The sequence below is a fragment of the Megascapheus bottae genome, chromosome 18, assembly GCF_031878675.1.
Source record: "Megascapheus bottae isolate mThoBot1 chromosome 18, mThoBot2.hap1, whole genome shotgun sequence".
In the NCBI taxonomy this organism is placed as follows: Eukaryota; Metazoa; Chordata; class Mammalia; order Rodentia; family Geomyidae; genus Megascapheus; species Megascapheus bottae.
In genome coordinates this window covers 9744179-10032536 of record NC_143526.1, presented here as the reverse complement: position 1 = coordinate 10032536, position 288358 = coordinate 9744179, and the positions used below count along the sequence as shown (strand labels likewise).

General features: G+C 40.9%; 2 protein-coding genes, 1 non-coding gene and 1 pseudogene across 3 annotated transcripts; 1 reads left to right on the top strand and 3 right to left on the bottom strand.

Annotated features, from left to right (window-relative positions):
• The first annotated feature begins 48266 nt into the window (after positions 1 to 48266).
• Dclk3 (doublecortin like kinase 3) lies at positions 48267 to 61191 on the top strand. The gene is made up of 4 exons (XM_090352755.1): positions 48267 to 50126; positions 57850 to 57982; positions 60302 to 60469; positions 60830 to 61191. Exons 1-4 carry the CDS (start codon positions 48687 to 48689, stop codon positions 61021 to 61023), a joined length of 1935 nt encoding a protein of 644 aa, XP_090208881.1. The 5' UTR covers positions 48267 to 48686; the 3' UTR covers positions 61024 to 61191.
• Positions 61192 to 99942: 38751 nt separating this feature from the next.
• LOC150050071 (thymosin beta-15A pseudogene) lies at positions 99943 to 100080 on the bottom strand (annotated as a pseudogene).
• A 44378-nt stretch (positions 100081 to 144458) lies between these two features.
• Positions 144459 to 279230, bottom strand: Stac (SH3 and cysteine rich domain). The gene is made up of 11 exons (XM_090352754.1): positions 278995 to 279230; positions 229904 to 230180; positions 191247 to 191347; positions 189523 to 189604; positions 189205 to 189320; positions 185843 to 185921; positions 179229 to 179362; positions 177954 to 178042; positions 158066 to 158117; positions 157466 to 157603; positions 144459 to 146294 (listed from the first exon to the last, which is right to left on the bottom strand). The coding sequence occupies exons 1-11, from the start codon at positions 279103 to 279105 to the stop codon at positions 146172 to 146174; spliced, it is 1302 nt and encodes a 433-aa protein (XP_090208880.1). The 5' UTR covers positions 279106 to 279230; the 3' UTR covers positions 144459 to 146171.
• LOC150050070 (U2 spliceosomal RNA) lies at positions 205677 to 205860 on the bottom strand. The gene has a single exon (XR_016538793.1). It is a non-coding gene; the product is annotated as a U2 spliceosomal RNA (small nuclear RNA).
• Positions 279231 to 288358: the final 9128 nt, after the last annotated feature.

Sequence of the window (288358 nt, the reverse complement as noted above, 5' to 3'; positions counted from 1 at the left end):
TAGCCCCACGGCTCTCTTTGCCTCATATTGCATGCAGGCTGAGCAGAAGGAATTTTCCCTGGGAAGATCATTAGCTGTTCCTTGGAATGTCACTGGGTCATGGTGACTGCTCCATGAGTTAGCACCTATGAGAGTTGCTGGAGTCTACTAATACAGAAGCATTACTCTGTCTGTGGGACACATTTTTTTCCCAGAGAGCTGATTTCTTGTGAACAATTCCCGCGATGCTCTGACATCTGTCTCTAATGCTTTTAATGGTGGAACTTTTCATGGGGAATAGAGAAGTTTGTAATGAACTCTCATAGTTAGACTCTTGGGTTTTTCTTGAATTTCCTATCTGACCCAGATATTTTCCTCTTGTAATTTCCCAGATGTAAAGAGAGCCAACCTGTGATGTTATCTACTTGGAAACTAATCAGTTTCCTCCAGTATCCTTCAGCTGAGGACTGAGAATGTGTCTTTCAGGGCCTCAAGTTTCTGTGGAGCTTTTCATGGCCATTATGACTCTCCATGATGATCCTTCTGAGTATAAGTTCTAGAAAATCAAGGGAGAATATGCACTTCAAAGTTGGGTAAAGTTGGCCAAAATGAGTAGCTGTCTGATAGTTGCTAAGTTATCTAGACAATGCGTTTAATATATAAGATAGAGCTTATTGCATCTACTTCATACACTAATAGCTCTTTAAGGTATGAAGTGTTTCACATAAGGTCAACAGTGAACATTCAGTTATCAGGGTATTTTTCCAGGACAGATACTCTTTTGGGGTTTTTTTTTGCCAGTCTTGGGCTTAAGCTCAGGGCCTGAGCACTGTCCTTGGGTTTTCTCAAGGCTAGAACTCTACCACTTGAGCCTCAGCACCACTTCCAGCTTTTTTCTATGTATGTGGTACCGAGGAATTGAACTTGGGTCTTCAGGCATGGTAGGTAAGCATTTTACCACTTGGCCAAACTCCCAGCCCTTTACAGACTCTTAAAGCTAATTACTTTTAAAAAATTGTGACCTTATGAAACAATGTGGGTTGTGTCTATCTCGTCCCATTTGCCAGTATGGGTGACTGTGAGAAAAAGAAAATCTCATCACTGTTACTGTCTTATTCTCACAGTATTAAATGGCTCTGAAGGGTAATGCAGTTGTTTTCTTCCCCCCTCTCTCCCTTCATTCTTTTCTTCTTCTCTTTCCCTCCTCCTCTCCCCTTGCCTCTCCTCCCCTCCTCTCCCTCCTCTCTCCCTCCCCTGTCTGTCTGTCTATCTTTCAATGGTATTGAACTCAGACTTGCTAAGAGAACGTGCTCTACTACTTGAACCACAAATCCAGTCCTATTTTTATTTTTATTAAAAGATTTTATTAACACTGATTTTTCATCATATTTCAAATGTCATGTTTAACAAACAAGTAACCAAGAAGGGAATTTCTATATGCAATCACTGGCACATAAATCTTAGAACATAATTAAAATTAAGCTGAGAGTTTGTAGGTCATAGATGCATATCGATCTATATAATATAACATTATGTCTATAGAGTATATCTCCTATCATAGATTTTTATGAAGTCCTATTTTTCTACATCTTCTAAATACTTGCTAGAGCTAGGCACCAATGGTTCATACCTGTAATCCTATTGACTCAAGAAGCTGAGGTCTGAGAATGATGATTCAAAGTCAGCCTGGGCAGAAAAGTCCATGGGATTCTTTTCCAATTAACCACCAAAAGCCAGAAGTGGATCTATGGCTCAAGTAGTAGAGCTTAGGGGCAGTGCCTAGGTCCTAAGTTCAACTGCTCGACTTCTGGCTTTTCTTGCCCTTTGGATATTGGGGCTTGTACAACACTGTTTGCTATCAGCTCTTACTTTAAAATTTGGCGTTACTCAAATAGTCTCATTGTACTTATTTAACTTTAGCATAAATACATTGTAACTTTGAACATATAAGAATTAATGTTTACTCAGAAAATCCTGCATTGTTGTTGTTCTGATTTATTAAGGTTTTGTGTAACACCTTACATGAAAGAGATCCTGCTGAATCTCTTACCCTTGCAAAACAGATCATGCTTTAAAACAACCCAAAACATTAGTTTGACAATTGCTATCATATGTAAAAGGTCTTTCCACCTCTTCTGCACTAGCCTATCAAAACATTTCATCTTCCAAGAGCCAGTGAGAAGGTTCTGATGTTGGCTGTACAGTCCAAAGTAGGCAGGGCCTTTGAATTCATAGCTCAGACACCTAAGCATCATGGGCTGTTTGAGATGGAGAAGATCAGACTTCATCCCAGACTTCAGGAGTCAGGAGCTACACTTTAAAGAGTCTGGGGATCACTGCAGTAGAGGAAACACTGTCTTAGCAGGCAAAAGACCTTGAACAGTTTTTGGCCCACCCTTGATTTTGTTGAGTAGTCTTGGGTAAGTCACTTAACTTCTTGGAGTGTCTGATTCTTCTGAAACATTTAAAAGGAGGATAACATCATCTCTGACTTATAGGCTGTATTCTGGGAATGGAATGAGCTAAGATCTGGAAGCAAGGAGTCAGGAGGGAAAATCAGGGAGAAAATGAGGTATAAGGTAACAGTGTTCAAAAAGAAATGTACTTATTATCTGACTAATGTAACTGTAACCCCTCTGTATATCAATTTTACAATATTTTTTTTAAAAAAAGAGCATGTGGATAAAGGAGAAATATGGCCAAAACACTTGTGTGCAAATGGGACAGTGAAAGTTGTTGAGATTGGTTTGGAAAAGGATGGGGGGAAGAGAGGGAGAGTTGATGGGATAAGGAGTGAATTGACAGGAAGGTACATTATATGTTTCTATGAACATGTCAAAATGAAATCCCCTTGTACTATAAATTGATGCAAATAAAAATGTGTGGAAAATAAGCATTACATGCTCATACGTTCAAAACAAAAAATACAAACAGTAGATCTAATCCATACTCATCAAAACTAATCACCGAAGCAGGTTAAGTATGTACATACTTCCTAATATTTTTATTCTCTTTGGTGATTAGTGTTTCAAGTCTGCATTTTAGATGCAATGCCTTGGTTTGGTTTGGATATTCTCCAACAGTGTTTTTATTGCAATTTTGTTGTTATCCTGTAGCTTCTCTGAGAAGTACTTAGGCATACTCTTGCATAATTGTGTACTTCCTGTACACACAAATTTATTTGGACTGAACATCACCAAATATTCATATCTTCATTCTCTGAATACTTTAGAAGCTTTGTTTGACTCTCTCCAGTGGGAAAGGCTTAGAAGCCTTTCTCCCTGGCTTATATTTATTATTATGAATCGTTTAATCTCGCCATGTGTCTATTTTGTCTTTACATTTGAAGTTCAATAACTTTGCAAGAAATGGCTCAGTGAGGATCATGCTGAGCTGTTAAAAACTCACATGTATTTTTAAAATCTAGGACAGTTCTCTTCTATTATATACTATTTTCTCATTTTCTCCTTTCATGTCCTCCTTGTATTTCATTTTCTCTTTTTTAATATATTTTATTTATTTATATATTTTGCCAGTCCTGGGGCTTGAACTCAAGGTCTGAGCACTGTCCTTGGACTTTCTCAAGGCTAGAGCTCTAACACTTAAGCCATAACACCATTTCTGGCTTTTTCTATGTATATGGTACCATAAAATATATTTTTATTGTAATTAAAAGCAGGGTTACATTATATTCACCAGATAGAAGGTACATTACTTCACAAACATTGCTACCCTTTGTCATGTTTTCCCCCATTTTCCTCTCCCCAACCCCTCCCCTCATCTTATTTCCCCCCTTCCCTATCATATTTCAAATAAACAAAAAAACATATATACAATATATCAGATAACAAGGTCAGATACTGTAATAATATGAGATAACTAAGGGACAACAAAAGAGATGAGAAATAACAGCACATTAAGAAGAACAATCATTTTCTTGATGTATTTCCTATACTTGACTTCCATTCTTAAAATTTTTTATTATCATTAAATAGTTATATAAAGGAGGTATCATATAACAAAGCAATTTCTGAATGCAATGTATCTTGAGTATTCTCACCCCCTTCAGTATTCTCACTTCTGCTTTGACTTGCTGCTTCCCTTACTTTTCTTAATTTTGTGGTCTATACAATGAATTCGTGTTGACTTTTATTCTTAATAGTTTTTTCAATAATGTCTAAACAATTTCGGTTCAACTTTCTGATACCTATCAGAATTCTACATGCATTAAGTAGAATTAAGATTCTACTTCTCATGATGCCTATTCTTGTATTTTCTAAATTAGTTTGACTCTTAGTTTTGTTTAAAAGAATAATGTCTACTTCCACTTGTTTTCTGAGCTCTACCACCTTCCCTTTCTACCTTCTTCTGTTAGGTCATCATGGTTTCTCTGAGCTCTTGTTTTAGCCCAGAGTTTACAAAGGCAAGAGGGTCCCAAAGCCCATTCCAAGAAGAACACAGATGAGAGATTATCCCAGTCTCTTCTGTTCTCATCCAATATCCTTCCTTCCTCTTTTTGGTTCAAATTTGATTGTACTTGACAGCTGATTTTTCTAGACCAAGGAGTTAAATGTTTGTTATTTCTTAGTCTCATCAATGGCAGTTATTTTACCCTGTCTTGTTTTAGCATCAGAGAAGAGAGCTTTGCTTTGCAAAATTTAACTGCAAGTCAACAATTACATCTTTTTTTTTTCTTTCTAAAGAGACTCAGTTTTGTATATAAATGCCCCGTGGGAAAGAACATGGTGGAGTGAATCATGTCCACTAGCATCACCTCTGGCCTTGGGTGTACTGATGAAGACCACCACGCTGACTGCAGCAGTGCTGAACTCTGTGGGGTCTGCCTAGTCCAAACAAATACATCAATGTCAAGAATAATGCTGAGTAAATCATGAATCACATAGGCCATACCATGACTTCAAGACAGCATCAGCTGAAAGGAAGTGGTCAGTGTTTAAGCAAGAGGGTAGGTTATTGATTAAACTGAGGCTGAAAAAGAAAATGCATGCATGTCCAAGTTACAAAAGTAACTTAAAAGTGTTAAAGTTTAAACTTTAAACAAGTTAGAAAGAAGAACGGAGAAATAAGACAAAGAGGCAAAAAAGCCAACAGTCTGAATAAGGCAAGAAAGAATGAGAAAATAAACTCAAAACTGAATATATAAGAAACATACAAGGAAAAATATAGGTGAATTATAAAATAATCACCCCAATGTAGATATCATAAGCTATGGTTTAAACATTTTTCAGACCAGATAAAAATTCTGGGTCTGATATTTAAACTCAACTAAAATGTAAGGAGAAAGATTTAAATTCAAAGGTAAAAAATATGACTCCTGGGCCTGGGAGCATGGCCTAGTGGTAGAATGCTCACCTAGCCAAGCATGAAGTCCTACATTCAATTCCACAGTACTACAATACATAGAAAAAGCCAGAAGTGGTGCTATGGCTCAAGTGGCAGAGCACTAGCCTTGAGCAAAATGTGTTCAAGGACAGTGCTCAGGCCCTAAGTTCAAGCCCCAGGACTGGCAAAAAAAAATATGACCCAAAGAAAGCTTCAGTAGTTGTATCAATCTTAGTTAAAAATATAACTAAAGGTGCTATTATAGCTCGACATGGTTGTCATATCTGAAATCTTTGCTACTCAGGAGACTGAAATCTGAGGATTGTGATTTGTATCTAGACTGGGTAGGAAAGTTTGTGAGACTCTTATTCCCAGTGAACCACTAAAAAGCCATTGTGGAGCTGTGGTTCAAGTGGTAGAGTGCTAGGCTTGAGAAAATGAGTAGTGCTCAGTCCCTGAGTTCAAACCTTGGGACCAGCACACATACACACACAAAACAGATGTGTTACTATAGATAAAGGGAATCACTAGCTCAATAAGACATAAAGAAATCTATCATAGTGAGACATTAAAAAATAAAACTCATCCCAACGATTAATAGGTGAACAGTAAAAAGTTATTAAGGATAGAAATTTAGAAAACCCAACTCAGATTAATCTAAGGACCTGTATAGCACATGGCCTTTAAGAGTTGGCAAATGCCCATTCTCTTCAAGAACATGAAAATATAAAATAACATTGCTCATGAGGTATCTTTAATTTTTTCTAGTTATTGTATTATATAGACATATAATTTAGAAACTGATTGCAAAAATATAACCAGGAAAACATTACATTTGTTTTATCTAAAAAAACAACTTACATTCTGAGAAAACATCTCTATCACCCTAAAAGTGGAACCATAATCGACATGAGAGAATCCTTAAACCAGAAGAGAACTTGTGAATATTACTTAAAAGAAAAACTCAGAAAGAAAGCTCTCAAATGAGTGAAATAAATATCTGTCTTAAACAAGATAAGACAATCTAACTCCAAGGAAAGGAGAAATGCATAAAGAAAAAAATGAGAAATTAACAAAACATAAGGGAGCATAAAATAGGTACAAAGTTTAAAATGTCTTTAATAATATATACAAAATGCAGAGTACCATATAAGTCATACTCAATAACATGAACATAATTAGTGTTGCAGACTTTAAACAGAAATTAAGATTATGAATTAATCTTGTGCCAATTAATAAAAAGCATAGATTAATGAGAAAATTCTTAGAGAAAGATGACTGACACAGACCAATTACAGAAGAAACAGAATCTGGAAAAACAATTTGAGCATAAAATAAATTGAATGAGTGTTTTCAATATTTCCACAAAGAAAATTCTGGATTCACATGGCCTTTTAGGATGGAACATAGAATGCACTGCTTTAAACAATGTAAGAAATTAGAATATTTTGTTCATTTGAGACTGGCTGCTATATCCTCAGTATAAAAAGAAAAAGCCCACAGAGGGAGAATAAATAAGGTAAATGATATTGCAGTCCTACTCATTAAAAGAGATGGAGACATTCTCAAGAAATATTATTACTAAAAATTCAACTCAAAATGCATGGCATGCTGGTCCCACTAGGGTATTTTGAGAACATAAGATGATTTGAACTCTAGGAAACCAATTATATAAATTATGGATGTGTGAATTATTAAGGTACCAAAAGATGAAAAGTATACAATTGTTCTAGTGAATACAGAAAGAAAGATGTACACACATCTTTGGCATGCATTCATTGTGCAAAGCTCTTAGAATAGACATGAATTTCTTCAACCTAAGTAAGTGTCATCAACTAAAATTTCAACAAGCACCAAGCTTAATAATGTAGTGAGAAAAACATGCCTGTTAAGGTTAGAGCTATGGAAGGTGACTTCATAACTACCCAAACGAATACTCCTTACAACAGGCTTTGAATTTTATCAGTCTCTCTCTCAATCTGTTTCAGGATCCTGTTTAGAACTTTGTGTTGAATTTAGTATTCCTCTCTGGGTCTCCTTGAACCTGTAACCCTTCCTTGACTTTAGATTTCCTTGGTCCTCTCTCATGGTTGGAGGGAGTCATGGCTTTCGGGAAGGAAATCTCAGGAGTGAGGTAGCTCTTCTGTTCAAGTGGTGAGGTGGGTGCCTTTCCTTCTTATGATGAGATGGACTTGAGACTTGGTATAGACAATGGAATATAATGGAAAGGATGATGTGAGTTCAGAACCTGCATTCTCAAGGTCTCACATACTCTTATTTGTTCTCTTAGGACACTGGTCAATTCCCACATGTACAAGTCAAGGGACACCTGCTAAATGATGAGAGGCTACCTAAATTAGAGATGAGCTTGCCTGCCGAGTCACACTGGACCAGACATCACCTAGCCAATCTATCAGCTGACTGCGGAGGCATGACAGAGCCCCATCAGGACAATGTGACCTACCCAATCAAGTCCAGTCTAAATCATCAACTCACCAAATCATGCACTGAATAAGTACGTGGATTTGAAGTCATTAAACTTTGGCGTTTGTTACCCAGCCTACACTAGGTAATACATTTACCTCCAAGTCTACTGTAATATGATAAAATGAGTTAACCTAAACTTTGATGTCAGTCAAACCTGGGCTCAAGTGAGATGGTTTTCATCTGATCACTTGATTTTTTTTTGCAATGAACAAGAGAATTTTCTACCTATAGGTTCCCCATACAGAACCAACAATCCAGCCTAGGACACTGAAGACTCTACCACTGACATTGTCTAAGAATACTTTCTTAAAGTTCAAGGGTAGGAGGTACCATTATTCTGGAATCAAGTCTTTTGCTACTGAATGCTCTTTGATTTCATTTGTCAGAGAAACATTCTATAAACCATGGTTCAGTGATTCTGTTACCACCAATTTCCAGTGTATTTTTCAAGCTTTTGAAGACTAAGATAAAATGCCTGCTTGTGTAGGATAATTGGTAGACAATAACCTTCTTGTGTGCTAGGGATCTCTAGAGATTGAGGAACAAAGTGCAGATATAAAGGCGTAGAATGAATCTCACCCATTCCTTTAAACAAAAGTTACACTGCCAAATGCTGCAGAATAATATAATTACTCGTTTGCCTTGTTAGATAATTGTACTTCTTAAATGCTTTCCTGGAAATAGCTTTCGCCCCTCCCTTTCAAGTCTACATTTGCTACTTTCTCTAACTTAAGAATAATTTGAGGGGATTTTGTGTGATTGTCTTATTGTTGAAAAGATGTAAGCAATGACATTATTAAAGTTGAATTGGCATTTCTTCCATCCTTATTCTGTGCTCTGGAGCAGAAGAGGCGCTTGTGTTTGTCTGGGTCATTGTTTTCCACCCACCCTCAGTGGAAGTAGGTTGGTGTGTGGATTCAAGTAGCAGTTCCAAGATTCTTGAAATTTTAAACCATGAAGTTTTATGCAAATGTGAAAACCAAAGACAGACTGGCACAAAACACAATTGCCTTTGACCTCTAGGGTTGACTGGACTCCTGTGGTTTTGTAACAAAGAGCTGAGCATGGCTGTTTTCTTTCTAACTTGTGAATTTAATAATTCACTGTGTTTTTAAATTTAGACGTGCAGGAGTTTGGACCATGAAATTTCTTTGAACTTTAGGTTAGAAGAATTATTACACTTAGAAAATAACACAGTGCATACTTGGCATTACAAAAAAAAATCAAGACTCATAGTTTTAGATTATTAGAAGGGAGAAACATGTCTGGTTTTACTATAATGGTATTTGTAGCTGTGGCATGAGTAACAGGATGGGCTTTCTCTCTTTGTTTTTTTGTCGTCATGGGGCTTGAACTCTGGGCCTGGGGGCTGTCCCTGAGCTCTTCAGCTCAAGGCTACTGCCTGACCCCTTGAGCATCAGCCCCATTTCCTGTGATTAATTGGAGATAAGAGTTTCATGTTCTTTAGTGTCTGTGCTGGCTCTGAACTGCCATCCTCAGATCTCAGCCTCCTGAGTAGCTAGGATTATAGGTGTGAGCCACTGCGCCCAGCAGGCTTTCTCTTTCTTAAGCTGTTTCTTTCTCTTACTCTTTCTATTAAAAAATCACATTTTTAAATTTTATTTTTGGGGTGATGTACAGAGGAGTTACAGTTACATTCATCAGGTAGTGGGTACATTACTTTTTGAACATTTTCCATGTTTTTCTCCCACATTTCCTCCACCCACCCCCTCCCGCTCATCTTGTTTTTCCTATTACCTTCTCTTTTTTAAATAAACAAAGATAAATGCAATATATGAGGTTCCACATTCAGATATAGTAACAACATGAGATAGACCATAGGGGAAGAGAAGATAAAAGAAATATCTTCACATAGTACATTAAGAACAACAATCACAAAGATAAACCTCTTGTTTCCTTCCATATTCTGGAGTTCATGTCGCTTAGCCTCATCCTATATGGACATGTGTACATAGCTTTTGACCTATTGTGATCCTCTGTGAGGAGAATCCTAGACTTATTCTAATTGTTACAAATGAGGGAAACCATGGAGCCTGTGTTTCTTTGGGTCTGGCTTATTTCACTTAATATGATAAATCACAATTTTTAAACCACTTCAGATTCCAGTAGGTGTTTCACAGCCATGCTACTTGGTTTTGGATATTGGAATTGTATAGCTACATAGAAATGAGGGAGCAATTTCTCACTGAAGACCACACAGAGAGAATGTTTTGACAGTTACACTGCACTGTCTTTACTCCAAACGGTGAATGAGATTAGAGGATGCACTCTTTGAATTCCTATTCGGTATTTGATTGTTGTGTCCTGGGAAAGAGTTCCTTCATGGTCTGTGCAGTGTTTGAATGTGGCTTTTAATCATGATTATTACTTTTTTTCTTTCAGAGTTACTGGGGCTTGATCTCAGAGATTCACGTCTGCCAGACATGCATTCTACTATGGAACCAATGCCTGCAACCCCTATTTGCACTGGTTATTTTGAGAGAGAGTCTGGACTTATAAACCACCTATTTGAACCTTCTGAAGTAGGTAGGGTAATTTATATTGAGATAATCTCAGACTTTTCTGTCTGCATAGGCCTGGAACTTGCGTCTTCTGAATAGCAACCACCCACACAGCTGGGGTGACAGATGTGTGCCACTGCACTCAGCTATTGCCTGGGAAATCTTGCATGGATGCCTCAAACAATGATCCCCTTTTACCTCAGCCTCCCAGGTAGCTAGGATTACAGGTGTAAGTATTGGTGCCTGACTTTGTAGCTTTAAAATATGATATAACTTTTTTTGTAATGAATGAGAAATGAAGTGCCAGGGAATAATTATCAGCAAGAGTCAGTTGTATTACAGCTCAACCTCCTCATGAGATTGTGATATCTTTCTGATCTCTTTGATGTTCAGAGTTTTGCGATTTTACGCCCTCCCCATCTTGAGTTTACAAGTGCAAACTCTCCGTGTATTGAGTATACATACTACTGATACTTCATGTTTGAATTCATGATTTTTTTTGCCAGTCCTGGGCCTTGAACTCAGGGCCTGGGCATTGTCCTTGGGCTCTTGGGTTTTCTCAAGGCTAGAGCTCTACCACTTGAGCCACAGCATCATTTCTGGCTTTTTTCTATGTATGTGGTACTGAAGAATTGAACCCAGGTCGTTGTGCATGGTAGGCAAACACTCTACCACTAGGCCAAACCATCAGAGATACACACAGAATGTTTGTCTATGCTCATCTCTTCCCTAATCTACGGAAGCCCACTTCTTGACAATAATCACAGTGGAGTAGGGGAAAAGCAGATGTGTTCTTGGGGTCTGTTTCTTCTTGCAGAATGCAGAAAGTATCAGACACTCGGTTGCTGTGATTTGATCAGCCATATGACTTTCCCCAGCTCCTTTGACACGGTACAGTGATGGTAGGACATGCAGCCATTGACCTCTGACTATTCTCTAGTGATGCATCAAGCTGTGCCTGGAATGGCTGTGGAAGCAGGCACCTCACTGTGAAGGAATGTTCTATTCTGCTCCGTCTGGACTGATGTATAGAACTTCCCGAAATGATCTTTTCCACAGGGGCACAGCAGTCAAAGAGTACCTCCATTTATGCAACTTGAAGATCAAGAGCTAGGATGATGATGACCTCATCCTTGACCTCATCCTTTCTGACAACACATATTCTAACTTCCTGGTGCTTATTACTACATTGTAAATTTGTTATTCAACAGAGTTACACCATTGCAATCCTCCCCTGAATATACCATGACATGTTTATATAAATATACAGAAGCCCCCATAGAATATGGTTACATATTATATGTATAACTAAGTCCTAACTTCCTCACATAAGACTGCATTTGCAAAATTCTTACTCCTGTTTTCCATGCATGCCATGTGAAGCAACGTGCTCATGTCACGTGCCTGTAGATTAGGGGCTTGTCACCAGTCATCAGTGATTAACATATCAATTTCACACTGGAATGCATGACATTTCTTGGGGCAGGAAAACAACTCATTTATCTCTGACTGTGTGGCCACTCACAGTCTGCCTGGCTTCGAGCCAACACAGCCCCATGATTACAACTAGAATGCTGGCTAGTAGAGACTTAAAGACAGGAGGAAACTGAACTGGGTTGAGAATGTGCCTCGACTGTCATAAGTCAAGCAATGTCTCTGACATCATGGTGACATTCCATACGTCCATGCCTAGACTATGACTGTAGGGTCATAGTCTGAAACACACCATGGTTTTAGATAAATTAATCAAGGAGGCAACTCTTCTAATAGGAATAATGACAACTTTGATTTTTGTTTATGAGGGTGGGGACTAAGGGCTTCTCAGGTGGGAGTCACATCAATCTTATTTGAAATGGATTTTTACCCCTATCAGTCCTTCCTTCCCTTCCTTCCTTCCCTCCCTCCCTCCTTCCTTCCTTCCTTCCTTCCTTCTTTCCTTCCTTTCTTCCTACCTTCTTCCTCCTCCTTATCATTACTGAAGCTTGAACTCAGGATCTCATGCTCTGTTTCCTTGCTCAAGGTTGGTACCACTTGAGCCACATCTCCATTTCTGGCTTTTTGCTGGTTATTTAGCGATAAATGGCCCTTTCTGCTCAGGATGGATTCAAACCACAATCCTTAAATCTCAGCCTCTAGCATAGCTAGGATTACAAGTGTGCACTGCCATTACTCAGCTTCTTTACATTTGTTGTTGATGGTGGTGGTGGTCATGGGACTTGAACTCTGGGCCTGGGTGTTGTTCCTGAGCTCTTCAGCTCAAGGCTACCCCTTGAGCCACAGCCCCACTTCCAGTTTTCTAGTGATTAATTGGAGATAAAAGTCTCATGGACTTTTTAGTGTCTGGGCTGGCTTTGAACCACGATCCTCAGATCTCAACTTCCTGAGTAGCTAGGATTACAGGTGTGAGCCACCATACCTGGCTCTTCTGCACATTTTTTCCATATATTTTTATTGTTACTAATAGAAGGGTTACATTATATTCACCAGATAGAAGGTGCATTGCTTCACAAACATTGATACCCTTTCTCATGTCTTGGTCCCCATTTTCCTCCCCTCTCCCCTCATCTTGTTTTCCCCCTTTCCTATCCTATTTCAAATAACCAAATAAACATATATACAATATATCAGATAACAAGGTGAAATACTGTAACAATATGAGATAACCAAAGGACAGCAAAGAGATGAGAGATAACAGTACATTAAGGAAAACAATCACTCATTATATGGCATTTGTTTCTATATCATGGAGGTCCTTTCATTTAGCGTCATACTATATGGCCTTATGTATCTAGGTTTTGCTCTATTGTAACTCTCTGCTAGGAGAGCAAAAGGTTTCTACTGATTATGACAAATGAGGGATACCATTGAGCCTATGTTCCTTTGAGTCTGGCTTACTTTGCTTAATATGATTTTTTTTCTAAGTCTTTCCATTTCCTTACAAATGGGGCAATGTCATTCTTTCTGACAGCAGCATAGAATTCCATTGTGTATAAATACCACATCTTGTTGATCCACTCATCAACTGAGGGACATCTGGGTTGGTTCCATATCTTTGCTATGGTAAATAGTGCTACAATGAACATCGTTATGCTAGTGGATTTAGTATGTCCTTGTTTCTGGACAATTGGGTAAATGCCAAGTAGTGGAATTGCTGGGTCATAGGGGAGCTCTATGTTTAGTCTTTTGAGGAACTGCCATACTGCTTTCCATAGTGGTTGAAAGAGTTTGCACTCCCACCAACAGTGTAGTAGTGATCCCTCCTGGCCACATTCCTGCCAGCATCTGTTGTTAGTATATTTCTTGATCCTGGCCATTCTAACTGGAGTGAGGTGGAATCTTAGAGTTGTTTTGATTTGTATTTCTTTTATGGCCAGAGATGTTGAGCATTTTTTCATGTGTCTATAGGCCATTCTTATTTCTTCTTCAGAGAAGACTCTCTTCAAGTCTTTGGCCCATCTTTTAATGGGATGGTTGTTTCTTTGGAGATTAGTTTTGGAGTGATTCAATTTTTTGAGCTGTTGATGTATTTTAGATATGAGGCCTTTGTCCGTTGTGTGCTTAGTGAAGATCTTCTACTCTGTAGCTTTCTAGTTAGTTTGCTAGCTATGTCCTTTGCCATACAGAAGCTCTGAAGTTTAATGCAGTCCCACTTATCCACACTTTCTCTGATTTGTTGTGTTTCTGGGTCCCTATTAAGAAAGTTTCAACCTGTGCCAAGGAGACCTATTGTATCTCCTATTTCTTCTTGTAAAGTTTTCAGTGTATCTGCTTTTACCTCCATGTCTTTGATCCATGGGGAGTTAATCCTGGTACAGGGTGACAAAGAAGGATCCAACTTTAGTTTTCTGCAGGTGCTTAACCAGTTCTGCCAGCACCACTTGTTGAAGAGGCTGTCTTTCTTCCATTCTGGTTTTTTTTTGGCTCCCTTATCAAAGATTAGGTGGCCATAGGTCTGTGGGTTAATATCTGGGTCCTCAGTTCTATTCCATTGGTCTTCAGGCCTGTTCTTGTGCCAGTACCAAGCAGTTTTGGTCACTATAGCTCTGCAATAGAGTCTAAAGTTTGGTATTGAAATTCCTCCTGTGCTGTTCTTTCTGCTAAGAAGTGTTTTTGCTATATGGGTCTTTTATTATTCCATATGAAATTTTGGATTGCCTCTTCTATTTCTTTAAAGAACGACATTGGGATATTGATGGGTACTGCATTGAATTTGCAGATAGCCCTTGGCAAGATTGTCATTTTCACGATGTAAATCTGCCAATCCAGGAGCATGGGATGTTTTTCCATTTCCTCAGTTCTGCTTTAATTTCCTTTTTCAGGGTTTTAAAGTTTTTATCATAAATGTCCTTTACATTCTTAGTTAATTCCTAGGTACTTTATTTTCTTTGAGGCTATTGCAAAAGGAGTTGCTTTCCTGATTGTTGCCTCATTCCTCTCATTGTTGGCATATAGCTGGCAGCATAGTCAACTGTGATGGTACATACTTGTGCCATAACAGTACTTGTGAGGCTGAGGCAGGAGAATAATGAATTCAAGGCCAGCCTGGGGTACATAGTCAGACTCCATCCCATTCAAACAAAAACAAAGACAAACGAGATTATGGTGGTTTAAGCCTATAATCCTAGCTGTTTGAGGAGTAAAGATCAGGGTTCAAGACCAGTTCAAGGACAGTTTAGGCAAACTCAAGTTTTTGACACTGTAAAAGTCCCTTAGAATAAAAAGTCCCTAGATGAAGTTGGGAAACAGCCAGGAATTTGACCCTTACTGGGAAACTAAGGAATGCTATAAAACTGCAGTTTTTCTTTTCTTTTTTTATTGTAATGTATAGAGGGGTGACAGTTACGTTTGCCAGATAGTACGTGTATTACTTCTCACACATTGATACCCCTTCTCATATTTTTTTTTTTTGCCAATCCTGGGCTTGGACTTTCTTAAGGCTAGAGCTCTACCACTTGAGCCTCAGCACCACTTCCGGCTTTTTTTCTATGTATGTGGTAGTGAGGAATCGAACCCGGGTCTTCATGCATGCTAGGCAAGCACTTTAACCACTAGGCCAAACTCCCGGCCCCCTTCTCATATTTTTGTCCTCTTTCCCTACCCCCCCAATCATCTTGTTTCCCCCTTCCCTTTCCTATTTCAAATATATATATATACAATTATATATATATATATATATACAATATGCCAGGTAACAAAGTCAGATACAGTAACAATATGAGATTAACCAAAGGGCAACAAAAGAGAAGAGAAATAATATAGTTCTTTAATGCAACCGTAGACTAGACCCCGTTTTCAGAAGGGTGTCCCCTGACCTCCTGTAGAGTACAAAAGCTGAGTAATGTCTAATTACCATTGTAAAAGCCTTTGGTTCAAAGGAGTCTATGTTTTCCTTATATTGGAACCTTGTAATTCGCCCCTCCTTGTCAATTCACACCTCTTTGCAATGTTTTGTCTTATAAGGCCAAGTTGTGCCCCTATTTGGGGGTCACAGTGTTAGCTCCCCACTATGCACTGTGTCCCTGGCCTGCACCACAATAATAAACTTCTTCAAACCCTAACTTCACGTTGGTGGGCTCATTCTTGGACCCATCACCACACCTCATCTCAACAAATGGATGGCTGGGTGCAGTGGTGAGTATAAACACCATTTTTTTTTTTGTGGACACAGGTCACAAAAAAAGAAAGCAAGATTTAATGTCCAAAGGGGACAGGCTGATCTCCCCGAGATAGAGGAAGGTGAATTGCTTTCAGGCTGGGGAGGTAATTATAGGGTGTGGGGGGTTGAAGACCAGAGAAGCAGCTGAGAACAGGAAATCTTTTTAATTGCACTCCACACTGGACACTGGAGATATCAGTGGGCCAGGGCTAAACATCCTATAGCTGGCTTATTGCCAGGAAAACATCCTATATCTGTCACATAACTGAGACAATACGTCCTATAGCTAGCCCATAGCTAGGGAAAACATTCTATATTGGGGCACCTTGAGTTTGGACACTAGAAATGTGACTGGGAATGGGCACGTGAACTATGGCGACACAATGTCCCTGATGCAGTTGGGGCTGGGGTTATGTGCAGTTACAGGTGGGAATGAGCAACTGTGCCCCAGCCTGGCCTGCAAGTGTCCCAGGATGAAGGTTGTCAACCTGATATGGGGCAAATTTGCCTACAGTGAGTGCCTGTCATTCCTAGTGACACAAGGAAAATCACAGAGAACAGGTCAACCCAGGCATACAGTGAGAAAAACAACACAACACAACTGAAATAACCAACACAAAAAGAGACTGAAGTCATAGCTTAGGTGATAGAGTACCTGCCTAGAAAGTGTAAGGCTCTGAGCTCATCCCCCATCTCCCCCCTCCCCCCCAAAAAATAGAAAGATTGAAAACCTGGAAGTGAATCAACTTTGACTGCAAGTTCCATGCCATTTCCAAAGATCCTTGACCTAGAGCAGCGAGTCCCTCAGCTACGTAAAAGCAGAAAAGATCTTACTACTCCATCTTATCAGTTTATTTCAGATCCCCCCCCCAATATCCACCCCATAGGACTTTGAACTAAAGGCCTTGCTCTTGCTACTGCAGCTAGTGCCATAGCCTCGGCTCTTTTATTGCTTTAGTTATTTTCCACAGAGAATCTTGCATTTTTGTTCAGGCTTGGATGGACCTTGATTCTCATATTTATGCCACCCACATAGCATACCTGGCTTGTCCTGTGGAGATGAGGTTTGTGATCACTTTTTGCCTGAGGTTGCAGTGAGCTTCCACCTTTTTGATCTCTATTTCCTAAGTAGCTGGGATCGCAGCCACAACCCTCCTTCTCTTTATCTGTGAGGGCAGCACTCATATCTGAGGTAACCTTCTATGTTTCACTAGTTAGAAGCATAGAAAGAATTTATTAAAGTTCAACTGAATCATGGATAAGCTTATTTTGAATTTTTGTATAAGAGAATCTGGGCTCATATTTAGCAATGCCTTGATGGCATTTTCATTTCTGGTGTATCCCATACTTAAACATGAACCACACATATGCCTATTATAAATACATATGTGCATACACTCTCTATTTCAAAATCCCAGGGCTGGCTGTCAGGTCTCTCTCTTCCCCACCCCCCCCCTCTTTTGTGCCAGTACTGGGCTTGAACTCAGGCTCAAATTGTCCCTTAGCTTTTTCACTCATAACTAGCACTCCAAGCCTTGAGCCACAGCTCTATTTCTGGCCTTTTTAGATTTTTGGTAGTTAATTGGAAATACAAGTCCCATGAACTTTCCTGTCTGGTTTTGAACTATGATCTTCAGATCTCAGCCTTCCAAGTAGCAGACTTACAGGCATGAGCTACTGATACCTAGCCTTTTCTTATTTTTGATGACAGGACTGATAATTCAATGGAGTCACATATATTATGGTACCAAAGGCTAGCTTTTAGAGATTTAAAACTTGTTCAGCCTTTTAGCAATGATGCCTTAATAGAGGCAGTGTTTTGGGAGATGATGATGATGATGATGATGATGATGATGATGATGATGATAATGATGATGATGATGTGTCAGTTCTGAGCTTGAACTCAGAGACTGGGTGCTGTCCCTGAGTTTCTCCCCCCGCCCCCGCCCAGGTTATTGCTGTGCCACTTGAGCCACAGTTCTACTTCTAGCTTTTTTTTTCTGGTTTATTGGAGGTAAGATTCTCATGGACTTTCTCCAGGGCTGGCTTCAAATTTCCATCTTTGGATCTCAGCCTCCTGAGAGCTCAGCTAGGATTACAGCTGTAAGCCATTGGTGCCTGGCTTTCTGATTATGCTCTAAGAATATCAAAGTACTTGAAATTTTGCCCCAAATCTATTCTTATACTATAAGTACTTGAGAATATTTTGGATTTTCCTTTTACTAATGACTGTGTTAATATTGCTATAAAACAGAACCAATGATCTATATCCTGCTTGTTTAACATCGGGGCTGTGTTTGTGAGTATCGAGGAAGCAGATGGCAACTTTACTAAGACACTGGAAACATTCTCTACTTAAAAGCAGAAGTTGTGTCACTTAGAAGAAGATAGGGAAGAATGTGGTTCAAGGACAACCTGGTCAAAAAGTTTATGAGACTTCTTCTCAACCAATTCCGTTTTGCCATCACAACCTCTCAGGAAGTATAAATAGAGAATTGTGGAATAAACTTGACCAGGGAATAACTAAGACCCTATCTGAAATAATAGGGCTTGAAGCCTTGTGTTAAAATCCCAGTTAGAACACACACATACACACACACACACATACACACACACACACACACACACACACACACACACACACAGGAATCCAGGTGCTGGTGGCTCATACCTGTAATTCTAGTTACTTGAGAGGCAGAGATCTGAGGATCGTAGTTTGAAGCCAGCCTTGGCAAAAAAAAAATGTCAGTGAGACTCTTATCTCTAATAAACTACTCAGAAAAGGCCAGAAGTGATGCTGTGGCTCAAGTAGTAGAATGATAGCCTTGAGCACAGAGGCTCAGGGGTAGTGCCCAGGCACTGAGTTTAAAACCCAGGACTGGCAGGAAGGAAATGAACAAACAAACAAAAAACCAGGACTTTTATCCCATGATAAACATATTTTGGATGTATTCTGAAATGATGACATATTTTAGATGCATTCCTTAAACCATGACCATGCACACAGCTAACAGTTATCTCCACAGAACGAGAAGAGGGGTTGTCCTATAATGGAGCCCGTGGGAAAACTCATGTTTTATCATATGCAGTGGTTTCGCTGTCTTTATCTTTGAACCCTCTCACTAGAGTTAGACTTGGATCAAGTACGCTGAGTTTATAAACCAGGCAGGCATGTTGGCTGATGTCAAAGTAAGCAGCCGTTGCTGACTGGCTAAATATGCTACACTGAGCAGGTCAGTTGTCAGCCCAGGAGAGCTCAATTGAAATGCAATCATTTCCATTCCTCGCTTTCCTTTCCCATCATTCTGCTGGACATTGGAGACCAAACAGCAGCAGGGGCTTGAATCGCAGTTTGGTAGCAGAGCCATGTCTGAGAATGGGCTGCCTGGGAGCAGGTGTCACTGTACATGGGAAGAAATGGAGGTCAAGGTGGAGCAATGAATTTGCCAGCTAGAGTCCAGACTATACATGGGGAATGGCAGGAGATGAAGGCTGAGTATAAGTCAGGACCTGGGATTGTAGAGCCTTGAAGGCCATCCTAAAGGGTTTAAATTCGAGCTCTTCCAACACATAGAGCCACCAGATTTTCAGTGGAGACATGATGTACTCATGTGGATCAATATGGAGAAAGGCTTTTTGGATTCCAGGGAGCTGATGTTCTGGGACAAGGTGATCTGCAAGAGATGGAGCAATGTAAGGGAGAGTTGGGTTTAGCCGTCTTGCTGGAATCTCGAGAGAGTTTGAGCAAAGCAGTGGTAAAACAGAAAAGAAGAGAGAATGGGAGAATGGGATGACTGAATGTGAACTTGACGCTAATGATTGGGCTAGGGCTTGGAAGAGTAAGATCAACAATCCAGCAGAAGGAGGAGAAGGTTTGGGGGAGAAGATGAAAACGATTTGAAAAACTGGTCTGTCTGAAGAATCGTGTAATGGGCCACTTAACCAGACCTTTGGAGAAATGAGATGAGATTGATCTATCTAAAAACAAGATCACCTGTGTCCAGTGTAGGTGACTCATGCCTATAATCCCAGAGGTAGAGTTCTGAGGCTTTGGTTTTTATGAAGCCATCCCAGGCAGGAAAGTTCTATAAGAATCCAATCTACAAAAAAGGCCAGAGGTGGAGCTGTGGCACTAGTTTCCAATGGAAAAGCTAAGAGATAGCTTCCAGGTCCTGTGTTCAAGCCCTGGTACTTGCACAGTAAATGAATAAATATATATAAACAAGTACACAAATAAATGCATAAATAAAGTAGGATTCATACCTGTTAACCCAGCCACTCAGGAGGTGCTGATCAGGAGAACTATTCTTTGAAACCAGACCAAGAAAGAAGTTCTTGAACTATCTCAACTAATATCTGGGCATAGTGATACATACCTGTCCTCAGAAGGGATGACATGAAAGCCAAGGGACTGATACAATCATCCAAGAAGAGTTCCCCAAGGCAAGAAGAAATCCCTGAGGAATATTAGTATTTAATAATGGCAGAAGCGAGGTCTATAAAGCAGCACAGACGTGTGTGATTTGAGTAGGAGTGTGTCAAAACTAACAGATACAAGGCAGTCAGGGACAAGAAAGATCATTAAGAAGGAGGGAGTTTGGAGACTGGCCAGGGCTGCAGTAAGGTGGAAATAAACCAGGAACTGAATATGTTCATCATAATGCAGAAAGACAAAGGGGCAAGGCAGGGGGCTGCAGAGCTGAGGAGCATGTAGTGAGTGGAATTGGTGAGGACTTGAAGAAATCACTCACAAATCTGACCTGGGAAGCAGAGAGGGAGAGAGGGAGAAAGGGAGGAAGTGAGAGAGAAAGGAAGGAAAGAAGAAAGAGAGGTAAAGTGAGAGAGGAAGGAGAGGAGGAGAGAAGGAGGAGGAAGAGGAGAAGAAGGAGGAGAGGGAAAGCGAAGGAAGGGGAGCGGGAGGAGGAGGAGGAGGAAGGAGGAAAATGGAGAAGATGAGGAGAAGAGGAGAAGGAGAGGAGGAAGAAGATGAAGAGGAGGGAGGAACATAGAAAGAATAAGAATAAGACATGGGCCAGGAACATGGTCTGGTGGTAGAGTGCTTGCCTAGCATGCACAAAGCCCTGGGTTCAATTCTTCAGGAACACAGACACAGAAAAAGCCAGGCATGGTGCTATGGCTCAGTGGTAGAGCTCTATCCTTGAGACAGGACAGTGCTCAGGCCCTGAATTCAAGCCCAAGGACTGGCAAAAACAGAATAAGACAGAGAGGGGTGAGGGAGCGGAAGAGGGGGAAAGAGAGGGTGCTGGTGGTAGCTGGGGGCAGGGAGACATATGGAAACTTGTCAGTATGCTGAAGATTTGTTAGGGTTGTGAACTCTCCTATGGAAAGTTTAAAATATTTTCCCTCTTTTGAAATCTGCATCTGAGTCACCTTGGGTGATTTAGGGAAGAGGAAAATCTCTTGGAAGTTCCATGAGCTCTTTTTCCATATATCTCCCCCAGGTTTCTCCTAAACAAACAGGGATGTGCCATCCAGGCAGGACAACCAGGTCTTCCTTCAACAGAGCCTTTCCAGTGCGCTGGCTGTGTCAATCAGTTTGCTTGCCTAAAGAAGGGCTTAATGTTCCTTGCACCCTTCAGAGGTGTTGTCATCCCTTCTTCCTCCACTTTGTTTTTCCACCACGACAAAGCTGTTTGGATCAGAAAGATTCCTATCCCAAAGCAGCTGACCCAGAGGCCAGTCTGTTAGAATCAATAAATGGAGCTAGGAATAATCTTCCTCTTGAGAAAGGGGGCTCTGAGATGTAAGGGCATTTGAGTGTGAGGTTGGGAGATGGTGCCTGGCAAATTTCTTCAGATTGCCTTAAAGTGCCCGTACCTTCTGCCACTTACCTTGCATGTTGCTCACTTGTCCTGATACTAGCCCCTGGGGCTAGTGTTCTGTTCCATTCAGCTAAGTGAAATGAACTCCTAGTTAAGTGACTCCCTGCAAGCGAGGTGTTTCTTTTCTGTCTTCCATTTTCCATTTAAATGATTGCAAACGTTTTTGGTCAATATTTTTCTTAGTATGAAAAGGTTTTTTTTTTTTTTGCCAGTCCTGGGCTTGAGCTCAGGGCCTGAACACTGGCCTTGGACTTTCTCAAGGCTAGAGCTCTACCACTTGAGCCTCAGCACCACTTCCAGCTTTTTTCTATGTATGTGGTACCGAGGAATCGAACCAGGGTCTTCATGCATGCTAGGCAAGCACTTTAACCACTAGGCCAAACTCCCGGCCCGGGTTTGTTTTTTTTTTTTTAAGAACTGATACAAACAATCAATTTACAGGTAATAATAAGAGATTCTGGCTATAGTGCTCTAAATCTAAAATTGATGGTTCAAAAACAGTGTGGTAGCTTCAGATCGTAGGATACACGGACATTTTCTTTTTGTCCTGTAATTTTTATGCCTTGGTTTCCACCTCCAAGGTCACCACATGACCCAAGAAGGTTGCTTGAGCTCCAGCCACCACCAGCTATCTCTTAGCTAGCTTTTGCTGCAGGAATCCTGAGGAACAAACCAGCCCCACATGCAATAGCTTACAATAATGGATACTTCTCTGTCTCACTCTTGAGTTCATTGGTCTATTTTGAGTGGTCCTGCTTCAGACTGCAGGTCTGCTGAATTTAACTGTGAGTTGTTTAGACTTACTCTCCACATTTTCCTTAAACAGTACCTAGCTATCTCAATGACTGGCAGAAATGTACCAGAAGAAGCTAATATTCATGTTATGTTCAACAATAGCATCCCATCACTTAAGTAAGATGGCCAGGACAGAAATAAAGATGCATCAAAGTGTCCTGTGCTTCAGAACTGCTGTCCTTCCTTCCTTCTTGCTCTTTTTTATCCCACTGAGTCATAGCAGAGAGATGCTGAGGGCTTAGGGCTTATAGAGGGTGACTCTCAAAGGCCAGGCATTAGAGGCTTGGTTTCTAGCTTGTGGTGGTGTTGGGAGGTGGTAGAACCTTTAGCGGGAGTGGCCTAGTGGGAGGAACATTCTTGCAGGGAATGTTAAGACTAAATCTCTCTCTCTCTCTCTCTCTCTCTCTCTCTCTCTCTCTCTCTCTCTCTCTCTCTCTCTCTCTCTCTCTCTCTCTTTCTCCCTCCCTCCCTCCCTCCCTCCCTCCCTCCCTGCCAGTCCCAGGCTTGGGTTCAGGGCCTGAGCACTGTCCTTGGGCTTTCTCAAGACTAGAACTCTACCACTTGAGCCACAGTACCACTTCCGGCTTTTTCTATGTATGTGGTACAGAGGAATCAAATGCAGGTCTTCGTGCATGCTAGGCAAAGCACTCTACCACTAGGCCACACTCCTGGTCTCTCCTGTCTTTTTTGTTGCTTCCTATGCCTTGGGCTTCCACCAGGATGTGTGTCATCTCAGACCTGAAGACAACAGAGCCAAGTTATTATAGACTAAAGCCTCTGAAACTGTGAGCCAAAGCAGATTTTTTTCAAGTTCATCCCCTCAGGTATTTTATCACTGACTAACATGAGTGAAAGCTGTCTACCATCGACTAGTTGTCTAAATTCTAGCAAGGGAGGGAAGTGAAGAGTTGTGGTAATAATCTAACATACTCCAGACATTGTATCTCAATGTCAGAATGAGAATATGGGTCGAGAGGGACAACTAGCTTTATCAGCACCTTGAAGGAATCCATCTGAAAGCATTCCCTCCCCCTCCTCCAATCTTCTAGAAATTTTTATATAGCCAAGGGTTTGAATTTAGGGCCTCGGCATATGCTCAACGGGTGTTCTACCATTTGAGCTATGTCTCCAGCCCTACTTTTCTGGTGGTTCTTTATTTTAAAGATAATCTTGCGCTTTCCTGCTTTCCATGTAGAAGCCTCTGGATCTCAACCTCCTGAGTACCTGCCAACGTCCGAGATAAAATATATTCTGTAGTGTGGGCGGCAGTGGGCTCAGCTGAAAGCCAGGGCTCTATTAGCAAGTCAGAAGCAAACAAAACAGACTGAGAGTGGGCAAGCAGCGGCTTCTTCCTGGAGTGCAGAGGTGTGCTCTGTGTTGGTCCCTGGCCCTGGCGAAGTCGGCTTGGATTGATGTGCTCCCTGTGATTGCTCTGTTTGCACACCTAAATGATGTGGAAGGGATGATTTCTGCCACACCGCAAAGAAGAACGCATGCTAAACCTTTCCTTGAACTCTGTTTCTTTCATATCTATGTCCCCCTAAAGTATAAATGACAGGACCAAGACACTTTTAGGCCTTTAACAAGACAATGTTTGAATATCTCAGGGGCATTCTCCTCCAAGAGAAATGTCCAGACAAGCTCTTCCTGCAGGTGTTGCTCCAAATTTTCTTCCTTAAATTACTCCCCCTGAAACAATGCATTTCTTTTGCTCGCTTCTTTTTTCCCTTTTATTACTCTGTATCACTGTAGTTGATGGTTTAATTCCCCGTCTCTCTCCTCAAGAAAGAGCATTGCTTGAAGTCAGGGCATCTGTCATTTTCTTCACTGTTGGTGACCAGGACTGCTGAAAACCACCTGGATGGATGATGAATGTGACTAATGAATTAGCTGGAACCCAGAGTTCCTGTTCTCCCAGTTGCTTCATGGCACTGCTGAGGCCATTTTGTGACCCGCGGCAACAGGTCTGAAGAGAGGAAAGGTACTATGTTGAAAGGAACCACGGGGAAGTCTGGGAAGAGGGTAAGCCCACAGTTCATCTCTTGAGTACCTGGACAAATACAGAGGGGCTTCTTCTAGACAGGCTTCTCCTAGGTGTGATAAAGGCAGCCTCTGACAGCTGGGGAGACCAGACGCCTGGTCTCCATGTTCTGCTGACAAGGTTATACCACAGGACCAGCAGGCAGGGGTCCTGGGTGACTTGACTGATGAATGCACAGGTGACTTTTGAGAAGCAAGGCCAGGGGCACGTTGAGAGTTCGTGGGGTTTTCCATGCACGCATCCACCGGTCCGGAAGGGGTCCAGCTGTCCACCTCCGAGGATAACTGCCGGTGTCCAGGCTGAGACCTGGGAAGATGGCCCTGGAGCAGGCAGGCAGCTCTCTGAGGGTCAGATGCGCAAAGCTGAGAGGGGCCCTTGCACATGGGCTGGAGGAACGATCTGTGGTGGATCTTGAGCCCTCGGGGACTTGTGTCTGCACCTTTGACTTGGGTACCCGAAGTGCAGTTTAGCCGGGCGTGGAGTGGGGATGGGATAGTGCCGGGGGAGAGGGGGGACGAGCCAGAGCGGAGAGGGCTTCAGGGAGGGAGGGTGGAGGATGGCTGGGATTCCAGGTCACCTGTGACTAAGCCGAGTGGGGAAATGGAGGAGGAGGGGCGCGATCCCGTGTAGGGTCCGGAGGCGCTGGGGGACGGAGGGGGGGGGGGAAGCACCCCGGCTGGCACGCACAAGTTCCCCCGCCACCTCTGCCACACCCCCCCTTCCCCCTGCCCGGCTCGAGAGGAGAGGGAACCGGAGAGGAGGGGGTGGGCGAGGCGGGGCGGGACTGGAGGGAGGGCAGGGCGGGGCGGGAGGGAGGGCGGCGCACGGTTGCCAAGCCCGCGCCCCAGAGACGTCCCCGGGGTTGTCGTCGGTCGTGGCGCTGTCGCTGTGGCGGCAGGGCGAGGTGGGGAGGAGATCTGGCCGGTTGCTCCCCGCGGCCCGGCTCCCCCGTCTCCACTTGAGCCACGCCAGCCGCCACCCCGCAGCCCGGCGCGACATGCCCGCCGCGCCCACCCCGCACCCACCGCCCGCGGCCCCGCCGGCCCCGCCGGCCCCGCGCCACCCCGCGCCTCCCGTCTCCGGTAAGTGCCGGCGCCGGCCGGCTGTCTGGGCCCCCTGGATGGCCGATGGGGAGGCTCCGGTCCTGGGCGGGACCCAGGTCAGCCGGTTCAGCCGGACCCCGCAGCCGTGCCAGTGTGGTGTGCGCGCGCGCGCGCGTGTGTCTACACCGGCTTGGACTCGCTTGATGGTGGTGGGTCACCCTTTCGAAGCTGCCTTCCTGTCTGGGCAGCCAGAGGAACCACCGTAGGCAAACGCCCAGGGCATCTGGACTTCAGGAGGGGGAGGCTCCGGCTGCTGTGGAGTCTCTCCAAGCGCCACTTTGCCCACTGCTCACCTCACAAACCCGCCGACCCCAGGGCAGGAGGCTCCCCCTTTCCTCACACCGGCAAACCCGACCCCAGAGCTGCAGCTGCACCCGACCTCACAGCCCTCGCTAGCAGCAGAGTTGCAAATTGAACCCTGGTCTCCAGAGCGCTCTGACCCATCTAGCAGAGGAAGGGAACTCTCCTTAGAATTCGATGAAACAGGGAGCGAAAGGCAATTAGGAAAAAAGACCACAGGCAGAGCATTTCGAAATTAGCTCTCGAAATACTCCATCAAGTAATTTCAGATCTAGGTTGACGTTGGTGCTCCCTTCCACGTCTAGCTCTGGGGGCGAGGTGTGGCTAGAGCTACCCTGGGGCTGGGCAGAGGCTTCTGGGGACAGCTTCCCACAGTGTCTCCCTGCTGGGAGTCCAGGGAGACAGAGAGAAGCTGTGGAGGGAAACTGGGCTGTTACTTGCTCACAGCACTGACTGCCTCATCTCTCCACCTCACCCTCTTCCTCCAAGCCCACTCCACTCCATTCCTTTTGGTTTCCTTCAAGTGGAAGCTGGTGACACCTTGATCCCAAACTCCATCCAAGAGTGTTGGCTTTAGGAACCAGTTGCTAGTGGCTCACTCAGGGAATCTCAGCTTCTCAGGAGATTGAGATTTGAAAAGCACTATTCAGAGCCACCCTTAGCAGGAAAGTCCGTAAGACTCTGATATCTAATTAACTACTAAAAAGCCAGATGTGGTGCAGTGGCTCAAAGGGCGAAGTGGCAGCCTTGATCGAAAACATTAAGGGGCAGCAACTTGACCCTGAGTTTAAGCCCAGTACCACACACACACACACACACACACACACACACACACACACACACACGTGTTGGCAACTAAATGGCCCTGCACTTCCACAATTGCAGTAGGAGCAGTAAGGAAACTGCTTACAGAGGTTAAATTGCGTGAACCACTGTAGAGTTAATGATCTCTCAGAAAGAAGTCTCTAGAGCAGTAGGCAACCCCTGTATGCATCTCTTGGGTCTGGGAGCAAAAAGAAGGGACTCAAGGGGGTGGAGAAGGATGGGAGGTTTGCCTGAAGCCCAACTTCAGAAAGCATGGGGGATTCACTGGAGAAAGAATGGATGCAGCTTATTTTTAATTCTTTTCTTGTACAATATTTTCTTTCTTATTAAGTAATTGTGCAAAGAGGGTACTAAGTCAGGACATGAATACAATGCATATTTATCATTGTCATCCCTTCTGTGGTCCACCCACTTTCCTCCCATCTCTACTTTCAAGTTACATTGTTAAATTTATCATAATGTACATTGAATATAATGACTATATTTACTCACCTTTTCTCCTTTTGTGTATTCCTTCTCAGTTCCCTCCCCCAACACCACATTCTCCCCCTTCCTCCCTCCCTCCCTTTCTCTCTTTCTTTTCTCTCCCTCCTTCCTTCCTCACTCCCTCCCTTCCCCCATCCCTTCCTCTCCCCTTCCTTCCTTTCCTTTCTCCTCTTGTGCTGGTACTGGTACTCAAAGTCTGGGAGCTGTCACTTAGCTTTGCTCAAGGCTGGCACTTTATGGCTTGAGCCATAGCTCCACTTCTGGCTTTTTTTTTGCTAGTGAATTGGAGATATGAGACTTTTGGAATTGTCTGTGCTGGCTGGTGTCTAACCTTGATCCTTAGATCTCAGTCTCCTGAGTAGCTAGGATTTTAGTAGGCCTCTGGTGGCCTACTCCACTTCTTATTCCAGCTTGAAAGGTTTTGGATCCCGGTCATTTTATGATTTACTGTAGCATGTTCACACATTAATTTTCTGGCCGCTTTTGTTCCCTACTGCATGCCCCATCTCTGTTCTGGAGGCTGATTCTGGGGCTGTGGGAGCAGAGAACAAGGATTATCTGGAATTTTCCATCTTCCCTGGCCCTGGATCAGCTTCTAGCCAGAATGTATGAGTGCTGGAAAGAACAGACCTTGCTGGTCCATCACTGGAACATTTAGAAGCAATGGCATCTTTTTTTTTTTTTATCTTTTTTGGGTCTTTGCCTGTCTGACTTCCCCCTTCCTCGCCTCATTTCTTCATCCTCCCCTGCCACTTTTTGCGTGGAAATACTTCCTAATACATTATCAGGAATTCTTACTCAAGGGCTTGGCTCCAAGGAACCCAGGTGAAAGCATGGATCTGTCTCACAAGGTGTTTTCCTCCTCTGCAATTCCATTCAGATTCTTTCATCAGCCATGGATAGCCTACACTTGTCTATCCCGTGCCTTAGCATGAATTCACAGGAAATTCCCCATTCATAGGCTGATGGGTCCCCATGCCCCAGCACAGACCAGCAAGCAAGGGAAGTGCACTCATGTTCCCATCAGTGTGCCTTTGGCAGGATAAGTGATGCTGGGGGTTCTGGGTGGCACAGTACTTGAGTGTGGTGCTCAGCGGAACAACAAAAAGTGGGAAGTGTTAGCTGTCCTGAGCTCTCATTTCTTGGTTTCTTCTATTCTTTATCTCAGTCAAGGGGAATATCCCTTTAGTATTTTTTCTGGATATTTGAGTATTTCAGGCAGTTATTTTGCTTCTGAAGGAGTCAGATAAAGGTCTCAGTATCTCCCCAGTAAAGGGACAGGGAAAGGGTTGTCTTGGCTAGTGGTTCCACAGACTGTTGTGGGTGATGGGGTTTTGTCTTGAAGGGCAAGCAGATCTCTACCGGCCTGAACTTTCAGGAGCTCCCAGGGTACCCCGTCTTCACAGTGGTTCAACAGCTGTGAGGGGTTGGGTTGCTTTCTTTGGAGACTTTTACTTAATGACAGTCTCTTTTCCTTTGTGGTCAGAAGTCTTGTATTTGGTAACCAGATTTATTCCACCTTTGCTTATGGTCTCCACTTACAAATATTGAAATCTAGCCTCTCTGGAAGAAAAGCAGATACCACCCTCTTTTTTTTTTCCTGAGTCCCTTGAAATAATGTCTATGTGTGGGGGAGTTCTTTGAAAAGGATGTTTTGTTGTTAACTGCCTGGAATATAGGTCAGAAGAGGGGAATCCAGGAAGAGTGGGAAGAAGACCTGTGTCCTGGGAATCAGGGAGGGGTGTTGGGTTTCATTCCCAGAGGTTGAAGGCTCCTGGTGACCTGAGGCAAGACCTTGAACTTCTCTGGGAATTTCAATGCCTTCACCTGTCCTAATAACCATAGTTCCCCTGAGCTCAGAGCGTTGTTTGATGATCAAAGGGGGAAATCTTTTCCTTGAGTCATTAAGTGTTTATCAAGCACGCTTATAAAATCCTTATTGGAGACAACTGGCAGTCTCTTGGGGGTGTGTATGTGGTGTTATGTAGAGGCATTATGATTTGGGAGAATGGAGAGAAACCCCAAGTCAGTAGCCACATAATGGGGCAGAGAGGTCCCTGGAGCTTCAGCCACATAATGGGGCAGAGAGGTCCCTGGAGCTTCTCTGGCTGGTCATGGATGCCAAGTGGCCACAGAGATTAGCCCAACAGAAAGGTGCCCATGTCATGTGTGGCCGTGGGGTTAGGAATCTGGGGTCTTTCAGAACTGCCTTGGTAATCCTGGCTCTTGATCCCTCAAAGCCATGTGATCCCTCAACCCAAGCACTTCGTACTTCAGTTTCCTTTTGGAAAAGTGGACCTGTGTTCAAGGCTTTCTGATACAGTGATGTGAAACATATAGCAGACATGACAGAAGAATAAATAAGGTTCTTGAAATATTGAGGTGGAGACGATTCAGTGGCTTCTTTGAGCCAGTGCTCTTCAGATGGTGCTGTTTGAATTATCTGGGGATCTTATTAAAATGAAGGCTCTGATTCAGAAGGTCTGAAAGTCTGGGATTCAGCTTTTCTCACTAGCTCCTTCTCATGCAGCTGTTGCTTTTGAGTGGGCCACATTTTGAGTACAGGGTCAAACCAGAATTTTTGTTGGGGCTGAGCAATGTTTGGGAGACAAAGAAGGGGAAGTTTGGGTCTCATGGACAGGTCCAACTCTTGGTCTGGGTGGAGACAGTTAAGAATCGCTGTTACTGTGTAAAATGGTATCCCTGAGATAAAGGATCTAATTCAACTTCCTCCAGATGTTCTAGTGACCAGCCTCTCTCCAACATCCCTTTCCAATTTCCTCTTGGATAAGTGGCCAAATATTGCCTATTTTTGCATGTTTTTCCTAAAGATACAGGTCATCAGTCCTGTCACAATGTGATGGATATATTGGGCTCTGTCAGTCATTGAAATGAGTGATGATGTCATGGCAAAGTAAACATTCTGAGAATACCAAGAGGGTATTCTGAGATTCCATTGCACCCCAATTTGAATATTAAGCATCAAGAAAATAAGCAAGGTAGGCCTAGCTATTCAGGAGGCTGAGATTTGAGCTTGTGGTTTGAAGCCAGCCTGGGTAGGAAAGTCCATGAGACTCTTATCTCCAATTAGTCACGCTAAGTGGAGCTGTGGTTCAATGTGGTAGAGCACCAGTCTTGAGTGGAAAAAGCTAAGGGGTAGCACCCAGGCCCTGAGTTCAAGCGCTACAACTGACAAAAAGGAAAAAAGAAAACAAGTAAGACTGATGCTGGCAAGGATGGGAGGAGATGAAGAGAATGAAACTCTCATACATTGTTGCTGGGAATGTAAATTATTGAAGCCACTGTGGAAACCAGCATGGAGGTTCATCAATAAAAACAGAACTACTACATATAATCAAGCTATTGCCCCTCAAAAAATGAATGCATAAAGAAAACGTCATGTGTGTATATATACAATGTGGAATTATTTAGCCAAAGGAGGAACAAAATCATGCTATTTATAAGAAAACATAGGGAACTGGAGATTATCATGTTAAATGAAAATAAATCAGACTCAGAAAGAAAGATATAGCATTTTTCTTTTTCTTCCCATATGTTTTCATATAAATTTAAAAACCCATGAATGTAGAAAGAGGACTATTTGGGATGAGAAAAGGGACCACCAGAAGGAGGTTACTGGGGAGGGGTATGTATGAATATGGCCAAAGTACATTATATACATATATGAACACGCCATAATGAAACTCATTATTTTGTACAATTAACGTATATTAATAGGAAAGGAAAAGGGTATTGAGAAAGGAAAGCAAACTTCTTGCTGAATTTTGTTTTGAAAGATGATTATTATGGCTGAGTGTTAGAGGAGGGCAGAAGTATATGAGGAATGCATTCTGGGATTAAGGAATTTACATATGCAGAAGTCATGTGCTCATGTCATTGAAATAAGAATTTGATGGAACTTGGAGCATGTTAGGATTTATCGGGGCAGAGTTCAGTTCAGGAAATTGGGTTAGTAAAGATGGAAGTTCTGCTATCGTGACAAATCAGCTCTATCATCTTTGTAGCCTCACTCAAGAAAGGTTGCTGTCCACTCACACACTGTGCCTCTCACAGCCTAGTAAAAGGTCATGTTGACAGAGTTTTCCCAGCTTAAGGGTCTCACCACCAGGAAAATGTGGCCTATGGAGTCACCAGTGCCAGGAAAGAGTGGGAGAGTTGCTCCCTTACTCCTCTGGAATGTGTCATTGTTGCTTATGTCTATAGCCTATGGGCCTCCCCTAAATTAGTGAGACCCAAAGAAGTTGGGGGTAAAGGTTAGATGGAAAGTTGAGAGAATCTCAATCTCCTTCACATTTGCTGGACAGGAGTAATCCATATATTCCTTCAAAGGAAAACCAGCAACACACTTGTGGAGTCTGAGAGTTGACTTAACTTATTTCTATTACCGTGCTACTTAAATACGTAGTGGCAGTAAATAAAACTTGAAGCTGTGATATTTAGAGTTCTGTTTGGGCCATCAACATAAAGAAACATAAATAAAATAACAACACATGACAAGCTGAGTGTATTCAGACTAATATCCTGAACTTAACATGATAGATGATGCTATTATTGCTAAAACTGAATCACTGTTGCCATCTCTGCAAAATCTTGTTGAGGTTTTTATGAGTTTTGTGTGCTATGTGTGATGGCACATGCTATGTATAGTAGCTCAGCTCTCCTATCACTCTGTATACTAAATCTGATTTGTTATTTTCCTCTTAGTTTATGAGAGTTAAAAATAGCATTTTAGTACTGAGGTTTAAACTCAGGACTTCTCACATACTAGGTAGGGTCTCTACTATTTGAGCCATACCTTTAGCCTTTTTATCAATGTTTATTTTTGAGACAGAGTCTCAATTTTTGCCAAGGCTGGCCTTGAGACATAATCTTTTTTATTTTTTTTTAAATCTCTGCTCTCTAAGTAGCTAGGATTTCAGTTGTGAGGCACCAGATCCCAACTTAAAATAATACTTTTTTTGATTGCCAATTACATTGATATTGCAAGACTTTATATGAGAAAATATATGATAAACTATGTATGTGGTAAAACTTGGTCATAACATAGTCATTTGGATGGTCCAGAATATTAAAAAAAAGCTTAACTTGAATATATAGCTGATCAAGGTGACTGAGGTAGGGTGTATGCAGGAGGGGTTCCCACAGTAGAACACCTCGCAACAATTAACAGACCACTGTTAATTAACAATGAACAGTTTAACCAAATGAATCCTAGGACACCCAAACATGGTCTTATCATGAGAGACCTTTAGGAACCAGCCTCCCCAGGACTCCCAGAGGACTCCCAGATGGCCTTATACATGGGAGATGATGGAAGGGAGGAGGTGTGGGTGGTGGTTGGGGCTTCTGACTCTGATAAAGTATACAGGTGGCCGCAATGAAACTGGACTGGCTCAAGGTTAGTCGGAGGACCACGGAACATAACAGCTTAAGTTACCCTTCCGTGCTCAGTGTCCCATCTGTGCCTGACATGAGATTTTCTGAACTATCACATGGTACAGTGTCTGACTTTTCCTTTACATAACATTTAATCAATGAGTGGTTATTAGGATGGATTCAGTGGCCTTATTAGTCTTTCTTTTTGTGCCTGCTGTTTTCTGACCTATTGGAGCAGATTCTGGAACATTTTACCCAATTAAATACTCTCCTTCCATCCTTTCCCTCCTTGCCCTTCCTCCTCCTCCTCCTCCTCCTCCTCCTCCTCCTCCTCCTCCTCCTCCTCCTCCTCCTCCTCCTCTTCCCTCCTCCTCCCTCCTCCTCCTCCTCTTTCTTCCTCCTCTTCTTCTTCTTCTTCTTCTTCTTCTTCTTCTTCTTCTTCTTCTTCTTCTTCTTCTTCTTCTTCTTCTTTCTTCTTCCTTCAACATGTTTAAGGAAAGTGAAAAAACAAACCTTACATAATTGTAATGTGAGATTTTTTATCAGCATTTTCTTTTTGGTATTTAATTTAGAGGTTAAGTGATCATATGCCAAGCAGAATAGAAGCTGAGATGGAAGGGCAGAGAACAGGAAGCCACATATACACATGAATGTGTCAGAAAAGCTGGGCACCAGTGGCAGACCCCTGTAATCCTAGCTATTCCTGAGGCTGAGATCTGAGGATTATGGTGTAAAGTTAGCCTGTGCAGGTATGTCCATGAGACTTCAGTTACCTGCCCAAAGGCTAGAAGTGAAGTTGTGGCTCAAGTATGAGAGTACCACCTTTGAGGTAAAAAATGAATGGGCAGCTCCCAGGCCCTGAGTTTAAGCCCCAGCAATATAGCGCTCTCTCTCTCTCTCTCTCTCTCTCTCTCTCTCTCTCTCTCTCTCTCTCTCTCTCTCTCTCTCTCCTCTCTCTCTCTCTCTCTCTCTCTCTCTCTCTCTCTCTCCCTTCCCTTCCTCCCTCCCTTCTTGCAGCACCATGGTTGGCATATTTTTGGTCCAGGCAAGAAGGACTGGTTAGTTAGTATGCTTTGGGGTACCCTCTCATAGAGGGACATGGGCTGGTAAAAATCAGTGTCTTTGCCCTTTGCCAGGACAGCCAGGCATATGGAGACAGGTTCTACCAAGTCTCTATAGACCAGAGAACTGAGTCCTGAGCAACTCTGCTCCTGGCCTCAGGGTCTGTTTTGGAGAAGGTTTAACCCCAGCCTCTGGGCTGTGGGTGCAGATGCAGCAAGGAGGACTGCTATCCTGCAGCTGTGGCAGCTGAGCAGTGCATATTTCAGGTGGAGAACTTGGCTCAGAGAGAGTGTTTTGTCCTCAGTGTGACTGATGCATTATGCAAGACAAAGTACCACTGTGGCAGGCTCCTACCTACTCAACACAAAGCCGGGGTACCCTGACTCGAGTCAGTTCATCTACTGCTCCATCCTCTGCTGATCCACAAAGCTTTGCATGTTTACCATGATCTGTTTCAATGTGCCCCTTCCAGATTCTTCCCTTCTTTGGTACTTGAATTAATAGAAAAATAGAATTTCTGCTTTTCTGCGATTTTTTATAACTGACCTAGAAGTTATTTTGGTGTGATTAATGAAGCACAAAACCCCAATTCATTTTACTTTTGAAGTATTAAAATGATTGTTCCAATATTGAATAAAAATATTCTGGCCTTGTAGCATGGTTTGTAATCATCTTTATTATAGATTATTATGGAGGGGCAGCATGGTGGAATGACATTGAAACTTAGCTAGCATGGGAGCCTGAGTTCTAACACTCAGTACCAACAAACAACAACACTCATGAGACTGAGATCTGAAGGTGTCAGTTCGAGATCAGCCTGGGAAGAAAAGTCCATGTAACTCTATCTCCAATTAGCCATCAAAAAAGATAGACTAACAAGATGTGGGGTGGGGGAGGGAGGAAGGGAAATGGGGACCATGACATGTGAAAGGGTATCAATGTGTGGGAATTAAGGCACCATTTATCTGGCAAATATCATGTAACCCTTCTATTAATTACAATAAAAAATATATTTTAAAAAAAAGATAGACTGGACGAAATTTGGTTCAAGTGGTAGAGTGCCAACCATAAGTGAAAGTACAAGGAGAGCAAGAATACAAGGCCCCAATTTAAGCAGTGGTACCACTGTACCTCTCTTTAAGCACTGATACCAGTGAACATGTCTTTAAGGCACACACACACACACACACACACACACACCATAGTTTCCATGTCCTTGAATTCTCCCAAAGACCCCATTGTAATTATAGTCCTAATGTATTTTACAGTGTTTTTACTCTGTACATATCCTCTTGTTCTTCCTTAAAAAATACATTTGTTCTTAAATTTCATCAAGCTTACAAATTATATGTGGGAAGAAATACAAGGTGTTTAGACAAGTGGACTTTATATTCTGACATGGCTCATCAGTTACATGGCTCTTTTGATCTTTTTCACAGTTTTAAAATTTTCCTTATGTCAATCATTCATATTTCTTGTTAAACTTTCTAGAGGTAGACATGAATGTTATTACCTTTTCATGGCTTTTTCCAGCTTTCATCATATAACCAATCACAGGTTTGTAGGTGAGCTTTCCAAAATATACGCAAAATTATTATATAAGTAAAGTCAATATATAAAAAATAAATAAGATTTTTTTGCCTTTTAAAGCTGACTCCTTTTTATAGTTTGAAGAAAACACTTTTAGAAGTATCTCATGTTATTCCATGAGCTCTCATTGCCTTTCCAGGTGGCTCAGAGTAATCTAGGATATATGTGTTAAAATTGAAATAAACTCAAGGAAGGGAAGGCAGGACACAGAAAGGCACAAGGAGGAGATGGCCACATAGGAATGGAAGGATTTTGTTCCACTGACCAAGTGATGAACACAGTGCCAGGAAAACAAGCAGCATGGTTCCTCTGTGTGTTCTCTTTGAGAGGTGCTCTCCTCCATTTAAAACTAGCCTGTAAGAAACCACGAGCCCACACATCAAAGACTCCTCCTACACAATTGGTACCTGTCAGTAATAACATACACATACATATATATTCTGAGCCTGGGTAATAAGAGATGATGTCAGAAGTAGCCACCTCTTTATAGAAATACAAGACTGGCCTGCAGGCTAGACTGGTTAGTATGAAACTCAGTGAAAGGCTTCCTATCTCTTGGCAGGGTCTCACTGTGTGTGCGTTATGAACACAAAAATCACTGGACTTAGATGGGAAAAAGAAACAAAGAAATCAAGTGTACTAAGAGCTCTCTCTCTCTCTCTCTCTCTCTCTCTCTCTCTCTCTCTCTCTCTCTCTCTCTCTCTCTCTCTCGTTGGTCCTGCGACTCTACAGAGCACCTGAGCCACAGCACCACTTCTGGAATTTTCTGAGTAGTTTATTGGAGATAAGAGTCTTACAGATTTTCCTGCTGTGACTGGCTTCAAATTGTGGTCCTCAGATCTCAGCCTCCTGAGTAGCTAGGATTTAAGGTGTAACCACTGGTGCCTGGCTACTTAAAAAAATGTCATTTTAATTAAGTTAGAACTATAATGACTGGATTATTGTCTATAAGGACTAAGTAACTGAAGATTCTTTGCTGTTTTTGAAGGTTATGTTGTCCAAAATACATTTTTTGCCGTTTTTGAAGGTTATGTTGTCCAAAATGCGTTCAGCAGTGAAAAAAAAAGCAAAATAGATGTCCACATCTCCAATAAGGGGAAAGGGGGACAAATGAAGATAATGAGAATCTGCTGACAGTCCCCAGGGTTCCAGCAAAAGCTATTTGCCTTTTTTTATTTTCCTGGAATCCTTTGTCTGTGTTACAAAGCAAGCTAGCAGAGATGCCTGGTTCTATGTTTCTTTGTTGCAAGCAGCAAGTAGGCATCTTTGCTAAACTCTTCAGCAAGGAGAGTGGAGGCTCCACTGGAGGTTGGATGTATGGGAGGCAGACTGGTATCCCCTTGCCTGTCCTCAGGATATGCGTGTGCCCACAGGCACGGTGTGGGGCTTTTAGGGAACATTAACAATCAGTAAGAAATACATGTTGTCATTAAAAAAGAGAGAGAGAGACATGTTGGTAGCTCACACCTATAATTCTAGTTACTCAGGAGGCTGAGATCTAAAGATCATGGTTTGAAGCCAGCCCAGATAGGAAAGCCGGTGAGACTCTTACTTTTAATTAATTACTCCAAATCAGAAGTAGAGCTGTGGCTTGAGTGATGGAGTACCAGTCTTTAGCAAAAAGGCCCTGGGTTCTGCAGTCAAGACCTAGTACTGACTACAGAAAAAAATAACAAAAAGCTGTTTGTTTTAGTGTGAGATTGGATTAGAGTTTTACATGTCTACCATCTCAGGGGTGCAAAAAAAAAAGGAAAGTTTTCTGTTTTCCATACTGCTGTCTTAAGTAACTGTCAAAAACTAGTTTTTGGCTAGCTAGCAAGCCTCCATCTGGAGGTTGGCGTGTGTGTGTGTGTGTGTGTGTGTGTGTGTGTTTGTGTGTATCTGTGCGTGTGTGTGCGGAGCACGCGTGTATGTGTACCCACAATTAGCTACCATCTGTGGAAAATGTAGCCAGTAATAGTCATATCCTTTAATAGCTTAAGAATTTTTCTTAGATGTTTTTCTAGTTCCTTTCCTACCCTTGAAAATACTGGTTCTTGGTGTAAAAGCTACAAAATTTAAGTCCCGGGGGAATCACTGATAATTACCAGGAACGATTCATTCATTCCTTCACATGTATTTACTGAGTGTCTACTGAGCAACTGGCATAAAATTTGCAGCAGGGCTGTGGTGTTACTCAGTGCTGGGTGGATGAAGATAGCACGGGGTCCAGACTCTATGCGAATTCTGTGGCATCTGTAGTTCAGGTCTAGTTTGAAGGCTAGGAGGCTACATTTCTCAGGGAAAACTGGAATGTCATCTACTTATGAATTCTAAAACCACCACAAAAATACCTCATTTATTCTCACCTAATTGTGTATCTTAAGAAAATGTGTGGGATACTGATTGAACCCAGAGCTTTGCGCTTTCTAGGCATGTACCCCACTATTTGAGCTATACCTCCAGCCCTGTTGTTTATTTCTTTTGTTTTTGAGGTAGGGTCTCATTCACTGTACTTAGGCTGGTCTTTAAAATGCAGGCTCCTCTTCTCATGCCTCCCAAATGTCCAGACTGCCAGGTGTGCGCCACCATAGCAAGCTCTTATGTTAAAATGTAAAGACTTAAACCATAACTAGGGATAATGGTGTGGGTTTAGAGCCAGAAGTTGGGATGGGAGATTTTTGTACAGGGGTTTGTGGGGTGACCTCTCCTAAGAAGGGCCTTGGAGAAAATGTGGGCAGGGGGAGGAACTGAATAATAAGTTCAATGGAATTATGCTCCAGGGAAAATTCAGTGACAGATGGGCACTATCCAATCTGGGGGTGAAGGTCTTTCTCTTGTACCCCTTTCTGCCCTCATCTATCAGTGATGCCAGCCTGCTCTTAGGGAAGCCTGAACTGGATGGGTTTCCATGTGGGTGAAGTAAGCGCTGTCAGTAGAAGGAGACTCCTGGGAGGAGTGACCTTGAGTCACCAAGGCCAATAAGAACTGAGGTGGGCAACTGCTACCTAGATCTGGACAGGCGACAGAAATCACACCGACAGCATGGTAGATCTTTGGAAACTAGATGACCCAATAACTGTAGATAAACTTGAGGGCAGGAATCCTGATCACATGGTTGCTTCTTCAATCAGCCAGTGGAGCTTTTCAACCATTATGGAATCAACTTATAGGCCTTATTCATGAATGTCACTGTGGATTTCCTGGGTCATTTATCTAACGTCCATTTGCTGCCAGCCTACCATCTAAGTAGCTCTATGTGTTTAGGATCTCATCAAATAAGACTCCGTTTCCTTCAAACAAGACACCAGTCTCTTCAAACAAGACCCCTTCCCTGGGGTCTTAGTGTGGCCTAGTGGTAGAGTGCTTGCCTAGCATGCATTGATTCCTGGGTTCGATTCCTTGGTACCACATGCACAGAAAAAGCAAGTGATGCTGTGGCTCAAGTGGTAGAGTGCTAGCCTTGAAGATGACCAAGGACAGTGCTCAGGCCCTGAGAGTTCAAGCCCCAGGACTGGCAAAGAAAAAAATAAAGATCCATTCTCTCAGTAGACTGTCCTCATAGATTTTATAAATAAATAAGTATATGCATGTATATATGTGTATATATGAAAATATGAATAAAGAATCTTGCCAGGGACCCTGAAGGAGCTTAGCCACTGCTCTTGGAAAGGCTGGAAGCTTCCAGGGCTGGTTCAAATTGAGTCTCTGAAGCCACAGTTAAAACTCCAGTGTGTGATTCTCCTAAGTGTTGGGGGAAGGGAGCCTTTGTGGGAACTGTGCCCATTTCTCTCCATAGAGTGTGACTTAGCAGAGAAGCCTTGCCTTGGTGGCCCTGTTGTCAGCTTGACTGACAGCAGGATCTATTAACTACTTGCTGTGTATCAGAGACTAATGCCCCATGGGCCAGACTGAACAAGCTTCCCAGAGGCCCATAGCTCATCCACTCAGGTTGGGCAAGGGAGCCATGACTGCTTGGTGGATGCTTTGTGCCTTCAGGATGTTGATATCATGCCTCTTTTACGTTATTATCATGACTGCTTATTATTGTTGCTGTTTTGGCAGTTCTGAGGTTTGAACTCGGGGCCTTGCACTTGTTAAGAAAGTACTTGCCCTTTGCCCTCCACTCTTTCCCTATTTTGAATAAGAAAACCAAACTGAGTCTTGATTCCCAGATGGAAGGACCGTTTGCACCCTCTTCTACTTTATGCCAACATCATTCTTTGTTTGGAATCTTAATAGGCTTTGGGGAGTTACCTTTTTAGATCACTCTCTCTGTGGGGTTTGGCAGGGGAAAGCACACCTGTTTACAGCCAGGTGCAAGAACATTCTCTGACTGTATTTTGCCCAGTTGAGATGCTGGCTCGCTTCATAACTAGGGCAGAGCTCACTAGAAACTGTTTTCCTAAGGTGTTGAAGCCACGGATGAGTCTGAGGCCAGCTCCATTTCCTCCGGATTGCTTTTCTCCATGGTTACAAATAACACTCTAAACTTGTCAGAGCCATTGTGCAAAACAATTCAGGATCTGTGGATGAATGGCTTTAGTCCTTGCTAAACTAGCACTTGGCTAGCTGCTTATTTTCTCTGTTCTATAGATCTGTCATTTGGGGGTGTTGAGCTAATGACAATGCCAAGGTTTGTGTCCATATAACCTCTGCACCCAACATACATTTTTCATTTTAGACCGGATTTGTGATATTCCTTTTGTTTACATGGCGCTTGCATTTCGACCTAAGCAATTAGTGAGAATTTTCTTTTTAAATCTAGGTCCATTGGATCAGCACATGGATTATATGATTCAACTGCATGCAACCCTTTTAAGAGCAGGGAGGGGAAATGGAGACAGGAAGGGTGGGTGAATAATTTGAAAATGAACCACATAACCTTAAGGGAATGATAAGGTTGGGAGATATGGAGAAGTATGGAAAGGTGACATTGACCAAGATATATTGTACTACTTAAGTAACACGTTGAATTGAAACTCCTTTATACAATTACCTAAAGAGCATTTGAAAAACCCCTTTTAAAGGAAGCTGCAGCTGCTAGTCTCCTGTGCTTTGTATCTTAATGACAGATAGTGGGGGCATCTCCTATTTGCCCTTCAGATACATCTGATAAAGGATGGCAAAGTCTTCCCAGGCTGGCTCTAAAGATGGTTCAAAATACTACAAGTGTCTTTCCATCTGCCTAAGATGCATTCATACCAGAGACTGAAGATGTAGTTGAGAAAAGGAGGTGGAATTTGCCCTTGTTTCCCCTTTTCCTCCTTCTCCTCTGCTGCTGCTGCTGCTGCTTCCTCTTCTTCCTCCTCCTCCTCCTCCTCCTCCTCTTTCTTGCTCTGCTGGGGGATAAATTTATGGCCTTGGGCTCACCAGGCCAGTGGACTCTACATTGAGCCAAACATCCCAGGCTTGGGAGATTTTTTTTCCAGCACTCCCTGTGGCCTTATGTAGAAGGAGGGAATGTGGTGAAGCTCTGTGAAGCCTAGCGTGACTCCAGCCCTTGAGGTGATATAGCATAGAGAACAAACAAGCCAATCATGAAGCCTTATGAGCATCTGGGTGGCTGGAGAGAAAGTGTTCTGTGTAGGGAGAACTTTAGTGCCCTCTTCCTAATAAACACAGCGGAAGACTCCCTGCACAGCACAGGGAAAAGCCACATGGCCCAAACCAAAGCTCCTGGAGATTTCTTCATTGCAGCAGTGTGGGGATTAAAAAGCCAGATCATTAGTCGAGTGCCAGTGGCTCACACCTGTAATCTTGCTACTCAGGAGGCTGAGAGCTGAGGATTCAGCCCAGCTTGAGCAGGAATTTCCAATTAAACACCCAAAAGCCAGAAGCAAGTAGAGAGCTATGGCTCAAGTGGTAGAGCACCATTCTTAAGTGAAAAAGTGCTCAAGGCCTGAGGTTTAAGCCCCAGTAGTAGCACATGCACACACACACACACACACACACACACACACACACACACACACACACACACATACACACACCACACATCTAGGTCATAGGAAGTTGCAGGTAGGCCAGCCAGGAAGCTGAGTCCTCTCATAGTTCCACAGAGTAGGTGGTGGAGCCTCAGAGCTGAAATCATTGGCAAGCTGGGAGGAAACATTATACCCCAGGATGGGGCAGAAAGACCAGCTGTCCCTGGAGGAACGCCATTGAAAGCAGGCCAGCATCTAGTGTCTTCAGAGAAGAAATATGTAGGGGACAGGACAGACTGACATGAAGAGGCCTTTGTCAGAGATGGAGAGTGAGGCTGACCCCCTTCAGGGTCTATAAGAGAAAAGAGGAGCCTGAGACCATAGGTGATGAGCAACTGGCAGGTAAAGAAGGACCAGGTAGAGAAGAAGCGATTGGAGTGGAAAGATGCTGTCACAGGCTACCTGCGTGTCTGCAGCCTTCCCGGCCCTGGGGGCAAATGAGGCCATGTTAATATTAATGACCAACTTGCCGAGTCCCAGAAGCCCCAGGTGCTCTCACAGGCCCTCTGGCAGCACCCTCAGTCCCCAGAGCAGGATGTCATCTGTACTCAAGTACACCACGGCCTCCTGTTCTTCCCTTAGTTGCCGTGCGACTCCCATACACCACGGCCTCCTGTTCTTCCCTTAGTTGCTGTGCGACTCCCATCCATGGCTTCATTGTGCTGAGGTGGCACAGGGCCCTAGCCTGTACTAAGGAAGGCAAACTGGCCCATCTTATCTGTTGTGCCCAGCTGTGTGGGGCCCAGAGAAACACAGGCCTTGGAAACAGTTCTTTTTCTTCTCCTCACCTCCCTGCTCTCCAGAGGTGCCTGTCTCAGCTCTTCTGGGCCTGGTGTTCTTCTGCTTGCTCTTCAGCCATTGCTCCAGTGCCTGTTACCTTCTCCCAGGGGCTCAGGGGATCTGTGCCACAAACACCTTCCTTCCTTTTCCCCCTTCCTACTTCTGGTTTGCCTGCTTGGTGACTTGGGCAAATAGATCCTGGAGAAGGACATCCAGCACTGCCCCTGGGTCTTAGTTTGAATCCTAGTTTGGGTTTTGTTGTGTCTATAGAATGTGGCAATTCTCAAATGGGAACAGCTGGCTCAGCAACTCCCACAGGGTGCTTGAAGGAGGCAGTCTGGTTGCCTGTATCTTGGTCCTGGAGTGTTTTTTAAGGTGTTGCATGAAGTTCTGAAAAGAGATCTCTATGGAGATGGCATGGAGACTGTGATTTGATGATGAAGTGTATAGAAAATGGTTCAACAGTCAAGGCAGAGTAGAAAAAACCTAGGGGAGGTCAGGCATTTTAAGAGGGCCAAAGATCAGTTTTCAAAATTAGGCCATAAACAACAGACTCAAAATCAGCCGAGTGGTCAGTCTCATCTTAAACCAGTGAGTAGCTTAGGAAAAAATATTGAGCCTCTGTTAGGTGTGATAGGAAAGGAAACATTCAATAGGTGTCACTCAGAGACCAGATCTGGATTAGCCTATGCCCATAGGCTGAGAGGTATGCAGGAGATTGGCTTGGATCAGTCAGCAGATTAAACCTTCAAAGAGAGTTACTTCTGAGATAAGAGCACATTCTTTTTAATTACTGTTTCTGGTGTCTCTGCTGATGTTGTGTTGGTAATAAAGGGGAGAGAAGGTGATGACATTAATTAGAGCCTTCAGTGCCATTAGTGAAGGTAGCCAGCAGTAAGATGCACAGTGGCTTTATTTTCTGACTGTCCTTATTCATTCTTCCAGCTCATATTCCTACAGACCAGGCCAGGCTTCCATCTCACCAAACACTAGTGCTTTGCCAGCTTAGCATGAAGCCATATTCTGATTTTTAAATTTCCTTAGAAAATTCTTTTTAGGATGTTAGCATCATCAAATGTAAGTTCACAAATATGTCTTTATCTGGATATGAGCAAAGGGCGTTTGTTCCCAAACAGGCCCTGGAAAACACCCAGGACACATGATTACTCCATAAAAAGGAAACTCCTTTCTGCTGTTCTGCTTCCATCTCCTTCTGGCTCTCAGTACCACATATGGAAGCTGCAAAGGGATTCATCTCCTGAAACCACCAAAAAAGAAAAAGCAGAAAAAAAGAACGTGCCAGGGGCACTTCCTTGCTAGGAATAATGCATTACCTTTTCTTTTTTTATTGAGGGGGAGGGGTTGATCATGGGCCTTGAACTCTGGGGCTTGGGCCCTGTCCAGAGCTCTTCAGGTCAAGGCCACCATACCACCCCTTCAGCCACTGTGCCACTTCCGATTTTCTAGAGGCTAATTGGAGATAAGAGTGTCATGGACTTTAATGTCTGGGTTGGCTTTGAACTGCAATTTTCAGATCTCGCCCCCTGAGTAGCTAGGATTACATGCATGAGCCACTGTGCCTAGCTTACCTTTGCTTTTCCAGTATTATTTCTTCTTCTTCTTCTTCTTCTTCTTCTTCTTCTTCTTCTTCTTCTTCTTCTTCTTCTTCTTCTTCTTCTTCTTCTTTTTTGGATTGGCTAATAGTAGATTATCTAAAAATGCCACTTTTTTTTTTTTGCCAGCCCTGGGCTTGAGCTCAGGGCCTGAGCACTGTCCTTGGGCTTTCTCAAGGCTAGAAACCTACCTCTTGAGCCACAGCACCACTTCCAGCTTTTTCTATGTATGTGCTACTGAGGAATCGAACCTGGTTCTTTGTGCATGTTAGGCAAGTACTCTACCACTAGGCCAAACTCCTGCCCCTCTTTTTATTTTTATTTTTATTATTATTTTTTGCCAGTCCTGGGGCTTGAACTCAGGGCCTGGGCACTGTCCCTTGGATACTTTTTGCTCAAGGCTAGTGCTCTGCCACTTGAGCCAAAGGCACATTTCCAGTTTTTTCTGTGTGTTACCAAGGAATGGAATGCTGGGCTTTGTGCATACTAGGTCAGCACTCTACCATTAGGCCACAGTCCGTGTCCCCCACTCCCATACCAATTTCTATACTGAATTTATATTTAATTTTTTTCTGGGGTTTGAACTCAGGTTGTGAACGCTGGGACTCTACCACTTGAGCCAGACCTTCATTTCTGGCCTTTTTGCTGGCTTATTGGGAATAAAAGTCTCATGGGCTTTTCTGCCTGGCCTAGTTTTGACCCTTGATCCCTAGGATTATAGGGGCGAGTCACTAAAACTCAACTTTGAATTTGTAAATGTTAATGAGCAAGGAGGTATTCAAATCTTCCAGCACTTCGAGTGAAATCTCCTGTTTCTGTTCTAATGTGTTCCGGTAGATGTTGGGGAGCCAGAACAATTTAGAAGTTCATATTGATAGTTTTTCTTTGTGTTTTATTAGGTCCAAGGGTTGTGGTTTTATTTTTTTAAATGAATAGGAAAGTGTAAACTCCGTTGGAAGTTAAAATAAGCAATAGAAAGCATGAATCTTTTATTATTTTTTATTAACCCAAAACTTGATGATTCGCAGGGAATCATCTAAATAAAAGAAAACCATAAACTGGTTGTTGGTAGCTCATACCTGTAATCCTAGCTATTCAGGAGGCTGAGATCTGAGGATTGAGGTTCAAAGCCAGCCTAGACAGAAAAATCTGTGAGACCTCTTATCTCCAGTGAACCATAAAAATCTGGAAGTGTGTTCAAGGGATGGAGGACTAGCTTTGAGTACAAAAGCTCAGGGATAGCACTCAGGCAGAGAGTTCAGACTCCAGGAACAGAAATAACAAACAAACAAACAAACAAAAAAGAAAAAAAAAGAAAAAAGAAAAAAGCCTTAATAAATGATTGGACAGGAAAGCAGATTTCTTGACTTCTAGCCTCTGGCAGACATTCTATCCTGACAAGTTGTGGGGTTGTTTTGTGAATCATCTGAGCTGGTGTACCATTTTTTTTTTTTAAACCAGACCTATACCAGGCAATAAGGACATGCCATGCTGGTTCAGTGACTTATTGGCTTTCACCAGAGTCAGAACATCTTGGGATCAGTAAGCAGGAGGCTAGTTAATATTTCCCAAAACACTGTTTCAGTTTGCCACAGGGTGCCTTTTATTGTCCCATCTCTACTGGCTTTCCATTGCAAACCACTGCGTGAATGATAAATTTATTTTGCTAAGTCAAATTAGTATGCTAGCCTCTTTAGCCTCAAGGATGTACATGTATTTGGGGAAAGGTGACAAAGTTTATTTTCTTTTCAAAAAGAGAAAAAAGAAAAACCCACAGTTGAAGTCCCCATCAAGCAGGGTACTGAGCAGCCAGGGTGTGGGCAAGATATAAATGCTGTTTGGCTGGTGGGGCAACTGAGGTTCAGAGGTATTGGAGTGCAGGAAAGGCAAAATAGTATTATTGCTACAGATCTCAGAACAAACAAACAAACAAAAACAAAAAACAGTTACAGCTTTCTCAGATAAAAATGGGAGCAAATGGATTGGAGGGATTATGAGAAGAAAAGAGATAACAGATTGTTCAGAAGTGAATCCCTCACTGTGACTGGTAAGCTCACAGATCTGTGATGTGTGGGAAGAGAAGTCCCAGCTACCACCTTGTCATCAGATCTGACACCTGGAATCATCTCAGAACAGATTGTATGTTATAATTAAAAAAAACACCAGAAAACATTCTGTGAAGATTTTCTGGACCATACTGCCTGTCCTGTTACAATTGGAGCTTCTGTCACAGTTGATTCAAACACACCACAAATAATGACTTTTGACTTCTTTTTTTAAGGCATCATGAGTGGCTGAATGCTATATGCAGTGTAGGAAATATGGACCCTCTGTGGGTAATGTTAACAGTTCTCAGCCAAATCCTCTTGGCTTAATTGTTACGAGTTTGTGGTTTTCATATTGAATTTTCTGCTCTAGATAGACGCTCAGGGAAATTGAACTACTCGTGTGTGTGTGTGTGTGTGTGTGTGTGTGTGTGTGTGTGTGTGTGTGTGTGTGTTTGTGCACGTGCTCTGACACTGGGGCTTGAACTCAGGGCCTTACATTCTTTCCTATCTTTTTCTTTCAAAGATCTCAAAGATAGTGTTCTATTTGAGCCACACATGTACTTCTGGGATTTGGTAGAGAAGTAGAGTCTCTTGGATTTGTCTGTCCTGGCTAGCTTCAAACCTTAATCTTCAGACCTCAGTCTCCTAAGTAACTAGAAGTACAGGCATGAGCTAGTGCCTGGCAAAATTAAACTTCTTAAGTGCTGACTGGGTATGAGGAAGCAGAACATACAGAAAAGTCTCATTTCATTCATGCACATTCTCATTAACTAATCTTTGAATGTTAATGTGACTCTGGTTGCTTTCCTTTCTGTTGATTCTTTTTTTTTTTGCCAGTCCTGGGCTTGAACTCGGGGCCTGAGCACTGTCCTTGGACTTTCTCAAGGTTAGAGCTCTACCACTTGAGTCTCAGCACCACTTCCGGCTTTTTTCTATATGTGGTACCGAGGAATCGAACCTGGGTCTTCATGCATGCTAGGCAAGCACTTTAATCACTAGGCCAAACTCCTGGCCCCTCCTTTCTGTTTTTAGTGCTAGGGACTGAACATACTAACCACATGCTATACCACTCCGTGACACCCCAGAGTTTTCCTTATTTTAAGAAGAGAAGTAAAACAAACAAACAAACAAACAAACTGTAGAAGAAACTTCATGCCTAGATCAAAATGTACTTTATTGTGCCAATCTGGAGTGCACGAGAACCTCCAATAGAGCTTTCATAAGTACCTTGCTGTGCCAGATTGATCCAGCCTTTCTCCTGATGTCAAGAGGAGCTGTGCACGACCGACTTCTACAAGAATAGATTGCTAACTGAATAGCCCTGTAATACAAACTTCATGTTAAGATGATAAGGATCTCAGTGGGGGATTAATACTTCTCAGCCTGTCCTCAGTGCTTAATTGAAAACTGTGTTGATACCTTTCAATTCTGTGTTGTTCCTATATGCCACCCATTTGGTTATGTGAACTGTAATTTATTTTTCATTTCCTCTTCACAAGACCCTGGGAGGTCAAGAAGAAAGAAAAGGATAGATGGAGAGAAAAAGGATAGAAAAAGACAGTTATAATATTCAATGCATGCATGAGTACATGGAAGCAGGGTAACTGGAGGGGAGAGATGGGGTTGGGAGAGATGGGGAAGAATGATGATAGGGTGACGTGGATCAAGATGCACTGTTCTCATAAATTAATATATTGAATTGAAACCTGTTCATACAATAACTTAAATATTAAAAAAAGTCTTTAGGAGAAAGTGTTCAGATTCCCATCTTATAGATGAACAAGCAAAAATCAAGTAATTTGCCCAAGTCCATGTGAATCGTTAATAGCCAGTCCAGGATTAAAATCCCGAAACTGTCTGAAACCCTGTGATTGTTTCTTCTTTATACATTTCCTTCCTCCAGGGAGCTCGAAGTTTAGCTGTATAAACAGTTCTTGGCAAAGCTGTTGGTAAGATGAGACCTTTAAAGCTCTAGAATGTCCTGGGCTACAAACCTTATGCCTTATGTCTCATTCTTACACCCTTAATTCCTCTTTTGGGCAAAATCCAGGCTCTGACTCTAGAGGGTTCCTAAAATGTGGCAGGCTTTGCAGATCTACTGGGGGCAGGGTGTGGAGTGGTGGTGGCAGTGGTGTATGTGTCCCTTACTCTACTTCTAGTCTCATAAAGGAGTCTGGGAATCAGACTGAAAGTATAACACCCCATCATGTCAAGTAGTCCCTGACAGACTGGACTTATGCATGGTAACAGTTGAATAGAGAGTTTTAGTCTTTCCCCAGTGGCCCGTCTACCATCAAGTCCAGAACCCCACTGTGCGTGAACTGGGTGCTCAGTTAGAATTGTTACACCCCACTCCTCATCATTTGTACAGTCTGACGAAACCCCATCTTGACTCATTCATCCTCTTGTCTTTTTCTTGTTATAGGACAAAGAGGCCCACCTGACCATTCCCTAAAATATTTAAGCTCAAAGATCACAGAGAGAAAGCTGCAGGGCACCTGGCTGCCTGCCGGCCAGGGGAATGTGGAGAAACCATTGGTGGGCCGCCGGGGCTCTGTCCTGCCCGTGTCCAGCCCTCAGAATGGCCTTCATTTGAGCCCTGCTGAGCACAGCCCACTGAGGCCCCGGCTGGTGACCGTGGTGAAGCTGGGCGGGCAGCCCCTCCGCAAGGTCACTCTGCTCCTCAATCGACGGTCGGTGCAGACATTTGAGCAGCTCTTAGCTGACATCTCAGAAGCCCTGGGCTTCCCAAGATGGAAGAATGACCGTGTGAGGAAACTGTGTAACCTGAAGGGCAGGGAAATCAGGAGTGTCTCAGATTTCTTCCGGGAGGGAGATGCTTTCATAGCGATGGGCAAAGAACCACTGACGTTGAAGAGTATTCAGATGGCCATCGAGGAGCTGTATCCTCACAAACACCGGGCCTTGACATTGACTCAGCACAGTCGGCTGCCTTCTCCAAGGCTGAGGAGCAGACTTCACAGCAAGCTAGTGAAAGGAGGCCACCAGGGTGCAGAACCAGCCAGAGGCAGTGAGGCTGTTGTGGGCAAGGTGACCACCAGGCTCTCAGGGAGGACACCTGCAGAGCCAGTGCTAGAGGACAAAGCCAGGGCCCAGAAGAGATGGGTGAGGGGGAAGCAGGAACCTCAGACGGGAGGCAAGCCACCCAGGGAAACCCCTCTGGAGGAGAGGCATGCCAGTGGAGAGAAGCACCTGGGGGTGGAGATTGAAAAGACCTCTGGGGAGATTGTCAGGTGTGAGAAGTGCCAGAGGGAGAGGGAACTGCAGAAGGACCTACAGCGGGAGAGGCGCTCGCTGGGGACTGGTGAGCTGGAGTTGGGGAAGGGCCACAGGCATGTCTTGGACAAGCTGGTGAGGACCAGAAGCTGCAAGAGGTCTTCAGAAGTCAACTCAATTGATGGGGAGGATGGATGGAGGGGTGACAGTCATGGAAATGGTGCCAAGAACCCTATACAAGAGTCAAGGGGAGCCAGCAAACACACAGACAAGAAAGAAGACAGAGATCCAGAAGGCCAGGAAAACCAGGGAACAGTCAAAGCCAAGAAGGACCTCGTGCAAGTTCCACCAGTCACAGAGGCAGGGGCAAGGGACCAGAAGAAAGACACGGGGCATTCTTGCAGGAACAAGCAAGATGATATCTGGCTCCTGAGAGAGCAACAGGCTAAGCCCGAGCAGCTCTCCAAGACCCGAGGGGAAGAAAAGGAAGCAGAGAAGGAAAAGAAGCCAGGCATATCAGGAGGGAAAAAGATGGTGCTCAGAGATAACCCACCTGCCAAAGTGGAGAAAGAGCCCAAGACAAGGCCAGAAGACAGCAAGCCAGAGCGGCCCAATGGTCGGAAGCCCAGGCCTATGGGCATCATTGCAGCCGATGTGGATAAATTTTATGACACCGGCAGGGTCATTGGGGATGGGAACTTTGCCATCGTGAAAGAGTGCAGGCACCGCGAGACCAGGCAGGCCTACGCTATGAAGATCATCGACAAGGCCAAGCTCAAGGGCAAGGAGGACATAGTGGACAGCGAGATCTTAATTGTCCAGAGCCTCTCTCACCCCAATATCGTGAAGCTGCATGAAGTCTATGAAACACAAACTGATATCTACCTGATCATGGAGTATGTGCAGGGAGGGGACCTTTTTGATGCCATCATCGAGAGTGTGAAGTTCCCAGAGCCCGAGGCTGCCCTCATGTTCAAAGACTTGTGCAAAGCCCTGGTCCACATGCATGACAAGAGTATTGTCCATCGGGACCTCAAGCCAGAAAATCTTTTGGTAAGCCCTGATTTATCCTGGATGTTTAAAATTGGGAGATGACACAAGTAGCAATTGCTTCATACACTTGAACTTTACATGCTAGCATATTGTGTGTGTGTGTGTGTGTGTGTGTGTGTGTGTGTGTGTGGTGTGATGTGCCCATACTTGAAATCAGAAGGCCTGAGCTTTGTCCCTTAGCTTTTTTTTGCCCAAGGCTGGTGTTTTATCTCTTGAGCCACAACTTCACTTCCAACTTTTTTTTGCTGGTTCATGAGGAGACAAGACTGTCATGGAATTTCCTGCCTGGGCTGGCTTCAAACTATGATACTCAAATCTCAGCCTCCCTCTGTAATAATGTCAGAATGCAGATAACAACCAGAATTAAGATGCCCCAACTCAGAACTCGTCCTGCTTCCCAACATGATCACCCCATAGCACACCCCGCTTTTTTGGATTCTCCCAGTACTTAACATACCTCTCTCCACTTGGTGCCCTGTTTTGTGGTGCTGGGGATGGAATCTTGTGCATGCTAGGCAAATGCTCTACCCATAAGTTACATCCCAGCTCCAGCCCAAATCTTACAGGGTCCTTTGGGCACTATTTTCCTCAGATGCTGTCTTCTAAAAGGGTGCATCCTCTTGTATGAAAGGAGACCATGAACCTGATTTGGTTGAATACGAGAGCGCCACCTGGTGGTGTTTGTCAGCAGTGCTTCCTTATCCCAAGGGTGGTTGTTTTCTCACTTGTTGCAGTCTATGAACCTGATCACCACCTGGTGGTCTTTGTCAGCACAGCATCTCCCCGGCTGTCAACATCTGTCTCCTTTGTCCTTTCTTCTTCATCCGCCCACCATTTTAATATTTTGCTTCTATGTTCTGCATTTCCTTTCCTGTCTGCTTTCAGTTAGTAGAAAGACCTCTGTGAAACCAAGGATTGTCCTATTTGGATTATTCCCTGAAGTTTAGAACGTTGTTGTTGTTTTTTTTTTAATAGACATTTTATGAACAATATTAATCGAAGAAAGAGACTATAGTAGGTTGCCTGGGCAATAGCTACCATCATTGTTCTCACACTCAAATGATTCTGAGAATGCAGTGGTCCATGCATGCAAAGTCATATTGCTACAGACAAAGCAAAGCAATGATTTCTACGTTCTGGGAGGCTTTCATTTGTTCTCTATCATTTGCATGAATGCACACCCGGCATGTAAACTCCAGCCAATGCAGTCACCTGTCTGAAAGCTGCTGCCACTGGCAGAGGAAAACATGGAGCAAATCAAACAAGATTATCTAGCAAAATGAAGTCTGTATGACCACTGACTCAAGCAACCTTGTTTTTGCCAAATTTTATAGGATCACAGAAATCATTTGGTTGACTGCTTGAGGGGTCTAAATTATCTTGACACAATTCTGTCTTTGTGAAATTTAATTTCTGCACTAGCTGATATCCTTGGGCTTTCTCCACTCAGCGTTTCCTAGTTTCTTCTCCTTTGGGGTGTGAGCTCCAGCATCTCTCACAGATGGCATACTGCGTGCTGTTGATTATAGACACACTGAAATGCCCACAGATCAGTGTTGCTTTAATGACTCTCTGGGGGTATTTTTTTTGAATTGTTTTGTGTGTGTGTGTGTGTGTGTGTGTGTGTGTGTGTGTGTGTGTGTGTGAGGTTAGAGTATATTTTCCTGGAACGTATCTGTTGCTCAGCTCATTTCTTGGGCAAGAGAAGCTCTCAGTCAGGTGAAAGGATTTACTTGTCAATGATTTTTTTTCTCCCTTGCCCGTCCTGGGCTTGAGCTCAGGGCCTGAGCACTGTCCTTGGACTTTCTCAAGGCTAGAGCTCTACCACCAGAGCCTCAGCACCACTTCTGGCTTTTTTCTATGTGTGTGGTACTGAGGAATCGAACCCGGGTCTTCGTGCATGCTAGGCAAGCACTCAACCACTAGGCCAAATTCCCGGCCCTGTCAATGAATTTTTTAAAATGGAGGCTCAACACTTGTTTGAATGCTGAGAATCAGTGGTGTTTTCCCAAGAAAGGAGAAGGAATAGTTGATGGTCTCTGAACAGCTGGCTGTTCATGGATGCTAATGTCAGTATACACTTGTTTTTAGTGTAAGTGAAGGACGCATGTGTGTATGTGTTGCTTTGGAGCAGTGAAATATGTGTCTATGGGAGAGAGAAAGGAGAGTGAGAAAACAGTACTTATAGTTTTCCAGCTCAAATACATGAGTTATTATTTATTGGTATGAATTTTACATAGTAATTAGACCTTTTTCTCTTTTCTGATTTTGAAGAAAGTCCCCTCTATGTGTTTAGTTTTTTCAGAATCTGCAGAAAGCTACTGATGTGAGCCATTTTGGTGGAACAGGTTAATGGGTTGCTGTTCTGTGGGTAGTTTCTCAGCTTGCATTTATTGAAGTGGACAGGTGTGTGACGTTCATAACACATATAACCTTTTTCTGGGCAAGTATAATTTATCATGTGGTTGTGTCAGAAGTCTAAATGTTATTTAATGCCAGCACCTTTTGGTTTTTCAGGCAGAGATGAAAGATAATGTTGGTTCTGACAACCGGCTAATGACTAGGCTTTGAAAGATGTCTGCTAAAACTTGCTGATATAATGAGCTCATTGCAATTTTTTGTCCTCTAAGATATAATATTACAAAAGGAAGACATGGTGACTGTTCATCAATAAATGTTCTTCAGTTGTCTTAAGCTCTGGCAGAAGAATGTGTCCTTCCTTTCACGGATGGCTGCTAGGATATTTATTTATTTATTTTTGGTACCAACATAGGGGCTGGAACTCAGGGCCAAGGGTGCTGTGCTTAGCTTTATAGCTCAAAGCTGCCACTTTACCATTTGAGCCACAGCTCCACTTCTGGCTTTTTGGTGGTTAATAGGAGATAAGAGTCTTGTCGACTTTCCTTCCTGGGCTGGCTTTGAACCATGATCCTCAAATCTCAATTTCTTGAGTAGCTAGGATTTTCCAGTGTGAGCCACGAGCTTCTGGCAGCTGCTAGGTTATTAAAACCTATCTTTTCCAGGCACAGGGAAGCGATTACGTTAGAATTAATTTGTGTTTCCATGGTTGATTGTAATTTGCTGCATTTGGAGACTTTCCAAACATGGCAAGAACACTTGATGAATATAGCTCACTTATCATGTTGTTTTAATCAACAGAAATATTTCTATCTGATCATTAGGCCCTAGAGTTAAAATTTCAGGCTTACATTACCGGTTTCCAGGTTCATGTGTTTCTTCTGATCACAGATCCTGCTAAGATGCTAGTGTTGGTTGGTCTTCCCTCAGGGCTGTGTGGACTCCCGAGATCTTGCCAAAGAAGTTTTAATTATGAGATTTTTCCAGCTTGCAGAAATATCCATGTTAATTACTTCTTCTGGCAGCATGTGGTTCCCTGGAGGAGTTGGAATATGCTTGATGGTATAGGCTGGGTCCTGGGGAGGGAGAGGAGGAAGCAAGAGAAGAGATTACAAGGATGGGGGACGGGGACGGGAGGGGTGGAGGAAAGGAAGGGGGTAGAAAGAGAATATGTAGGAGGTGATAGAAATGCAGCAGTGGCTAGCTGAAAGGTGGATATAGAGAAAATGACGGCTGTGCTTTTCTATGGGCCGGGAACTCTGGGAGAAGAGCAGGGTTAGAGCGAGAGGTGAGTTTTCAGTATCTAGAGTTTGAGATTCGAATCCCCTCAGTGATGGCAGATGTCAGTGCTGTGAGATACGAAGTTATCAGACCTGGCCAGGAAACTCTTATGGCTCAATGTACATTTGGAACCCGAGATGAGTTAAAAAGAGACCTCAGCAGAAGGACATACTTGTATCCTCACAACTGCCAGTGACTTCCTGCCACGTTCAGAATAAAAGCCAAGATCATTTCCATTTCCTAAGAGCACCTATGTAGCTGGATTCTCGTAATCCTGAGGAGGCCAAGAGCTGAGGATCAAGATTCAAAGTTAGCTTTGGCAAAAAGCACAACAGTTTCCCCCACCCCCCCCCGCCCCAGTCTTGGGGCTTGAACTCAGGCAGAGCCTAGGCACTGTCCCCGAGCCTCTTTGTGCTCAAAGCTAGCGCTCTACCACCTGAGCCACCGTGCCACTTCTGGCCTCCTCTGAGTAGTTCATTGCAGATAAGAGTCTGGGATGGCTTCCAATTGCGATCCTCAGATCTCAGCCTCCTGAGTAGCTAGGATGACAGGCGTGAGCCATTGACACCAGGCTCTCTGGGCTCTATGTAACTCTTACCTCCAGTTAATCAACAAAAAACTGGAAGTAGAGCTCTGGCTCAAATGGTAGAGCATCAGCCTTGAGCAACAAAAGCCAAGAGAGGGCTCGAGGCCTTGAGTTGAATCTCCAGTGTAGTACAATAAATTTAAATAAACTAACAAAATAAACATATAAAGATAAAGCTCCTATATGTTGTCCTTTTTGTCTTCCTCTCAAAGCTTCTCTTGAACTACTTACCATCTTATTCTGTTCCTGTGCCTGCTTACTGCTCCTATATTATACCACACAGGCTATATTTATTGTTGCTATGGGCCTTGAACCCATAGGGTCTGGGTGCTGTTCCTGAGCTCTTTTGTTCAAGGTTATCATTCTACTACTTTGGGCCACAGCTCCACTCGCAGTTTTTGAGTAATTATTTGGAGATAAGTGTCTCACGGGAGCTTTTCTGCCTGCCATCCTTAGATCTCAGCCTCTTGAATATCTAAGATTACAGGTGCGAAATGCAGGCACCCAGTCATTTTTTACATGTCTTTATTGTTGGGGTCTAATTTTGAGTTTAGGACAACGACATTTGTAGACAGTTGGAATTCTAAGATCTTTTTCGTCTTTATGATCAGTTGGAAATGAATCTTGGAGCAAAAAGGTCTAAAGAAGTATGAAGGAACATATCAGAACATATCAGAAGTTAGCAAAGGTTTTACCTTTGTCTTACGGATTCTCAGCTAGTCAGTCTGTGTTCTGCTGCCATCTTCTGTTTCCATGAGAACATTGCACGCAAGCTCTTTAAATTTTTGTTGTTTGTTTTTTGTCTTGCTTTGTAAATTCAGGCTGACCTAGCACTTTCATTCCTCCTGCTTCAGCTTCTCAAGTGCTTGGTCCATAGGTGTGTGCGGCCACACAGCTACAAGGTCACTTCTGAGTCCATATAGTCTTGCAGCACAGACTGAGGGCTGGCTGAGGCTTTGTGTGTGTCCAGGTAGCATCTGGCTGCTTACAAACATAATGCAAATGTTCAGAGCAGGACACTTGAGTGTGGCTGACAAGAAGGAGAGCGGTGTGGACAGAGAAGTCATTGTGTAGCTGTGTAAAACAATCTCAACACCTATTCCATCAGAGGGACAGGAAATAGCCAGTTCAGACTACGATAGAGACTTGGAGATGGATGTGAGGTGACAGTTAGGTGACAGGCGTGTCATGGATTCTGGGCCACATCACTAACAAGCCCAGGAAAGCCCAAAGGTTTTCTGAGGTGGTGACATTCAACAAGGACATTTGATGGGTCTTTGACTGCCTCGATAGCCACCCAATACTGGTCAGATGAGAGCCCCAAGGGCCACAACCTTGACCAAATCACCCAGAGCCACGTGGCCTTCCCATCTGGCATTTGTGGACAACCTGGGAACCATCCAGAATGTCACTGGAGAGTTGTTTCCGTGGTGCTCAGGCAGCTGAGATCTCTAGTGAGTGGAAAGAGGGCAGACTGGGCTCAGAAGGGTCAACTAGGTGGAGGTTTGAATTTGATGGTTTTCTGAAGTGTTACAGAGTCTAGGAGGAAGAATCATCTTCCCCCGACCTCAGATGACTTTAGATTAAGACAGGAAGTGTTCTCAGGTATAGGTTCAAACACTGAACCCCCAAACTCTCCAGGACTTGCCAATCCTGAGGCTTGCACTCAGAGCCTGGGTACTGTCCTTGAGTTTTCTCAATGCTATCACATTACTACTTGAGCCACAGCACCACTTCCAGGTTTTTCTGTGTATGTAGTACTGGGGGAATCTAACCCAGGGCTTCATGCATGCTAGGCGAATACTCTACCACTAGGCCATGGTCTCAGCCCTGGTTATATATTTTTTTGAGCTGAGGAAATACCACTGGTCATGTCCTGTAAATCTCAATAATTAGAGTTATCCCAGTTACCCAAAATATGACTAAGAGAAATTGTTAAAAACAAAAACAAAAACACAACAACCTTGGGCCAGGAGTTTGGCCTAGTGGTAGAGTGCTTTCCTAGCACAAAGACCTGGGTTGAACTCCTCAGTACCATATACACACAAAAAAGCTGGAAGTGGTGCTGTGGCTCAAGTGGTAGAGCCCTAGCCTTGAGAAAACCTAAGGACAGTGCTCAGGCCCTAAGTTCAAGGCCAAGGATTGACAAAAAAAATACATACAAAACACACACACAAAAACCACTCACAATAAGCAAAAAGAACACAAAAACCTCTCAAACAAAATCCTCTCATACAAATAAGAAGATATAATCTATGCCAACCAACTCAGGACTGATTTCTATTTGTTTCAAGATTTCCATTTGTCAGATATGCCCTCCAATTTTCTGTCATTCTGTAATTTAAAGAGGGTATAGCTTCTGAAGATTTAAAGAAGAAGAAAGGCCCATACCAGGACTTATGCAAGGATTCTTTGCTCTCAGCCATTTTTACTCACAGCTGGCAATGCGTCCAATCCAGCATTTTGCTGATTAGTTGGAGAGTCTCATTAACTTTCCTGCCTGAAGTTGACTTCGAACTTCAACCGTTCAGTTCTCTGCCTCCTGAGTAGCTAGGATTTCGGGTGTGAGCCAAAGCTTCTCCCTCTTCTTATAACTTGACATCTGAAAGGACAAGGTGTCAGCTGCTGGTGGCTCACACCTGCAATCCTAACTATTTAGGAGGCTGAGATCTGAGGATTGTGGTTCAAAGCCAGCCCAGGCAGCAAAGTGTATGAAGTCCCTGAGCCTCTTGTGCTCAAGGCTAGTGCTCTATCACTTGAGCCTAGAGCCACTTTCTGTTTTTGAATGGTTAATTGGGGAAAAGAGGCCCAAGTACATTTCTGCCCTGGTTGACTTTGAACCAAATTACAGGTGTGCAGTATTGGCACCCACCTTGAATCTGTTATCCTTAATTAATCACCAAAAAGGTGGAAGTGTAGTTGTGGCTAAAGTGGTAGAGCACCATACTGTGGGAAAAAGCAAAAGGACAGCACCCAGGCTCTGATTTTAAGCCCAGTAAGAGAGAGAGAGAGAGAGAGAGAGGAGAGAGAGAGAGAGAGAGAGAGAGAGAGAGAGAGAGAGAGAGAGAGAGAGAGAGAGAGAGAGAGAGAGAAAGAGAGAGAGAGAGAGAGAGAAAGAGAGAGAGAGAGAGAGAGAGAGAGAAAGAGAGAGAGAGAGAGAGAGAAAGAGAGAGAGAGAGAACCCGAAAGAGAGACTCTGAGAGAGAATCCGAGAGAGACCAAGAGAGAGATACAGACACAGAGACACAGAGAGACAGACAGAGACAGACAGAGACAGACACAGAGACAAAGTCATAGAGAGAAAGTTATATGGAATCTTCTTTTTCTTTTCTTCAGTTTTTACTTTCTGATTCTCTTCTAGTTTCCAAATCTGAACATCTTTCTTACTATTTCTTGATTTCGTTTGTCTATTGCTTTATGCATTGAATCTGTCTTAACTATTCCTTCTTTTTTCTCATTATGATTTTGATGGCTTGGACACTGTTGGTTCCTTTACAGGTTCAGCGGAATGAGGACAAATCTACCACCCTGAAACTGGCTGATTTTGGCCTTGCGAAGCACGTGGTGAGACCCATATTTACCGTGTGCGGGACTCCAACTTATGTGGCTCCTGAGATTCTTTCTGAGAAAGGTAAGTGTTTCATGATACCTGCTAACAGTTGTCCTGGCTTTCCTGCTTGGTATTTTCCCAAGATAGAACAGTCAGAAATCTCAAGGAGTTTGAATTGGGGACTGAATTTGTATTTTAATGGATATCTGGGGCAGGCTTTCTTGATCACAGCTTGAGAATCTTAATGAGTAGGGGCAGATAGGGGCAGCTAAGCCCAAACTGCAGGAGGCCAGGAGTCCTACCTGAGAGAGAGAGAGAAGGCTGTCCAGCAGAGCGCTGGGCCCCTGGAGGTGGAAAAGGGATCTGGAACATTCAAGTCCAGAGGCCAGGCACATCCAGGGAATCAGGCAGCAACCAGTGTCTTGTGGTTATAATCTTAGCTACTCAGGAGGCTGAAATCTGAGGAGCAAGACTTGACATTGTCTTCAACAGAAAAATCGGAGAGACTTTTATCTTCAGTTACCTAACAAAAAGCCAGAACTGGAGGCATGGCTCAAGTAGTAGAGAGCCAGCCTTAAGTGAAGAAGCTGAGCTAGAACTTAAAGCCTTGAATTTAAAGCCCTAGTACTTAAGCATATGCATATATGCACATGCATGCACACATACATGTACACACACACACACACACACACACACACACACACACACAACTTAATAAAAAAGGGCCAGCAGATGAGGTCTCCAAGAGTAAATTATTATTTAAACTGGGCACATGCTATTAACATTGTCTTAAAGAAGTCATTAATAACTTACCCCTAATGTATTCTTGCTGATTTGTGTCTGGAAAAGTTGCCCTGAAGCTTAGTAAGAACTTTTAACTTTCATGGAAAACCTGTCAGTTTCCCTTTTCAAAACACGTAAATTCAGAAAGTATTTTGGGAAGATGATTGGGTGATATGTATCACAAACCTCCACTGTCCATTGTTCTGTGACGTTCATTTCTAGACTTTTGTGATATAGTCACAGCTGGATTATAGGCTCATGCCTGTAATCCTAGTTACTCTAGAGACGAAGTCCTGAGGACCAGCATTTGATGCAGCCCCAAGTCCAGGAGACACTTATATCCAATAAAAGACCAAAAAGCCAGAAGTGGAGCTGTGGCTTAAGTGAAGGAACACCAGCCTTGAGCAAAAATGCTAAGGGACTGCTCCCAGGTCCCGAGTTCAAGATCCAGGAATGGCACACACACACACACACAGACACACACACACACACACACACACACACACAATGGCGTGGGCACAAATGTTTAATACATAATCACCAGAAAATTCCTTATGGTTGTAAGAAAATTAGGGGAAAAACACCCAATGTAGGGAGTTTATCATGAAAAGGGCATGCTGACGACTGTTAGAAATTATGTTTGTGAAGAGTACTTTTATTTTCTTCAGTTGCAATTCATTTTAGAAGTTTTCTTATTTAGTTACTTGTTCATTTATTATTGTTATTATAAAGGTGATATACAGAGGAGTTATAGCTATATAAGTTAGGTAATGAGTACATTTCTTTTTCCTTTTTGCCAGTCCTGGGACTTGAACTCAGGGCTTGGGCATTGTCCTTGAGCTTTCTCAAGGCTAGTGTTCTACCACTTGGGCCATAACACCATTTCTACTTTTTCTGTATGTGGTACCAAGGAATCTAACCCAGGGCTTTGTACATGCAAGGCAAGCACTCTGCCACTAGGCTACACTCCTGGCCCCATGAGTACATTCTTTTGGTACAATGTAATTGTTTTGAAGGAAATACCATAGTACAATATGAAGTAAACAAAATAAAGGGTGAAATATACACATGATCCTAATCTTGTCTTCACAAGTATCCATCTATATGTTGAGAAGAGTGCACATGTACAGATAGCAAACATTCTTTGTCTTTGGATAATCACCCAAAGGTCAACAGTTTTCTTTAAAAGGATAAAGGCAATGAATGGATAGGGGGCAGACATGGCTAACTGTGGCCAGGCTTGTCATAGAGTCTCTCCCCAGGGCCAGGTCCCACAGTTTCCAAGATGGACTTGAACTATGTGAACTCTTCCGTATCTTGTGCTCATGTCTGAAAAGCAGTTTGTGCCTGTGCTTTTTACCACTCATGCTTAACAATGCTTGGGCTGATTTCTGCTCAGTTCAAAGGGGTGTGTGTGTGTGTGTGTGTGTGTGTGTGTGTGTGTGTCTGTACCAAGGGCAGGGGTGGCCGAGAGAGAAGTCCACATGTGTGGAAGTGGCTGTGGTGTGTGCCAAGAGCCGAGCCCCTCTGTGACTCACAGCTGCTTTGAGCTAAGTTCTCTTCACTTTGGACCTGGCTTGGTCTCAGGTTCGCCTGTCTCTGCCTTTGCTGGTACAGGTTACGGCCTGGAGGTGGACATGTGGGCTGCAGGTGTGATCCTTTACATCCTGTTGTGTGGCTTCCCTCCCTTCCGAAGCCCAGAGAGGGACCAGGATGAACTCTTCAGCATCATCCAGCTTGGCCACTTTGAGTTCCTCGCCCCTTACTGGGACAACATCTCTGATGGTAAGATTTGGGATTTCCCTAGGCAGAAGTGGGGGCTGAACCGGCTAACCCTGGAGCTGTCCACCCAGCAGTGCAGCCTCTGGCCAGTCATGGCTCACTCTAAAAGGAAACGATCTAAAAGTAAATGAATCAAAAAAAAAAAAAAAAGAATGGAAGTGCGTTGGTATTACTAGCTAGACTTTAAGTGTTTAGTGGTCAGAGAGTGGTCTGAGCAAGTTTTGACTCCATCTTTGAGACCTATTAGCTGTCCCAGGGGCCCAAGGGGAGGTGATTGTTTGACTTCATGTGTGGGGGGAGAGTTTCTCAGAAGCAGCCGTACTCATCCCATTTCCCCTCCCCACCCTTCTCTCACCCTCACAGATGCCAAAGATCTAGTGAGCCGGCTGCTAGTGGTCGACCCCCCAAAGCGCTACACAGCCCACCAGGTCCTGCAGCACCCCTGGATTGAAACAGCTGGGAAGAACAGCATGGTGACCCTGCAGAAGGATGGGTCCACCAGCAGCCAGGGCCACACCAGGAACCAGCACAAGAAGGGCGCAGAGCGGGTATTGTAGCCTCCACTCTGCTCCAGGACAGGGTGGAAATTAGGAGACCAAAACAAGTGGGGTTTCTTCACATCCCTGGAAAACCAGGAGGAGAGACACTCAGTACTGTATTTTAAACATAAAGCAAGTCGTGATGTTTAATGTTGTAATATACTTTTAGATTTATGTACCTTATACCTTTAGTACTTTTTTTGGGTGGGGGCGGGTGGGATAAGACTTGTTACTTATGAGGATGTATGTTTGCTTCCTCCTTGGAATCAAGTTCATGGTGTGTGTCCCGTGGTGCTTCTGGTGTCTGAACAGCCCCATGCCATTCATAAAGTGAATCATAGTCTTCGTGTGTGAATAAAGCATATGCTGAATAATACAAGTGAGTCTGTGTTTCTGGTTACCCCACCATCCCTCCTGGTATTGGGGCTTGAACTTGGGCCCTCAAGCTCTGGCTTAGCTTTTTTACTTACAGCCAGCTGGCTATTAGCCATTTGAACCATATCTCCAGTTTCAACTTTTGCTGGTCAAATTAGCAATGAGAGTCTCTTGGATGTTTCTGCTTAGGATAACCTTAAACCTCGATCCTCAGATCTCAGCCATTTGAGTAGCTAGGATTATAGTTGTGACCCAGTGGTGGCCAGACTCTTCCTCCTCCTCTTCTTCCTCTTCCTCCTCCTCTTCTTCCTCTTCTTTTCCTTTCCTTTCCTTTCCTTTCCTATTCTCCCTCCTTTTCCACTTCCATCTCCCTCTTTCTCCCCTGAGTAGCTAGAATTATAGATGTGAACCACTGGTGCCTCATCTTCTACTTCTTAAATACTAGTGATGAGGACCAGGAAATTATAATTCAGATTCAGATCTGTCTCCTGAAGCCAGGGTAACCTATATAAATGAGACCAACACTTGATTAATGGACAAGAACTGTTTGTTTATAGCTAGGGTACAAACAGCCTAAGTCTCTAGCATTGGAGACTGACCAAAAAGTCAGATATAGTGTGGTTGCATGTTGCAAGGAAGACACAGAATGCAATTTTCAAACCCTATAAGATCCAGCTATTCTATATCACTTCGATGTGCAGTGAAGCATTCAGGCTTTATGTGAACATTTTCAGTCACTGGGGAGTCATTTAACTTATTAATATGTCAGAAATGCAGCCTGCAGATTACCAAGACTTGAAGGAACTCTGAGATCTGCAGCCACATTCCCACCTGCAGAGCACACACGAAAGGGCACTGATGCCACGGAATGCTCATTTCAGGTTATGTATGGGTGAGCAGGTCAGCCTGAGTGCAGGCTTCAACTCACTGCTTTTCCTCTTCCATCAGATTTTTTAGCCATCTGGACAGTATATTAATAAAACAGGAAGATTGCTGGAGAATGTAGTAAATATCATTGCTTGAACAGATGTTGGAGAACAGAGAAAGCACATAGGAGACTGCAGTAATTTAAGGTGGAAAACTAAAGAAAGGGACGGGGGAGAAGCTCTTTGTGGTGGATGGGCCATGGTAGTGTGTCTTATGCACCTTATAAACCGGAGGGTATATGCTGCTTGGGCTACTGCTGGCAGCCAGCCTTTGGTGGCCAGCTTCTGTGGGCACGGCCCTTGCCTGGACAGACCTGGTGTGGGGAAGGCTCCAGCCAGTGACTGTTGAGCTTGAAGGTTCAGCATCTTTGCATCACCTGGGCACAATGCTGAAGGGCCATCCTGCTTCTGAGTCCCTCCTGGCGGAGGCCAAACCCTTCACTGAGACTGTATGGCAGCTCCAATTGTCCCTTGTCCAGTCTTATTTCTTTTATCTGTTTTGCAGAGGTGATGTCCCCGAGCCGAGACAAAGCTTTCCCATGCTGCTCTGGATCTCAGAACTGGCTTCCCAAACAGCCAAACCCATGATATCCCCTAGAAACCTAAATAGGATAAGGAGGTTTCAGCCAGTGCTTTAATCCTGAGGACTCCCAGGAGGGACCCGTGGAGCTGGACTGCAGTCCCCCCTGAAGTAAGGACATTGGGTCTAAGTAAGGTGTCGTTTTGTCCTCATAGGCATCCTGGTGTCTGGGTATTGGGGCTTTCCACTTAGCTTAGAAGGCCTAGAAATGACAAGCCATCCTTTGAATCACAGATGCCTGGCTGTTTTGTAAAGCAAGAAGGGCTCTGCTTCAGAGAATACGCACATGCATCCTGTTGTTCAACCCCAGGGAAAGCTCTGTTTCCATGTCACACTTTTGTTGGGTTTGAGGCCACCAAAGCCCATGGCTTTTGTCTTTGAAAGCTTGATTCAAGCTCTTTACAGGGCTGCCGAGTCATTTCTGGATTTCTGCACTGCCATGTTTGCATACGTATCTTCCTACGTCTTTGTCTACTCCTTTGGTCTTCCAAAGAACTGCAGTCACCGGAGACATGCAAATTAAAGTCAAGGACACCCATTAGAATAGCTAAATGTTAGCATGGTGACAGCGTACTAGGTAACAGCAAGAATGCAGAGCATCTGGAACCAGAAGAGCACTGGTGGTGGGATCATACATTGCAGCTCCCTTTGGGAGTACAGTTGGACAGTTCCTGCACAGGTTAAACATCTACGTACCCTAGGACCTAGTCATTCACTAGTAGGTTTTTACCCCTATGAGAATTTTTAAGACTAGCTCCTCCAAAGACCACATGACATTCACTTGATTTGTACTTAGTAGCCTGAAAAGTGGAAACAGCTGGAATGTCCACAATTGGTGAGAGGGAGGACAAATGGTTATCTATCCATAGCAAAAACTTCACAGCTACAGAGAACGGCCTTCTGACACATGCACAGCACACGTAAACAGCTAAGTGATTAAGCTGAATAAGTAAAAAAGTCAGACAAAACCCCCAAAGAACTATATCCTAAGGAAGCAGATGAGGGGCTTCCTGGGGACAGAGATGGGGAGAGGAGGACTAGAGGAACACACCACTGTGGTCAATGACCTGTCTGTTCATTGTCTTCGGTGCAATAGTAGATCTGTATACATCAAAGCATCGAACTGCATACGTTTGGTGTGTATACTTTAGTGTGTGTGTGTGTGTGTGTGTGTGTGTGTGTGTGTGTGTGTGTATCTGAGAATGTGACTCAGGGTCACTGTTCAGACCCTGAGTTCAAGCCCCAGAACAGGCCAGAAAAAAAGAAAAAAAGCAGTTAAAAAATAGCCACAGTCCCTCACAAAGGAATCCTGGGTTCTCTTTTCACTTTCTATTCTCCTGCTCAGCACTTGTACTTAAACTCTGTTGCCCATTTAGAGATGGCCCTCATCCCCCCGGACCCTCTGCCTCCAGGCAAAGCTCCTCCTCTAAGTGCCAGGCTCATCTGTCCCCTGGCCAACAGCATATTCCCTCATGTGAACACGGGCTTCTTCAAAGGAGAATGGGTCATTCTCATCCCACACCGAGTCCCTGGAGGATGCTCCCTGGCCTACAGAGTGGAGCTGTTGAGCAGGATCAAAGCACTGGCATCACTCTTGGTATCTGGGCCTCCAAACTTTTGAACCCACTCCATCCCCATCAATTTTACTCCCTCAGTGCTGCATGAGTCTACCCACTTACCACTGACTCTTTATTCCTGTAGATATTTACCTTCGGTGTCCTGTATACAACTCCTGGGTACGTTTGAGAGACTTCCTCTTCTTAGAGAAAAAGCTCTCACTTGATGAGATTCTGACAACTTGATTTTGAATTCATCGATCCTCATGAAAAATAAACCTTTTGTCTTTCTCTCCTGATCTGTGTAATGTTTTTACTTTTTTAGTTGATGAAATGGTACTATCTGATGTAGTATAGAAGGAATTACATGAAAACTGTGTTCTAAGCTGCTGTGTGTGTGTGTGTACATTGTGTGTGTACACACATGTGTGTGCCTGACCTGAGGGCCTGGGATCTGCCCCTTGGCATTTTTTATTCAAGGTTAGCATTCCGGCAGTTAAGCCATAGCTCCACTTCCAGCATTTTAGTGTTTAATTGAAAAGTCTCTTGGAGTTACTTCCCTACCCAGTTAGTTTTTTTTTCATTTTTTCATATTTTTTATTGTAATGAATAGACGGGTTATATTATATTCACCAGATAGAAGGTGCATTATTTCACATTCATTGATACCCTTTCTCATGTCCTGGTCCCCATTTCCCTTCCCCCACCCCCACCCCTCATCTTGTTTTCCTCCCTTCCCTATCCAATTTCAAACAATCAAATACGCATTTATCCAATATATCAGATAACAAAGTGAAATACTGTAACAATATGAGATAACCAAGGGACAGCAAAGAAATGAGAGATAACATAGCACATTAAGGAAAAAAATCACTCATTATATGGCTTTTGTTTCTATATCCTGGAGGTCTTTTCAATTAGCTTGATAGTATATGGCCTTATGTATCTAGGTTTTGCTCTATTGCAAATCTCTGCTAGTAGAGCCCAAGGTTTCTACTGATTATGACAGATGAGGGAAACCATTGAGCCTATGTTCCTTTGAGTCTGGCTTACTTCACTTAATATGATTTTTTTCTAAGTCTTTCCATTTCCTTACTAATGGGGAGATGTCGTTCTTTCTGACAGCAGCATAGAATTCCATTGTGTATAAATACCACATCTTGTTGACCCACTCATCAACGGAGGCTGCCCAGTTAGTTTTGAACTGTGATCTCAGCTTCTTGATTAGCTGCTGTTAGTGGTGTGAGCCACTGGCAGCTGGCAGCTTGGATAACTGTGTAGTGCCTTGTAGCTCTTGGGTGAATTTCTATGTGTATGGTTCCCATTTCAGCACAACAGGAGCTGTGATTCTCAGCTCCACTTTACAGATGGTGAGACTGAGGCTCAGAGAAAGGAGTAGACTTGTACATCACCCTTTGGTTTTAAAAAAAATAACCAAACAAAACCCCAAACCACAAAGCAACCTATTTTATTTCTCTGTGTTATATATATTTAAGAGAAATAAAACCCACAAATGCTAACTGCAAGACACAGATGCAAACGTAGAAAGGCACCATAGCTTCCCTTCCCAGCTCCTGCTCTGTTTCGGAGCTGGATCCCAACTGCCTGTAGAAAATTGCTAATGATATCAATAGCCTGTTTGGCAATGCCAGGCTTTTTTCAGGAGGCTCCTTAATGCCTATCCTGGCCCCTCCTCTTCAGAATGACTTAAGGGCTCTAGTTTTGCAGCTAGTGGCTTGTCCTATGGGGCATGGGGCATCTCGTGCAATCCAGTCATGCATGGATGGGTTGAGAGTGGACGGCAGGTCTAGGGCTAGTTGGGGATCTGTGGTTCATCTTCCACACTTCCTCAGAGGTGACTGTCTGGTGACCACGGCCTTCTTTCCTCAGGGCTTGGCTCCAGCTCCTCCTGGGTCCGGCAGTCATACTGCAATTCCTCATCTGCTTTAGGACACAGAGGAGCAAACGCCTGTGTGGTGGAGGTGATGAATGCCATGCAAACACTGGAAGCATCTGTCTTCCTGACCTCGCCCTTGACCAGAGCATTCTTACTCTGCCGTTTCTGGGGCAATTCACTTCCAGCGCTTAGTTACAAAAAGCCAGGCCCTGTTCTCCAAAGCAGCACAGTTCTGCATGGCACAGCCTTTTCCTGTGGGATTAGATGAACCCCATGTTAACGATGCCGAAGAAGACCTGCATGATGCTGGTTTTGGTTTTCTAGACTGAGACTTGTCACTGGACCCCCTCCCTCCCTCCCTCCCTCCTTTCCTCCCTCCCTCCCTCCATCTCTTGTTCTTCCTTTCTCCCTTCTTCCCTTCTGCTTCCTTTCTCCCTTCCTCCCTCTCTACCTCCTTTCTTCCTCCCTTTTCATCTTTCTTTCCTCCCCTTTCCTCCTCCTCCCTCTTCCCCTCCTCCTCCCTCTTCCCCTCCTCTCTTCCCTCTCTGCTTTCTTTTTTCCCCCTCTCTGTGCTGGTACTGAGGCTTGAACGGAAGGCCTCACGATCTGGCTTGCCTTTATCACTCAAAGCTAGCACTAGACCATTTGAACCCCACTCGCATTTCTGGCTCTTTACTCAGGAATTGGAATAAGAATCTATGGACTTTTCTGCCTGGGTTGACTTGCAACTACAATTCTCAGATCTCAGCCTCCTGAGTAGCTAAGATTACAGGCTTGAGCAGTGTCCTCTGATGCAATAGAATTACCACTGCTAGTTAAATCCATCCAAAGAGAACTTTTTCACTCTTCAGCTTTTCTTCATTTGGGGTACATTTTCCATTTGATAAGTCCTTCCTATCTTTCCCTCTTCTCTTTGAAAGTTATTATTAAACCAGGCGTATATCTTACAGTGATGGTGTCTGAGACTTGGGAAATCAATTATAGTAAAAGCTCTATAATTATTTGCCAGCAAAACAGTGGGGCTTGTAACTAATAATGGACATTTCCCCATTTTCCCTGTGGATTCTTTCTGCTTTCTTTTTTCCTTTTCTTTGCATTCTTTCTGTTTTACACAGATTCTGTACACAGCAGCACGACATTTATTTTGTTGCTAGTGGTATATTGTTTTTCTCCCTGTCTATCTTTCTAATGGAATCCCAGAATCAAATACTATAAGAGCATGAAGCTGTATTTAGATTTGTTCTGACACGTCTCATCTCCCTGACGACTACACTTGCTGAAGCAAATTTGACCTTAAGAAAAATGACATTGAGAAATCCAGCAGCTATTCTAAAAACCATTCAGCACAGAGAAAATGATGTGCTTTCTACTGTTGGTACCCGTGTAATTTATGTCAGCAGAAAGCCGATCACTTCACCATGAACTGAAAGTCAAGTTCACTCAGGAAATCTTGGGCCTTCTCTTTGGCTCGATAGAAGGAAGCAGCATACATTCTCTGGTCAAATGGATTGATAGTGAGAGGGGGCTGAGGGAGGATGGAGGAGAGGGAAACCATGTCTTCTGGGTGACTCTCACTTCCCCTGTAGTCAAAGGCTCCAGGAAGTTGACAGTGAGAGATGACCCAGGAGGCTGGCAGAGGGGACACTGGAAATAGGGAGTATGATGTTAATAAAATGAGGATGTCACTTCCAACTGCCATGCTTAAATGGATAGGGTTCTCCCGTGAATGTACATTCCTTCAGTCTTAATGCAGTTTACTTCACACACACTTTGCCCTCTGCTTCTCTATTTTGGATGTAGCAGTCGTCAGTGTTTGTCTGAAACCACAAGTGTGCAAGAATTCTTGCATAGTTTTTATTTTCTCTCCATCTCATTTTGTTTTAGCCATAGCATGCTCCCATCATGCTTGTGGGTGGGCAGGAGGTGATTTCCCAGCACACTTCAGGTTGGACTACAGTTCTGGCATTTCCAAATGTGAAATCCTAGGGAGGCTGAAATGCTGGTCTCCAAGGAGTCCCCGTAGAGCTTATTCTGTGGCAGTCCAGTGGCTCCCTGCCCTTTCCTTGTCACTTAGACCTGAGAACCCTGCAGACAACTTTCTGAGTCCTAGCTCTAGGGTCACACCAATTAGCTTCTGTAAGTCCTGGCTCCTCTCTGGGTATCCACCGGAGTCACTGGAGTTCCAGGTTATGTAGAATCTCTGTCTCTGTCTCTATATCTCTCTGTCTCTGTCTCCATCTCTGTCTTTGTCTCTCTGTCTGTGTCTCTGTCTCTATCTCTGTCTCTGTGTCTCTGTCTTTCTCTCTCTCTCCATTCCTCCCTCATGCTCACATTCCCTTTAGAGATCTCCACATACTTTTTCCAGGGCAGAACTTACATTAAGTGAGGTCAATAAGCTTGTGTTGGTGGCTCAAGCCTGCAATCCCCACTACTCAGGAGGCTGAGATCTGAGGATTGCTGTTGGAAGCCAGCCCAGGCAGAAAAATCAGTGAGACTCTTACCTCCTGTTAACCACCATAAAGCTGGGAGTGGAGCTGTGGTTCAAAGTGGTAGAGTTCCAGGCTTGAGGGAAGATGGTGAGGGCAACTTGCAGGCCCTGAATTTAAGACCCACGACCAGTATTTACATGCATGGGGATCTCGATGTAGTATCCTTCAAAAAGTATCATCATCATCATCATCATCATCATCATCATCATCATCATCATATTTTTGTATTTAGCTCGATTTTTCCCAAATGATTTTGATGAAAAACATTACCTACCTTGCTCCCTGGTGGCTTCTTAAATTTTGCACTCAGTGGGACCTCTAATGACCGTCCCATGCTCACTACTCTTTTCTCTCTTGGGAACCAGCTTGAATCCCAGGGGAGAGGAGGGAAGCACCAAGGAGAAGGAGTTGTGAACCATTAGCTCCAGATAGCAGCTAGTCATGCACGGGGGAACGGCTTGAGCTCTCTGTCATGTCGGTTATCTGTGCAGAGAGGAGGCTGCCATCTGGAACAGAAACATTTACTCAGGCCCCTGTCTCGGTTAATAGTTAAACCTGCTTTTCAGCTCAGCTGCCTACTTATGAAGAAGGAGCCATTGATAAGGTATCTGGGGAAAAGTGAGGACGGAAAGTTCAGTGGCCCCGGACCAACGGCATCTTTCATTTCCTCATCTTCTCTTGCACCCCTCCTTCCTTAACTCTCCTCTGTGGTCCCAGGCAACTTGGCTGGTTTGTCCTCATTAAGAAATAAAAGCAAGAGCAAACAAACATTTTAACACCCCCAACAGCCTTCTCCCTCCTCCTAAAAGAATACCTGAGGTCAGTAAAGTGGGTTCCTAATTTAAAGAAAACCACAAAACCAAAAGCAAAAACAAAGGAAAACCTTCAGACTGAAGTGATTTGCTCTGTTGTGTTCCTTCTTTTAGGTGACATGGGGGGAGTTGGAGTCAACGTCAGGGGAAAAGCAGCAGAGCCTCTGCTTGGGGTCAGGTAGTTGACATCTCTAATACCTCCCCCCATACCCATGACTATAATTGTGTGACTGTTGAGTGTGAAGAAGGGGGAAGAGGGTCAGAGAATGGTGGGTGCTGGTGGCTCATGCTTGAAATCCTAGCTACTCAGGTGGTTGAGATCTGAGGATTGTAGTTCAAAGCCAGCCGAGGGAAGAAAATTCTGTAAGACAGACTCTCTCTCCTCTCGCTCTCTCGCTCTCGTGAGTCACGGGGCTTGAACTCTGCCTGGGCACTGTCCCTGAGCTCTCCAGCTCAAGCCCTACCCTTGAGCCAAGTCCCACTTCTCATTTTCTTGAAGTTAATGGGAGATAAGAGTCTCAGGTCCTTTTGTGCCCAGGATGGCTTTGAACCTTGATTCTCAGATCTCAGCCTCCTGAGTAGCTAGGATTACAGGTGTGAGTCCCTGTGCCTGGCAATGTAAGACTCTTATCTCCAATAAACTACTCAAAAAAGCTAGAGGTGACTCTGTGGCCTAAAGTGGTAGAGTGCTAGTCTTGAGTGATAAAGCTCAGGGACTGCACCCAGGCCCTGAGTTCAAGCTCTGTAACTAATGACAACTACAACTACCACCGAAGTTTTGTGTATTACACCAAGCTGTTGAGTAATACAGGAGTAAGGGGGAGGAGGAAAGAGTGGACGAAGGAGGATGGATCGATTGAAATGTCACATACGCATCTGTGAAATATCATAGTGAAATCCCTTTGCATAATTAATACAGACTAAAAGGAAAAAAGCCCGACAGCAAGGGAGGGTAAAACAGGTTCTGTTGGGGGTTGGGTACTAATGAGAGCAGGATGAATATCTTACATTTTATCTTAATATCTCAAAATAGAGCAATAAAATCTGTTGAAATTGTATAAAGAAGGGGAAGGAGATGAGGAGAGAGAGACAGAGAGAGGAGAGGGGGGGGAGAAGGAGAGAGACTTTGATCAAGGGATCTTGTAAGAATGTAGGGAAATATTCCAAAACCTCCCTGTGCAAGTTGGATATTTAATATTCACCAAGAAAATTGTGTAAGGATTGAACATCAGTCTAGGCACCAAAAAGTTTAGTTAAACCCCATCTTTAAAATCAAGCCAAGTGTAGTGACTAAACATTTATAACTCCAGGTACAGATGACATATATAGGTAGGAGAATCACAGTCTGAGGCTGGTTCTGGGTAAAATACAAGATTTTCCCCCAAAGAACTAAAACAAATAGAAAGAGGGCTGGGAACTTGGTTAAAGTGGTGAGAGCCCTTGTCATCAAGCACAAGGCTCTAAGTTCAAACCTTATACTTGCAAAAACAAAAAATGAAAAACAAACCAAAACCTCTTCTGTGTGTATATGCCAGTCTTGATGCCATCCCTGAGCTCCACCGCTTGAGTTACAGCTCCATGTCCAACTTTTCAGTAGTTTATTGGAGGTAAGAGTCTCACAACGTTTCCTGCCCAGGCTGGCTTCCAACTGCAACCCTCAGATCTCAGATTCCGGTATAGCCAGGATTATAGGCATGCCTCACCAGCACAAACACACTTCTATATACTGTAAGTTGACTATTTCAAACATTATGTGGTACATCTTATTCTTTCAGGTCATGCTCACCTATATAAACAACTGCAACTTACCTTCCATAAATACAAATTAACACCAAATGATTGACACTGGCTTGATGGAATGGTGTTTTGCTTTTTTTCTCAATTGTCTTCTGCACTGAATAGATGGTCTATTCTGCTTGTGTGCTTTGGTTTTATCAGTGCATGCTTCCTCTAAAGATTAACTACAGAGAGTTCCTAACTGAAGCTCCTAGCACCATCCTAACCTGGTGAAATATTAGCCTGGAATCCGATTTGCTTTCTCCTTCTCTCTACCAGTCTGATCACCTGCCGTCTATGTACATTTGCTTTTTTGGATTATTATAAAGATGGAAACATGCATGAACAGTTTGCAAGTCTTGAAGGGATGTATAGGTCAGCCTTCTGCTCATGAGAGAGGGGAAGCCCTTTTGATGCTAGAGACCGAAGGGACAAATCAGGATTTTCACGGCTTGAGCAGCAGGTGGCGCTGCTGACATTTGGAACCACTCTGGAGCCTGCGGTCCTGCTGCATTCATTGGCCTGCTCCAAAACATGGTTTGCAGGTGCAGCATTGCAGTGTGTTTGTTGCTGTCTTTCGGATGGGGGTTTCATTATGATGTTCAGGCTGGCCTTGAACTCCAGATCCTCCAATTCCAGCCTCTCTAGTGCTGGGATTACAGACCAGTCCAACCATACTCAGCAGTTTTGTTACTTGTTAATCTTTAAAAAAATATCTTCTTTGTGATGTATTTATGTAGACTGGGCTGCTGTTTGGTCCGTGGGATATATTGCTTTTTCTCTTTTTAGTTTTTAGGCTATAAAGCAGCATTGGTTTTAGCCTGATAGCCCGATGGTCTGGTGGGAAGACCTTTACACTTTCCCCAGAGGCTGGCAGGCTGGCTCTCTTAAGCTACACTGCTGCAGAACCTCTTACTTGTACTCTGGCGGATCAATTCTAGTGCCAAGGAGAAAGTATAAATCCTTTATACCTGCCCCACCCCACCAAATGGGCTGCTAACATGGAAATGTGGTTACTTTGTCCTAGAGCATGATAGCCTCCTCCTCCTCTTCTTCTTCTTCCTCTCTCCCTCTCCCCCTCCTCTCTTTTGGTGGTTGCTAGGCACTTATGGCTGGAGCCCTACGACTTGAGCCATTTCTCTAGTCTAGCTTTTAATCGGAGATAGGGTCTCTCAGACATTTCTGCTTTGGTTGCCTTTGAATCTTGGTTGTCTGGATCTCAGCCTTCTGAATGGCCAAGGCTATAGCTGTAAATCACTAGTGCCCCACACCAGCACGCATCCCTCTTTAATGACGAGGAACTGGCCATGTTACTTCAGCCGTTCTGAGCTGTAATTTTTTTTCTCTTCAAGAGTAGCAGCACCCTCTTTGCCGTGCTCACTTCTAGGACGCCTCACTTGAGTGATTCATGGCATCACCTCGAATGTCTCCGGAGAGATTAACCATAGAATTGTAACATTTAAGATACAAGGATAAGCTTGTTCACCTTTTGCCTCTTAAAGCTGAACATCTAGCACTCAGGAAAATGAACAAACATACTGGAGTTCGGACAATGGGCAGGTTGTTAGGACAAGGTCTTTCTCCCTTGATCCAGCATTTTTTTTGTGGAGGGGGGGGCACTAAAAGCTTGAGTGAATGTTTTTCCCATCTTTGAAGCAACCCTACATGCATGCCTATGATGGAACTGCAGAATCTGCCCTGAATGTGCTCTTTGCTGGTGTTCCAGCTCAGCCACCACTTCTGAGACTCCTAATATTTCCTCACCCAAAGGCTATTACAGAGGCAGGAGCAAAGAAAGCTCTGACCTCAAGTGGTCTATGCACACTGCCTTGCAAAAAATACCCCGAGGCAAAGGTTTATGAAGCCTGCTTGCATAAAATCCAAAGAGATAAAAGCAGGAATCAGTGAAACATCAGTTATTATCTCAGAAAATAGATCTCCTGCCAAATTTTCGAATCCCTGCTGGCCTGCATTGCTTGTGATGCTCCCCAGGTTTCTCTCCTGCTCCTTTTCCAGAACATTCTGTGTCCTCTTTTTCTGCTGTGATTGCTCTGGTAAGACTGGGACTTAGCATGGCCTGACTTGGTGAGTTCTAGTGAGAAACAATCTTTTCCTGTACTTAACTGAGCTAAAAGAACACATCCTGGAATATACCAACACTGGCTCTGGCTGATTTGATGTGCAGGGCACCATGACAAAGAAAATGAGTAAATTGCTTTATTTTAAATTAAATTGGGGTTTGTTGAATTTTCCTCGATTGTGCTCATTAGCAAGGCCAGAGAAATCTTGACAACTGAACAAGAGCGTGCAGATGTGGAAAACAATTCCAGGTATGCCTGGAGCCTGTCGCTTACACCTGTAGTCCTAGTTACTCAGGAGGTCAAAATCTGAGGATAGTGGTTTGAAGCCAGCCTGGGCAGGGAAGTTTGTGACTCTTGTCTTTACAATTAACTACCAAAAAGCTGAAAGTAGAGCTGTGTGGCTCAAGTGGTGGAGTGCTAGCCTTGAGCAAAATAGCTCAGGAACACTGACCAGGCTAAGTTCAAGCCCCCGGACTGGCAGAAAAAAAAAAGAAAAAAAGTTCAAGGCAGAGTGATGTTTTGATCATCTGAACCCTTTTGGTTCAGATTTTGCTTCCTGTCTTTTAGATGCCTTGGGCTGGTACCTAATAAAGCAGCCACCAGATGGCGCTGTAGTCAACATCCTGGCTTCCCCCCCCAGATGAGGAGAGAGATCACCCAGGAATTAGTGCCCATACACAAGGCCCCTGCTTGCCTGTCACCTGGACTCACCTCCTCACCTGGGATTAGAAAGGGAGGCCAGTTTTGCTGGGCCCAGCAATGCCTGGGATGTTCCTGTTCCCTGACCTTGTACTTGAGAGCTATCACTGTCTTGGCTTTGAATAAATATTTTTTTTTCTGGCAATCTAGCTTTAGTATCTTTTTCATTTTCTACCTACTAAGGTTAATCTCTTAAAATGGGATATTTCTGTCTGGCAAGATACTGACTGGGTCACCCGACAAGATGTTCTTGCTCACAGCCATGACAAGCTCATAGATAAGAGTTCTAAGTGTGCGGCCCTGGCTTTCAGCTTCTTACTGGAGAGTAAGTGTGGGTAGACCAGGCCCAGGCAGGGGCTGGTGCTGCTATGAGACAGATAGGGAAATCTGGGCAGAGCTGTGGGTTGGTCTTTGGATGGGGCTGTCCATGAGAAAGGACTCTGATGATGAACAATGTAGAAGGATGGGGTGGTGTTGAGGGGGGTGGCTAAATGTACATGGCTTTGACTGAAAAGTACGAGGTAGACCTCATTTTGCAAGAGACGCTTAAAAGACTGGTCAAAACGATCTAAAGTTTAGAAGAGCAGTGTCAGATCAATGCTGTGGAATATGGCTCTGGGTGCTCACAAGAGCATCAACTGTGTGTAATGTGATCCAAGGCCAGCTTGGAGTGGGACCTGAGGCAGGGCTGCAAGACCCGCCAGCGCCCAGGCCAAGAAACACTCTGGGTGTATTTCTACTTAACTGTGGAGAGACAGAAAGGTGGGTACAGTGTGAAAGTCATTCCTGAGGATCTCTTTCATTCTTCCTCTCTCTCTCTTCTCCGTCCCTCCCTCCCTCTCTTCCTCCCTCTGTTTCTTTATCCATCTCTATTCTCTTTCTTGGTTTCTCTCTAGTTCTGTTTTTCTTGTTATTTCTCATTTTCTGGTTTTTAAAAATCAGTTCTTTCATTCTATCTGTCCCTTTCTCTCTTTCCCTCTCTGTTTCTCTTGCTCTCTCTCATTCTCTCTCTCTCTAGCTAACCTACTTAATTCCTACATTAGGAGAACAAGATATGCTAAGGTCTGATTTGCTGAAGCTGACCTAGAGCTGAAGCTGTCATCAAGAAGAGATAAGGCCCTGGGACTGAAATGTCAGTTGTACAATTGGACTTGTACAATTCCTTTTCTAATAACAAGTGCTGACAGTTGACAAGCCCATATCATTGTAATAAAATAGCTAAGGGTCAGCCAACATTTTAAAGTCAGAAAACTAAAATATGTTGAACATGCCCAAGACACTGTGGATTTTCTTTCTTTTGTTTTTTTTTCCTCGTAGTGGGGTTTGAACTCTGGACCTGGTCTTTGTCCCTGAGCGCAGCTCAAAGCGACTGCCCTACCTCTGGAGTCACAGTGCCACTTCCAGTTTTCTAGTGGTTAATTGGCGATAAGAGTCTCACGGACTTTTGTGCTTGGGCTGACTTTGAACCGTGATCCTCAGATCTCAGCCTTCTGTGTAGCTAGGATTACAGGTGTAAGCCTAGCACTGTATTTTCATATACAGGAAACTCATATTTGTGTTATAAAATATAATTGTTTTCTGTTATAAAAAGAAAATCTTTTATACAATGAAACTTATTTTTTTTCTCTCCTGTCCAATAGATTTATTTTTATATGAAAGGACAACTGCTGTACAGAAGGAAGATGAGAAAACCCAAAGCACAGGACTCAGAAGGAGCCAGAACCTGGCTCTCATCTCCAAGTCTGGTGTTGTCTCTGTTCAGATTCACTGTGGCCGTACCTTGATGAAACCTGTTTATATTCCTTGCAACCTGTAAAACCTCAGAAGCAGATCTTACAGTTCTATGCATGTATGTGGGTAAAAACATCTTGGTGGCTCAAGCCTGTAATCCCAGCAACTTGAAAAGTAGATTGAGAAGATTGTTCTTCAAGGCCAGGCTGGGCAAAAAAGTTAGTGAGACCCCATCACAACAAAACAAGCCTGTCCTCTTAGTTACATGCGGGACAGTTGGTAAGAGTGCTGTAGTCTAAAGCCAGCTTTATACAAAACTGCAAGACTCTACTTAAAAAATAACCAAAGCCATGGTTCCGGTGGTGTGTGAGTTCAAATCCCCAGTGTCCCTAACAGCCAAACCAAGTACTTTCATAGTGATTTGCTGAAAGTTTCCTGGGACATCCTCGAATATTCCTAATTCTAGAATAAGTGTAACCCTTCCAAGAAGTATTGCTTCTTTGAGAAGATTGGGTTGAGAAAGGCCAAGTCAGAGATGTAGTAGGGGCAGGGACACATTATTATTTTTCTTAGAAACATGGCTCCTCCTTGTGCCTTTGCTCACCCTTCCACCAGCCTGAGCTTTGAAAAGCAATTGTCATCCTTGACCAAGGTCTCCCATAATAGAGCAAATTCGAGCAAGTAGCCCACAAAAGGCTCAGTGGTTTACAACAAGATTTTTTTTTTTAAACTAGAGATCAACCAGATGTCAGCTGACCTTGATTGGTCATGGTCATGATTGGGTTGGAGATTAGTGTAAGTAGAGCATGGCGTTGGATGCAGTGATTGGGAGGGGCAACTCTATTTTTCCTCTGCAAGACTCTGAGTCTCTTGGGCAAATGTCTGCAACCTCCTCGGACTATCAGCCATTGTACTTTCTTGTGATAACTCTTTTTAGTTCTGTCTTCGTCTCCAGAGAGAATGAACAACAGACTTGATGGTCTCCTGCACGAGCAGGATCTGGTGGAAAATTTAATTTTCCCTGTGAGTTTATTGGAGTCAGAGGCCAAGACTTTCATAAATCACCGTGAGAATCTTCTGCCATCACTGGTTTACATCCTGATTATCTCCTCAGGGTCAGTCATTCTGAGGAACCCAAATTAACCCCTTGTATTTCTGCCCCACCCTGACCTGCCCACCACCTGTTCAGGGTTGCTTTGTTTCATTGGCATTGAAAGAGTTCTTCTCACACAGATTCTGCCCTCTGTAGCAAGATCTTACCACCCAGACATTTCTCTTTTAACTGCAGCCTTCCTAATGCAGATTGGAAAAGATGTGACTAATTATTTGGAAGCTTGGTTTCCAATGCAGAGAAGTGTCTGGTTCTCACTCAGAGCTCCCTGAGTGATGGCTTGCAACTCAGATACTGAGCAGGGGTAGCTGTGGAACATCGGCGAGCTGGTCAGGTTCTTCAGGAAGCAGATGCGGCATGTAAATATAATTGGAGTGAGTTTAATAAGTGTGTGTTTGCAAAGATGGAGACAGATGAAATGCCCCAACAAGCAGTCATAAAGCGCTATGGGAGTCATAAAGCGCTATAGGTAGAAACTATTGTCTTTCCCTGACAGGCCCTATAAAGGGAGTGTGGCAAGAGCTATGGCTGTTGGGAAAGGGTTACCAAGAAAGAAATGCCATCTTTGATAACAGGGGGTATTGGCAGGCATGGGGAATAAACATATAACTCCATTTTCCTGCTTCTTAGTTGCTTGTTGGCAGTTCTACTTTCCAAATATAACCAGAAGCCAAAGGCCAACAGGATATGTGTGACGTGTCCTGTGTGACATGGCAACCTTCTGAGGCCCAGAGCAAGGGTCTCTCCCTTGGACAAGAACTGGAAAGAAGAAACCATAGAGAACCAAGCAAGTGAGGAGACCAGGCTCAACAGATATGTTGTAGTGGAAGACAATGTAGTCATTCCATCTTACCTACAGCCAGTAGAATGAAATCCCAAACTTGCTTAGTGGTGCATGACTTCCTAGCCATGTGATATAATTATCAATAAAAACATCTCCATGTACTAGTGCTTCATGCCCCTAACCCTACTTACTCAGGAGACTGAGATCTGAAGATCAGAATTCAAAGCCAGCCCAGCTTTAAACTCTGAACTTTGAACTCTTATCTCTAAGTAACTACTAAAATAGAAGAACTGTGGCTTAAGAGGTAGGGTGCCAACCTTGAGCAAAAAAGCCAAACAAGTTTGGCCTAGTGGTTAAAGTGCTTGCCTAGCATGCATGAAGACCCGGGTTCGATTCCTCAGTACCACATACATAGAAAAAAAAAGCCGGAAGTGGTGCTGAGACTCAAGTGGTAGAGCTCTAGCCTTGAGAAAGTCCAAGGACAGTGCTCAGGCCCTGAGCTCAAGCCCAGGACTGGGGAAAAAAAAAAAAAAAGCCAAACAAGAGTATGAGGTAAGATTCTAGATTCTACTCTACTAGCAGAGATTTGCAATAGAGCAAAATCTTGATATATAAGGACATATAATGTGAAGCTAATTGAAAGGACCTCCAGGATAGTGAAACAAAAGCCATGTAATGAATGATTGTTGTCCTTAATGTACTATGCTGTCTCTCATCTCCTTTGCTGTCCCTTGGTTATCTCATATTGGTATAGTATCTCACTTTGTTATCTGATATATTGAATTTATTTGTATTTGGATATTTGAAAATTGATAGGGAAGGGGGGAAACCAAGACGGGTGGGGGGTGTGGGGGGGGAGGGAAACGGGTACCAAGACATGTGAAAGGGTATCAATGTAAGTGAATTAATCCACCTTCTATCTGGCAAATACCATGTAACCCTTTTACTAATTACAATAAAAAAAAAAAGATTCTAGATTCAAGCTCCAGTAGCAATACACACACACACACACACACACACACACACACACACCCTCCCCAAGAAAACAAAAAATCATGTACATAATTATTTATGATTGTGCAAGCTATGTGACAATATTATAAATTAAAAAAATCTATAGAAAAAAATCACTAGGCTTTCCTATGTGTTTGCTTCCAGTTAATCATTTTGGGGAAATATCAAGTTGTATTTTTTCCCCTGAATTTTGTTTTCCTGAATATAACAAAGAAGGACTCAAAGAATGATTTAGAAATATAATAAATATGTTCTTTTTCAGAATACGCTACAGGATTTGCCATCTTGGAAATACCATCTCTACTAGCAGGGAGTTTTTCAGTTCAAATAAATCATTGGACTGTTTTTACAAAAATGAAAAGTTTATTGGAGCTGCCAAGGAAAAATAACATGTAGATCTATTATTCTTCAAACTCCCTTTGTTCTTTTATTATAATGAAACACAATTTACTTATTTTTCTTTTAATTTGCATTTCTAAGATGATCTGTGATGTGGAAATTTTATCATATGCTAATTTTCCATCTGTGTATTTTCTTCTTCTCCTTTTTTTTTTCAGTCCTGGGGCTTGAACTCAGGGCCTGAGTACTGTCCTTGGACTTTCTCAAGGCTAGCACTCTGCTACAGTACCACTTTCAGCGTTTTCTATGTATGTGGAACCGAGGAATTGAATCCGGGTCTTTGTGCATGCTAGGCAAGCACTGTATCACTAGGCCAAACTCCCAGCCCCGCTCTGTGCATCTTCTTTTCTTTAGTGGATTGTCCATTAAGGTCTGTGTGTGTGTGTGTGTGTGTGTGTGTGTGTGTGTGTGTGTATGTGTGTGTGTGTGCTTGTGTGGGGCTTGAACTCAGGGTCTGGTCATTGTCCCTGAGCTTCTTTATGCTCAAGGCTAGTGCTCTATTACTTGAACCACAGTGCAACTTCCAGTTTTTGAGTAGTTAATTGGAGATGAGTCTCATGGGGACTTTTCTGCCTGAGTTGGCTTTAAACAATGAGCCTCAGATCTCAGCTTCCTGAGTAGTTAGGATTACAATTGTGAGCCACCAGGGCCTAGCTGTATTTTTTCCAGTCCTGGAACTTGAACTCAGGGCCTGAGCACTGTCCTTAAGCTTTCCCAAGGCTAGAGCTCTATCACTTGAGCTACAGCACCACTTCCAGATTTTTGTATGTATGTTGTACCAAGGAATTGAACCTGGGTCTTCGTGCATGCTAGGCAAGCACTCTACTGCTAGGCCAAGCTTCTGGCCCCCAGCTGTATTAAAAAAAATAATTGTGTGTGTGTTTTAAAATTTTTTTTTTTGCCAGTCCTGGGCTTGAGCTCAGGGCCTGAGCACTGTCCTTGGACTTTCTCAAGGCTAGCACTCTACCACTTGAGCCTCAGCACCATTTCCAGCTTTTGTCTATGTATGTGGTACCGAGGAATCGAACCCAGGTCTTCATGCATGCTAGGCAAGCACTTTAACCACTAGGCCAAACTCCCCGCCCTGTTTTAAAATTTTTTTGCCAGTCTGGGACTTGAACTGGCCTGACCACTGTCCTTGGGCTTTCTCAAGGCTTGCGCTCTACCCTTTGAGCCACAGCACCATGTCTGGCTTTTTCTATGTATGTGTTACCAAGGAATCAAACCCAGGTCTTCATGCATGCTAGGGAAGCACTCTACCACTGTACCCTGTATTATGTTTTTATTATTGAGTATTGTATATTTTGGATAACAGTCCTTTATAATTCTTTGGCAAATATTTGCATTTAGTCTGTCAGTGTATTGCTTTTTTCATTGTTTCAGGTGTCTTCTACATAGAAGAACTTTTTTTTAAGAGTAAAAGCTTAAGCTATGAAAGGGATGACATCGATCATGATGCATTTTTACTTATAAACTCATCTGTTGAATGATAAGCCCTGTGTGTCTGGGCACTGGTGGCTTATACCTATAATCCTAGATACTCAGGAGGCTGAGATCTGAGGATTGTGGTTCAAAGCCAGCCTGGGCAGGAAAGTCTATGAGACTCTTATCTCTAATTAATCATCAGCAAACCAGAAGTGGTGATATGGCTAGCCTTAAGTGAAAAAGCTCAGGGACAGCACCCTGGCCCTGAGTTCAAGCCCCATGACTGACAAAAGAAAAAGAAGATAATAAAAATGTGATTTGAAAAGATTAAGATATGAAACCCAGTGTATCAATTCTTTCTTTCAGGAATCACGACTTTGGTGTATTTAAACAAGTCATCTTGACACTCAAGGTTATCTAGATGTCTTCTAGGTTATCATGTAGGAGGTTATAGTTTCTGGCTCAGAGGTCTCTTGTTTTGATGTGTATTTTTATTTCTGTATCTATCTAGTTGTTTTATCACCATTGGTAAATGGAGCCCCCAGGTCTTGAGTTCAAGCCTTATGATCAACAGAAAGAACAAACTGTCTCCTAAACAACAGCAGCAACAACCACCTAAAGCAATGAATTAACAAAGAGAAAATGTTTCCTTTGGCTTATGTTTCTGGAGGTTTCAGTCCATGATCAAGTCGGTGTCTTCGGGGCAGAACACGGGATAGGATTTAATCACATGGTAGAGCAAACTACTCGCTTCTTCAGCCAGTAAGCAGAAAAAGAGAAAGAGGAAGAGAAATCTTTGAAGGCCTGCTTCAAGAGACTTTGCTCTAGGACTTGCTAGCTAAAGTTTTTACTATCATTTTAGCATTACCTGTGCATGTGCGTGTGTGCGTGTGTGTGTGTGTGTGTGTGTGTGTGTGTGTGTGTGTGTATACGAATATGAACTTTCCTGCCCAGGATAGCTTTGAACTGAAATCTTAAGATCTCAGCCTTGTGAGTAAGGGATGTAAGAACGAGTTATCAGCACCTGGTGGGATCCAATCTTTAACATAGATTTTTGGAGAGATGTTTATCCAGATCAAAGCACAGACCAACTCTGTGGCAGAAGAGTAGATTCCTTGTTTAGAAAAGCATATAACTAACTCTCTTCTCACTGGAAAATTACTCATACAGTTTTATAGTATTTTACTTTTAATTATTATATGCATCAGAGTACTGGGAAAAGAGAGAAACAGAAACTCAAATTAGTAAGAGACCTTTTACTCTCTGTCGAGTCTTTCTGTATATCCTTTACATTAATGGTACTGATTCAGACAGGGCATACTTCTCTAGTTCACAGTGATGTCATTAGTCATTTTCTTTTTGATTTGGGATGGTGAGAACAGCGGTACATTACCAATGTACCAATGTTCTGAAACGAGCTGCAGAAGGCAGTGAACCCTGTTCTGGCTGGGGTCAGAGTGGGTATGTTTCTTTCTTGTTCTCCACCTTCTCTCCCCTCTTGCACAAAGCATGGTGTTGTCAAGAGAACTAACCATCTACTTCCTTCTCTAGCTTTGCCGGTGTCAGTGACCCATTTGTAGCTACAGCCTTTGTCATACTGTACCCCTGGGTGTCTGTACCCTTGTGGGTGCTTCCGATACTCAGTAGCAGTCACAGAAAATGCGGATTCACTTCTGTGTACGTTATCCTGACAGTTCTAGTGCAAAGCATCATTATTCTTTTAAGTATCTATCTCGGCCATCATGGGTCAGCCTAAGACTGAGATACTGGATTCCGTGCCAGAATTCTGCCAATATGCAATTCTCAGAAGGCAGTGTAAACGAATGCCCATGGATAACTATGTCTTTTATATTTCCTTGTAGATAGTTAATGATGTCACGTTATTATTATTGTTGTTATTATTTCTTGCTAATACTGGAGCTTGGATCCAGGGCCTGAACACTGTCCTTGGGCTTTTTCCAGGCTAGCATTCTACTACTTGAGCCACAGCACCACTTCTGGCTTTTTCTGTGTATGTGGTACAGAAGAATGGAACCCAGGGCTTTATGCATGCTAGGTAAGCACTCTACCACTAGGCCATTTTCCTGGCCCCGTGATGTCACATTATTGAAATCTGTGTTAAACTGAATGGTTAACACACACACACACACACACACACACACACACACACACACACACACACACACACACCGCACACTGAGCGGTGAGGTACAAACCCGGTCTGGGCAGGAAAGTCTGTGAGACTTTCATCTCAAATTAACCACCAGAAAACCAGAAGTAGAACTGTGGGATCTGATAAGTTAAACAGGACTCTGGGCATTCACACACTGAGGCCAAAGGAGAATATACATAAGAGCGGTGGACAAGGGCTCAATGCTATGTGCATATGATCATATAAAATAATATTTTCTCCAATGAACTCCAAGAAAAGGAAACAAGACATTTTTACGTTGCCATTGTTGCTGTTTTTGTTTCCTTTTTCCTTGTTTGTTCATTTAGCCGTCTTCGGGAGGGCAAGGTTGGAGGACACAGAAATGGATGGACGAAGGGTAAACAAGTGCAGCAGTGTCCTCACTGGACACTGTTGAAAATAACTACACAACTTGATGGTGGAGATGGGGAGGGAAAACTGGGAGCGAGAAGAAAGGGATGACCTTGTTAAAAGAAAAGAAATGTACCTGACTTATCTAACTGAAACCCCTTTGTACATTACCTTTACAATATCAATAAATGAAAAAGTGAAAAAAAAGAGAAGAAAAGGGAAGTCAACCAGTTAATCTCACTTACTATAGATTCAACCTTTTTTCCAGAGCTTGCATTCCTGTGGGGAATGATGGAGTATCTGGATCATGCACGCAAAATATTTGGACTTCTTTTCTGTCAGCTCACACTCATCCTGTTTTTCCCACATCCCATCCTTCTCTTGACTGAAATACCGCTTTCCCTGTTCTCAGCTCTCAGGTGATCCAAGATGTTGCACAAAAAGAGACACTGCTTATTAGCGAGGGGGCATGAGGCAGGGAATATGTATGCATGTGTATATATGTGTGCATGTATGTGTGTATGTATGTATGTATGTACATATGTATGCATGTCTTGTTCTTTCAAGGTGGGTGCTTTGCCACCGAAGCTACAACTCCACTTCTGGCTTCTTGGTGGTTAATTGAAGATAAAAATACCATGGACTTTACTGTCGAGGGTAACTTTGAACTAAGATCCTTGGATTACAGCCTCCTGAGGAGCTAGGATTCTGAGTCAACAGCAGCACCCAGATGAGCCAGCCCATATTTAGAAAAGTATAACATACAGTTGATTTCAATATGCCAATTTTTGGTCTTGGATGACTATATATATATATATATAAAGCTATAACTACATATTTGTAACAATATATATAACTGTATAACTTCATAGCAATATTTATTTATCTGTGCACACACAATGTGGCACTATGACATACATTTCTACTAGTATTTTATGATTGTGTAGCTTTGGTAGAAGGAGGTTCAGATCAAGGGAGATTGAATGAAGATTTTAGAAAATTCTTCAATTCCCTGACAGAATTTTTTTGTCTAATAACAATCGTGCTATTGTTTAGATATACTCAGACTTGGGAAGCTGGCACCGGCACTTTACACTGCCATTGTAGAAGCATCTTGACCTTGGTTTCATATTTGTTGGTGATGTAGATAGAACCTTTAGCTCCATTGTCTCTTAATCTGATAACATATGAGTTGTTTTAAAATCTCCTCTGATGGAACGAGCATACAATTTTTGTACTTCCTAGGGAAGAATTTCACAAAGCTAATTCTTTCATAGGAACATTATATGGTTAGCTAAATTTATCATCCCAGTGACAATAGTTCAAAGTATTTTCCTCCCCCATCTCACTATTAAAGCCATAGGTTTATATTTGCTATCTTATTTTCCTGGTTTTTAAAAATATATTCTTCACGCTTTCTTGATAGTAATAAGATGGTGGATGTGTTTTGGATATAAACACAAGATAAAGGCTTCTAATGACTCCTACTTTTACACAAGCACATTTTTTTTTGATTCTGGGACTTGAACTCTGGGCCTGGGCATTTTCTCTGAGCTCTTCAGCTCAAGGGTACCACCCTACCCCTGGAGCCACAGCACCACTTCTGGTTTTCTGGTGGTTAATTGGCAATAGGAGTCTCATGTGCTTTAGTGCATGGGCTGGCTTTGAATTGGGATCCTCAGATCTCAGCCTTCTGAGTAGCTACGGTGACAGGTGTGAGCCACCGTGCCCAGCTGTACACACACACACACACACACACACACACTTTGAGTACAGAAAAGCCTTCCTTTGTCCTTGACTCCAGAAGTATTTTTGTTCCTTTCTGAGGTTTTCATTCTTCAAATTTCAATATTGATATCATTAAGAGTTAGATGGGTGCAATCATTAACTACAGGTAGTATTTTCCTTTCTTTCTATTTTTGGTGCCAGTCCTGGAGCTCAAGGTCAGGGCCTCCTATTAGTTATTTATTTTTCTCATATTCTTGCTTGCTTTTCTGCTCAGAGTTTCACTTCCACTTCTGGGTTTTGCATGGTTAATTGGAGAAAAGCAACTCATTTTCTTGCCCAGGCTGACTTTGAACCATGATTCTCAGATCTCAGTCTCCTTGAATAGCTAGGATTACAGGCATGAGCCATTGGTGCCCAGCTTTAGTTTCAGCTTTATTCCTAGACTTGGTTGCCTTAGAAAATCTAGTCTTCAGTTGGCTCATGAAAGTAATCAGAGTGTACTTTCCTAGAGACAGGTAACTTGGATACTTCTGAGATGAGACGAATCCACCCATTTGGGGGTGGGTAACAGATCTGCATGTGCTTCCCCTTGGGGTCTATCCTGTCCAGGAATTTGAAAGGTGTATGACCTGTGGGCTCTCTGACCAGTTCCATGAATGGAAGGCCATTTGGCCTCTTCCACTGAGAAACTGAAGCTTATTCAGCTTTTCTCCTTTTCCCAAATCATATTTTTGTTGCGAGTCCAGTCTGGTATTTTGGCCTGTTTTCAGTTATAACAAAACATTTGAAGCTGGCTACTGTATAAAGAAAAGAGGTTTATTTAGTTCATGTTTGGAGGCTGGTGGGTCAGCCTCATCTGTTCAGTCTTTAGGTAGGACCGACAAAGAGGATAGTATAGCACAATGACAAGACAGAGAACAGGAGAAATTGTGTGCAGCCAGAACAATTTATATCACAGGCTTTATTCTTCTCCTAATAACCCAGGAATTGACACACTGACACTACCATGAATTCCTTCTGAAGTCAGAGCTCCCCATGTTTAGCCATCTTCCACTAGACTCCACCTCTTAAAGGATCAACCTTTCCTCAATGCTGGTTTATTGGGCTACAACAGATGGACTCTCAGCTGACAAGCCACATCAAATCCAGAATAACTTAGTGCATGTCTAGTTCAAAATCCATTAACATCCCACATCCAGGATAGAAAAGTCTAATAGTCTTTAGCCTATCAATAACACACATAGCCTTCAGAACAGACAATGGGGAGGAGCAGCCTTCTCAGCCCTTCCCTTTTAACCACCTTCCTTTCCTCCCATCTCTAGAAGACGCGTTTCCCTAAGAATCTCTCAGGGCTAAGCCCTCTTCTATCTTACTTCCTTTTCTGGTTGCCAGTTATTCCTTTTAATTTGCCTTTTCCATCGGGTATGATCCTAGAAGGAAAAAGACCCAAAAAGGAAAGGGGCTGGGGATGAAAAAAAGAGATTTATTGGACTCTTTCTAGAAGACAGAGTTTTATTCTGACAAGAAAGGCTGAGTGAGATTCCTGCCTGCCATTTTTATGTCAGCTTAATGACTGTTTCTTCTCACTATGCTCTGTGATGTCTCAGGCACATGCCCAGTCCTCTAGAGGAGGTGGTTTGGGTTTATGGTTGGAAATAGTAACATATTCCCTCATAAGCTGTTTTGCTGCCTAAGAAAATACCAGGCTTAATCTATGGCTGAAATCATTCTTGGATTTGGAAAATAATTTTATGCATAAACAAGCTTTGGTTCCCAAAATGAAATTATAACCGGCATATACCATCGTTCAATGTCAATCCATTCAACGTAGGTGTTTTAAAATCTATCCTTGAAGAAATATATGAAATTTGACCTTGATTACCTTCAAATTGAAATGAGAATTGAAAGGTCTCTCACTGGTATAATAATATGACCTGAAAGATGAAGTCAGGATCTTGGGGTAGAAAGAAACTGTGATTTGGAGACTGGATTGCTGTGACCCCTGGCAATGCCATTAGGTTATAAGACAAGCCATCTACTATTATTTATCTGCTGATCCAACTTTGATTATAAAACAAAATTACCTTATGCCCTAATATAGCTTGACATAGTTGTGCTACAAGAAAAACTTGATATTCCATTCAGAATAAATTGTGTTAAATGAGGCATTCCCAAATGAGAATGTTGGGTACAGCCTCGTATGATTAATATAGGAGAGATTTTGGTAAGGTCCTTTCCATATACTTCCTAAAAAATTGAAAAATAGTGAATTATCAGTGTGACTCTAAAATAAAATCTTTTGTTAAACACCCAGTTTCTAATTCTTTGCATTTATGAAGACTGGAAGACCGAATCAAGTTGTCAGAATCAAGGTCATTTAAATTAGTTTTAATTAATAGTGATGATGTATCCCTATATGCTTTTTTTTGGTGTAGCAAAGCCTGAAGAATTCAGTCAGACTGTTAGAAAGATCTTTATATCTGTAATTCCAGCTCTCAGGAGCCTGAGGCAGGAGGAAGAGTTCCATGCCAGCCTGAGCCACAAGGAGACCTTGTTTTATAAACAGCAAAAAAATGCTTCCACAAAAACCAACTCCAAGCCTATTTATTTCTACTTGATTTATGCAAAGTTTCTCAACATTCTTATTAATAAAAATCACAATTAATTATGAAGTTAATGCATAATTCCACTTCATTTTGATTACCATATTTGTCCATAGATATAAGATCCAATTTAAAAAGTTCCTTACCTTTAAGAGATAGGTCTCAATAAGTGGTTTTATGATTTTTTTTTTTTGGTTTTGGACCTTAAACTCTGGGCCTAAATTGCTGTCCCTGAGCTCTTCAACTCAAGGCTAGTGGTCTACCACTTTGAGCCCCAACACCACTTCCAGTTTTCTGGTGGTTAACTGGAGATAAGAGTCTCACAGACTTTTGTGCCCTGGCTGGCTTCAAACAGTGATCCTCAGATATCAGCTTCCTGAGTAACTAGGATTACAGATGTGAGCCACTGGCACCCGGGTGATTTTATGATTAATACTTAAACACAATTTAAGATATACTTCAAAATGCATTTATTTTTTATTATAGCTGCAATGATAATTCCATTGGAAGAAAAAATGAAATGTAAAACAAACAATTGGACATATGTTCTTAATTCCTCTTTTTTTTTGCCAGTCCTGTGGCTTGAGGTCAGGGCCTGAGCATTGTCCGTGGGCTTTCTCAAGGCAAGCACTCTACCACTTGAGCCACAGCACCACTTCTGGCTTTTTCTATGTATGTGGGGTGCTGAGGAATCGAACCCGGGTCTTCGTGCATGCTAGGCAAGCACTCTTACCACTAGGCCAAACTCCCAGCCCCTGTTCTTAATTCTTCTGCTGGAAGAGAAGTACATAGCTCCATCCCATGTATTTTGGACTTGGCTATGGGGCTGCTCTGGCGGTGAAATTCCAGCAGATGTGAGGCAAAGTAGACTTCACGTGTGCTTGTATGATTTTGAGTTTGGGCCATCCACCATGCTAAAATTATGTCCAGGAAAGAAGACACAAAGGAGCAGACCTCAACCAAACTTGGTTCTGGAGCCATGTTCCGCTTGACCTGTACTGTTGGGATAGAATCTCCACTAAACAAATCCAAAGACTATAGGGTGAGAAAACTAAGTTATTATGGCTGCTGAGATTCTGGCTTTTTTTTGTGCAATCATGAACAAATGAAAATTTTGAATTCCAAGTCAGGGTACTCTCCTTTTGGTTTTGTTGTTAAAAACTGGTGCCCTCCCATTTGAGACAAAACTCCACTTCTGGTTTTGTACTGGCTAATTGGAGAAAAGGGTCTCCCAGGCTGGCTTAACATCAGATTTCAGCCTCTTGAATAACTAAGACTACAGATGTGTGCCACTGGCACTCAGCCTTGTGCAGTGCTATTATAGTAACACCTGTCTAATGTATTCAAGGTGTGCTTATAATTAAACAAAATTTAAACTTTTTAAATATCTATGTTGTTAAAAGGAATATTATTAGACTAGCTAATTAAAACCTTCATAGATAAAATATATTTGGAAAGACTTCTGTAGGAAAAAAAGACCTCCAAAGACAGGAAGAGCTTATTCATATAATTAAAACAATGAGTTAATGGTTGATATCAAACCACTTGGACAGTTAATTTCTGTAGGAATGTTTTAAACAAATGATATGTAAAGTTTCTTTTTCATCAGCACGTTCTATACACTGGATATTATATCAATTGCAATTATATAAACTTATAAGGAAAAATGGTAAGTAGAAGTATCTTTCAAATTCCTTCTAGGCAGTTATCTATCTATCTATCTATCTATCTATCTATCTATCTATCTATCTATCTATCTTTTTTACTGCTCTCTCTATGTATCTATTTCTCCTTATGTCTATGCAGTTTGAAGACTGTCTCTATAGACAAACTACATGCAGATGACATTGTGAAGACTCTTTAGTCCAAAGCCCATTTAATGACTGCCAATTCTCAAGTTTAAGTTTAGTGTTGCAAATGAGTCATTGGATCAATCTTCTGGACTTGTTCTATAATATCTCTTCTAACTAAGTTTCATTGTTGAGAAAGTGATACAGACCAAACTCCAATTATGCTTCTTAACGTTATGATATGCCAACAGTAACATAAATGCAATATTTCTTATGGAATTTGGAAAGACTAAGGAAAGCATTCAGTAAAAGAAGATATTTTAGAATATTGTACAATGGAAAACTATGCTTTGTCATATCATTCTCCCTGATGTTTTTATTTTAAGCAAATTTGCCTGACACTTTTGCTTAAAAAGCTGATGCTCTACCACTTGAGCCATGACATTAGCTTCAATCTTGATATTAAATAAAGCTGATCCCACTGAGGGAACCATCTAGACTTTTAAGCTCTCTCTGAGACTTGATTGGGTAACGTGAACTCATGGTTGAAAACACCACGATGTACTCAATAACATGTAGAAAAATATCTTATCTTCTGGAATAGCAATTCACTTGACCCAAAGTTTCTGAAATACTTAGCACAAAGATATTATGGAGTAAAAAGTGAAATATATGAGAGACATCATACGGGACTTCTAAGACATTTTGCAATTATGAATGTAGAAATGTACCATTTTCCACATTGGGGGGGTCTTCAGTGAAAATGGGATGAGAGCTGTTCCTCCTGTTCCAGGTGGTCCTGGGAAACAAGGGGTGTGAGAATCCCAGTTTTTACCACACCCATATTTCACATTGTACACATGGGGTTCTATGTCTTTTGCCCCTTTTCTCAGGGCTTTCTGGAGAAGGTGTCTGAGAGGAGGTTGCAGAATCTGCAGCAGTTCTGGAAGTTTTTCTACCTGGCTGACATTCAAACGGGAGCTTTTTTCCCCCTTGGGTTACAAGGAGGTCGATATCTCATTAACATCGATGACAGATTGTGGGGGCTTTAAAACAGCCCATGCCAACTGCGAAATTGCCAGTATGTTTATGAAATCGTTTAATCCATAATCGTGGTGCGTAATGAAAGGGACTGGTGGCTTGGCATTGACATTTACAAGGCAGCCAGTGTGATATATTTCTGTGAATTACAGATTCAGCACACTTTTAATTTCAAAGCAATGAGGGAAAAGAATCCATCTGGGCAGTGCTTGAAGCTTGTTGAGACAAGGGTGATGTCTTTAATCAACCTGAATGTTGTTTTATTTTTTTTAAATAAATCACACTATTTGAGTTATTTTGCTGTTCTTCACAATGTCACATTCCTCTGGTCCTTAGCATTTTCTCAGGGATTTAGGGAACAGACAGGATGACACTTTTCAGCTTTGCTGATTACAAACTTGTTATTTTCCAAAGAGTCAATAGACATGGTACAATTATTATTTTTTTGTTGTTGTAATCCAGGAGCAACAGAGCTGTGGCTTTGAGTGCATTGCTTGTATTGACCTTGAAAAATTACTCTAGTTACTTTCATCAGATAAATCGAAAACTGTAATTTGGCACCCTAACAAGACTGTAGACGGGGCATCTATGCAATTTCTACAGTCTCTCAAGTTTCCTATCAGTTTTCATTGTAGCATGCAACCCTTCTCTGAAGTCTCGGCAGGGCACGTTGATCTCTGTCTCAGTGGGTCATTGACTGTACTCAAAGTCTTTTTTATTCCGTTATGATTCTCTTAAAAAGCCCCCGCCTCGGAAAACAAGATGAGGGGTGGGGGAGGGGGAAGGAAATGAGAAAGGGTATCAATGTTTGAGAAGTAATGCACCTTCTATCTGGTGAATATAATGTAATGCTTGTATTAATTACAATAAAAACATATGGAAAAAAGTAAAAAAAGTCCCCACCTCCATGTCAGCTTCCCAATCATACATCTGGATCCAGAGGTTATATTTAATGTAGATTCAATAAAGCCATCCCTACCTTTGGTGTCTTTATCAGGATGGCAATGATAACTGTATTAATTTTATTATAGTTATATGTATTAATTGGTGCTCAGTGTCAGATTGTGCCTTCTTTTTGCCAGTGTACATTTGTAGCAGGTTCTTGTAGGGCAGGAAAAGGAACTGGGGTGCAACTCTGTCCTTCCTTCCTTTCTTCCTCCCTCCCTTGCTCATCCCCCCCTCCCTCCTTCCCCCCTCCCTCCTCCTCCTCCTCCTTCTTCTCATCCTCCTCCTCCTTTTCCTCCTCCTCTTCCTCCTCCTCCTCCTCCTCCTTCTTCTTCTTCTTCTTCTCTCTCTCCCTTTCTCTTTCTTTCCCCTCTTTCTTTTTCCCTCTCTCTCTCTTCTTCTCCTCCTCCTCTTTCTCCCTTCTTCCTCTCTTTTCTTTCTTTCTTTCTTTCTTTCTTTCTTTCTTTCTTTCTTTCTTTCTTTCTTTCTTTCTTCTCTTTTGCTCTCTCCCCTTCTTTTCCCTTCCTTCCTTCCTTCCTGTCTTTCTTTCTCTCTTTCCTTCATTCTTTCTTTCTTTCTCCCTTCCGTGATTCTCAGAGATGGTGAGATTTAGGGTCAGGTGTGAAATGCAAGGTTGAAAATTCAATGCACCCAATGAGTATCATCTGCATGTCACTTTTGCATATGCATTTTCTTGACAAGCTATAATATTTAAAACCCACATGCTGACAAAGAAAAGTGTAATTTTGTCTGTTAAATTTTAGCTACTCTTGTGGCGTTCTAGAATATTGTTTTGAGCAGTAGCATTTCATCTCTATGGTTCTGCTGGAGTCTTGCATTCCTGCCATTAGAGCTTTTATTTTAAAGGTTCCTTCCCTCCGGAAGACTTGTTTCCTATGAAGATACTATAGAGAGTGTTGGGAATTTTAGACTGTGAGCCTTTTGGAGGACACAGATCATATACTGGAAAGGGACACTGAGGCTATAGCTTCTCCTCTCTGTGTTCTGACTGCCATGAAGTGAGTAGTTTTTCTCTACCAAATTGTCACTTTTTAGGTGACATTCTGCCTCTCATAGGATCACAGACATGGGGTTCAGAGATCATGAAACTCTGAACCAAGCAAATATTCTCACTTTTAAATTGCTTTTCTTGGGTATTTGACACAGACAGCAGCTGACGAGTACAAGAGCTAAGAGATGTGTGCTAATGCTGTGTGTCTGTAGCTGCCGTTCAGAGAGGTAGTGGGCTTAGCACTGGAATTTCTTTTTTTCATATATTTTATTGTAATTAATAGAAGGGTTACATCATATTCACCAGATAGAAGGTGCATTACTTCGCAAACATTGATACCCTTTCTCATGTCTTGGTCCCCATTTCCCTCCCTCCCCCCCCGCCCCACATCTTGTTTTCCCCCTTCCCTATTCAATTTCAAATAACCAAATACGCATATTTACAATATATCAGATAACATACTGTAACAATATGAGATAACCAAGGGACAGCAAAAGAGATGAGAGATAACATAGTACATTAAGGACAACAGTCACTCATTATATAGCTTTTGTTTTTATATCCTGGAGGTCCTTTCATTTAGCGTCATACTGTATGGCCTTATGTATCTAAGTTTTGCTCTATTGTAAATCTCTGCTAGGAGAGCCCAAGGTTTCTACTGATTATGACAAATGAGGGAAACCATTGAGCCTATGTTCCTTTGAGTCTGGCTTACTTCGCGTAATATGATTTTTTTTCTAAGTCTTTCCATTTCCTTACAAATGGGGCAATGTCATTCATTCTTTCTGACAGCAGCATAGAATTCCATTGTGTACAAATACCACATCTTGTTGATCCACTCATCAACTGAGGGACATCTGGGTTGGTTCCATATCTTTGCTATGGTAAATAGTGCTGCAATGAACATCATTGTAGCATTGGAATTTCTGTCTAAGTTTTTACTACACCTACCTTGTTACTTTGTTTCTCAATATTTGGGACAATTGAGTGGTTTGGACTACTGTTAAATGTTGCCTAGGGACCTTTAATGTACATTTCACAAAGGTAGAACAAACCTTCATGGCTAATGCTTTCCAGTATAAAAGGTTCATTATCTAGCTCTGGGCTTTACACACATAGGGAAATTGGGCCAATTTCTCTTTTTTTGTTATTCATGGGGCTTGAACTCTGGGCCTGGGTGCTATCCCTGAGTTCTTCAGCTCTAGGCTACCACCCTACCTCTTAAGCCACAGCCTCACTTTCCCAATTTCTATTTTTTGCAGAAGCCAACTTCTCTTACATCCTTAGGGAAGTAATGTGGGCATGGATATAATAAACATGTAACTTGTAGCTCTGTTTATAACTAAAAAGGTTGTGTTCTATCTCTTTGTAACCCATGCAAAATCTGTTCTCCCATCCCTTTCCCTCCTCTCCTCTCCCTTCCCTTCCTTTCTTTTGCAGTGCTGAGGGATAAATTTAGGGTCTTGTACTTGCTAAGCAAGCTCTTTTCCATTGAGCAAAATCCCTAATTCTGCTACCTTTCAGTGTAGTCTGGAGGAGAAACTTCCAATGTCACTTCTACCCAGCAAAATTCCCTCAAGCACAATTCTGCAGTGGTCTCAAGAAAACAGGCAGGAGCTGACCAGAAAGGGAAAGATCATGTCTATAAACTTGAGACTCACCAGGAATCACGTTAAATGGTGGAAAGCAGGCGTGGACACACGATTCCTGAGTGTTGTCAGTAAGAACTGGGGACTGTGAGGATGGGCTGGTGGGAGGGAAGTCATCTAGAATCATGCTAATATTTTCTTAGAGATTACAGGGTTCATATTTAAAAATTAAGGTATCGCCTATATTATCCTCCATAATAATTCATCCTCTATTTTAATATCTATGATTTTTGAAGATAGTGGCATAAAGTAAAATTGATGCCTCAAAAAACTTGTGCTGTCATTTATCTTGTGCTTTAAGGAGCCATGTCATCTGCCGAGGAAGCTGTTTGGTGCCCAAGTATAAAGTTAGAGTTGGGTACAATTTCTACTTATTAGAAGCAATTACTCTTAGAATTTAGAAGCAATTCCTCAAACGGTCCCAGAGGATGTGCTGGCTCCTAAAGGAGAGAAAACCCTGATCAGCAGCACGGCCAGCATGAAGAGAAGCCTGCAAGTGGAGGGAAAGGCAAGACCAGGAGGACGAAAACCAGGAAGACAAGAGATGTTCTCAGGAGTGACATGGTTGCCCTTCTGGTGAGGACCAACCAGAGAGCCCAGTTCTGGCCCCGGAAAGAACACAGGCAATCTCATGTGCTCAGGCTTGGACTTACAAAGAGGATCTGCTCCAAGAGATGTAGCAGGTGCAGATTAGATCAGGTGTGAGAAGCAGCTGGGCATCTGAGCTGTAGTTTCAAGTGGGATGAGCAGAAACAGGACCTTGTCCCAATAGATAGGGCTGTGGAGAAGGCCCAAGAGGTGGAAAAGCCTAGACTATCATTTAGGGCCAGGACAGAATTTCCTTCCTGGTCCCAGAAACCTCCCAGACATGGAAGAGGGGATCAGAGGCAGATCGTTGGTGGGTGTGGATTTCACCTACATGCTAAGCAGAAAAAGAGGGAAAGAAAACAAATGTTAAAAGCAAGGACATGCTTATGCCTGTACTTCTAGTTACTTGAGAGGCTAAAATGGGAAGAGTATTTTTCTAGACCAGTGTAGGAAGAAAAGTGTGGAAGATTCCATCTCAGTGGAAGAAACTGGGCACTGTAGCTCAGCTATCATGGAAACTCCCCCAAAACATACAAATTACAGTCTAGGCATTTGCCTGAACAGGCAACAAAACCTTATCTCAAAAATAATCACCATAAAAAAGGTGGCTCAGTGGTAAAGCACCTATTTAGGAATGAGGGTCTCTGAGTGCAAATCCAGTAATGTCAAAACCAAACCAAAGCAAGAACATAGTCTCAAAGGTGAAGGAATTGGAGAGTAGTCACTAGGCAGAGTCATAAAAGAGACAATTCAGAAGTGACTGTTTCAGGCAGGTGTGTTGTCAAAAGAGAGAGAGAAGCTGGCTGAGCTTTTAGCGTAGCTTCAGCTTGAGGGTAATGAGGCAACATTTGGTTAAGGCTAAAATTGTTCAGGAATAGATTTACTGCTAGTGAGTCATGCACAGATGATCAACTTGAAAAGGTTGGAGGGACCCAGGAATTTTCAGAGCATCATAATTCATTAGAATGGCTAGAGCTTCCTCCCTCAGAGAGAGACAATGTCTCATTTTTTTCTTTTTGGTTAAGATTTGTTTTTGCATATAAGTCACTGTGTGATCCTCTCATTGCCATTCTTTTATTAATATGAAGTGTAGTTAGGCCACTAATGGTGGGTAAAAATGAGACTCATCAGAGAGGTAGGCGGAAGCTTAGAAATTTATGGCTTCATAAAATTCCTTTGAAGTCATATAATTATATCAATACATTTTCCATGTAAAAATTAGTTATAGCAAAATGACATGAGGATTCTGAGGTCTCTTTCACTGTAATACAAATATTCAAGTACTATTGAACATAAATATTTAGGTGTTCTCTAAGAAGCATTGTGTTGTATCTCTGAATACCCTTGAGGGAAAAATATAAATATGGGACAATTTTTTAAGAGCATGACTAGGTTCCTGAATGCTTATTTTTGATTGTCTGGACATTTTCTTCTTCATTTATACAGCTAAATCACTAAGAATTTTGAAGGATTTTTTTTCTTTTTTATTATTTTTGATGTTAATGGTAGGGTGATGTTTATAGGGTTTATAGTTATATAAGGTAGTGAATACATTACTTCTCAAACATCTTTTCCCCTTCCCATGTTTTTCTCCCAGTTTTCCTCCCCCCCAACTCCTAAGTTTAAAGTTCATTTCCAACATATTGTTTTGTGAATATTGCTGTTACATTGGTTCACCCTTTGTCCTTTGTCACATCTTCCCATTTTGCCCCTTCCCTTTCCTAATTTGAATAAACAAACATATACAATATACCAGGTAAAAAAAAAGTCAGAGACACTAAGAACAGGGGATAAACCATAAGGGAAGAAATAACTTCACATGGTGCCTGAAAAACAACAACCACAAAGGTAAATCTCTTGTTTCCATCTCCTGGAGTTCATTTTGCTTAGCCTCACAGCCTCGCATGGTAGAATGCTGGCGGCGACCCTGATGGGACCTGTCGCACGGGAACATTTGGTGGCTCTGTGGTCCAGTGCTTTTATCATCTCCTCTGCAAGAGATGTTAGCTGGCAGTACAGAGTGTCCATCACATTTTTTTTTGCCAGTCCTGGGCTTGAGCTCAGGGCCTGAGCACTGTCCTTGGACTTTCTCAAGGCTAGAGCTCTACCACTTGAGCCTCAGCACCACTTCTGGCTTTTTTCTATGTATGTGGTACAGAGGAATCGAACCCGGGTCTTCATGCATGCTAGGCAAGCACTTTAACCACTAGGCCAAACTCCTGGCTCCATCACATTTTTTTTTTTAAATTTCAGGGCTTGCTTAAATTTGGTGAATAGGAAGGCTCACCATCATCATTAACCTTCAGTACCACCACCATTTTTACCACCACCACCATCATCATCATCATCATCATCATCATCATCATCATCATCATCATCATCATCCCAAATTTCCCATTGTCACCACCGAAAACACGGTCACTACCAGTGCAATCACCAGTTACCTCACTGCCCCAACCATCAACCCTCCCGTTGTTATCGCCACCAATTCTATCATGATCACCACCACCATTTTCACCATCCTGACTCTTAACAGCCCCATTTCTGTCATCATGACCACCATCCCCAGCACTACCAACAACATCATCATTAATCTTCATAATTTCTAATGCAGACTGATTCACTCGTATCTACATTAGTGTACTCTAGCATGGTATCAGCTTCGAGTTGCCGATATTATAGGGCTGTTGGGATCGTCCGGCAAGTCTTCCACTTTCCCAAGCAGAATGCCATCAGTGCAAAGTTGAAGATCAGAGACAGCTCAAATAGTTTCTAAACAAAAGCAAACATACACACAACCACAGCAACCAAAGCTGTACAAAATCCCTCAAGATTCTAAGAGAAACAGACAGTGCTGTGATAGCCTTTGGACTTCTTTGATTAGCTGGTAATGGGGGACATGTATTATGTGATTTCTTCCCCTTCCCTCCCCTCTCCTCTCCTTTTCTTCTCTTCTTTTCTCTCCTTTCCCTCAACTTCCCTTTCCTTGCCAGCCTGCTTCCTTCCCTGCCCCCAACTCTTTCCAAGTAAACACTTTCAAAAAACTATTTTAGCTTACTGGGTATAAGAACAGGCTGTGATTTGACCTACTTGCTGTAGTTTGCTGACTTCTTGATTTGTAACAATAACAAAAAGTCAAGCTTCAGAGTTTAAAAAAAACATGGTTCATCAGTTTATTGCAGAACAGTTTGAAATAGATGCTTTAGTTAGACATTTAAAGGCCACCACGAATTCTTACATTTACTTGTCAACAAATGATTGATAACTTCTTATGTATGAAGGTCGGAGTGATTTCTGTACTTCAGTCAAATGAAGTGAGTATCAGAGCAAGTAAACCAGAGGCAATGTCTGAAGCACAAAGTGTATGACATGCGGATGCTGGCAGGGTGAGAGGAAGAATCCTGGGTACCAAATCAGGTGGCTGTGGGATGTTTAAATCAACAGTGTCTTCTGTCTAACCTCATGAGTTTGGGTAAGGCATTGAGAGATTTCTCCTTTAGACCAGACTTTCAGCTGACAGTACAGGTGGCCAGAAATCCTGTGGGAAGTTTAATTGTGGGAAAGAATGCAAGGCGGGGTATCCTCAGGCCTACCATCCCTTTATTTCTGCTTTCTTAAAATACCTTATTTTAAAGTTAACATATATTAATCACATGAGGGGCCTCACTATGTTAATTCTATACGTGAATACAGTGTACCTTGGACAAGTTCCTATAATCCTGTTCCCTTCTTCATTTCTTGTGTTCTGGGTTTTATTATGCTATTCTTGTGTATAAACGCAACATGTGCATTGTATGTTTACATGTAACCTGCTTTGAACCTCTTTACCTCTCAGTATCCTTTTCTTTGCATCTCCTCCTCTCACTGATCCTCCCTCTCCACTTGTCCCTTTTATACTTTTAGCCTCCAACTCCTCCTCCCCCTCTTCCTCCTCCTCCTCTTCTTGCTTTCCCTCTTCTTCCTCCTCCGCCACCTCTTCCTCCTCACTTTCCTTCTCTTCTCCATCCTCCTTACCCCTCCCCACTCCTCCTTATCATCATCATAGGTGTAGGTTTCACAAATGGATGGGAACATGTGATGTTTGGCTTTTTGACTTTGGCATATCTTGCTCTCCAGTTCCACCCATTTCCCTGAAAATAATGTCATTTTGTCTTTTTGGATGAGCAGCATTTCTTGTGTGTGATGTATGTCTGGATCTCTGTGTACATATACATGCATTTGTACATACATATATCTATATATTTTCTTTATTTGCTCATCAGCAGTTGGGTATTTTTTTTTTGCTAGTCCTGGGGTTTGAACTCAGGGCCTGAGCACTGACCTTGGGCTTTTCCTCAAGGCTAGCGCTCTACCACTTGAGCCTCAGCACCACTTCCGGCTTTTTTCTATGTATGTGGTACCAAGAAATCAAACCCGGGCTTCCGTGCATGTTAGGCAAGCACTCTACCACTAGGCCAAACTCCTGGCCCCAGCAATTGGGTATTTTGACTGATTGTAGTTTGACTATTATACATGGAACTGCAATAAATACGGATATGCAGATATCTTTCTTGTAGATTGGTATACTTTCCTTTGAGAGATGCCAGATAAAGCTATGCTGGGGCTCTGTGACTGGGCTGGGTTTAGCTTTAGTTCTGTGAGAACCTTCGTATTGACCTCCATAGTGGCTACACGTTTCCATTCCCACTAACAGTGTATAGGAGCTCATTCCTGCTTCCAACATTCTTCCAGCCTTTGTTGTCATTGTCACCTTCTTCTTCTTCTTCTTCTTCTTCTTCTTCTTCTTCTTCTTCTTCTTCTTCTTCTTCTTCTTCTTCTTCTTCCTCCTCCTCCTCCTCCTTCTCTTCTTCTTCTTCCTCTTCCTCTTCCTTCTCCTCCTCCTCCTTCTCTTCTTCTTCTTCCTCTTCCTCTTCCTTCTCCTCCTCCTCCTTCTCTTCTTCTTCTTCCTCTTCCTCTTCCTCCTTCTCCTCCTCCTCCTTCTCTTCTTCTTCCTCTTCCTCCTTCTCCTCCTCCTTTTCCTCCTCCTCCTTCTTCTGGTAATTTTTAGTGCTTTACTGTAAATAAAAATTAAGAAGCTACAAAAGTATGATTATGAGGCAGAAGGCAACCACTGTAAGGTTAGCACTGGCTCACTGTAGTGGGTACAAGGACCACACCCACAAAGGTCGTGATTAGTGAGATTTCTGACTACCATCTGAAATATCACTTTAAAAACAAATGTAAGAGGATGGTTGGCTACTGACAAACTTTTAGCCAGGGAATATAGGAGAGAAACAATTGACAGGTGCCTCAAATCACGACAAACACACAGCTTTACAGAAATAAGCCTAAAAGCAGGAATGTCAGGCCATGTTGAAGCTTGCTCTTGAGAGGCAATCTGTGTTTTAGGATGTTTGAACACACTCTTTCTCCTGCTGGATAGTTTCCTCAGAAGGAAGAGTGTTTTTTCCTTCCGTATTAGTTTTCTTCAGTTTTGATCTGTCAAAATTCTTCAGTTCGGACATATTTGATTTATCACTCATCTTGACTGGAGACTTAGTGGCTTCTGCAAGGACACTGGTGGGCTGAGAATGTTTGTTGGCTTTGGTGTGGTTGGGTATTGTTGTGTTCTTGTTGCCACTCTTATTGGAGTGACATAGAATCTCAGTTGGTTTGATTTTCATATCCTTTATGGCTATCAGTCATAACATTCTTCTGGGAACTATTTATCTATTAATTGAATTATTCTTTTCCTGTTTACTTTCTTGAACTGTTTGTTTCCTTTTCTTAGGAAATGCTTGCCAGTGTTATTTTAAAGCGTGTGAGAAAAGCAAATCCAGACCAGCCAGAGATGGAGATAGTTGGTGACAAGCTATTTCTAGGAAGACCTACTCATAGAACTCAGGAGCCACCTAGATAGTCAGGCTTGGCAGGTTTCAGTGGCACCTGTGAGTTCTCAGCTTTAAATAGCCCAGGAGAGTCTGGTGCAGGTGCCCTGCTTGATGCAAGGGCCACACGTGGAGAAACACTGCCCCACTACTAAACAGAAAGGACTGAGGTTCCAAGAACATAGAAATATATAATTTTCCTACTGGGTTTCCTGAGACTTTACTGGTAGGAAAAGAATAAAATACTAGGGCTCATTCTATGAGGTCTGACCTGGGTTTCCAACTCCTATATCTTCTATGGTGACCAGTTGTGATGAGCTTCAAAGGGGAGGAAAGTCTGGCTTTATCCAGGCTCAGGTTGACACCCTAAGGTGCTGTTGACCTGGGCAATTTAGCCTAGCAGTCAAGGCTGGCACTAGAGGCATCTGGGTAGTGAGATTAATTCATTTGGGGGCAGGGTGTTGGACTGATTGGGTTTCAGGAAATGAGGTTAAGATAAAAAAGGGGGGGAAGTCATATATAAGCTAGCCTGGCTAGAGTAGAGGAAGCCCTGATCCAGGTGTTATGCAAGCCAGGTTTTGTAGCAGTAGAGTTAATCCTTCATGTCCCTTCACAATGCAAGGCTGTGTTGTTCCTTCCTGAGTAGGAGAGAAGAAGCTTTTTACAGTGGCAGTAAAAGCTGATGGTGGAAACTCATTTTCTGCTGTGGTGAAGGTTCACAAAAAAAAAACTGCTGTGTAGTGTTGGGCTTCAAGGTTTTACCTAGCAGAGGAGACTTTGCTAAACTGCAACTGAGATTTCTTCTACAGTCCAGCCATAATCATCCATTTTTTGGGGGAGGGGTTTCTTTCAGATTAGATAGAATTGGAAAACCTGCATTTTAAGTCATTCTCCTCTTCTCTGATCTTCCTTCCCCATCTGGTCCAACACCTTGAGAGCTCCTGTCGTAGAAGGCAAAAAGAGAGATATTTTTCTTGTTGGTGTGGTCCTGGGGCTTAAACTCAGGATCTGGACACTCAGGTTCTTGAGCTTTGGTGTTCAGGGCTTGTACTACTGGAGCCACAACTTCATTCTTAGCATTTTTGGGGGGAAATTAATTGGAATATGAGTCTCATGGACTTTCCTGCCCAATCTGGCTTTGAACCATGATTCTGAGATCTCAGCCTCCTGAGTAGCTAGGATTATAGGTGTGAGCTACTGATGCCTGACAAGAGAAATGTTTTGAGTGTCATTCTTTCCCTTTGGTATTTTCTTGCATCCTTTCTAATGACTGGAGGTAGGATTTAAGGGATTATTACAGGCATCATTCTGGCTCTGGAAAACCAGCCAGTTGGTGATGAGGGTGCCTATTACCATGTAACATCTCATGCTTACTTAGGAGAGCATATTGAGTTTGTCCCTCAGAACTTTACTTCTGTTAGAGCCCAACTGTTCCTGCTTTGACCATACTTCTGAATATTTCCAAGAGGTAATATAAAGATCGTCCTTTGAGTCCTGCCTGACTTTTTGCTGTGTTCTTCTTACTCCTCTCCCACTGTGCTCCCATCTGGCTTGAGCGACATGTCCCAGCGGCTTAAAGCATCCACTGATGGGGCAAGGCCACACGGGGGCACATCCCTGTGGGTTTAACTCAGTGGTCTACAATTGGGGCATCTTTGTCTGGCAGTTATTTTCTTGGGGCACAGAGATGAAGAGAAATGGACATTGACAGGTGAGCAAGGGGAGGATATTCAGGGCCCCAGAGTAGTAGCTGAATCCTATGGCTAGAGAGAGACAGATACATTCAGTGACAGTAAAAGAGCAAGAATATTTCAATGAAATACATTTAAAAAATAATTGCCTGTGCTTGGAAACAATTCCCAAACACCAGTAAGAAGTCAATTGCTTGCTTCTCTGATGTCTTGTGGGTAGGAGTTTGTGTCCTGTGCGTGCACAGGCTCCATATATCCATTTGGTGACACTGGGTGACACAACAGTGTTGGGGCTTTCCAGCCATCTGGTTTGGATTTGGCTTCAGTAGTTACAATGGGAATTGAAATGAGCCATTAGCACAACTTCTGCCTCCTTAGGAAGACCAGTGTTTATTCCTGGGTTTCTGTGTCTTTTGCTTTCAGATGAAAGCACAATATGTTCATGCTAATTGGATTTGTCTGATTGAAACGCTTTCCTACTATCATAATGCGTACAAACTGACAACTATTATTTACAAGAACTTCAAACAAAAACATACTCCCCATAAATGCATATAAAGTTCATTTTGTTTGAAAACAGCATAATTTTAAAAACCAAAGACACAAATGGCTGTCATTCTTTTGCCATCTGCATGGTTTGGAGGCATAAAGTAGTTGAATATGTTGCTACAAATACACTGAATTTTCAGGGCTGGGAGCAAAAATCTTGGTTTTGAAAGGGATTTTTTTTTGTTTACTTTGAAGTTTTGCAGAATGGAGTAGTGACAGGCGGCTCATGTGCTCCAATCTGATGTCATCTGAGGACAATATCACTCAGCCCGAATATGTGTGGTTGACCCACATGGAGATGAGTGCAGACTGGGAGTACTGGCTTCAACTGCTCACTGTGGACTCATCCAAGATTGCGCGCACAGCTTTTTCCTTGAGTGGATTATAGATTAAATTTTTTTTTTTGTGATTGAATTGCATGCAGCCGAAGCTACAAACTAATCATACCCAGAAAGTGATAAGTTATAATCCATGTGAATAGTTATAAGGGAATAGTCTGAACTTCTGGAAACCACCTTAAATTCTCCCATTCTAATTTTCATTTCCTGGTATCTGAATTACTTACTATCAAAACAAGACATAGAAATCATTTAAATGTATTATCATTCCCATGTATAATGTCAAGCTATTTCAGGTTTCAAATACATCTGAAAGCCTTTAAATGTTGGCATATTTTGCACTTACTTGAAATGCGCACAAAGGTCTTACTGTGAGAAATCACCAACTCCTAATTTTTGCTCTTAGTTATAAATGTGAGACGACGAAATTCCAAGCACAATAAAGCTGATCAGTGTTTATTGCCTCTCTGCACACTCTCGGTGAGTGAGATGACCAAGGTTTGTTTTTTTCCTGTGTGTCACCTTTGTTCTAATAATTTCATTGATGAACCAATATAGGGAAGTGTATAATCATAAAAAAATTAGGACTTCAAACCAGGCGCAGTGGCTCACGCCTGTAATTCTAGCTACTCAGGAGGCTGAGATCTGAGGGTCAAGATTCAAAGCCGGCCCAGGCACAAAAGAACCTGAGACTCTTATCTCCAATTAACCTCTAGAAAATAGAAAGTGAGGCTTGGCTCAAGGGTAGAGTGGTAGTCTTGAGCTGAAGAGCTCAGGGACAGCGCCCAGGCCAAGTTCAAGCCCCATGACCTACCAAAAAACAAAATTAGGACTTCTATTTGTGCATGAGTTCCTGTTTTACAATTTTATTTTTGTTCTGTTTTATAGAACCACAGGTGTGTGATGGTTTGGAAACAGAACAAAAGAAGCAATTCTGTAAGTGACTGCAGTTATTTCTCAAACTGAATTCTATTGAAGACACACAGGCCCTCTGAAGCAGGATCTCAGAGGAGAGAGATTTACACAAGCTTCGCTAGGCATTCTGAATCTTTTTTTTTTTTTTTGGTCAGTTATGGGGCTTGAACTCTGGGCCTGGATGCTGTTCCTGAGTTTTTTTTTCTCAAGGCTAATAATGTTCTACCACACTGAGCCAGTTCCCCTTCTGATTTTCTGTTGGTTAGCGGGGGATAAGAATCTCATGGACTTTCTTGCCCAGATTGGGTTTTGAACTGTGATCCTTAGATCTCAGCCTTCTGAGTAGCTAGGAACACAGTTGTGAGCCATCAGCCTCTCTCTCTCTCTCTCTCTCTCTCTCCTGCTCTCCCTCTCTTCCTCTCCTTCTCCCTCTCCCTCTTTCTCTCTCTTGTTGTGGTTGTGGGCATGGGCACTGTCCCTGAGCTCTTCTGCTCAATGCTATCAACCTACCCCTTGAGCCACAGCACCACTTCCAGATTTCTAGAGGTTAATTGGAGATAAGAGTGTCAGGTTCTTTTGTGCCTGAGCTGGCTTTCAACCTTGATCCTCAGAACTCAGCCTCCTGAGCCACTGGGGCCCTGCTCTTTTTTATTACTTTTTAAATCTTGGGGTGATAATGGTATACAAAGGCCAGAGTCATCTTAGGTATTGTATCCATCCCAAATATTTACACTCAGAGCTGAGCACAGGAACATTTTCAGACCCTAGATGAGAACAGAGCTCCCATGGAGAACATCAGTTACCCCCACCCCCCAGTCATAGTTATTTCAGCGACTGTGGATAATGCTAAATGCTCATTACCACAGACTTTTGTCAGGTTAATTGTGAAGCATGCACTTGGGCAAAGCCATGCATTTATCAATATGACATTTTCAAGGATGGGATTGAATCAATGCTGCAGCCTTCTTCTGTTCTTTTTAGCCATTGATTGTTGCAGAGTAAGAAAATGGATCTGAGACTGTATTTAATCATGTTCCCCTCAAGCTAGAGCCTTTTCTCAACTTTCTCATTTTTATACTGAAAAAAAATCATTACTCTATCTTTGGATCAGGGAAGTGCAAGTAGTGTCTTATCTTACTTCTCTCAGGATGTTGTGAACCAATCCCAATACGTTGTACCCAAATAGCAACCTTGAGGTGACAACCTCAAGGTCTGTACTTGCCCTTTTACCATAATCATGGGAATATGCAAATATTTTTTGTGGATAGATGGAGATGGGATTAATGTCTGTTGCACAAATGTAGAAGATATTTTAGCCAAACATACAGTGTGAGCATCTTCATCTTGATCTTCCTTCTGCAGACTCTACCTTCTTTTGGGGAGAGAGAGAGAGAGAGAGAGAGAGAGAGAGAGAGAGAGAGAGAGAGAGAGAGAGAGAGAGAGACAGACAGACAGACAGACACAGACACAGAGACACAGAGAGACACAGAGAGAGAGAGTCAGAAAGAGAATATTTTTTATTATCTTGATCAATCAGTTTTTATCTGCCAGTAAAATGAAAGTCCAGTGTGGTTCTAATTACAGAGCATTTATTGTTTTAAAAATTTTGCCTGCTAGGGGCTGGGAGTTTGGCCTAGTGGTAGAGTGCTTCCCTAGCATGCATGAAAACCCAGGTTCGATTCCTCGGTACCACATACGTAGAAAAAAGCCAGAAGTGGTGCTGAGGCTCAAGTGGTAGAGCTCTAGCCTTGAGAAAATCCAAGGACAGTGCTCAAGGGCACTGAGCTCAAGCCCAGGACTGGCAAAAAAAATTGCCTGCTAGAGGTCCCCACAACCCAAGTTACTTGTCAAAGTATTCGCTCCAAAGCCTTGTTGATTTACCAGATTGGACCTCAGTGTTGAAAAAAAAACAAACAAACTAGACCTCTCACTAATTGGATATGGTGGCAGAAGGCAGGAAAGACAAGACTTGTTGGAGTTGTTAGTTTCAGAAGCCATGTATATAAATATGTATGCTTGTGAACTTCTCTGGATATATGTGATTGCTTAATTATGAAAATAAAAACATTTCTTTCTATAGATTCCCAAACCTGTTGGGCTTCAGGGTCCTGGGGTTAATCCATCAGTCTGTCTTTTGTTTTGATGACTTTTTGATTCTCACTCTCTTGGGTTTTCTTGCTCAGGGAATTGAGGCAGTCACTTTAAAGTGACTGATAATACATCTTACAACTGCATACAGAAAAATTGCTACACTTCTTAAATCCCTCCATGGAGGCCAGGGAATACTGTAGCAGAGAGAGCCAGGAGTAAATGGGTGATCTACATGGAAGCTGGCTAGACTTTCTGAGTAAGCACAAGTATTTGTCCTATGCAAAAGCCAAGTTCACAGAGGTGTGGCTGACAAGCGCAGCGGGAGGTGAGAAAACACTGGTCTAGATGGGAAAGATGCAGCCAGTGCTTTAGGAGCTGGGCTGGAGCAGGGCTGGGGTTGGGGGCAATGGAGATAGGGGTCCTTGGAGTAGCCAAAAGCAGGCCATAGGGCAGTGCTGGGAAAGGAAGGAAGGGAGAAGAGCCGGATGCAGAGGCCATCTATATTCTGAAAATGCTTTGGGGATGCTATTTGTCCTCAACTCAGGCTTCCAAATGGATAAAAACATGTGTACACCTGTCACTGAGGACAGTATCTATTGAATAGAACCCCTGGGGATGAGCTGTCTTGTCCGGGAAATTAAAACAAAGGGCTTCTGGGAAGGCGTTTATGCCAGCTGTGACCTTAGTGTTCACAGAGTTTAAAAATAGCACCAAAGCCAGGAGGGAGAATTATATTGAAGTTGGTTTTTGAATTTTGTTAGAGCCACAGTAAAACACAGGAGGGAATGTTTTGCACAGACCATGATGTCATGTAGTACTTTTATTTCAGAGCAGTTTAGTTGGTTTAAAAATGTCAGTGAAATCAGAATAGGTAGGTGTCAGCTATTCTAAGTTCAATGAAATGATTTCAGAATTAAAGAGACTGTGAAATCTAGCGCACAATGATTTTTATCTATTTAGAAATAAGAGATTCTTTTTGTTTTTGCCAGTTGTTGGGCTTGAACTCAAGGCCTGAGCAGTGTCCTCAGACTTTTCTCAAGGCTAGAGCTCTACCCTTGAGCCACAGCACCACTTCCAGCTTTTATCTATGTATGTGGTGGCGAGGAATTGAACCTGGGTTTTCGTGCATGCTAGGCAAGCACTCTACCACTAAGCCAAACTCCCAGCCCCTAAGAGACATTCTTTAAGTCAGCTTTCTAAATATTTACCTATTTTTCTCCCCTCTCCCAACCAATATTCTTGGCAAAGAATTCTCACGGGGCTGAGGGCATTGCATAGACCATGCATTTTTTTTTTTGGTCTATCCTGAGATTTGAACACTGGGCCTGGGTGCTGTCCCAGAGTATCTTCAGCCCAAGGCTAGCATTCTACCACTTGAACCACTTTCAGTTTTCTGGTGGTTAATTGGAGATAAGAAACTCAAGCACTTTTGTGTTCAGGCTGGCTTTGAACTGTGATTCTCAAATCTCAGCCTCCTGCGTAGCTAGGATTGTAGGTGTGAGCCATCCGTGCCAGCCTAAGATCTTCATTTTTATATCAGATTTTTGTACATATGGGTGATGTATTTTAGGGTGGGTGATGTATTTTAGGGTGTTAAAACTGAATAAGTGGAAAGCAAGAACCTTGTTCAAAGTCACTCGGGAAAATATGGTCAGAACTAGAACTAGATCCAGTCTGTTTTTCTATTGTACCCAACCAGGGCTAGTGCCCTGGCTGGGGGCGACATGGGTCTCTCTGAGATATACCTTCCTGTCCATGCCTTAAATCATCAAGTCACAGAAAACCATTTAGCAGTCACCAGGAAAGCCGGATACAGGCAGTGCACACCACAGAAGCCAGGGTGTCTTATTTATTGATTTGTAGACCTAATTTGGCGATAGCAAGAAAGCAATAGGAAGCTCTTATCTCTGACAGAGGCAGAGCAGGCCAGGGCAGGACAACAAATTATGAGAGAGATAGAAACAGCAAGGGCCACTGGCCTCATCTGGCTCTCTTTTTATTTATGCTTGACAAATGTGATTTATGAATCCCAGTTCCTTTGTCCCATTATAGAATGGAGCTATCATGCTTGAATCCTGACACCATAATTTTGTTTTAAGCCATCCTGTCTACTCGTGTGCATTTCCGGGCCACATTTGTCACTTCCATAAATCACTATAGATAAGCAAATCCCTCTCTTAACCTTTTGGAAAGATAACGTAACCAATATTTTCGGACCGTTTTCCTGCCAAGCTTTCTTTAGGGAGATAAATGTGGCCTGTCCCAGTGGTGTAGCACCACACAATAGCATGATTTATGGAGTGGAGTGGGCGGCTTTAAGTGGATGGCCACAACATCCCAAGACTTGCCAAATATCTATGCTTTTGGAAGCACCGTGGTAAGGTGTAATGATTTTTGACAAACACGTTGTGGGTTAGCTACTTCTCACTACCACAGTGGAGGAGAAGGTAGAGGCTTTCATAAACCACTTGAATTATTGAATCATCTAGATGTTCTTTCGGAGGGAGGTGAACCGTGTGTGTGTGTGTGTGTGTGTGTGTGTGTGTGTGTGTGTGTGTGTGTGTGTGTGTGTTTACAGAGACTCTTCCCAAAAGGTCTCAACCACAGGTCAGTTTCCAGCTTCCAAAGACACATATTTTGTCTGCTTCTAGAAGAGAGGGACTTTCACTAAGCTATGGAAGACCAATGGAATGCACGTGGCCTATGGGAAGTGGGAGGAGCTGTTCACTGGAGCATCGCCTTGTTACTGCATAGAACACCACGGTGGTCTCATAAGCACCAGAGGGGCCCGTGAGTAATGGTTGAGACACAGGCTGAGATATCATCAGGGATGGATTTGGTCCTATGTGTCTGTGGGCTGAACCCCAGGCAAGTGCTCGAGTACACTTGCTGTGTTTCTTGTCAAAAGGGCCCTAGTGTCCTGTGGAGGTCACAGGGAAGATACGTAGGCTCTCAAAGCAGCATTTCTTTCTCCCTGGGTGTGTAGAGCTGGAATGGCTGCTGGACTCCTGATGTGTAACACATCCATCCATCTTCATGTACTGTGCCTCTCTTTCATTATTCTGCTCATTGTCCCTCTTGTTCTCAGAAGTCCCTGTGTGAGTCACAGCAAATGGTTCATTTCAAAAATTTCTTTTTACACAGAATGTTAATTTTTCAATCTTTCTTTTAGCAGCTCAGTGACAGAAACCAATCCTATGACGGGCTTCCATTTACAAAAGCAATATTGAGGCGAATTTATCTCACTGTCTTCAATTAGCAGGTGTTGGTCTGGAGGGTGGTGGTAGAGCTTTAGAGAAGGAAAATAACCAATATGCACTGGGCATCTATTATGTGCCTAAGGAGCCAGTTTTATAGCCACCTTCTTGAATCACTGTGAATTCTCAGGAGGAATTTGGTGTGAAAGTTGAGGCTGGTGATACAAATTTTAAAAATTTTAAAAAGCTGGGCACTGGTGGCTCACATCTGTAATCCTAGCTACTTAGGAGGCTGAGATCTAAGATCATGGTTTAAAGCTAGCCCCAGTGGGAAATTCCATGAGACCCTTATCTCCAATTGACCACCAGAAAACCAGAAGTGGCTGTGGTTCAAAGTGGTAGACTGATAGCCTTGAGCTGAAGAGCTCAGGGACAGTACCCAGGCCCGGAGTTCAAGCCCCACAACTGACAAAAAAAGAAAAGAGAAAGTGAGAGAGAGAAAAAAAGAGAAAACTTATTCACCTGAGAGAGTGCTAGGGCAGCTGGCTTGGTGCAAGTAGGATGGTACCATTACAGTGGCATGGGATAAGACAAGGGGAAATTCTAGGGAAAATTCTTGGCCAATGCTATAGGCAAAAATGTGTACATGGCTTTCTAACAAGCCTATCCATCTGTAGGACCAAAGCAAAAAGTGTTGATGAGAAGTTAATAGTTCAACATATAAAATGAAGTCACACACTCTATTTAGCACCTTGAGATGTAGTTAGTGTTAGCTCTATTGAAAAGGTCAGCTTATTTAAGCCAGGCACTCTTGGTCCATGCTTGTAATCTTAGCTGACTGGGAAGCTAAGAATGAGAGGATCATAGTTTATAGTCAGCAGAGGCAGAGGTTGTTCAGGCATCCATCCTTGGGTATAGTGGCTGTCATTCCAAGCTACATGGGAGGCTGAGATTGGCTGGATCCTAGTGGAAAAAAAAAGCCACAAGTTCAAACCCTAAGTCCTTTAAAATATAGTCTGGTTGCTTGGGTAACAAACTTCTCTGAATACTAGAGCTAGAACCTGAGATTCAACACTGTGATATTTCCAACCCCTCAAATATATAAATGCACATCATACTTTAAAACAGTTGTATGCATGACAGAGGATGAGTGATAAATAAAACTACCACTTTCAAAATGTGTGAGCTTTTCTTGAATTTATAATGCTGTAAATAAGCATTATGTGTCAGGCAGATCTGTGATTAAATAAGATTGGAAAATGCTGAGTTAAACCAATGAAGTTGGTTTTCTTTTTTTTCTATCAGAATTTATGCACTGTGAATTTTTTGAGAGAACGATGCAGAATTTTCAGTTTGTTTGGTCAACAACTATATTTTGGGGAGATGTTGGGATCTACCAGTTGTGGCAATATCAGTGAATTCCAGAAGTATATTGAATTAAAGACAGAATTAAAGACCTCCACAAACTTGATCTCAATGCCCTTGCAACCGTTAATTATACTTTATAATGTGTGTGTGTGTGTGTGTGTGTGTGTGTGTGTGTGTGTGTGTGTGTGTTTGCTCTTGTGCTCTTGTGTGCCAGTACTGGGACTTGAACCCAGGGCCTTATGCCTTATGTTCTTGCTTGTTTCTCCCCCTACATCTCCTGCCCAAGGTTAGAACTCTGATACTTGACCCTCCAAATCCATTTCTGGCTTTTAAATGGTTAATTGGAGGTAAAAGTCTCAAAGATATTCCTGCCTACGCTGACTTCAAATCAGGATCCTCAGATCTTAGCCTCCTGAGTAGCTCATATACAAGTATGATCCACCAGTACTTGGCTTGGTTTTTATAGTTAAAAATTTTTGCTGCTGGGGCCGGGAGTTTGGCCTAGTGGTTAAGGTGCTTGCCTAGCATGCATTAGGACCCGGGTTCGATTCCTCAGTACCACATACATAGAAAAAAGCCGAAAGTGGTGCTGAGGCTCAAGTGGTAGAGCTCTAGCCTTGAGAAAGTCCAAGGACAGTGCTCAGGCGCTGAGCTCAAGCCCAGGACTGGCAACAACAACAAAAAAAATTTTTGCTGGGGGCCAGTGGCTCATGCCTGTAATCTCAGTTACTCAGGAGGCTGTTATCTGAGTATTGTGATTTGAAGCCAGTTCCAGGCAGTGAAGTCCCTAAGACTTTCATCTCCAATAAATTATCAAAAAATATAGAGGTGGAGCCATGGCTCAAGTGGTAGAGTGCTAGCCTTGAGCAAAAGACACTCAGGGACAGTGCCATGGCTAGGGCCAGAATTTAAGCTCCAGAACAGCCCCCCTCAAATAATACTGCTTTTCTTTTAAGGAAAAGCAATATTGTATTTGAAGATTTTGATCCATGAAGGTGTAGTGGGAAGCACTGACAACCGTGATTTATAGATTACTATGAATACTTCCATGTATATTCTTTCAGATCCTTAAGAATGCATATATAGAAACTTCCGGCTCTCCTAGCAGAGATTTGCAATAGAGCAAAACCTAGATACAAAAGGCCATACAGTATGATGCTAAATGAAAGGACCTCTAGGATATAGAAACAAAAGCCATATAATGAGTGATTGTTGTCCTTAATGTACTATGTTATCTCTCATCTCTTTTGCTGTCCCTTGGTTATCTCATATTGTTACAGTATTTCACTTTGTTAACTGATATATTGGATAAATGCGTATTTGGTTATTTGAAATTGGATAGGGAAGGGGGGAAAACAAGATAAGGGGTGGGGGTGGGGGAGAGGGAAATGGGGACCAAGATATGAGAAAGGGTATCAATGTATGTGAAGTAATGCACCTTCTATCTGGCGAATATAATGTAACCCTTCTATTAATTACAATAAAAATATATGGAAAAAAAGGAATGCATATATAGGGCTCGGAGTTTGGCCTAGTGGTAGAGTGCTTGCCTAGCATGCACAAAGATCCATATTGATTCCTTAGTACCACAAAAATCCATACATACAAAAATCCAGAAGTGATGCTGTGGCTCAAATGGTGTAGTGCTGGCCTTGAGAAAGCCTAAGGATATTGCTCAGCCCCGGGGCTTAAGCTCAAGAGTGGCCAACAACAAAAAAGATTGCATATATATATATATTCATAATTATCATGCTAAAGGATTATACCTTCACTTATATTGTGACCTGATTTTTCTTTTTATTGAATAATAGACAAATGTATATTCATTCAAACTAATATGTACACTCAGCAATGTCTTGGAGAATTGAACCTTTATTATTCAGTGTTTTTTCTTTCTGTAAAATGGGATTTCTCAAGACAGTGACTTCTTTAGAGACATCACGAGCACTGAATGAAGTTTTCCTTGCACATGTCTAGATCATTGTCTAGCACTTATCATTCAGGGGTTGGCTTCTGTTAGTTTATTGTTGTACTTAGGCAAATGTAGTGTTACGTGGATGCGCTCACTGTTCTCATTATTCACCTGGTACTTCACACACTGGCCACTGTCCTTCTTCCCTAGGTCCTCTTCTTTGCTCAAGCTGAGCTTCCTCTTGTGGAAATCCAAGAAAGTCCACGGTGTCCAAGGGCCTGAGGAAGTTGTAACTTGATGGATGTACTTCTACCCGTCATAAGAATTATTCAGTCAGTCCATTAGTATGAGTTTTCCAGACTTCAACTTTGCAAACCAAAGTTTTTATTTTATTTTATTTTATGTATCTTTGCCAGTCCTAGGTGTGAGCTCAGGGCCTGAGCACTATTCTTGGACTTTCTCAAGGCAGACTACTCGAGCCTCAGCACCACTTTTGGCTTTTTTCTGTGTATGTGGTACTGAAGAATCGAACCCAGATCTTTGTGCATGCTATGCAAGCACTCTACCACTAGGCCAAATTCCTGGTCCCATAATCCCACACTGTTTAAACACAAGTGTTATGTGGGTATCCTGCCCGTATTAGCCTCTCTCTCATGGTAGAAGAGAGAAGCTATGCTTGTGAGTACTTTAGTCATACAAATTGCTTTCTTATCATCCCTAAAATCTAGAACATTTTCTTCTAGAAGCTTATCCTGTGCTGTGACTACATGGATGTGTTGGGGAGGTCCCAGAAGTTCTGATTTTGACTAGACTTGCTAGGTTAAAAACAAACATTAAGAAAACTTGGTCCTATATCTAACAAGCTGATGTGTGGGTTGGAAAAGACTTCCACAGTCAGTGGATAATTTCTTAGAACATAGTGCTTTTATCTCTCTTCCTGTGAGTCAAATCTATTTTGATATTCTGTGCTGAAGCTGGTGGCTCTTGCTGCATGAGTAAAGCCCTTGTACTTTCCTTTAGATTTAACTTCACAATGTTGAGTTCAGTAGCTGGGCTAGTCGAGTCAAGACCATGTCTGAGTAGAAATACTTGGTTTTACAGCACTTTGACATTGGACTTGATCCTGCTAAGTCCCATCCATTTAGATTCAAGACCTCTGGCTTTTGCTTACCTGTGGTCATACCAGGTTCATCTAAGCAGATGAGCCCAAACCAGAACTTTAAACAATGGCTCTAGTTCCTTTGCAAGATGCCTCTTAAGTCTAGTTCTATGTGTACTTCTTTCTGCTTTCCTCCCACGTCAGAATGGATTAGGTACTTTAACGAACAAATAATTGGAAAAGCGGATCAGATAGTTACAAACATGGCAACAACCACTGAGACAACATGTGCAAGGCCAGAGGATGGAGGAGCTCTAGGAAAGAAGAAGGAGGGTCTTTGACAAACTGCCCCTTGTTGATGGTTACAAAGAAAGGCTTTCAGGTTGGCAGAACAGGTGATAAGTATCAGTCAGCCTTTGTTGCATTAGCATTCACTTCCTAACAATAAAATAAAGCATTTTTTAAAAATGACACTAAATAACATCCTTGTGTTGGCTGTGATTCTGGGAGGCTTTCCTAGAATAAATTACCTTGTCATTCCAGGACTCAGCCTGAAGAAAGGCATCTATTTTTCCTATCATTCTTATAAAAGAAAGGAATAATACAAAATGTAAGAAAACCAATACTTCTATCTTATTGTTATGTGTAGGGTAAATAAGTACATCTGGTCAACCTGAAGGCTTGTCATTATGTGGTAAATGATGCTGGTGAGTTGTTCTTACGAATTGTTACAAGGGAGAAATAGGAGTAGGTGTCAAGACACTACTCTGGAACCTCTTCTTTCAAAGAATTTGACATTTAAAGAAATGTTGGTATAGTAATTTAGGAAGATGGCTGGTCAACGTATTTTGTTTTTTCAGTGGTAGAATTTTTTTTATGAAAGAATTTATTAACATTGATTTTTACATCGTATTTCAAATGAAGTGTTTAACAAACAAGTATTCAAGAAGGGAATCTCTGTATGCAATCACTGGCACTTAGATTTTAGAACATAATCAAAATTAGGTTGGGAGCTTATATGTCCTAGATACATAATAATCTATGTAATAAAACATTGAGTCTATAGAGTCATAAGTTTTTATGACTATGTAGTTGTGTTTATATTTCCAAAACCATGTCCATAGCATTGTGTATACAACTTTTGAGTTCTTGCTCTTGTACTGTTAGGATATAATAGCCACATATTAAGGATACCATGCACCTTTTGTTCCTTTGGTCTTGACTTGTCTCACTCAACATGATTCACTCTAGATTCATCCACTTCTCTGCAAATGCCATTATTTTATCTTGTCTGTTGGCTATGTAGAATTCCATTGTGCATATATATATATATATATATATATATATATATATACCACATTTTCTGTATCCATTCATCGACAGTAGGGCATCTGGATTGTTTCCATCGCCTGGCTATTGTGAATAGTGCAGAGATAAACATAGCTGAGCAGGTGTCCTTATCATATCTTGGGTTATGATGTTCAGGGTAGATGCCCAGAAGTGGTATGGTGAGATCGTAGGCAAGGTCAATTTTCAGTTCTTTAAGAAACCTCCACACTGCTTTCCAGAGTGACTGAACTAGTTTATAATCCCACCAGCAGTGCAGTAGGATTCCTTTTTTTATTGTGATTAATAGAAGGATTACATTATATTCACCAGATAGAAGGTGCATAACTTCACTAACATTGATACCCTTTCTCATGACATGGTCCCCATTTCCCTCCCACCCTCCCCCCTGCTTATTTTGATTTCCCCCCTTCCCTATCCAATTTCAAATAACCAATTAAGCACATATAAAATATATCAGATAACAAGGTGAAATATTGTAACAATATGAGATAACCAAGGGATGGCAAAAGAGATGAGAGATAATATAGTACATTAAGGGCAACAGTCACTCATTATATGGCTTTTGTTTCCTTATCCTGGAGGTCCTTACATTTAGTGTCATACTATTTGGCCTCATGTCTCTAGATTTTGTTCTATTGTAAATCTCTGCTAGGAGAGCCCAAGGTTTCTACTGATTATGACAAATGAGGGAGACTATTGGGCCTATGTTCCTTTGAGTCTAGCTTACTTCACTTAATATGATTTTTTCTAAGTCTTTCCTTACAAATGGGGTGGTGTCATTCTTTCTGACAACAGCATAGAATTCCATTGCGTATAAATACCACATCTTGTTGATCCACTCATCAACTGAGGGACATTTGGGTTGGTTCCATATCTTTGCTATGGTAAATAGTGCTGCAATGAACATCGTTGTGCTAGTGGATTTAGTATGCCCTTATTTCTGGACAACTGGGTAAATGCCAAGGAGTGGAATTGCTGGGTCATAGGGGAGCTCTATGTTTAGTCTTTTGAGGAACTGCCATACTGCTAGTAGGATTCCTTTTTAGTGGTAGAAAATTTTATGTATAGAAAGTCAGAGAGAATCCACAGGGAGAATATGTTTGACAGATTACTTTGCGTTGTCACTCTGCATCTATAATTCTCTCAGTCTTCATAAGCTTCATGAGGCAAGGACTATTATTATTTTTATTTTACCAATGAGGATGGGGAAGTGGCCAGGATTCTATACCTTCTTGAGGCCCATAAAAGGATGGAAAAGGATGGGAACTTTGGGATTTTAGTCTAGTGTATGGATTGCAAGGTCTTGGCTTCTTTCTTGTTACTAGGTGAAGAAGAAAGCTGCTTTCTCCCCACCATCCTGGATCTTCAAACAACCCCATAGTCAAGTGGATAGTGACCTGCATATCCTGAAACATGTGGTGATTGTTTGAGGTCATTGGGGAGGCAGAGATGCAATCCCCCTGCTTATGTGTATATTTTACCTTCTATCTTTAGAGTAGAAAAAGTGGGCCATTGGCAGGAAGTTCTGCTTCATAACAAGATGTGGCCAACGCAATCAGAACCATTGGTGATTGTATCCAGATGCTAACTTTCAGTAGGAAAACAAATGGCGTCTACTTTATCCTCCCTCTGGATCCAACAGAAGTTTTGGGTTACTGTACTTCATGGTGTATTTAATGATATATTTCTTTTCATTTAGGGCCAAATTTTCTAAACGTGCAGCCTGCATTGTATTTGCTAAATATGCATAAGAATATAAACAGAGCTCATGTTTGCAAGCTCTAAATAAGTGCTTCTTATACTTTAAGAGTCTCTTGGAAAGCATCCCGTGCCACAGGGTGTAAGCTTTCTGAACAATTCTCCATAATTGTGTATGCAAAAGATGCATAGTCACAATTGTATGAATGTATTTAATTGCCTTTGATTACATGGCACACTCTGTCCTACCTTCTTGAAAGAAGGGTTCTTTATACATCAATGGCTCCCTGAATTTGATCTAGGTTCCTGTGGTGTGGAATTATTCACAATGGAATTTTCTAATTGAAGCTCAGGTGAAAGGAGAGAAAGAAGCAATGAAGGGGACACCAAATTATAAACAAATTAAAGAAAAACTTCAAGAATAAATTGTGCTAACCCACCACTCTTTTCCAAAACAACCCTGTGGGCAGAATAAGATTGGCACCATGGCTAACTTCCTTCTGGAAATTAGGTGACTTGTACAGTACTAAGCATCACATGATGTTGCCCGGAATCTTGCTGGGTCAGTGTCAAATTTGACAGGCCTGACCACCAGCAAGTTTTGGCTTTTGGTAGTTCTTTTGAGGAAAGAGTCTCACAGACTTTCCTGCCTGAGCTGGCTTCGAACCTCAGTCCTCAGGTCTCAATCTCCTGGGTAGCTAGGATTTCAATGTGTGTGTTACCAAATGCCTAGCCGCAATATTGCCTTTTAGACAGAGAAATGTTCTTCATAAAGCAGCTCTACTTTTCTGGCTTGTGTGCTGTTACTCACGTATCTGGTTAACATCCGAATATTTATGGCTCTTATTTTGTTTCCACAATGGAGGAAGCCAGTCTAGCTGTTTGCATTTGGGTAATAAAGAAATTCAGTGGCCGAGAGCTAGGAGCATAATTTAATTCCTTTAAGTATATGCCACCTCAATAAAAATAGTATTCATTGAGCTGTGTACACAATGAGACAAACACTGAATTATTGACTCCTCAAATATTTTCTCCTCCAAGATATACAAGACATATATTGCCACTCAATTTCAACCAAAAAAAAATAGCTGGTTTAAGAATATCAGTGTATTTCCAGATCTGGGAATGTGATGTTTGACTCTACAAGACTGATAACTGACTGCCTCATTTTGGAATTGCAAGATCTTTTTATCCTGTTTCATTTTCCTTTAGGTGCCTTGTTCCTAGCTTGCAGTATTCAGTGACAAGTTATTTGCCATCTCTAGAATGACCAAGATTGAGCTGATAGCAGTTATTTATTCTGCTGCATTGTTATATGTGTTTCCTCTTTGAATTCCATTTCAAAAATGGAGTTTTAAACTTGATGTAGAGAACTTCCCAAGGGGCCTTGAAAAAGTGCAAAAGTCTGGAGGGGCTTGAATGAGATTTTTTCTAGCCTTGGGGCTTGCAAAATTTATTAGACAAAAATTAGGCCATGCAAGATAGTATTCTGTGAAGGGTCTGCATTATAACACTAGTTCCCCCCAACTCTCCAGTGTTAGGCTGCCTCATTCATTTTCTTAGTTTCTTTGAATGCAAGCATCTTTTGCTTCATAACTACCCATCTCTTCTGGAAAGTAATCCTGGGATGGAGGAATTAGATGGTAGTATCTATTCTCCCTGAGCTTTTTTGCTCTATCATTTTAAGTTACAACTCCACTTCCAGTTTTCTGGTGACTAATTGGAAATAAGAGTTTCATGGTCTTTCCTGTCCTGGCTGGCTTTGAACCATGATCCTCAGGTCTCAGCCTCCTGAGTAGCTAGGATTACATGCATGAGTCACCAATACCTGGCCAGTTGATACACACTATGAGGGAATTAGTTTTCAATTCAGAACTCTAGTTTCACTCTGACTTTAGAATCTTAACGTTTTAAACCCCCAACATTGTTATTATAAAGGTGATGTACATAGGAATTACCATTTCATAAGTCAGGTAAAGAGTTCATTTCTTTTTTCTTTTTGGCCAGTCCTGGGGCTTCAACTCAGGGCCTGGGCATTGTCTTTGGATACTTTTTGCTCAAGGCTAGTGCTCTGCCACTTGAGCCACCACTTCAGGTTTTTTTCTGTGTATGTTGTCCTGAGGAACTGAACCCAGGGCTTCATGTATGCTAGGCAACCACTCCATCACTAGGCTACACTCTCAGACCAAGAGCTCATTTCTTTTTGGACAATGTCATCCCTTCTCTTGCTCTCTCCCAGTTTTTCCCTCCTGTCCCCATTCACGAGTTGTATAGCTTATTTTCAATGTAGTGTCTAGTGTTACATTTGTTCACCCTTTGTCTCTCCATTTCTATGCTACCTCCTTTCCCTTCCAAAGACAGATAATTGAACAAACAAGACAAAAAGTAAAGAAAACAAAAACAGCAACAAAGAAAAAATACTTCTTAAAAGTATTTTTATTTTTGTTGTAAAGGTAATATACACAAGTCAGGTTTTGAGTACATTTCTTTTTGAACAGTATCACCCATTCCTCATTTTCTCCCAATTTTTTCCATCTTGACCTACTCCCCAAGGTTGTATGGTTCCTTTCCAACATAGTGTTTAGTGTATATCACTGCTGAATTAGTTTACCCTTTGTCCCACTGTTTCTGTGCTCGCCTTTCCCTTCTCCAATAGGCATTGAACCTTTGTGATCCTCTTCTAAGAATATCCTCCTTTTGTCTCACTGTGTATGAATGCCTCAAGTCCTGTATAATTTATTATGTCCCAGTGTATTTTAGACCAAGCTTCTGTATATGAGAGAAAACATGCACTGATTGTCTCTCTGAACTTGGCTTACCTCACTTAATATGATTTGTTGTAGGTCCACCCATTTCCCTGCAAATGACATGACATTTTTCTTTCTAATGGCTTTGTAAAATTCCATTGTGTATAGGTACTACAGTTTTTGGATCCACTCATCTATTGTTGGGCATCTGGGCTATTTCCATGACTTGGCTATTGTGAATAGTACAACAGTGAACTGGATTTTATCACAAATATTGTTACATGATTAGAAAAAATACTTGGTTGTAAATCTTTGTTGTTGGGGGGACATGTTTCTTTCTCCATTTTGAGGGACTTTGTACTTTCTGTGGGTCTCACTGGTGGGCTCTATTCCATTGTTTTCCTCATCTCTTTTCCTGAGCTGTGGGAATTGCTAGCTCTTGTGTCTCTATAGGATGAATCAGGGCACCATGATACTTCCTCTGTAAAATAAGTGTCTATAGCTGTTGTAAAATAAGGGTCTATAGCTGTTGAATTACTTCATGCATATGATGCTTTGAGTAAATGACTTTGTATGACATTGATATGTTTGAAGGCTGTAGGTTTCTGAAAAGTTTGTTTATAGAAGGTTTTAAGTCAGTTTTCCTTCTGACCATATTTTCCCAAAGGGGCCCTTCAAATAGTTGAAGGCCGGATAAAAGAATAACATAGGAAATCAATAATCTCTTGTGTCCTGCCTTCATGATATTGAAAAGCAATTGTTGTTAGGCAATGGGCTAGTAAAGCCTCCTCTAATCTGTGACTTTTAGATGCTGCTCCAATCTACTGAGCCAGTGCTCACATTGTTCTTTCTAGAGTGTTTTCAGTTCTTTTTTTCTGCATAGCTATGTCTTGTCCTTGCCTAATGTTCACTCTCCCAAACCCTTCAAAAGTCTCATGGATTCTGCTAAGGTTGCTTCACACTCTTTTTTTTTTGCCAGTCCTGGGGCTTGAACTCAGGGACTGAGCACTATCCTTGGGCTCTTTTAAGGCTAGAGCTCTACCATTTGAGCCACAGGATCACTTCTGGCTTTTTTCCTATGTATGTGATACTAAGGAATCAAACCCGGCAAGCACTCTACCAGTAGGCTGAATTTCACACTCTTTTAGAACACCTAGAATATTATCTATACAAACTGGCCAATAGAGACCATTGCATATCCCTTGTTTGACTGATCAGTAGTGATCACCAGGTACATTGTAAAAAGAGATATTACAATGAGGATATGTCCAAGAAAACACTATGGGTTGATTGTTTATGCACCCCCTCATTTCATGTGTCAAAGCTTAATCCTCAATACGATTGTATTTGAAGTAGGGCATTTGAGAGGTAATTAGATCAAGAAGACAGAACATTCCCAATGGGATGGATGAATGTCATAAGGAGAGACTGGGGAGAGCTCATCTTTGGGCCTTGTTGAGGACACCAGGAGAAGGTGGCTATTTACAAGTCAAGAAAGAGACCTTGGCAGAGACTGGATATGCTGGTAATTTAATCTACTTTGCAAACTCCTGAACTGTGAGGAATAAATGTGTTACATTTAACCCACTAAGTATAGATGCCTTTGTTACAACAGCCTACAGCTATGATAGCACAGTAACTGTAATGGTGGGAGTCTGGGAGGCTGCTATTTCCTATGAGAGCTATAATCTCGTGATGCTGCCATTGAGTGCTATGTGAATTAGGTGATAGGGAGCACCTCTGATGGTTATTAGTGATGAAAGTGGCCCTATGTTACACATACTTGTCCTGTGCCACCTGGATGACATTATACTACCTGTCTTACATTCTGTTATGTCTTGGAAGCATTTTGTAATCTAACGAAATTGCACACAATTGACTATATATTTCTATGCAGCCACAAAGCTCAGTCTTGACATATAGAAGGTATATTTATCATAATTAGCCATTAATGACTTGTCTAGACAACATCTATCAGTCCAAAGTCTTTATTGTTCTCTAGATAGAAAGGAATTTACTCTTAGAGGGTAACAAGGTAAAATTAAAAGAATCATAGGTGTGAATGTGTCCCCATAGTTGGAAGAAAGAAGCAAGGTTCTAGTTGACCTAGATAGTAAACACATATTTACACGTGTGTAGTTCATTGTTTGTTTTTTTAAAAAAGGTCTGTGATTTGACAATAATTTGCCAAAGAAAACCAATAATTGGACTTAAAATTTTAATTAGATCCCTTCATAAAAATCAATTATGAATTATATCTTTATTAAATACATATCCACAAGCATGTAGAACTTATATTTGGAAACATATTTTTCCAATATGGAAATCTTAGAAAAAATTACATCATTATTTCAGAGGAAGGCAAAATGAAAATGTTTAACATTTACACTCATTCAGTAACAGGACAAGAGTCAGAATAAACTCATGACAGTACCTAAATGAACCACCTTCCCATTGGTTTAACATTTTAAAAATTTGAAAATTTTAATTTATTATATGCATGGCCATATCTTTGGTGATAGATAAGGAGAGTAGAATTTTATCAACAAGGCTTTGATTGAAACTCTGTTTATAATTGACCAAGTATCAGAAATTACTTGAGTATAGTTTCCAAATTCATTCATCAGCTCAAGAAGCTCAAGTAATTACCAGGTGCCAATGGCTCAAGCCTGTAATCCTAGCTACTCAGCCAATATATGAACAGATGTTCAACATGGTACTGCAGAAAACGTAACTAACCTTATTTATTTATTTATTTGTTTGTTTGTTTGTTTGTTTATTTGTGGGTCATGGGGCTTGAACTCATCCTGGGCACTGTCCCTGAGCTCTTCAGATCAAGGCTACTGCCCTACCCTTGAGCCAAGCCCCACTTCCCATTTTCTAGAGGTTAACTAGAAATAAGAGTCTCAGGTCCTTTTGTGTCCAGGCTGGCTTTGAACCTTGATCCTCAGATCTCAGTCTCCTGAGTAGCTATGATTACAGGTGTGAGCCACTGTGCCCAGCTCAACTAACCTTTTATAATATCAGAACCACTCAGGTTTGAAGAGTTGGTTCAGTAAATGTGACTGCTTCCTAACCTGACATGAGCTCACACACAAGAATGGTAAGCAAACCTCTCAGGATGATGGAGCGAGGGCACTTGGTGAATAGGAGTAGAATGGAATTTGCTCACACTAAAGCATCTCAGTATAGATACCCTAGAAGAAAGGCACCATGCCTTCTACCTCAGGGTCCCAAGTGTTTTAAACTCCCAGTGGAAGACAGATGTTTCCATGGCACTGGCTTACTTTACAGATGTTGACTGACATAATCATTGAGGACACTGAGTTTTCTTTTCTGGCCTTCCTTGCCTTCTAAAGACATTCACACAGTGAGATCAAAGGAGGATATTCTGCCAGGCACAAAAGAACCTGAGATTTTTTTTATCTCCAATTAAACTCTACAAAATGGGAAGTAGGGCTTGGCCCAGGGGTAAGGTGGTAGCCTTGAGCTGAAGAGCCAAGTTCAAGCCTCATGACCCCCTCCCCCGGCAAAAAAATAAAATGGAGGATATTCTTAGGAGAGGATCACAAAAGCTCAATAGCTATGTGCATCGACCATCAAAAATACTTATTGAAAGGAACTCTAATAAATGGAAAAATGGAAACAAAAGGCTTTTTTTTGGTCTTGGTGGCTGGTTTTATTTTCTGAACCTTTTGTCTTGTTTATAATTTTATCTGTTTTGGGGTGGGTAAGGGGGCCACAGAAAAGGTGGGATAATTCAGGAATGATACTCACTAGATACTATGTTGAAAATGTACAACTTGTGGATGGGGACAGGAGGGAAAAACTGGGAGAGAACACAGGAAGTGACACTGTTCAAAAGGATATGTACTCATTTCCTGACTTATATAACGGCAACCTCTCTGTACATTACTTTTAAATGAACTATTTGCATATATATGTATATATCTATATCTATCTATCTATATCTATAAGAATATTGTGGGATGAACTTGTTTTTAGAAGTAATTTAAAACCATAGAACATTAGAATGGATTAAAAGAAAACTTATTAAAACCTCACTTATGTATAGGAAAACAAGGTTCCATCTGTTCACAGTAGGCCTAGAAGGAGACTGTCTTTGTGACCTTTTTTCCTGTTATTACCTTCCTCCCTACAGCTTGGAATATTCTTCCTCAGGCTTTGATCTTCTATCACTTAGGCTCAAGGTTGAAGCAAAGCTAAATACATGCATTTATTTACAGAAGTAATGGAATAGAAGTAACTTTGTTATGAATTCCAATGGATGGCGAATAAACGGAATTAGGAATGCAAGCATGATTTTTTGCATCTATGCGTATTACCTTGCTTAAAGGAAAGGAGGGAGAAACCCTTAGGCAAAGCCCACAAAATGTTCATGTCATTTATATTCTAAAGTCTTTTAGGCTAGAAAACAAAAAAAAAATGTGATCTGTTCGCTGAGTCTCAATCTCCATAGAATTTTAGATTTTTCCAAAGGCTGATAACAGGACCAAAGTATCTCAGCATTTCACTACTTAGATTTTCACTTGAGAACATGGCATAAACAGATTTTTTTTTTGGCCAGTCCTGGGCTTGAGCTCAGACCTTGAGCACTATCATTGGACTTTCTCAAGGGTAGCACTCTACCACTTGAGCCTCAGCACCACTTCTGGCTTTTTGCTATGTATGTGGGGTACCAAGGAATCGAACCTGGGTGCTAGGCAAGCACTCTGCCATTAGGCCAAACTCCCGGCCCCCTAAACAGATTTTTATTACAAATGTGGGTGAGTTCTTTCTGAGTTACTGAACATTGTCATTAAACTTTATCTTAAAAATGTCTAGTTCACTTATATTTTCCCTACTCTGGTGATGCTAGGGCTTGAATTTAGGGCCCTTGAACAGGTGAGATGGGCACACTCTACCTGAAGCCATACTACCAGCTGATTATTTGTCAGACAAAATCTTTCTTCCTTCCTTGTATAACTTCAGAGTTGTGATTCACTGATTGTACACTTCCTGTCGTAATAATGGTAACAAATAACCCACACTCAGTTCTTAGTCAAAAAGGTATCTTACAAAGTTTTATGACTGGGCTAGTCTTAAGTGATCATTTTCCCAATCTCAGTCCCTCAAGTAGCTAGTATTACAGGTGTGAGCCACTGGTGCCTTGCTCACTTCTTCTACATATATGCAAGTGCTGCATATGAATTGCTGTCAAAATGCTTAGAGAAACCTCATTTTTAATGATTAATAATTTTAGTAATTTGTATTTGTTGAGTTTATACTGTGATATATTTTATAGATTCATGAGATTCCAAATCAATTATGAGTAAGGAGGTTTTATTATAAGTGTTCTCAGGTTACAGATTCTACTTTTCATTTCTCTGGAATAGAGGGAATCAATTAACTATCTGGCATAGAATGTAACTCCTCTAAAGAAGGGAATAATCTATTGTTTCCAAGAGTGAAGGTTATTTTGAATAGTAGAGGGAGAAGATGAGAAAATCCGAAACCTCTTGAATTTTTCAACTCTGTCACTGGGTAGGCACATCTCTGAACTTCCGTTAGTTATACAGGCATTCCCAGCATAGCTGGATACCAATGGACCCCTTGAGCCCAAGGAGTGAGCAATAAATACCACTTCTTATCTAAAACTTTTTATATGATATAGCCCTATCAATTATTATTAAAAATTATCCATTGATCAGATAGAAAAATAAGGACATGGTAGTGAACAAAAATAATGATCTAGGTATGTAAAAATAATGGGGTGAGTGGAAGATTCACAAGCTCAGATGTGCTGGGAGATTAGAGCAAAACCGACCAACCTAGTCCTGGCAGCCTAATTGTTGGCCTACCTGCCAGTGAAGAGATAACTAGGGAAGCCAAAGAGCATCTGCAGTCTGGAAAGGGTGTTCAAGGGGAAGCTTTGTTAGAGATTTGTCCTCATCTGTTTGGCCACCCTGATACTCTTGGGATGGAAACAGCCTCAGACTCCTCTTTCCATGCTTTTCTATGTTTTTTGTTGTTGTTGTTGTTTTTTTTACAACTGCATGATTCTCATTTATAGCATTTTGTGAATTTGCCTATGTTGGAAAAAATAGGAGCAGGAATATTATCTTTGGCAGTCATCATTTAACTAATGCTTACTCTTGTAAGCCATTCTAGGGCTCTATGCCATTCTAGGGCTAGGGATAATGAATCGCATCTTTCATTCCAGCTATTGAATAGGTGGAGAGGAGAAAGTCGTGGCTCTAGACCAGTCCAAGCAGAGTTAGCAAAGTATCATTTCAACAAATAGGCTGGTTAGGGCAGTTTAAACTATCATCCGAGTGACTTAGGAAGTGAAGGTAGGGTTGTGTTCCAGATTGGCCATGGGTCAAGATGGGAGACCCTATCCAAATAACAAAGCAAAACTAAAAACCAAAAAACCCACAACTGTAACAAAAAGGTGTTGGGACATGGCTCATTTGATAGAATAACTGCCAAACAAGTGTGGACCATTAAGCATCAGATTATTCTATAGATGAGTATTATATATATTACTATGTGCATTATATCTAATATAATATGATAATATTATTTTTTTTCGTTGGTTGTGAGACTTGAACTCTGGGCCTGGGTGCTGTCCCTGAACTCTTCAGCTCAAGGTTACCATCCTACCTCTTGAGCCACAGTGCCACTTCTGGTTTTCTGATAATTAATTGGAGATAAGAGTCTCATGGACTTTTTAGTGCCCAGGCTGGCTTTGAATCGTGATCCTCAGATCTCAGCTACCTCAGCAGCTAGGATTACAGTTCCAGGTGGATAATATTATATCTTGGTATTACATATACTATAGTGCATACACACACACACACACACACACACACACACTATTGTGTTTATCTTCAATGTCTAAACTCATGACATCTTAGTGCTGGGAATGTTTTTCATTGGAAACTAATTATTCTAAAGTTTTTGTTTCTATGATACTGGTAATGATGACGATTCTAAATCCAGGAGAAGTAATTCAACCTTGGGGAATGAGACTAAGTGGAGTACCTGGATCTGCCAGGCTGAGATCGGGGATCTGGATAAGTGGTCTTGCCAAGCTTCTTGCTTGCCCCTGCCACCATTCTTTTCTTTTTATCTTAAATACACATTAAAACTAGAACTCACTTTTAAAAAATCAGCAAAAATTCAAGTAAATTACAACTGTAAAAGTGAACTCAATGTTACTATTATGAGTTAAGATTATGCTCTTAGAACAGGAGATACTTTTGTAGTGAGTGTATAAAGCTAAAGCTACTAGGAAAGTGAAATCCTGTCACATCAGAAGTCTCTGAGAGTGGGAAGGAACCAAGAAAGCCTGGAAGAAATCCATGGGAAGGAGTTTGTGGTTTTCCTGAACAAGTATTGTGTGGTTTAGAGTAAACTTTCTTTTTTTTTTGCCAGTTCTGGGGCTTGAACTCAGAGCCTGGACACTGCCCTTGGGCTTTCTCAAGGCTAGCACTACACCACTTGAGCACAGTACCACTTCATCTTTTTCTATGTATGTGACACTGAGGAATTGAACCCAGGGATTTGTGCATGCTTGGCAAACACTCTACCACTAGGCCAAACTCCTACCCCTTAGAGTAAATTTTTTTAAAAAAAAGTATTCGTTGTCTTTATACCCACAAAAGCTTCGTGTTTACAGTGACAGTCCTATTTTCAGAGATTTGACAATCCACAGCAGAAAGATAATAGATTTTTCTCATGAAGGATGGCAGAGATAATCATGCAGAGTGCTTGTAGAGACCAGGCTTCTATTTAATAGGCCTGAATATAAGTGATTTATTTTCAAAGTGATAGTTCTGGACTGTCAGTGTTCAGGTTCCAAAAAAGCCTTGTTTCATTTCAAGGAAATTTAAATGGCCCCTCTTCCATCCTTGTTTTCAGAAAAGAATTCCCTGGAGAGCATTGGAAACTTCCCAGGCTTTGTGTCAGCTGGTGACTGACGAGCTCAGCCAGATGCTTAGTCAAAGGCTCCCATGGCTTCATGTTATTTTCTTGTTAGTGAACAGTACTTGGAACCCAAAGCATACTCAGTGAACACAGGTGGAAGGGAAAGATCAACAGTTTCAGGAGAATAGAACAAAAGAGAAGAGAATAGCAGAGAGAAACAGTGCAAGAAATAAAAGTATGAAAAGTATGAACGTATATCTGGAAGAGGAAAGGTCCGTGTTTACAGACTGTGGTTTTTCTAATTAGTGACAGGGAGGATAAACTTAATCTAGTCACAACCTAGCAGAACTTGTGCTTTTAAGAGGGAGGGAAGGGAGGGAAGTTTAGAAAGAAAAATTTAAAAATAGGCTAATAACAGAGTAAGCAATTTGTCATTTGCTTTAAAGTTGTTATGGGACATGGGGTAAATTGAATGAGGTCTGAAGATTAGATCATAGAATCATGCCAGATTTCATTAGATCATAGAATCATGCATGATAATAGTATGTTGGTTAAGTGATCCTCCTCCTTGGCTCTACAAAACATATACTGAAGTATTTAGGGATAGAGGGCATGGTATGCATAATTTATCCTCAAGTGGATAAAAAGGATAAAATGAGGACAATATTGTCAATTGTTCAGAGGGTTTACTTCATGCAAAGTCACTCATTTTAATAAAATGAATACCAAGGACTGAAATGCGATTGTGTTTGGTCAGGGGGCATTGGGATAGTGGTAGGAGAGGGTGGATGGGTGGATGAATGAAAGAGGGCATGGGACAAATACAGCCAGAGTTCTCAGTGTACACAGGTGATAAAGGTGGTAGAAAATGTGAAGTGAGTCTGGGGGAGGGAACAGATGGATTGGGGAGAGTGATGGGAGGAATGACTCTGATCAAGATGTAACTCCTATGCACTGCCTTTAGAGATTTCAGAAAAAAATTAAACTAAATTGAAAATACTGACAATTTGAGCCTAGTGATAGATTACTTGCCTAGCATGCACAAAGCCCTGGGTTCAATTCCCGGGTACCACATACACAGAAAAAGTCAGAAGTGGTGCTGTGGCTCAAGTGGAAGAGCGCTAGCCTTGAGAAAGCTCCAGAACAGTGCCTAAGCCCTGAGTTCAAGCCCCAGGACTGGCAAAAAAAAAAGATCAGGAAACTAACAGAAAACATGATAACAGGGCAGAATTATCAAGTTTGAAGTATGCACGGAATGGGGAATTTGAGATTCTGAATGGAAGAGCAAGTTCTGGAAGATGCCAGAGAGCTCATTGGAGTCATCAGATGCTTGAGTGAATTCCTTCCATTTCCATGAACATTCCCTTCTTGCTCCTGATTTTATTTTCCATATTACAACGCCTAAAAATCTATTTCTGGAGAGTTTTATTGCAGGATCAGAAATGATGTTGGCAGAGCTTCAGCCGCCAGCAGTCTTCCCCTCTGCGAAGAGCTGTGTGAGGTAAATAGAGGCGAGGAGTTAGGGGTAAGGACAGCTCACCTATGGGGCTGTCTTAGGCCCTGTTTTCTCAGCCATGAGACCTCTCACAGTCTTCCCCTCAGACCTTCTCAAAGGTTAGCACTGAGTGTCTTAAATGGCATGAAAAAGATGATTGCACGAGCCTTGTAATTACTAACGTATCAGTGCATATGGCTAGAGTGGAAACCCAGGACTGTGGCCTGAGTGCTTCCCATATATTAACATTGGGTAACTAATCCCCAGTGTAACAGAAGTAAGCCGTGAAGCTTTTTTAAGAACTCTCATAAATGAAATTAGGGCCTTTGCAGAAGAGGCTTCAGGGAGCTAATTTGTCCCTACCAGGACTTAGGAAGAAAGAAGTGTTCAGGAAGGGGAGCCGGCTGCCAGCAGGACACTGAATCTGCAAGTGCCTTGATCTTGAACTTCTAAGCCTCCATCATGGGCGTAAGTTCTATGTAGGCTAGAACAGTTTGTCACATCATCCCTAACACACAAATACACCCTACTAATTGGAAAAAACATGGCTGAAATAAAGCAGAAGCATTAGACACTCTAAAACTAATAAATATTTTTATTGATGCTTTCTTTAAAAATTAAGATTATGAAAGTAATATTATGGGAAAAAATTCCTGAATGTTTGCTTCCCAGGGTGTAGAGTAGGAATATTTCTCTTTCTTTTCCCTCCCCAAAAAGTGCCACCCTAAACATTGCATGGTAAGTTCTTTATTCATATTTCACTCTTGCCTCCTTTTAGAGATTTCTTTTACAAGCTACTTGTCATCTGTATTTTCTGCTGTAAAGAGTTACTACATTTACTGAGTTCACAAAGCCAAAATTTCTTTCCAGGTCTGATTTGAATGTTATTGTTGTATTTCTTATAGTTAAGATACTCCTGTTGGGATGTATGCAGCAAAACAGATGCAAGGAATCTTATCTCATTCTTGGATCTTATCCCCAAGCGAGACTCTAATCAAGGGCAGATCTAAGTTTCAGTCAGTCAATTGTCTGACTGTTTTCTCTGAAAGGAGAGATCAGGTATTTTTGAGAACAGTTGTGTGATTATAGCTCATGGTTTTTGACTTCTTAGGGAAGTTTCAAACAGTTGACAATTCCTTCTTGGGTGCCCCCCATGTGTTGAGATTGCTTTTCCTAGTAGGACAAACAGCCCTTGGGCTTCTGGCTTTCCTTGGTCCCAGGCCCTGGTTCTAGGAGCAATAACAGCATCTCTCTGAACTCTCTGAGAACTCCATATCCTTTTATTTCTCTGGTTTATGATCTGGATCATCCTCTCTTCTTCATATATATGTTATCCTCAGAGGAATTTATTTCTGCTAGAAGAGTTCATTGTGTTCTTTCCTTGTTCCTGATAAATTTGCTTTGGATGTTTTACCCTCCCTTCCCTGTTCTGTCTTCTTTCCAATCAGGTCAGTGACCTTCTATGTCTTTTACATTTGATACCTTCTGTTTTACTCTTTGATGGTGGCTGGGCACTACTCCAGCAGCTTCCACTAGATTAGAGGTTACCAGAGGAAACTGACAAATCGCTGCTGGGCAAGCAGTGTGGTCTAGACGTACAATCAGCAGCCTGAGTACCTATGTGTTTGTGTTTGTGTGTGTGCGTGTGTGTGTGTGTGTGTGTACATTAGACAACAGAAAGCACAGAAATTAGTAAACTTGTGATTATATATTATATATATAAATATAAAGAGCTCTAGAAAAGTCAAGAAAAAAGGATGGGAAAACATCTTCTGAAGATGAGATAAATGGGGAAAATGTTACAAACAATGTCTTTTTTTTTGGTCAATGTGGGAGCTTGAACTCTGGGCCTGGACACTCTACCACTCTACCACTTGCAGGCACAGTGCCACTTCCGGTTGTCTGGTAGTTAATTGGAGGTAAGAGTCTCATGTATTTTTCATGCCTGGGCTGGCTTTGAACCATGATCCTCAGATCTCAGCCTCCCGAGTAACTAGAATTATAGGTGTGAGCTACTGGCACCCTGCGTGAACAATGTCTCTTTAAAACCTATTTTTATTGTTATTAGTAAGGTGTGGTACAAAGGGGCAACCATTTCATGTCAGGTAATGAGTACATTTCCTTTTCTGGATAATGTCACCCCTACCTTTGCTTTTCCCCAGTTTCCCCCTCCCATCCCTGCTGACGTTACATAGGACATTTCCTCCCAGTAGCATCACCATATTTGTTCACTGTTCCTCCCACCTTTTCGGTACCCCGCTCCAATGTGAAAAAGAAAAAAACAACTCAATCAACTGAAAAGCAACCAACCACCACCACCACCAACAACCAAAATCCATATTTCCAATTCTTGGAGTTTGTTTAGATAAATAGTATTTTAACCATTCAGAGAAGTTTCACCTTTGTGTTCCTCCCCCCAAAATATCCTCCTTTAGTCTGACTGTGTGTGACTGCCTAGAGTCCTCTATAACTTATCATGTCCACTTATATTTTGGATCTAGCTTCCCCAAGTGAGACAAAACATGTGCCATTTGTCTTTCTGGGCTTAGCTAACCGCACTTCGCCTGATTTGAAGAAGAATGTCTTTGAAGAGAAGTCATGGTGAGAACTCAGTGGAGATTCCCCGGAGCTAAGGAAGAAAGGAAGGTAGAAAGAAAGATTGGAATTTAGGCTTTGGAATCTGAGTCCCTGATTTCGAATCCCAGCACCCAGGCACTAATTGACTTTATGCAGTCCCTTCACTCTTCACGTTCGCCATCTGTGTAGCAGATGCCCCACTGCTGGACTGTGTGTGTACCATTTAAGAAATACAGAGAAGAGCATTTTTTTTTTTGCCAGTCCTAGGCTTGAGCTCAGGGCCTGAGCACTGTCCTTGGACTTTCTCAAGGCTAGAGCTCTACCACTTGAGCCTTAGTACCACTTCCGGCTTTTTTCTATGTATGTGGTACCAAGGAAATGAACCTGGGCCTTTGTGCATGCTAGGCAAGCACTCTACTACTAGGCCAAACTCCCGGCTGAGAATAGCATTTTTATTTTTTAAGAAAAAGGATTTGACTTTGCAATGGTAGTGGAAGTGCCTGGGCAAGGCTGTGATGTCTTCACCCACCTTGGACCTAAAGTAGGGTCAGGTTAGCCAGCCAAGCTTCCAGACAGGGGGAGAAGCAAACCAGAGCCACCATGATGACTGGAACCCCCATCTGCTTCCTCCAGCTGCAAACTGGGGTGCAGAAGCTGGGTCTCTCGCCAAGTTGCCCATGTGGAGGAGGTAGCAGGTGTGCAGGGAGGGACTGTCAGCTACAGTGTGAAGGAGCTTCCACAAAGTCTAGTGCCTGCCTCAGCAGAGCATAGGAGGTATGGGTGATGGTTCTGTCTCTGCTTTTCAAATCTTCTTTTTACCCGTACTCCAGCCCATCTTTCCTTCTAAATAGAGGCTTACATGAGCCCCAGAAACTAGGCCCCAGATGGGACTTAGTGTTTTCCTATGACAGGTGGCATAGCTCCACCTCTTTGGCGTCTTTGCTTATCTGCTAGTAGTGACTCAGACTCTTTACCCAATTTAGGCAGTCTTCTGTCTCAGTCTCCTCGGTCTCAAATCCCACAACCCTGTCAACCATGTTAGGAGAATGGTTGGCCACTGTATCCAAGAAACCATAGACATGCTGTCTTGTCTCTAGGGATTCCTACTGAATGCATGCACTCCTGGGAAACGCTGCTCTATAGAAATGACAGAGATCCACATAAGGAGTAAAGAATCGGAGTTACTATACTCTGAATTATCCCCTTCCACGCCTCAGTTTATTTGTGTGGAAGATAAGGCTGTCAGCCACCTTCCTCAAAAGGATATTCTGAGCATTCACATAGAAGATTTGACATTTATTAACTGGGGTCATATGAAAACCCTGATTTAATCTCTGGAGAAATGCTTTGAGTGTTTCAGACGTAGGGACCATATAAGCATAAAGAATTTTGCCCATAGCTCTTGAGGGAGGTGGCAGTCAGTCAGCAATGGCACGGGCCAAGTATTGGTTCCTTCAGTTTTACTCTGGTGCTCAGACAAGTAAAGCAGAGAATTACAGAGGGTCAGCATGTACTGTGCTAGCTTATTAGCAGGTCAAGGTGGTAGTATAGGTGGTTTATTAGCTGCTAATGGTGCATATGTGGAACACATTTTATATTTTGGAGAATATTTTTTCATATAAAGTGTGGAATTCTTTAGGTGAAAAAGTTATGATAGGACTGAGGAAAGTGGGGAAGGTCATTAGAAAAGGGTGACACTGATTTAAAAAAAAATCACCAAAAATGTTGTACTCATTGTCTGACCTTGAACTGAAAACCCTTTGTATAACTATTTAGAATCCAATTAAAAATTAAAACAAAAGGTTATGATAGGGTAATAGATTCTTAATAGGATAATAATATTTTGGGGGGATAATAGCAAAAATTTGGAGCCCTTTCTGTACAAGTCACTATACTACATCCTCTCACATAAATATCCCCTACAATTCTCTCAATAATCTTTCCAGGTGGATGCTGTGATCTCTCAGGCTCACAAAGGTTAAGTAATTTGCTTAAGGCAACAGATAACAAGGAATCAGAGGTTGAACTTATATTGCTTTTATTTAAAAAAGAAAACACACAATATTCTCATTCTTTCGCCGAACACTAATAGTTGCCCTTTGGGTCAATAGCTATATTATTTAGCATTTACCATATATGTTCTCTTTTGAGATGAAGAGGCAGTACAAATAAAGATAAGCATTATAAATAAAATGATGGTGGCTGAGATCTGAGGAGCACAGTTCAAAGCCAGCCTGGGCAGGAATGTCTGACACTTTTATTTCTAATTAATCTCCAGAAAACTGGAAGCAGAGCTGTGGCTCACGTGGTTGAGTGCTAGTCTCAAGCAAAAAGAGCTCAGACCCTGAGTTCAGGCCCCAGAACTAACAAAACAAAAGCATGAAACATAATGCAATTTGTAGCCATGGTATTTTAGAGCACACGATTAGATTCAAGGTATGCCTAGTTTTGTGTAAGAGCAAATAAGGTTGTAAGGAGACCAATAGAATCTGAATTGGTGAGAAAGGCAGATTAAATGCATTCATTCATTATGGGATTATATCAGGAAACAGAAGAATATGTTAAAGAGAAACCAAAGCCATTATTAAAATAAGAAAGCCAATAAAAACAATTTTTGGCAAATAAATGGATATAGTTGCACCCACACCCATAGTCAGGTGAGGAGTTAAAATAGTGAAACTTTCAGGTAGAAGTTAGAAAGATGACACAATTTCAAAAGGGAGTGCACACCAGGTGCACTCTGGGAGTGCTGAAGTAGGGCCAAGAAGCTGAAGACAGAGGTCTGTCTTCCAGGGCCTGGGCCAGGACAATGGCCTGGAAGGAAGAGTCCCTTCCCCCCAACTCCAACTAATTATTCTGAATGGAAAACTTTATTTATAACCACAGATGGTATTTATATGATTTATAATTTTTTGGGGTGTGTGTATGTGTGTGTGTGTGTGTGTGTGTGCGCGCGCATGTGTTGGCCCTGAGGCTTGAACTTAGGTCCTGGATGCTCTTTAGTTTTTTCTGCTCGAGGCTTGCATTCTACCATTTGAACTACAACTCCACTTCTGGCAGTTTGCTCATTCATGGAAGATAAGAGTCTCACAGTCAGTTCTGCCCAGGCTGGCTTTGAACTGAAACATTCAGAGGTCACCCTCCTAAGTTGTTGACATCTGGCTAGCGATTTATTTGAGTTTTTCCACTGAGCAGAGGTCTTGTCAGAAGCTAAGAAGACCATGGCTCTTGCTGAACAATTTGGAGGGTCTGGATGTACAAGTGAAGGAAGGAGCCAGAGAGAAATACTCTTCCCTGCTTAGACAAATCTGAGAGGAATTGAGGGCTTACAGGGGCAAGGTGCGAGGGGGGCAGAGAGGAGAAGGAAGGGGGAGGAGTCGGTGAAAGCCAAGAGAGGACACATCTCCCCAACCCTTTTCTGACCACCCTAGGTCAAGCCAGCTAAGCCTCGTGCATCATTTAGGGGTTAGATTTCTAATCAGCAATGGTGAGAAGATAATTTGCCTCTAGCATGAGATAGTACAGCCTAGAAATACCTACAGCTAGACTAACAGGGCCCAGGAGAACAAAAGTCTTTGGTAACGTCTAGAGATCATAACAAAGGCTTTACATAGTTGCCAAGCCTATAGGCGTGCAGTCTCTAAGTAATCCTCTAGACTCCAAGAGATAAAAAGATTGAATCCAGCCTCTCTGCTTTATATAATTAATCACTTTAATAACAAATACTGCCTACTGTTACTGCATCGTTAACTCTATATAGAGAACTTTTTGAGTATATGGAACATAGACAGTAAGCTGTAAGATCTATGAATGTATATTGCTAAAACTATACAAATACTGTTTTTTTCCCCTTTGATTTACTCATAATCACATAAAAGAGAGAAACTAGAGGACATCCAGCTTATAAAGCAGAATGGGCTAGAAAGTTCTGCGGGGCCTAAAGAGCTAGCCAGCAGTAGATTTCAAAGGATAAAGGCCCACAGAAGTTTATAATGGCATGTCTGAAGTACATGGCCTGTAACCTATGCTAAGCTCTTTGCCTTTAATTCTCTGACAACCCAGTGAGATGGTATTACTGGACTTGTGGCTGAGGAAATGGGGTGCAAGCTGACGCAGCTGGATGCTGTCTTTCTAGAACACAGGGCTCATTCTACTCTTGATCACCTTGCTATGATCTGGGTGCAATTGGGTGAAAGGGTTTCTGTGTTTCCTTTTGCGTGTTACACCTGTATCTACTACAACTGTGAAACACAGCCCTGGGAGAGTTGCTGAAGGATTTTCTTTTCTTTTCTTTCTTTTTTTAACAAGATAGCAGCGAGATCAAAAGGGAACATTAAGATGATGGTACTTGCAGGTTGTCTCTGAAGACAAACCACCACCAAAAACATTACATGATAGTGGGGGGAGCTGCAAGCATACCATGCCAGCAGGGTTCTGCCAAGCAGGCTGGCTGACCTCCCTGTGCCACCATGGGCCTCTTCTCATTGCCCTACATGGCCATAGTCTTGGCCTCCCGGTCATGGCCTCTCTCACTTCCAGCCTGCCCCTTCTCTTGTTCTTGAGAGCATTTTCCCTACATTGCAGCTTCCTAATCCACTCTCCTCTATCCCAACCCTGACCAGAATCTCTCCAGACCACCATCTCATCCATTTTTCATGACACACCATAGACTCTTCTTGAGTTTATTTCTATCTTACTCGCCTAAATATATTATTTCCCCCCTCTCTCCCTCCCATTCTCCCTCCCATTCTCTCTCTCTCTCTCTCTCTCTCTCTCTCTCTCTCTCTCTCTCTCTCTCTCTCTCTCTCTCTCTCTCTCTCTCTCTCTCTCTCTCTCTCTCTCATCTGTTTTGGGGCTTGAACTCTGGGTCTAGGCACTGTATCAGTTACTCATAATGATTGCTCTTTCTTTAAGTATAAAAAGAAAGTGCATTTGAGAAACAAATTGTAGCTCCGGGTAGGACGAGTATTACTCAAGCATCTCCTTAGCTGTCATTGAGCAAGAGCTCAATTTTGACTTTACTTTCATTGCTCCTTATCACCCAAAGCCAAGTTCAGCTAGGCTTAGATGGCTCACTCTTACAACCATAGCTATGTGAGACTCTGTTATCTCCAATTAAGCATCAAAAAGATCAGGAGTGGAGCTGTGGCTCAGTGGTAGAGTGCCAGTCTTGAGCAAAAAGCTAAGGCACTGCCTGAGTTCAAGCCCCAGTATTAACATACAAACAAGGCCAAAAAGCATCCTTCTCCTTAGAGAAAAATAGAAGAGGAAAATGATTTCATTTATCTTTTCAAGTTATAAGATTGCTATTGCTTTCTTAAGAAGGGTGGGTTATTTTTGGGTGGTGGTACATTCTGGATTATTTCTGGGTGGTGATATTGTCTTTTGGTGGGGTGGTGATGAGGATGATGAAGGAATAAAGGTTGAAGAACAATACAGCAGGAAAGAGGCTCTGGGACCCCCCTTTTCAGAACCCAAGCAAATTGGGCTTTGCTTTTTTGTAATAAAGCAAACAAAACAAAGAAAAATAAAACAGTGTTTTTTTAATCAGCAATTGACTGAGTCAAAGAACAAATAACATTTAAATCTATATAAGGGTATAGTATAAGTCCCACTTGAGAAGTAGGTGTGGGGGGATGTGGGTGTGTGTGAGCATGCCTGTGTGTGTGTGTGTGTGTGTGCAAACACACCGATTCTCGGGCTCTGTCTGCTGACGAGGATGAAGGCATAGCTGCATCCTCAGAGTAGATCACAGGGGCTGGCTCGGTTGCCTTTGGATGCGGGCTGCTGGCCAGACTGGGCAGTCCTTCTTCATGTTTTCATTCCTAAAATTTTAACTGCTTACATACTATGGAAACATGGTTAGTTTTTCTTATTGATTTTTTTCTGTGTTTGGGGAGCTCTTTCTTTGTGCCTTGTTTTTGCAGAGTTCATTCTCCTTGATGATGTTCTTTTGTTTTCTTTTTAATAAATATTATTGATTGCCAGGAGCTGGTGACTCACGTTTGTAACCCTAGCTACTTAGGAGGCTGTGATCTGAAGATCATGGTTTGAAGCCAACCTGGGCAGTAAAAGTCTGAGACTCTTATTTGCAATTTAACCACCAAAAGTCTGAAGCAGCACTGTGGTTCAGGTGGTATAGTACTAGTCTTGAGCAAAAAAAGCCCCAGGATTCACACACACACACACACACACACACACACACACACACACACACACACACACCCTACAAATATTCCTTACCTTTAAGTAGTTGTAAAAAAGAAATTTCAATTCTTATGATTTCTCAAATCATTGTTCTGATTATGAAGAAAGCCTGTGTATTTGTTTCCATCTTGATAATATTTTAACCTCTATTATTCTCTGAATCATTTTTTTCTGATGTCCTAATATTGGGATTGATGTGGGGAGAATGGGGGTCTCATCTGAATGGATGATTCTTCTTGAGCCTTTTTTTAAGTTGAAACATGACAAAAGCCTGCCCAACCCTGCTCTCTTTCCTCACTTTCTCCTCTCTCCCATATAACCTTTTACTAATGTTGCTAGTAATAGGCTACACTTCCAGAGATCATTTCTATAGCTTGTTACTAATATTGCTAAGATTTCTCAAATACTACTCCAACACAAAGGGAACATGCCATCAAAACATTCTACTAAAGAAGCAAAAAATAATGACATGAATTCCTTCGTAAGTGTGGTGTGGCATACCATGAGCTAATCCCTCCCATTAAACCTCAAGTCATGATGAGGATTTAACTCAATTGTAGAGTGCTCACTTAGCATATACAAGGTCTGGGTTAGATCCCTAAGCACCACTAAACAAACAAGAAGTTAATAAAAAAAAGAATTAAACCCCATCTCCAATACTGCTGTACCATGGGTCAAATTTCCAGAAACTTTGGAGGACATATTCAAACCATAGCACATTGTATTGACACCTGGAACAATGTACATCCTAAAACTTGCAACATGACATTTGAACCTGTGATTTTTTTCTCCCATGTAGTCTTCCATTCACTAGAGCTGTGTGATAGGATCTCCACCCAAAGACCCCATTTTTGAGAATTTGGAAATGAGGGCGCACATCCCTTCTGAGAGCTAAGCCATACAATTAGCACACAGAAGACAGCAAAGCAGATCTAAGGAGAAGGTGCATTGTGAAAAGTGATACTTCTTGGCAAGGCTTACTTGGAACTAAGAAATGAGCTCTCAATGAGATGTGTAGTCAAAATAAACACTAGCCATTGAAGTTATGGACTGAGGACGGGAGACCTTGTCCAATCTTATCCAACATGGTGGATCCCTCTTGGCAAGGTCATTTTCATGAACATTGCCTCTTTCAATTGCCATGGAATATATCTCTAATTCCCATGATAATTCTTCCAGTCACACAGGAGTATTTCATGCGATTGCCCTCAGAGAGAGCAAGTAGTTCATGCAACTCAAGTTTCGCCTATCAACTTGGTGAATATACTTTATTCAGCATCAGTTCACAAGCTGTCACTGTGGGATTATTGTTTTAAGGTGGACGACTATAAGTCCTACCCTGAGAGATGAAATTTCCTCTCCTCAATACACTGATCCTTTTAATGGCATTGTAATGGTACATAGTAAGGTTAGATGGTAAGACATGACACATATTAAATGTTGCCTTCCATTGTTCTACAGCTATCTCTAAATATGCTTTTTCTGTGTACATGATACGGAGGAATCAAACCCACGCCATTGTGCATGCTAGGTAAGCCCTAGAGACATTCTTATACATTCAAAACCTAGTTCTGCCTTAAAAAAATCAATTATGTGAAATTAGCAAGGGACCCAATCTTTCAGTTCTTAGTATTGTTGTCAGGGTAGAGATGATTTCGTACCAGATAGCAAACACTTTTTTATCAGGGTAACATTGACCTGAACTTCCAATATAAATTCTCTTTGGCATTATTGCTCTAGTGGATGGCTTATCTCAGTATTTATTTTCTTACTCATCCAACATATTAAATCTCATAATAATTAGGAACTCATAAAGTATGTTGGGTTTCTCGGAAGACTTAACATCTTTTCAAAAGCAGTTGTGGGTTTCCCTGTCATGTTTTTCCCCATAACTTCCTGATCCAAATTCTTTGTATTCAATATTGAAGTTTTCCAAGATTACCTTGGATACCTCTTCTTTAAAAGTGGTTCCTACACATTTGTTGTAGGAAGTGAAAGAGAATGTCCACATAGAATGTGAACAAAGTGATTCATTTTAGATGGAGAGGGAATACTGAAGGACTGGCAGTTCCTCTTTCCAAGGTGGAGGGTGGAAATGGTTGGAGGTCTTAGCAATGTCTCTCACTTCTGTCTCATTGATGCTTTCTCTTGTCTTCCTCCTCTTCCTCCTCCTCCTCTTCCTTCTCCTCCTCTTCCTCCTCCTCCTCTTCTTCTTCTTCTTCTTCTTCTTCTTCTTCTTCTTCTTCTTCTTCTTCTTCTTCTTCTTCTTCTTCTTCTTCATATTATTATTATTAGTCAGTTGTGGGGCTTGAACTCTGGGCCTGGGCCCTGTCCTTGAGCTGTTCAGCTCAAAGCTAGCACTCTACCACTTGAGCCACAGCACCACTTCTGGTTTTCTGGTGGTTAATTGGAGATGAGTCTTACCAACTTTCATGCCTAAGCTGGCTTTGAACCATGATCATTAGATCTCAGCTCCTGAGTAGCTAGGATTACAGGCGTCAGTCAGTTGCTCCTGTGCTACTTTGACTTCATTGTCCTTGACAAAACATGGGAGCAAAAGAAATATACAGAATCTTAATACATTAAGGGTTTATTTAATATATGCATGCTAAACTCCATTCGCTTCAGATTTGACCTCCTGCCTAGCATCCATTGAACATTTATAGAGATTAATCACATATGAAAACATAAAATCAAATACCAATTCATTCCTCAAGCAGACCGTAAGGACTGTATTTTCTGACCACAATGTATAATGGTTAATTTAGGAATACAAACGTATAAAAAAAAATCAAACAGAAAAATGAAAAAAAAAACACCTGTACTTACAGATTATATAGAAATGAGTGAAAATGGAACTATCTGTATAATATGATCACATCAGACCTCAAAGAATATTCATAATTATAGATGCTTTTTTTATCAATAAAAATAAGCAAAAGCACATGGTTTCCAAGAAACGGATAGAAGGAGGCAACAAAAGAAAATTTTGCCGTGGTTAGAAAAAGATAGATTCAGGAAGTAATAGGAGAACCTGAGTAAGTTCCTAGTGGTGGAGGCAATCCACTATTGTCTTGAAAATAGAAAGTTCCAGGGTATATTTGCAGGACCCCAGCATGTCCTGATTTCCATAAAGACCTGCAAGGTGCTTTACAGCTGCTTAAACTTGACAACAACATGATTAAAACAAAAGCAAAAACCAAACCCCAAACAATCAACTCTAACATTTCTGAAATTTTAGAAGAGATCTATAGTCATTCAGCTATTAACATTTCAAGATACAGTTAAAGGCAAGTTTTACCCACAGGAAGATTGAAGACTATTGAAAAAAAATTACAAAAAACAACTCTCCATTGGAAGCTAAGAAGGAAACATATCCCGATGGTCAAAAACAGCAGGTGTTGTTCAAAACATACCAGAATGGCAACTGAGAAAAAATGCAGAGACAGTTACAGGATGTCATTTATTAGTTTTAATTTTCTGTCCGAGTTATTTTAAGGGTTTTGTTTAGTGGTGAATCTGTGGAGCACACCTGCTCACTTAGTTTCCTGGGGACGCTATTTTGAGCAAGGCTGAACTTTTCTTTTATTCTCAGATTTCTGCCAGTCTACTCCCTGCTGGTCAGCATTTGGTAAGCCTCCAGAGGAGATCTTTCTTCCTCCTGTGTTTTCCACCCCTACAGTACACAGGTCCCCATTTTCTCCTGCTCCCCTACAGACTCAGACTCTAGAGTAACACTTGTGTGCCTCTGTCCTTTTCAATGCTTCATCAGTATCTCAGTGGGATAGAGGAAGACAGGGGAAGCTGGAGACCTGGAGGTTATTAGGTGGAAATACAAGAATCCTTTACGACAGAGTTTGCTGAAGCTATTATTGCTTGCGGTGTTTTTCCAGGAAAAGTTAATCAGTGCTCCCCAGTTCTAAATTTCCCTTCTGGATATTCCAAAGGAAAATTAACAAATAAATGGTTCTGAGAAGTCCTGAATAAAGAAACCATGTTTTTTTAAACTACAAGCTGTTACTGGAGTAGAGGGCAACTTATAGCTGTTTATAGGTCTGCCAATATAGGACTGGCTGTTAGGTATGCTTTCTAGTTCTCTTCATGGAACAGCCTGTTTCTTAGACTTACTGCCTTTTGGATTTCAAAGGTGGTTTTCCATTTCCCTTTAATAGTGAAGACTAACTAGTAACTTCTATTATGCATCATACCACCATTCACTTTAAATATGAAGGCTTGATGTTAATTGTTTTTCTCTTGATGGGAGTCTCTCTCTGTGTCTCTGTCTTTGTCTCTGCCTCTCCCTCTCTCCCTCTCTGTTTTCCTCCTCTTTTTCTCTGTGGGTATATGGTGTTGCAGCTGGGCAAGGGATGGCCTATGAAATCAATTCTACTATTCATCATGTGTCATTGTACTTACCACTACCCAAACTAACAGATCCACGCGTTTCTGCTAGACAGGCGGGGTTAAGGGAGTTATCCTCTCTACCTTCTGGAACCACAATGCATGATCAATCAGTTCTTTATCCCAACGTGAGTGTGCTAGAGCAGTAGTGGTCAAGTGCAGGGCTAGGCTGTCCTGGAGTGGGGCTTCCCGTGTGGGGCCTTCATGGATGCAGGAGAACAGAAGGTACAGCACAGGACATTTTTTTTTTCCGGTCTTGGGGCTTGAACTCTAGGTCTGGGTGCTGTCCCTGAGTTCTTCAGCTTAAGGCTACTGCCCTGCCCCGCTGAGCCAGAGCACCACTTCTGGTTTTTCTAGTGGTTAACTGGAGATAAAGGTCTCACAGTCTTTAGTGCCCCGGCTGGCTTTGAACCACAATCCTCAGATCTCAGCCTCCTGAGTAGCTAGGGTTACAGGCACAAGCCACTGTGCCTGGCTGGGGAGAATGTCCCAGATTCACTTTCTGTACTTCATGTACACACTCTCCCATCTTCCCTTGTCCACTCACCAGTGTTTATTTCTTGAGGTCTTCTTCTGATCTTTATCCTAGTCACTTGAGTCTTCTAAAACCTTCAAGACTTTAGTAGTACACAGCTATGCATGTTCCTGTCATTTCTGACAGTCTATTCTAAGAAGAGAATCTTTTGTTTTTTTTCTTGTTGGTCATGGGGCTTGAACTCTGGGCCTGGGCACCGTCCCTGAGCTCTTCAGCCCACAACTAACACTCTACGACGTTGAGCCACAACGCCACTTCCCATTTTCTGGTGGTTAATTGGAGTCTCACAGACTTTCTTGCCCAGGCTGGCTTTGAACTAGCCTGCTGAATAGCTAGGATTAAAGGCGTGAGCTACCAACACCCAGCTTAAAGGCAAACTTTACTTTTGGTCGGTCATGGGGCTTGAACTCTGGGCCTGGGTGCTGTCTCTGAGCTCTTCAGCTTAAGGCTAGCACTCTACCACCTGAGTCACAACGCCACTTCTAAGAGAGTCTTATATGTATGAATGACTCCAGATCTTTAGGGAACCCTAAACACATGCATTTAGAGGACTTTTTATCTGATAATATTTGCTATTTGAAAGCATTTGAGCTTCAACATGCAAAATGAATTCTTTTTCCAGCTGGATGCTGGTGGCTCACACTGAAGTAGGGATGCTGAATCTGAGTGGCACCACCTTGGCCACATGGTGGATAGAGAATTGGGTTAACTGGCGCCATCTTGTCTTCATGGTGGAGGAAGAGAAGTCACATATGACAGCTGATGGGCATGCCTGAATTCTTACATGTAGGGGTAGGGACGTGGACAATAGGTTACTGGATCCACCAGGCTTGGGTTGTATACTCTCAAGGTCCCTGTGACACTGCCCCCTGACCCAACTCTATTTAGGCTGGGACCAGCTCAAGCGCCATTATGCTATGTCACATGTCCCCCATCTGCCGTATTTTGTCTTTTGGCTCTCTTCTGGTCAGCATGGCATCAGCTCTTCATTGGGGTCAATCTGTTTTGTTGGTGTTGTTTTAATGCTCTTTATTCACGGGGCTACAGATCTTTGCCACAAGAACCTACCTACATTTACTGGCCCTTCTACTAAAGACTCTTGATTTGACCTCTCAAAATGTGGCTTCTCTATTCTTTCCTCGTACAACATTTGTATTCCGAGCTAGTGAGGCGGCTAAGGTTCAGAAGATCTTGGTTTAAAACTATCCTGTGCATAAAAGATTCTGTATCCAAAATAATCAACAAAAATCAGGGCTGGAACTATGGCTCACGTGGTAGAGTGTAAGTCCAGCAAGCAAACCAGAACAAGTGCAAGGCACTGAGTTCAAACACCAGCACCTCCCCACCTACACCCCCCCCCCCCCCAAAAAAAAACTAAACTCAAAACTCTGTCTCTTCTAGCTCAGATTACAAAAATCTTCATTTGAGGGCTTTTCTTTAACAAGTTACTCTCAAACTTAATGAATTAAATAAATCCATATTTATCTTGTTCATAAATCTCAGGCTTGGTCAGGGCTCTTCATGGAAGCCCCTTTGCTGGTCTATGATATCTCAGCTATTGAACTGTCTGGCTTCTGCAGTGGGTCTGTCTGGCATGGTGGACTCAGGTAGACTACTTTCTATGTGTGTCTCCAAGTTCTAAGAATGAGTGTTCTGGGTGATCAAGGAGAAGATGTGAGGTTTTTGGCTCAACCTCTCATGTCATGTTAGCACATAAGATGAACCCTGATTCAATGTGGGAGGGGTGGAACAAAGGCAAGAATGATAAGGGATAGGGATTATTGGGGTACCACCTTATCAGCTTGATACCACACATTCCTTCTCCCAGCTTGAAAAGGCAAACTGAGTTTAAAATGAAAACTAGGCATCCAAAACAGTTGATGGCCCCAAAACATTTGGTGGCTCATGCCTATAACCTTAGCTACTGAGGAAGCTTGAGTTCAAGCCCCTGTACCTGCACAAAAACAAACAAACGAAGAACGTGAGATGGACATCAGAGAGAAGAGGTCAGTACACATATATTTTTCTTATGCTCCATTCAGCCACTGCGTTGTTTTATTAAATAGTCAATTGAATTAAAGGCTAAGAAGGTGTGTGGTCAGCATTCGTTTTTATAGAAAAGGCAGTCATGTTATTCACCTGGGATCTCAAAGACTCCATTTGACTTGGACCTGGTTTTGCATATTGTACCCAGGCAGGGATTGCTGGATGTTGCCTGGAGAATGGGAATAAGGCATCTATACCACTCGCCACCTTAGGTCAGCTCCCAGTAACACTGAACAAGAACAAAATGAAAGAAATGGACACAGACAATGCTTTGGTGTGGGAGAAGAGTGTCACATGTACTGAATGCCTCCACTGAAGTCTTTTCAAAACCCATGACTCTGACGATTTTATTGCTCTGGGACAAAACAGACCAAAGTGACATCAATTCCAAGGTCACTGTGAGTTGTAGATGAGCCCTCTCAGTGACTGGGAAGGTGCAGTTTGGATGTGTTAGGAGGAGCTAGGGAGGAGGCACTGCTGTGCAGTGTGTCCTTGTAAACATTGGTGCCAGGGCCGAACAGTAGAGATACCTCTAGGTGATGCTAGATGGTTCCAATCTGTCTGCTTCCAAATGCATGAAGCCACAGAGCTTCTTTCCTATTTCATATCTACTAGGGGCTACCACACTAGCCACTCTAAGGAAGAATGGACTCTGATTAACTGTTTCTCCTAAGATGATGTGGAGACCCTCTGTGTCCCTAGTTCCCTTCATGGTGGGCTCAGCCTCCACAATGGAGTTCCTCAGGACATAGGAAGGAAAGCGCTGCCCTCAATACATGCGGAATGGAACGCAAATGGAAGCCAAAATGTCATTGTTGCTCACTGGCTCCAATTGTTTCAGAAAAGAGCTTTATAACTGCAAGGATGTGGATTATCTTCAACACATATGACTCTGCCAACCTCTCCCCAGCTCCCCGCTTCTTCCTGATTGTTTCTATGCCTCATCCTGTGCTGTCACCTCTGTGGGTTGCCAGAGTAGCAAGGACAGCTGATTAGCAAGTCTTTTCTTCGCAGTTGGTGCCAGACAGCCTAGCCATCAAATCTGTTGCACATGGCCGTGATGTAGTTGGAGGACTGGAAAAAGACATAAGGATGGGGACAGCCAAAGTGAGCAGGGCCCTGGGGGAGCACTGGAATGTTGGCAGCTGGGAAGCAGGCCTTCTTGATTCTCTGCAGAGAGACTCGATGGCACTGCTTAGCTAGTACTGGGTCAAAGATCTGGAGACAGTATCACACTGAGCTATCTAGATCTGAGCCTCATATGGAGGTGGGGAGCACACCACAGCCTGGAGCACAGTCCAGTGAGTGGTGGACAGAGAGGACATCAGGTCTGTCACATCTGTGGCTATAGCCCTGCTGCCACCATCAGATGTGCATTTATTTCTGCCACCCACCATCTCAGCCCAACTCCCCACATCAGGAAGCCTGACATGGTGTGTGATGAGCCCTGCTGTGTAGCGGCTACTCCAGCCTCAGACCAGGGAGTCTTGTCTCCCTGTTTCCTGGGGGCTCGGTCAGTGTAGCAGCTCCATGGGGCAAACACAGTGAGATGAGCAGAGCTGGGCCTACTACTGCACAAGGAGAAAGAGGGGTTCACGTCAGACGTTTTCCAGAACATTGAGTGGGACGAGGCCTCTCTTTTTCCCGCTGAGGACTCTGATGAAGCCATCTTCTTCTTTTTCGTCGTCGTCTTCTTCCTTGTCTTCAGAAGCCACACAAATCTGAATGCCCAGAAAGAAGAAGCAATATACTTTAGTAGCAACTGTTGGAGTAGAGTGTGTTCTGAAGGGAGTATATTCTCCTGAATGGCTTCCTTGAGTGGGGAATATCTGTCTGTCTGTCTGTCTGTCTGTCTATTTATCTATCTACCTACCTACCTATCTATCTATTCTTGGAAACAGAGCCTGGGAAGCAGAATGAGTGGGGGGAAAAGCTGAGTAAGAATGTGATCTAGGTTGGAAACAGGTCCAGCCTTATCCACAGGAATTTAATAGCAAGAACTGACCTACAGCACTGTCTAACTTTCTGGACTTTTAGGGCCTATGTCAATCAATACTGGATGCTGGCTGACCTGTATCATTGAGGCAGCACTGGTCTCCCAAGGTGGCTCTCTGAGAAAGAGCTATGAGGTATTTTAGCAGCTGGAAAATATAAGTGCGCGCACCTAGCAAGAAGGACGTGGGCAGAACTCCAGCAGAAGTCACCAAAATAAGAAGTCACATAGAATAAGAGGCTGGGGTAGGACATGTAAAGAGCTTCATTTGTGACCCCCTGCTGTTTGGGGACATATAATGGACTGGTAGTGCTTCAGGAATCTATTGTGTGTAAATCTTCTTGAGTGGAAAGAGGCTGAGACGAATAATTAGGGACCAATGTGAGAGCAGAAGTGCAGGGGCTGCTGGACTGTTTCATGGAGTCCAGGTGACCAGGTGTGTGTGTGTGTGTGTGTGTGTGTGTGTGTGTGTGTGTGTGTGTGTGTGTGTGTATGAGAGAGAGAGAGAGAGAGAGAGAGAGAGAGAGAGAGAGAGAACAAATGAATGTGTTTGTGTCATATTTTCTCTAACCAGAGCCTGATGGATATAATGGCCCCTAAAAGGTGACTTTCAAAAGCAAAGTCCTGGAAGTGATGCTGTGGCTCAAAGTGGGCAGAGTGCTAACTTTGAGCTGAAGATCTTCAGGACAGTGCTCAGGCCCAGAGTTCAAGCCCCATAACTGACAAACAAAACAAAACAAAAACTTTTGGTCGGGAGTGTGTCCTAATGGTAGAATGCTTGCCTAGCATGCACAAAGCCTCGGGTTCAATTCCTCGGTACCACACACATAGAAAAAGCTGGAAGGCTGGAAGTGGTGCTGTGACTCAAGTGGTAGAGTGCTAGTCTTGAGAAAGACTGAGGATAGTGCCCAGGCCCTGAGTTTAAGCCCCACAACTGGCAAAAAAGAAAAGAAAAGAAAAGAAGCAGCCTGACTTTGCCTATGTCAGAAATACATTAGACAGAGACCTTTGGTAATGAGCAGGAAATATAAATTCTGAAAGAACTCCCAGATTACCCTTATAGACCAACAGAGTTCATATTCTCCATTGAAGCACCACAGTGAAATATAATGAAAAACTGGAGCATCCCTACACAGGCCTCCACTAGGTGCTTATTTTGTAAATGTTTGCTGTGACTGTTAGGTAGAGCTGAGAGCCTTGCATGCTGGGAAGATAGATACTCACTGGTCCATCCTTACAAGTATGAGAAACGCAAAGGCCAGGCTGGTTTCTCTCTGAGTGTCCTGAGGACAACACTTCCTAAGCTGTCAGTACAATGCAGAGGAATTTTGGGAATGGGTTGGTGGATGGAGAAAGGGATGGAGAATAAGTTACCATGTCAAAAAATTGTGGCACTTTGGAGTAATTGTAAAAGGTCAGCTTAGTGGTAATAGAGATGGAGGAACTGACTAGAGGGAATGGCAGTAGAAAACACCATCAGAGTCTGGAATGTACAGAAAATGCCAGCCATGCAAGCCCCCTTACCTCACCTTGGGGACCTATCTCAGCAAGAAGGTCTGGGAAACAAGCCAACCACAAAAACAACAACAACAAAAAGAAAAACTGGCAAAGAGGATGAGACCAATTCAATTCATTCAATTAGGATTGGTGAAGTCATGAAGACACAGGTGAGCAACAGAATACAACTCAAGGCTCTCTATCATGGGAAATGGGAAAGCGGAAAGCATCGCCAATCAGAAGGGTGTTACAGAATTGTAACTGAAGAAATAAGACAGGAGGATTTGTTGCAAATAGTAATTTTTTTTCTTGCCTTCTCTCCATCATGCTCCCTCCTCGCTCTATTTTCTCTAGTCAGAACAATTCCCCAAGGTCCCTTTGTCCATCATTTAATCCAGCAATGATGGGCTGAATTCTCATATTTCTTTGGTCTCTCTGACTTAACTGTTTCATCTCCTGCTTGCCTTCTATTATGTCTCTCTGCCTCAGCCAGATACATCTCTAAGGATGTACTGCTAAGGGCTTTGCAATTAGATGTGGTCTGGAATCTGGAATCTTAGACAGTCAAAGGCAGCTTTCCATTTCCCCAAACCTAAATCACATTCACAAGTACCTTTCACATGAAATCTGGATTTGTTTTCTATTGATGCCATAACAGATTACCATGGATTTAGTGGTTCAAAGCAACCAAGATTTATTATATTATAATTGTGGAGGTCATATGGATGCTCTCAGAGCGATTGTGTGTCTATGACTTCTCCAGCTTCTAGAGCCTATGTGTCATCCTTGGTCTATGACCCCTTCCCTCATTGTCAAGGGCAATAGTGTAACATCTTTGAATCTCTCTCTTTCCCTCTCCCCCCCCTCACTCTCCTGTTTTTGTCATCTCATCTACTGTTCTGCCTCTAATCTTTCTGTGTTCCACTGATAAGAACCTTTGTGATTATTACTCAGCTCACTCACAGCATCCAAGATAATCTCCCCACTAGAGACCTTTACCTTAACCATATCTACAAAATTGCTATTAATGTATGAGATATCATATTCAAAGGTTTAGGGGTTAGGCTATGGGCAGTTTGAGGAAGTGATATTTCTGTGACAAGATGAAAGGATTAAAAACGTTGCAGGCAAAATACACATATATCTGAAAAGATAACATCAGATTCAGTAGGATAAAAGAAGGAAGATTGTTCATGTTATTAGAAGAAAAGAATCTCTTGATTTTCAAGGTGTCATAAGATGTGAACAAAATACACTGTAGAGGCAAGGAGATCAAGGAGAAACAACTAAAAAAGAATAAAGAATATATTAAGGGTATGTAAGGAGAAATAAGATTGAATTGAGACTTAAAATCAAAGTAAAATAGGGATTATTTTGAAAGTTGAGAGGAAGAGAAGACAAATATAAAATGAAAAATGATAAAGAGATAAGAAATATTTGGGAAATACCATAAACTAAAGGTTACACAACTGAGGAATGAGTAAAAGAAGTATTAAGACTGAAAGGCAAATCATAAACTGGGCTAAATGCTGGCCACAGATGTCAGACCAAGTGTAAATATTTTGAGAAGACAGAGAACTTTTTTTTAACATAGTGTAAGAAAATGGGCAAAGTATATAAGTAGATTTTTCAAATGCCCCATAGATATGTGACACAACTTTGAGTTCTTACAGTATCTAGAAAATGCAGAATAACTCATATTCTTCTGCCATTCAAACGGTAAATGTAAAATCTAGTCATGTTTACTTTAGGTTCTGCAGGCTATATCATTTCTACTGCCATGCTCAGCTGAGCTGTGACAGAGTGAAAAGAGCCATAGTGTGTGTGTGTGTGTGTGTGTGTGTGTGTGTGTGTGTGTATTGATTAGTGTAATGTGATGTAACGAATTTAGCTACTTTTTCAGTGCTAACATTAAAACCAGGACTTTGAGCAAGCTAGGCTAGCACTCTAACAGGGAGTTTGAATATAGCTATATCCTAAGAACACTTCCTTTTTTCATTTAAATTTTATTATTTTTTATTGTTGAGTTACTGTATAGAGGGGTTAGTTACATTTGTCAGGTAGTAGGTACATAACTTCTCACACATTGATACCCCTTCTCATGTTTTTGTCCTCATTTCCTTCCCCTCACCCTCTCCCAAATTTTATTATTTTTGTTTAGTTGTACAAAGGGGTTTAATTCAACATGTCAGAGAGTAGATAGGCTCCAGTGGTTCACGCCTATATTCCTAGCTACAATCGTATTTTTCTAGGTAGAGATGGGAAAGATTGTTGTTAAAGGCCAGCCTGAGCAAACACATACACAAGACCTCTTCTCAACTAAGTGCTGAGTTGGTTGGTGTGTTCCTGCCATCCTAGCTACAAAAATACACCTAACATAGACATGGTGAGCTCAGACATGCACTCAGACAGGAAGACTCAATTTCAAAAATAACCAGCCTAAAACAGAATTAGTGGTATAGCCCAGTGGGAGAACAGACTGTCTGGCAAGCACAAGATCTTAAGGTCAAATTCTAATATGTCACAAAGCATAAAGTGGGTAAGATTTGGTCAATGAGTCTTAAGTTATCATCCCTGATTTTGTATACAGCTGTTAAAAAAGATATGTTTGATGAATATATAATGACTATCTTAAATATTAGGAAACTAAACAGAACAATATTAAACTACTGAAAGATAATAAAATACCTTTAAAAAAGGAAAAGTTGTAAAACTAGTAAATGAATATAGCCAGATTTGAAATCGAAGATAAGCATGTAAAAGTCAATTGTATCATATACTACAATCCCATATCTTCAAAATATGATTGAATGACATGATTTTTAATAGCAAAAATGTACATTAAGAGGAAATTTGGTATGAACTATGCCACAGTATTTATATTAATTAGAGTTCCATAGCTGAATTGCTGTGGTTACTATTTTCTCTTTTTAAAAGTATTTCTTTCTAAGTTTTCTCCATAATTAATACATTCTATTTTTTTTGTCAGTCCTGGGCTTGAGCTCAGGGCCTGAGCACTGTCCTTGGACTTTCTCAAGGCTAGAGCTCTACCACTTGAGCCTCAGCACCACTTCCGGCTTTTTTCTATGTATGTGGTACCAAGGAATCGAACCCGGGTCTTCATGCATGCTAGGCAAGCACTTTAACTACTAGGCCAAACTCCCAGCCCTACATTCTATTTTTATAATCTAAAAATAACTTCTAATTTTTTAATAGAACAGAAGGAACTAATAAAAATAGTTCAGTAGGTACAATAAATGAATGTATAGAAATGTGAACATTTAATAAAAACTGAGAACATTTACTCTTGCATCAGTGGAAACTCATCTATGTTCATAATGGCTAAGATAATTCTATTTGGAAACAAGAGCTCTGTGAAAAAATAATATAATAATTATAAGACAGATTAAGCCCAGAGGCAGAACTTTGATTTAATAAAAATAATGCTTTGAATTTATTTTCAGAATTGAACCTCTTCTGGTTTCCTGTTAATGACCATTTATCTTTCTATATTTTTAGGCTATAAATACCATATTATTATTTTTATGATTAGTGCTGACTGGATAGTTTTAAGTGTCATTTGCCATAGGGCAAATGAATTCTCCATTTAGGCTCTGCTCTGAGGGATAAGAGTAGTGAGAAATGAGCTTTATTTAGCACCTACCATGTCCAGGGTATTGCTAGCTTTACACAGGTGACCTCACCGAACTCTCACATTAAAAAGAAAATGTCACTGTGCTGATTTTATGGGTGAGAATGTTGCCATTCAGAGGTGTGACTGACACAATCACACAAGATACAGGTCAATTTCAATGTGACACTAGAACCTTTCTTCTTGCTACTGTATTACATTTTCCTAATTAATAAGTTTTGAAATCTTCCACCTAAAATAAGTTAGGACACTAAAGTAGAGGCCAAATTTTAAATTTGTTTTTCATGATAGATTTCTTAAATGCAGACTCTCTTTCTCTCCTTCCTTCCTTCCTTTTTCTTTTTCCTTAGTCAGTCCTGGGTCTTGAACTCAGGGCCTGGGCACTGTCCTTGGGCTTTCTCAAAGTTAGTACTCTACCACTTGAACCACTGGACCACTTCTGGCTTTTTTTTGTCTATGTGATACTGAGGCATTGAGCCCTGGGCTTCGTGTATGCTAGGCAAGCACTCTACCACTAGGTCACACTCCAGATTTTCTTTCCTGTGGTTGAGTCATTAAAAACAAAACAAACGTGTCCCACACTAATGACAGAGGTCCTAGCTTTTCAGGAGACTGAGGACTGAAGTATAAAGCCAGCTCTGGCAGGAAGTTGGTGAGGCTATTTATTTCCAATTAACCACCAGAGAACCAGAAACAGTGCTGTGGCAGAAAGTAGTAGAGTGCTACCTTAGCAAAAAAGCTCAGGGACAGTGCCCAGGCCCTGACTTCAGGCCCCATGATGGGAAAAAGTTAAAAAAAGGGAAATAAAAGCCATTTTCAAACTTTAGGAATTTGTAAAAGAGGTTTACTATAATCTGTACTGAAGAAGTTTGGATATAGCAAATCTAGACTATGTTCTGGGATGCATTTTTCACTAATGATTCTGTTTCATAGGTGAGTCTGATTCAGACTCTCTACTAGGAGATTGGACAAATGATCAAGGATGATGGTATGTGTTTGCTCAACACTCATAATAAAGCAGATCCATTAGGTTTCAGGTTCCTGCTGGCATGTTTGTTTGTTTGTTTTTTATTTATTTATTGCCAGTCCTAGGGCTTGAATTCAGGGCCTGGGCACTGTCCTTGGGCACTTTTTGCTCAAGGCTAACACTCTGTCACTTAAGCCACAGCTCACTTCTGGCATTTTCTCTGCATGTGGCATGGAGCAATCAAACTCAGGGCTTTGTGCATGCTAGTCAAGCACTATACCACTAGGCCACACTCCAGGCCCTGGCATGTTTTATTTCTAGCATGTACAGCTGTAAAGCTGGGATGGTTGATCACCTAATTCACACACCTCGAAACTGGTCAGTTCCATCACTAGAATGTAGTGTGTTGCAACTGCAGTGTAGGAACCAATTCCCCCCAAAGTAGTTTGGGGTCATATGCCAAGGAATTGGTGGAAGTCACTGAGCAGATATTCTGTTTCTAGAAACTGATTGACTTGAGTAAATTTTAATTTGCCTTCTGGTTTCACTGATCTTTAATTTAATAACATATGAAAATGCTTATCTCTACTGGAGAAGCCAAGATTATGCTGAACAACAAAAAATTAAACACGGTAGCAAAATTACTTAAAAACATTTTCCAACAATGATGAACATCTCCTCTGAGTTTCTTTTACTTAGAAGGCTTTCCACATTTTTAGGACAAGAATATAGTCGGACAAACTTAGAAAAGTTTGAAATGTTGGTATGACATTCAAGGTGGGAATAGTGCCGTTGGCGCTGTGGGGGTGTACATGGTATTAGAGATAAGATCTCAAGGTCATGACGTTGATTCCATTGTCTGTTGTACAGATTAGCTCAATAGGCAGCTCAGGTAAGCAATCATTTGCTTTCAAGCGGTCTCCTGGTCTGCAAACATTTCCCTTTCCCTTTGTTGCCTCTTTATAAAGGGATATAGAAATACCAGCTGGGGACTCAAATAATTGAACACCTGCCTAGCAAGCCCAAGTCTTTGTATTCACACTCTACTGCCACCATCAATAAAAAACAAAGGAAAGCAACATAGAAATAATGAATAATCATTTACTAAGTTCACAGGATGTGTGTGACCTTGAGAATGTAGATACATAAGCTTTATCTAAGCAGGGATTGGGGATTCCCTAGGTGGCATTAGAGGTGTTTCTCAGGGGATCCTTGTGGACGGATGATGGCTTGTTGTTCTGACTTGGAGAGACTTTGCCCAAGTGACATGAGAGGAGAGATGTTAGCGTCAGGGAGAAGAAATGACTTTGGATGGAAAATCATGGCAGAACAACTATGGCTTTGGATCTCTCTCTCTCTCTATTGTTGGTAGTGGGGCTAGAACACAGGGCCTGGGAGCTATCCCTGGGCTGTTTTGCTCAAGGCTAGTGCTTTATCACTTTGAGTCACAGTTCCACTTCTGGAACTGGTGGTTAATTGGAGACCAGAGTCGCACACAGTTTCCTGCCTGGGCTGGCTTCTAACTGCCATCCTCAGATCTCCACCTCCTGAGTAGCCAGGATTACAAGTGGGAGTCACCGAAGCCCCGTGGTTCTCTTTAAACATATGTTATGTCCAAAGTGACCAGGAAAAAGAGCAGTTGTGCAATGTACAAAATGCAGTGTGTCCTCAACTGGGTATGTCAGGTAAGCAAGTTTGAGAAAAGGTAAGTGTGTCAGTTACAAAAGGAACTCCAAAACCTGGTTAAAATCAGAGATCAAGTCCCTAATTTATTAATATTAGACATCATAAGAACCATTAAGCTAGTGGGGGTGCCAGTGGCTCATGTCTGTAAACCAGAGGTCTGATGATTAAAGTTCAAAATCAGACCTGATAGACAAATTTGAATGATTTGTATCTTTAGTTTACCCACAAAACACCAGGAGTGGAGGCTTAAGAGGTAAGGTGCCAACTTTGAATGAAAAAGTCAGGCAAGAGCAGGAGTTCCTCAGTTCAAATCCCATTAGTGATACACACACACACACACACACACACACACACACACACACACACACACAGATGTGTGCTTATATAGCAGATAACTCTAGTATTTATATTTATGTAAGCAGCAACTACTACCATTAGATGTGATACTGTGGTGTGGTCTTGTGTATCACACATACATGAACTTACACATACAGAAGAAAGCTCAAGTAAACCTAAGCAAGATAAGAGTATTATTGCTTTCCTTTTAAATTTAATTCTTCAAAATTCATACTGTGAACATAATTTAAATGGAATGATTAAAGTCCTTATATTTTTGTAGTTATTAATATTTATATCATATATGTATATTATTTTTCACGCCCATTGCATCATTTAAATTGAAGATCCTTTACTATTTTTTCAATGGTATTTTATTGTTGGGAGATTCTTCACTATTTTTAAGAGTATCTTTTTTTTTTAATAGAAGGGTTACATGATATTTGCCAGACAGAAGGTGCATTAATTCACATACATTGATACCCTTCAGATGGTGAGAAGCTAAGTATGCTGCATAGAGCCATAATCACAGAAGGAAGGCAGAAGGAAGCTGGCCCAGACAAAATTAATGAGACATGATATCAAAAGTAAAATGTAAACAAAAGATCCTGAATCATGGCTCAGATAGTACAGTATTTGGTTAGCAAGAGTTATGCCCTTAATTCCAAGTACTGAAAATGAAAGAAGAAAAAAGAAAGACCCACAGGCAGACAGAAAGACCTAAAGACAAATAGACAGGAGGAATGAAGGAAAGAGGGAAATAGTGATTTTGATGGCTGATATTGAATAATTGAAGGCATCTGGTCTCTCTAGTTCTCTTCTTGTTTCTGCCAGAAGAAAAAGCAGGAGGTATGATTCAGCCACATGATGCAGGGGTTACCACTGCCTACGGATGTTTCTTTCAGTCTTCTTCATGGCAGTGACCAGGCCATCTGGTCTCGGATGCCAGTTTTGCTGCCCTCTTTTATGACCCTTCTCCTCCCTAGGGCATGGTGCCAGTGGGTCCTGAGACTGACTCAGTGCACCTGCACTGGTGGTGAGTGGCAGGTGGAGGGAAGCTGTAAGAAGGAGGCCTTTCAAAGTTCCTGGGTCACATCTCCTACTCAGTTTCATTTACCATGGCTCCGAGAACAAAAGCAGGGCTCCAGGTCCCTCTGCACCTGCTTTTCTCTCTTAATGTTTACTTAGGAGAGCAGTGACTGGTTTGTGAGTCTGATTCCAGTATTTCTAACATAATTTCTGTGGTACAGCATTATCGTTGACATAATTGTGATGTGCAGTTATTCCTAACTCTCGCCATTATGAACACTACTGTGATGTCTGTCATTTCCCCTCTCATATTATGTTATTTTCATGAGTGCATTATAAAATCTAGAACTCCTGCCATCCTCAGAGGTTGATAAGCTTCCATGGCTCTTGATATGTGGCATGGAACCACTATTCAAAATGAATGAACTTAGCATTTATGTAAAGTCCAAATCTCTGACTCTATGCACCATTTTTGTTTAAGTATACAGATAAGGAAAAAATACTCAGAATTAAAGTATTTTTTTTTCTTTTTCTTTTTTGCCAGCCCTGGGACTTCAACTCAGGGCTTGAGCATTGTCCTTGGGCTTTTCTTCAAGGCTAGTGCTCTGCCACTTGAGCCACTGTATTGAACAGGCAACTCTATTGAACAAACAAGTGTTAAAATTATTAATAGATTTTTTTTGTCGGTTGTGGGGCTTGGACTCTGGGCCTGGACGTTGCTCCTTAGCTCTTCAGCTCTTCAGGGTACCACCCTACCTCTTGGGCAGCAGTGCCATGTCCACATTTCTAGTGATTAAACGTCTCACGGTCTTTAGTGCCCAAGCTGGCTTTGAACCTCTGTTCTTAGATCTCAGCCTTCTGAGTAGCTATGATTACAGGCATGAGCCACCGAGCCTGGCTGGATTTTTTCACATTGTACTTCCTGGTTAGCCTTATCATTTTCAACACTGGTGGACACAGCCCAGAGCTCAAAGTGGAAAGGCTGCTTACTTAATCAATGGCCAGCAAATCCTTAGGTCAAGCATGGGATAGGATGTCCTCATCCTACTTTTAGGTTAGATATCTTCTTCTTGTGAGCATAAACCACCTACTGACTTCCTTTATCTTTTTGGGTTTGCATCTTTAGATCTTATTTGTTCAAATACTGTTAGCATAGGAATGCATTTCCCCATTCATGGAGTTCATTTTGATACTCTTCATTATATATTCTCCTATAAACATAGGATTGGGTTATTGTGATCCCCTGCTAAGAATATCACAGATATATTCTAGTTATTACAAATGAGGGGAAACAAAGAGGTTCTTTTTATGTCTTGCATGCAGTTATTTCTAGTTTTTCCTGTTTTAGATTTCTGTACCCTTTATCTTGTACATAAGCTTATCTGATCCATGGAAGGGAGAGGAAATTACAGAAACAGCAGGACAAAGGATGAACGAATGCAACAATGATACTTGGCACTCTGTTGGAAATGAACTTTACAACTTGTCGGGGGAGGGGGTGAACAGAGGTAAGGGGGAGAAAATGGAGGGGTGCCAATGTTTAAAAAAACATACTTATTACCTTATTTTCCTAACTGTAACTTCCCTGTTCATCACCTTTACAATAAGTAAAAAGAAAGAATATCTTTTCCTGAGCAAAGCGAATACTTCATCATCTCACTCATCCTGACTTGTATATGGTGTTGGCTTATATAATGGCAATATCTGGTATGTGTTTGTGTGTAGTACTCACTTGGTTTTCTTTCAGTGTTATCTGTCCCTGCTCCTTGCACCCGATGAAGGTTCTAACACACCTGAAAATCTTCTCATTTTGTTGTACTCTCTGGACAAAGTTGGCTGGAAAGAAGCCAATCCTGTCTTCAATTTTCCCCTGAAAGGAAACAAGAGGCATTTATGGTCAACTGTAACTACCTGTCTCTTTCGCTTCCTTCCTTCCTTCCTTCCTTCCTTGATTCCTTCCTTCCTCCCTCCCTCCCTCCCTCCCTCCCTTCTTCCTTTCCTCCTGCCCTTCCTCTACCCTCTCTGATTTGAACTTGCTAGTGACAGCACTTGAGGAACCACATAAACCACTCCCTCCAACACCCAGTTCTTTTATTGCTTTAGTTATGTTTGGATGGAGTTGCATGTTGTTATTTTTATCTTATGGCCTGGGACTAGACTCACACCATAATCTTCCTACACCCAACTTCTGTGAAGATGGGATGACAAGTATGTCTCAACATATATCATTTGTTTTTTTTTTTTTTGAGATAGTGTCTTGCTACCTTTTTACCTGGACTGGCTCTGCAGGCACATATATTATGCCTACCACGGCACAGTAAGTAATACTTACTTTCCACCAATCTTCATTGGAATCCTCTAGAAGAGTAATCATGTCTCCTGGACTAAAATGAAAGAATGGATATGTTGAGCGGGGAAGTAGAGGAACAACAGAAAAAAAAAAGAAAGAGAAATGAGTACTTTGAAAACTGATCAAGATGCATAAACTCCTTTGTTGCATGACAACTCCTTTGTACAACTATCTACATATAATAAAAATTTCTGAAGCAATGGTTTTTCATTCATGTAAATAATCCTAAAATCAATAGGAATAAAATAAACATAATATTAGCCAGTTATTTTCTATCCAAGGAAACAGAAGGTAAACAGAATTTATGTGATTTATTTAAAAATAATCAAAAAATCTTTAAAATACCACAGCCATCTGTTATGTTGGTATTATTTAGAATTTATCCTATCTAGATTTGTTTGTGGGCATACGTCTTTTATCAAGACTTACATGGTTTAATCCAAAGACTTCTTTGGTTTTGCTGGGGGAGTGTTGAGTTATGGTTGTTACCTGCTACTTGTTTGCGCTGAGACTCATGTAATTCACGTGAGTTTGTAAGTCTGTAGGCCGATATTTTAATTCTTTAGAGCTCACCAGAGCTTTTGCAATCTGAAGCCTCTTTCTTTTCACTTGGGGAAGGCTTCTGTTTGTATGTTTCATTGCTTTACTCCCATTTTTTTCATCTTTCCTTCTAGAGCTTCCTATCAAAACATGTCAAATTCCCTATATATTTCCTCTGTTCTTTCATGTGAATTTGCCATTTTCCCCTCTACATTAGCTTTTTTCTTAATTTAGTATTCCAAATAATTTCTGTTATATCGGGACCTATCTTTTCTATTATGTATAATAATACTGAGTATTTTTTCTTAAAATTAGGAAAAATGTAACTTTAAAGCATTCTTTATTTTTCTCTGAAAGCATTCTTCTTACTTCTTTACTATCCCCTGAAAAATTTCTGTGTTGTTTTTGTAATGGATACAGTAGAAAAATGGTTTGTTTTGAGGAGTTATCACATTATATTTTCTTCTTCTTCTTCTTCTTCTTCTTCTTCTTCTTCTTCTTCTTCTTCTTCTTCTTTTTCTTCTTCTTCCTCCTCTTCCTCCTCTTCCTCCTCCTCCTCCTCCTCCTCCTCCTCCTCCTCCTCTTCTTCTTCTTCTTCTTCTTCTTCTTCTTCTTCTTCTTCTTCTTCTTCTTCTTCATTCTTTTCTTCCTTCTTCTTTTGCTTCATCTTTAAGAGTTTAAGTTCATTAGTCTGTAAGTACAATATACTTTAAAGAATTCCACTCCTTTCATCATTTTCCCCTTTATCTATCCCAACTAGTTATCACATTTAAAAAAAAGTATATTGCAGGAAGTGGTACTGTGGCTCAAGGAGGAGAGAGGTAGTCTTGAGCTGAAGAGCTCAAGGATAGCACCCAGGCCCAGAGTTCAAATCCTACAACCGACAAAAAAAAGACTATTGCATAGATGCCCAAACAAATTTATTTATAGTGTTGGCTAAAACTGAGAAAAGAGAACTTCTCAAATTGTCTTGGTCTTGCATTCTGTAAGTTGTAACTTATAGAAAAGATGGCACCAAAGCCAGGAAGGAGGCATATATTGACTTAACACACCGCAGAGGCTGTGGGCCGCAGGTCGCAGAATTGGGAGAGAAGATGAGCCTTTCCTCTGGCCTGAAGGACTAGGACTTTTTGAGGCAGCTATTGTTTGTTACTCCCAACAAAGTATTTCTTGCAGGGATCCTAATTCTTCATGTCCCCGACATACTATTTTCTTCCTTGAGTGTATTATGTTTCCCCTAAGATTGGGTGGCTCATCTTTTTATCTTATTTTTTCTCCTACAGGTCAAAGAATTTTCTTGAACATCTGGCCATTTCTTGGCTGTCTCTCTGTATTAAGGATTGGAACGGAAGTAGATGATGTGGACAGTTGTTCAGGCTTTTCTGCAGTGACACACATCTGGCCTGCCTTGGGTCTTCCAGCTGTTGGAGTGCCTCAGTCAATGCATCTCATTTTGCATACTTGAAAATGCAGTGGGCAAGCAGTTTGAGGGATGTGGCCCCTACCCTCATGGTGTCAAAGAGAGCTTTCTTTATGCCTTGTGTGAGAGAAATCCATTGCCTCTTCAGTAAAAATGCCCTCTTTTCCTTTTCCCTGTACCCTGGAAGGATTTGCCTTTACTTTTTCCAGCCCAGTTCTTTCACGGGCATCTGTGTTCACTTGGAAGTTTCTTGGAGCTTGGGCACCTGTTCCATGGAGAGCAGGTTTAGCTCTGGAGTCAAGCACCATGGCTTAGAACTTGCTCTTCAGAAGTGATGATGCAGTGTTACGCACACAGAGCGGCCTCTATCAGTTATACACAGCTGCAATGGTGCCTTTGGCAACAACCACCAAACCGGAATGGCTCCCTTGCATATCTGAGAATTGGCTGGCTGCTGGCAGAGGTGACTGTGGTGATGACTTTCCCCTGTTATGTATTTCTTACACCCTCTCAGCCCATTTGGAGAGACAGGGTAGTTGCAGAAGCTCAAGAACAATAACTGGAAATCCGTGAGACAACACAAGGCTTCTTGCTAGCATGTATGCCCAGAAAGGATCCATTGTCACTTTTGCCTCACATCATCCTTCAGAGCACAGGCACAGGACCAGGCTGGCTGCACCCAGGGGGTGAGGGAAGATGTGAGAGGAACTGGAAAGTTCTATGGCAAAGGACACAGATATAGGGTAGGGTTAAGAATTTGGACTAGGTGTACAATGTTTTCACCATAGGTGCTCCTTCACCCCTTTCAGTGAGTTTGCTCAGTGTTATTGAATATTAACTTAATGTAAAGATGATTTCTTTCTTTTCCCTGGAACATTCCTTGGTTGCATATTTTCATTGTTCTTGCCTGATTGCCTTTGCTTTAGTTTGTCAGGAAATTCCCCAGATTTCAGATTCTCTGCTGGCATTCTTCTATTAGTATTCTTACGAGGAATTCTTTTAAAACAGATATTTTTGGACATGGTTAGGGATTGGAGCAAAAGAGGAAGCCAATTTGTGTGCTCACATTGATATCTTTATTCAATCTCCTCTGCTGTCATTCTCAATTTTCAGTTAATATCCATTTCATTCAGCATTCCAATATAGCAGTCTTCTAGTGCTACTATACTCTAAGGCTTACAGCATGCTCACTGAAAACTAGGGAGACAAAAATTAATGGAACAAAATAGATTTATTCAAAGCCAGCCCTGAGGAAAGTATACTTTTTTAATCTCTCTTTTATTTTCCAGTACTGGGGTTTGAACTCATGACTTGTTTGCTAGGCTGGTACACTACCACTTGAGTCACATCTTCTGACTTATGTTTGGCTTCTTTTCTTTCCTATTTCTTTTTATATAAGGTTTTATGGACTTTTTTTGAGGGTGGGGTTGGACTGTGCCTCAGGGCTTAGTGAGGATTACAGACATGGGTGGAAGAATCTTTGATGTCTCAAGTCTCCATCTTGGTGTGAGTGGAAGGGGGATTTCAGGGAGGGGGAACATCAGGATATGAAGAACTTTAATGGGATATAGTGGCTTACAGTTAGACAAGAAATAGAAATCCCTTGAAGGGCAGGAATCATCTCTCCAAAATGTCTCTTTTTCCTTTTTCTTCAAAAGTTGGTCTGGATCTGGGACCTGGATCTCCTGTGGCCAGAACTGGCATTTTCTTTTCCAACAGATACATTATGTTTCTGCACATTGATCCAGATGAACTGAGGAAAGGGAGCCCCACAGCTTTTCATTATTCAGAACATGGTGAAAAGAGATACATCACTCAAAGATGAAAGGGATAGCCAGACACAGTGGCTGAAACTTGAAATTCTAGTTACTTGGGGGAAGAGTTTGGGAGATTGCATTTCAAGATCAACTCAGGCATAATGCATTCTTGGGACTCCATCTCAACCATAGGTTGGGTGCTGTGGCACTCACTTGTTAGTTGACCCAGGTCAAGGGGAAGCACAATGCTGGACACTGTGGCATATGTTCTCCATCTCAGTGATACAAGGAAATGCAAGTAAAAGTGCACCTCAGGCTAGCCAGGAGATGCAGTGAGACCACACCTCAGAAGGAATAAAGGCAGAAAAGAGCTAAGTTCCCAGGTTCAATCTCTAGTACTAGGGAGAAAAGATTAGGGAGGAAATGCTAAAATAACAGTTTCTGCTCACTCTGTTAACAATCTCTCTGAGGCACTGAACACAACTGACATTGTGGTATTTCAAGTCACAATTGCATGCTGATGTTCATGAAAATAAGAGAGCTGAAAATTACTTCTTTAATTACCAGCAAGAATGAAAGCCTATGTAGAAGAATATTCCAGGTTCCAGCAGATTTTATTTAACTCACTAACCTTAGAAACCAGGTGTCAGCAGGTCAAAATTTGCTCAATAAAGACCCAGAAACACAACAAATTAAAGAAATTGGACAAATGGGACTGCATTAAACTGAAGAGCTCCTGTATGGCAAAAGACAAAGCTGGAATGTTAAATAGAAAGCCCATAGAGTGGGAGAAGATCTTCACTAACCATATAATAGACAAAGGCCCTCATATCTAAAATATATCTACAGCTAAAAAAATTGAATCTGTCCAAAATAAATCTTCAAAGAAACAACTCCCATTAAAAAATGGGCCAAAGACTCAAAGAGAGACTTCTCTGAAGAAGAGATAAGAATGGCCTATATGAAGAAATGCTTGACATTTCTGGCCATAAAAGAGATGCAAATCAAAACAACTTTGAGATTCCACCTCTCTCCAGTTAGAATGGCCATGATCAAGAAATCTAATAACAACAGATGCTGGCAGGGATGTGGTCAGGAGGGATCACTACTACACTGTTGGTGGGAGTGTAAACTTGTTCAACCACTATGAGACTTTTTTTTGACCAGTCCTGGGCTTGAGCACAGGGCCTGAGCACTGTCCTTGGACTTTTTCAAGGATAGAGCTCTACCACTCAGCACCACTTTCAGCTTTTTTCTATGTATGTGGTACCGAGGAATTGAACCCAGGTCTTCGTGCATGCTAGGCAAGCACTCTACCACTAGGACAAACTCCTGGCTTGTTCAACTGCTATGGAAAGAAGTATGGTGGTTCCTCAAAAGAGCTCCCCTATGACCCAGCAAATCCACTCTTTAGCATTTACCCAATCGTCCAGAAACAAGGACATAATAACGCCACTAACACAACGATTTTCATGGCAGCACTATTTACCATAATAATAGTGAAGATATGGAACCAACCAGATGTTGCTCAGTAGATAATTAGATTAAGATGCTGTGGTATTTATACACAATGGAATTCTATGCTGTCATTAGAAAGAATGACATCGCCCTATTTGTAAGGAAATGGAAAGACTTCGAAAAAATCAAATTAAGTGAAGTAAGCCAGACCCAAAGGAACATAGGCTCAATGCTTTCTCTCATTTGAAATAATTAGTACACACCTAGGACTCTCCTAGGAGAGGATTACAATAGGGCAAAACCTAGATACATAAGGCCATAAAGGATGAGTCTAAATGAAAGGATGTCCAGGATATGTAAAGAGGTTTATCTTGTATGATTGTTGTTCTTAATGTACTATGTTATTTGTTGCCATTTAGTTAATCTCATTTTGTTAACAATATCTGTCTTTGTTACCTGGCATATTGTATATATGTTTATTTGTTTATTTGAAATAGGAAAGGGAAGGGGAGAAAAGATGATTGAGAGGGGTGGGGAGAGGTAAATGGGGACAAAAACACAACAAGAGTTATCAATGTGTGAGAAGTAATGCACCTACTATCTGGTGAATATAACTGTATCCCCTCTAGACATTACAATTTAAGAAAAGGAAGGGGAAAAAAAAGAAACTAGGTGTCAGGAGCCAATACAATGACTTTGCTGATGGTTTGGTAGAAATTGTAAATAAGGAAGGTGGAGACTGGGGGAGGTACTTTTCTTCAGGGCATTGGAGGATGTCACCTGGATTGTCCCTTTGTTATTGTCTAGCAGGAGACCCACTCTTTCTTTTAAAGCTTATTTTTAGTGCCATTGTAGAGTTGATATACACCAAAGCTACCAGCATACCATGATCATTGCTGAATTGTTTACCATAGCCAAGGTATGGTATCAACCCAGAGGTCCCTCAGTAGACCAAGAAAATATGGTATATATACACAATGAGATTCCATTTGTCCCTCCATAAGAACAATATTTTATCACTCATAAGGAAAGACTTGGGAAAAATTATATTAAGGAAAGTAAGCCATCGCCAAGAAAATATAGGTTGCATATTTTCCCTTATTTGTGGTAACTAGATCTATAAGTAAATACACTGAATGATTAAAAATAGGTAAATATATACATGTATGTGCATATAGGTGTATGTATACATGGAACAGGGTTAATTATATATAACTCTAGACATTCACAGATTGAGGCCAAAAGAGGATATGCGTAGGAATGGTTGACAAAAGGTCAAAAGCTATGTGTATATGATCATAGATAATAATATATTATGGGACCGACTCCATACGTGTAGGGTGGACCATCCCAGAGCATGTACCCTTGCTAACTGCACAGCACAATAAGGTACTTAGCATATAAGGTATAATTTTATGATAAGTACCAGACAGACTTCTGAAAGAGTTATTTTTTCTATAAAAGAGCTTCACAAGAATTAGAAAATTGTTTGGTGAGGAAGGAGAGTTAGATTGATGTATTTATTCATTCCTTTGTTTTTTGTTTGTTCACCTATTCAAAAAAATATGAACAGAATGTGGGTTCTGAAAGGATCATTTTGCTAAGTACTGAGTGCACTTTGGGGAATAAAATCCTCACTGGAACTAATATTCTGGTGTGAAAGTTTGACAGTAAACAAGGAAATAGATAATAAGACATTTAATAGATACATAAATAATAGATAATATACTATATGTATAACCACTAAACATATAATTATGAGTTAGCTTAAGGTCTATGAATAAAATAAATAGAATATAGCCATAAAGACTGAGAATGGGCTTCTCCTTGACAGTAGTCAAATCATCTGAGCTGCAGGCAGACAGCTAACACCTATTTTTTCAGTGTAGGAAGAACCCTGCTTTGGGGTAGCACTTGAATCCAAGAACAGGATCTCTGACATCTGAGTCAGCAAGCCGGGGGCTTACAGGATTTTTACTATTTCATGCCTCTCGAGCTCCCAGCCAACAATGGGGGCATTCTTTCCATACAGACTGACTCAGAAACATAAAGTTGCTGGAAAAAAATAAATTTTAGGTTAGTGAGGATAATTAGACCTGTTGCCTAAATATCCAGATGGGAGAGCTCTAGGCTATGAATTATTGGGTTGCTGACTCAGTCAGCTATTGATGAAGACAAACAGACCAGATTTCAAGACAGGGCCTCAAAACTGGGTTCCCACATTCACAAAAACACAGAAGCAAAACCATAATACTACAGAGTGGTTTTTATCTTGCATGTCTATCCTGATCTATTACTGGGAGGCCAGTACAGAAATGTATTCTGAGTCTGAGTGCGGCCTCCGAGGGAAAGAATGCTCTCATTGTTGGCTGGTGCCTGGAGGGGTATGAAGCAATAGAAATCCTGAGAGCCACAGTCTTGCTGACTCAGATGTTACATTCCTTGTAATGAGAAATCCACACCTTCTGTGTTGGAGAAATACCTGCCTTCCTTCCTCCACCCCCGGCAGGGACCACCTGGAACTTCGTCTGGTGCTATTCTGGAAAGCACACTGTCATCCAAGCAGGATGATCTGGGGCTTTCTTCATTTCCTGAATGTTTGGTGAATACTGATTACTTTTGGAGTTGAGAGAAAATGTGTCTTCACTCCTGCATCTCTGCCCATGTAGCCAAATTCGGTTATAGGGAAGTCGTTAATATTTTTTTTTTTGCCAGTCCTGGGCTTGAGCTCAGGGCCTGAGCACTGTCCTTGGACTTTCTCAAGGCTAGAGCTCTACCACTTGAGCCTCAGCACCACTTCTGGCTTTTTTCTATGTATGTGGTACGGAGGAATCGAACCCGGGTCTTCATGCATGCTAGGCAAGCACTTTAACCACTAGGCCAAACTCCCGGCCCTCGTTAATATTTTTTGAATGCTTGTGGCCTTTTCGGTTATAGGCTCCAAAGTATAAGGTCAAGAGTATACTTTGGCCCTTCACCAGGCCTCAGTTTCCTCAACTGTCAATGTGAAGATAACAAACAACCCCTAGGTTATCAGTTAGTGAAACACTAATTGTGATACAGTATTTGCAGGGCATGTTTAGGTGAGTCCACAATAGCAGTTTACCATCATTGTTGGTGAAATGGAATTGCTATCTTCTGGGATTCTGGTTATCTCAAGAGGCAAGGGTGCAAAAATTGGGAATTTACAGTGAGTGTCATCCCTGAATGAGAAGAGAATACCAAGTATAAAACTGATCCAAACAAAAATTCCCCAACCCATATGCCTCCCTCAGAGTCTCAGCTGTCTCAATTATATTTTTATGCTTGTGTATTATGCACAATAAATATATTATGAACTATATTTGCTTTGCAAAGTTGCCGTGTGGATGAAATGAGAAAGCATATGGGGAAATCTTTGGCACCATGAAACACTTCCTCCTAAGCCTCTAAACCTGTCATTTTTTTTTCACTTAGAAATTAGGGGATCTAATGAGGATTGCCATTTTTTCTTTTTCAGATGGAGCCCTGCTATGTTGCCCAGGCTGTCCTTGAACTTGCAAACATCTGCCTTAGCCTCCCATGTAGCTGAGATCATAGGTCCATACCTCTACTTTGCTTATATTGCCTTTTGAATGAGTGTCCTATAGGTTTAGACAGGGATGGTGGATCAATAAAGTTTTTATTTCGCTGGCTTTAGATTAATTCAGAGCTTCAGAAAAATCTCTCCCTCTCTTTACACCAACCTCCATACCCCTACTCCTCTACTGGAGCTAGTGAACACAAGATTACATTAGAACTCAGGGGTTGATGACAATGGTAATTTTGCTTGGGTTTAATGGGCCACAAAATAGCTTGGAGGGGGAAGGAAGAATATTCATTGAATGAAGTGGGCAGAACTAGGTTTGTTTTCACACATATAAGCAGGTTCAGAGAGTTTTCACAGGTAGGGACTGCATACATGGCTAACTTCACTAAATCAAGCTGATTCTTGCATTACTTAGGCTTTGTCAAAACTCACAGGATTTTCCCATATCCCTCTGCAAGTATTTTGGACCATCTTTAATATTTCTTACCTTGTACTTTCATTAGATATAAACAAACAAATAAACAAACAAACAAAATACCCGGAGCTGGCGGTTCACATCTGTAATCCTAGCCACTCATAAGGCCGAAATCTGAAGACTGTAGTTCCAAGCCAGTGCAAGTGGAAAAGTCCACCAGACTTGTGTCTCCAACTAACCATCAAAAAGCTGAACGTGCTAGAGCCACAGCCCTGAGTGAGAAAGCCAAGCAAGAATGCAATACCCAGAATTTAAGCCACAAGAATGGCTCTCTCTCTCTCTCTCTTCACACACACACACACACACACACACACACACACACACACACACACACACACACACACACACACACACACGCGCCCGCGCCCGCGCCCGCGCCGAACTTGCAAGGATAATATTGTTATCCAGATCCAAATGGACTTCTTGAGAAACCAAACTTATGTGACCAGAACAAGGTACCAGACAAATGTGCCCATTAATTTTAGAGCTACTTCTAATGGTCTCACCAGATCTATTTTTTTTTCAATTTGCATTGTCTTGGTCCAGGATTGTTTACAGTCAGGGAGGATGAGTAAGTCCCCAAGACCTCCAGGATTTTGCAGTCATTTTTCCCTTAAGCCTGATGTCTGCAAGACTGCTTGCCCTTTCCCAAGCCCATAGACCAGCAGGAGAATCCAGCAGAAGGGTCATTTGGAAGGAATGTGGGAAATGTTCCTAAACTGTCATGGATCACGCTCTCCAGAGCCTAATTGAGAGAGGCATTAGAGTGGGGAGGGGGAGGGGCCTTCTAAGCACATTAGTGACATTTGTGAAGATCTGGGTTTCTTGACAGAGTGCAGAATCAGAACATAATACGCACCAGAGACTTTCCTCAAATAGCCTTAATTGCATTTTGATGTCCTGGTGACTGTGAAGATTATTTTTAAATCAAATTGGTGCATTAGAATTACATTTAGTTTTAATTAAGTTGATGCATTTGCCAAGAAGTAATGTACTTAGAGAATGGGAATGAGACACCCAGGGAGTCTTCTCCTGTCTTACTCTGTCTCAAGGCTTCTTTGTTTCTTCTTTTCCAGAGGCTTATAAAACCTTGCAAGGTGAAGGACATGAGAACAAGCCCCAAATCAAATACAAACCCATTCACGAAGGGGTGGCATTGGTATTCTGGTTTGGGTCTGTCACTGGCCCATTGTGTGTGTCTGTGCATGTCACAGTGGCTCTCAAATCTGACAGTCTGAATCCAGGAGAACCCCTAGAGGAACAGGTAGAGGAGTTCTAGGCGGAGCCTAGGAGCAACATTTTAATAACAATTTCCAAGAAATTCTTATATCTGTGTTCCCATTCTAACTGTATCATATAGAGGAGAAAACTCCTCTATATCAAAACTCCTCCTCAATGTTTGGGTAGCATCGTAGATTGCTAAAAAACAAACAAACATACCAAATAAAACCCCTGATTCTCTAAAACCTCAAGAAAATGCTGAGAAAAAATCATGGAAGACTTTGAACTGGGCAAAAAATGACTGAGCTGTGTCTATGCTGCTTTGTGCTTTCAGGTTTTCTCCTTTAGGTGCCTTTGAATTGTTTTATGTAGTATTACAGGTTGTAGAGTATATATCATAAAGAAATAAAAGTGAGTTGTGCCAGGAAGAGTGAAATTAATTATTGCCCCATTAATACTGACCAGTTTTGCACCTGTATTCTTTATTACTTACATATGTATGATGCCTGAATTCTCCTTTGAAGTAGGTGTTACTAGCTCTCACTAAATAGGGAGTCAAGTAATAATTTTGACATGTCTTTATTTTATGTTTGTCTGAAAATCATAATTTTTACCTTAATTTTAAAAGTTTACTTATATCAGGAATGACTTTTCATAAATACACTGTATAGATCACAGATTTCTTGGTCAAGTTCAGATTTAACAATCCTAAAAGACTTATAAGAAGTAATGTGAGTAATCGGGTGCAGTCCTAGCTACTTAGGAGGCTGAGATCTGAGGACCTCGGTTCAAAGCCAGCCAGGGAATTAAAAAGTCCATGAGACTCTTATCTCCATCTAACCACCAGAGAACTAGAAGTGGTACTGTGGCTCAAGTGGTAGAGAGCTATCCTTGAGCTGAAGAGCTCAGGGACAATGCCTAGGCATAGAGTTCAAGCCCTGTGACAGACAAAAAAAAATGATGCGAATGGCCAACCAGAGTGAATTAAAATGAACACATTTCCTAGATCCACCGACTAAGGAAGAACTGAGTGAGGATGATTAATGGGTATAGGTATTCAGGTGCAGAGAAAATAACCTTCAATGTTTTCCAGACCAGTAACTTAACTATGGCTGACAAAAATTAACTTTACATTTCAAAAGACCTATTAGACAGGAAATAGACAGTTTTTTAAACATAAGAGAAATGCTTTTGCTGTCTTTTCCCTCATTTCCCAAGCACTGCCGCTTTAATTGAGGTCCTTGAACTCTTGCTTGTCTTTCTTGCTCATGGTTGGCACTCTACCACTGGAACCACATCTCCAGTCCAGCTGTTTGCTGGCTAACTGGAGATGGGTTTTGCCAACTTCTCTTCTCTGGCTGGTTTGACTTCGATTCTCTGATATCAACTTCTTGAGTAGCTATGATTAAAGGTGTGAGCCACTGCTACCTGGTTTAGAAATGATAAATCTTCAAGCCCATAGATATATACCAGTTATGTATATATGTACACACACGTACATGTAGGTGTGTGTCAGGACAAATTTAAATTATCTAATAATTTATGTAATTCCTTACAAAAAAAAAGCTGTCAAGTGCTTCAGAAAGGAAAACCTATTACAGTCAACACAGTTTGGAAAGTGAAGTTAGAAGTAAGGCCAGTGGACTTGGTGTCCATTCCCCTGAGTTCTAATCCTGGACCTTCACTCCTGAGTTCTTGGGCTTGGTTTTCCGACCTTACTTCCAAGAAGATGAAGATGTATGAGTTGTTTCACTGGAAGGTGAACTCAACAGCCATATGTTCAGTACTAAACTTTGAACAAGTCTGTCAGTGTTGAGACTGTAATGAATGTATTTATCTAATTGTATTGCCCCCACAATGACTTTTTACTACCATTTTTTGTAATAATGGTCACATCTGTTTGGTATCCCCCCTTTTTTGTGCTGGTTTTGGGGCTTGAACTAAAGGCCTGGGTGCTATCCCAACTTAGCGTTGTCACTCAAGGCTGGCACTTTGTTACTTGAGCCACAGCTTAGTCCACAGCTTTTTGGTGGCTAATTGGAGATAAGAGTCTCACAGATTTTCTGCACTGGCTTTGAACTGTGACCTCAGATCTTAATATCTTGAGTATCCAGAATTATAGGCATGAGCTCCTGACACCATTTGTTATTTCTTAAAGTAAATCTCTTGTTCTGAAGTTTAGGCCATTCTTTCACATCTTTTCCCATGGGGGAGTTGCTTCACAAATTCCCTTGCCCTCTCTTCTTTCTGGAAGGTTAGCATTGTGATGCTGCTTCTTTTTTATATATTTTTATTGTAATTAATAAAAGGGTTACATTATATTCACCAGACAGAGGGCACATTACTTCACATACATTGATACCCTTTCTCATCACTTGGTCCCAATTTCCCTCCCACCACCCCTGCCTCTCATCTCATTTCCCACTTCCCTATCCGATTTCAAATAACCAAATAAACATATATCCAATGTATTAAATAACAAGGTGAAATACTGTAACAATATGAGATAACCAAGGGACAGCAAAAGAGATGAGAGATAACATAGTACATTAAGGACAACAATCACTCATTACATGGCTTTTGTTTCTATATCCTGGAGGTCTTTTCATTTACCGTCATCCCATATGGCCTTATGTATCTAGATTTTGTTCTATTGTGAATCTCTGCTAGGAGAGCAAAAGGTTTCTACTGATTATGACAAATGAGGGGGACTATTGGGCCTATGTTCCTTTGAGTCTGGTTTACTTCACTTAATATGATTTTTTTCTAAGTCTTTCCATTTCCTTACTGTTCTTTCTGACTGCAGCATAGAATTCCATTGTGTATAAACACCACATCTTGTTGATCCACTCATCAACTGAGGGACATCTGGGTTGGTTCCATATCTTTGCTATGGTAAATAGTGCTGCAATGAACATCCTTGTGCTAGTGGATTTAGTATGTCCTTGTTTCTGGATGGTTGGGTAAATGCCAAGTAGTGGAATTGCTGGGTCATAGGGGAGCTCTATGTTTAGTCTTTTGAGGAACTGCCATACTGCTTTCCATAGTGGCTGAACGAGTTTGCACTCCCACCAACAGTGTAGTAGTGATCCCTCCTGGCCACATCCCCTCCAGATGCTGCTTATTTTTAGGGCCTTTCCTGACCTCCTAAGCCTGCTTTGATGACTTCCAGGCGTATTGTAGCCTTGCAACACCTCCTGCTTTGAACAGTTCCTACTGGATGATAACTGCTGTTTACTCTTCTGCTGACCCTAGTCCCATGCTCTCTTCAGTTCCTTGAGGACAGGGAGCAACTCTTTGAGAATAACTTCTGGAGATAATCAAAACTAGGGTTAAAAATCATTTTCAACTCCACTTAAGTTTTGAGAAAGTCCAGAATAGATCCATTCAGGCCCTCCCCTCTCTAGAGTTTCTCGTAAGTATTATCTAAGAGGACATGTGATTGCCTGCTTTCATTAGCCTGTGGAAAATCTGACACTTGTTTCCGGTAATCTGATGATTCACAAAGCTACATCTTGTTTGGGTTAAAAGAAGATGTGTTTTCCTTTGATTCTCCTCTCCCATGTAGGTGTTTGGATGGGACACTACAGTGGTGATTAATTTGTCGCTTTCTTAGAAACTTATAATCCTGATGAAAGAAGTTCCCCCTGATTCCTAAGTAGTTTATAAGCCTTTTCTTCCCCTTCTCTCTTCCTTCCTTATGAAAAATTGCCATTATCATATAAATCTGTTTAAAGAGAAGTAATAAAAATGAAAATGACTTAGATGTGGAAAGTCAAAACTGTATTCTTTGCAATAGGCATGACATGGTCTCTAAAATAAGTGTTTGGACACTTTGGTTTTTATTTACTCCTAATCTTTGGTTTCTGAGCGTGACTCAAGTGTTCAAGGGCTAGTCTTGAGCAAAAAGCCTTAGGGAAAGTCCAGGCCCTGAGTTCAAGCCCAAGGACAAGTACAACCCCCTCCAAACAAACAAACAACAAACAAACAAAAAAACCTGTGAACTTCAGGTAGTGCTTCAAAGAGCTTTGCTTACAAATTTGCTAATAGTGCACTAAGTGTAATTTCCAAGTTTTTTTTTTTCACACTCCTCTGTTGTTAAGATTACAGGCACCTTTTATCTGGCGAATATAATATAACTCTTTTATTAATTGCAATAAAAATAAAAAAACTTGATAATAATAATAAATATCCTAAGGACCATTGTCTAAGACCTTTGGTAAGAGATTATATACTATACAAGATGGTTATACAAAGAATCTGTGGGATAGTTTATGTTATCAGATTTCAGATCATCAGCGATGGTTTGGAGACCTCATATAATGTTTCACATCTTCGATGTCTGTGGCCAAAATTATAGACTCACAACACGCCAGTGGCTGCCCACTTACCCTGAAGATAAGCATGGGGTGTCATTGCCTCCTCATTACTAAACTTATTTGACAGTCTCCTTCATCTGCCCAAAGGCCAGAGGGAGATTTGTTCATGTTGGCTATACTGAATACACTGAATCTTTTGTGTGTGTGTGTGTGTCAGCCCTGGGGCTTGAACTCAGGGCTTCAGAATTGTCCTTGGGCTTTCTCAAGGCTAGTGCTCTACCACTTGAGCCACAGCATCACTTCTGGCTTTTTCTATGTATGTGGTACCAAGGAATCAAACCCAGGTCTTCGTGCATGCTAGGCAAGCCTTCTTACCACTAGGCCAAACTCCTGGCCTTCTACAGACTCTTTCAACTAATATTAATGAAGGTATTCGGAAGAGTGAAGTAAAACATACAATAAAAAGAGGCAAGTTTGAAAGGATTCTCCTAGCAGAGGATCATAGTAGCTCAAAAGCTATGTACATTAAGTTCATACAGGATGATTCTAAACAACATGAACTCTAGGGTAATGAAACAAGAGGTTTATCTTTGGGATTGCTGTTGTTAATGCACTATGCGCCATTATTTCTTTTCTTTTCTCCCCTTTTCTCTTCCACTTACGGTTAATCTCATGAGGTTATTATATCTCAGTTTGTATACAGGTATACTGTATATACACTTATTGTTTATTTTAAATAGGGAAGGGAAGGGGGAAAACAAGATGATTGGGAGGGGGAGGAGAGAAAGGGGACAAAAACATGAGAAGGGGTATCAATGTTCAAGAAGCAATGTACCCACTACTTGATGAATGTAACTATAAACCCTCTACATACTATCCTGACAACAAAATGCAACAAAAAAATACAAACTGAGACGCTAAATACAAAAGAGGCAAAGTTGAATGGCAAAGTCCCTAAAGTATATTGTGCACTTCATTTATATTGGGTGTGAAAGCCTACATTTTATTTCTATTATCCTCTTTCTGTCTTCCTAGGAAACCCCAAGCTGAGCACCAGGAGATGAAAGGTTACTAAAATAGATGCAAATGTTGTCAAGAGTTGAAAAAGAATCCCCTGGCAGGTGGCTGTGTGGCCTTTCCCTTTGGGGAAGGGAAAAAGGCCAATGTGAGTTAAACAGAGGCCATCAAAGATGATGATAAACTGCACACCATAAGCACTCTTGTTCTTTGTGTAAGGACGGTAGAGTTTTGATCAAATATATGTATTGTGAGTGGGACCAAGGCAGTTACATGAGTGCAGGAGTAGAGGCTCAGATGAGTCAAGTAACTTTTCCAGGATTCATGGGGTCACCCAGCTGAGTGAATGGCTTGACTTGGACTTAAATCTAGTCCAAATGGATGCTTCTACTTTTATTCTTTAGTGTTCAGTGAATGCACACAACTATATCCTGTCTTTGTCTTTCTTATTTCTTAATTCTGCAAAGAAAACTTCTATGTTTGGAATATTAACATGATGTGATTGGAACTGACATTATTCAGTTCTTGCACTGTAGCAGATCTTGCTTTTTTCCCCCATCACCTCTATCACAGATGGACAGACTTGATTACCCTTATTTCCAGCATGAGCAAAGAAAGGCTCCCAGGTAGATAATTCACTTTCTGTACCACCCGACTCTAGAGTTCATATAGAACTGAGACCTCTAAGATCACTGCCTAGTGAATGCACTCAAATGCAGGCCCCACCCATAATGGGAGAGAGGGAGATGGAAGGTTAGATGTACAGAAACCAGACAGGCACTTCTACTAACAATCCAGGTCAGGTGAGAGATGAGTTGGGGATGGGCATGGGAGAATTTACTCAAAGTAAGTAAGAAGAGAGCAACAAATACATTCCATGCTGGAAGCACAGGGTAACCTCTGTGAATGTCAGAGGCTTGGGCAAACACAGGCTTGTGGGAGGAGGGAAAGCTGAGCTACTCTGTCTATTGCCGAATAGGCACGTAGGAATTGAATTCTGGAGATTGGTGAGAGTCTGGACCACGGCCTTTTCTTTCCTTGTTATTGGAAAAATTTATGGAAAATGCTGGTTGATGCCAGCATACATTCTGATTTACAATAGCTGACCTTGCCACTTGGACTCTCTTTACCCAGAGTTTGTGCTTCTAACTTTTCCTTGTATTTTACTTCTTTTGTTCTTCTTCATTTTTTTTCCCCTCTCTGAGGATAAAATATCCTGATATCCAGCCTATTCCCTTGGCTCCGAATGCAAGTAGATAAGAATGGTATGGTATGAAAAGGACTTCTTTTTTCCTTCTTTCTTTATGCTTTGTAGAGAGAGAAAAAGATAATTCATGGAGCCTCAGTTCATTCAAGGAGTTAGACTCAAGCCCCAGAGCACTACCTTACACATATTAAATCAAGTTTCTAGTGTTTAAAATGGGAACCTACAGTCTCTTGAAAAAAATATAAGTATGATTTATCATTCCAATTGTGCCATCTATGCAATGTAGACATTCCACTCTTGGGAATGAATAATCTTGTTTGCCCTGAGGCAGACTGTAAATGCATGAGTCGTGATCAGACAACTTGACTTTTCATGGCCTGCAACCACCTAAAATAAGCACACGGACTTATGACCACCAGCAGATGCTAGACATGCTTCAGGAGCCCCATGTAACACTGGGGATTTCTCTAGAGGAGTTGCTTTATTAAAACCTGATGATTTCAGAATACTCTTCTAGTATTATACCTGCTACCTGAACAAAATGTCTAAGACCTCTTCAGTCAGCAATTGGTAAATATTCATTGCAGATAATCAAGCATCACTTCTCAAGGAGGACTCCATATGCAAGGAAAAATACACATCATTGTTGTCTTCATTGGCAGATTGTTAATGGGGGAGCCATTAATGGTGGCTGATGGGAGCTAAGATGTCCTCTCAGCACTGAAGCCAGGCAAGCTCTGCTTTGACTCACAGAGCTTGTCAAACCTCTGACAGAATAGGGTCCGCTTGATAAATGGCACATTCTCCTCCTCACAGGTATTGTTTACGACTCCAGCCAGTGAGATCAGCAGCAATTTTACTCAGTGAGGGAGAAAACTCAGAAGTATAGCAGCACAATTGTCTCTTACTTCAGAAAGGCCCAAGAATCTCTTGGAAGCAGACATTAAATCTTTACTGAATCAAAGCTGACTTTGGGGTGTAGCATGGGTGTGCTGTCAGATTCAGGGAGGACACATACTTCTGCCTATCAAAAGGGTGGAGATGGGGGGGTAAGCTGCAGAGGGGAACCCCTAAAAGGCAGATGGGATCCAGAAAATGGAGTCTAACTGGAGTGCTTCCATGGCTTTCTTGGTCAGTAGGAACTTTGGCGAAGGGACAAGAGGAGAACAAGCCTGGGAAAGGACAGGATGGCAAGGCAAAGCCTTATGTAGCCAGGTTAGTGAAGAGGGCTGCTCAGTATTTATCTTGATCTGTGTGGACCTCAGAAAATTAAAGGCTATTTTCCCAGTGGTTGGCCAACCTAATAGCTTTCAGGGCTAAGTTATCTTCATTCTATTCAGAAGACTAAAGACTCTCCAGGAGCTCTTCTGACTGAAGAAACAGCTTCCTCCTCCTGAGATTATTCATGACTTAGGGTCATGAATGGAAGAAAGGACTGTCTCGTTGAGATAGGCCAGTAGACACCATATTATAAATACTGTAAGAAAGCCAGCTTATGATGGCTCATGTTTATACTCTTAGCTACTCAGGAGGCTGAGATCTAGAGGACTATAGTTTAAAGACAGCCTGGGGAGAAAAGTTTGCTATACTCCATTTCCAATGTAACTAGCCAGAGGAGGTGTTCAAGTGGTAGAGTACCAGCCAAAAGAGCAAGCAAGCTGAGCAAGCAGGAGACCGTGATTCTGAACCCCCGGATCACAAAAACAGAGTAGCAAATCATTGTAATAACTTCTTTTTTTTGTCGGTTATGGGACTTGAACTCTGGGCCCGGGCACTGTCCCTGAGCTCTTCAGCTCAAGGCTATCACTCTACCAGTTGAGCTTCAGCACCATTTCCGGTTTCTGGTGGTTAATTGGAGATAAGAGTCTCATGGACTTTTGTGCCTGGGCTGTCTTTGAACTGTGATCCTCAGATCTCAGCCTCCTAAGTAGCTAGGATTACAGGCATGTGCCATCAGCTCCTGGCTATAATAACTTCTTGTTATAATGTGTCTATGATGCCTGAGAATTGCTTGTGCTATTTGTTCTTTTCATTCAGCCTCACAAAACCCTTAAGAATATTTCCTAAGTGAGGGATCAGAGTAGTGAGATACTTATAAATGGCTTAAAGTCACATAAGAAGCAGGCTGTGAACCCTAGGCTAACTAGTTTAGCCATCACCAAGGGAGCAGGAAGTTTAAGGGATGGCAAAGAGAAAGATTCAGATTTCATAATGTCATGAAATTCATCTTTCCTTCCTTTGTATTTTAAGTACCATAAAGTATATAAACCCTAGTTGACACTGATTTCTTTTTTAATTTTTTTTGTGCTGGTACTAGGTCTCGAACTCAGAGCCTTTTACTCCCATTTGGCCTCTCCCCATCCCCTTTTGCTTAAGGGTGGTGCTCTATCACTTGAGTCACTTCTCTACTTCTAGCTTTTTGCTGGTTAATTGGAGATAAGAGTTTCATTGACATTTCTGGCTTTGAATTGGGATTCTCAGACCGTGGCCTCTCAAGTAGCTAGTAGAGATATGAGCCACTTGCACTTTTCTGTGTTAGTGTGTGGATTATAGTTTTTGATTCTCTATCAGAATCCACTAGAAGCCAAGTATATAATACACTTTTTAGAGAATACTATTAGCCACTCTGTTGATCATGCACTAAAACAGTACTTCTCAAAAATGTGGTCCTCACATCAACAGCAACAGCATTCCTGTGGACTCACAGAGATGCCATGTTTACTGCAACAGATGTTCTGGGGATGGAACCCAGAAATTCTCACAATACCGCAGATTACTGGACACATTACTTCAGAATCATTACTCTGAAACACATATGGGATTATTTTTTCATGTGGAAAATATTTTTCATTCATTAAAAATATGTGTGTGTGTGGGGGGGGGTTTACCTCATTTCTAAGTCTTCATTCTCTTGTGGCACAAATTTGTACAAGGCAACATAGGTGTTCATCTGTAATGGGTCTTTGGAGAGAGATCCCTGGAAGAGAAAATAAAATAAAGATAAGAGAAGGAATGGGAAAGAGTTGGAGAGAAGAAAGAATGCAAATAGGAACTAGAGAAGTTGGTATAATTGAATTCGGGATAGGGCTCATGGGTGCTCAAATATCTGCCTGTTACAAGTACTTTCCCTCTCAACCTGAGGTTGAGTTTTAAAATTTCTTAGTTGAGTTAGATTTTATTATGAACCATTCAAAAATAATTTTATGAAACTCATTGTCAGAAACATTGCAATTTTCTTCAAATAATTTTTTCCTTTGATATGATTCTTTATTTTTTTTTTTTAAAAAGAGCCAGGTTTAGCCCCAGGAATGGAACTATTCTTTCTGAAGAGAAAGGGATATGTGAACAACAATAAACAATTCTTATTTCCTAAAAGTGGCTTTGTTTTGTTATTCCCATGAAGGGAAAAGTTCAAATTTTGGCATCAGATTGAGATGTTAGGCACCAATATCTATTGATTATGAACTCTTTTAACAATATTAATAAAAGTATTATTTTTGATAGTTTACTATGTACATCATATTACTTGCAATAGCAGTATTAAATGTCACCATAATTTTGTTAGGCATATTTTATTATTGTCCCCAATTACAGGCTTTTAAGAGTCTTGTATCATATAAATATTAGGTATTATTATTAACAAAATACATTTTAATGGTATAGAAACTCATTTTGTAATATTCAGGCTAAAATGATATGTGGCATAATACCTTAAAATTGCATGATATAGTTAAATAAATGTCATAATAAATATATACTATATTTGTATAAAACATAAAAGTTGAACATGACTATTATTTAACCTATGATTCACTTTGTGATTTAAAGCTCAGGTGTATTATATGCTCTTATTTTATCACAATTATATGTATATATAAGTGAGCATATGAATATAAAATATAACAATATAAATATAACAATATGCTTTCATGCAGTATGATCATGTATTGCCATTTTATAATTTGTACATTGTATATCAACTTAGATGAACATACATGGCAGACTTTAAAGGTGCACAATTCAGTATTTATCTTTTCTTTATGCCCTGTGATAATCTGTTTTTATAGGACACATTCTTATGCTATGGAACATTATGCTTCATTATTCTATTTTATTCTCTCACGTTCTAGCCTGGGACCCATACAATGAATATGATGACCTACTTGCGTGGTGACCTGCAGTTTGCTCTGAGGACTCCAGTCTGTTCTGTCTTCTGTGACTTCCGCAGATACCACATGGTTTGTGTTCTTTGCTTGGTCTCTGAAATCATCAGTGCCATTTTCTGGATAGGTAAATACTGAGGGAGAAGAGAGCAGCTGTTTGTGAATCCAGCCATCATGCTTGGAACATGACTAAAGGAGGTCACTTTATTTTGTGCACTGTATCTTCTCCTGTGATCCTCACTGCCTTTCCCTCATCCCAGTGACTCTGCCTCATATCCTTCACTATGACCATTTTCCTGAATCCTCATGGCTACCCTCCGATGTCCTCTTACTCACTTGGCTGGCACCCATCCATCTGTAGCATCACTCGGCAACTATGTCTTACTAACCAATTTGTCTCCTCTGGTCATAATCTCAGGAGTAGGGACCATGCTGTCCTTTCCTCCGTGCTGAATGTGTTGAGGCAACTTGTTAATGGGGTGTTGGAGAGGTACAGTCTCCTTCAATGGCCTTTGGACTGCTTTTACTATCAGAGGCTTCATACTCAATCTTTTGACCCTAACTCCCTAGTGATATCTCTATATTTGTTTTGCAGATTAAAACTTCCAAATACTTCTTTGATCCCTTCCTTATACTGCATTGGTGCTGCCATGATCATTTGAGTTTATTCTTAGAATGGACCATTCTCTTTCTTTGGCAGGTACGCAGTCATATGGAAGAAGGCCTTTGATAGAGAACAAACCCTCTCAAAATGGGCAGTTTTCACTGCCAACACAGGCCACTGTGGGAAGTTCCTGGTGGAGATATGGTGAGTTTGGTTAGCTGAGTCCGTGACAACCATAGCTTTTTTACCATTCTCTCCAGATGTTTCTTCCTGGAATGACACATGACAAATATTTCCAAATGTATACAATAGAGTTATAGGGTCTAAAATTGCACTCTATCCTTTAGATGAGTTGGTATTTTATTTATATATTTATGCATGCATGCATGCATTTATTATTTAAACAGAGAAAGTTTATTTGAAAGTGAAAAAGTTACAGAAGTAGTCTTAGAAGAGAAGCCCCAAAGGGCAGTCCAGTAGATTATCCGCTAGAGGGCAGTGTTACAATACAGGGTCCCACCCCTCTCTCCTCCCCTGGGCTTTGATTGATAGTAAGCCTGTGCACTGCCTAGCTTTTTTTCATTGTAGTTGGTATTTTAAAATAACCAATTACTTCTTCACGTATCCCTTTTATTTTCCTTCAGATTTTCAAGAAAATGTCAGCTGAAAGAGAGTGTGCACCCTGGGGAGGAAGAGTTCCCCAAAAGCTATAGTCTGTTTCATTAGTGTGTAGACAATCTTCACTGTTCTTAAAATAGACTCAACATCAAGGATGCACTGAAGCCTATTAAATATCTATTCCACTCAGTTTATAGCCGCAGAGTTTATGGAGAACATTCCACTATTGTGAGGAAGCCTAATTAGAAGATAATAAGCCCAGTTCTACAGACCTTGTTGGCCTCAATAGTTGGTATCTCAAACTGGTGTTTACCAGTTTAAAAAGACATCGATTTCTGGTATTGTATCACTCTCTTGACTTTGGAAGTATAAAACTGAAAATTTCTAAAAGAATATTAGCCATTTAAGTAGGGACATGCAAGGAGAATCTTCCAAGAAAATTTAGGATTGTGGCCAGGACCATGGCCTTGCCCAGCATGCATGAAGCCCTGAGTTCAATTCCGTTGTACCACACACACACAAAAAGCCAGAAGTGGTGCTATGGCTCAAATGGTAGCTCTGTAGCCTTCAAAAAGCCTAAGGACGGTGCCTAGGCCCTCAATTCAAACCCCAGGACTGGCAGAACAAAACAAAACAAAAACCTGTTGTGAAAATTCAGAATTAGGGCTAAAATGGAAACTACATAATCAGTTCAGGATGGATTGATTTTAAGATTGTTTAGCAAATTCATATTGGTTTTAGCTTTTTAAATTATCCATCTGGTCATTGGATTCAAAATGCGTAGTATTTTTGAGAACTATGATGGAAATTATTTGAAATGACCTTAAGTGTGTTTTCAAACATATAGTTGCAGAGAGAACTTGGAAGAGAGTGACATGAGTTAAAAAAAATCTACTCTTCCAAACCATTTTTGAGATTTTGATTTCAGGAAAGAAGAGAAAAGTAAAGTAAGTTTTTCTACAATATACAAACTCCTCTACAGAATTAAAAAATATATATTTTACCCATAATAAATATCCAAGTCTATGTCCATTATTCAGGCTTATGTGCTTTCATTACAGATGCAGAACACTCCTTTCTGGAATTTTTTTTCTTCTCTCTCACATTCTATGCTTGTTTCTGACTTCAGTGGCCTGGAAAGCCCAGCTTACACCACTGTTTCCTGAGAGGATGGCTTGGATTTTCTTTCTTTCTTTCTTTTTTTACATTGTAATATGACAAGTTACATGGCTGAATCATCTGATATTGACCCACATTTGAGCCCCTGGGATAAGTCCAACTTTGTTTTATTCAGTGTGCTTTAAAAATACATCATGGATTTGTTTTAGAGTTCTGTATCTGTGTTCAAGAGGGAGGCTGGCCAGTGATTTTCCCTTTTCCATCCTTGTTTGGTTTTACAGTCAGTAGGGGAGCCTCATAAACCAAGTTAGAGAATGCAGCCACCCTTCATCCTGCTGATTTTGTTCTTTTGGAAGAGCTTATGCAATCTGGAAATTTTCTAGTCTTTTAAATGTTTGCTAAAGTTTACCTATAAACTTGTCTGGGCCTGGTATTTTTACTGTGCAAAAAATTAAATATTGATTCAGTTTCTATAAGGATTAGAAACAAATCAAGTTTTCTACTTGTGCTCTTTCGCATGCTTTAATTATTGATATCTTTTGGGTGTCAGCCCAGTAAGAAAAAAGTTTTCATTTATCAGCTGGAATTTGGTTAAGGCAAGTTTTTTTCAATCAGCTCATGGCTAGTCCCTACGACTTGAGCCACAGTGTCACTTCTGGTTTTTCTGCTGGTTAATTGGCGAAGAGTATCACGGACTTTCTTGTCCTTGCTGGTGTTGAACTGTGATCCTCAGATCTCAGCCTCCTGAGTAGCTAGGATTAGAGGTGTGAACCACTGATGCCCGGCTATTGTTACCCTTTACCTTTTCAGGCTTTGTCCTTAGTTTTCATACATGGGATCGAGTATGATCCCATTTGATGTAGCTGCACTGTGCAGAGGAATCATTGTCCTGATTATTGAGACACTTACATATTTTAATGTTACTTCTAAATCCTAAAGAATTGTCTTATTTTGCTGCATCACTAGAAATTCCTTTTTAGGTCTTTTCCTAACAGTTTCAGGAGTGCTAAATTGGGCAAATTCACAGAGCATCCCGTCCTCAGTATTGCTGGAAAGGGAATCTTCTGTGCTTTTAAAGAGATTTTATTTATTCTAGATCCTCAGAATACTTAGATAGGATATCCTATCTAAGAATACTTAGATAAGTATCCTAGAGATACTAGTTACAGGCACAATACAGGGATTTTCCACCCAAGGGCTATACGATCCAAAGGGACTCATTAAATATCTGCTTCCACTTCTCCCTTTTTTAGTGATAAGTTGAAATTTGATATGTGGAAACAATGAAGGCTAAAGGCAAGATTAAAATTTCCAAATGCATACATTTTCTGTAAGCTTGCCTTTTGGGGGCAAAATTTCTTTGCTTAAGTGCAAAGTAAGATTATACTAAGTTTGTATTATCCTTGAGTGTGTGTCATAAACCCAGACCTTTTTGAAAAACATTATTTCTAGGAAATTTGTTTTTACTTATGTTCTTTCAGTTTCTTTTCCAGGAACACTCTGATCCCATGAAGTCACAATAAAATGCAATTACTGAAGGCAGTCAGTAATGTTATTATTTGGCATTTCGAGCCGAGATAGGCAATGCGGATTTTGCTTCTGCTTATTACTTTGTTATGAGGGATGTGTCTAGCCCTTAAGTCAAAGGGAAAGGGCAACAACTTTCTCTCTCTCCATCTCTGATGCATCCAGACAACTGGAAGTACTCAGACCTGTCCCAAGATAACTTATGAGAAAAGGCAGAGACTAAAGTAGCCATAGGAGTAATCAATGTGACATAAATCCTCTTCTTAACTGGAAATAGGGATACTCATCAAGAAATCTGTCATAATCCCTGACTGGGAGAAATAACTTGTCTGCTCTGGGTATTTTTTTAGGACATAAATGAAGTGCATAATACAGAATTGGTTATGATTTGCAACCCAGACATGGCTGCTGAAAAGCTAAACCTTCCTTGATACAACTGAGAAAATTCCTGGGAAGTTGAACTACATGGACTGAATGTTTTCTCCATGCTGTTTCTTAAACTGCATGGATAGGGGATTAAAATCAAAGAAAAAATATTTTGAACCAAACTGTTGCACAATTAATCCCTTTGGCTTCTAAGGGTACATTGTAAAGAATGCTATTACTGATCAAAGCAATTATTACTAGATCTTTAAAGAGCTGAGGAAGTTTATATCTTGCTAAATTCTTTCAACAAATTTCCTCTCTCTCTCTCTCTCTCTCTCTCTCTCTCTCTCTCTCTCTCTCTCTCTCTCTCTCTCTCTCTCTCTCTCTCTCTCTCTCTCTCTCTTCTAGGCTGGTCTCAATCCTCCTTCCTTAGTTTCTTAAGTGCAGGCTCTAACAAATCTCTTTTAATAAGGCTATGAGACTGTCCCTTAACAGAAGAGATAGAAAAGAATCAATATTATGTTCTTGAGTATATGAATCTCAATTTTAGTTTCTTTGTCTCTATGGCATGGTATATGTGTGTGTGTGAGTGTGTGTGTGTGTGTGTGCGCGCGCGTGCATGTGCTTGTGTATGTGTGTGTGTATGAGAGAGAGAGAGAGGTACTTAAACTAAATAACCCTTAATTCTACTTCTCAAACTCTAACGATCATAGAAACTACAGATTCATGTGCAGATTCTGTCTCAGCAGATACGGGTGGCCTGAAATTCTGCAGTTTTAACTTTAAATATACCTTAATATTCTTAGCTTATTATAACTATAATATATTATAAGATTTTGACAGAAGAGCTCTCCAAGGTGAAGAGGTCTTAATTACTATTAAATGAGTGGGATGGGCAAGCAATGGAATTGGTAGGAGTAGACCTGGGAGGCTGAGGCAGAGAGTTAAACAGAGAGCATTGGTCAGACATAAGTTTGAAAGGTTGCAGATAGATTGTTCTGACAAATTGGATATGAAGTGTGAGGAGAAAAGGGAGTTAAGACTGACACCAAAGCCTTTGGCCTAATGGAGTGGTTGAGTGGCATGCTTATTTATTGAGCAGAGAACTGTGGGAAGAACTGGTTTCCGTAGGTAGATGAGAGGATCCACAGGAAAGCTGTGTTTCTACTTCATAAGGTGCTTTTATCACATTCAGAGGGCCATACCTAGTAGGCTCTGGGCATTTGGAAGTACTGAAAAAGACTCAATGCATGGGGTAACTCGGATAGAGAGAGGTTGAGTCAATGCTTCAAGTGAAAAACAAGATCATTAAGTGAAAAACAGCCACCTTCTTTCAGAGCAACAGGGTGCCCATTTGGGGATGTCCAGCCCAGATAGTGCTGATAAGGCCTCAAGTCGTGTTGGTGAGAGTCTCAACAAAAGGATAACTGCAGAGCTTGGACTCTGGATTGAGCTACTGACCAAGAGTGAACGTATAAATGGATGAGTCTGACTTCTACATTCGTTTCTGATGAGGTAGCTTTTCAGATGCTGAACTCTAGGGTGGCTGGCCAAATTTAGTTGATGGATTTGCATACCAACAAACTTTATGCAAGGATGGCTCTTGTAATATAATATCATATTCCCTTAACAGTCTGTCACCTCTAGTGAGTATGTCTAATGACTCTACTAAGTGCTCAGTTAATGTTTTCCACGATCTAGCAGTACAGTTTTCCTGGAGGTGCTGAGGAATCCTTATCCCAGCAGTGATTGTTAGCAGGTGTGTGTGTGTGTGTGTGTGTGTGTGTGTGTGTGTGTGTGTGTGTGTGTTACCAGGGATATGGAAAATGCTGATGCATGTATATGGACTTGGCTGTGCTGTGTCTTTAATCACTAGTGTAAGTGGTAGTTCTTTCTTCTTATTTTCAACCAGTAATGTAGAGCTATCATTTATGAAGCATTTTAGAAGTTATTATAATAAAGACTCAAGTTTTTTCAGTATTAATAAAGAATGTCTGGCTGGATAGTTTGTAATGGTTTGTGTGAGTCTGGTTTGGTCAGGAAGGGAGCTGAGTGACAGCCTACCTAGATTGTCACAACCTCTCACCTGGTATCAGGTGCCTACAGTAGAGCTTCCTAGAGGTGGAGCTTTCTGGTTTATTCTAGATGGAGGGAGTTTAGGATTGACTCCTAAACCTTAGAATGACTGTCTGTCTACAAGTTCTTCTCAGAACTGATAGGAGATAGGATCAGAGAAACGTTACCATGCAATCATCAGAACCACTCAGAAGCAATGCCCAATTTCCTTCCAGCTCCCATATTGGACTCTTATTCCCATGGTAGAGAGAAGGGACCAGAAGTGACACCTTTTGAATGACCCTCATCTCCACCACTCGCTCACCACTGCTGCTTCTCTTCCTCAGGTCAGACCCGTCTCCTGGCCCGTCAGCTTCTTCAGGAACCTCCACCAGATCTGACGTCTTGGAGGAAAACAGAAACAGGATGACTGAGCCATAGCATATTGTGGGCCAGTGGAATAGAGGTTCTGACACCAGTAAAAGAGCTAAACTGGAATTTGCATGATGTATGTGAATCCAGTTATTGCTGCCTTTGCTGGTCACCTTCTGAGAGGCTATGTGTCCCCTCTGTGCAAAGCGCCTTCTCCCTTCAAGAGTCTGTGGCAGGTTCTGGTTTGGCCCGAGTGCTCAGAAGTACAGGCCACAGTCAACTCTTCTCAGCAACAGAGGACAGAGATAAGTCCTAATTCCTGTCTATGTCCATTGTTCAGAAATTTCAAGAAAACTATAGCTTCTCTTATGGATGGGATTAAAGTGCAAATCACAGGACCTGGGACATCCTGAGGGAGTCACCATAAGTTAAATGCTATTTACATTGCCTCAAACTCAATTTTTGTAATATCTTATTCTAGCTTTTAAAAAATAAGTGAGGTCACGATCCTTTTTCCATTTGGGTTCACATATAATATGGATAAAATCATAATAATGATGCCACTCTAAAAAGCTCATGATTAGTTACCATATACTACTTTCAAATACTTTGCAGAATTTTGTTTCCTACAATAAACCTATGGCTTCCCTCCTTTCCTTTCTTCCTCCCTCCCTCCCATCCTCCTCCTCCTTTTCCCTCTCCCCCTCCCTCTTCCTTTCCCTCCCCTTCCTTTCTCCTTTTCACTCTTTCTTTCTGTGCCAATTCTTGAGGTCGAACTCAGGACCTGGACACTGTCCCTGAGCTTTTAAAAAAAAATTTCTTCTCAAGGCCAACCCTTTACCAAATAAGCCATAGTTATCCTTATAGCTTATTTTTTTTGGTGGTTAACTAGAGATAGGAGTCTCATGGGACTTTCCTGCCTGGCATGAGCCACTGGTGCCTGGTGATAGATGCATTTCTTAGATAGGCATCTGAAGCTCAGAGGCAATCAGTTGCTTGAGATGAAGTCCCACAGAATAAGTAGTGGGGTGAGATAGTGAGCTGAAGAGCCCGAGGTGTCTTATGCTCCATCCTCTGGTAAACTAGCACTGTGTGTTGGTATGAGTTTTCTGGATCACACTGGTAGAATGACATTGGTCATGATAGAGATATTTATACCATGGAAACTGGCAAAAGCTATCAATCAGATCTTGCTCCACACTGGTGGATAAGGCATCAATATGTTCCCGATTCTCTCTGTCAAAAGTTTTCTCTCTGCTTGGCTCCATCATCTTCAGAGAGAAATTTAGGAAAAGCAAATTAAAAAAAAATGTCTTCCTACTTGACCTTGCAGCTCTAAGAGCACTCGCTAAGACTGATTTCTTTGTTAAAGTTTAGCTTCAAGATTCTTTTGCTCTTGCTTTTGAATTTTCTTAACAAATCAGAAAGAAAAAAAAAACAGCCTAACATCTTTGAGTTACTTGACTTTGGTCTTTTGAAGCTCATGGTTTCTGTACAAAAGTTGCTTTGCAGGGAATTTAATTTATTTTAATTTAATATTATGAAATGAAGATGATTCACAAACTAGTCAGCTAACTCCCAGAATGTGGGGTTTTTTTCCTTTTTGGAATTTGGTTTCTGTTGGCTTCTCCAAAGCCATCAGGCCTTTTTATATTCTAGAACATTTGAAAGCATATTAAAAAAAAGGACCATAACAGCTTGAAACCAGTCAGGCAAGAGTTTCCGATAATGTAAAACAAATGCCTCTACAGTCCTAGAAGAAAATTATTGAGCTGAATAAACATTTGTTATGTGGGAATTTGTTAGCATTAGGATATAACAAGGCTCAAGAATGGCAGAAGGGTGAAGCTCATTACCACGTGAAATTAAAATGATTTTAAAATACCAACCAATTGTTCCCATTTTCTTTTATCGGGGTCAGTTGGGCATTGGGATAAGAATAGAGAGACAGGGAGTTTGGCCTAGTGGTAGAGTGCTTGCCTAGCATGCACTAAGACCGGGGTTTGATTCCTCGGTGCCACATTCAAAGAAAAAAAAGCTGGAAGAGGTGCTGTGGCTCAAGTGGTATAGCTACAGTCTTGAGAAAGCCCTGCGTTCAAGCCCCAGGACTGGCATACAGGAAAAGAAGGAATGGAGTGACAGATATATAGATACAATGTGATTTGTCTTTGCCTCCCTGCAGCTGTCAAAACAATGCCTTTAATAATCCAAGCCCCAGCACATATTTATTAACTGACCCCATCCCAGTGGATAGGGATGTGTTACACTTGACTGATATTCAGTAACTGGGCTTTTGCTTTGCACTACAGGGTCCAGATGTTGCTAGAAGAAAGTGATGAGAGAATACGAGCGGGAGCCCTGTGGATGTGGGTCGTTCATTGCTGGAAGTGGTTCTGTGACTTAAGCGATAGAGTGCTGTTACCCTTGAGAAAGCTCCAGGACAATGGCCAGGCCCTGACTTCACGCCCCAGGACTGGTAAAAGAAAATAACTCTTGAGCTTACTTTACATGTTTTTTTTTTTGTGGGTCATGGGCTTTAACTCGGCCTGGACACTGTCCCTGAGCTCTTCAGCTCAAGGCTACCGCCCTACCCTTAAGCCAAGCCCTATTTCCCATTTTCTGGAAGTTAATTGGAGCTAAGAGTCTCAGGTCCTTTTGTGCCTGGGTTGGCTTTGAACCTTGATCCTCAGATCTCAGCCTCCTGAATAGCTAGGATTACAGGTGTGAGCCACCACACCTGGTAGGCTTACTTTACTTTTAAAATAAGTTTAGTACATATTTTTCAGGAATTATTGACATTATAAATCAAATGTGTTCTCATAAAGAACTGGATTGAAAACAAACTGAAAATGGAAAGGAAAAACTGGGTGCCAGTTGCTCACTTTTGAATCCTAGCTCTTCAAGAGGCTGAGATCTCAGGATCCCTGTTCAAAGTCGGCCTAGGCACAAAAGTGAACGAGACTCATCTTCAATTAACTTTCAGAATACCAGAAATGGTGCTGTGGCTCCAGTGGTAGAGTCTTGACCTGAAGTCTTCCAGGGACAGTATCCAGGCCCTGAGCTCAAGCCCCATAACTGACCAATAAATAAATGAAAAATAAATAAAAAAAGTAAGAACACAAATAGGAGTTTTCAAATGCCTTTGGAGATTGAGAGAAGTAACATCTTTATGGCAGCAGAAAGTTAGTGGTTCCCTAGCATTCTGGGTTTCCCTTTGAAGGTTGTTTAGGTGGAATGCCTCACAACTCACTGTCTGAGACTATACACTCTCAAGGAATCAAGGGAGAATTTACAGAGGAATTATGGGATAATTACAGAGGTTCTGTGAGGTGAGTCGGAGCCACTACCAGAGCTCCCCTTCTTCGTTCTTTGGGCCAAGGATGTCCCGAAGCGCAGGGTCTCATAGACAGGGTCCACCTTATTGCCACATGCTGTAACAGAAGAAAAGCTTATCTCAGAGCAGCTGGTTAATAAGCTGACCTCTCTCTTATGTGCACAGCACCTGAGAAGTGGGTTCAATGTAGCAGACCCACTAAGGAGGTCAAGCTTTCCTCTGAGTTATGGCCCCAGGTCAACCAGTTTGCTTTCACGTTCGCTCCCAGCACCTCCCACTGAAACTCTGCTCCAACTCACCGATGGGCATAACTTCTTTGATGCATCCAAACTGTTCATGAATGAGCAAGGGGGAGCTGTAGTAACGCCGAAAACCCTTAGGCTGGAGAGAAGGAAAGAAAAAAGAGAGAGAAGGGCTTGTCACAAAGAAATGGCAAAAAATATGCATAAGCCCCAAAAGTACACCCGTTGGTTTCTTCCTTTAAGATGCGTACACTATCAATTCTAGAATTTATAACTGTTGGGGTGTGTCAGGTGGGGAATAGAAGGCAGTGAGTAAGTTATGCTCATCCAGAAAGCAAGCTCCTGGCCCCGAACTTGTCTGCTCCTTGCTCTCTTGTGCCCTGAAGCTTCCACTCTGGGTGGGACACTCATTTTCTCCTAGGATTCCCCAGAGTTTATTTTTATGGGGAATCAGGTAGCAGAAAAAGCCAGAAATAGGCTCTTGTATATCTGTAGAGTCACCAGCTATCATCGACTTTGGCTGTCAGTTCTGTCATGTTTTTTATGCCACTCACGCATTGTCTTTTTCCTTGGCTTGTGAGAATCACCATGGGAAAAGGAAAAAGATCATAGTGTGTAGAGGTTTAAGAGATGAGCATGTTACAGATCAGAATAAGTGGGTGGGCTTTCCAAGAACCTTGGTTTACTAAACCTCAGTGCTGAAAGGAACTCGTAGCTTACTTGTAACACCTCCAAATCTTTTCCAGTGTTCTTGGAAAGAGATGTTCTCTTTTGCCTGAGCACTGTTAGAACCAGAAGACCTCCTAATTCTAGATCTTTGATGACATTATCACTAGTATCTGGAAAAGACAACAGAATTCCTTTCCTTATATGATGGGATCTACATTTCTTGAAGACAGATACTATGCCCATCTAATGTCTAATTGCTCTTTAGAGCAGATGTTCTTAGAAAAGTTCTTTGGCCGTATAGTTTTGGATACCCTCAGATGGGTTTCATGTTGTTTTTCTTTTAAATTTAAATCAATGTGTGTCAATAGGACAAAAGCCCCTCTTTTTTCTGTAGTGGTATGATTAGAAGTACCAAGACTGCCTCACGGGGCTGGCTGAGATTTGAGGCTTGTGGTTTGAAGCCAGCCCAGGCAAGAAAGCCCATGAGACTCTTATCTTCAGTTAATCACAGAAAATGTGGAAGTAGTGCTGTGATTCAAGTGGTAAAGTATTATAGTGTTGAGCAAGAAAGGAGCAGGAACAGTGCCCAGGCCACATTTGAGTTCTAGTTCTAGTAAAAAAAAAGCAAGCAACCAAACAAAGAGGTGCCAAGACTGTCCACTACCCCTTCCTTTGACCAATGTGGTTCTGTTATGGTGAGGCAGACTTTTACTGCTGGGTCCCCTTTGGCAGGGGAATTATTCTCTTGACAGTGACAGCCAGCTAAGCACCCATCACCAAATATGATATTTGCCTGGAGTAGAGGGCATTCCTAGGATGCATGAATTTTACTTTGAAAAGCTGAAATAGTTCAAGCCAAGGGACCTGCAGTGCTAAAGCTGAGGCCATCTCAACCTGGAGAAGTGGGGCATTGTTCCAGTGTGAGACATGTGTCTCAGATTGGCAGGCATGGCTCCTGCTCTGCTCTGTCATCGTGCTAATGAGGAAGACAGGCCAGTGGGCCTGCGGTGGACTTTAGAGCTACAGACAAGGAGCTGGAGGGAATGGTTTCCTCGGAACAGGTAAGGTCCCTGGGCAGAGAGCTCTGGGTCCCTCCTGGCCCATGCCCTTACCAGCTTGCCCATACACCGCTGGGTTGTGAGGCCATCTGCGCACTTGTGGTGGATGCTCATCTTGCAGGCTCTGCAGCGCAGTCCGTGCTTAGCATTTGTTCCTGTCAGGTATATGGCAAACTTTGGTTAGGGGACAAGTTGCTTTGTCCTAGTGTCCGGTCTAAACTCACTAAAACAAACAAACAAACAAATAAACAAACCCATAAATGATGAATTTAAGCAGGTAATTCTTTGTTGTGATTTTCTTCATAGTATTTCACAATGGAAAGCAAAAGCATATCTGGAAGTTCTCCCTCCTCTAAGTTCTGCTTGTAGTATCAGCTCTGGCTTCTCCCCATTTCTTTCAAATTCATGCCTCTAGCAGATCTATAAGCCACCTCTACTCTCTTTGTTCTCTTATGGAAGCTAGTAAATTCCACTTGCTTTACTATTCATTGTAGGTCACCCCTTTTTGTGGTTTTGGGATCTTTACTGAGTTCTCTGGGTCCAATACCATTTCACTCATTCTCTCCCACCTTCCTCTGACAGGGTCTAGGCTCTTGGGTGAACACATAAAGCAGAAATTGCAGCATCCATTTGAGAACGGGACTCAGCTGAGGAGAAGGGCCTCAACCAGATATCACTCCTATCTAGGAAAGGAGGAAGAGGGAAGGGATGTGATGAAACCATTGCTTCCTGGGCCAAGGAGCCATCATGGGCTCAGAAGGAAGAAAACAAAAGAGGAGAAGGGAGGCAGAGAGCCATAAATACACGATATCTACATTGCTACATCAAGAGTCAAGGCAAAAACAATGGAAAGACACAGGGAAGCCAGATAGAAGGTGGAGCTAAGTAAATGATAAGGCAAGTTGGTATAAGAACCTGATATTTATCAGGGAAAAATGAAGGCCAACACCCTGGACTGAGGGAAGAAGTAGAAACTTTCAATGAGTGTGATATAGGAAACTGCTGTCTATTCTTACAACCACAGACAGAAAAGTTGAAGGGACACGTAAACACATCATAAATTATTGAGTGCATGTGCTTGTTCATAAATATTGGTTGGAAATGCTCTTATAGCATTCTATAGCTACCTATCAGAAAGATTACTATACTTTCACAAGGCTAGACTTAGAGAGCAATTGCTTATGTGGAAAGCTAAGTAAAACTTTCAAAGAGAATAGTTGTTTCCTTGTGTGCTGGACTCTAAAATAGTGTCATTATATAATAAGGTATGTTTTACTTTAGAGACAAATACAGTGATTTCTGTTGCCTTTCTCTGTTCTCACATACTCCACTGTTTTGTCTGAGTCAGACTACCAGCAATTATTTGGTTTTAGGTGTTCCAATTTCCGCTGTGGAAGAGTAAGAATGATTGAACAAGTAAAGCTTTCATTCTAGAGTTCAGAGAATAGTACAAAAGAATGATTCACATCTTGGCAATGACATTAATTTATTGTAGGAGAATTTGGAAAAGCCATAGTCTGACTCCTTTTGTTACTCGTGTTCTCTATCACCAATATAATGTTATATATACTTCTTGGGCCCGAGTAGAAAGAACTAAAAGTTTACTTTGGAATGTGAGTATGACCATGTTGGTTTTTATAAATTCACGAAAATGGTGACTATTCCTGGAGCCTGTAATCTCATCATGAAATGAGAATAGTTACTTAGTGTCAGGGTTTTAAATAAAATAGTGTTGTAATACAGATGCTCTTGGATATATGATTGCGTTATGTCCTCACAAACTCTTATAAGCTGCAGATATCGTCAGTAAAGGGGAGGGGGAGGGCCAAGTAACAAGCATTGAAATCAGAAGTTTGTATTTGCTGTGATGGCTGGCTTGTTCATCTAACACTCTCTCATGTGTACCATGCCTCTAGCCCTGCTTTTTGGGGGTGGAGCTTGAGGACTTTTATGTCTGGCCTGATTTGAACCTTAGTCTTTCAGATTTCAACCTCTTAGGTCACTGATTACAGACATGAGCCCCTGGTACTAGCTAGCATTAAACTTTAGAGTGATGAGTGGCTCACTGAAGACATCACAGAGAACAATTTAAATTTCCTAGAAGCAAATGAAAATTAAAACATAACTTACTAGGGTCTTTGGAACACAACAAAGGCAGTACTAAAAGGGAGGTTTGTAGCTAAGTGCACATACTTAAAAACAAACAGAACAAAACAAAAACAAAGAGCCCGGCATCAGTGGCTCAGGCCTGTAATCCTAGCTACTTAGGAGGCTGAAATTTTCGGATCTCTGTTGGAAGCCAGCCTGGGCAAGGAGGTCTGTGAGATTCTTTTCTCTAATAAGCTACTTGGAAAAAACTGGAAGTGGAGCTGTGGCTCAAGTAGTAGTGCATGAGTCTTGAACACTAAGAGGTTCAGGGACAGCATTCAGGCCCTGAGTTCAAGCCCAAAACAATATATATATATATATATATATCTGTATATACATACATATATACACATGTATATGTATATACATACATACACACATATTTCTCCAGATAAATCTCAAGTAAATAACAAAATGATGTACCTTAAGGTTTTAGGAAAAGAAGAATAAGTCAAAACTCTAAACAACAGATGAATAGACACAATAAAGGCAAAATAAATAAAGGTAAAATAGCGATTAAAAAAAACAAAACAAAACAGAAGATCAATGAACTAAAGAAATGGTTCTTTGAAAAGATGACCAAGATTGATGAACTCTGGTTTAACTGACCAAAAGAAAGAGAGAAGGCACAAATTAATGAAATTTGAAATGATGAATGTTTATTTATGCCTGAATTTACCTCAAATACCTCAATAATTGAATACGTCAAAGAAATGAATACATTTGTAGACATAGAAGACCCACCACAGTTGAACCAGGAAGATAAAGACAACTGAAACAGATTTGTAAATGATCAATGCTATTGAAGCAATACTAAGACTCTTCCAGGAAAAAAAATTCTGCAATTGGACAGGTTTGCTACAAATTCTACCAGACATTTAAGGGATGAATACCAATAGTTCTCAACTATTTTGTAAAACTCATTCTGTGAAACTAGTATTAACCTGATGCCAAAACCAATCAAGGAAGACACACAAACACACACAGGAAGATGACAGACTAATTTCTCTGGTGAAGATAAACATAACCCCCCCTCAAACATGATATTTGTCTCTGGTGGTGGGAGGGTCAGGAGAGTCATAGAAATTGAGGACAAAGGCTGAACAAATGAAGTGGTAGTGCTCAGTAGACACTGTTGAAAAGGAATTATACAACTTGTGGGTGGGGATGGGAGTGAAAAACTGGGAGAACGAATGAAGGAAGGCGTGACATCGTTCAAAAAGAAATGTAATCATTACCTGATTTATGAGACAATAATCCTTCTCTACATCACTTTTTCCTTTGCCAGTCGAGGACCTTGAACTCAGGTCCTGAGCACTGTCCTTGTACTTTTTTTCTCACGGCTAGTTCTATACCACTTGAGTCACAGAACCACTTCCAGCTTTTTTCTATGTATGTAGTACCAAGGAATCGAACCAGGGTCTTCGTGCATGCAAGGCAAGCACTCTACCACTAGGCCAAACTCCCAGCCTCTGAACATCACTTTTATAATAACAATGAAAAGCCAGGCATGGTGGCTCACACCTGTAATCCTAGCTATTCAGGAGGCTGATATCTGAGGATCAAGATTTAAAGTCAGCCCGGGCACAAAATGACCTGAGAATCTTATCTCCAATTGACCATTAAAAAAATGGGAAGTGGGACATGGCTCAAGGATAGAATGGTAGCCTTGAGCTGAAGAGCTCAGGGACGAGGCCCAGGCCGAGTCCAAGCCCCATGACCCACAACCCCCCCAAAAAAAACAACCTCCTCCCCCCAAAAATCAACCAATAAAAGTTATCCCTTGATACATTATTGCAGATGGTCATATATTGTGTCTGAAATGGTTTCATTCCAAGGAAACAAATATACATACACTAATTTTAAAAATACAACACAGAGATAAAAATCAAGAACAGAAATCACATGATCATCTTAATAGTGCAGAAAATGTCCTTGACAGAATTCATCATCCCTTCATAATAAAAGCCCTGAAGAATTAAGACTAGAGGACTATATCTCTACACAGCAGAGACTGCATACGACAAACCTATAGCCAGCACCATATTAAGTGGGGAAAACCTCCTCCAAAATAATGAACAAAATAAGCATGACTATGCCCTCAGCTCTAATTTTAATATAGTTCTTGGATACTTTAACCAGAGCAATAAGGAAAGAGGTTAATAATATAAATATCCAGGCATTTACCTATGTCAATGCACAGACACATGCATAAATAAATAAATATATGGGATTCAAGTAGGAAAGAAGGAAGTAAAATTAACTACATTTGCAGACAAAATAATCCTGTACTTAAGAAAACTTGGAGACTCTACTAGAAAACTTTTAGATTGGATAAATAATTTAGCAAAGGAGCAGAAAAAATATCAACATTCAAACATCAATAGGTTTTCCTTATACTAATAAAAGGCTTGCTGAGAAAGAAATTAGAAAATGATTACATTAGTAAATAGACTAAAAAATTCTCCCAGGAATAAACTTATCCACAGTGCAATGGAAACCATAAAACTCTGAACAAGACAATGAAAGATGGTATGACATCCTATTAATAATCTGAAAATTGCCACCTAACCACAAACAGCCTACAGATTTAGTATAATGCCCATCAAGATCCCAATGACATTCTTCACAGAAGCAGAAAAATCAACCCTAAAATTCATATGGAAGCATAAAAGACATAGCCTTGGTAAAAGGAGGTATCACAATGCTTGACTTCAAAGTATACTACGATGCCATATGAACAAAAACAGCATGGTACTGAAAGAAAAACAGGCACATAGATGAAGAATAGAGGAACCAGAAACGATCAGGTAGTAGCTGCAGCCACCTGATTCATGACAAAGATGCCGAAACCTATGGTGGAGAAAATATAGCCCCTTTAATAAATGGTGCTGGCAAAACTGGACGTCTACACTTAGAAAACTGAAACTCTATTCCTATCTCTAACCCTGCAGAGAAATTAATGCAAAATGAACCTATGACCTTAATATGACTTGAACCTGAATTAATACATGAACATATAAGGGAGATGCTTAAAGATACAGGAATAGACAATGTTTTTCTGACTAGAACTCTAGTAGTGTATGAAATAATGGAAAGAACTGACAAATAGACTTATATCAAATTAAGAAGCTTTGCACAACAAGGAAATAATTACCAAAGGGAAAAGTAACCTACAGAGTGGGAGAAAATTATTTTTCCAGCTGTTCATCTAAGCTTGAAGGAGTTTGTCAGTGACTATATAAACATACACATTCATGCACCATACATCTGCATGTGCTAGAAGTTGAAACGAATAATTAGTTTGAGGAAGAATTAAACATTATTGTGTACTCAGATTGTGGTTTCTGGGTGTTCCATTAGTCAATGAGCATTAAGTTTTCTGTGTAAAATGCTATTTAACTAGGGGATATAGGGTTGTAGTAACTGATAACTTCATTGGAAAAAACTGAACAGATGTTGAGTATGTGACTCATTAGCTTTTGAGCTCAAATATTGGAGCTTTTATTTTCTTTGATTCTCTCAACAATAACATTCCTATGAAATAGGAATTTTTATTTTTCATCTTCTATAGTGAAGATGTCTTAAGACATGAAGCTAGCGAGGAAAGAGAAAAGAGTAGGGTTCAGGTTTACATAGTTCTCAAGTTCAGCTGTTTTCCTTCTATACCTACCTGCCTGCCTCTCTGCCTGCCTGCCTGCTTTCTTTCAGTATTCCACACATGAGCAGATCTCAACCTTGATCTGTTTGCCCTTTTTACACTGAAACAGATTAGTTAAGAACAGAAGGACATTTATAACCCCCTCAAGTATGATTGTATCTGGCAACAACAAAATACAAATTCAAGTATATATGTATGTGCAATGAGAATGGTGCTGGAGAAGTCACAGGAAAGTTTACTGGGGCATGGCGCTGGTGGCTCAAACCTATGATCCCAGCTACTCAGGAGGTTGAGATCTGAGAATGGCAGTTCAAAGCCAGCCTGGGCACAGATGTCCGCGAGACTCTTTTTTGCCAGTACTGGGCTTGAGTTCAGGGCCTGAGCACTGTCCTTGGACTTTCTCAAGGCTAGAGCTCTACCACTTGAGCCTCAGCACCATTTCTGGCTTTTTTCTATGTATGTGGTGCCAAGGAATTGAATCCGGGTCTTCGTGCATACTGTGCAAGCACTCTACCACTAGGCCAAACTCCCAGTCCCTCCATTTCTTTTATACATCTGTTTAGAGCCTTCTTTTTTATTAAAAAATCATATCAAAGATTAATCTTTCTTCCATCAATAAAACAACATTTTCATCTTGGCCAATTTCTGAAAGGAATAGTACAACCTGGATGAAGAATTGTAAACGCAAGAACACAAAAGTTCAAAGGTAGGTAAGCCATTTAACAGATAATTACAACTGCTATGTATGTTATGTTTGGATGTTTATATCTAAATATTTGGGCAAGTGTATATGCATGCAATTTACGAAGACAGTGAGGCAGAGTGGAAAAAGTCAGATCTATGGCATGCTCTGAGAGTATGAATAAAGACACTTGATCTCTCTTTCTCATGCAAGATTACAAGACTAAGCTGTCCTGAGATGAATCTCCTGAAACTCTAAGCAGGGACTTTCCCCAAGGCCATGACTTTCACGCTGTTTTTGAACTTTTCAAGTGGTTTAGGAATACAATGCATCTTGATCAATGTCGCCCCTTCAAACATCCTCCCCTATCCCTCCAATCCATTCCTTTCCCTTACTTTCCTTCATTTTGTAGGATATGCGTTGAATTTTATGGCTGTGTCCTGTCCCTATTCATCTACTTTCCTTGAGGTTTAGATTCTCCAAGTCTAACCTGAACATGCCGAATCCTTTCCCTCACAAAAACCTCATCAGTGATACCTTAATGATATTCAGAGTAGAAGAGAGGCACAGTATCATTGAATGTGGTATTTTAAAGATGTGGTTGGGGGGCAGATAAAATGAGGAATGTAGCTATCAGGAGGAAACGATTGCTATAATTTTTTTTTTGCCAGTCCTGGGCTTGAGCTCAGGGCCTGAGCACTGTCCTTGGACTTTCTCAAGGCTAGAGCTCTACCACTTGAGCCTCAGCACCACTTCCGGCTTTTTTCTATGTATGTGGTAGCGAGGAATCGAACCCGGGTCTTCATGCATGCTAGGCAAGCACTTTAACCACTAGGCCAAACTCCCGGCCCCTATAATATTTTTTCTATTAGCTATCTATTTCATAGCTCTCAAATTCATTCAAAAACATTTATTCTAAGAAGATGCAACATCTGGGGAAAGAGCTCATCAGAATAAAAACCTTCAACAGCAAATTCAAGCTTTGCTGTGTGTGTGTGTGTGTGTGTGTGTGTGTACACATCTGCTTTCCAATGCCTGCACTGGGGCTTAAACTGTGGCCCTTCCACTCTAGCATGGGACTTTTGTTCACAGTTGGTGCTCTACCATTTTAACCTCAACTCCAATTTTAGGCTTTTGTTGGCTAATTTGAGCCAAGTGTTTCCAGGATTTGTCTGCCTGGGCTGGCTTTGTTTGAAGAGTCTCAACCTACTGAGTAGATATGGTTATGGGCCTGAATCACTGGTGATGGGCATCTGAGGTTTTATTTTATTGTTTTGCATCGTTCTTCTTTGCCAGTCCTTGGGCTTGGACTCAGGGCCTAGGCACTGTCCTTGGTATTTCTCAAGGCTAGTTCTCTACTGCTTGAGCCACAGCACCACTTCAGGCTTTTCTGTGTATGTGGTACTAAGGAATAGAACCCAGGGCTTCGTGCATGCTAGGCAAGCACATGCTCTGGGCCCCTGTTTTGTATCTTTATGAAAAAGAACCAAACAAAAAACTTCAGGGAAGTTAGACCAGAGGAGCCTTTAAATATTTTAGGCTGGGTGGTTTCTGTTGCAATTATTCAAGTCAGGTCACTTTGATAACTAATCAGTAAGAAGCAATAAATAGAGAAACAGGCATGGCTATGCATCCATAAAACTTTACTTATAGACAAAGAAATTGGAATATCATGCATGCATCATGAATATTATATTACTTTGAATATTTTTCCAACCATTAAAAATTACAAAGGCCCGGGGCTGGGAGTTTGGCCTAGTGGTAGAGTGCTTATCTAGCCTGCATCAAGACCTGGATTCAATTCCTCGATATTACAGACATAGAAAAAAGCCAGAAGTGGTGCTATGGCTCAAGTGGTAGAGCATCAGCCTTGAAAAAGCCTAAGGACAGTGTTCAGACCCTGAGTTCAAGGCCCATGACTGGCAAAAAAAAATTACAAAGGCCTTTCTTGGTTCATGAGCTGTATAATAATAACATGTGATGGGTTATGCTTTGATTTATGAGTAATAATTCTTCCCACCCTAGTTTTTAAAATTAAAGCAAAATTTACATACTATAAAGTATAGCACTTAAAAACAAACATTTCAATGCATTTAGTCCATTCACCATGTTATTCCACACATCTCCAAAATATTTTTATCATCTATCAATCAAAGTTGGGACACATGAGCAATTGGTCTGTCTTTTTTTCTCTACTCCTAGCCTCTGTCAACCAGGGTTTGATCTATTTCTTTTTTTTCATATATTTTTTATTGTAATTAATAGAAGGGTTACATTATATTCACCAGATAGAAGGTGCATTACTTCACAAACATTGATACCCTTTTTCATGTCTTGGTCCCCATTTCCCTCCCCCTACCCCACCCCTCATCTTGGTTTCCACCCTTTCCTATCCGATTTCAAATAACCAAATATGCATATAAACAATATATCAGATAACAAGGTGAAATACTAGAACAATATGGGGCAGCAAAAGAGATGAGAGATATCATAGTACATTAAGGACAACAATCACTTGTTATAGGTTTGATCTATTTCTGTGCATATTTCTACTCTGAATATTTCACATAAGTGGAATTATACAGAATTTGATATTGTTAGGATTCACTGATACTTCAACATGTGTCAGCATTATTCCATTTAATGCCTACGTAAGATTTCATTGGGTAGAGTTTTGTGACCATCCAATCCTCCATGCTCTACAAATGATGTTTCTTTTTTCTATCCATTGTGAACTGAACTGCTAAGAATGTGTTTGAGCATCCACTTATTTTAGTGCCTGTTATTTTGAAGACATACAAGTGGAATTTAAGTGTTGAAAAATTTCCTTGGGCTATACCTTGTGGGTTTTTAAAAAAATCTTTTCTTTAAAAATAGAGATTCCTTTCTTGAATACATGTTTGTTAAATATGACATTTGAAATGTGATATAAAAATTAATGTTATAGAGCTCCTCTATGACCCAGCAATTCCACTACTTGGCATTTACCCAATCATCCAGAAACAAGGACATACTAAATCCACCAGCACAGCAATGTTCCTTGCAGCACTATTTACCATAGCAAAGCTATGGAACCAACCTAGATGTCCCTCAGATGATGAATGGATCAACAAGTTGTGGTATTTGTACACAATGGAATTCTATGCTGCTGTCAGAAAGAATGACATTGCCCCATTTGTTAGGAAATGGAAAGACTTAGAAAAAATCATGTTAAGTGAAGTAAGCCAGACTCAAAGGAACTCAGGCTCAATGGTTTCCCTCATTTGTCATAATCAGTAGAAACCTTGGGATTTCCTAGCAGAGATTTGCAATAGAGAAAAACCTTGATACAAAAGGCCATATAGTATGACGCTAAATGAAAGGATCTCTAGGATATAGAAACATAAGCCATATAATGAATGATTGTTGTTCTTAAGCTACTATGTTATCTCTCATCTCTTTTGCTGTCCCTTGGTTATCTCATATTGTTACAGTATCTCACTTAGTTACCTGATATATCGGATATATTTGTATTTGGTTATTTGAAATTGGATAGGGAAGGGGGGAAAACAAGATGAGGGGTGGGGGTGGGGGGGAGGGAAATGGGGACCAAGACATGTGAAAGGGTATCAATGTATGGGAATTAATGCACCATCTATCTGGCAAATATCATGTAACCCTTCTATTAATTACAATAATAAATATATGAAAAAAATAATGTTAATAAATTCTTTAATAAAAATATTTAAAGCCCCCCCAAAAGAATCTTGCTGATGTCTGAGTGAGACTAAAATCTTTGACTTCTTCCAATCTAAAAGTTTGAAATAGGGTCCAGGTTTCCTGATAATGAAGACTGGCCTCCACTGTATGTATACTTTACATTTGTCTGATATTTTAAACCTTGTGGATTTTCTTTTTTCTTTTTTTTTTGCCAGTCCTGAGCTTGAGTTCAGGGCCTGAGCACTGTCCTTGGACTTTCTCAAGGCTAGAGCTCTACCACTTGAGGCTCAGCACCACTTCTGGCTTTTTTCTATGTATGTGGTACCAAGGAATCGAACCCAGGTCTTTGTGCATGCTAGGCAAGCACTTTAACCAGTAGGCCAAACTCCTGGCCCACCTTGTGGATTTTCTATCCTCAAAATGACTCTTGACTATTTTCTTTTCTCTCAGAAAAGGTAAGTTTCCATGATGTTTGCTTGCCTGAAGAGAGGAGAGCTATTGTAATTTCATACTTTTTAGGGGAGATGAATTAGATTCTACCTTCTCCAAGTCTGCTTCATGTTCAGATGACTTGGATGTGTTTTTCTAACACCAGGTACCAATATTAGAACTTCCTTTCTTTTTCCCCTTTCCCAAACACAGTAATTAACCTTCAATGTTCCTCCCAAATATCCTAAATTTTGGGTATGCTGAAAATCTGGAATAATGAAAAAACAAAACTAGGCAATGAGTATATCATTCTTGCACTAACGCAACTATTTGGGTCATGGTGTGTCCCTTCAAAAATCAGCCATGCTTAGGCATGGTGAAGAAATCTTTCTCAGGCAGTCATTTCTGATAGCCAGTCCTAGGCTTGAGCTCAGGGTCTGAGCACTGTCCTTGGACTTTCTCAAGGCTAGAGCTCTACCACTTGAGCCTCAGCACCACTTCCGGCTTTTTTCTATGTATGTGGAACCGAGGAATCGAACCTGGGTCTTTTTGCATGCTAGGCAAGCACTTTACCACTAGGCTAAACTGCCGGCCCTCTGGTAGCTTTTAAAATGAGAGATTTTTGATAATTCAGAAACTTCATAGATTTTAGAGCATGGAGTCAAAGCCTTTTCAGTTTCTTCTCTTCAAGACTATAAGGAAGCTGGGCGGTGGTGGCTCATGCCTATTATCCTAGTTAGCTAGGAGGCTGAGATCTGAGGATCCTGGTTCAAAGTTAACCTGGACAGAAAAAAATCTATGAAACGCTTATCTCCAATAATAAAAACTGGAAGTGAAGTTGTGGCTCAACCAGTAGGCCACCAGTCTTCAGAGGAAAGAGCTAAGAGACAACATCCAGGGCCAGAGTTCAAGCCTACCCTTGTCCCCCACATCTACAAAGTGCAAGGAATACAGAAAGATTTTAACAACCTGAAGATGAAATTGAAGGAAACATTGCTTGAAAATACATTTTCTTCCAAAAAGATCCCCTGACATTAAACATAAATCAGCTCATGAAAAAATAACTCCTTCATTGTTAATCACACAAAACAACAGAAAGCTTATTAGTTACTTTGATAAAGCCGCCCAGAAAAGGAAGCCCAAAATTTCCAAAGGAAAGAAGGGAAAATGCACATCCATTTTAGGAATGCAAATGCCTAAGTTCTAAATCTTTTGCAAATATAGCTAGATGAAAGCCCAGCAGTGACTTCATCGAACAAAGGCAAGTAAACATACAAACAAAAAATCTCTCACAAGGAACAAACCAAACAAAAAAACAAAACCCCTAAAGTCTTTACAAGTCCTACAGAGTTATGCAGGATCTCTGAAGCCTCTGCTCTGGGTCTCTTTGTCTCTCTGCTTCAGCTCCCCTCCCATTACCTCTGTGACTCCAGACACAAAACTGCACGGTTGCTTTGAGGTCCAGCTACTTGAGTATTGCTTCCCTGTGTTCCCTCATCTTTTGCAAATTTAACTTGGATCATGTCTTCTCAAAAGTGCTTAATCTGAATACTTGAGGAGATGTTGCAACTTGTTTTATGCCTCTGCACTCTTGATCTTTCTCACTTTGTTTTACATTTCCCTTCTTTCCTGTGCACTGATCACCCAAGGGACTCAATATCTATGTATTTATGTATATCTGTCTGTCTGCCTACCTATCCACCCACTCACCCACCTACCTACCTACCTAGCTATCTGTTATCTCACTTTCTGTCACTTTTCTTTCTATCTATCCTTTGTCTCCATAAATAAAATACCAACTCTGTGAGAGCAAATATCTTTGTTTTATTTGTTCACTGATGCATCCAAAGTGCTTAAGATAGAACCTGGTTCAGGTAAACAAACAACTACATGAATATTTATCAAATAAATTCCTATCTAAGTTAAAAATGAAACAAAGATGCTTGAATTAGTAATACTCAGGCTTCTTGTTCAATGAAAAAGGCAAGTATTTATATTGAAGGTACGATAATTTTCTACTAATATTTTTGCAAACTTATCACAATTTAGGTCAAAATCTCAGTGAGATTTGGGTGGAATCTTTCACAAAATGATCCCCAAATCAACCTCGAACAGTATATGCCTGAGAATCACAAACTCTTTCTGAAAAAGAAAATAATCTATTAAATTTGAACACTACTAATGCTTGAACAAATGACAACCAGCAAAGAGAGTTTAGTGTCTAAAATAAAGTTTCTTTGGGAATTTAGTGTTTGATAAAAGCAACTTCTTAAGTTGGCAAAGAAAGAAGGAATCGATAAGCAAGTATTGGTGTTACCCAATTAATTATTTTGTTAACCACCAGATGCTTAATTCAAAGCATATTCTGGAATAAAATAATTGGAGGGTAAAGTTTTTCAAATTAAAGTTGAAAAACATGCATTGTACTCGTATTTTATGTCTTTGGACAACTAGTCAATAAAAAAGAAAATGTACATACTAGCTTATTAGTTTTAACTAGAGAAATTCTTCCTAAGCACAACTTTATGAGATAAAGGAACATATGGAAATATCAATTTGATTACATAAACATATAGTCATTTTGCAAAACCGAAAGGCAAATGAATGGGAGAAATGATTGCCTTACACAGCTAAGGTTAGTACATAGTCATTTAAAAAACTTAACAATAGGACATGGTACTATGGCTCAAAGTGGTAGTGTACTAACCTTGAGCAAAAAGGGCTCAGAGACAGCACACAGGATCTAAGTTCAAACGCCATGACTGATACAAAGATATAATGATAAAAGTTCAATAAGTCAAAATACATGCAGTAGTGTCCAAGGATCTGATCAGATCATTATGAAAGAAACTGAGAGCCAGGAAAGGGGTCTTTTTTTGGACATTGTCCAAAAAAGAAATGTACGGTTTCCTGACTTATGTAACTGTAATCCTTCTGTATATCATTTTTTATAATACCAGTGGAAAAATAAAAATTAAAAAAGGAAAGAAACTGAGTTGAGAGTTAGGCATCTAATGAAGAGCAGATTTAGTAATTAAAGAACCAGGAAAAATATGCAATAAGCATTTCTTTTCCCTCAAATATACAAAGATTCAAGAAATTCAGAACTCATCCTTGACTGCGTGTGGCGTAATAATCACTCACCCTCTGATCTCAGGAGAGGAAAATGGCATCCCTGTTGTCAGATAAGTTTGGGGACAGGTATCATCTTTGTTGCCAGGATTTGTTGTAAACATCAGATACCTTATGTACTTTATTAGCCAGCTCCCTTTTACTGTCACAGAATGGCAGAGATAAATAACTTTCCAAGATCAAAGGTTTATTTGGACTCAGTATTCTGAGAGTTCTAGCTCCCGGTGGATATGGGGAGCTCCAGCCTATCACTTTGTGTCTCTGACAAGGCGAAATATCAGGGAGAGAGAAAATTGCTTGCTTCAAGATCAGAAAGAAAAGAGGGGAAGAGGATGGGACAAAGTTTCCCACAGTCTTTCTCATGGACATGCCTCTCATGACTTCAGGACCTCCCATAAGACCTATCTCCCACAGGTTCACCTGCCTCCTATTAACCAAGCCCTCCACACATGAGATTGCATCTTTAGCACATACATTAATCTATCAGTGCAGCAATATCAATTTCAGAATGAGGCCTTAAGAAAATCGTGTGATTGTTGTTCTTAATGTACTATGTTATTTCTCTTCTCTTTTATTGCCCTTTAGTTGATCTCATATTGGTACAGTATCTGACTTTGTTACCTGGCATATTGTATATATGTTTATTTGTTTATTTGAAATAGGAAAGAGAAGGGGGAAAACAAGATGATTGGGAGAGGGTGGGAGGAGGGCAATGGGGACAAAAACATGAGAAAGGGGTATCAATGTGTGAGAAGTAATGCACCTACTTCCCGGTGAATATAACTGTAACCCCTCCATACATTACAACAAAAGTTGGAAAAAATTGTCATAGAAATATGAAGTTTGAAAAAATTTAGGTGTTAAACTGATAAGAACAGATACTACACTTGATTTTAGCCAAAAGGCCGAGAAGCGATATCAATGTTTGTGAAGTTATGCACCTTCTATCTGGTGAATATAATGTAACCTTTCTATTAATTACAATAAAAAAGTGAAAAAAATTAGGTGTTATATATCCTAAAAATGAAAAAAGAATTATCATTGTAATTATTGTAATAATTATAATTGTAATGATTGTAATAATTGTAATCGTAATGATTTAACTACAAAAATGCTTACTTCAGCTTGGCCAATAACACTGAAAAATGGAAAGTATTAAAATATCACAAAACTGGCATCAGTTATTGAAAGTCTGGTACATCCATAAACAAAGTCCTTTTTTTAGCTTTGGAGATAATTTCAAAATTAATTATGATTGACATGGTACTTCAACATGATTTTCAATGTTAGTGTCATAGTAAAGAAGAAACCCAGACTGTTTACAAAACACATTCAAAAACAGGCATATACTTGCATGTAAAAGCCTGGCAGGGCACTGTAAGATATTACTAATACATCTTTCTATGGCTGGCCGTGGGGCTTGAACTCAGGGCCTACACACTATCACTGAACTTTTGTGCTCAAGAGTAGCATTCTCATTCTGAGTCACAGCTCCACCTCTCGTAATTAATTGGAAATAAGAGTCTCATGGACTTTCCTGCCCAGGCTTGTTCTGAAGTGTGATCTTCAGATCTCAGCCTCCTGCCTAGTGAGATTACAGGAGTCAGCCACTGGACAGATGTTACTAAATGTGGGTGGTAGAATCAGAAATACTTTCTAGGGCTTGTTTTTGCTTATTTGTAATTGCTTATTTTCTATAGTGAGCATATTTTCTTTTTGTAATTAGCTACAAAACGGTACATATTTTTGAAAGGACTTCCTCTTCTTCTTCTTCTTCTTCTTCTTCTTCTTCTTCTTCTTCTTCTTCTTCTTCTTCTTCTTCTTCTTCTTCTCCTCCTCCTCCTCCTCCTCCTCCTCCTCCTCCTCCTCCTCCTCCTCTTCTTCTTCTTCTTCTTCTTCTTCTTCTTCTTCTTCTTCTTCTTCTTCTTTTTCTTCCTTCTCCTTCTCCTTCTCCTTCTCCTTCTCCTTCTCCTCCTTCTCCTCCTCCTCCTCCTCCTCCTCCTCCTCCTCCTCCTCCTCCTCCTTCTTCTTCTTCTCCCTCCCCCTCCTTTTCCTCCTCTTCCTCTTCTTCATCTTCCTCCTCTCCCCCCTTCCCCTTTTCCTCCTCCTCCTCTTCTTCATCTTCCTCCTTTGCTCCCTCCTCCTCCTATTCCTTTTTTTTTTTGCCAGTCCTGGGGCTTGAACTCAGGGCCTGAGCACTGACTTCACAAAGTGGCCTGAGCCTCTTTGTGCTCACAACTAGCATTGTACCACTTGAGCCACAGCACCACTTCTGGCTTTTTCTGAGTTTGTTACTGGAGGTAAGAGTTTTATGGACTTTGCCTGTACTGCCTTAGAACCACGATCCTCAGACTTCAGCCTCCTGAGTAGCTAGGATTATAGGCGTGAGCCACCGGTGCCTGGCAGAAGTGTTCTTCTTTTTGAAGAATTATAACGGTATCAGAGTGAAAAGAGTAGAAACATTGTGATAAGTTTAGTTTTGGAGTCCTCATTGTTGAGAATGGTTGAAATAGGACTCTAGAAGCTTAGGCAAACCAATGGCAGTCACCTGTGTCTCCATTCATTCATGGCCCTTGGTAGGAATCATGACATAATTCACAGGGTGCAGCCTTCCTCCCATTCAGCATGCACTCGTGTGTGTGTGTGTGTGTGTGTGTGTGTGTGTGTGTGTGTGTGTGTGTGTGTGTGTTCATTCCAGACTAGTGAGCCCTTCAATTCCTTCCTGAAATCTTATCCTTAAAGACAGGTAGTATATTGTAGTATCATATTCAACTGCAGACTTCCACAGCTGTTCTAGTTCACTTACTTTTCTGTTAGCTAAAAGCAATAGTCTTCTTTTAAAAGGTAAAGGAGACATCATAATGCTTCATTGGCTTCAAAGAATGTATTTTTCTTTTTTTTTTTCAAAATTTCAAGCGACCTGAGAGGGGTGTCTCAACCTCTGTGCCACTGACAATGGAGGATTGAGGATTGATAGTTCTCTGTTGTATGTGTGTCTGTCCTATGCATATTTAGCAGCATTGCTGGCCTCTACACACTTGTACTATGAACACTTGCAGAAGCTAGTTGGTGCAATCAAAGCAAAGTTAGAACCCTCTCAATTCTTTCAGTACTTGTTTCCTCTCTTTAATACCAGAGGAATTCTATATAACATGACTTGCTAAGTGTTAGTGTCATAGATATTTTAGGGAAGATGATCCTAAAACCTTCCAACTCCCAGACACTGTGAATGAAGTCTTTGTAATGCAAAGTGCACCTGGTAGGCCAGCATTACCAGCAAATGAGATTCTGTTAGGATGCAGAGTCTGAGGACTTACTCCAGACTGGCTAAGTAGGACAGAGATTTTAATATGACTACAACTTCCATGTAATTTGTATGTACCATCTAACTTTGAGAAGGCCTGCCTTGGAAGTCAGTATAGCCTAGACATAGCAAAAGTGTAGCATGTGTGTCAAAGTCCTTTATCTTGGGGATATAAAAACTGTTAATGACTATGGTTTTTCCTCACAGAGTCTCTGGGGAGTCAACCAATCAATCAGTATGCAATTTAATTTACCTTCTCAGACCTAGCAGTCCTTCCATTTTACAGATAAAGAAACGGAGGCTCTGAGAAGCAAAGTACTAGAAATACTAGTATACTATTAGTGGACTACTAGTCCATTGCCTCCTTGTCTAATAGTCTTTTGGTCCCTCCAAGCTGTGACATTAAGCATCTATGTAGCGAAACCATGCTTGCAATGACCTTCTCTTCACCCTACCAGAAGGATCACAAATTGCTCATTACTATTCTCACATTGTCATGGGTTGCAGAACACTTGAGCTTTGAAGTTGGTGTGCTGCATTCTCGAATGTCCCTCCACTGCAGACATCACCCCATTAAAGAAGAAGAAGAAAGGGAACATATTTTCCATCACAGTTGCCCTCTAGTCATGGGATTTCAATTAAAAATAACCCATGCCATATTTCCCCTACTCTGAGTTCAACCAACATGCTAGTTTCCAAATTTCCAGGAAATTCAATAATATGGTAATTGACCAGCCACTTCTGTAATGCCATCAAGGAAACAGATAGTGCTCATAAAAATGGAGGCACCCCTAGGTCCATCTTCCCCTACCTACATTCTCCCCTCCTTGTTGTACTATATTTTTTTCCAACCCCATTCTGGCTTAAAAAAATCAATGGCATTCTTTGTTTATAAATGCCTCTGTTGATCTTTCCTATTTTGGTTCCTGACTACTAGTGGAAAAACTCTCTTATTTCCCCCACCTCTCACCCACACTTGGCTTTAAAAATAGCAAAAGGAGTTGGGTTGGAGTAGGGTCTCTTGTGTATTTGAAGGCCTTAGCCTTTGTCCTTTGGGTCATCAAGTTAGGAGGTGGTATCCTTCTGAATGATTACTTTCTCATGACCATCTGGGGACCATCTGGCCTTGACCCTTCTGATCCTTGTATTAACATGCTCTGCTACTTTGCTTTCTTCTCTTCTTTCCTAGAATCTGCAGTGTGCACAATTAAATTTGTACCCTGATGAATTGTTTTTCTAGCTCAAAGAAGAACAACTGTCCAGATCTGCAAATAGTATGCTGATCCCTTCTCTCAATTCCCAGTTTTTGAAGAATTTAGCCCATGATTAACAACCACTTCTTTCTTGTACATACATCTTTAACCATCATGAACAGTTTTTTTAAAAAAAATTTCAGCTTACAAAGTCATTCCAGATCATCCTTTTAATTGCCAGTGAATTCTACAATGGAGTAATGATATTGCCTCTCTCTTTCTCTCTTACTGTTTCTTTCCCTCCTTTTCTCTCTCTCTGTCTCTCTGTTGGTACTAGGGTTTGAATTCAGGACCTTGTTCTTGCTTGGTTTGCTATACCACTTGAGCTATATCTCCAGTTTTCTAATCACATTTTAAAGACACTGAGACTGGGAGAAGGTAAGTCCATTCTTCAAAATCACTTAACCTATTTATCCCCAATTCTTTGCCCTTCTGCTTTTCCCCAGACCTGTTGACACATGTCTGTACTTTGAGTTTGTGACAAATTCACCAGTAGCATTGGTGATTACTGTCAGGATAGTGGACAGCAGTTTCCTATTGTATAATCTGATGCTAGTTACTGGAGGTTTTGGATTGAGGATGTCACACATCTTTAAATATAGTTTTTACAAAGTAGATGACATTCAACAAAGCGGGTTATGAACACAACAGTTTATGAATACAATGCATCTTAATACATGCCAGCCCTTTCAATATTTTCATACATCTACCTCTCCCAACTCCATACCATCTCTCACTCTTCTTTTCTTAAATATATTTTTATTGTAATTAATAGAAGGGTCACATTATATTCACTACATGGAAGGTGCATTACTTAACAAATATTGCTAAACCTTCTCATGCTTTTGTTCCCATTTCCCTCCCCCCACTCCCTCCCCTCATCTTGTTTTCCCCCCTTCCTTATCCTAGTTCAGATAAACAAATAAACATATATAATATATCAGATAACAAGATAAGATACTGTAACTATGAGATAACCAAGGGACAACAAAAAAGAAATGACATAGTACATTAAGAACAACAATCACACATTATATGGCTCTCATTTCCACATCCTGGAGGTCCCTTCATTTAGCCTCATCCTATATGGCCTTATGTATCTAGGTTTTGCCCTATTGTAAACCACTGCTAGGAGAGTCCAAGGTTTCTACTGATTATGACAAATGAGGGAAACCATTGAGCCTATGTTCCTTTGAGTCTGGCTTACTTCCTTAATATGATTTTTTTTCCAAGTCTTTCCATTTCCTTACAAATGATGTTGTTCTTTCTGACAGCAGCATAGAATTCCACTGTGTATAAATACCACCTCTTGTTGATCCACTCATCAACTGAGGGGCATCTGGGTTGGTTCCATATCTTCGCTATAGTAAATAGTGCTGCAATGAACATCGTTGTGCTAGTCATCCCTCACTCTTCTTAATTTTCTAGGATATACATTGAATTTTTGTCTTCATTCTCCCCCTTTTCTCCTCTTCACTTGTTTACCCCAGTCCCCTTCAACTTTTAAGTATCCATTTCCTGAAGCGTATTTTGTTGAACTTTGATCTTGCCTTTCTAAGTAATTACACTATTTGGATTCTTCCTTGAATCTATCATATTTCAGTTAATATATTTGTTTAGATTTGCATATCACTCAACATATTTACTTATGAGTTTATGAGCTCAATATAGCTTCCCTATATAAGGAAAACATGCATCCTTTACTTCTCTGAGTCTGATTTATTTCACTTAACGTATTTGTTCTCAAGTCTTTCCACTTCTTTACACTACCATTTTTTCTTATAGATAAATCAAATTAAACCCACAAAAGACCACTAACCTGATTAATAAATAGGCTAATGAGCTAAAGACTGTCTTCTCAGAAGTAAAATTGGCCATTTGATACATGAAGAATTGCTCAGCATCTCTGGCATAGAGGAAATGTAAGTCAAAACAGCACTGAGATTTCACCTTACTCCAGTTGGAATGGCCATTATCAGAAAAGCAAATGATAATGAATGCTGGGAGGATGTAGCCACAAGAGAACCCTACTGTACTGTTGGTGGGAATGTAAACTTGTTCAACAGCTCTGAAAAGCAGTATAGAGGTTCCTCAAAACATAAACATAGACTTACCCTATGATCCAGCAATTCTACTCTTGAGAATTTATCCACAAGATTATAAATTAGGATACAGTAAAGCCACTAGCATAATCACGTTCGCTGCAGCATGATTCACCAGAGCTAGGGTATGGAATCAACCGAGATTTTCCTCAATGAACACATGGATCAAGAAAATGGAGTGAAATTCTTTAGGCAATAAAGTTGTGTGAGCATTCTTGAGCATGATAGTAATGTGATGTGAACCTGCTTCCAGAAGAGATTTATCAGCAGTAGCTGGAGGAGACAGGAATGGATAGAAACCACACAATTTAGGACTTTCTCAAAACAGCTGATGTGAGATGGACTGAACCAAGGTGGGAAAGGAAAGAGAGGGAGGGAGTGGTGACAGTGAAGCCACGGAAGCAAGTCTGACAGTGTGTGTCAGGGGTGGGGACAAGGACCATGGGATTTTAGCAGGAGAGTTTAGAGGACAAGACAGGTGACTTGCAAGATTTAGACCTGGAAAACTGTCAGCCTGAGGAAGCAGACATGACTCTGTGGCTGGAGCAGGGTAAGAAAGCAGGAGAGTGGCAGAGTACCGGATGTAACTAGTGCTTCTATGTTTGTATTTACCTATCAGGTAGGTTCTTTTTATTTCTTTTATTGCCAGCCCTGAGGCTTGAACTCAGGGTCTGAGCACTGTCCTTAGGCTTTCTCAAGGCCAGTGGTCTGCCACTAGGGCTACAACACCACTACCAGATTTTTCTATGTTTGTGATACTGAGGAATAGATTCCGGGTCTTTGTGCATGCTAGGCAAGCACTCTACCATGAGGCCAAATTCCCAGCCCTCTCCTTTTCTTTTTTGGCAGTATTGAGGACTGAATTCAGGGACTCATGTTTGGCAAATGTTCTACCACTTGAGCTAGTCAGTGTTTAATAAGCTATGAAGAAAACACCTCAAAGGGTTTTAGCCATGCGTTTCTTTTCTTTCTGCTGTCTTCTGCTCTTAATAGGGTTGAATTACAATGTAGCCACTTCCAAACATCCAGGCTATGTCCCTACTCATGGACAAACCTCACACAAATATTCCTGGTCTGGTGCTGCAAGCCTCCTCTCCCCCTGAAATGGTTCCTTCCTTCCTTCCTTCCTTCCTTCCTTCCTTCCTTCCTTCCTTCCTTCCTTCCTTCCTTCCTTCCTTCCTCCTTCCTTCCTTCTTCCTTCCTTCCTTCCTTCCTTCCTTCCTTCCTTCCTTCCTTCCTTCCTTCTTCCCTCCCTCCCTCCTTCCCTCCATCCCTCCTTCCTTCCTTCCTTCCTTCCTTCCTTCCTTCCTTTTCTCCTTCCCCCCTTCTCTTCTTTCTCTCCCTCCCTCTTTCTTTCTTTCTTTCTTTCTTTCTTTCTTTCTTTCTTTCTTTCTCCAACTTCCTTAATTAAGAACACTTTTTAAAATATCCTTACTTAGTTGTACAAAGGTGTTTCAATTCACCATGTTGGTTTGTGAGTACCATGCATCTGGATCAATGTGACCCCCTTTACCATTCTCCCTCATCTATCCCAACTCTACCCATTGTTATAAGATAACTCTGCTTTGTACTACTCGCCCAGTTCTGTCATTTTATGATGTCATGTGTACTATGGCTGCACAACCAAGGGGCTGTTCTAAAATAGGTCAGTGGAACATTGCCTATTACATCAGTTGAATGGAAGATACATGTTTCCTAACAGTTTCTGTCACCTGTGTTCATGGGAGATGGTGCCCGATTCTTGGAAAGCTAGAATAAATGAAAGATCAAAGGCATCTAGTCTCTCAGTATTTGTCTATCATGCTTTCCTCCCAATCTCAAGCTGGAGGTAGAAATCAGCAGTGTCACAAGCAGAAAAGAGCTTTTCAGCATTAAGCTTAGAAAACTCTATAATTGATTCGTATCTGTCCATTCCACAGTCTCCACTTACAGTCTAACTTGGCTGACTTCTTTCCTTACTATTTTTTTCCTGGGTAGACTATACAAAGCACAGCAGGTCTCAAAAGAATATATAAAGTATACATTCTATAACACTATATAATAACATGGAACTGAGCTAGGCTGAGGCTAAATGAAAGGGTCTTCAGGATATGGAAACAAGAGCTTTATCCTGTGTGATTGTTTTTAATGCACTATGCTATTTCTCTTCTCTTTTCTTTACCCTTTGATTAATCTCCTATTGTTACTGTATCTGACTTTGTTACCTGGCATGTTGTATATACATTTATTTGTTTATTTGAAATAGGAAAGGGAAAGGGGGGGAAAGATGATTGGGAGGGGGTGGGGGGGAAGGAAATGAGGACAAAAAATGAGAAGGGATATAAATGTGTGAGAAGTAATGCACCTACTACCTGGCAAATGTAACTGTAACCCCCCTATACATTACAATAAAAATAACAAAAGATAATAATTCTAAATGATCAGATATTCTCTCCTCTCTGGACTATTATTTATGAACTGAAAATAACCTCCTGTATGTCCCTCATTTCTGCTAATGGTCTGCTCTTAAAAGTCCCTAAAATACAAATCTCTTTTGAGGGAAAGAAGAAAAACAAAACTTTTCTGAAAGATCATTTCCATGTTGTGACTTAAGCCAGCAAGACAGTTGCAAACATTGAGATCTGCAGTTTTAGATCATCTTTCTTATGCACTTCCCCATATCTGACCTAAACTTCTTTTAGCCATTTAAAACATCGTTTGAGCAATGAAAACGTTTGACTATTTAAACCACAGCCAGTTACTTGCAAAATAAACCATTTACAGAAAGGAAGTTCCAGATTTTTTTCTTACACCAATAATAGCAGTCTCTGACAACTTGAGAAATTCTTTCTTTTCCTAAAAATTGCTGTGTGATAAGGCTACCCTTTGACAACATGATCCAAATTCATAGTCACAAAATGTTCAAGGATAGGGTTGAGAGCAGTTTTCATACCTTCCTACCATTAGCATGTGAGTAAACTAAGGAAAATAGACCCAAGAAAATATTTGAAAGTATGATCAATGTTTTGGCCATACTTTAATGGCTCCTTTGGTTTTCCAGCTTGTCCAAATTAGTACCAGAACTGGAGTTCTGGTACTACCTCCGGGATGTGGCATTAAGACATGCAAGTCTGATTATCTGCTTGTGGAAGATGGCATTGGAAGCCAAAGGGAGGGCCATGGGCTTAGTGAACTCACCTGTTCTTTTCTGTCAGAAAGGGAAGCCCTGTGGGTGTGTACTTTAAATTGGTGGACTTCTCTCTTCTAAACAACTTCTAATCTTTGCCCCCTCTCACTCTCCTTCCTTGAATTTATGATGTCATTAGTCTGTAGGTCCCAAGATATCAGGAGATATCGGTGGGGCCAGTAATCAGCTGGTGGAAACCAGTTTTAAGTTATCTGTAGCTCTACTTCTTAATTTGGAATATTTTGTGCCTACCCAAAACAACCTCAGCCATCATTGTACTAGTAATATTTCTCAGTGACTGAACATTTCATTTGCTTATTCATTTGATCACTTACCCAATGCAATACAGAACGATTATTATGGCATAAGTGATGAGCTTAGTGTTGGGGATATGACAGGGCACAAGGCCCTTCGCTTTTGTGTTCTGCAGGCCAGGCTGTCACATTTGTCATCTACTGATTCCACATGATTGAATTCTACAATGTACCTCCTTCATTGCTTTCCCCACTGCACTTTGAATGGCAATTGAACATTAAACAGAAAACAATTATAGACAGCAAGTGCTTCTGGCTGATTATACAAGACAACCAGGTATCACAATCAAGGAGTCAAAAGCAAAAAATTAAAAAGCTGGGAGAGCTCTAAGTATATTTTTCACACGAGGCCCTTGTCTGCATAGCCAGTGAAGATGTCCCAATCTATGAGCTGTCTACTTGTCTTGCTAACCAGGTCCTTTGCCATATAGAAGCTTGTCACTTTAAGACAATCCCATTTATCCAGACTTTCTTTGATTTGTTTTGTTTCTAGATCTTTATTTAGGAGGTTTCATCTTCTGCTAAAGAGCCCTGGTGGAACCTTTATCCCTTTCTGTAATATTTTCTGGGTATCTACTCTTACTTTGAGATCTTTGATCCATTTGGAGCTGGTGCAGGATGATAAAGAATTAACTTCATTTTTCTACATGTGTATAGCCAATTCCGCCAGAACCATTTATTAAAGAGGCTGCCCTTCTTCCATCTGATGATTTTGACTCCCTTATCAAAGGTCTGTGGGATCATTTCTGCGTCTTCAGTTCTATTCATTGGTCCTCAGCTTGTTTTTATTTTTATTTTTTAGAACTATGGCTTTGTAAGAAAGTTTGAGGTTTGATATTGATATTCTTCCAGTGCTGTTTTTCCTGCTAAGTATTTTTTGGCTATTCAAGTTCTTCTATTATTCCACATAAATTTTTAGATTGCTTTTTCTATTTTATTAAAGAATGTTGTTGGGTTATTGATGGGGTGGGTATTGCATTGAATTCGAAGATAGCTTTCAACAGTATTGTCATTTTCATAGTTTAATTCTTCCACTCCAGGAACATAGGAGGGTTTTTTTCTCACTTTCTTAAATCTGCTTTAATTTCCTTTTTTAGATTTAATTTTTTTATCATAGAGATCACTTACCTCATTGGTTAAGCTAATTCCTAGTTTTTCTTTTCAGGTTGTTACAAATGGAATTGATTTCCTGATTTCAGCTTTACTCTCCTTGTTGTTGGCTTACAGAAAAGCTACTGATATTTGTGGGTTAATTTTATACCCGGCTACTTTGTTAAAGTTTTGGATCTGTTCAAGTAACTTGAGAGAGGAGTCTACAGGGTTCTTTAAGAATAAGATCATGTTGTCTTCAAAGAAGGAGACTTTTACTTCTTCGTTCCCTATATGGACCACTTTTATGTTTGTCTCTTGCCTTATTTCTCTGGCTAGGAATTCCAATACTACATTGAAGAGAAGTGGAGAGAGCAGCTATTCTTGTCATGTTCCTGATTTACGAGGAAATCACAAGTAACAACTCTTCAAAGAAGCAGCACAACGTTAATAATTGGGCTAAAGAATTACAAAGAGATTTCTCTAGAGAAGAAATAAGAATGGCCCTAGACACATTAAAAAATGCTCAACATCTTTGGCCATAAAAGAAATGCAAATCATGCAATAGAGCAAAACCTTGATACAAAAGGCCATATAGTATGACGCTAAATGAAAGGATCTCCAGGATATAGAAATATAAGCCATACCATATGAATGATTGTTGTTCTTAAGGTACTATGTTATCTCTCATCTCTTTCGCTGTCCCTTGGTTATCTCATATTGTTACAGTATCTCACTTTGTTACCTGATATATGGGATATATTTGTATTTGGTTATTTGAAATTGGATAGGGAAGGGGGGAAAACAAGATGAGGGGTGGGGTTGGGGGGAGGGAAATGGGGACCAAAACATGTGAAAGGGTATCAGTGTATGGGAATTAATGCACCATCTATCTGGCAAATATCATGTAACCCTTCTATTAATTACAATACAAAATATATGAAAAAAAAGAAATGCAAATCAGAACTACATTGAGATTCCACTCCATACCAGTTAGAATAGCCGTTATCAAGAAAATTAATAATAACAGATGCTGGCAAGGATGTGGTCAAAAGGGAACACTATTACACCATTGGTGGGAGCATAAACGTGTTCCATCTCTCTGGAAAGTAGTATGGTGGTTCCTCAAAAGACTAAACATAGAGCTCCCCTATGATCCAGCAAATGCCCCACTCCTGCACATTTACCCAAATGATCACAAACAAGACCATACTAAAAGCTACCAGTACAACAACATTCACTGCAGCATTGTTTACCATAGCCCAAAACTCTGAAGTAACCCAGCTGCCCCTTAGTGGATGAATGGCTCAAGAAAATGTGGTCTCTGTACACAAATGGAATTCTATGCTTCCATCAGAAAGAATGGCACTGCTCCATTCATAAAAAAATAAAAAAAAATCTCATTAAATGAAATAAGCCAGACCCAAAGAAACATAGGCTCCATACTTTCCCTCACTTGTAATAATTAGTATGTGTTTAGGGTAGTCCTAAAAGAGGATCACAAAAGTCAATAGCTAAGTACATATGATGATATGAAATGATGCTAACTAAAGTGAATTCTAAGATATGGAAAAAGAGGGTTTTTTTTTGTTTTTGCTTTTGTTTTGCTTTGTTCGTTTTAAATGTACTGTGGGAAGGTATTTCTTTTTTCTTTTGGTTTATCCCTTGTTGTCACCGTTTTTGATTCTAGTACCCCAAGTCTTATATATATGCTTATCTGATTTGGGAAAGGGAAGAGGAATAGCAAAATGGTGAGATAAAGGACAGAGTGTGGACTGATGCAACAGCAATACTCACAGGACACTATATTGGAAATGAACTTTACAACTTGATTGGGGAAGGGAGTCTGGAGTTAGGGAAAGTGGGAGAAAACAAGGGTGTAACATCATTTGTAAAGAAATATTCTCATTACTGTACTTATGTAACTATTACCCCTCTATACATCACCTTTACAATAAAATAATTTTTTCAAAGGCTGGGAGAATGTTTGGATTAGACAGGGGAGAAAAAAATAAAATTTCCCGATCAAAAGCTTTATTAGAGCGAGGCCAGGGTAGAACTGACACAGTGGGAGAGTTAATTACTAAGATAAAGTAGCAATCTCCAAAATTTTGAATTTTGTAGGCTAACTGTAAAAGGAGAAAATGTGCAACTAGCTTCAGTGAAAACAAAGCAAGCAAAGCATAGTATAAAGACTAGAGTTAAGGGACTTATAAAATCTGCAGGAAGCTCGGACAGGACCCACTCACCAAAAAGTTCCATTTTCATTAGCTAAACTCATGGAACTGCGGTGTTTACCACCTTGTATACTTGGGACTTAGTGCTTTTTTCTGTGAAGACTGTAACTCAAAACATAGTCTTAGTATATAAGAAGAAAAAAGCAAATAAGAACTTAGGTACACGGAAGTTACTCAGCAATAGAACTGGTGGGTTCTATTGTGAAGGGTTAAAATTAAAACTAGAAAAGTCTAGGTGGTCGTGTGGGTGTTGTAGATGCTTCAAGACCTTGAGATTTTGTTCTCAAAGGCAAGCAGGAACAATAAAATGTGAAGTAAAGAAGTTTGAATCTTAATCTGAAAATAAAACGTGGGAAAACTATTATCAGATGAGAGCTGGGAATAAAAGCATAATAATGCTATATTTAAAAAATATATTTGGGCATTTGAACTCAAGTGCTCTACCATCTGAACCATGCTTAGAATCCTTTTCACCTTAGTTAGTTTTCAAGTAGTGTCTCATTTTTTTCCCCCAAGTGGCCTGGCCTGCAATCTTTCTCCTTAAGTTTCTTGAAGACTCAATGTATAAATTAAGATAGGAGCTTATTAACTTTTAAATTATTGATTTACTTTATTGTTATTATAGAGTTGATGTACAGAGGGATTATATTTACATGAGTGAGGTAACCAGCATATTTCCTTCCAGTGTCATTTGTGCCCTCAGTCTCTCCCAGTCTCTCCCTCCCATCTCCACCTGTGGGAGCTCAATTGCTGCATTTTTAAACTTTTTTTCCCCTTGAGCTCTGTGCCCTCCCCCCTTTCCAAAGATATATGCTTTAAGACACCATACATAAGGTAAAGACAGAAGAATCATCAAAAACTCAAAACTAAAAGAGAAAGAAAGAAAAACATGTCTCTTGTTTCCATATCTTGGAGTTTGTTTCAGTATGTATATTATTTTATATGACTATGAAGAAGCACTTTGGCATGGTGCCTTTTTATTTTCTTTTAATAGTATCCCTTTTTGGTCTCATTATGTGTGACTATAAGAATCCTGCATAATTTGTCATATTCCAGTATATTTTAGATCTTATTTCCACATATTAGAGAGAACAAGGACTGTTTGTCTCTCTGAACTTAACTTACCTCACTTCCCATGATTTCTTCTAGGTCTATCCATTTACTTGCAAATGACATATTATTATTTCTAATGGCTGTGAAAATTTTTCATTGTGTATAGGTACCACTATTTTTGGATCCACTGAACTATTGTGGGGCATCTGGACTGTTTCCCTAGCTTAATTATTGTGAATAATGTGGCAAGAAACATGCATGTGTAAGTAAATGTCTTTATCATATCCTGGTTTGTGGTGTTCAGGGTAGATGCCTAGGGAAGGATGATGTTTAGTTTTCTGAGGAACGTCCAGACTGCTCTCCAGAGTGGTTGTATTCCCTCCAGTAATGCACTAGGGTTCCTTTTACCTCATAAATCTTGTTACCTTTTTAAAAATTTTTTGGTCAGTTGTGGGGTTTAAACTCTGGGCCTGGGTGCTGTCCCTGAGCTTTTCAGCTCAAGGCTAATGCTCTACCACTTGAGCCACAGTGTCAATTCTGGTTTTCTGGCAGTTATTGGAGATATTAGTATCATGGACTTTTGTACCTGGTCTGGCTTTGAACTATGATCCTCAAATCTCAGCCTCCTGAGTAGCTAGGACTACAGGTGTGAGTCACCAGCACCTGGCTCTAGCTGACTTTGGTTGGGATGCTCTCTACCTCCCATGTAGCTATGATTACAGGTATGAGCCACCACACCTGATCAGTTTTCATCAAAATTTTGCATATCTTTTTGTTGAAAAATAGAAAAGATTATTTATAAACCTCATGTGGTTATGAATAGAACATTATGTATCCATCTTCCAAAACACAGGAAGCTATTAAAAGGAAGGAAAAACACATTTAAATCACACGTGACATATATGCGCATGCACACACACACACACACACACACACACACACACGGAGGAAATGGGAAACAAAATAGAAAGCATGTAGCAAGTGGGCAGAAGGAGGGACAAAAATCTCACCCATGACAATGAATGCAAACCCATAATCCTCTTGTGCTTCAGGATGCAAGTTGAAGCATTTGCTCATGCCTGTCATCCTGGCTATGGAGGAAGCTGAGATCTGAGGGCTGAGGATCAAAGCCAGCCTAGGAAGGAAATCCCATGAGACTCTTATCTCTAATTAACGGCCAAAAAAGGTCAGAATTGAAGTGGTGGCTCAAGCAGTAGGACACTAACCTAAAAATGGGTGGAAAAAGCTTAAGAAGTCCCAGGCTCTGAATCAAGCCCTAGTACCAACAAAACTAAACAAACCAATAAACAAAGGACAGCCGGTGCACATGGTGGCTCACGCCTGTAATCCTAGCTACTCAGGAGGCTGAGATCTGAGGATCAAGGTTCAAAGCCAGCCTAGGCACAAAAGGACCTCCAATTAACTTCTAGAAAATGGGAAGTGGGGCTTGCTCAAGGGTAGGGTGATAGCCTTGAGCTGAAGACCTGAGGGACAGTGCCCATGACCCACAAAAAACACAACAAAACAAAGGACAAAGTTCTGAATGAATACATGTTAGGAAAAAGAGAAATTTAAAATCGAATTCTATTTTCAAACATAACATTTAGAGTTGACTTATGACATTGGACAAAAGAGTTATAAGTTAGATGCAGACAGAAACCTAACAGCATATATTAAACAATAATAACTATGGAACTCATGAGTAAAGTTTTAAATAGGTCAGGGTACTAGTCTATCGAGGCATAGATATAATTGATAGTGAAGGTGTCCTATTATGACCATTTGCATAGTATATACTTGTACTAAACAATACCATGCAGGACCAATAAAGGGAAATATCTATGGCAGATGAGACTAGTTCTCCATATCAAGCTTTCTTTTGTATTGAATGGGTTCTTGCCAAATTTAGGGGTGATAGAGCAATTAGGATTTTTTTCATGTTCTTTGATTTTCTAAAAATTGCTTTTATTTCTATTACTGGGTTTTGAAGTCAGCCATGTTTTTCCTTTTCCCATTTGCTCATGATTATTTTCTACTCATTCCACACAAGGTGTGTGCCATGCAGCCTCTGAAAATAGACACAGAAATTGGACCTGATCATGTCTGTAAGGGCAATAACCTAAGAATGAATAAGTAATCACCATAGACCCAGAGAATGCATTGGAATTATTAGGTCATGGTAGTTATATGATTGATGAGATAGAGGAGAGAGAAGGGCATTGCAAAAGTTCCAGAAGGAAAAGAATGTTGTAATATTTCCCAGGGAGAATGAGTTCTCTATGGGAGAAGGAGACAGGGTGAGAGGAATACAGCAACAGGCACTCATCCTCACCTCTTCTCCAGTGGTTTGGCAGTGGATAAAGAGTTTCACATTTTCAAAATAATAACAAGCCGGGCACGGTGGCTCAAGGGGTTAGGGGGGATAGCCTTGAGCTGAAGAGCCCAGAGTTCAAGCCTCATGACTGACAAATAAGAAAAAAAAATAAAAATGATTTTGAGATTCTATCTCACCTCAATCAATGGCCATTATACAGAAAACAAATCACAAATGTTGACAAGGAACAAAAACAGAACCCTTATAAAGTCTTGGAGGGGATGGAAATGAGTATACTATGGAAATTATTATGGAGATTCCTCGAAAAAGAAAAAAAGAAAATTGTGTTTCATTACTCCTAGGCATATAGTTAAAGAAATCAAAGTCAGCACACAAATGAAATACCTGCATATCTCATATTTGTGTTTATCAAAGAACTATTCATAATAGGCACACTGTGGAATCAACTTGGAATGCTTGTCAACTAAATAGCGGAAAAGGAAATAACGGCATGCATAAACAGTGGAGTATTATTCCACCATATAGAAGACTGTCATTTGCAGAAAAATGGATCAAAGTGGAGAACATCCTGTTGAGTGAAATATGCCAAACTGAGGAAGACAAATATCACATTATTTTCTTTCACATGTGGAATTAGAGTAGAAAAAGAAAAGAATGGTGCAGTGTAAAATGGAAACCTTCTAGGAGTGGGAAACAGAGGAAAGAGAAGGATGAAGAGAAAGTATGAGAAGAGATTATGATGAGTTTATATGTGTGCAGGAAAATAGAAAAATGAAAAATTTGTGTTAGCAGGATAAGAGTAATGGAAAAAATATATCAAAGTACATGATATGCATGTATGGAAATACCACAATGAAACTCATTTGCGCAGCTAACATACATGAATAAAAACAAACAAAAAATTTTAAAAATGATGATATGTACACCCTTACGGAATCTCAGATCACAGCCTCTCATTATTCCCTAGCCAGAGCTGCTTCTATTCCTGTGTGAGCCTCTCAAATACTCTCCCTGGAGTCTACCCATCGATTCTGCTCAGTCTTTGCTGGAAGGAATGTGGTTTACTCTTTTTGATTTAAGTGATTTTCAACAAGAGATTTCTTAAAATACACAGTACTTGGCAGCAGGCGTAAAAATCTCAGAAAAAATAGCAAATTCAACTTTACAAGTATTTTGTGCCATTTTAGTTAAAAGGTACTGGGTACAAGCCATGCATTCATTTATATTTGATAACCTCCTTGAGAGCATTGGGCCTGATATTGAAGTCTTAATGTTTCTTTAATGAATTTGATTTTGCAAGCATTGGAATGTCCCTTAGAATTGTCCCTTGTAGAGACACACATCAGAGTGTTCAATAGCAGCCAAGTGGAATTAGAAGGATGCAGATGTTAGGAGAGAGAATTCCTTAGCTGCAATCTATTTAAAAGATGCTTCTCTTCTGCAGTGACAACATCTAGGTTGCTTTAGGCATGGCAAAAATTCAAAATGCTAATGCACGTTATGAATACCTCAAGGGAACATAGTACACAGCATTTTCTAAATATGTGTTTTGATCTTTCCCCAAATCCAAGAGGCTACTTCTAGAATAAGTCTAGATGCACATTGTAGCTATTATATATCTATATAATAAAGATATATAGACATATGCACACACATATTTATATGTGTAGAGGTATGCATATATATACATATATCCATCTCTCTAGATACTAGCATCTATTCTAATTACTTCTAGAATCTAAAAGAAGCTAGATTAGTATCTACTTCTAGTAGATCTAGGAACATGTGGATCTGTATCACCCTCCATTGTACACCCGGGACCACCTCCTGCAGGCATTGCTATTGGTCATCTCACCATGGGCTTACGGCAACTAGAGTTCTGTTGTATTGACTTTCACGTAAAATTCTATCACAATCAACAAGATTTTCATAAAGGACCAAATAATCAAAGAGCAAAAAAGAACTGTTTGTGTCTACTGGGTTTGTCATGGCACTGCACTTTGTTCCATATTAGAAAAGAGCAGCTAAGTTTTGGACACTAACAATGAATAATCCCATAGGACAAAGCACTGGATTCTGGGTAGTATGTTTTAATATGGAAGCATATTACAGCCTGTAGGAGACTTTCTGAGACATTAAAAGTTTTAAAGAAATTTTTTTGTTTTGTTCTCAAGCTGTACAACTCCTAAAAAATATTATCCACTCAAGTGAATACTGGTAGCTCAGAGGTTCAATTTCATTCTAAGACAACACAGACTTGACATTTGCTTTTCAATAATTTCCTCGAGCTCTGTTTGGCTTCTCTTCCCCAAAGACAATTTCACTGGTGAGAAAATACTGCCTTTTCCTTTTAGCTTTGTGTGTGTGTGTGTGTGTGTGTGTGTGTGTGTGTGTGTATAAATGTGTATATGTGTGTGTTTCTGCTTAAATTTTGGGTAATAGCTTGAGCAAGGGGATGCAGTCAGAATCGGCTAGGGGACAAGCCAATGATCAGACAAAATACCAGCAGAGAGCTAGGTGCTGGTGGCTCATACTTGCAATCCTAGCCACTCAGGAGGCTGAGACCTGAGGAGTTTGGTTCAAAGCCAACCCAGGTAGCAAAGTCTGTGAGACTCTTACCTCCAATTAACCACCCAAACCCACCCCATTCCCCAAAACTGGAAATGGTGCTGTGGCTCAAAGTGGTAGAATGCTAGCCTTGACTATATTAGTGCCCAGATCCTGAGTTCAAGCTCCCGGACTGACAAAAAAAAATGGGATGTGGTATTTCTTCAAGTTATTCAATGCATTGCATTGCAGAATAATGGTAATGCAATGTTCTGGATATGTTAGTTATGGAACCATCTGCATTTGAAATCTGCTCTTAGTGGAGGATATTTTTATATGTATCTTGTGGCACTAAGGCATGCATATTGATGTGGTGGATACTTGAGTAGCTTGGCTAGATCACATTTATCATGCTAGTGTTGTTAATTGCTGAAGTCATGGGGTACCTCTTCTTGTTCTTTTCTTTCTAGTAGTTGTAGAGAATGCTACATTACTGCTATTTGTTTTGTGGAAACCATGGCCAATGACTGGGTGACAGTAGAGTAAAGGCTGGCCCCTTGTCTTGAGGTGGAATTACCCAGTGAGCTCAGTCTACCACAGGCTCCAGCTGACATCACATTCTTGCCTCCTGTTACCTTTCCACAGTTCTTACCATTCTTACAAAAATCCGTGCATCCAAGAATTCCTGCATAAGACAGCAACTATTTTCCCCCAAGTTTCCTCTTGGGGTACTTAAGAAAAGTCAATGAATCTTCATGCAGTGATTGTAAAAAGAAACTTGAAATTTTAAGCGATGACACCCAACTGTTTTGCTAATTATGTTCATAAAATCTGAGTCCACTTAATATGTCTCCTCTAAGTGGATTCCCACTAACAACATATAGTCAAGTGAAAGATAATCTTAAAAACAAAGAATCTGGAATCCCCTGGGAAAAATTTCCTTAGGTGATGAAGTGAATAACAATAATAGCTCATGTTGGTCTGCAAATGGCCCCATAAATGTGATGTTCTCCTTACAATTCCATGTAAAGGGAAATGCCATCAGTGGTGTACATTTGCTGACATCCTGTGACGATGAGTTCCCCCTCGTAACTCCTATCAAAGATCTGACTCTCAGAGTAGATCTTCTTAGCTGAGTGTCACTGGTTCACATCTATAAATAAGCCTAGCTACTTGGGAGGTTGAGGTGTGAGGATCATGTTTTGAAGCCAGCAGGTAAGAAAGAGCCAGTTCATCCTTCTCCTAGGCAAGAGCTACCATTGTGTCATACTGACCCCAAAGCATGAATATCTATATTGGTTCTGATAGGCCTATGTGAATGTCTACTTTTCTCACATCTCTAGGAAAGATTAGGTTCACCTTTTGTTTGTGTGGGTGACTACATTTCTGGGAAGGGGTAGGCCTCAGATTCTGGAGGCTTAGACTAAGCCAGAGGGAATGCCTCAGCATTATTCAACCCAGCAAGTCTGAGAGCCATGGTAGGAGTTCAGACAAGGGCAAAGTTAGTAAAGGGAGTTAAGGAACCAGAGGCAGGTGGTGGCTTGTTCTATCTCTATTAGTCAGTGTGCAATCTTTCCAGCTTTAAAGTCTATGTGCCAGTATGACACCCATGTGGACCCTTGTAAAACCAGCTGCAGGTGTCCTTTTATGTCTTAGAAATCTTAGACAGTGAGGATATCAGTCTCGTTTTATTTTTACAGATATGTCCATCAGCTGGAAAGGGTACAACTGAGATTTGATGTTTCTTAGCCATTGTGCAACCTTTAGCTCTCAGTTAAAAACGGAAACAATAGCTTTAATCTCTTTTCTAAAATGTCACTGGGAGGTCACAAAACAAGTGGTCATTCTTTAAGACCTAGAATATGAAGATGACCTTTAGTTTGGAGACAGGAGGTTAGATTTGAAGGGGAATGAAAGAGACAGATGGTCTCTTTTTTAATGATGGTCCATTATTGGAAGCATATATGCATTGTTACAGGTAGTTAGAATATTTACCAGCCCCTGTTTCATTTCCTTTTCTTTTCTTCCACCTCCTTCCTCCTGTCTTTTCTCTTTTTAACTTATTATCCAGTCTTATATTACCCCCTTTTCCTTTCCTGCAAGGGGCTAGCTATCTGGTTTATCTTGTTTAATCCTTGAGAAGACTGGTATTATTTGTTGACTACATTTTGCTTTTAAGATAAAAAGACAGTTACAATACAAATTTAACCCTAAAAGAAAAAGCACGATGCAATCCTCTCTAGTGCAGGGCTTTAAAAATAATCAGAATAGGGGCCGGGAGTTTGGCCTAGTGGTTAAAGTGCTTGCCTTGCATGCACGAAGACCCGGGTTCAATTCCTCGGTACCACATACATAGAAAAATGCTGGAAGTGGTGCTGAGGCTCAAGTGGTCGAGCTCTAGCCTTGAGAAAGTCCAAGGACAGTGCTCAGGCCCTGAGCTCAAGCCCAGGATTGGCAAAAAAAAATTAATCAGAATAGAGTCTTCTAAAAGTGTTGTGCTTGAGGAGTACCTAAAATCCCATTCAAGGTAATGGCTGTGACATTCCACAAGCTGAACTCATTTCCATTACTTACTCTCAAAAACACAGAGATCCCTTTTTCTTTTCACATCATCACATGAGATTTAAAATAGACACTCCTCGTCACCTATTTTAAGGGTTATGAATAGCACTGCCTTGAAAAAGCCTGGTGGCAATTTGTGTGGAAATTGGAAGTGACGCATCAGATTCAGAAGCTGGGCATTCACAAAGACTAAGCAGAAGATGCCGAGGTTGCCTTAGTATTCTGAGGATGGAACATGCTGAGACCCCCTCCAGTACTCCCTCTCCAAGCTGGCATCATTTGCAGATGGAGATGTGTGTGGGATGGTAGGAGCTTCAAGATCCAATTGAATCCACCACACATTGAGGATCAGTAATCCAGACATCACCCTCCGCCCCCAAATGCTGGTTGGATCACTGTCTCTTCCTTCCTGCCTTACTGTCTGTCCTTCTCCTTGTGTTGGCAACCTCTGTGCCTTAAAAAGAGACAGACTTCTCTACCCTGGACTGTGGGCTGGCTCATTAAGTTACTCACAAACTTGAGGCAGGATAGATAGAATGAAATGACAGGGAGATTACAGATAACTTGACATTACAAACAGCAGATTCAGGAGTTAAGGAAGGAAGAAGTAAATCTAAAATCCACCTGAGAGCAGTAAGTATTTCTCCATCTAACCCCTTTCTTTAAATGCTAAGTAAACAGAATGCTCAAAATGTATATTCAATGTTTTAAATATTAACAAGCCTACCTAATGCCTCTCATTGTATTTTGAGTAATAATAAGAAACATCTTTGACCCATTATCTCCATTTTTTTTTCTGGAAATAGAGCCACGCTAGACCCACTTTCTATGTATTTGGGAAGTAAAGAGAACAACTAAGGTTGACAGGTGATGTAACCTTTGGTCACATGGTTAAAGCTGGAAGTCCTCCAGCTCTGAAGGCATGAATACAATTGTATATATATTTATCTGAATTAGAGAAGGGAAGGGGAACAACAAAATGATAAGTAAGACAAAGGACAAAGTAAACCAATGCAATTTCGATAAATACAAGACAATATGTTGGAAATGAACTTTACAACTCGGTGGGACATTGAAGAGGAGGGAAATTGGCAAAAAAAATATGGGAAGGGATAACAACATTCAACAAGAAATGTACTTACTATTGTATGCATATAACTATAACACCTCTGTACATCACCTTGACAATAAAATTAAATTAAAAATGCAAAGCTAGACTTCCAGCTCAAATCTCCAAAGACACAGGTAGAATTAATCTTATCATCTAATTGTAAAGTCATGTCATTATTTAGCACCATCTTTTATCATTACTTGTCTACATGTAGATAATAAATTGGGACTGCCACTTATCTGAAAAAAAAAAACCAAAACAAAACACCTGGCATAGGGACTTCCATTTTGAGTCTTTCTGTTTCTACTCTGTATGTCTGTCAGGCCGGAGGTGCTCCCTTCCTTGTTCCCCTTTCTTTCTTTCTTTCTTTCTTTCTTTCTTTCTTTCTTTCTTTCTTTCTTCCTTCCTTCCTTCCTTCCTTCCTTCCTTCCTTCCTCTCTCTTTCTCTCTCTCTTTTTCTCTCTCTCTCTTCCTTCCTTCCTTCCTTCCTTCCTCTCTCTTTCTCTCTCTCTTTCTCTCTCTCTCTCTCTCTCTCTCTCTCTCTCTCTCTCTCTCTCTCTCTCTCTTCCTTCCTTCCTTCCTTCCTTCCTTCCTTCCTTCCTTCCTTCCTTCCTTTCTCCAGTCCTGGGGATTGAACTCAGAGCCTGAGTACTATCCTTGTATGCACAACCTCCAGCCTTTTCTATGTATGCAGTACCAAGGAATTGAACCCAGGTCTTCATGAACCCAGGTCTATGCAAGCACTCTACCACTTGGGCAAACTCCCAGCCCTCTTTCTTTTTTGAAGCTTTTTCTCCTTTGCTTTCTCCTGCTTTGTTAAATAAAATTTGTGTTAAAACTTTTACTCCAAAAGTTTCTTTCTTGTGAAATTCCTTGAAATGCTTTTTGCCATGGATTTCAATTTCCCATACTTTGCACAGGAATTGGGAGAGTGAGTCAAGGATTTCCTCCTTCCTTTCTGAAAGGAGTGCCCTTGTGTCCTTATTCTTTTCCTTTCTCCAGTGACAACCTAATGAATGCAATAGAAGCACAGTGTGACACTTCTAGCCTAAGGCTTTAAGGCATTCTTTGTGCTTCTATCTGTATTTGTCCGAAGAACATGACACAGCTGGACCATGGGTCAAGGAAAGAACAAGAAATGAGGAGGAGAGAAGATAAAATAACCAAGTGTCCGATCAGACCCTTATGATCTGAAAGACAGCCAAGTGAGAGTGAAAGATGACTAAGTTTTTTAGCATTGGAATTTTAGGACAGTGCTAAAATAACCTTATGGTGGAACTCCGGACTGAGACATGTACGGCTTGTAAAAATGTTTTAAAGATGAAGAAAGAATAGGAATAGTAGTGAGTAGAAAACAAGGTTATGAGAAGACATTCCCTGGCTGAAAACAAGGACAGACCTTGTTTGTATCACAGTGCTTCCCACTTTGAATATCCTTTTTCTTAACTAGGCATCGGGAAAGGACAAGGAAAATAGTAGAATTTTGCCTTTCTGGACAATGCCCATCTCTGGTACATCCAGGCTTGAAGATGGCAGGTGTTTGACCTCTTTGGGAAGCAACAATTATTTAGAATCTTCCTCTTCAACACTCTTCAATGAGAGGCTGAGACAGAGGCAAAATGACAACATGCTGGATGACTAAAGAGCCTTGGCACTCTTGGGAGACCAAGTGAAGTCTGTCCTAACGCTGTGGTAACCTAACCTCTCCCTCTTGCCCAGCCCTGCCTCCCTTACCTTTTCACCTGATTTCCAAGAACACTCCAGAAACCCTTCTGCAGGTGGCTTTCTGGGGTCAGAGTCCCACCGAGGGTACCTGGACTCAATGTACACAGCTCTCACTTGGCATGGCAGGGCGCTGACCTGCAGGGAAGGGGTGGGAGGCCTTACCCACGATCATGTGGTTGCAGACATCACAGAAGGTAGGCTTCTTGAAGATGTGTTCCTGGAAGGCATGGGCTTTGCCACTGCTGGGATGCAAGCCAGCTCTGGTGGGTGTGGATGCCAAGCTCCCAGGAGGGGGCAGAGGGCTGGGGCCAGAGCTGACCTCTGCTGGCATGTCTGTTTGCAGCTTCACGTCACTGTTGGTTCTCGGGAAGAAGTTGTCAGCACTTTTGCTCCGTAAACTCTTAGTCTTGAAAGAAAGTGATCGTTTTAGTTTCTGGAGCTGCAATGCAATGACAGAACAGTCTCTCTTAAGATCGATTGTGCAGATTCATGCGGGGGTGGGGGTAGGGGTTGAGTTTGGGTTCTGTGTCCCCTGTGTCGTCTCACTCAGGCCTCAGCCCTCAGGAATTTCTGCTATGTCCCTGTACGGTTATGGTGGGTGAAACTAGTGCCTAGTTGAGATGGAATTCAGCAGCACCCCTGCGCGCCCCCAAGCCAGTTAGCAGAAAGAGGCTCCAGGCCTGCCTGTGCTCCCCCTCCTCTTCCTCCTTATGGTCCCCTAGAGTTCTGTCCAAGTACACTATGGCTCTGGGCCTTTGACACTCTTTGTTTTTTGGGTAATTGGAAATGATGGATGATCAACTCCTGAGTTCAAAGGCTGGACCTGTAACACTGGCTTTTCTCTTTGAGGACCACTTGGCAGTCACTTGTGTCTACGCACAACAGATGTAAGATGCAATTCTCTGTCGCAACATCCACCAGGCTAAATTATCCATGAAACATAAACCAGAAGTCTCAAGTCTGCTTGGGTCTGAAGCACGTGGATAAAAAACGTGTGTGTGTGTGTGTGTGTGTGTGTGTGTGTGTGTGTGTGTGTTTCAATGACCCCTTAGGTTTCCTTTGTTTTTCCTGTGGCCTTGCTCCTTATCTTTAGCTGTGGCAAATTAGCCCATTTCCCCTTGGCTGTTGGGACCTGTGGGTTTGAAGAACCATTAGCTTCTGAGGTCTGGGCTTGAGTCTAGTTTGCACTTCTAATTATGCCTTCCTGTTGAAGCTGTACACAGAAGGGAGCTTGGCAGCATCCAAAAGCCATATAACCAATGATTGTTGTCCTTAATGTACTATGTTGTCTCTCATCTCCTTTGCTGTCCCTTGGTTATCTCATATTGTTATAGTATCTCACTTTGTTATCTGATATATTGAATTTATTTGTATTTGGTTATTTGAAATTTGATAGGGAAAGGAGGAAAACCAAGACGGGTGGGGGGTGTGGGGGGGAGGGTAATGGGTACCAAGACATGTGAAAGGGTATCAATGTATGTGAATTAATGTACCTTCTATCTGGCAAATATCATGTAACCCTTTTACTAATTACAATAAAAAAATGCAAAAAAAATCCTGAAAGGAGTTGTCATTTTCTTAGGTTTAGAAAACACATTTCTGCCAAGGGTTTTTAGAGATTGGTGAGTCTGGGCCCTCTAGTCAGCCTGTATGAGTGTCAGCTTTTCTCCATCCCTGCCAGTGGTCCTTTGTGTGGTCCTTTGATAGTCTCTCCTATTTACTGTGCTTTTATATTACCAGTCATCAGTACTTGTTTTCACTCTTTCCAGGTAGAAGTCAGGCATAACATGTCACCTCATCTTTAAGGTGTTTTCCTAAATCTCCATAGCACTTGTTGCAAAGCCTGTAATCAACATGTGTGGACAAAACTAGGAGGAAGAGACTCAGTGTTCTATGTTAATAAAATTCTGTAGTCAATATGGCTAGGGCTCCCTTGATACTACTTTGATACTCTCTCACCAAGCCTCTACCTCCACCTCAACTGGCCATTCTACCTCAGAGGACCAGGGGGAAAGGTGGCCCCCGGTGCTGGGGAAAACACACACAGACTACAATCCCTCTCCTTTCTTATAGTTCTGTCATGTTACAATGTGATTCTTTAGCTACTCCCATCCCAAGTGGATTTCTTTTTTCTTTTTTTTTTTTTCTACTCCATGAATCTTGTTGGTTTGGAGACTTGGCTGACAGAAAGTAGCAGGAGTAATTCTAAGCTAGCTCTTAAGAGTAGGGCCCTGTCTTCTATTTGGAAACTGGCCGAATGGTCATATAAACAGTCAATCCTAAGGCAGCCTGAAGGATCATAAGAGAAACATGGTTTTCATCACTCTGGGGGATTCCAGATGCAAAGGCACTCTGCAATCTTGCAAGCCTAAGGGAGTATGGCTGAGACCAGAATTGTGCAGCTCAGTCCCACTCAAATCTTCATCACATACACTTGTCAACCAAAGAGGTGACACATGCTTCAGACCATTGAGTTACATGTGTATACGGCAATAGGAAGCTGACACAATGCTACTCTACTCCCATCATCCTGACACATGGTGGGATGAGACTTCTTTGCTCATCTAAAGTCGAGTGTGGTAGAGTGAAGCCAGCTACCTGCTTTATGGAGACATAGGGGTCAGGCTCAGACAAGTTCTCTAAAGGGCTCTGGAATGGGCATCATAAGTCAGAAAGGACTAGTCAGAGAAGCAGTGACAAACTACAGGGACCCCTCATAAACAATGGCCCACATAGGACTTCTGTCTCTTTTTCTTCTGCCTTATAGTGCAAACTTACTATAGGAACTGTGAAAGAAGGAAGAAGGGAGAGAGATCCTGGGTTGATACGAAGTTTGTTGTGCCATCTACTCATTTATTCTGACTGACTTAAGGAAGGAGTCATGTGTCATTGAGAGTAGGCTACTTATTTTGAAGAGAACACTCAGTCCCTGAAAAGGCCAGGTGAGAAGTGGCTATGCAATAACAATTCAGTGAGATGGAATTAGACCAAGGCTAGGATCTGAAAGCAGCAAACGAGCAAAACAGACCTTAATGACTTGACTTTCTTCAGGCTATAAACTGTGTAGTGCTGGAGGCCAGGAGGCTTATATGTGAGACCTAACTGGAGTTTTTCTTTAGGTATACTTCAATACACTTAATAGCTAGTATGTTCAAGAATCTGCTAACATTTTCATATGGATGTGCAACCCAGAGGAAGAGAAGCTTATCAAATCAAATACAACCACATGGAAAAGCTAAAATCAGTTTTTGTTTGTCTCTCACTGAGTTTACATAATCCAGTGAGATGGCTACCCATACCTTGAATCAGAATCAGAACTCTTTCCTATCCTGATCAAATCAGGACACTGCTGACAGGGTCCTGGAGGTCGTGTACAGAAAAGTGTGAAAATGTGACATGATACCTGTGGACTGAGGGTGATGTCACGTGGCCATAGGGGGCAGTAAAGTATGGGGTTGGGTCAGGTGCTTCACCCATCCTAACTCTCCCAATCCTCCCAGTAAGATGTTCTTAGATCCCGGAGAGTTGAAGGCAAAGGGATATGTGTATAAGGCCTCTAATTTATGTGAATTAAGATCAAGGCTCCAAGTTTGATCTTCTTTGTCAATGTCTCTATAGGATGGATGAGGGACGATAGTCCCAGGGAGATGAAATTCTCTCCGCAAGTCAGCAAGGGTGGAAAAGGAAGTGGCATGAGAAAGAAATCTACTTCTTGGGGGTGTTGGAAACAGTGTCAGGCTGCTGGGGCTTGATGACCACTGGAGTCAAGGAAGGGCTTTGTTATCCATAGAATTGGAAACCAATGTGCCATTTCTTCTTCAGGTAGAAAGATTAGAGGAAATGTCCACCAGTTAAATCACAGGCCTATATGAGAGCTCAAAGGAACGTGTGATCTCCAATGAGCGGATGCCAGAAGGAACATATAAAATGCAGAAGTGGAAGGAAAATCTGATAAATGCAGATGTCACAAAGGAATCAGCTTCTATAGACTACATTCACAATCCAGTTCCATTATTCACAATAATGGTAAAACTCACAGATATCTCTGAGTACATAATTACGTGCTAAAATAACATCTTAGCAAACATCTAAGAAGAGGATCATGCATTCATTTATTCACTAGAAAATTCATTCAAAACTTAGGTATTGGGGATTCGGTGGAAGATGGCGGCGGTTCAGGGTGAGACATATTGAGCTTCTGCCAAGATTCATGTACTGGCAGTGCAGGAGACAGTCCTCTAACAGAAATTGATCCTAAGTAAGCTTTAAGACCACAGAGAACTCAGGCAGAGAGGAAAAAAAGGAAGAATACCAGTGCAAAAAGAGAGTGTGGAGCTCCGCCGCCGAGTGGCTGCGGCGACAAAGGCTCTTCTGAATCAGAGCAGAGACAGTGCTCCATAGCAGCGCAGACCCGCCGGCTGCAGACAGAGCCACACAGAGCCTGCGCGAGCCCAGAGCTGACACCCGGCCGTGCACGGACCTGCCAGCTTCATGGAACCCGAGAATCCAGCAATGTGTGAGTAGCTCCGAGAAGTTTCCACTTTTGCTCCAGGAACGGCATTGGGAGGGAGCCCCTCCCCCACAAGCTGAGAGCAGCACCATCTTAACTGCTGGCAAAGACCCAGGCCAAAGCAATTGGAGCCTGAGAGTTGTTGCTGACAGCGCCATCTTTTTAACTGGCAAAGGATTTCCCAGAGATCCCTTAGCCAGAAATCCAGCCCCAGTGGCGCTGAAGTCCATCCCCCTGTGCCGTCCGCAGACCTGGTAAACAAAGCTGCCCGCGGATCTTTCAGCTTTGTTTTACCAAACAGGCAATCTCATCCGAAAAACCGCAAAGCCAAATCACAAGAGAAAAAGACTTAAGACTTTGTGAAGTGTTTAGATCCCGAATTTAGTGGAGACACAAGTTTCCTAACCTTTCCCCCTACCAAAAAAAAAAAAAAAAAAAAAAAAAACTGAAAAAAAACTTTTTTTATGTTTTTTACCCCATTTCATTTGCATTTTAAATGTTCTTATTTTTCTCTTTGCCTACACCTTTTTTTCTAATGTTATGATTCATTCCTTTTTTTTTTCTTTTTTTCTTTTTTTCTCCTCTCTTTTCCCCCAATCCTGCTGTCACTGTGGTCGTTCCTAGAAACACAGTGACAGCTCTGGGCATAGTTTGAACAAAAACGATATCCATATAGATACAGTCACCTGCTTTTTAAACTCCGGGTTCTCAACCCTAGTATCTCTTGGGTAAAAACTCAGAACAGTGAGGAGTCTTCCCCCAACTTTTTTCTTTTTTTTTTGTTTTCGTTTTCATTTTGTGTGTGTGTGTGTGTGTGTGTGTGTGTGTGTGTGTGTGTGTTCTGTTTTCTTTTATTTTGTTGCTGTTTTGTTTCTTTTTTTCTTTCTTAAACTGGTATCATTGAAATCTTCTATATCAACCTCTCTCTTTTCTCTATATATTCTTCTTATTACTCTTCTTATTTTGATGAGTTTTATCTAAGTTCATCTAAACTTTCTAAACAAATACTCTGTCTATCACATTAGGTCAGTTATCCTTACAGGATACCCTTTCTTCATTACTATAATATTTTTACACTCCTGTATTATTCTTTTCCTACCTCCCTTGTTGTCTTTCATATTGTTTTTCTATCTCTGGTCCTCTGTTCATCCTTCAATTCTTATAATGCATGGATCTACATTTGATGGTTGTTGAGCAATACTGTGTATCTAGGTGTTCAATTATACTCTATGTCCAGAGGTACTTAAATACAATAGAGATTGGAATGAGGGGCTTAATGTTTTGGTCATAAATTGGTCATCTATGATTGTATTAGATTTGTATGTAAGTGTACAAAAAGAAAGAGAGTGTTCTTACCAATCTAAAAGAGCTAATACCTATTGTCAGCCAACTAAAAGGTCTAGGTTGGTTATATCTGAAAAATTATAATCTTGTTTAGTATTAATCTTGCTCCCATCCTCAAATGGGCAGAACAAGAAACTCAAGAAAAACGTCAAATCAAGGAATACCATCTCCCACCCAACATAAACAGGCAATGGAGCAGTCAGTGGCAAATCTAGAGGAGAGCCTCCCAAGTGCTATACAAAAATGGCCTATAGACACATGAAGAAATGCTCAACATAAAAGAAATGCTCAACATAAAAGAAATGCAAATCAAAACAACTCTAAGATTCCACCTCACTCCAGTTTGAATGGCCAGGATCAAGAAAACTAATAATAGCAGTTGCTGGAGGGGATGTGGCCAGGAGGGATCACTACTACACTGTTGGTGGGAATGCAAACTCGTTCAACCACTATGGAAAGCAGTATGGCAGTTCCTCAAAAGAGTAAACATAGAGCTCCCCTATGACCCAGCAATTCCACTACTTTGCTTTTACCCAATCATCCAGAAACAAAGACATACTAAATCGACCAACACAACAATGTTCATTGCAGCACTATTTACCATAGCAAAGATATGGAACCAACCTAGATGTCCCTCAGTTGATGAGTGGATCAACAAGGTTGGTATTTGTACACAATGGAATTCTATGCTGCTGTCAGAATGACATTGCCCCATTTGTTAGGAAATGGAAATACTTATAAAAAATCATATTAAGTGAAGTAAGCCAGACTCAAAGGAACTTAGGCTCATTGGTGTCCCTCATTTGTCATAATCAGTAGAAACCTTGGGCTCTCCTAGCAGAGATTTGCAATAGAGAAAAACCTTGATACAAAAGGCCATATAGTAGGACGCTAAATGAAAGGATCTCTAGGATATAGAAACATAAGCCATGTAATGAATGATTGTTGTTCTTAAGGTACTATGTTATCTCTCATCTCTTTTGCTGTCGCTTCGTTATCTCATATTGTTACAGTATCTCACTTTGTTACCTGATATATCGGCTATATTTGTATTTGGTTATTTGAAATTGGATAGGGAAGGGGGGAAAACAAGATGAGGGGTGGGAGTGGGGGGGAGGGAAATGGGGACCAAGACATGTGAAAGGGTATCAATGTGTGGGAATTAATGCACCATCTATCTGGCAAATATCATGTAACCCTTCTATTAATTACAATAAAAATATATGAAAAAAATTTAGGTATCGGTAGTGGCGCTGTGGCTCAAGTGGTAGAGCAGTAGTCTTGAGCTAAAGAGTTTAGGGACAATGCTAAGGCCCAGTGTTCAAGCCGTGTGACCAACAAAAAACACCAAAAAAGCCCTTAAAAAGAAAACTTACCTATTGTGGTACTACTATGAGACAAAGCGTAGTTCTTAGTTCAGGTGATATAGTGGAGACAATGTATAGGCTTCTTTAAGGTTTAAAGCCTAGTGAGTATAAGTGTGAGAGATAATGCCTAAAATCCTAGCTTCTCAGGAAGCTGAGGTAAAGAGGGTTATAATTCAAAGTCAACTTGGGCAGAAAATTTGGTGAGACCACATTTTAAAATAATTAACAAAATAAAGCCAGATTGGAGACATGGCTCAAGTAGCAGAGCAGCAGTGGGAGCAAGAAAGTTAGACAAATGTGGAGGTCTCAAATGGTATTAGAAGAAAAAGAGAAGAAACAAATGAAAGAAAAAAGAGAAGAAACAAATGAAGGGCCTTGATAATATAAATCTCAGTAGGTGTAAGGATTATAAAGAAAAAGAAAAACTGAGCCAAGTACTTAGAGAGTGACAAGAAAGGCTTCCCTGACAAGGAACATTTGAACATTGAAGTGTGAAGGAAGCATGAGAGCTACAAGGGAGAAGAACATTTCAGGTAATGGATAAACCCAAGAGCAAAGGCACCAGCAAGAAGAATAATGTTTTCATGTGCCTGAGAAACACCTGGAGATTGATGTGCTTTGGAGACCAACCAAGGCGAGGAAGGGCACAGACCTTTGTGGGTCATACAAGAGCTTTGGAACTTATGCTAAGGATAATGATTTTGAGCAGGGATGAGTGATGCGGTGTGCCCTTCTAAATCATAAAAACCCATACTTACATACAAACAAAGCAAAATAGAAGGACAAGATGGAAGTAGAGAAACCAACTGAGGATGAACCATTCTGATGAAGGGTTACTCTATCTTGGCTGTAGGGAGTCATGGTAGTAGAGTGGGATCTGGAGTACATTTGGAAGGGTTTGTTGTGAGACTGGACATACATAATGAGTGTCTGGAGGTAGAATAACTGGACAATCAGAGATTCCATTTTCTGGAAGGAAGAACATAAGAAACAAGTTGTTGTAGGGAATCAGATGATTTGAGTTCTTTGTTTGGAATTCAAGAGGAGCTTCAAGGCCAGCAGCTAGATATATGACTCTGGGACCCAGGGGAAAAGTCTAACTAGAGTAATCTGTCTAGAGTCATTTGCATATAAATGGTACAGATTGCCGTGAGAATAGATGACATTATTATGGAGGCAGCCAGTGAGAGCAGACCCTGGAGAGGAATGGTCTGAGAATGGAGCCTGGAGATGTTCCAATATTTAGAGCTTAAGGAGATTCCAAAGAAAAGCGAAGGAACTTGAGAAAGAGAGGCTAAAGAGGAAGGGGAGGACTTCAAGAAAGGGGAGGACCTCAAGACAGGGATATTTTGGAAACTAAAGAAAGGAAAGGGCTCAAAGTAGAAAGAAGAGTCAACAGCACAGAATTAGTACTAAAGGTACCAATGCTGGAAGGATTAAGCAGTAGCCATTGCATTTGGCAAAGAGAAGCTCTCTGGGAGACTCGAGATCGTACATTCAGTACCGCAGTGTGAAGCCTGTATGGCTGGGTTTCAGGAAAGCATGGCTTCAAGGAATATTTGTGGAGGGATACTAGTGGACAGGAGCAATTCTGTTTTGAGTTGGAGATGGAGATTCTTTTTCTTTTTTCTTTTTGACAGTCCTGGGGCTTGAACTCAGCACTGCGCTTGGGCTTTCACAAGGCTAGAGCTCTACCACTTGAGCCACGGCATCACTTCTGGCTTTTTCTGTGTATGTGGTACTGAGGAACTGAACCCTGGTCTTTGTGCATGCTAGGCGAGCACTCTACCATTGGACCAAACTTGCAGCCCATGGAGATTCTTTTGATGGTTCTAATTTTTCTCAGTGGAAACAGAGCTAAATTTATTCTTGGAGTGAAGCAAAGTGGAAAAAGTGGAAAATGGAGGGAGGACATGTTGTAAGCTGAGATGGAGAGAGAGAGAGAGAGAGAGAGAGAGAGAGAGAGAGAGAGAGAGAGAGAGAGAGAGAGAGAGAGAGAGAGAGAGAGAGAGGGAGGGAGGGAGGGAGGGAGGGGGAGGGAGGGAGGGGGAGGAGGAGGAGGAGGAGGAGGAGGAGAAGGAGAAGAAGAAGAAGAAGAAGAAGAAGAAGAAGAAGAAGAAGAAGAAGAAGAAGAAGAAGAAGAAGAAGAAGAGAGGGATAACTCAGAGGTTGGAAGCAGTGGATGATCTAGAGCAATGTCAAGTGGTCGGAGACACTGGGGCTAGAAAGATCAAGAAGGGTATTTGCAGGTTACTGCCTCATCTTAGATGAGGTAGAGCTGACAAACAGACACATGGCCATTTAGTCACAGTGAAATGACCAGTCAGTGGTAGACTGGAGAACAACATGAAGATCTGCCTTCCAATCTCAGTAAGCCAAAGAACTCAAATGAAAAGGTAACTCCACCCTTGACCTCCTTTTGGTAACATCCTTCAGCTTATTGGGTTGTATTTTCCTGGTACTAGCTGGAATTTTATCCATAGTCCATGTGGCTGCCATGTTGAGCAACACTTCTATGCCAATTAAGGAGTGCAGAAACGGGGCAGCATGAGAGCAAAGGAGCACAGAGAATGCAGCCTGAAGGTGACCGTCACAGCAGGCGCACTGGTTTACCAGTCTGTTCTCTGGTAGCAATAAGCGTAATGAACCAGTGTGGGCTTGATCACTCTACTGAGGACAGGGTGGGGAAAGGGTGTCACCAATCAATCTCTGCCCACATAAGCAGTACATCAGGAGGCACACATGCCACAATGGCCTGTGCTTAGAGTCCTGCCGGCTGACATTTAACTGGTCCGTGATGTCTCTTTAAGTGTCTCAGTGTGGTGGCACCAAGAATGTACCGGCTTTCACAGTTCAAATCAAGATATTCAGAGAACATCTAAAGTCTCATCCTTGATCATCCATTCATGCCCTTCATTCTAGATTTCTAAAATGAATGCTCATTTTCCATCTTGCACAGTTTAACCTTTCGAATAGATTTGCACCTTCAGTTGTAAGGCTCCTTAGTTTCTTTTGTCTTGAGCAAATATTAGTAAGTCTATTGATGGCATCTAAGAATCAAGGAAATGAGATATGATAATGCATTGCATTAGCTCTCAAGTGATACCTGACCACTTCCTTCTCCCCTCCACCTCACACAGTTCTGGCATCTATCTATTTCACATTTGGTTGGGACTGTGGTCTGTCAGAGTGTGTACACATTAACCACTGACCTTTTATCCAAGGCTTACTGGGCAGAGGTGTGCCTTCCAAACTAGAGAAATATAGTGCCTGTGATGTGATAGCATTTTCTCCTCAAAATTAATTTTTTGGTATGAACTCAAGGTCCTGTGCTCTTGTTTGACTTTTTTCTACAACTTAGGTCATAGCTCCATTTCCAGCTTTTTGCTAGTTAACTACAGATAAGAGTTTTATGGATTTGTCTGCATTAGGCTGGCTTTGAACCATTCCTCTCATATCTTATCCTACTGAGTATCTAGAATGACAAGTGTGAATCACCAGCACCCACCTCTCACCAAGGTTTTATTTTAATTATTTTTTTTTATCCACTTGCAGTCTGGCTTCTTTTGCAAGTACAATGAATCTCTAGATCTTGACTCATTTCAGTGTGGATGGTAGCTTCAAAGTCAGAAATACTCTTCTAATATGGATCTAGCTGTGGGTTAGTCAGCTGCAGACACCAGTTGTTAAGGAATATATTGGTAAAATGACATTTATTGAATTAAGTGGATTGCATGAAGCTAAGTGAACTTGAACAGGTCTTTAGAACCCCTGAGCTCAGTCTCCATCAGGGATGATGAACGCAGTGGCTGCCAAATTCTTTTCCAGCAATGACAATTCAGCACACACCAGGGGACACATAAGTCTTTGACTAGCCCTCTGTTAGGAAGACTAAGATTCAGTTGTAGAGACAAATAGTAATGCTTCAACCCATCTGAGGGCTACACAAGACTCTATACTTGTATTAGGAAGTGATGAGTACTGTTTTGATAAGTTGTCAGAGAAAAGAGGTGTCATTGGCGGCTGGGATAGTCAGAGCCAAGGCTGGAAAGATAATTTACCTCAAAGACACAGAATTGAACTGTTTAGGTGAGATCTGGGCTGCTGTCTGTAAGACATAAGGCTCTTTCTGATGGGCAAAGAGTCATTCACATGTCTAGTATTATCTCTAGTCACCTTCTCCTCCCATCCCATCATACAGACACAGCAAGAACAGCCCTCCCTTTTTATATGCTGCATAAGCCATCTGTGCCTTTGTTCTGCTGGGAAGTCCCAGGTCTAGTTCAATATACTGGAAAGGTGTGGTTTTCCTGAAGGTTTAACTTCTCCCTGAGGCCTGATCTGCCCTTACATGTATGTGAAGGTCTCTACTATGTGAGCCCAATGTGTAGCCAGGAGATGTACATTGTCTTTCAAACCTGCTCTCAGGCACCCCACTGACCCCAAGGCTATATTGAACAAGGACACAGTTCCTGGCACATAAAATGACATTATTTGTCATTATATATAATTTTGTCATCACAGAAATCCTCTAGTACATAAGGCTGTAAGACCACCTAGAGTGGTAACATAGTTAGCGAAATATTGTTTAATGGCAAAGATAATATACCACCACTTTGTATCTAGCTTATGTAACTGTAGGCCCTTTGTATATTACTTTTTAAAATTTTTTTCAGAAGTCTCACTTTTGGCTATAATAACACACATTTTAAAATTTATTATATTTTTCCATGAAACAACTTTTTAAGTACAGCAGAGTAAATATCCCATTTTATAGATAAAGATAATTGGATTTTTTTTACCCCATCACAGCTAGTATTCTACCACTTGAACCATGCTCCAAGTTCAGTTTTTTGCTGCTTGATTGGAGATAGGGTCTCTCAGACTTTTCTGCTGTGCTGGCTTCAACCATGATCTTTAGGTCTCAGATTTCTGAGTAGTAGGATGTACAAGTGGTACCTGGCTGCATTCTTTATTTCAATCAAATAACAGTAGGATGGAGTTAGAAGTTGAACATAAGCTCTGAGGTCCACAGCTGGAGGCCTTCGCACAGTCTGGTTTGGCTACTCAAAACAAACTTGTCTTGAAAAAAATGATTGCTGCAGCAAGTCAGTTTATGTAGTGAATACTTCCTGTATCTCATACAATGTGTACCAGCACTGGCTTTTTATTTTCAAACTCTGCAGAACACCAATAGAGTTGCATGCTATGTTTACAGGAACTCAGCAAATGGTTTCCTATTAAGTAGTGTGTAGCTTTAATGGCTGCTGGAAGAATTAGAGCAGCCAGTGGAATCCCAGCTGATTTTCCCCTGATATTAACACTCTATTCAGCAAGACCAAGGTAAGGAGAGTTTCCTTTTCCACAAGACCAACAAAGACTGCTCATCCTAGTAATTAAGCAAAGCCCTAGAGTTTGATTATAGCAAGTGAGGAAAATACTCCTGAGTTTAAGCCTTAGCTCTTAGGTGCTGTGGAATGATTTTAAATCTTTCCATTTTTAATGCAATGTCTTCTTCTCTCTGAAAGAGCAACTAAGTAATTTTGTAACCCATATCTTTTCTTTTCTCCCTCCCTTCCTCCTTCCTCCTCTTCCTTTCCTCTCTCTCCCTCCCTTCCTTCCCTCCTTCCTTCCTTTAATTTTGTGTCCATACTGGGGCTTGAACTCAGGGATTGGGTGGGCACTGCCATTTATCTCTCATCCTTTTTTATTTAAGTCAGTCTTGAGGCTTGAACTAGTCACTGTCCTTGAGCTTTCTCAAGTCTAGTGCTCTGCCATTTGAGCCACTGTGCCACTTCCAGCATTTTCTGTGCACGTGGTACTGAGAACTCAAACCCAGGTCTTCCTGCATGCTGGGCAAGCATTCTACCATGAAGCCAGACTCCTGGCCCTGTCATTTCTCTTTCTTGATCCAGGCTGGCACTGATATGAATCTGTCAACTCACCTACAGTCATATTAGAATTTGTGAGACAAGCCAGTACCACTATTGTTCTTTATCTTTGCAGGATCCAGTCCTGGATTTTACATTGCATCTAGTTGCTTGGTTTTCTAGTTATCTGTGCCAGGTGCTCTATTTTTCTTTTCCTCAGAACCTTGAACTTTTGAGAAACACTGGTTGATTATTTTGTAGAATTTCCACTCAAGGGGGCTTCTCCAATGTCTTCTGCTTATTCACATTATGTCACCAATCAGGAATCCACAGTATATTATATTACAAAGCACTTGACCTTATTTATCCTCTTTGTAATGACTGACTTTTGTTACCAGGTTAAGATGATATTTGCTAGGTAGTTCCACATTGAGACACTATGTCTCCGTTTTTAATGAATGAGTATTAGTGTGATGATTTGATCACAAGCTTTTCTGTTTCTCACTATATTAATATCTATTTTCGCATACTTTATTTTCCAGTGTTTGCCTAAGGCCAGGTTTAATGTCCATTAAGTCTTTCTAGATTAAGTAGAGCAATCAGAATAATGATTCCCTGGATATTTTTAATGATTCCAATATTTTCTTGAGGCAGAGACTTGTAGTTGCTCATGCAAATCCATTTAAATTTCCTTCCTTGGGCATATGATTATGCTTTTCAAGGCTTCTGGCAGATACATACAGAACTGGGACAGTATTCTCACTGATGAAACAGAATGAAATGTTATGTACCATTGCTAAGACTAGGCATCAAGATGTGTGCATGTCATTGAAACTTGTGTGAACAAGGAATAAAGCATCTATATTTTTGGAGCCACTGAATATTTATTCATTTCTTCCTTATACTTCCTTCTTCTCTTCTCAACATGTTTCCTATTTCCAACAACATTGGAATAAACATTTTGTACCTACATATTTGTACAAATATACAAAGTTACTAAGAGGTAGAGTGCTGGTCAGGGATTTAGCTGGTCAAATATGTTTTTAAATTTATAGTTCTTTTATATTAAGTGAAGTAAGTCAGATCCAAAGAAACACAGGGTGCAGGTTTTCCCTCATTTGTATTAATTAGAATTCACCTATAAAGCTACAAGTAAACCCAATGGATAGTACTCTAAGGCTGGGAGTTTGGCCTAGTGGTAGAGTGCTTGCCTAGCATGCATGAAGACCTGGGTTCAATTCTTTGGTACAACATATATAGAAAAAAAACTGAAAGTGGTGCTGTGGCTTAAGTGGTAGAGCTCTAGCCTTGAGAAAGCCCACGGACAATGCTCAGACCCTGAGTTCGAGGCACAGGACTAACAAAAACAAAAGAAGCGAAAACAAAACAAAATAAAACAAAAACAGGACTCTACACATTCACACAGTGAGATCAAAGGAGGATATTCTTAGGAAAAGATCACTAGGGCTCAATAACCATGTGTATGTGATCATAAAAGATGATGCTTATTGAAATGAACTCAAAGAAATGGAAACGAGATTTTTTTTATTTTACGCTTTGTGGTTCTTTTATTCCTGGTTTCCCCCCTCCCATTTTGTTGCTAAAAAATTCTATACCTTTTGTCTTCTATGTAAGTTTATCTGACTTGGGGAGGGGAAGGGGAAGCCATGAAATGATGGGAGAAAAAAATGAACTAATTCAGCAGTGATAGTCACTAGAAACTATGTTGGAAATGAACTATACAACTTGTGGGGTCAGGAGGGAGAAACTGGGAGAAAATGAGGGAGGGGATGACATTGTTCAAAAAGAAATTTACTAATTACCTGTCATATGTAACTGCAACCCCTATGTACATCACCTCTACAATACAAATTAAAAAAAATAGAAATAAATTTATAGTCCCACTTGTTGCTTGGTAGGAGTTCCTTTTTCTCATGTATTTTAGTTCATATTTGTTGCAATTGATTTTTTTTGCCAGTCCTGGGCTTGAGCTCAGGGCCTGAGAACTGTCCTTGGCTTTCTCAAGAAGAAGAAGAAGAAGAAGAAGAAGAAGAAGAAGAAGAAGAAGAAGAAGAAGAAGAAGAGCAAAGTGTGATCTTGAAATTTCACTAAGTATCTGAGTTCAATCAGCCATTTATTCTTCTCCTCCACACATCTTTCTTTAATTATTGCAAGTTAGGACTTTTGGTCTTTAACCCAAATTGTCTTTCATAGATGACAAACTGTCATGTGTACATGCTGATTTTTGGATATACTCAGAATAGTATTATGAGAAAGTAAACTTTTGAAATCTGAGAAAGATTGCAACACAGAGAGGCTAAATGACAACCCATGGACACATGCAAATATTATGTGGTGGAATTGAGTCTTATGCTCTGTTCTGCCCTCGGGGCACACATCCTTTGGCATCCACTTGTCATTGTCTCTTGAAGATCTCTCTCATGAGGAGCACTCTCTTTAGGACTGAGTTGTAACTTAGGAATCCTGTCTGTCTTTCCTGTGTGTGTGTGTGTGTGTGTGTGTGTGTGTGTGTGTGTGTGTGTGTGTTCTGAGGCTTGAACTTAGGGCTGTCCCTGAGCTTTGCTGGTTTGCTACTTAAGCCATAGCTCCATTTTAGCTTTTAGTCATTAATTGGAGACAAGACTCTCATAGACTTTCCTGTCTAGACTGGCTTTGAACTGATGTCTTCAGATCTCAGCCCCATGAATTGTTAGGATTACAGGTATGAGGTATGAGCCAAGACATGCAGCTTCTGGGTGTGTCTTTTAAGAGTCACTTGGGAATACCTCCCGCTAGCATTCTTCCTCCCCTTTCTCACAATTTGGGGCAGCATGTGTTCTGTGTGACTGAGAAAGGTCAAGGAGCATAAGCAACATTGATGACGGGGATTCAGTGATGGGGTGGGAAAAAGGTACAGAATGAGGATGAGGTGATACGCAGAGATCTCTGGATTTCAGAGATCTCAATGTGATGGAAAGTCTCTGCTTGATTTTCAGTGAGCTGGATATTAAGAGGTTAATGTGTGGAGAAAGGACAAGTTCATCTTTAGAAAGATAATGGTTCAAGCCTGGGCTATGATCTGAAAACAGCAAGAAGTGACTTATTCTTGACATGTTTTGAAGTTACAGTCCACAGGGTGAGGGAAGAGTAAGTAGTGAAGGATGAGTGCATGGTTTCTGACTTGTATTCTTGTCACTGGAAGAAAGGCCATGTACTGAGATGAGGGCATGGAAAGCCATCTCTGTTGTGGGCAGGGATGGATATTATGTTATTATTTTTTTATGGTTGACTTTGAGAAGATTAGTGGTCATCCATGTGAAGATCTGTCATAAAGAGAGTTCAAATTCACTAGATTTACTGTCCTAAACATCACACATGATTGTTTTCCAGAGCCTGAAGCCAGAGATCAAGGCATCAGAGTGAACTATATGGGTTAAGAAATGTATTTTTAGAGGAAGACAAAGAGTAATCAGGAAATACCAACTCCCTAAGATTTAAGCTTTTAAATCTCAGTTTGTCACTGAATATATCAATGTGTTACAAAACACATGGGTATGCATGTTTGGTTAATTATCAGCCTGAGTGATGAACTGATGATGTCAAAAAATAAAAAGAAGTGATGTCCTTTAAGATTTTTTTCCCAAGACAAATCAAAAGGATTTAAACATACACACAGACATGATTGCTGTGCAGCCCTGCACAGCAATGGGGTAAGTGACACAGGGGCCCTAGAGAGCCAGTTTTTGTAAGTGGTGCAGCTGCCTGGATCTGAATCCTGGTTTTGATTCCTAAAAGCTCTATCAACCTCTATGTGAATAGAAAATGCTGTCGAGATAATTCAAAGAGATAATCTTCACAAAGCTCACAGTTCAGTCTGGGATATGGCATCAATCCTGTAAGTATTAACAGATTATTTTATATTCACAAAATTGTGCAATAGAGACACATGTAACCCACTGACCACATCTTCACACTCATGCACAGAATAATAAACTTACAAGCAAACAGCATAGCAAAGTTTTCATCAAAAAGATCCTTTACATTCTTAGTTAAGATAATTCCCAGGTACTTTATTTTCTTTGAGGCTATTGCAAAAAGAGTTGCTTTCCTGACTGTTGCCTCATTCCTCTCACTGTTGGCATACAGGGAGGCAGTTGATTTTTAAAGCAGAACTGAGGAAATGGAAAAACCTCCCATGCTCCTGGTTTGGAAGAATCAACATCATGAAAATGGCAATCTTGCCAAAGGCTATCTACAAATTCAATGCAATACCCATCAATATCCCAATGTCATTCTTTAAAGAAATAGAAGGGGAAATCCAAAATTTCATATAGAATAATGAAAGACCCTGTATAGCAAAAATACTTCTTAGCAGAAAGAACAGCACAGGAGGAATTTTAATACCAAACTTTAGACTCTATTACAGAGCTATAACAATCAAAATAGCTTGGTACTGGCACAAGAACAGGCCTGAAGACCAATGGAATAGAACTGAGGACCCAGATATTAAACCACAAACCTATGGCCACCTAATTTTTGATACGGGAGACAAAAAAAATAAAATGGAAGAAAGACAGCCTCTGCAACAAGTTGTGCTGGCAGAACTGGTTAAGCACCTGCAGAAAACTAAAGTTGGATCCTTCTTTGTCAGCATGCACTAGAATTAACTCCATATGGATCAAAGACCTTGAGGTAAAAGCTGACACACTGAAAACTTTACAAGAAGAAATAGGAGATATACTAGGCCTCATTGGCACAAGTCGAAATTTTCTCAATAAGGACCAAGAAACACATCAAATCATAGAAAGGCTGGATAAGTGGGACTGCATTAAACTGCAGAGCTTCTGTAAAGCAACGGACATAGCTAGTAAATTAATTAGGAAGCCTACAAAATGGGAGAAGATCTTCACTAACCATACAATAGACAAAGACCTCATATCTAAAATATATCAACAGCTCAAAAAATTGAATCACTCCAAAACTAATCTCCAAAGTAACAATCATCCCATTAAAAGATGGACCAAAGACTTAAAGAGAATCTTCTCTGAAGAAGAAATAAAAATGGCCTATAGACACATGAAGAAATACTCGATATCTCTGGCCATAAAAGAAATGCAAATCAAAACAACTCTAAGATTCCACCTCACTCCATTTAGAATGGCCAGGATCAAGAAATACAATAACAACAGATGCTGGAGGGGGTGTGGCCAGGAGGGATCACTACTACACTGTTGGTGGGAGTGCAAACTCCTTCAACTACTATGGAAAGCAGTATGGCAGTTCCTCAAAAGACTAAACATAGAACTCCCCTATGACCCAGGAATTCCACTACTAGGCATTTACCCAACCGTCCAGAAACAAGGACATTCTAAATCCACTAGCACAATGATGTTCATTGCAGCAGTATTTACCATAGGAAAGATATGGAACCAACCTAGATGTCCCTCAGTTGATGAGTGGATCTACAAGATGTGGTATTTGTACACAATGGAATTCTATGCTGCTGTCAGAAAGAAGGACATCGCCTCATTTGTTAGGAAATGGAAATACTTAGAAAAAATCATATTAAGTGAAGTAAGCCAGACTCAAAGGAACATAGGCCCAATAGTCTCCCTCATTTGTCATAATCAGTAGAAACCTTGGGCTCTCCTAGCAGAAATTTACAATAGAACAAAATCTAGAGACATGAGGCCAAAGAGTATGACACTAAATTTAAGGACCTCCAGGATAAGGAAACAAAGGCCATATAATGAGTGACTGTTGTCCATAATGTACTATGTTATCTCTCATCTCTTTTGCCATATATTTTATATGTGCTGAATTGGTTATTTGAAATTGGATAGGGAAGTGGGGAAATCAAGATAAGCGGGGGGGGGGAGGGAAATGGGGACCTTGTCATAAGAAAGGGTATCAATGCTTGAGAAGTTATGCTCCTTCTATCTGGTGAATATAATGTAACCCTTCTTATTAATCACAATAAAAATATTTAAAACAAAACAAAACAAAAAAAAGAATAGGTCCTTTGGACCTATTAGTCACTGTCTGGCAATCTTAAGCAACACTATACTATACTTAAGAAATATTCCATATTCTTGGCCAACAGAAATAAAATATCATAAGTGGTTCTAAAAAAACAGCTTAGCAAATCAGCATTCATCATACCTGCACACATAGATACTCAAAATGCTGCAAATGCCTGCAAATCTCTCACTCTTCTATACCTGTCTCTTTTGCCTTTGCATGTGATAATGTTGCTTTTTAAAAGATGCACTTCTATGTTTTTTGAGGAGCTGGCTGTTACTTCCAATGCCTGCCATGGCTCACAGCCTGCTTTCCCCGTGAATGAGGGACAAATATCCTTTGCAAATCATTTTCTCTAAAAATAGACCACTGAGGATGATCCTTAGCTCAGATTCTCATTTCCATACACCTTTAAAGTGAAAGAAAAAAATCAATTCTTTTGGAGACTTACTGCTAATCTGTTGCAAACAATGTGACTCCTCTTAAGGTTTGTACAATGCTCTAGCTGTATTTCATCTGGGTATTGGATTTTGATAAAAAGAGAGACGTACCACAACCAGGTTCCACAGACTATGCCAGTTAAATGTTTATTCTGTTTGGTTTTATGTAGCCATTTACCTGAAGTATTTTGCCTTAGTCACTTAAGGCGTGACTTGCCTTCTCTATTTCTTTTCCCCTGAGATGTACATGGAAGGATTTAGTAGGTACAAGGTAACTTTCCAGTTGTAATCACTGTATTGAGCCAGATGTCTTGTTTCTACAACTACAAACCAAGCTTTGATAGGCACAATTGGCTTTCTGGGTCCAGCATATCAATCCAAATCATCTATATTTCTGGTTTGCATGTTTAAGGCCAAACAATCAGCACTGAGATCTCATTTTATATTGGGAAACTTGGCATGTTTGGTGCAACAATCTTGGAGAAGAAGCATGAGTTCTCTTTGCCTCCTTAAGAGCCTGATTTGCATAAACATGTGGAGTACTCTGCTCCATTGATTTGGATTAGAAAGGTTCATTTAATCAAGCTCTTAATACGGGCCAGGAGAGGATAATTCAAGCCTGTAATGCTTGCTCCTTTGGAGGCAGAGACCAAGAGCAAGAGGATCGTGGTTTGAGATCAGCCCAAACAAAAAGTCTTTTGAGACCTAGATCTCAAACAATAAAACTAATTAGGTGCAGGGATATGCTCTTGTCATATCAGCCATGTGTGAAATGTACATAAGATTGTACACCATTCTAGCCTGTGAGATCCTATTTGGAAACAACTATAAGCAAAATGAGCTGAAAGTGTGGCTCAAGTGGTAGTTGCCAACTTATGAAGGCCTTGTAGATACACATAGGATCTTCATATCAACATTTTTAATAGCTCATTAAAGTTGGTCATTGGCACACTATCAGTTTTATGCTTTTATTCATCTACATGCTGTTCAGTAAAATGAAGGGTGATGATCCTAGCAAATTTCTTGTTGGTAACACTGACATTATTCCATGGCTGGAGGCAGCTCTTGTCTATACTGTTCCTGCTGTGCTCAATATGCTTACTATTGGATTCATCATGACCATGACTGTGATGATCCCCTGCATAGTAGGTGAAGTAATCACAGCATTTTGTCTCTGTTTCATTGTGCACTATGATAGGTGTCACAATCAAAGATCAATACATACATATCCACAATCAGGTGGTTGTGACCAAAATAGCAAGGATAAGGAAATCCATTTTCAACATGGCTTAAGCAAGAACACCACAGTGTCATGAAACACAAAGTCCTTTGGAGAGGACTCTAAGGACTTGATTCTTTTCATCATTTTACCCCGATTTCCAGCCAGCCTTTAAAGCTGGCTCAACTCATGGTTAAAAAAAAAGTCTGCCTAACTGGTTAAGAACCTGCAGAAAACTAAAGTTGGATCCTTCTTTATCACCCTGCACTAGAATTAACTCCATATGGATCAAAGACCTTGAGTTAAACGCCGACACACTGAAAACTTTACAAGAAGAAATAGGAGATATACTAGGCTTCCTTGGCACAAGTCGAAATTTCTCCATAAGGACCAAGAAACACATCAAATCATAGAAAGGCTGGATAAGTGGGACTGCATTAAACTGCAGAGCTTCTGTAAGGCAAAGGACATAGCTAGTAAATTAACTAGAAAGCCTACAGAATGGGAGAAGATCTTCACTAACCATACAACAGACAAAGACCTCATATCTAAAATATATCAACAGCTCAAAAAATTGAATCACTCCAAAACTAATCTCCAAAGTAACAACCATCCCATTAAAAGATGGGCCAAAGACTTAAAGAGAATCTTCTCTGAAGAAGAAATAAAAATGGCCTATAGACACATGAAGAAATACTCGATATCTCTGGCCATAAAAGAAATGCAAATCAAAACAACTCTAAGATTCCACCTCACTCCATTTAGAATGGCCAGGATCAAGAAATACAATAACAACAGATGCTGGAGGGGGTGTGGCCAGAAGGGATCACTACTACACTGTTGGTGGGAGTGCATACTCCTTCAACCACTATGGAAAGCAGTATGGCAGTTCCTCAAAAGACTAAACATAAAACTCCCCCATGACCCAGGAATTCCACTACTAGATATTTACCCAATTGTCCAGAAACAAGGACATTCTAAATCCACTAGCACAATGATGTTCATTGCAGCAGTATTTACCATAGGAAAGATATGGAACCAACCCAGATGTCCCTCAGTTGATGAGTGGATCAACAAGATGTGTATTTAATACACAATGGAATTCTATGCTGCTGTCAGAAAGAAGGACATCGCCCCATTTGTTAGGAAATGAAAATACTTAGAAAAAATCATATTAAGTGAAGTAAGCCAGACTCAAAGGAACATAGGCCCAATAGTCTCCTTCATTTGTTATAATCAGTAGAAACCTTGGGCTCTCCTAGCAGAGATTTACAATAGAACAAAATCTAGAGACATGAGGCCAAAGAGTATGACACTAAATTTAAGGACCTCCAGGATAAGGAAACAAAGGCCATATAATGAGTGACTGTTGTCCATAATGTACTATGTTATCTCTCATCTCTTTTGCAATCCCTTGGTTATTTCATATTGTTACAATTTTTCACCTTGTTATCTGATATATTTCGTATGTGCTTAAATGGTTATTTGAAACTAGATGGGGAAGGGGGAAATCAAGATAAGCCGGGGGGAGGGGGAGAGAAATGGGGACCTTGTCATAAGAAAGGGTATCAATGTTTGAGAAGTTATGCTCCTTCTATCTGGTGAATATAATGTAACCCTTCTATTAATCACAATAAAAATATCTGAAAAAAAAGAAAAAAATGTCTGCCTACATAAGAATGCTCCACAGCAGAAGTGTGATGGAACTTCCCCCATAACTATTTTACATTTTGGGAAGCCTTTCTCAAGCGTTCACCATTAGAATTCCTTAGTTCTCATGGCCAGAATTGTTAACTAACAACCTTTTGGAATCAATTAGTGGCAGGGAGAATGAAGTCATTCTGTCTGATTTTAGATCTGTCAGGATTTGCCTCTTCGATTGTTAGATTGAAAATGCACTACCGAGATAATGGATTGATACCAGGGTAATTTTAGCAGTTAATTACAAAAACTGAAAGTGAAGGGATGCCTACTCTTTCTACTTGTCTTCAATACTGTTTGGAACCCTTAGTCAGAGCAATAAGGAAAGCGAAGGACATTAATGGGATCCACATAGGGAAAGAAGAAATTAAATTATCCCTATTCGCAGATGACATGGTCCTTTACCTAAATGACCCAATAAACTCCACTCCCAAGCTCCTAGAATTAAAATGATTCCATTTGCAATAGCCCCCCAAAGAATAAACTATTGAAGAATTAACTTAACCAACAATGTATAGGAATTATTTAATGAAAACTATAAAACCCTAATGAAAGAAAGTAAAGAAGATATCAGGAAATGGAAAGAAACCCCATGCTCATGGATAGGAGAATCAACGTAGTGAACATAGCCATACTGTCAAAATTGACATAGAATTTCGATGCAATCTCCATCAAAATCCCGAAGGTACTCTTTATTAAAATATAAGGTGAAATCCAAGATTCATATGGAAGAACAAAAGGCTTAGAATAGCCAAAACAATTCTAGGCAAAAAGAGCAATGCATATGTAATTACAGAACCAGACTTCAAATTCTACTACTGAGCCATAATAACAAACACAGCGTGGTATTGGCACAAAAATAGTCCAGAAGATCAATGGAACAGAATAGGAGATCCAGAAGTAAAACCACATACCTATAGTCAACTTATATTTGATAAAGGAGCCAGAGATATACAGTGGAACAAACATAGCCTATTCAATTATTGGTGCTGGCAAAACTGGGCAGCCACATGCACAAAACTAAAAATTGATCCCAGCGTATCACCATGCACAATCATTAACTCAAAATGGAACAAATACATCAATATCAGACCTAAAACCCTGATACTGCTATATGATAGAGTACGAGAGATATTGAAACTCTTAGGTACAGGCTAAAACTTCCTGAACAGAGTCCCAGGGTCACAATAGATTGGAAAGAGACTCGACAAATGGGACTGCCTAAAAATAAAAAAGTTTCTGCACAGATAAAGACATAGCTACTAAAGGAGGAAGACAGTCAACCAATTGGGAAAAGATATTTACCAATAATACATCAGACAAATGCTTAATATCCAATATCTATGGGGAACTCAAGAAACTAATCTCCACCCCCAATCACAACAAACCAATCACTAAATGGGCAAGGGAATTCAAGAGAGACTTATCAGATGAAGAGGTTAAAATGGCAAAAAAAAAATCTATGAGAAAATGCTCATCATTCATGGTTAGAAAGGAAATGAAAATAAAACCAACCCTAGGATACCACCTTACCCCAATTAGAATGGCCAATATTCTGAACTTAGTCAACGACAAATGCTTATGGGGTTGTGCAGAAAAAGAAACCCTACTGCACTCTGGAAGGCAGTTTCCAAACTGCTTCTTAAAGAACAGAAATGAAACCTACCCTTTGATTCCACCACACCACTCCTGGGCATCTACCCTGAGCATCATAGCCCAGGATATGATAAGGACACCTGCTCAGCCATGTTCATCTCTGCACTATTCACAATAGCCAAGCAGTGGAAACAACCCAGATGCCCTACTGTAGATGAATAGATAGAAAAATGTGGTACATATATACAATGGAATTCTCCATATCCAACAGACTAGATAAAATAATGGCATTTCCTGGGAAGTGGATGAAACTAGAGTGGATCATGTTGAGTGAGATAAGTCAAGACCAAAGGAACAAAAAGCAAATGGTCTCCCTGATATGTGGGTATTAGATCCAAACAGAACAAGAGTGATGACTCAATATTCGGTTATCCAAGGTTATGGACATGGTCTTGGAGATATAAACATAACTAAATAGACATAAAAATCTATGATGGGATATATACTCTATAGACATGTTATATTATATAGATTGATATATATATATATATATCTATGACATACAAACCCTCAGCTTAATTTTAGTTATGTCTTAAAATCTATGTGCCAGTGATTGCTTATAGAAATTCCCTTCTTGAATGCTTATTTGTTAAACATGACATTTGAGATATGATGTAAAAAAGTCTGTCAAAAATAAAACTGAAAGCAAAGTAAATGGCTATAGGACAGATAATAGGGTTTTTTTGAAGCATACAGAGACCCCTGGTGGAGAATGCTTATGACTAGCCTATTGATAAATGGAGGAGAGAAGATGGGGGAGGACAAGGAGAAGTCTTAGGGGAGAAGAAACACACACTCTCCCAAGGGCAGGAGTTGTGCATATTATAGTTAGGCTCCTTCTCAATTGACTAGATTACATCGTATGCCTCGTTCACTAGGTTACATCATATGGGTTATTCACTGGGATTGTTCCTTGGTTACAAAGAATTCCAATGAGGACTAGAGTGCACCATGCTGTTGGCCTCAAGGAGTGGCAACTTTTCTGTGGCAGGAGCAGGCTCAGGAGGTAGGGGTTATAGCTAGGACCCGAAATGGCCTCTAGATACTGAGAGAAAATCTTCCTGGACTTGCAAATGGAAACTTCAGCCCTACAGCTGCAAGGAAATGAATTCTTCTAGCAGCCAGTGAATTGGGAAGAGTACCCAGAGCTTCTTAAAAGATTGCATCCTTGGCTGACATTACTGTTCAGCCTCATAGGGATGCTAAGCACAGGAGCCACCCATCTTTTCCTATATTCCTGACCCACCAGAAACTGAAAAATAATACACCTGTGTTGTTTCGAGCCTCTAGATGCATATTTCATAACACATACATTTCCTTGTATGAAGCCAGTGAATTTTGAAGGCGCATAGTGTCTAGTGTTATCTATATAAGGCATAATGTATTAGTGAGGGTTCTCCTACCAAGATGCTAAAGTCTCTACCAAGTACACAAACACTTCCCATTGGGACATGGCATTGTGAAGTGGGTGTCCTATAGTACCTGCTAATGAGATGGAATTTGGAACCATTATGACAGATTAGCTGTCACCTCCAAGTCACAGCACTCCTCATTTATGGTATCTGGCTTGCTCTGATTAATTAGAATCTAAACCAGCAGTGCAGAACACGATACCTCTGAGAACCATCATCATGTCTGCTGCATTTATGCAGCAGGACAGGCCTTGAACTTCTGGCAGGGATGTAGATGCTTGGTTTGTTTGCTATCATCTACTTAAGTTAGCAAGGTAAGTGGAATGCAGTTCAGCTCTTACCAGCCTTAAAGTATTATATAACGGCTTGATTAGACCTAGTGGCCCCTATGTATGTAAGTGAACGCACAGTATGCATCAAGATACTGTGCTTGTCCTAGATAAGGTGCCATCACTTCAATTTTACCACAGTCTTGAAAAGGAAGTAGTATGAGCTCCATTTTATTGGGGAGGCACCTGAGTTTGGAGCAGTTAAACAATGTTTCAAAGATTGGAACTTTTATTGGCATAGCCAAGATTCAAACCCAAGTTCCTATGACTCATTTATCTGGACATTATGCCTTTGACCATTTGTCTAAAATCCAATGCAGGAGTAGGCAAAATTTTTCTGGAACAGTTGAAATAGAAATGATTTTAAGCTTTGAGGTCACCTGGCCTCTAATAGTAACATCTGATTCATATGAAAGTGGTCATGGATAACAATAACTAAGTGAATTTCAATAAAACCTTATTTATGGTCAATTGGCATGTTTGTCATCTAAGTATACTTATCTAAAAACTGCCATGTCTCTCTAATTTTTCATACTCTTTCTTATCTTCCAGCAATGTTTGTACATTTGTTCTTGTTAGACCTACATATTTCTTGTCAGTGATATTCTTAGGAGTGTCAAAGTTACTACTGCTGGTGCAAAGAAACATAATATAGTTTGCAGTCAGGGCACATGGAATTGTCGTGTCAGTCATAAAACTTACAATGGCTGATTTTAAACAGATGTCCATGTAAGCTGATAATAATGTCTGTCTCCATTCCATATGCTTGTTAATCCCATGCTAAGATTTCTAGAGCAGTGTTGGGTCACATGGGCAAGAATGCGCTTTGTTTCATTTCTCACTTTCCAGGACTTGTGATTAATTGCTTCATTGGTGGTTATTAAAGTTTTCTGGTGTATTCTCCCTGTAAGTGATTAAACTCTAGCTTATTAGGAATCTTTTTATCATCAGAAATTCCAACTAAATTTCTGGAATCATTGTAGTTTTTTAAAAATTGAAGTAAGAGACTACATTTTCTTTGATATTGTTTTTGCTCTTAAAGGCTGTGTTCTCCTTGGTTCTGAGACCAAGGAGTCATATTTCTAATACATCTTTGAAATGCTTTACCCAAGGTTTAATTTGTGCCAGTATACGTTCTCCCTCAGAACCATCCATGTGATTTGACATTCTGTTCCAGACTTTCTGTTCACAATCTGAAACGCTGGTGCCCTTGACTTTGTCTCTGTCTGCTGCCTCTCTGATTCTCATAGGAGAAGGTCATTTATTTCTTAGTTTTTGCTGACCTTTGAGAAAATTCCCCTATCCTCGTGGTTATTAATTTTTCAGTGTTTTGCTAGTGTTACTTTCAAAGTTACTGTTCATTCTATACTTTTCCTTAAATTTCTTCATATAAAATTTTTTCTTCATACTTATTGAGGCCTTTAAAACTGAACACATAAATCCAATTTTCTTCTATTTTTATTTTCCCTGCTTAAATTTTGTTTTCTTTATTTTATTCTTTCTCTTCTCTTACCTGCTAATCCCTGTGTTAGCTACTTTACTTCAGTGGAGATGACTGGTTGTCCTATAGGTACTTTGATATCTCCCGAACTTTTCCTTTTATATAGTCCTTATCCCATATCATATCTGTCAGATGATCTCTACTTTATCTTCCATTCCACTGATTCAGTCTTCAAATTTGTCAATTGTTCAGACCTTGAACTGATTACTTAAAAATTGTCTATTAATCAACCCATGAAAAGGTAGAGAGGCTTTTTTCCCCCTAAAAATTCTCAAATTGATTGTCAATTGCCTTAAAAAGCAATTGAAACCAATTCTTTTGTTATGGTCCCAATTTTCCAATCTCTCTGAAAGATTTGGCAGCTAGTTATGAGGAACCCATGTGTTACTTCTCTTTTCTCTAGGTTAGTTATTTAGTGCATGCATGCTGCTCCATTACATCTTGCATTCTGACTTTGGTCATCTATTTATACTTACCAGTGACTAAATACCTTTGCCTTCAACCTAGTCCTCTTCAGTAAGTCTCTAAATAGAGTTAAGTTGGGAGGCTGACACGGGCCTAACTTTGGGAAATATGGGTAGAAGATAGGCAGAGACGGTGGCTCATACCTGTAATCTTAGCTGCTCAGGAGGCTGAGATCTGAGTTTGAAGGCAGCTCAGGTGGGAAATTTTATGAGATTCTTGTCTCCAATGGCCCACCAAAAAGCTGGAAGTGGAATTTGCTTCTAGGGTGGTAGTGCTTAGCAAAAAAACTCAGTGCCTGTGCTCATACCCTGATTTCAAACCCCAGGAATGGTACAAAAAAAAGAAGAAAGAAAAAGAAAAAAGAAACACATAGGCAGATAGACAACCTCTATAAAATACCAATACATAAAGGATTTGGATTCTTTTGTTCATTATCTTTATTATTCTTGAGAAGAGCTGACTTATTTTTGTTATTATTTTCTTACAGTTATGATTTATGAAGCCTGGACTCATCATGGAATCTGCTCCTCTGGCTTGTCCCAGAGTGTATTTTGGGTGGCTTCCTAGGCTAACGTTTTGGGTTCTTTGTATAAACCCTGAGCCTTCAGCCGTCAGCAGTTTATGGAACTTAAGCTTCTTGTTCTGCATCTACAAAGTGGTCATAAAAACAGAACCTGTTTGAGAAGGTTGTTGTGAACGTTAAATAAAACAAGCTTTGTAAAAGGGTCTGTAAAAACTGGTCAGGACATGCTTTCATTTTTTTCCTTCTCCCTGTTGTCTCTTTTTCTCTTTTTGTACTTACTGCTCCCTTTCTCTATCCTTTCACTTTGATTCTTCATCTTACATTTACATTTTTTGTTGTCACCATCATCATCATCATCATCATCATCATCATCATCATCATCATCATCATCATCATCATAGGCCTGGCTGCTTAGCAATTCTTTTATTCATTAGACAACTCATTATGGCAGGTCACTGGTGGCTCATGCTTGTAATCCTGGCTATTTAGGAGGCTGTAGTCTGAGATTCATTGAAGCAAGCTCAGGCAGGAAATTTTATGAGATGTATCTTCAACTAACCAACAAAACAGCTGGAAGTGGAGTTGTGACTTAAGAGATAAAGTGCTAACTTTGAGCAAAAAAGTTCAACAACACCCAAGCCAGTACCTAGGACTGGCACAAAACAAATAAAAGCTAAGACAAAAGTTAAGCGCGCGTGCGCGCGCGCGCGCGCACGCACACACACACACACACACACACACACACACACACACACAATACTTGTTATCAAATGTTTCCTCACTTCTTGGCCTTGCAGCAACTATATTCTGAAAACAGTTACGGATATTTTTCCTACAAGCCTTTATTACCTAAGTAACGTGGATTCGGAAATGTCAACAAACGGTCTGAGATTCAGAAATGAATCCCAGTGTGAAAATGCATGAGCCATATAGAAACAAAAGCCATATAATGAGTGATTGTTGTACTATAACGTACTATGTTATCTCTCATCTCTTTTGCTATCCCTTGATTATCTCATATTGTTACAGTATCTTACTTTGTTATCTGATATATTGGATATATTTGTATTTAGTTATTTGAAATTGGATAGGGGAAGGGGGGAAAAACAAGATGAGGGGTAGGGGTGGAGGGGAGGGAAATGGGGACCAAGACATGAGAAAGGGTATCAATGTACGTGAATTAATGTACCTTCTATCTGGCAAATATAATGTAACCTTTCTATTAATTACAATAAAAAAGTATATGAAAAAAAAAGAAAATGCATGAGCCAGATGACTCCAACAAGGTATTGTCTCCTCCTCCCCCACACCCGGCATTTGACTATAGAGTTTCTGCTTCTATGACAAGAGAACTAAATGTCATCCCTCAATCACTTTTCCTAACATGCCCAAATGAAATGGCCACCCCTTGTTCATCCCTCTACCCCCACCCCAGCTGCCTGCTTTCTTTTCTCTGCTAAACTATCCAATGGGGATTGGTTTGTTTCATGGGCCTTGTACTTAATGGACCTTGAGTTTGGTGTTTAATGTTCATTGTTGTCATCGTCATGAAAATTTAAAAACAAACAATTGGACCAAGGAGCCATTTCCTGTGCACTAGTCCCCACCAAGGATGCAGTTGGTCATGCATGCCTGCGCTCCAATTCAAGAATCCATGTTACTGTCTTTCCAGGAGGAAAGGAGGAATCAGTGCCTGAGGGCAACACCTGGGGAACTCTGGTGGTCATAGCTTCAGCTTTCCCAGCATCACTGTGGCTCAAGTTTCTGAAGCAGCTGCTGGGGGTTCCCTTGGATTCTCGGTGGCATGTCTAATGGTTGCTCCAAGCTGACAGACACACTATTTTCTGTCATGGTCCCTAAGGTATCTTGCTGCAAGGTTTTGGAAAGAAATCAATCAACTTACTGGTTTTGTCCATAGTTTTCTTATGTGGACCATAAGAAATATACTAGAAATATACTGCAAAAGGCTAGTTCATGCTGCAGACAGTACCTAGTATGGTCTTGTATGTGTAATCCCTGCCAAACAAACATGTGGCTGGAAGCCTCCCTTTGCCTTTTATGATCTGTCGGTTGGTCACCTGTTCCATTATTTCTTCAAAGGATAAATACTGTTTTCTACAAGCTAGTACAGCTCCACAATGTCATGTTAGCATTATTGTAGAGTCTTGGCTCCTTCATATTTTCCAAATGAGGCATATTATATGGCCTTCCAGCAAGTTTGTCTCTTCTCTAGGAAGCTAGCTCCTTTGCCTTCTTTAGCATTGATACTCACTAGCTACCATGTTGAGAATGAGCTATATAACTTGTGGGAGGGGATGGGAGGGAAAAACTTGGAGAGAGACTGAAGGAAGGGGTGATATTATCCAAAAAGAAATTATACTTTACCTGACTTATGTAATTAGAACACTCTGTTTATCACCTTTATAATAACTATTAATTTTTTTTTAAGTTCACAGCTGGGGAAGGGAGCACTGAGAGGCTGGGTCAACCCAACCTGGCATTTATCTCCTTGCCAGCTGATGAATTCTATCTACCTGTGTTATGCCAGAGGCTGTAACAATTAGCCCTTTCCCGTGGAGGGAATGGCTGCAGACCACCCTGCTCCAAAGCACCTGCGTATAACCAATTAATGGAATGACTTCCTCCTTTCAGAGTAGACATACACTCTCTGCCATCGAGGTACTGATCAGCTTGTACTGTGCTTATTTATTCCATTTCTATTTCTTGAGAAAGGGCCCCCCCTTTGTAACCCAGGCTGATCTAGATCATGAAATCCTTCTATCTCAGTCTCTTGAGCTGGGATGGGGTGATGTATGTGCCACCATATGCCTGGCTACATATTTTTAAAACACAGATGTTTCCAGAATTCCAAAGTTTGGAGCATGGAAAATGAAAATGAGTGTGGTGGAAGAGCAGGACAGGTAGGTAATGTGTGCCCAGAGCCTCTCCTTAGCTACTTTGTCTCACTGATCTCACTTCTTTCAGAGCCACTTTCAACTAATGGAGCCTTCCCTCTGGGATCAGGGACTGGCCATTACAAAGTTTTAAAATCACATTGTCTTTTTAGTGTCACTTGTGCTCCAGAGTTCTGGTATGTGATCAGGCCAAGATGAAACGGCGTGAGACCATGCTCTTGGTCAGCCTGTTTAGAGATGCAGGTTTCTCATCTGTTTCCCCAGAGGACATCCTCTGTGCATTACATGTTCTGTTTTAGACATTCCACCATAAGATAAGGTATCAGATAACAAAACAAAATTCATACTTTTTTTTTTTGCAGCTACAACAGCCCATATACTGGAAGAAGGCTTCCTTAAGGCCAATCCTACATGGTATGCCTGCTTGCCTTCCTTCCTTCCTTCCTTCCTTCCTTCCTTCCTTCCTTCCTTCCTTCCTTCCTTCCTTCCTTCCCACCACCCTTCCCCCATCTCCCTCTTTTCCTTTCTTCCCTCTGTCCTCCTCCTTCCTTCCTTCTATCTTTTCTCCATTTCTCCCTTCTTTCTTTTTCTTTCATTTTTTTTTAAAAAGCAGTATCTTTGAGATGGCACTAAAATAGTCTTATTGCAATGCTCATATGCTGGCAGGTGACATTTCAGTCTGACCAGTGGGGTCACAGTCAAAGCTGATGCTCTCATGAGCCTCCTTCTGTCTCACAGCTGCTGTCTAGAGTCTGTAAAACAGGTGCCAGGGCAAGACCACAGGGTCTGTGTGCAACTGTGCCATCTAAATATGGACAGATTTACGAGTAAAGGTACAATTAAGAACCAGAAAGCATTGGGCCAGGAGTGTGGCCTAGTGGCAGAGTGCTTGTCTAGTATACCTGAAGCTGGGTATGATTACTTGGTACCACATACACAGGAAAAGCTGGACCTGGTGCTGTGGCTCAAGTGGTAGAGCACCAGCCTTGAGAAAGCCCAAGGACAGTGTTCAGGCCCTGAGTTCAAGGCCCAGGACTGGCAAACAAACAAACAAGAAAAACGGGAAGGATCATGAAATGATGGCTTAGCATTTTGCTCCTGGATCCTGATATACAAGTTAACACAATACCCTTTATAAGCACTATAATTTTTTGTGTGTATATAAGACTTATAGTATATTAAGCATCAGCATCCCTTTCTCATTCTTATTTAAAAAAATTATTTTCTTGTCAAGGTGTGTTGGGAGCCAGAATGGAATCAAACTGTACTTTGATTTGCAGCAGATAATTACTTTATTGTCTTATTGTTTTTGGCCTTGTTCTGTTCAATTGATCTGAGATTTATCATATGAATGTAACCCCCAACAGTTCCCTGATTTACCATCTGGATGTAACACCTGGAAGTTCCCTGGTTTCAAGAAGGGATATAAGCCTTGAGTTTGGAAATAAAGGGGGCTGCAGTTTTTGCCTGGGCTGCAGACCTCCCGGGCCCGATGTGTTTGTCTCTTTTCTATTTTTTCCAGTCCCTGCCCCCTATTTCAGGAACCCCAATTTGCTGCCGGTAGGCCCCGGCAAAGGTGATGTGTAGAGGGGCTACAGTTACATTTGTAAGGTAATGAGTACATGACTTCTTCAACATTTTTACTCCTTCCCATGTTTTTCTCCTACTTTCCCTCTCCCTTCCCCCTCCCAAGTTGTAATATGTCTCCAATCTATTATCTTGTAAATATCACTGTTACACTGGTTCACCCTTTGTCTCATCATCTTGTTTTTCCCTTTCCCTTCCCTGAATCAAACAAACAAATAAATGTATATATAACATACTAGTTACCAAACTCAGATACAGTAACAACAGGGGATAAACCACAGGGGAAGATAACTAGGAGAGTAAAGAAATAACTTCACATAGTACATTAAAAACAACAATCACAAAGATAAATCTCTTGTTTCCCTATCCTGGAGTTCATTTCACTTAGCCTCATCTTATATGATCTTTTTTTTAAAAATCAACAATCAGATTGGCTTTTTTTTTTAAAAGTTTGGTATATGGAGAAGTCATCAGAAGTAGCCTGCTTTGAAAGAAGCCTTGTCAAAATAACCCTAACCATAACAAGAAAACAATAAATAATATTGGAAAGAATATGCCTCTTCTTTGGACAAATTCATAAAACCCATGAGTTTCCAGCCACTTGGGTGACCTAGAAAGAACACTCAGAGTGACCAGAAATGGGAACATTTGAGATCTTTCAGTGGATTGTGTTGTAGTCCAATATGAGGTCTCGTGATTTTACATCACATCCTTTCTTGTATTTCTGAGAAGGATCATATGTAGCATGTGTTAATTTTATATACTGGAGTTTTCCTTTTTTTGCTTCCTGGAATGTATTCATAGAACATTATTGTGACCACTTTAGAATATATACCTGAAGAGAAGAGGCAGAACTTGGATAGCAGTTTTTTTTTCTTAAATCTACTCCATCAAAGTTGACAATAATAAAACCTCATATTGAGAATTTCTTATCCATTACCTGTCAAGATCATTGAGGATGGTTACTAGCAAACTGACAGATCCACACACTAATTATCCAGCAACAGCTTTTAATTAAACAGATGCCATTGAATTCAGCTTTTCAAATAAGATGGAAGAAATATCAAATAACTTACAGTAAACACAGACAACGAGCAGGAAATACTTATGAAATACTGGAAGTTCCACCAGACTAAGCACTACATATAAAAACAAAAACAAAAACAAAACATCAAAAGACAAAAATGTTGTTCACTTCTCTGACAACCCATCTGGTCCAGTGTCTGAGGAACAAGAAATTCCATCTAGTCTAACAGCTGACTTTCTAATACAAAAGCAAACTACCAAAGCTAGATCCAATACATAATTAAGATTTTTGCATGTATATCTAACTCATATAGGCCTTGCTTGATGAAGTTTTGGTTCAATATCTGCTAGAAAAAAATGAAGTAAAAGAAATAAATCAGACAATCTCATGAAACTCATTAATCTCCAAGGTGGGGACTTGTGTTTTTAGAATAAGATTTTTTGGGAAAAGAAGCCTTTTATCAAAATGATGATCAGAGAAGTTATAATATATATATTATATTCCCCAGAAATACTCTCTGACTAGAGAAAATTACTCTTGTCCAAGGCCTTTTTGCTCGACCCTTTGCAGTTTGTGAAGAAATGACCTGTATTATGGAGGCCAAAGGTCCAGCTGTTTCTTCATTGGCTGTAGCTGGTCTCCTTTGCCTTCTTCCTTCACAGCCAGGAGACTTGAATATAGATTACTGGCACCAAAAATCAATCATGATGCTTAAGGGTCCCTTACAGGGACAAGTAACACAGAAGGGAAACTGTGCGATTCTCTGAACTGTGAGATTAGGAGCTGTGATTCTCGATATTATACTTCATTTCTCTTTACTTCTTGTCCTCTCCATTGAGATTTTTACCTAAGATCTTTCTTTCATTTTTTTTGGATTTTATTGTGGAGGTAATGTATAGAGGAGTTACAGTTCCATTCATCAGGCAGAGGGTGCGTTACTTCTTCAACATTGATACTCCTTCTCATGTTTTTGTCCCCCTTTCCCTCCCCCATCCCTCCCAATTACCTCATTCTTCCTCCCTTTCCTTCCATATTTCAAATAGACAAATAAATATACCAGGTAACAAAATCTTCTGGTTGTTTACTTTAAATAGATGAACAGCAAGGTAAGGATTCTGCTGGTTGAATCCTAACTGATCCTGAGCAGTTGGTTCCAAGTTAGAGCTAGACTCTATATCTGTCTGAATAATTTCTCATCTGCTCTTTCCTCTGGCTTCTTATTTCTTCTTTTCAGTTGTTTAATTTCTCACCTTCCTGGCTTCAAGTGTCCTTCATGCCAATCATTATTACATTAATGACAGCTTGTATCCTTGTCTTACAAACCTAAGTCTCTCTGTCTACTTCTAAGGCTTTTGTCTGACCACTTCAATGGTCTTTCTTCCCCTTACATCTGTTTTAAAAATGATCTTTAAGTAGTCTTACAAAGAATTTGCCATTTAACAAAGCAATTTATGATCAGAGTCGTTCCTTTCAACATTCTTACCCATCCCTCCCTACTCACCTCATTCTTCTTAATTTTGCAGAATATACATTGCATATATATATTGAATTCTTGACTGTATTCTCCCCCTCCTCTCTTCTTCATGTATCTGCTCTATTTCTCTACAAGTGTCAGAACCTTTCTTGCCTGATCAAACTTTATACTTGAATCTTCAAATCTCAGTCTCCTGAGTAACTAGGATTACAGGTGTGAGCTACCAGTGCTTGGCTCTGAGTGAAGGTCAGAGAAGTGACAATTTACTGGCTTAACAAAATTCATGCTTGAGTGGAGGAAGTGTCATTGGAACAGAAGTGGTAAAGGGCATGGCATGGAAAGATACCAGATGGCAGGCATGGAGTGGTAAGCTTGCAGATTTAGAAGAGGGTAAGATCCTCTCTGATGGGGACAAATGCTTCTGGAGTTGGAGATAGTCATGGAAGGTGGAAGAGGAGATTTCAGGAGGAGAAATATTTCTGGTCTAAGTCAGGGCATTTGATACACCAAGGATTAGGGCGGGAATCGTGGTGGTGAACCTGCTTGAGTCTGACTTTCCATCAGGAAAAAAGACTTGTGGTTGGTAAGTGGCCAAGGTGATGGCAACAGTGAGTGGAAGAGTCTGAGAAGGTACAATTTGAAGTTCTGAGTTTCAAGACATGGTGTGGGGAGGGATGGGATCAAAATCTGGAACAACTGGTGAGTCTGCTTCTCTAAGCACTGGGCCTGAAGAAGGAGCAAGGAGCCACCCCTTGAAAATCTGTAGAAGAAGGAAGATAAACACATCTGAGGTGAAGCTGAGGATGGAGAATATGTGACTGAAGGCTCAATTCCGGAGAGTAGAGCAAAGTACCAACTTCAAAACAGGCTGGATGATGGTGGATTAGTAGCAGTGCCTGTGAGATGCACAGATGAAAGCATGACACAGGGAGGAGCCTGTGGTTCTTTCCTGATCCTGGAGATTGAATTCTCTGGAATTAATTTCTAAAAGCTGCAGAATGTGACTCTTTTCCTTCCTGGAGGCCATTTTTCAGAACAAATGAACAGTGACAATCCTGGGAACTTTGAGTGCCCTGGCCCCTCTGTTTTTTTTTTTTTTTGTTGTTGTTGTTTTTAGGTCTGATGTTAGTGCTTCATTTTGTGGCTCATGCAGCTCCCAGATCCAAGGAAAAGATGTGGACCACAACAAGAAGATGCTGAAACAATGGAGAGAGACATCCTGTTTTCTATCCATCTCCTGCTGAACCTCCTCCTCACTGCTCAGGTTTTGTCAGGGTCATCAAGCATAACTTCCAGCTTTCCAATGTGGTGGGCACCACTGAAGATGGATATCTATAGATGAACATTCAAGAAGAAGAGTAGCTCGGAAGATGTGAGGTGATGCCTGAGTGGAAGAGAGAGTTCAGTCAAGTGTAGGCAGAAATTTGAGATGTAAATATCAAGAAAGATTGTCCAAATGACAGATGGATATACCTACTGACCTAAAGCTCAGAAGAGATAGATCCAGAAGGAATTTGGATTTGAGAGTTATCAACTGATGAATAAAACAATACAACTAGGTAAGATCTCTCAGTAAAGACACAGAAAGACTATGGAAAGTAAGAAGAGGTGCAAGCTGAAAGTATGATTTGGGGAAGATTCATAGGATTTTCAGAGAAGGAAGGGACACAATAGGCATTAGGACCAGAGGTCCATAAGAGCTATCAAAAGAACTAGGCATTAGTGGCTCTTGGCTGTAAGTTTAGCTATTCAGGAGCCTGACAGCTGAGTATCAGGGTTTGAAGCCAGCCTCAGCAGACAAATCCATGAGAAATTTCCAAATAATCAAAAAAAGCTAAAGGAGGTGTAGCAGAAGTGGTAGAATACCAGCCATGAAATGTAGATAAAGTAGGAGAATGCCATTCTCAAGAGAAAACAAACAAACAAACAATAGCATGAGCCCTCAGTTCAAGGCCTAGTATACATTCCCACCCCCCATTCCCACCTCCACCCCCATAGGAGCAATAGGAGGGAATACAAAATACAAAAGACTGAAGGGTTTTAGGAGGAAAAGACAGAAGGTCCTTTTCTTCATAAGGTAGAGATCAGAGAGCTGATGTTTAATGCTTCCAATTCCAGATCCTGATCTGAAGGATCTGGATTATACAGAAATAGAGAGCTACAAAAAGGAGTGTTTCTGGGATGAAAGCCCCAAAGTTGTCTTCTTGAGACCAGATGGGATGAGACTGAGATTGGAGGAAGAGGTCTTATAGCCGTACTGATACAAGCAGGCAGAGATGTTCTAAAGAATTACATGCGATGGAGAATTTTCTGGCAACACAAAAATTAACAAAGTTGAATGAAGCCAATTTGGAACAAAAAGAGCAGAATAAAAACAGAAAAAATGTTTTCCATTTTTATTTTAAGACTGGTGCTAGGTTTATATATTATTGGCAACATTGACCCCCAACACGTTCAAAGAAAAGATTCATTCTGGCTTCTGCACACTGTCCCACCACAGGAAATAAAAACAACTTACCCACAGGCATCTTCCCAATTCAGTTTTTTTTTAATTGACATCATCTTTAAAATAAAGTCTTACCAAGAGCACAAAAATGATACATAGTAGTCTCCTATATGTTTATGGGTACAAAAATAATAAATCTTGGCAATGAAAGCTTTAGAGTTTATTAAAAGAAAATCCTCATGGCCAAGTAGGACTTGTTCCAGGAATGCTAGAAGAGTTTAATATTAGGATATCTATTAATATCAGCCATCAGATAAAAAGGCCAAAGGCCAAAATCCAACCACATGAGTTCTTTAATACTTGCCAAGAAGTCATTTGAAACAATCTTGCATCCATCCTGATATGTTTAATAGGCCAGGCATATTACCTATTTTTAATATAGAAATGATTGTCCCAATTAGAAAAAAGAAATGATAATCTCAGTTTAAATGGTGGACATAAATGGGAAGCTTGGAATTTATGCAGAAGGGGACTCTTTTAGCAGGATTTGTCTTGATGTTGAACTTTGAGAGCATCCTGAGACAGTTCTCTGAGTGGTTTCAGTGGTTTTCAGAGGGGCAGGTGGTCACCATGCAAAATGAGTTTCCTATATGTTAACTGTCACTAGTAAGGAAGCATTAAAGAAATGGTTTATAATAGTAACCTGTATTATGAAATACCCAAGGCTATCTTCTTAATACTAAACCCAACACCAATGCGGTGGTAGTAAGAGGTAAAGCCTTTGGTAATGAGAAAGTTATGAGCTGAGCAGGGAACTCTTGTGAATGGGTGAGTGGCTGCGTAAAGAGGCCCCAGAGAGCTGGCATGCCCCTGGCTCCAGAAGAGGAACAGCTGTAAAAGGCATCAAGGAAGAAAGGCAAGCACACCAGGTACCATAGCTTCCCAGGCTCTTTATCTATGAAATCTGCATGACTGTTGCTTGTGAACTAATTGCTCAGTTCACAGCATTTTATTATAGGACCCCAACAGACACTAAGAAAATGACTAATGAAAAATTAAGCAGAATAATTGCTCAAGCATTGATGAGAGATATTAAAAATGTTTGAAAACTAAACAAATAAATGATGTGTGTGGATAAGACGGCTCATTATTGCTGAGATTTCATTAAATGATCTTAAAGGTTGCATGCAATTGCTTTCAACATATTCAACATGCATTATTTTTTCAATTTTTTTTCTTTGGGAAATTTAAAATTCCATCTGATATAAATGCATATAAAATTGTACGTATCACTACAATCGCATGTGTAATGTTTTGATACATGTATATATTACATAAAGTCTAAATCAAGGTAAACATATCTGCTTTCTCAAATATTTATCCTCATTTCTTTAATGTATGAAATAGTAATTGGGAAGGACTAAGACGTTCTGGTGAACTATTGCTTAGCAGGGTGACAGTAGGTAGAGATTATGTTTTATATATTTTGAAAAGCCAGAAGAAGGTATTTAGAATATTTTGTTCCATAAAGAATGTTTTAACCAAGCTATTATTATAATCTGATGGCAAATCAAAACAGCCAGTGTAGATACATAATAAAACACTGAACAGCATACTGGTATTATGAATCATCAAACTGTATTATAAAGCTACAATGGTTTAAACATAGTAGCCATGTAAAAATAATGTACAGGATTGTTCTAAGTGCAAATTAAATATACAAGTCATTAGAATATAACAGGTGACTCTAAATGAGAAGCCAGTATATATTACTACCTATTACATAATAAAAGTAACACTTTAAATCAAGGAAGAAAGAATAAATTGTTCAAGAAATGATTTTTAAAATACTGATTAATCACTTGGAAAAAATAGGTTTCTTTCCGATCTCAAGACATAAATTCTAGAGAGATTAAGATGATAAAAATAAAATGGATATAGAGAGGATTTCACGAAACATAGAATATGTATATATATATATATATTGCTCTCAGAGTGAAGACTTCCTAAATATAAATGAAAAGAAGAATGTGTAGTCAAATACACTTGTATAGTACCATGCACTAATCAATTGCGCTACTGGAGCTCCTCAAATACACGTGTGACATTCCATGAAAAAGGAAATGCTGAATGTAATAGATTGTAATATGTAATATGTTGTGTGTTGCAATATGTAATATGTTGAAATGCAATAAACAAAACTGGAAAGTATTCAATCTGGATAAACATTTGTAATATATATAAATATAAAAAAGATTTTTAAAATATTAATAGGAAACACAGTATCAAATGCACAAGGCTATGGACTGATATTCCACAAGAAGTGAAAAGCCAGGATGGGAACACATGCTTGTGTATTATTTTTGCAGCACCATTATTCACAACAACCAAAAAGGTAGCGGAAAACACAAATGTCTATTTTTTTTCTCCAAGTATTGGATTGAAACCAGGGCCTCTTATGATCACTCTCTCACATAAACCTCACAACTCAGTCCTTTTGTTTCTGAGATAGGATCTTGCTGACTGGGACTAGGCAGGTCTCAAACTTGAGATCTTAGCCTCCTGAATAGCTGGGATTAGATTCCAGCATCAGTGTGTGCAGCTCCCAAGTGTTTATTTATGCATGGAAGGGTTTCCCTTTTGTTTGCCAGTCCTGGGCTTGAACTCAGGCCCTGAGCATTGTCCTTGGGCTTTCTAAAGGCTAGGGCTCTACCATTTGACCCACAGCACTGCTTCTGGCTTTTTCTATGTATGTGGTTCCAAGGAATTGAACCCCAGTCTTCGTGCATGCTAAGCAGGCACTCTTACCACTAGGACAAACTCCTGGCAACACACAGAAGGGTTTAAAAAAATGTGTGTGTAAAAAATAAAACTTAAGCTAAAAAGAAATCTTGACTCTTAATTTGTGCATAGCAATAAGGCAATTACAAATGGACCATATTCCTACGTATTAAAGACACATTGATAACATGTCTAGGAAATAGTCTTGGGGTGTACCTTCATGCCTTTGAGGTGGACAATGGTTTTCTATTCTGGACATTACAAATCAGAGCCGTAAAAGGAGAAAAGTTAATAAAATGCATTACAAGAAATTAGGAATGCCTGCTAAGAAAACCAGATAACTCAATAGAAATATAAAGAACAGGTTTGAACAACTATTTCACCAAAGAGGACACAAAAAACCTATAAATATATGAATAGCTGGTATACTCATTAGACAGTGCAACTTAACATCATATCATAATACATTCCTTGCCCATGAGTAAGTGGAAATAAGCAAGATAGACAATAGTAAGTGTTGATAACCCATGGAGAAACTGAAGTTAACTATTACTGATGGGGCTATAAATTGATATGACATTAAAAAGTTGAAGTATTAAAAAAAAGTTGAAGTATTTACTCTAAGTACTAATGCTGCTCCGAAGTATCCACCTGACAGAATATTTTCTTATATGAAACAAACATATGCATAAGAGTGCTTATAACAGCACAACTCAAAGCAGGCAGATACAAGAAGTAATTAAACTATGCTCTGTTTCCAGAGTGGAATGCTACGTAGCCATGTCACAGATGAATCTTACCACATCGTATTGGGTGGAAGAACTCAGGCATGAAAAAGGTACATAATGTATGATTCTACTTGTACAAAAGTTCACAAACAAGTAAATTTATGCTGTCATAAGAACATTGCCTTCTGGAGAGTAGACTACAAGGAGTATGGGAGAGAATCTGGGGTGCTGGTGACATTCTGCTTTGTGATTTATGCAAACACACGGATCAAAACTTTATTGTGTTTTAAACCCTAAGAAGCTGTAAAGCATTTGGAGTTATGATCTTATATTTCAACCAAGTTTGTTAAGAAAGACAAAGTCTAACAGAACATTTTGTAAAGTCACTGGACTAAAGTGAATAAAGTAAAAAAAAAAGATATAATTGTTTACCCCAGCTCTAATAGTCTCCCATGGAATTCATTAGAACTATATACCATGTTTACACATCAGGATGCACATATCAATATTTTTATTTAAAAGTATTTATTTGCAAACTTTACTTACTCAGGAGAGTGAGATCTAAGGATCAAGCTCAAAGCAAATCCAGGCAGCAAAGTCTGTGAAACTCTTATCTCCAATAAACTAGCCTCCCCCACCATCTAAACCTAGAAATGGAGCTGTGGTTCAAGAGGTAGAACATTAGCCTTGAGCAAAATAAGCTCAGGGACAGTGTCCAGGATTTGAGTTCAAATCCCAGGAATGGTACAAAAAATGAAAAGAAAGAATCCTCTCTCTCCCCAAATCCCAAAATATATTTATTGTGTTTTCTGACCTTCACAGAGTGTTAAACATTATAGAATTGAAGGTGTCGATCTAAGTGTTCAGAGCTTCCTGGTCAGTCACCCTGCCCATCATTCCCCCATCTCATTTGTTTCCTCCCCCAAACTCATTTTATATTTCCCTCTTCCTTCATCACATATGTACACTGAGTATTATGATATTATTTGTTTCTATGTGTTTCATGCTATCCTGTCTTGCAATGTCCTTTCAGCTTGAAAGAAGCTACATCTGAAACCAGAAGAGACTGATGAAATGAATTTGGTAGAGACTACTGGACTGCAAAATTCCACTGTCTCTAACATTCCTACTATGGATTAGCTAAGAGCATGGTAAACTTGTATGTAGAACATTAGGTGGAGGCATGCATTAGGAATATGCCATTACAACTTTAATTTCAGCATGTGACTTTTTAAGAAAGAAAATTCATCTGTAATACTGAATTTTGTTTTACAGTTTTTGTAAGAGGTTGTATGATGAATAAGATATTTTCCTTCTTTTCATTTTCTGGGTTTCCCAGTTACCTAGAGTGTATTTTACTCTAAGAAGCATGGAAATAATCTAAATGAAAATACAGTCAACCTTGTAAGATGCTTCTGAGCCATGCTTTCAATCATGTAGTTCCAACAGAGAAAAGAAGCTTGACCCTTGTGCCAATGCCACTCCTCTGGACTGAAGTGAAGGCAGGGAATAAAGTTCATATGATTCCCTCTAGTATCTTGATTAGCATAAACAGAAGGTAAGAGATCTTAAATTTTGCTTTTGTTGGATATTCTATGCTTTTTAAATATACACCAGTGTTCCTCAACCTTAACTGCACAGGAATTTAGCAGGGAAACTTTTTCTTTTTTGCCAATATTGGAGTTTAATCTCACCAGCCTGCGCACTGTCCTGGGGCTTTTCTCAAGGTTAGAGTTTTACCACTTGAGCCACAGCACCACTTTTGGCTTTTTTTCTCTATGTATGTGGTACTGAGGAATTGAACCTGGATCTTTGTGCATGCTAGGTGAGCACTCTCCCACTAGACCAAACTCCCAGCCCCTGGGAAACTTTGTTTTGGGCCAGTCCTGGCCCTTGAACTCAGGGCCTGAGCACTGTCCTTGAGCTTTCTCAATGCTAGCGCTCTACCACTTGAGCCAAAGCACTGCTTCTGGCTTTCTTTCTGTGTATGTGGTACCGAGGAATCAAACTCAGGGTATTGTGAATGCTAAGGAAGCATTCTGTCACTAGGTCACACTCTGGGCCCCAAAGGAAACTTTGAACAACCCTGATATCTGTCCTCTCGCCATGGTTTTGATGTAGGACTATGAATGGGATGGTCCATATGATTTTAATTCAGTGCCAGGGCTTCATTTCATTTCCCCTGTCTCCTGAGTAAAGTGTAACCTCCTTATCAGTAACAGCTTCATGCTCGTGTGTGGGAAATGCTAGGTGATTGATAAATAGTTGCTGATTTAAGGAATCAACACACCCTTTCTCAGAGGGCATGAACTCAGGGGTAAGGACTCTTTTGACTTACACTAGATGGGAGTTTAGGATTAGAGGGAATCTTGATGTGTAGGGCAGCCATGGACTGTGCCTCGACTGAGGCAGTGGATGGCTTACAGAGCACTTTCAGCAATAAAATCACAGATGGGTGAGACTAGGGGATGCAAAGTAGGTGGGGTGAAATCTCACACTGTAGTCAGAGCATACATATAAGTCCAAAGAAAGGAAAATTCAATTACACTATCGGAAAGTCCATTGTGAAAACCTGCAGTGATGGCATTTGGGGGCTAGATAAATAGTAGATGTCTTCCATGCTGACACAAAAATAGGAAATAAACAGCATTTTGTGCCTATAGCACATTAAGTGTTTTCAACTTCTTAGGTGTCACCATGCCAACCATGTTTTAGCCTTCTCATCCTAGAGAGGAAGAAGCTCATGCTAGGAGACAATAAGCATCTTGCCCATGGTCTCAGTGGTGACAATTGGTGAGAAGAGGTTTGCGCTCTCGTCTATCTGACCTCAAAGCCTATAATCCCTTCAACATCTTCAGCCTGGGGCCTCGGGTCACATAAGTGCTGTCAAAGGCATCAATATGAAGCCTTCACATTAGATCTTCAAAAGCTTTCTGTGCTGTCAAAAAGTCATTGGGGGAAAAGACACTTATGGAGACAAGGGAGAGAGAGAGAGTGAAACAGGACATTTTTCTCTGGTTCAGTGATCTCTGTCTAGCACTCAGAAAATAAATTACACTATGGTCTTTCTGGAATACCTAGTGGAAAGATAAAGGAATGGGGTGCATTAGTGGTTTTCCAGCTTTTTCCATTCAACTAATGAAAGGAAAAAAACTACAATTAGATTACATGACATTGCTATATGTGCTTACAGAAACATTATGAGAGAAAATCATACTGAGATATTCAAAGTCCAAGAAAAAGATTCTTAGCTAGGGGTAAGTAACTCTCTGTGCCACTTAGATAAATCACTGTGCTTTTTTGGACTCTGTTTCTGAGAGACAGAGAAATAGAGAGAGCAAAGCCGAAGGGGGGGGGAAGGAGATACAAAGTCAGAGAGAATGAATAATGAAGGATATGAATGTAGTGTATGCTTTAAAACATTTCCTTGGATAACATATGTGCATTTATGACTTTGAATGCACTGCTACTTTTGTTTGCTCACAGATTTTCTGAACACTGTTAATAGAGTTTTCACTTTGCGCTCTCTCTCTCTCTCTCTCTCTCTCTCTCTCTCTCTCTCTCTCTCTCTCTCTCTCTCTCTCTTTCTCTCGCTCTCTCTGTCTCTCTCTCATCTGAAATGGGGTCCCAAAGGAGGGGAGTGACTTGTAGGAGATGATATAGATAGAATGCATTGACCTTTTGATTAAAAAAAATCCACCTGGACTTTATTCAAATGGCACCTTTTGAAATGTGCCAAGTTTGCCAAAAGAATACCTTTTACAGGTGCATCTAGTTCAAAGTACTTTCAGAGAAAATTATTTGATGTCTGGAATTTGTCCTAAAATGCGGTAGCATGGATGGGGTGGAGGAGGGAAGGACAATGTGTATGTTGGCTGAGATGGTAATATGTGAAGCAATGTCTCCCATGATTGAGAAATGGTGAAAGAACTAATGTTCTATAATGCTTATATTGTTTGCTTCCTTTGTGTATACTGAAATTTTCCACAATAAAATAAATTTATACAATACAGTGATCCATAATTCTAAAAACTACCTAGAACAGGTAATCTCTAATGTCTCCAATTTGAATACTTTATTATTTATCCTTTCACAGAATCTGCAGAAAATGTGAACTTCTGGAGAAATTTTATGTGCTCACCTTAGGTCTGGAGATAGTTTATATACTTTATATGCCTCTGAGAGTTTATATATATTATATTTTTATATTTAATATGTTTTATATATTCTATGTCATTTTATAGACACTCTAGTCCATAGAGTCTGTCATAACCTCACTTTCCATATGACTGTGATATTCTACTTAATTTCTTCCATAAATGCTTTTTTTAGGAGAAAAAACAGCAATCTGCTATTCCAAGGAAGCTGGCCAAGAGTTGGTTACTAATGATTGTTTCACACAAGAATGGCCTATGGCTTGACTTACTTTTTCAGGGTTTCTTTAGAAGGCACAGCACTGTTTGTTGCAAGTGACTGAGAGGCATGCACAGTCCTTAGAATAGCTGTTGATAGGGTGAAGGGACAAAGATAAACATGGGAGAGTGAGGGCTTCGGTCCCAGAGTCATTCTGCTTGGGTCCCACTCTTGTTTGTGTCAGTGGAGTAGTTCTGAGATCTTGGGTAGGCCACTCAGACTTCCTGAGCTCCCACCTCCCTAGATGTCACCTGGAAACCACGGCAGAATCTTTTAGGGTGAAGATCAAGGGTGTGCATGATTTTACAATAAACTTTCAGTTGATGCTCACCAGTGTTCATGCCACTGTGCAAATACAAACAAGAAAAAAAAAGATGTAAGATACAGGTCAAAATGCTATCAGTATCTGTTTCTGCATTATGACCCAAAAATATTTTTTCGTTATTGTTATTTGGGCTTTTCTAATATCCACAGAATATCCATCACTCATACAATCAGATAAAAATAATTTAAAGAAACTTTTAAAAGTTCTTCAAGGGGCCGGGAATTTGGCCTAGTGGTAGAGTGCTGGCCTAGTATACATGAATACCTGGGTTCAATTCCTCTGTATCACGGACATAGATAAAGCTGAAAGTGGTGCTTTGGCTCAAGTGGTAGAGCTCTAGCACTGAGAAATCCCAGGGACACTGCTCAGGCCTAGGACTGGCCAAAAAAAAAAGTTCCCCAAGACTCTTTTTTTTTCTGTATATGTGCTGGCATTTGGACTAGAACAGGGCCTTATGCCCTGTTGGTGTTCTACCACTTGGTCCATGCCTCCAGTATGGAATTTTCCTAGGATATTTGGAGATGGCATGACACAGATTTTTCTGTTCAAGCTGGCTTTGAATCAGGATTTTCTAGATTTCAGCCTCCTGAGTGGCTAGGATTATAGATGTGAGCCACCTAGCTGAACAGTTTCTAGCATGTGTGTGTGTGTGTGTGTGTGTGTGTGTGTGTGTGTGTGTGTGTGTGTCTGTCTGTCTGTCTGTCTGTCTGTCTGTGCACGTGTGCACCTGTGGGTGAGAAGGGGAGAGGGAGAGAGAGAATATATACCAAGGTTGCCTCACACTCTTGTTTACTTCTTGCTCATGGCTGGTTGCTTGAGCCACATCTCCAGTCCTGCAAGAAACTTTCTAGACTTTCATGAAGAAATTTAATGCCCAAATGGGCCTGAACCATGTTTTATGCCATGAGTTTCTTTAAATCTCTCTGTTTTCAACTGAGAGATCATACTGATATCACACTTCTGGAGTACAATGTGGGATGATGGCATCCAGCTAGTTCATGTATGCTTCAAACGCCTCGCTTACATGTCCTTGTAGTGACATGTTTAAAATGTATGTTGGCTTATTCGGAAATAGTAATATTTTGATAACGGAGGTTGCCTCAGAGGAGAGCCAGGTGGAAAGATTACCACTGCCTTCCTCCATATCTCCCCACCATGTCCTTCTCTTCAGGAAGAAAAGCTTCCTACATGCCAATGAACTCTACAATGTGCCTTCCTGGTTGGGAAGGACTAGAGCCTGTCTCTGCTCCTTTCCCATGCCATGGTCCTTGAAACTACATGCTCCTACATGCCAGCAGTTCAGGTATCTTTTTGGAGGCGGGAAGCCCATTAAAGTAATTACAAATGCCACATCCAGCACAAGAAGTTTCCTTGGGGAACACTATTCTGTGTTCCATTTCCTGGGGTTCATGGGTTCCCTCCAGAGTTCATCTCCACTGACTAAGATGACTAAGCTGTGAGAGAAAAATGGAAGAACATGGAAACACACATCAGGCGTATCGACCACTTGGAGAAAAACTGATTCATATCCATCTGAAATCACAAGCCAGATAAACGGCTGAATAATTATGGGCATTGCATACGAGGTTTTGCTTTGCCAAATAATTTACATTAGGACATCTATAAATAGGAAACCCATACAGTTTGCTTGAACCATGCTGCCTTTTACCCAAACGTGAAGGCCTTTCCAGAACACCCAGAGCAGCAGGTCCCCCTCAGAAAGGTGACTGACACTCTCCGTCTTGCTTTGAGCCATGCATATTCACAATACTAGATCTATAAACCCATGTCCATGCCACTTCTGGGCGAATGGTCAGCGATGGGCACCGTGGGGCTTCCACGGTGGCAGTGTGCAGGCATTGTGATGCTGTGCTGAGGATTCGGCTGAGACAGGATTAGGAGGGATTTTATGCTTCATCTCAGAAAGGAGAGAGGAATCCACAGAATCCACAGCCTCCCATTCTTCACAGTGGTCCTGGAAGGTGGGCTGGGGGACATTCTGCCTTTATTTCCAGCTGACTTTTGGAAAAGATGCCCAATTCTGAGAGTCAGTGAGTAACAGGAGGGAGCAAGAGCAAAGAAGAGGGAAAGACAGAAAGGGTGTGTGTGGGGGGAGCAAAGCCAAAGCTTTCTGTCTTAGATGATCGTCTTGGATGGCTAATATCAGAACACTAGGCTCAACATCCCAGCAAATCCCCAAAGCCACCAGTTAACTGGCTGGGATTTATTACCCAACTTTGCCAGTAGCTACCAGGGATGAGCCTGCAGGGAGAAAATGTTTCCACATCCCTTGCCCCAATCTGATTTGGGGGGGGGGTATTGGAGGGGGAAGGTTCCCTCTTTCCTTTGCCACTACACAAGGACTGCTCACATTGCGAAAACGCCCAGGATCTTCACAGAAAAGTCTACGCCAAGAGCCAGGAGCTGGGTACTTAAAGAATCCACAGAACTGTAACCCCACGGTGTGAGCTCTGCTCCCACATGAGTTGCCTGTTGGCACCGTGCGGCTGCTAGCAGCCACATTTTCCTTGATCTCCTTCCAACATTTCCAAACATGTGCCTGGCACCCACGCGAGTTTCAGAGGAAGTAAAATAGTGACAGTTGACGGAGCTGCGGGGTTGGGTTTTTGTGTACGTGTTAGTGTGATTCTTTTCAAAGGCAAGCATTAAGTTCTAAAGAGTATTAACTTCCACCACGAGAAACACCAACTTTCTCGCAGCCGCGGTGCTTTCCTTGGCTGCGCATATATCCATGTATATTCTCAGCTGCTGGGATAGGTACAAGCTTTCTGAGAGCCTTGAGATGGGGCACCCATGCCTGCCCCCTCCGATGGGCCCAGGCTTGCCTGTGAGTGTCTCTGGGTTGTCTCCATCCTTCCTCCTTCCTTAGCCACCTCGTACAGACAGGCTTTCAGGACACAAGCAGGTTGCAAGCCCAGGACAGCCCAATCTCCTTGCCAGCCCCAAGAAACCATCTGCAAACCAGGACTCCCTGGGAATCGCCTGTGCGCTGAGGGCAGAAGCTTGGAGCAAAGACGCCCGCGGCGTCAGCAATGGGTCCTGTGGGATGCTTCAAGTCTCAAAGCAAGGCTTGGGGACACCTCCTGGCTCCCTGTGCCCGCGCCAGGTCGGAGGAGGAGAGGTGGCAGGGACAGAGAGAGCACCCTGAGTTGGTATGCCATGGGGGAAGCGTGCGTACCTTGGACTCCAGACTGCTGGTGGACGCAGGAGAGGGCGGCTGCTCCGTGCTGGCCGCCTCCCGGGGCAGTCCGTCCACGCTGTCCTCTCGGGTGCCGCCGGGAGGGATCATCCTGGCCACGCGGAACGGTGTGGAGACTCCTCGCGTGAGGAATCGCAGGCTCCCCTTCCTCCGCGCCCCCCTTGCGCGCTCAGCTCTGGGTCTCGGGGACGCCCATGCAAGCGTGCGCCCCTCTGTCTTCCTGGCCCGGCCCTGCCCACCTCCCCGGCCCTGCCCACCTCCCCCAGTGCCTCCACAGGCGGGGACGGAGTCCGTCCCGCCCCGCCCACGGCCACCGTACCGGGGATCGCACAGTGTGACTGCCACCCTTCCCCGCGGGCGGGAGGCAGGAGACCCGCAGCGGCTCGGGGCGGGGCTGCGCGGCCGCGCGGGGAGAGCAAGGGCGGGTGGGCAGCAGGCATCGCCCACTGGAGGGGAGCTGGGAGACGCACAAGCCACTTGCTCGGGGTTGGAAATGATTCTGCAGTTGGGGAAGTGACAATCCCAACCAAACCCGAAAGGCTTGAATGACCCGGCCAGAGGGAACCACTGACTACTACAACTTCCTCATTCCTGTTTTTTTTTTTTAATAAATAAATAAAAGTGGCTTGGAGATGTGACTTAATGAAGCTGTTTGTGGGGTTCAGTGTCAGACAGCAGGATGGGGGAATCCCTGACAGTAGGATTTTCCCCATGAAGCTTTGATCTAAGAGAGGGAGAACATACAGCCAGAATGCTCACCTGGTCCTCAGGTTATCTCACTGAGTGTTGACACCTTTTCCCCTTCTTCACTATTCCTGGTCACACCAGGTGGCAAGATGCCTACATTTTCCTGTTAATGCAAAAACTCCCTAGCCAATTTTCCAATAGAAAAAAAAATTACAGTTCACGTTGATGGATTGTAAATGTTTGCAAGACCTGATTTCTGGGTGTGTAACCTACGCACAGTCTTGCACTTGGTTCAGTGGTAGTTATCTTGAAATTCTTTTTAAAAAAAATCAGCAAAGGCGATGTTTTATTCTTCTCTGTTCTTCTTTTCTTCCTTCTTTTTATTGAGCCTAGATACTTACACACCTTGTTCTGCATGCTTGCCAGATCGTGCCTTGGGAAGAAGTTAGGATATTTCTCGTCCCAGATGTCTGGTGGTAGCCTATTATTTCTGTTTGGCAATAATAATTCAGAGTGCTGGTTTGAAGTCCCCAGTGACTTTCACATTCCTGGCTATATTGACCAACTCAAATGACCATAGCCTTTTTCTTCAAAACACAAAACTTTTGTTTTTGAGTACATTTAATTTTCATTTCTATTCAGTTGTAATATAAAGGAGTTTCATTCATGCACACAGTACATTTGGAACAAATTTGCCTACTCCATCAAAATCTCATTCCTTTTATTCCTCTTTCTTCCTTTTACTATGTTCTGTCTCTTTCTCTATCTTTCCCTGTCAATCATCATTTATCCCTCTGTATCCCTTCATCACTCTAGTACTTTTCTAGACAATCTTCTTTTATACTCATAACTATTACTATTGTTATCATTATCATTTTAGGTCTACCCAGGAATAATGAGTGAAACATGCAGTACTTGGCATTTGGGGCTTGGCTTACTGTGTGCAATAGAATGTTCTCCAGAGCCATTCATTGTTTTGCAAAAGACATTTCATTTTCTTTTCATTTGAGTAATGTTGCACTAAATTTTCTTTATTAGTGCATAGCTTATTGGGCACCTTGGGTGATTCCATAGTTTGGTTATTGGGAACAGAGATGCAATAATCAGAGTCACGCAGTTATCATTCTTGTATATTGATTTCCTTCCAGAGTATTATATAAGTATGTCATAAGGTAGGTAAATTTCTAGTTTTTAGAGGCACCTCCATACTGATTTCCATAGTGGTTACACTTGTTGCCCCCAACTGTATAGGGAGAGGCCCCTTTCTCATTTTGAAAACAAAGTAATACTGGAGGTATTAAAACACAGAGTAACACTGGATGTATGAAAATACTGAACTTCAAATCACAGTGCCTCAGCAACAAAACCAACATTATACGGGTGCAAAAATAGGCACAAACACCAGTATAACAGAACAGATGATCTAGAAATAAAGCCACCCAACTACAACCACACAACCACCTCATCTTTGACAAAAGAGCCAAAAAAGATATTGGAGAAAAGATACACTTTTTAACAAATGATACGGCATGAAATTGGTTATCTGTGTACAGACTGAAACTAACTCCTCATCTTTCATTCAAACTGGACCAAAGATCTTACTGTAAGAATTAAGACCTTAAGAGTACTCCAGGAAAATACAGGGCAAACTTGGGAAGATACAGATATTTCTTTGTCTTCTGTGACAATCATATTCTGAAGCCCAGATGCCTTCAGAAGCCCAGCAAGTAAAAGCAACAATGTATGACTCAGACTGAATCAAAATTAAGAGTTTGTGCACATCAAAACAATTACTTGAATAAAGAGACAACCCACAGACTGGAAGAAAACTTTCACCAGCTATTCAATGGATGAAAAATGAAAATCCAGAATATGCAAAGAACTAAGAAAAATTAAGCAACAAAAGTGCAAATAACCCAGTTGATAAATGGGCCAGTGAATTGAACAGACAATTCTCAGAAGCCCAAATGGCTAACAGATACATGAAGATATGGTCAACATCCTTAGCAATTAAGGAAAGGCAAACAAAGCTAACATCCTAGCTCAATCCAGTTAGAACAGCAGATATGGCTGGGAGAAAACATAGTTTAAGTCTATTCTCCTGCATCTTGAGTGTAGTGATAGCAGTAGATTAATCAAATCACAGAACTCATGTACACATCGTTAACAGAGTGCAAGAAGGAAAAGAACCAGTAAGTATGTCCAGAAGGAGAAGGTAAAGTACATACAGATGAAGAGGCAAAATTACTGGTTTCTTGGAAATGCCACTTTTGATGAGTGATCACCAGTGTAACTGAGGAGAAAGCATGTATCTTTAGGCCTTCATTATGTAAGCTTCATTCAAGCTGGGAATTATAGGCTTATGCCTATAATCTTAGCTACTCAGGAAGCTGAGATCTGAGGATTTTGGTTCAAAGCCAGCCCAGGCACCAAAGTCCATGTGACTCTTATCTCCAGTTAACCACCAGAAAACCAGAAGTGGCTCTGTGGCTCAAGGGGTAGGGTGGTAGCCTTGAGCTGGAGAACTCAGGGACAATCCCCAGGCCCAGAGTTCCAGCCCCATGGAAAAATCAAAAATGATCATTCATTATGTTAATGAGTTAAGCCAAGCTTAGCTTGGTTAGAAATAATATTTGACGATATTACTAGTTTAAATATTGTCCCCTAAGTGTGTACTGCTAGAGAAGAAACCTACTCAGTTACCACCTTTCTACCCATATGAGATAGGGTCAAGCCACATTGTCCAGGCTGGTCTCCAATTTCCAGGCTCCCATGATTCTCTCGCCTCATTCTCCAAAGTAGCGGGGATTAAAAATCAGTGAAACTACACCTGACATGATTTTTTTTTTGTAGGTCATGGGGCTTGAACTTGGCTTGGGCGTTGTCCCTGAGATCTTCAGCTCAAAGCTACAGCCCTGCCCTTGAGCCAAACCTCACTTCCCGTTTTCTAGAAGCTAATGGGCAATAAGAGTCTTAGGTCCTTTTGTGCATGGGCTGGCTTTGAATCTTGATCCTTAGATCTCAGCCTCCTGTGTAGCTAGGATTACAGGCGTGAACCAGTGTGCCCAGCCTGACATGAAATTTTAAAAAAGATACTTCATCACTTTGGTCTGATACAGAAACTTGAACTCAGTACTGCATTTATTTTCACTGATTGGCTAGCACTCTACCAACTGAGCCACACCTCTAACCCCACTCTATGTCTATCTTAAGAACAGAAATTCATCATCTGATAAATAATGGTTATTTTCCCTAGGAGAGCATAGAATTATCTGTGATTTTTCAACTATGCCATGTGTTCCATTCAAATGAACTGTTATGCAGCTTACTCCTTTTATTCAAAATATCTTTCCAAAGTATTTATTATTCTCAAAATCACTGAACCTCACCATAACCCTAATTATACCCAAATCTTAAAAGCAAAACAAATATACTAGTTTTCATTCATGGCTACTTTGACTAGATTCACTTCTGAAAATGAGATGGAGGTTTACACTAAATTGTACTCTTCCTAATCCTAACCCTAAAACTAACTGGTATAACTGAACCCAAATATTAAGATTAAAAACTATTCTATATTCATCTTAACTTTTACTTGACATGTAATTCTAAAATTTAGTTTTAGGTTTGCCCTAAACCTTCCTTTTCCAAGCCCAGCCCTAAGCTCATCTGAAATCATAATCTTAACCATAATACCATTATATCCGAATCCTAATAAGACAAATGCTGTAGTTTATACTCATGCTTTTACTGGACTCTGAACTCTTAAAATAAGTTACAGTTTTACTCTGCACCTTAAACTTTTCCTAATTCTAACCCTAAGCCTAATCCTGACTAGAATGCTAACCCTTACTATACCCAAATCCTAATAATAACACAAGTACGCTAGTTTACATTTATCCTAACTTTTGCTCTGCTTGTAATTCTCAAATTCAGTTTCAGTTTGATTATAAACATTACAAATTCCTAACCCAAACTCAAGCTGTAAAATGAACTCAAACCTTAATTATACTCCCAATCTTAAAAATTAGTTTTATTCATCCTAATTTTATTTCTCACCTACTTCTTAAGATTAGGTGCAGTTCATTCTACATCTTTCCCATTTTCTGACTTTCAAGCAAATAAAATCCTGAGCCCTAACAAATGCTAGGGTTAGCTACGCTTAGTAGCTCCAAATACTAATATTAAAAGAATAATTTGTATTTATCCTAACTTTTACTGGATTCCTAGTTCCTAAAATAAATATCAACTTTACTCTAAACATCTGTTTCCTAATCCTAATCCTAAACAGAATCCTATTTCTTACCCTGACCCTACACCTAAATAGCCCTCCTCTATCATTCATCTTTAGTTTTATTCTGCTATGATTTCTAATATAAAATTCAGTCTTAGCCTAAACTTCATACTTTGCTAGCCTTAACCCTAATGTTAAGTGGAAATTTAACCTTAACACATTCTAAAATTAAAATACACTAGTTTTCATTTATCCAAACTGTCTGAACCTATCCATTTTAAAATAGCTCCAGATTTACCCAAAGTTGTACCATATTCAGGATTGTAGCCCTAATCCTAACCCTAACTGGAACATTAAAGCTTACTTTAACACTAATAATACCCCAATAAACAAATACTTTATTGTACATTTATCCTAACTTTCGTTCAATGTGGAATTCTAAAATTAACTTTTACATTTTAATCTAAAGCTTCCCCTTTCTTAATCTCCAACCTAATTAACCCCGATCTGCCTAACTCTAACCCTAGTTCTAATTATACCTATATAGGAATAGTAAAACAAATATTCTAGTTTTCATCCTTTAACTTGACTCATAATTCTTAATAAAAGTTACAGTTTTACCCCAAACCTTACTCTTTTGCTAACTCTAACCTTAAGCCAAACTAACTAGAATGTAACCCTAACCCTAATTATAATGGAATCCTAGTTTACATTCATCTTAATTTTTACTTGACTTTACAAAATTTTGTTTCAGTTTGGCCTTATTCCTCACCAATTTCTAACCCTAACCTTAACATTAACTGCCTGGAAAACTAACTGTATTCTAACTCTAATTATATCCAAATCATAACCATCCTTTTATTCAAATTGCAATTCTAATTTTTTTCTCTTTTTGCCATTCCTGGGGCTTGAATTCTGGGCTTGGGTGCTGCCCCTGAGCTCTTTTTTGCTCAAGGCTAGCATTCTACCACTTGAGCCAGAGTGCCATTTCTGATGTTTTCTGTGATTAACTGGAGATAAGAGTCTCATGAACTTTCCTGCCTGGGAGACTTTAAACCATGGTTCTTAAATCTCAGCCTCCTGAGTAGTTAGGATTACAGATGGGAATCACTGGCACTTGGTTGTAATTCCAAATTTTAGTTTCAGCTTGACTCTGTGGTTTACCATTTCCTACTAGTAAATGTAACAAAAACTGGAACTTAACCATAACACTAAATCTAATTATAACTGAGTAAAAAAGTAATACAAATGGAATTATTTTCAATAGCCCTCACTTTGTTTTTATTTATTTATTTATTTATTTATTTATTTATTTATATTGTAATTAGTAAAAGGGTTACATGATATTTGCCAGATAGAGGTGCATTAATTCACATACATTAATACCCTTTCACATGTCTTGGTACCCATTACCCTCCCCCCCACACCCCCCACCGCCTTGGTTTTCCCCCCTTCCCTATCAAATTTCAAATAACCAAATACAAATAAATCCAATATATCAGATAACAAAGTGAGATACTATAACAATATGAGATAACCAAGGGACAGCAAAGGAGATGAGAGACAACATAGTACATTAAGGACAACAATCATTCGTTATATGGCTTTTGTTTCAATATCCTGGAGGTCCTTTCAATTAGCTTCATACTATATGGCCTTATGTATCAAGGTTTTGCTCTATTGCAGATCTCTGCTAGTAGAGCCCAAGGTTTCTACTGATTATGATGAATGAGGGAAACCATTGAGCCTAAGTTCCTTTGAGTCTGGCTTACTTCACTTAATATGATTTTTTCTAAGTCTTTCCATTTCCTAACAAATGGGGCGATGTCATTCTTTCTGACAGCAGCAAAGAATTCCATTGTGTACAAATACCACAACTTGTTGATCCACTCATCAACTGAGGGACATCTAGGTTGGTTCCATATCTTTGCTATGGTGAATAGTGCTGCAATGAACATTGTTGTGCTAGTGGATTTAGTATGTCCTTGTTTCTGGATGGTTGGGTAAATGCCAAGTAGTGGAATTGCTGGGTCATAGGGGAGTTCTATGTTTAGCCTTTTGAGGCACTGCCATACTGCTTTCCATAGTGGTTGAACGAGTTTGCACTCCCACCAACAGTGTAGTAGTGATCCCTCCTGGCCACATCCCCTCCAGCATCTGTTATTATTCGTTTTCCTGATCCTGGCCATTCTAACTGGAGTGAGGTGGAATCTTAGAGTTGTTTTGATTTGCATTTCTTTTATGACCAGAGATGTGGAGCATTTCTTCATGTGTCTATAGGCCATTTTTGTTTCTTCTTCAGAGAAGACTCTCTTTAAGTCTTTGGCCCATTTTTTAATGGGATGGTTGTTACTTTGGAGATTAGTTTGGGAGTGATTCAATTTTTTGAGCTGTTGATATATTTTAGATATGAGGCCTTTGTCCGTTGTTTGGTTGGTGAAGATCTTCTCCCACTCTGTAGGCTTCCTATTAATTGACTAGCTATGTCCTTTGCCATACAAAAGCTCCACAGTTTAATGCAGTCCTACTTATCCAGCCTATCTCTGATTTGTTGTGATTCTTGGTCCTTATTAAGAAAGTTTCTACTTGTGCCAAGGAGGCCTAGTGTATCCCCTATTCCTTCTTGAAAAATTTTTTGAGTGTCAGCTTTTACCTCAAGGTCTTTGATCCATTTGGAGTTAATTCTAGTGCAAGGTGACAAAGAAGGATCCAACTTTAGTTTTCTGCAGGTGCTTAACCAGGTCTGCCAGCACAACTTGTTGAAGAGGCTGTCTTTCTTCCATTCTATTTTTTTGGCTCCCTTGTCAAAGATTAGGTGGCCATAGGTCTGTGGTTTAATATCTGGGTCCTCAGTTCTAGTCCATTGGTCTTCAGGCCTGTTCTTGTACCAGTACCAAGCTGTTTTGAGAATTATAGCTCTGTAATAGAGTCTAAAGTTTGGAATTGAAATTCCTCCGGCGCTGTTCTTTCTGCTGAGTGTTTTTGCTATATGGGGTCTTTTATTATTCCATATGAAATTTTGAATTGCCTCTTCTATTTCTTTAAAGAATGCCATTGGGGTATTGATGGGTATTGCATTGAATTTGTAGATAGCCCTTGGCAAGATTGTCATTTTCACAATGTTGATTCTTCCACTCCAGGAGCATGGGAGGTTTTTCCATTTCCTTAGTTCTGCTTTAATTTCCTTTTTTAGGGTTTTAAAGTTTTCATCAAAAAGGTCCTTTACATTCTTAGTTAAGCTAATACCTAGGTACTTTATTTTCTTTGAAGCTATTGTGAAAGGAGTTTCTTTCCTGATTATTGCCTCGTTCCTCTCACTGTTGGCGTAAAGGAAGGCAGTTGATTATTGAGGGTTGATTTTATAGCCTGCTACTCTTCCAAAGTTTTGAATCAGCTCAAGGAGCTTGGGAGTAGAGTCTATAATAACCCTCACTTTGATTCAACTCATATTTCTTAAAGAAAGCTGCAGTCTTACCCTAAAATTTTACAACTATCCTAACCCACAGCTGATACCCCAATTCTAACCCTAGTTCTAATTATACCCACATCCTAAAAGTAACAGAAATTACTCTAGCTTTCACTTATTTTACTTCTCTTCTAGTTCTTAAAATTAGTTACAGTTTTACCCTGAACCTTTTCTATTTCCTGATCCTAAGGCTAGTGTGATCTTCAGTCCTACTACTTGTATTTATTAGACACAGTATTTAATAGTAAAAAATACTCTAGGGTTGGGAATATGGGTTAGTGATAGAAAGCCTGTATAACATGCATAAAGCTCTGGGTTTGATATCTCAGTACCATATAAACAGAAATATCCAGGAATGGCACTGTGGTTCAAGTGATAGTGTGCTAGCCTTGAGCAAAAGAAGCTCAGTGACTGGGAAAAACGAAAACCAAAACAAAATCCTAAAACCAAAACAAAACCCCCAGAACTCCAGTTTAAATCTAACTTATGTTGGATTCCTATTTTCTAAAGTACCTTTGTTTCACTCAAAACCTAATCCTTTTCCTAACCCTAATCCTAACCCCAGCCTTAACTGGAGCACTAAAGTGAGCCCCGACCCTCATTATATCAGGAACCTGTGTAGTACATTTATCCTAATTTTTTTCTGGACTCATAAGTCTTAAAATAAGTTGCAGTTTTACCCTTAATATTTCCTTTTGAACAATGTGATCCCTCCTGCCTTCCCTGACCCCATCTCCCCAAGTTGTATGGTTCCTTCCCAACATGGTGTCTTGTGGGTATCACTACTGAATTGGTTCACCTTTTGTCCCACCATTTCTGTGCTTCTCCTTCCCCTCTCTAAATCAGCTAAGCTTATATATAAGACAAAGGGTACAGAAACAAAGCAAAACTAAACGAAATGAAACAAAACAGACAAAAGGGAATACACCAAAGAAAAAAAGGAAAGAAAAATGAAC

Coding starts and splice junctions, on each gene's coding strand:
- Stac (XM_090352754.1), bottom strand. CDS start 279,105: ATGATCCCTCCCGGCGGCACCCGAGAGGACAGCGTGGACGGACTGCCC. Junction 185,922..189,204: donor ACTCACCTCACAGAACCTCT/GTAATTATCCCA, acceptor TTTTCCTCCAAG/ACGTCAGATCTGGTGGAGGT. Junction 146,295..157,465: donor TAACACTGAAAGAAAACCAA/GTGAGTACTACA, acceptor CTGGGCATTCAG/ATTTGTGTGGCTTCTGAAGA.
- Dclk3 (XM_090352755.1), top strand. CDS start 48,687: ATGGGCAAAGAACCACTGACGTTGAAGAGTATTCAGATGGCCATCGAG. Junction 50,127..57,849: donor TCAAGCCAGAAAATCTTTTG/GTAAGCCCTGAT, acceptor GTTCCTTTACAG/GTTCAGCGGAATGAGGACAA. Junction 60,470..60,829: donor CTGGGACAACATCTCTGATG/GTAAGATTTGGG, acceptor TCACCCTCACAG/ATGCCAAAGATCTAGTGAGC.